This window comes from Myzus persicae, unplaced genomic scaffold (assembly GCF_001856785.1).
Source record: "Myzus persicae strain clone G006 unplaced genomic scaffold, MPER_G0061.0, whole genome shotgun sequence".
Taxonomy (NCBI): Eukaryota; Metazoa; Arthropoda; class Insecta; order Hemiptera; family Aphididae; genus Myzus; species Myzus persicae.
This window is the reverse complement of record NW_019103903.1, coordinates 1-238,174: the sequence shown is the minus strand read 5'-3', so window position 1 is coordinate 238,174 and position 238,174 is coordinate 1. Positions and strand designations below refer to the sequence as shown.

Sequence of the window (238,174 nt, the reverse complement as noted above, 5' to 3'; positions counted from 1 at the left end):
GACTGGTTGAGCCGATAAAAGAAGACCGCGAGATGACACCTGTCGAGGTGGTAGTACAGAAATGTGACGAGGCGGTGGACGTCACGCCGGCGAGGGGACCCGAGACGAGGAACAGTTTCGGGGATTTAATCGGTAGGCTGGACCCGGGGAAAAAACCAATAAAATTCTCCGAGCGCGCGGACGACGGCATTCGTCTACGACGCGCGGAGAGGCATTACAGGAGCCTTACGTGTATTGTGTTGTTGCTCTCCGAAGTGAAGGCATCCGAAAGCTACCGGCCCACTGGCCGAGGGCAGCAGGCAAGGCGAACGGGACGTGGGGTCGAGTAAAGGTACACGAAAGTGCACTTTTAGGGTGATGGGTGGCATGTCACCAATACACGTTTTCGGGTTACCGGCGGTGGCCAGACGGGATAGCTGATCGCTCGAGGGCGCCGAGACCCTCCAGTGGCGCGCCGGACGCCCGGCCGCTTCGATGCGACGACGACGACACGATGACGGCGACTGGCGGTATTGGCGAGGGCAACGACGCCGCGCCTCGGTACCAGTGACGACTGCATTGAAGACGACTAGTGGCGGCGGCGGAGGGACACCGCACAGCTCAGGGTGGGTGGGTGGATGAAGGCTAAAGTCAAAGGGTAGCCAGGAACGAGGACGTCAGCAGCGCCAGACTTGGGGGAACGAAAAGTTTTAGCGTTCGGCGGTGACATCGGGTGCCGCAGACACTGTGTCGACGGGACCGCCAGCGCGAAGCCACGGGAAGAATCAGAACAGCGGTGCGTTGCGGTGCTGTCTACAGAGTGCAGATTCTCTATCAGTTTCGCCCAGTGATCTCATCCCGCCGGCTGGGTGGCAAAGCTTCCCATCGCCGTCGATTCCGCGAGCACCGAGATTATATAGTCTTCGACGCTCGCTCCGAGCTTATTTCACCGTTCTTCACCGGCACAACAGTCAACGTCTTCGGCACCTGTAGGACCGTCACGCGCACACAACATTGCTCACTAGCCGCTCGTCATCAACCTACGTCGATCTCGCGGTCGTCGCGGGTCGTGGCCGGGCTTCGTCCGTTGATATGGTCGTCTTCGCGTCTCGAGCAAACCCTCGTCTGCCCCGCAGGATGGCGTGAGAACGCTGTATCGGTGACCAGTGGCCACTTGCAGACATCATCTGCACCACCCAGTCGCCATCGCGTACCCACTTGCGTTACCTCGTCTTATCTGATGCCTTTTTTTTTGTTAAAATTTTATTGTTTACTGTTTTTTTTTTTAATTAATTGCTTTGTATTGCATTTTTTTCATTCTTTCGGAATACAACTAATTCAAAATTTTTAATACGATTAAAAGCATTTTTGTACCTATGTTATTCACACATATAATTGCGAATTGTTCAATTATGAAACAAAAACTTTGTTTACAAATTAAAATGTTGTTTCTTATTTTAGGTTATACGAATACGATTTTATTTATTTTAACGGAATAATGGCTCATGAAGAAAATTAACCAACATTTTTTTTTTTTTTTTACGTACCAAATCTCAATAAAATATATCAAAAGTTTTGGTCACGTGAAAGTAGGTATAAGTTTACAGGCGAGGTGAGATTTTTTCAGTGCCAAAAAAGACAGAAAAAACACCCACAAACCATTGTAAAATCATTTCATTAATCACTCAGCTCAGAATATAAAATAATAATAATAACTATGGTTTTTATTGTTGTTGTATGAACAACACATTGTATCTACGTAAAAGTGTAACTACGCTGCACCGATTCACATGGGTCTGATAATTGAACCTGCATACACTATCAATTGTGTTGATGATGACGAAATAAATAATAGAAAATTAAAAATACTTGTGAATGGTCAATAAATAAAATAAAAAAGACCATAAACAGCGCAATATGAGTCAAAATATTTCCAAAACTGTAAAAAGTATAGGAAATGGTAAAAAAAAAATTGGTGTAAATTTCAAGTATCTAAGGTTCTTCATTTCTGGAATTACAACAAAATAACAAAAAATAATTCGTTATTTTGGTTTAAATATTTAATTTTGTCAAAATTTGAACTTAAAATAACTATAAAAAAGCTGTGTTTATGCATAATATATTTAAATTTTTTGGTTAATAAAACAACTACTTAACGTTCTTTTAATTTTTTGATCGTTAGCTATAAAATATGTACATTTAATACATTTTTAACTGCAAAATAATTTGTACATTTTCAATACAATGAAATATAATTCATTTTGTCAAAATTTGATTTTAAGTATAGTGTTACGACCTGAGCTGTTTCTGAATTGTCAGAATACGGTGTTCCTTCAGTGGGCCGCTTTATATGAATAATATTACCGTCACTTATCATAAGAGTGGTGACTACTGGCTACATTACTATACCAATTGGATACCAAATTGCTATCCGAGTAGCCAGCCTTCTGTTCAGGTTAGGTTAGGTTAGGTTAGGCCATATTCATAACTAAACTGATAAAATTATCTTAAAATACAATAAAATTTAAATTTGTAATATTTGGCTATTCATAGATCATATAGCCTTTCACCATTAAATTATTTTAAATTATTAAAGTGGTTTATAAATTATAATATTATAAATATAAAATAAGATAATATGTGGAACTTGTAATTTGTAATTAAGTTGTTTTTAAAATTTAAAAAAAGTTATACACACGGGTTAGGTACAATATATTTAAACTTTAAGATTATGATTATTAACTTGCCATGGTTAACTTAACACTAATGTGAAATATTGTTTTTATAATTTAAAGAAAAATTGAACATATTAAAAGATAAATCATAAAAATAAGACATATTTTACATTTTTAAAATTATTTTTTTTTCTACTTTATACGAAATAATGGTTTTATATATCTATCATGAGATGCGACTACTAACAATTAAAATACATTAATTATCAACTTGGTTAAAATTATATGCATTGGCATGTTTTTATTTTTTGCATAATTAGATCACTGCATTTGTCATGCTGAAGTAAATAGCTTGATTTTTGCATATTGTAATTAAAACGCATATTATAATAATAATAATTACTTTATGAATATACTTTTATGGTATATTTTAGAAAATTTGCCTAGAAGATTTTTTGAAAATAAAGACTATATGAAACATCAACGAAAGTAATAATACGTCTATTGTTTATAACAAAAGTATCGTATTAGAATAACATATTTTTGAATTTTAACAAAAGTAGACACCAACTACAGCTGCAGTTTTCCGTGTGAAGTTGAAGGTGTACACACAACAATAACAACAATTTTCAAATTTCAAAATTTTTCAAATGAAACATTTTCCCCACTGGACGTTTTTCGTCGTGGTCGTACTCAAAATTTATCGACAAGACATCTCTGGACAGTGTATTTTTTATTTTACCGAGAGTTAAAAACAAAAAAAAAAGTTGCAGACATGATCAAAATATATATAATATAATATAATATACAGCTAGTATAGCCTGCAGGGTGTCGTGGAGCCGGACCAGCGTCTCCGGTCGCTCACCTCGGTGCAATGACCCTCCGCGGCAGTTGTTTTGAATATAATATATATTTTGAAAGTTGTGCGAAAATTTCGTACCGCTCTTACCGAACCAAACATATTTTCGAAAAATGCACGCATCTGTCTGAGCGTAACACGATTGTTCACTTTTTTTAGTTTTTACCTTATTAGCGGGAAAAAAGACATTGCCAACTATTTATCATTTTATATATTTTAAAAAACTCAACGCGATTACGCATTTTTTACCTTTTTATATTCGAGGAACCAAAACACGATTGCGCACACAGATTTTTTTTTTTAAAAAAAAGGTAAAAAGTGTGTGATTTTATTGCACCGATCTGTCTGCAACATTGTGCAGGTGAAGGCTAGTGCAGGGCACTCCTAGACTCTGGCTTGGAATCCACTAAGTGAAATAAATAGCCTCTACACTGTTGCATGCGGTTCTCCAAGTGATGAGAATTTTAATTGTTCGGTGAAGTGTTCTAAGATCGATTTAAGACAATTTCCAACAGTTAAAAGTAATAAATCAGTTGTTTATTAATTTAAAACACAAAATATAATAATTTGTACCTAATTGTACAGACCAGCACGAAAGCACTCAGGCTCAACGGTTGTCATCATTCATCAGTGGCATAAGGTACTTGAATACAAATGCTTTTTAAGTACCTTCTCAAATACCTATTTTAAATACTTTTTTTAAAAATAACACTTTAACATACTACAAGGTATTTCAAATACTTTCTCAAAGTATCTATATTCAAGGGAAAATATTACCGAATTTTTAAATACTTTAATAATTCTTTTTAGCTTGTACAATATTTTTACTTGTATTTCGATCACGTTAAATAAAAATTAAGAATATATATCACAATTTATTTTTTACTGTGAATTATACTTAAAATCAAATACTTCAGCAAACAAAACAGTTGTGTTTTAAAGTTCCAGTGCAGTACTGCACTGTGCCACTGTGTAATATAAAATACACTCTATGCAACGAGAAAACAGCAAGACAAGAAAATCAGTTCAGTTGAAGATGCAAAAAAATATACCATGAACTATCTCCAAGTATTCGGGTATTTGGAATGTATCTATAAATAAACTCTATGAAGTATTTGTATTTGTACGCAAACACTTTTTTAAAATCCTTCTCAAATAAATATCTGTATTTGTACTTGAATAATACTAAACAGTATCTCGTACAAGACTGTCCATCATTATGGTACATCATAAACTTTTGTACTATCACGGATTCTCTGTACCGGTGTTCCTGTTCTTCTATCCGGATGGAGTGCCCTAGACCAGAGGTTCTGTAATTTGGCCAACGCCCTGCAGCTTGTAGTTGTTTTTGTTGGTGAATGCTGTTTTCGTAAATTCGAGTATACAGGTAGATCGCAACCTAGATTATTCAATTATTGTATACCGGGTGATTCATTTACCATTGAGCGTTCAATATCCAAAAATTGTATTTGTTTTTGATTATATTTTTTTTACATGGTTTCAAGTCGTTACAAAACAACATTTTATTTTTTATCCTTATGATTTTTAAGTTTTCTACTTTTTCGAATTGTAACACACAGCATTTTCGATAAATATAAATCGAATTTAAGGTGAGTAGTTTATGATTCACGAGTATTAAAAGTTTGGATGAGCCGAGTGGACCAATATTTTGAGGTGTAACCGCTTACTACTCCAATCCGCTCATCAAAACTTTAAACAGTTATAACTCACTCACAACTACTCGTCCTACGTTTGATTTTCATTCGTCGAAATACTTAGAAAAATATTCTGCTTTGGAATATGAAATTAGAACTGTTATCATGTTATCGTTCAAAACAGTGAATAGTTAAAAAAATGTTGAGGATTAAAAATATCAATAAATAATATATATTTTTAAAATATTGTTGTTTACGATTAGAAACCATGACATAAATGGTTTTTTTCAAAAACATTTATACTTTTTTAAATAATGAGTGTTTGATGATAAAATTAATCACCCGATATAATATTATTTTACTATGCGAGAGGCACACTATTTGGTACATTAGATAGGTCGAAGCCCGCGATTGATACTTTTCATAAATCCTTCTATCTTATAATATGTTAACGTATTATTTTATAAAGTCGTGATGCTAATTATAATTGTGTTACAGCAACATGTTATTATTTTATTTTGCCAATACCCCAGGGTGTCGTTCTAATCATGTTAGTCTAGTTTCGTATGGGAGTCCGGGAGACCGTAACAATATTTGTGAACATTGCATATTTCCCACAGTCTATCAGAAGTTTTTTTTACCTCGTTTTTAACTTTTACAAATCGTTTTTTGCGAATCACTATTGTAAATTTCGAATTTTTTCAAAATCGCATAGTTCGATTTTCGAGTTTTGCGTAGTTTGAGCATCACTCGTTTACCTCAGGTCAAATGATCGAACGTCATCAGCACATATGTTTTATCCATTGAACTGGAAGAAATTATTGGAGTACAAGCTACATATACCTGTAAAAGCGAAAGTTAATTATTAACTTTCAGCTTAAAAAATGACGCTCGTAATATTCAATTTTCGAATATTTATTAGGTTTTTTTATTAAAAATATAAACGTATATGATTTAATGACAAGTTTAAATAACTTAATTGTACCGCGACTAACCAGAAGATTTGCACCGAGTGATATTATGTATAATATTATGTATATTATAATCATTACTATTATTTAAAATGTAAAATCGAGTTGATCAATTTATTTTTCATTTGATACGTACATTTATCATAATATTACCGCAAATTGAGTCAACATTGGTCATAACACCTCGTGACTTTGATATAATTGATTTATTTCATTAAATTGCATATTCTGGCTGTTCTGCGCGGAAATAATTAACTTTCATTGCATACTATGAGAAACATAACAATTATTATTGAATTTTCAAGATCAATCAGAAGCTGGTATTAGAAGTCGGTCCGGCACAGCGTGATATACCTCATGTAGGAGCCTTTAAAAATTCCTTAGACCCTTGTGCCAAAAATTGTTAGAAATGTTAATGCTCAAATAATAATGACCTTAGTTTTTAGTATATGTACATTTGGTGTATGGGTGTTGGGTTACAAATTACTGTAACGAAGTATTACTTTATATTAGTAATTTCTATGGAGTAACGTGTTATTTTCTACCTTATTAGAATAAGTTATAAATGTAGAATGTATGATAACACCTAAGGACTGGGATATTCGAAAAAATTAAAAATCAAATAAATTTATTTTATGATTTAACCTACATTTTAGCGAAAACATATAACGTAACGTGATAAAAATATTGTCGGGTAACGCGAATGTATCAAAAATGAAAATATTTAATGTAACGAGTAAAGTAATTGTATTACTTTTCAAATATAATTTACCAAACACTGCTCATATTACCGGTACCCAGCTGCAGATATAATAATATATTATTGATAATTATAATCCTATCGCTCATCAAAAACTGCAGTGTTCTGCAGTTTATGGTATACATGGTGTTTTTGAATTGGCTCCTCGGATATTAGGTATTAATTATATTATTTTTTAAACTCTTTTATGAACTAATTTTCACGTGAACCTATTGTATTGACTATTATAGGTACATGCAATAGATGGAGATTTTATTGTGACATTAATATTAAACTGTGCCCTGTGATGAAGGTGAACCGTCCCACTCTTTACCCTATTAAGATTAAGTCCAACGGCTTTTCGGTTAAAAACTGAACGTTCTGTTCACTTTGGCAGTATACGTACATAGCATGCTGTATGTAACAGTAGGCCAACAAATTTTGTATGTAGCTTGTGCAACAGAAGAGTATTTTTTCGAAGATTTCTCAAAACATCTAAGTAATTAGTTTGATATAAAAAACTATAATAGTATTTTCAATAATATCAAAGTCTAATCAATGATATTATGTACTTAAGTCTTTATAGTTATCTTTATAATGTATTATTAAAGAACTTGTACTGACTGATTGATTCATCATCATCTAGCCGGAACCGCTGAAACTATGAGTATGGAATTTAGTAACACACAGCCCGACAACTTCTCTAAGAAAGGACTTTCCAAAATATGAATTTACAAAAGGTCCACGAACATTAAATTTTAGATTAACAGTGATAATTAAAATTTTTTTATATACATTTTTATCACTTGGATAGAAGAACAAGTAAAATTCGATGTCACACTCAAAACTTTTTAGAAAAGTTCCCAGAAACAACTATTTTGGATAAATCAAGGCGATCGCGAATAAATAATAAAAATATTTTATTATTAGATGGTAATGATCTAAAGGCGATCCCAACATTTTATATAAAAATTGATAAAAATAAGTAATGAAACAAACAACCTGCACACGAGAGATTATTCAGCTAGGCAAGTATCATAATATATTATATACAAATAGCCGCAGAGACATAAAAGTTCAACTTTGAACAATTTTTGAATGGTCATAATGAGATTTGTGGCTAAATTGTTTTGAAGGAAAACCGAAAGATTTTACTGGAAAAACGGGGAAATTATCAATCGAATCTCAACCGTTCAAGTGACTTCTCACAATTAATTAATTTGTTTAAATTTACGCTCAACTAATTTTTACAACATATTTAACTATTATTTTTAATTTTTTAATTTGTTCTATTAACGAGAGAATAATTGAGATATTTTTTTTTAATATTATGATTAAACACACATACATATTACTAGAGATACATGCATCTTGTTTATGTGGAGAGAGTTGTTATAATTTTATTATAGTAATAATAATAATAATAATAATAATAATAATAATGATAATATGAGTACAAGTTTCATATGAGTGTACTCGTGAAGCCAGTCCGGTTGAATTTTAAAAATATGAACATTTCATTTACATAAGATTTATTTGTAATTAGTTTGCTCGTCGAGTTTAATATTATTATTATTATATACATGCACAAACCATGCAAAAATATTAAATGACACGAGAAAGTTTTATTTTTCTCCAATATTACGTTACAATATAATATTATTAATGTGCATTTGGTGTTTTTGTGTCGTGTCGCGTGCATTTCAACATCTGTTAATAATATTGTTATAATAAATTATTATTATCATTGACAAACCCAATAATATTATATTGTGCACACTTATTACAACAAAAAATCAGTTTCGACCCAATCGTAGCACGTTACACTGGGCACTGTATTAATATTAGAGTGATCGCGTTTTATAGGTACTACGCTTTTACGACGGCGTAGAACCCATATAATGCACCAGCTGTACAATAATTAAATAATAATATCAGGTGTACCCGTATACTTGGTTTACAATATGATTAAGGTTACAAGTCATAAGCTCTTTAATGTGAGCATCGCCCGTGTGGATATAACATATTAATATCAACTGCACCGCGCAATATTGCACTGTGGGCGGGGGCAGAAAGACATATCAGGAAATCGAGAAACATTCGTAGTGATGTCAATTATTTTTATGGACATCTTTTGTTGAGTTGATTTTCAAAAAATTTAAAATTATGAACATTTCATGATTTTTTAATATTATAATATCTTATCAAATAAATACTATGATATTGCATAGTTATACAGTATATTTTGGTGACACTTACCGCCCCAAAAATATCCCACATAAATATTAATTCAAAAATGTAATCTTTTTTTTTTTAAAGTCGCATCACAATTATACAATACATTTATAGAAGATAGAACACAAAAAAAAGCAATTGAAAATGTTTAAATAAATATTAAAAATATATTTTTTCAAAAATTAGAAAAACCAAGTTATACCAAGTTAAAATAAAAATAATATATTAAATAAAATAGTTTAAGACTTAACTAATAACTCATGACACCCATTTTAGGTAATGATACAAAACGTCAAACGACCCACAATTTAAAACAGATAACAGAAAGACAGCCAATAACTTTAGATAGGTAGAGTACGATTATTGTTTGTTGCGATTATTAGGTACTTCTAATCTAATCGCAACATTTATAATGAAGGTTAGATTGTGAATTTATATTTTAAGTGGATTATTTTTGCGGAGATATTTTAGTTTCGGGATATTTATTGTCGGGGATATTTTGTTGTGGAACCGTATAACCCACATAATTATGTTTAAGACTGTGCACCTATTTGTATTACATTTTACCCATTTTAATATTATATGACTAAACATAATATAGGAAATCTAAAATCCAAATAAATTTGTCTCTGTAATAAATGTGCATTTTTATCTATCGTTTAAAAGTTTGTATATTTACTTCAATATATATTATGTTTGGTGTTTAAAAGTTAAAAAGTTTATTTAAAAAAAATGTCTGTACCTTTTGGGTCTCAAAATTCTTGTGCTCCGCTCTCAGGAACTAAGAGTCTGCTCACACCTATGCCCGATGTGGTACTTTAGAATGATATATTTATATCACAACACAATGATATGATTTTCGGTAAAACCACATTTAATAAAATATTCAACCACAATATTTAGAGTTACTCATTAAACAAATCAATCAAATTCACCAAACACATTTATGCGACTGATCCATTAAAAAATTCGTATATATTGTAAGTGTGTACAATACTACAATATGCTAACACTTTTCATCTGAAAGGAAAATTGATTATGTTTTTTGGTATAGTGCAGTGAAAAATACCTGGTTGATGAGGAATTTAATCTAGTTTTTAATTATTTAATTATTGTTGATTTCTGTTTCCACGACATTTTCTAAAGCGTTACCCATCCCAATAAAATTATACGTAATTATTTAAAAAAAATAATAATGTTATGACTTATTAGTATAGGACTCAGGGGTTGTAAGAGTTTCATATCATTACAAAATATGCTCTCGATTTATAGCACACCAAGCTAAAAATGCATGCAATACAATGGTGAAATTAAAAATCAAAAATTAAAAATGCATACTTTGTCAATTTTAGGGAAAATGTTATAGTTCTTGATTTTCATGCATTTTAATATTTTCTAGAAAAAAATTGATTTTTTCTTTCTTTCCCTGTGAGTTTTATCTATGATGTAATATTAATGATATAGGATATAAAACTTAATTTGTTTTAACGTACCTATGTATTTATTGCTATCGGTGCGGTGGACTATTAATTTAATGACAACGTGACGGTGCATATCGCATTTTAATCTTTACTCTAATATTCTGAAGTATAGTCTCGTCCAATATATAGGTGTTAGTATAAAGCATTTTTAAGTCCAATGAAATATCAAAATTCCAAACAGTTTTCGGAGATATTTTAAATATTAATAATTTATTTTTCCATATTTTCCATTTATTTTAGTGCAAATATAAATAACAGCATTAGATGTTTTTTCAGAACTTTAAATAATTATCATGCAATATACATATTTTACTTTTCTCTATGCTTATTATATAATAATACACATTTTGACCTTTTGGCTCCTATAATTTCCGATTCCTAAATTATATATGTAACTGCCTGTAACCCGCCTACTGTGATGGCTGTAAGGGACGTTTAGAATACTATTTAGCTATACGTATGTTGATAGCACGGAGGACAGATTATTATATCAAATAATAAAATATATTTATATTTCGTGTTTTTGTCATCTTCTAGTTTTGATAGTATTACAAATGGATTTCTGGAAAATTCATTACATAATAATTACCCAACTTAACTCTGCTTACAATTTTAAAGATAAACAAATATATCATTTTAGTTATAATAGTTTACATTATAAAATGTCAAGTTCAGTTGAGCTCAAATTAAAAAGTCAGTAACAGCGACAGTTATTAAAACTTGATTGACATTAAAAACCTCCAATATGATAATATTTTCGATTTCAATGATACAAACATTTATAAAAATTATTACCAAAAAAACAAATTGTGTAATAACTATGATGTTTGCTGAGATTTTAAGTTTTACTAAACTATAAGATTTATAATGATGAATATCTGCAATATATATCATGGATAATAAAATTGGATAGGTTCTTATATTAAGGTTTCTTAAATTCAGGTAAAATGTACACTTTTATTTCAATTCAGGAGTAGAGTTAATTCAATTTAAGGTCACTGCTGGTACCAATGCTCATTTTCGTTTTGTTAAGCTGTTATACTCTCTTGCAAAATTCGCTAAATAAAGATAAATTGGAAGCTTTTATAGGTAGCCAATAATAAAAATATTTTATAGGTTCGAAATTATCGAACAATATAAAATTAAAGTAAATTAATTCTCGGGTAGCTTAGATAAATCAAGAGACAGATGTTTTTAAATAAACCATTTGAAATAATCCAATACATTTGGTATTTTAGGAATTACGCTTTGCATTACTGTCTGAAATTATAAATTTATAAGTTTAATTTATGAACTATTTACTTGTATAGCTATCTACTATATATTTGGTCACTATATTATGCGCCATTGAATAATTATTTTTGGCACACTGAAATATTGAAGAACTTTTTATTTACAAAAAATCGGAAAACATATTGTGGAATGTGGGTCAATTAGTTTCTGAAAACAATTATCAATTCGTCCCTCCTAACTGTAAAATTCAGGGATGGAAATGTTTTTCATTTTTTGATTATCGATTAAAAAAAAAATACGTTTTTAATGATTTGGTTTGTTACAATACATATGAAAATTAAAAATTAAAATGCCTTCAAATTTAAAAATTTATTAGAAGCACTAGTTCTGGTAAAAAATAAAGATAATCTTGTACTCAAAAGTTTAACATTATATAAAAATACATTTAATAAAAAATCAAAACGTTACCCTTATACGCATTGAAACATTAAAACTTTACTTAACTGGGTCATGAATTAGTTATTAGGATTACCAATTTTTCGATATCAAAATTATTATTTTATTTTGGTATAATTGATTTTTGTATTTATATATTTTCGGCTTTTGTTATCTTTCAACAGTTGCTTTTCGTCTTTGTTTTAATTTTGATTTTTTTTTTGTTCAAAAACATTTTCCATCCCTAGTTAAATCGCATTATTCATTTTATATACAACTGTGTTTGACGGACTGACGTGTATGTGTATGGTTATATGCTTTTTATATTTTGAATTTAATCATCACACCAACGAGGACGATATTCTGGATGTGTATTATAATGATATAATAATACTTTAATAATAATAGTAATTATAATTTCATCGGTAGTTATGTGTTTTGCAGCGCACACCCATATTATATTATGATACACGTGTGTTATTATTATATGTACCAGAGTTAAATTCCGCGGTTTTGACCGCGGGCCTTATGTACATATCGCATACGTTATAATTTATACATCAACTGATTTCGATCGTGGGTGGGTCACCAGGGAGGGTGCGCACAGTGAGTATAACATTATCGTACACACCATAGTAATAATTAATATACACGCCTTTATATATATATATCATTAATATTATATCGAACGTTTGCCGTCGCATTATATTATTACTATAATATAATGTTATTATTGAATGCCGATAAAGACGCGTATTATTACCATCATCATTTCATCATTAATCATCGCGTTTCGATAGGTATCTTATTAATAATAATAATAATAATAATAATAATAATAATATTAATTGTTGTTAATTGGACTTCAGCAGATCCCGGTAACCGGAAGGAAGTGCAGAGGAATGGGTCCGGTTCGAGTGTCGGAGGCGCAAACGAAATTTAGCGGTTTTTTTTTTTTTGTTTGAGTTTGTCGCTTATTCGTTTATACGCTTTACGACTTTCTCGGAACACACAAAAGAAGAATTCCTCTAACACGCCCAAAAGTGAACCTATAGCCGATAAAATAGTAATAATAGTAATATAATATCCGCTCCGCCGCGGCCGTCGTGTCGTACATCCGGTTTCCAATCGATCATCGCAACGCGCGTAGGTACACTCGGGTATACAAGCGCGAAACTTTCCAAGCAAGTTTTGCTGTGTTAACGATATACGTAAACGTACGTAGATACTTATATACCGGGTGTACCACGGATTGGCCACGGTCATCGTGTTCTAATATCCGACAGCGTTTTTCATAAGATATGTTCAACATTTTCAATCGATTTGTTTTGGAAAATAATCGTCATAGTGTCGAGGGACAGCACATCTATGTGTATACAAAGAGTTTCATCGATTTTCAATTGCTACCTACTGTAACTTTTTGTTCAAAACCCGAACAGAAAAAGTGAATATTGTATTTAACGAATCCTTACATTTCCACAAAAGTTAAACTTGGCCACCGCACCCGTACACGCGAACAACACCGAAGATGTATTCGAACTCCTCCACGTCGGCACCGGGGGTTTCACTGAGCTTCCTAAATCGTCACTATCCACAACTCTGGATGGGTCGTGCACTTGATCATGCGGGTCCAGTATCTCAGTTCTTGGCCCACAGACATCACGCCATATGACTATTCTTTCTATACGGCTATGTCAAAGATAAAGTCTTTGTACCACTGATGATACCAGGTAAGTTGGTAAACAGGTTTATAATTTTTGAAACTCCTTGTATGTATAATCAAACGCGTCCTGACTGATGACTGATCAACATTGAGCCTAAACTGTAGTTTATATTATGGTTATAGTATCATAATACTGTGTAGTATATTATTGTAAAATACATTTTTTTTATTACCCAGTTTTGTACATTTTTATTTATTTACCTAAGTATTAACAATACTTTTTCACAGGTCAGATTTAACATTTTATAACATGTTACTTGACAATTCTCTTGGCAGTTATTATTAGGTATTCTGTGGTGGCTGCAACTAGAACATATTTTTATCAAAATAACTGCGATAATCACTGTCGTCGGTGATGGACGATGATTAACTGTATAGGAAACATTCTTACATTTTCAAAATCGAACCACCATATAAGTACCTACCTCAGCTTTTATCAGCCGCTTAGGTTGTTGCGATAAAAATATATGAGGTTTGCAATTCCTTTAATTATTCGTTACACTGTAATAGCTTTTAGATGATTAACAAAGTAAATAATAATAAAGTAGGTATAGGATTGCTTAGTTTTTAAACAGTTAAGGTATACGATAAAATATGTGCGTATTTTTACTATTTTTAAAGTGCACCTATATGCTAATTCACAAAAAGCGAATGTGTATACACAGAATACCCCCACCCCACCGGTTTACGCTCCAAAACAGCACTGATAGTAATTTATTCATTGTACGTGATAATGACATTATTATATTATATTATCGTCGTGATTATCCAACATCGAAAACTGCGACTCGAATCTCGATTTCTCAAATATCATAATTTATAATACTCACACACGCACACGAGTGTGTGTGTACATATATATTATATTATACACAATACATATATTATGTATAAGTACGCCGATCGTTTGATAACAAAACTATGATAGTCGACGCATACTAATCAGCTACTAATACTACAGCGGGCCATCGATGAAACAAAAACATAATAATATTATAGTATAATAATATATTAAATATGCGTACGTACGTCCGTTTGTTTTTTCTCGATTTTTATTTTGTGCAGTTGCACGTGACCATTCCACTTTCCCGCGGCTGTGTGTGGACGACAGTTTGGCCCGAGGACCGTCAAATAGGTAGTCATATTATATTATCGGTTTTCGAACGATCAAAATAACGTAATATTATCACAATGTTATTCTATATGTGCGCAGTATACATGTTTCGACTGTAGTTACGGTCTGATGCAATACAAGTCATCCTAGCCGTCACGAGTACGAATAATATAGTACAAGTAATATTAATAAAAATAAAAGTAATAATATTAATAATAAAAAATAATAATGATAATATTAACAAGCGGGATGTTTTGCTCACACTTTTATAGATTTTACGAAGATCGAAAATCGCGATGATTTCAGTGAACTTAAGCAGAGATGGCAATCTGTGATTCAAGTTAAGTAGATACCTTACTCATTGACATAATATTTTGGAAGTGTCCAACGACCAACACGCGATATAGGCAGCCGTCTACAACAATGCGCAATGTATGATAATAATGTTTATATTTGTTTTATGTATTCAACATTATACTAATTTTTGGACTAATTTTCTAAATTTACTTAATTTTTATACAATTTATATTGTATGTTAAAATTTACTTACTCCTTAAATTGAAAAAAATGCGCTGCTATTTATTATTATTAAATAAAATGTTAAAGTATTAACTAAATTCCTAAAACGTTTTAGATTCTACAGAGCGGAGCAAAGAATGTATTGATTTTACAATTATGTGTTTTTTTTTGTGTCTAAAGAAACTTTATATAGCATAAAAAAATGCTTCGATTTTCCACTCCAGCATCTTTTTTTGAGAGGAAAGTGAATTTAGTTGGTACTTCGAGATGTAAAAAGCAAAAAAAATCCCAGTATTTTCTGAATAATTGGAGAGTTTATTAAGTTCGTTTTCAAGAATATTTGATAAAAATGTTGAAGTAAAGTTCAAAGTTTGTAGTTAAAAGTGTATACATTTTTCAAATTGTTATAGTTAGAGCTTGAAAATTAAATATAGGTTTTTTCATAAGCAATTTATAATGAAAAAAAATGTTTTTCGTTCTTCATCATTTTTTTTTTTTTTTTGAGAAAAATTGCTCTTTTTTATGTATAATGTAAAGAGTTCCGATCCTCAATGAAGTTAGAGTGGTTAGACTAAAATGTTGAATGGCTTATTTAATTTGATATATTCCATGTTTCTATTGAACTAAATTGTGGTTACTATGAGTAGCGAGATCTCAGGTAGTTACAGTGCGCTGTATTTTATAAAACATTAAACATGGACGATATAATATAGAGTTTTTGATTGGAGGCCTGCACTTATGGCAAGTCTAACCACATAACCTTTCAATTGTTTATACCTACTTTGTATACTCTAATGGCTGATTAATATTTTAAATTTTTGAGTAATACCGATATGGTGATACATATACATTTCGATTATGAGCTCCATGTCTGGTTTTATTTTTTCTACACTAAAAGTCTCGATAATATTCAATACGTAAGTACTTTGTTATAATTCAAACTTTACACTTATTATTAAAGTGTAGGTTATTTTCATTCAAACTAAAAAAGTTATCATTACAATTATTAATAAAACATATAACTTAGTCTACAATTGTTTTTAAATGTATTCTTAATAATTCTTAATTATTATTTGCACCATACGAGAATACTTGTACGCTTAAAAGTTGAGACAGTTAAAACTGCAACAGCAGTGCAACGATATAATTACTCATAAATATAGTTTACGTCATTTACGTCTTGCGTGTGTAGTACAACGATATTTCGCAACGAATCTTAAAACTTCGTTTTCACGTGCCGTAGCCTGTATGTGAATTTTTAATTTTAAAATTGCAACCATTAAACTAAATTTTGAATTTAAAAATTGCTTCATTCGAACTGAATGTTGATTAAAGTAGAAACGGAGCCATTTGAAGTCGGTCGCTGCGATATTTTTCGCATGTTAGCGGCTAACAGGGTTGACGATAATAAACCTAACTTCGGTCGATAACGCAAACACTACACAACATAACAATATAATGTATATTAATATGATAAAATATATATATATAAGAAGGACAAAACAATTAAAACGTTTACCATTTCATGAGATTCAGATTAAAACTCTTCAAATCCAAGTGACAATAAAATAGGTAAGTGTTTCAAAAATTGAAATCTATACAGGTTAGGTTACTACTCTCCTATATTTATGAACGAGTTATTTTTCTAACTTTTTGGTACAGTGTAACTACTATTTATAATCAATGACTTATGGCACAATATGAAATATATAGTTATTAAATAATAAAAGTGAATTTTAAATCATAATTTTAGACGTATAATAAACAAACAAATGAAAATCAAATAGATTTAAAAAAAAAGTAAATGTGCCTTTATCAAAATAATTTACCTATTGTTTAATATGCATCGTTAATATTATCTACGGTTTTTTTTTTTTATAACATCCACAATATTTTCAAAGGTCAAAAACGCCTTCATTTGTCATGGTCCTTTTGACCTCCACTTCGCGACATTCATGGACGAGTCACGGGTATAAAACTTGGTAGCTGATATTATACAAAAACGTGTATATAAGCGTGTGCGGACAATCTGAACATGATTTATATAATAATGTGATATTAATTTCCACAGTGTCAACTCTGTCGCGTGACGACTCTTCAATATTTACTTGTGCAAACAAAGTTCAAAGTGTACACCATCATTATTATCGCATCCGTTGTGTTTAACAATATAGAACCAAATACCCAGACCTTACCTTTACTTTATTTATTCGTTATCACAGTAGCCACGTGATATTGATATTGGAGTTATCAATATGCGCCAGAAAAAAATTTTTTCTGGCAGCCCATTTGTGAAAAATTTACCTGCTTCCGCAGTTTACAATTACGACTTGGTGTGATAAATATTTAAATAAATGACACATGTTATTGCTTAAAATAAAGCTGTTTTTATAAGTCTGTAGATTTCAAAGTTTTGTAAATTATTTCATAAAAAGATTGAAAAAAATGTTAATTATTAATAATCATATTTTTAAAATCCAAATTATCGACTACGATTTTAAAAAGTTGTGTGATTAATTATTATATTACAATAATATATTAGTTTATTATAATTCAATATAAAAAATGTGTTTTCTATTAACTATATAAAATTATAAAATCACTATTTCGGCTTCAATAGTAACCATTTTAATGTTAAGAATAAAAATATACTATTAATAGCATGTACAATTTAAAGTATGCCGTATCTAAAACATCAAAATTAAACCTAGACGCTGGGCTTACGCAGGTAAATTTAGCACAAATAGGTATTTGGAATAAAACATACCTTTTTTTATTTTGGCGCAAAGGGGTTAATGCTCATTAATAGTTATTGTAATATGTAATGACTAATTATGTATATGTTGTCCATAAGTTACTGTAACAATGAAAATCTATCGATCGGCATTTTCACCAATAGTACGCCGAAATGTTATGTACACCTGTAAACTTGTGTTTTTCTTTCTCTTGCGAACAACAGCTGCTGACCTTTATCGAAAACAAATACAATGTGTCAACACTATACACATTACACATAATATAATACACTGACAACAGTAGATACCTATAAAACAAATACGATTTTTAAAAGATTTCTGACCTTTGCGAGAAACAAAATTGATAACAATAATTATTGTTGAGCGTTATATTGTTTACACAAGATCCAAATACAACGCGACGTTCAAAACACACGAGAATTATTGTTTATTTTTTTTTTTTATTGGTTATAAACGATGATCAACATTTTCGTTTGAATAATGATAGTAATAATAATAATAATAATAATAATAGTAAAATTATAATATTGGTACAATGATATTATTTTTAAGTCACATTAAAACAACACACAGGCGGAGTTTTTAAACTTTACGATTAAATAAAAAAAATTATGCAATTTAACGCGTAGGTACGACTTTGCGGGGTGGGTCCTGCTATATGGCTATCCGCATCGCTATACACCGACCATCTCGATGCGCTTTCATGATAATAATATATTAATTCCATCATTGGCAATCGCGTGGCATCGTCGTCGTAGGTATATAATTCGCATTCGACGATCGCGAATCGTTTTGTTTCACATACATGTATAATAATTATTATTATAACATCATAATAGGTAGGTATAGGAATCTCGTCCGAACGTGGTAATACTATCATTGACACACCAGCTAATACCGCGGGCGGTATAATATGCGCGAGCTCTGGTATAGGTATCGTATGTGAACGTGTCGGGAAAAACGAATTTAAAAAACAAAAAAAGAAAATACTGGTACCGACCGTCAATAAAAAAATATCGAAACGTATACAAAAGTAAAACGAGTAAAATATAATAGTAATAATATTAAAAAATAATAAAAAAATAATTGAAACCGCTTCGAGATCGATCGGTCTGCGTAACGGGGGTGGGAGAGGGGGGGAATCGTACGATTCGATATGATATTATTATAACAAACTCAATAATAATATTATTATCAAACTGGTGACAATTTCGACGGGTGTGTCTAAGACTGGACATTATAATCGTAGAGTTCGAGGAGCGCGTATATCATATATCAAACATATAATATATTATATGAGATCACGAAAACGACTTAATAAAATCGTGTACGACATCGATACGTATTATTATATAATTATATGTATGACACGGCGAGTCGATCGTTTTCTATTTGGCACATAATGTTACACGACTCGCGGACTGCAGTGCAGTTTTTTTTTATGATCCGAAGAACAATATAATATACAACGGGCACCCGTTACATGCACGATAATAATAATTATTATAAATAGGGGTCTCATAGAGGTAATATTCTAGAAATCGCTATACTGAATAATTATTATAATAAACTAATGTTTTGCTTCTTTTTAAGTATTTTTTTTTTAATTTCTTAACCGTCCGTCGTCGCCGGGTTACTAGGTTTATATATATTATAATGTCATATATTATCTCCATTACGGACTCTTGACGGCAAGCATGTCTTCGTCCTCGTCGTCTTCGTCATCGTCGTCTTCATCACCACCGCCTCCACCGTCGTTGTCGTCGTCATCATCGTTGTCTGCATTGCCATTCGTCTGGTTTGACGACGGTGGTGACGATTTGTTCTTTTTCTTCTTGTTCTTTTTGGTCTTGTGATAAGCCAAGTCGACGTCGTCTTCGTCAGTTAGTGACGAATACTCGACGCTGGGGTTCATCGACTCTACGGCTATGTACGACGCGGAGAATCCTTTGCTCACGATAGTGCTGTCTGTCTTGAACCGGAGCAACAGAGCGTCGTTAGTGGATATCACATCCGTCGGGTTCTGAAAATGAAAAAACGCTGGTTAGGCCTGGTTTGGTTGGGTCAGGTGGTTTGGAGTGGGATAGGTCAAAATTAAGTAACTCCATATAGGACGTGTATCAATTAACTACGTTATTGGCATAATATACAAAAAAAACTAACTATTGGTACAGTTTTTTCTATTTCTAAATATGTGCTTAAGTTCTAACCATTAAAAAAGATTTTTGCTAAAATTTTATTGACAACAACAACTACCGTGCGGTTTATGTTTTATTTATATAATTCTACTTATCGTGATCGTAAATAATATAAGTAATATAATTATTTCATGACCGAACGTTATTTTAATATTATCATATACTGACGGTTGGTCCGCAGAATTTTCCGAAGAACGGTCCACTCGTATCCAAACTGCTCCACACTTCCACGTAATCGTACATGCAATCCTTTTCGTCTTCCAGTTCAAAAGTCAAGAACGTCAAGTGCACGTTCATGTTGGCTTTGGCTTCGATGGTCCATTCGCACGTAGCGTCACTGTCGTAGTTTAGATCGCCGTAGTTGGAATGCGAGTAAAAATGTTTCACGTTGTTCGTGGCTATAAGCCTACCACCGCAAACTGCGAAAACGATTATCAATCATTTATTATGATGTATTACCTATAACCAGCTAATGGTGTTTATTCACGTCATCGATGGTCATACCCGTGCTATGTGTAGCCAAAAATCCTTTACGCTGCACTGAAGCGTCGCTTTTGAATGCCAAGTACAGTTGATTGGACGAGGATACTATGGGGTGCGGAATCTTCGAGCCGCAAAACCGTCCAAGCGTTTGGGAATCCGGCGTGGGCCCGTCGTAGAAGGTGATGTGATCGTACGCGCACTCTTGGTGCGGTTCCATTTCGAAAGTATCGAAGAGCTATATTATAATCAAACATCATCATCATCATCATCATCAACATCAACATCATCATCAACATCAACACCATCATCACCATAAACACAGACATATATGGTCCGAAAGATCACAGAAATTGGGACGACCCTGCGCCCTGTATAAGTAGGTATAGTACCATAATATGTTATTCGGTTTGACGCAAACGTATGATATTATTATTATTGTTATAAATACCCCAGGACGTTGTGAGATTGTATAAAATAGTATAATATAACGACTATTTTATGTATATTACGATGATAATGATCAGTCTACAGTGGGGCCCGGAAACGTACGCGCTATAAAAGCCGCACGCGTTTACTGATGACCTTAAGTACAACTATATAATAATAAGTGTACCATTAAAAATGAAAAATATTGTGAAACGTCGAGTATATAACTTCGTACACTTCAGCTGCAGTCTACCTGTGCTATTCGGACATAATATTGTCTGCCGTCTGTTATAATAACTATGTATAACTAGAAGATTTATTTAAACTGTTTAAGTTAAGAATTTGCGAATAGTGTGTTTATACTTATGTTGAGTTGTATAATATTATATTATGCACGTTACAAATTAAATATCTACCAAATGTTCATAAAAGTAAATATATGAATTAATGAATAATACCATCACGGCCTTATTATATTATCAATATAACATAATATTATATTGCAATATATGATTCTGAGTGTCTACCCAAACCATCGATTAGCAGTTTAAAACTACAAAAAACTCCGTCCGTGTTGTGATTAGTAGTAAAATTACAAAAACGATGTTGTGTGTCTTTTTAATCTTCGATTTCAGTAGATAGTTAAATTCAACGAATTTTGTCAATCAAACGATTAGCAAAGTACGAGTAGAATCATGAATCCAAACAATTTCATAATAATTTGTAAGTATACAATAATGATATAAAAACAATTGTCGGTATTATTTCTATTATTTCTGTTAATTCGTTATTACCACTTTGATCCTGTGACCCGGGGTGGTAGTGAAATGCCAGACGCAATCCTTCCGGCCCGGATAAGAATCCGGGTAGTTGGGGCTGCTGATGACGTCACGTGGAGCCGAAATCTCATGCTTGCAACCACCCTCCTTGCAGTCGTGCTTATTCTCGTGCAAGGTAAACCCGTTGTTACACGTGCACTCGTATGATCCTGGTGTGTTTTTGCACTCATGTTGGCATCCACCGTTGTTGACGGCGCACTCGTCCATGTCTGTGAATAAAACAACACAGCACACGTGGTTAAACAAGGTATATTTATTTTTGTACTAGGGTGGTTATTAAACAATAATGATACAGAAGTTTGAAAAAGAGAACAATTTGAGTATATGTCAAGGGCACCGTGGGTCATAAAAAATATTTTTTTTATTTTTCGTTTATTTTAAAATTGAATCTTATAAAAACGCGAGTCAGGATTTTCGGCTTACGCTGCAACTAAAACCAAATACCGCAACCACCTATATACGGAACCTGACTTTTAACTAGAGTTGTCAAAAATAAAACATAACACTGCCAAACTTTGCAAAAATAAGCAGTCAAATACACTGCATTAGTTATAATATTAACGTTTATAATAATTTTTCTCTTTTTTAAGATATTTTTCGTAATTTCTTATAAGTTATAAGTATAAAAAGAATAAGTCGTAAGTCAGCTGTATGCTTAACGTACTTATACTTATTAATTATTATATTATGTTCAAAACAATAGTAAAAATAGATTATCAATGAGAATTAAACATCATCATCATCATCATCTTATCAATGAGAATTGGTGTTCATATTTTATTTATGTTTCTCGTGGTATTCGCAACAAGGCACCGTGGCCTGCAGGATTTAGTCCACAAAAGGACACTTCTGAAAAAAAACGTTGGGAACAGCTGATATAGCACATAGTCATAGTGTTTTACCGGTAAAGAAAACGGCAGCAAATCCGGTCTTGTGCACAGAGCTGTCGGACTCAAATTCCACGCGCAGTGCATTCGCCTCCGAAGTGATCATGGACGGCGCTTCTTGACCGCAGTACACGCCGTGCTTCCGGAGTTTGTCCGAACCGATTTTACTGTATACCTCCACTCGATCGTATTCGCATTCGGCCTACGGATAAATGAAAAACAAGGTTAACATCGAGTCACATACTAAATAATAAAACAGCGATCGGTCCGAGAGAACTACGAAAGTATGCACTGAATACATCAACACGAGGTAAGATGCTGATGACAGCGCACCGAGTACGATCAAAGAATATTCGAAAAGAGATATTTTTCTTGCGTCTGTCCGTCAGACATATTATTTCTTATGCTCTACAGCTCACCTGGTGTAACTGAAAAATAAATAAATATGTTAGTCCACGTGGAACACGAAACTGAGATCGACTCTGATGTAGTTTGACTTACGTTGTTTCCTTCCAGATCGAAATGAGTAAAGTTCAGTGTGATTTTGAACTGAATTGGCGCTATGATCTCCCATATGCAACTTTTATTTCCGGGATACAGGTCTGGAAATGAAGGACTTGTAATCGTGCCATTGGTAGCTTCGATTATACCGCCGCAAGCGTCTAGACATAGCACATGTATTATACAAAACGTATTATATTTTTATTGCTATAAAAATTTTCTAATAATATTTTATTACTCTTGTTATAATTATTTTGTTCATATGTAATACATTATAAAATTAAAACGACATGGTTTAATATCTAGATTTAAGAATTCAAGACCGACTTGTCATAACCACGAACATTATGTATATAGTTATTCGTGTACCTATATTGTGTTATTATTTACGGTGTGTACTAGTTGCGGTCATAATCAAAAATTACGTACTAGTTGCGGTCACCCCTCAAAAAGGTTACATACTAGTTGCGGTCACCCATCAAAAAGGTTACATACTGATTGCGGTCACTCAAATAATAATAACTAAGTATACTAAATAATAGAATATAATATAGTTAATATACTAAATAATTAAATATGAAATTAATATTTCGTTTATTTATTTAATTTATAAAAATGTATTAATCAACATTATATCGATCAACAGTATATCGTGTAATTCCGCCTGGAATTGGAGTATAATAAAGCTATGACCGCAAGCTTACTAATATAATATAATATAGTTTATATAAAATGTATCAATCAACATTTTCCAAATTTGTGTCAAAGTATAATATGCATAAGTATAATATTATAATATGTATAATACTGTCAAATAATAATTATTATATAACTTGTGTCAAAATATAGTATATAATATGTATAATGATAATAATAATTTAAAATTTTAAAATTTTGTAGGTATAAATTTAAAGGAAATCGACTTTAGATATTCAAGTCGATTTATTTCGCCTTCTTCATAATACTGTATTTGTTGCGCTAAAAAATGCTCTTTTTCTATTGAAATTTTATTAACACGACTGGTTTTTGTACAATTCATTTTTAAATAGCCATTTGTTTGAATTTCATTTAAAGCGTCAATAAATATAAAAATATTAGGGTGAGAGTGGTAAAACATGCTATTGAGCTTTGAATGAAAACTTTCGCATGCATTGGTTGTTCGTGTTATGGAAGACGAACATTCAGCCCATAATGACGGTGGATATCTCGAATCTTCCCTTACATACACTTCTAAAATATAGTCTGTAAATGCAGTCAATTTTGAATTATCAGTTGGAAGAAGAGCCATAATATCTGTGACAAAACAATCGTCAACTTCATCTGGTCGTAGAAACGGAAGTCCGAAAAAAAGTTTCAAATATTCGGACATTTCACCAGGTTTCATATATGGTTTTGCTAGACCTAATGACTGCATTTTGCGAAACCATGCTTGCCCTAGGTGAAAACGGCATGCTTTCAAATTTGTAGTGGGCCACACATCTTGAATTGCTGTGTGGATAGCCTGTTCGAAGTCACTGAAAACTCTATTTGGGATATAGTCACATAAATGATTTTTGAGATGATCTAATACAGTCTTGTACGCATTATGGCATTTGCTAGGTAACAACGAAAAAAACAATGGTATGTATGAGCTATTTTTAAATCCATGAATGACAAAAAGTTGCTTAAAAGGAAAAGGACAACTTGAAAAAGTATCATCCATAAAAATTGAATCACATTGCTTAAGAAAATCAAGGTTTATCTGAGTTGTAAAACACACTATATTGTTCTGGACATCATTTATAAAAATCCATTTTTCATTATTTTTCGTCTGTATTTTATTAATTACGTCAGGAAGCGTCGCATGCAATTGTGGAAAGTCACGTGGCAACTTCGGATAAATATTCATTCGTGCAGTATGTATATTTTTCCTAATCAAAGAAATATCATTTGAGTCGAGTATACTTAGTGCTGTACTTGACATCTCAGAATGAATAATTTTAGAAGGGCGCTCACTAAACTGCTCGACTGCCTTACGTTTAACACTGTTACTAACCTTTTGCCGTAATATTGATTGAAGATCATCTGGTTCATGATTATGTGTTGTATTTTGTTCACAAATGGCACCATTAACATCGTACTTTATAGCCGCATTACATGTTTTTTTACAACATACCCACCGTTGTACGTCATTCGCTAATGTACGATAAAATCGAAATTTATAATTATTAACGACCCGTAATGGTTTTAATTTTTCACTCAACATATTTTTTGAATTCATTTTTATGTTTTACCGTATCAAAAGACGTAGGCACAATGAAAGCAATATTCGAAACTATGATCGGAGTATACAATTTAATCTATTTTATTTATAAACTTTACAGATAAGTAGTGGTGTTCCCACATATATACGCTGTGTGCATTATATCAAAATATATGTTTATCGTATACTATAGATTTCGCCTGGAATTGGAGTATAATAAAGCTATGACCGCAACTAAGATATTACCTAAATTAATGTGACCGCAACTGTTATATCCGTTTATCTCAAAAAACGTCATGACCGCAACTAGTATGCAGCCATTATTTATTATATTAAAACAGTATAACTGTACACAAAATAGGTACATTCTGCAGATAAATTAATAATGTAACAATATAGTGCGTTATAAATTTATAATAGATACATTTTATTGTTTGTTTGTTGAAATAAAAAATTTAAATAAAAATATTGTGAAATTAACAATAATCAATAACAATTTTTTTTTCAATAATAATTATTGTTATAACACTGCATAATTGCATGCATATTATTTTAATGGCACGAGAGGCATAGGTTAATAGCGACAATAAAAATAAAACAATATGGTTATTTATCTTGAGAGAACAATAATAAAAATATTATATAACGCGTTCAATAAATTGATTTTAATAACACGCGCTACGAAAAATTACCGACAAACATGTTATCATCACTTATCAGCATTGTTTAATGGCACTCAATGGTTATAATAACGATTTGAAAATATGTCACCGGCACATCACACGAAATATAAATGTACAACTGTTATATAACATTATATTATTATGCTAATTATGAATTTAATTATTCCACCAATTAATAAAGTTCAATTTATAACGACAACAGTATTATAATAATTGATGTGTGTATATAATACTATGCGGTGCAACGCTTGAAATAAAAATTCACCAAATGAATCGGTGAAAAAATAATGGCCACTTATGTAATAATTGAATATGTAATAAAATATAATATCCAATAGTTTTTAATAGAGATTAACTGAACTGCATTAACAGTATGCTCATATTCATATGGTATTATATGTATTTGAATGATAGCATTTCTCTAATAAATTTGAAAAATAATCAAATAACTATTGGTGAAAAATATGTTTATACAAACAAAATAGCATACAAAATGTTGAAAAACACATGATGTATAATATATTATACCATTACAATAAAGTATAAACATATTATCATCCTTAGTATACATAATTTATAAAAACTACAGGTTCGAATTTTGTTTTAGAATTTACCAAAAAAAATATCTGCTAAATAATGAAAAATAGAGTAATGAATAATGAAAAAATTCTTACATATTATGCAGGATGTAAAAATTAAAATAAACGATTTAGTATTAACTTTGAAAACGAGATGTGGCCTGGATACGAAAAAATAATATGGGTTTAAATAATATAAATATTAGTAATTCGTAATTGGGTAATTGCCCATGCAATTGGGTTTTCACTCAAGTTTAAAACGGTGTGGACTAAATATTCTTTAGGACTCACGAGTCAAGACTTCTATGAACCGTAAGTTTGCTCAACTCTGTGTGACATCAATAACGTTTCACCAGTTATTCAAACTCCATGAGCAAACTGCATTGCTGCTTATGACTCGCCAGAATCGCATAATACGTGTTTGTCCCACTTCCGTTATAACATCATCCGAAGTACCGAAATTTGTATCGACTGTATTTATCCGTTAAAATACTTTACGCAATATTGTCTTTTCGTGTTTTGGCTATAACTTTTTTGTTCATCTCTGTCATTTTATCATGTGGTCTTACATAATAGTATTTTTATTTATTTACTTATGACTTTTTTTATGTCAACATTTTTTATCGGAGAATATTGCTCAAAAAGTTTTTTATTGATTCTACATTGATTGAAAATTCTACGTATGTTGAACCTGTGACATTTCTGGACAATCGGAAATTGGCACAAATAGACACTCGAGGAAATATTTTATCCTCATTTTATACGGATTGTAGTACAAATTTATAAATATTTTCATGATTATAGATATATCCTCAATAAACTTTTTAATGATAATACACTTAACTTGATTTTCCTGAAATTTTGTCAGATGACGTATTTGGTATTTTATAATTTTATAATATAGCTGGGAATTTATGTAAAGCATAAAGCTTAAATAACCATAGCAAAAAGAAATAGGTTACATGGTAAACTTTTTGTAAGCAAAAATTAAATTTATATTTTTGAAAAATATTTTCAAATGAATAAGTACTTATAGTTACTACGGAGCATAAGATAGAAAGCTTAAATTTTTAAATTTTTTTTTAAGTAGCTTAAAAAGTAAAATTATACGGATTGAAACTTGAAATGCTGCAAAAGCATGGTAAACAAAAATATACAAATAATGGTTTTCATATTTCATGTCAAAGTTAGTATTATAGTTTCTATCTAAAAGAATTGTAGGTACTTTTTGAAAATGTTGATTTGCAAAATAAATAAACTCGTCAATGTTAATTATTAAACAAAATAAATATATTATACAAACACCTATAAGAGCCAATGGTTTTTGCCAAAATATAAAAACAATCGAACAATATTATTATATTTAAAAATTCTGAATGTAAATATATGTTTAACAAACGATGAAACGAATATTATTATTGAAAAAAATTATGTCAGGGAAAATATTTATTGATTTATTGATTTTTCAACGCGAGCTGTTGATCTAAATCATTTTCAAAAAGGCTTAATGCAATTGCATGTTAAAGCTGCAGTATATTTTATGAAACAATATCATCAAGTTGAAGTGACTGCTGTTAATCTTACTCAATTTCAAGTAAATTAATTTTATACTAACAATTAATAAAATAAATAAATAAACCATTTTATGTTCATTTATTTCACTCGGTCTAACTTCACGTGTCTCAGACAAACTAAAGGCGTTTTAATAAAAACGAAATTAAAATTTATAATGGTATATTGTTTTGTTTTTTTCATTAAATTTTTAAACTTGAATTAACGATTAATATACTATGTTTAATGTGAAAACACAAACATAATTTTAAATCACATAGCGATAGGAAAAACAATAAACCTTACACTACATGCAATTATATAGATAACGCCGTATGCCAATTTATTATACCTTACTTATACTTTTACCTCTTTTATACGTATTTTCGACATTTACATTAGCGTAGGGCATATAACTATGTAAGTCACGTAATTTGCAGGATTCTTCAAAACGTGTTTGATATATTATACAGCACAAGTGTTTTATTTATTGAAGCATAATACATCACTTCAATATTATAACATACTAAGCATATTATTATAAATGGTTTTTTTTTTGCTGGAAGTTATGATTTTGATTTTTTCAATAAAAGCGTTTACACCTATTTTGTAATAATATATCATACTTTGATAGTTTGATGCATGATGTATGCCCATGTAAACTTTATATATGGATAATATATACGTAGACAATCATTAACATTTTGTGTTCAGGACTTTTATCACACAAATAATATTTTAAAATTTGCAACAATTCAAAATTATTTATGAGGAACATTGTGCATAACTTAATATTGTGTCATATTTATGCCACCCTAAAGCGTTACAGTTCAATAAATTATTTTTGGATAAAATTGTTCATAAAAACCAAGTGTGCAACATGAGTATTATATATTTATGGCCCCCAAATAAAGTTATAAAGTTAAAATATATCAAGGTTTATTATAAAAAAGTGTTTAGCGTCTTTTTTTGTTTCTTCGAGATTTGAACATCGAATGTACCTATACCTTAAATGCTCCAGTTCTTACTTCTCTACTTATTTTATTCATATTTTGATGTTTTTGATGTTTTTGAATTTTGATCAACCGTCTCAAGCGTTGGTGATCGAGTTATTATTCATTCGAGATTCAAATGTACAGCCACAGGGACCCCGACAATCCGTGTCGATAAATTAATATTGCCGCCTCGAGAGTAGTTAAACCAATATTTATATTTATTCTTAATACTGTGGACCACAGTGCCGTGGTGAGCGCCGGATAAAAATCGAACCACCAAAATCATCCTACACATACATGCTGTCATATTGCATAATCAGAATGCCGCGCTATCGACGACGATTTCACGATGAATTATGATTTATAATATTATTATCATCATAATAATAACTTACAATTCGATATGAATTTTTCATTTAAATTTTAGGTCGATACTACATCCCTCCCCCCTCCCCCAACTTGTCGTGTTCAATGATATTTTTAATTTATTTTTCATAATATTTTGAAAAATTGAAAGGATATTAAACATTACTATTGAAAGGCATAAAATAAAATAAGAATATAATATTATCATTGATTTTAATAATATAGTTGATATAATTACATAGAAAAAATAAATAAATAATATATTATGAATAAATATTTTAATCAACGGTATTATGCTGGTACGAAAATGGTAAATTAACTTGTTATTTTAGAAAAAAGAAGTGTTCATTAACTTTTTCTGTATATTTTTAACTCGATTAGCTGAAATTGGGACGCAAGTGAAACGTGACGCCGAGTGAATTTTATTCACACAATTCTCACAAATTTAGTCAACCTCGTGAAAATTAATTATAACCGTCATAATGTTTGCACTGATTTCGATCATCTAGGTTTGTTTAGACTGTTTTTTTCATTTTCCGTTTCATAATCCGACAGAAAAAATAACTCATTTTTTGCATGTCGTAATAAACTGAGAATTTTTATGAGACTATAATGCTATATATAGTATATATATACTATAATATTATAGGAACCGTAAATTTAGGCTCTGGGAGAATATGGCCCTTGGTTAAAAATAAATATTTAGCAAGGACAATAATTAATAAAGAACGACAAAAAAAAGATCATTTGGAAAAGTCGAGATGACCGTAAACCCAAAATCTGCATAACTGTCAAAGCTACTAGTTCATTAGGTACTAAAAAGGGACTGGTAAAATAATTGTTTATCTGAGAGGAGAGAGTGAATTTATGGTTTCAGTAGCGTTCGCGACGTAATAATCACGAATAATGTCTGCAGCAAATCGACAAGGTAATCTCGGATCCATTCCAAACCCTTACCAGTGAACGACTCACCCCCCCCCCTCTTATAGACACGCACATTGCACAAGGTGGATAAAGTGTTTTCGTAGATGAGCTGAATGCAGAAAGATAATCAAAAATAAAACGGTATTGAAAAAAAGAAATCTGTCGGTTTACCACCGTTACAACTGCTACAAATACAATATTATTGTCGAACAGTTCGTTTTCGAATTCCGTCTTTCATGGTTTTCAAACGAATGACTCAGGGGTCCGATATTGAATGTAAAATATTATATAGAAATACAAAATATGAAATAATATATAACATCAAACATCTATGTCTGCGTTTATAATAATAATATCTGAAATACGTACCTTCGCAGTGTTTGTTGTCCGAATGTAGCTCAAAGCCCACCTTACAGGCGCAATCATATCCACCCAGCGTATTGATGCAGAACTGCTCGCATCCGTGGTCCACCGATGTACATTCGTCATACTCTGCAGCAAATGGGATATGGTAAACAAATAAAATTAGTTTTTTATTATTCATTTAAGGGGCTGTCATACTACAGCAAAACATTATTTTTTTTTTTTATCACAGAAATTAATAATATATGTAGATGGATATATCAACATCTATGGCACGATGTTACGAAAAATAAATTGAGGGAATAATGAAAAGAACACTCCATTTAATTTTGATAGAACCAAATCACGAAGATCTGACGGAATAGACTCAATTTTCATCGTGCCCAACATAACATGCAATACTAATAAAATTGTTAAGCATATTATAATATTGTAGAACAGTAAGCAAATAGTTTACAGAGGCCAGGAACGAACATCCCATTCTAGACAATCATTTTTTAAGTTTTATATTTAAGTTTTTTAGATCTTTTTCAGAAATCAAATCAATAATCTCTCACTTGAAAAAAAAATAAAATGTATGATTTAGTATAATATTAATATGAAGTTAAGCCTATTTGTAAGCTAAATATCTAGGTATGTCCTTGAAGTTGATGATCAAAAAAAATAAAATATTTTTTTTTAAACCATATATATTTCCTAAACGTCACTGCAGTACGCAGAATTTGTGTATAATATGAATATATTGTGTTTGCGATAACGACGGAGAAAAATAACAATAACACACGGATGTCGGCAAACCAGGCAAACGAATATTTTTCTCCCTTGAAGTATATGTATATTATATATTTTTTAATAAAACGTTTCATGATCGTGTTTTTATTGTTTTGGTGTTTTACTATTATAATGGTATATTTTTAAATTTACAAATGAAATCAAAACTCTGTTTTTTAATTATTGTTTTCAAATATTTGTTGAACATAATACTATAGTTTTTTCTTTTCTCAAAATCCATATTTTAATATACAATAAAACTCATGTCAAATGCATAAAAATATTACATCTTTTATAAAAATAATATTTTAAAACAATTTTAAAAGACACTTCTAAGCTTAACAATACAGGGTAATTATTTTAAAATTGATTACTCATTTCTCACTGTCACCAAAAGTTTTAACGTTTTTCGAAATATTGTATTAAGTTAATTAGAACACACGTGAAATATTTTCATTTCACTTTTAATTATAAGTACAAATTAGATCACAATCTTTTGTTTACCGATACATGACAACAATTTCCACATTTCGCGGGCTTTGCTATCACTCTTGAAACAACTACTGAAGCAAAGCAGTAAAATTAAAAATATACTATCTTTTTTTATAAATATATAATATTAAAAATTACCCCATGAGGTATTATTAGGACATTGCCATTAGTGCTTAAAATGATTAAATTATCATCAAAAGCTAAATAACTCAATTTTACTATTGATTAAAGCCGAATTAATTTGAAGAGCACTATGGAAATGGAAACTATACTTTGACAATAATTATTTCTCTCTTTGTCTGAAATAATAATTATAACGAAGCATTATTAAGTATTCACTAAACGTTAAATAATATAATATAGTACCCACTTTATAAAATTGTAGTTAAGTATATTTTAAAAGTAAATTTTAAGATTTTTTTTATCTCTTTATTATTGTTTATAAAAAATGAAAAATTTTCAAAACGAGTTATAATGTTTTAAACTTAAATAAAATGAAGTAAAAACCGGAATCAAAATTGAAAATTATTGTTTTTGTAAAAGAATTAATGCTTGTAAAATAAAATTGTTTAGAAAAACATTTAGATAGAAATTATTAAAACTAACTATAAAAATTGATTAATTAAAAACTATAATATCGAAGGAATATATTATAAATATTCTAAATAAGCAACCTAACATTTTTATCGATAAAAATTTAAATATTATAAATAAAACATTTTTTTTAATTAAAAAAAAAAAATAATAATATTAAATAATATTCTGTAATTTATATAATAGTAGATACTAGATACTATAAAATAATTAGCTACTAATTATGTCCTATTTTAACACTTGTAGTTCAGAATAAGAGGTGAAAATGTAAGAGAATACTGGGAAGCTGTGATATTTGGTTACCCATAAAGGCTTTACCGAAATAGAAAACTATACTCACCTATTCGGCTAACAAATATAAAACATAATCTCCCGGAAACCCAATTTCTGTTTTTCGTTATTGATTTTTCAACGATAGTAAACGAATTTTTGAGCAGAAAAAGATCTAAAAAGGTTTAAGGCAGTAGGCACTTCTTATGTATATAGAAAAACTAAATAGATAGACAGACAGATTACAGATGGAAGATACATATTGGTATAATATGTATCAGAAATGGAACACAAATTTTAAAAGAGTGATGATTTATCTACCACTTTTTTCTGGAACATGTAAAAAAAGACTAACGAATGTAATCGAGTGCCAGTTTTTAACAGAGAAATCTAATCCAACTAATGATCAAAATCGTTATCTGAAATGCAATTATAATGATTCGCAATAGCATTTTTTTTTTTTAGAACACAAACACTCAAAAGAACGAATGCCCTATGGGACCATCCCACCTAAATAATCCCTTGGTTATTTTTTTAAATTTAGCATTAATCCATTCAAAAATTCAAAATAAATTGTAAACGGTATGTCTATATGTCAACGGGATCGTAATTTTTAAGCATATATAATGTAAAGGTGCATGTATCATAATGTATACAATACGCATACGCACACAGAGTAACGGCAGACACATTTATACTTTTTTAACCTGATTATATTTACAATCCGTTTAGACAAAAAAAAAAAAACGAAACGAAAAAGGTCTCGACACACGAGTATACATTTAGTATTTACAGTAGATATACCTTTCATAAATGTAGCAGAAAATCCGGCCTTCTGCACGGAGCTGTCTGACAGAAATTTGACGTACAGTTTGTTCGTACTGGAGTGGACGTCCAAAGGTAACTTGTAGCCACAATACTTGTTTATCAAAGGGCTGTCGGCTGAATGTCCGTTTCTAATCTCCACGTAATCGTAGAAGCAATTGTCGTGGTTTTCGATCTGTGGCAGATTAAAACATAATTATACACACACACACATACACACACACACACACACATAATATAATTTTTATCTCTAGAACAATACACTGTAGCAGCTTAAAAATGTATAGTTTTAAGAAAAAGCTATTTGAAATTTTAAACCAAGATATTTTAAAGAGTTTATTACCCCGATGTATTCGAAATTAAAGCTCTAAATACTTATAAACACACAATATTACAAAATATCCATACAAACAAAAATTTAGATTTATAGTTTTTTTTAATGTTCTATGTTAATGCAAGACTGCCATAGTTTCAGACGCGGCCGTAAAAAATATTTAATTGAAAATACAAGGATGATGTTTCTCATATTATGACTGAAATATCACAAATTACGAAATTCAGTACCACTACAACATTAAATATTGCTCTTTTCCAATCAAAATATCACACGACAATGAATTTTTATTTGGCACAAGAACGCCACAAATCAAAATAATAAGCAGTCTGAATTTTAACATCGGTGATTAATTGAATAAATTAAATAATATATAGGTATTTACAATGAAACTTCTACATTCTCGGTGACTAAAACTGTTTCCACTATTCGGGAATGTCCTCTATTCAGAGGGTTCAGATTATAGAAAGTTTGTAGTTTGTTCCCAAAAAAATGTCCATTATTTAGAGGTTTCTACTAGGGAATGTTTCACTTTACAAACGTACAAAGTGAACATAGCCCTGTTGCTTTAAAAATAATCTAAAAACTGAATAATGGAATACTGACACATCTTTTTGGAGGCGAAACGCAAAATTATACTGAATGTGCCGTTTTTGCGCCTTCCATAAAGCTAAATTTGTTTATATTCGAATGTAGTCTTAACGACTTAACTCAAAATGAATGAAGTTTGAGGGATGGCAGCCTCGTTCGAGAGGTGTGAATTATATATATATTATATAATAATAATAATAATAATACTATAATAGTAAATATTATGATCGATATCGTAAAAGTATTATGACGCGAACAAAATACGCCTATTAATAATGCGTCTGCAGATGGGCATAAACAGATTGGATATCCAATTACTGAACAAGTTTTCACGCGCGCACACACAACAATTTACTAATATATATGCATACCTATCTATATATGTAATAATAAATACGAAACTATGGTGTTAGTACCTATTGATTGCGAACGAGAATTCAATGCTTTATGAAAACCCGTTAATTAGATTCGTTAGTTAATCGGAAGAAAAAAAGTTTGATGTTCAACGTTATTAATTTACGAGCCAAACAATAGACTTTTGGAACGATGGAATAAGACATGATAATAGGTTAGGTTAGGTTATAACATGCTCAAATATACTTACAGATTTAATGCACCGTCAAAAGTCATTAAGCAGTAACTACAAATAAGTAGTTCTTCAGAAAACAATACATTTTCAGCACTAAAGTAGTCCGTAGTATAAAGATTATAATATTTAAACATTAAAAAAGCGGGGAAGTGATATCTCAATTATGTACAGTAAGTTACAAGTGGGTCACTGTAATGGATGGTGTAAATTTGAATTCAATGATATAAAATCATTTTATACAAAATATGGTTCTAAGCGGAGACTGTTTGTCAGGCTACAATATTACTTAGTTATTTAGTATATTTTATGATGTTATTGTGAATAAAGAAATTCATTTTACTATTAAGTATTTGTGTTACAGTTATATGCGCAATTTGATTGGTGCTTGGCGGTGCTTATCATCCCCAAATTTGTTCATATTAATTAATATTTTTTAACAATCATAAGTTAATATAAAAAAAAAAATTAAGGGCTTCAGCACCAACAATTTTTTTCATTGAAATTGCGTCCGTCACCACGGTAGGTTAGATTCATTTTCACCAAAAAGTTACATTTGAAAAGTCATTGTGTGTATAAAGTATAATAATAAACTTTACAACTTTCAAGTAGGTAGGCACGAATAATATATTTAAATTACAACAAAATATCTTAAATCATTATTCTTGGTTATTTAATAATCTGTAATTTCGTCTAAATTTGAACATACAATAATTATAAAAAACTGTGCTTATATATTTTTTAGATTTTTCATTACAAAATTAACTACCACTTGTGTATAACTTTGTTTTACATTTTTGATCATTAGCTATAAAAGTGGAGCATTGTATACATATTCAACTACAAAATAATTTGTACATTTTCAATTTGATATATTTTGTCGAAATTTGAACTTTAAATGCTCATAGAACAAAACAGTACTTATTTATTTTTAATATTTTTCAATTGGTATTGTACAATATATCAGATGCCTTGTATTTTATTTTCAAGGTTTTGTCTCAACAAATACAATTTTTATTGACATTTATAGAAAATAAAAACTACAACAATTGAAAGTTAAAAATGTCCGTAAACTGTAGTAAACGAGTAAAAATATTTTGAAAGTTTTATCACGTATATAAATTAATAAAATAAACATGTGGTGTAAATCTATACAGTTATTCGTTTTTGAATTACAACAAAACATGCAAATCGCTACATGAGAAATCAGTGAATCTCCAATGATTAAACATTTCAACGCTCATTAAAATTTAACTTAGACAAGATATAGGTACGCTTATAAAGAGTCTTGTTTCCAATTTTAAAATCTTCGATATAAAATAAAAACATTTTTGTTTAAGAATTTTATCAACATTTTATTTTTAAATTTCAACTAACAACAACTTACGAGGAACCTTGCATTACAATTTCAAGTTTTTAGATCATTCGAAAGATTTTTATAAACATTAGTTTAAAAAAAAAACTAATAATAATCGAAAATGTCATATGCCTATAAATAGTTCAATAAGAGTCAAAATATTTTGAAAATTGTATGGTATGTGCTGAAAAAAACATTCAGTGAGAATTTCATATATCTACGGTATGTTTTTGTTAGAGTAACATTAAAAACCAAAAACAATTTTGTCGGAAACCGGTTTTCTGTAAAAATTCCAGTTTTTCCTTCAATTTTGTTTGTTTTCATCTCGCTTTTGAAAACTATTGGACATTTTTTACTTTTGCCTCCCCCCCCCCTAAAGTAAAAGCTAAAGTCACTTTCCTAAAAGAAAAGATGCTGTTGAAGAAAATCGAAACACTTTTACTGCCCCAAAAGGTGATGTCAGGCACAAAAAAAAACACATCATCGTAAAATCAATACTCATCGCTCCACTCAGAATCTGATGTATGGTATGTTATTTTATTATGTTATACGAGAAAACTATTGAACACAAAAAAAGTTTTTTCATAACTTTGTATATCATGTGACTAAAAGCAGTAAGTACACATTGATTCATATGTGCTTTAAAATGTTACCTAGGTATTTAAATAAGATGTAGTCACATGTATATTTTAATATTAGATAAACTCAAATTTACTTAATATAAAAATTAACATGTAATATCGTATAATTTAAAATATTTATTATTCTAGAACATAACTTTATGAGCACACAAAAGTCAGAACACATTTAATGTAATTTTTTTTTTTGTTTAAAATTTAAAATTATTCCTTATCAAGTTCCTGTAAAGCTGAACATGGTATAAATAGAAATATAATTTACATAATTTAAACTAACCATTTGAATTTCGTTGGAGATACTGCTCAGTAATTGCAATAATTACTAGGAAGAAAATCAGTAACTCCAGATTTCTAATAAAGCACGTCATAATATTATGTATTGACAATTGTGGTACACGAGAAGAGTAGGGTCAATATGAAACAAAACATTCATCTAGGTATTCGAAAAAAAAACCAAGGGAAAATTTTTTTTCGCTCTAAAATAAATAAAATGTACTACAATAAATACAAAATATTCGTTAATTATTATTTTTTAATTTCATTATGGTAAACACATGGTTTTTTAGACTACTGCTTATTAAATTATGAGTCATAAAAACTACTATCACCATTAAAATGCTAATAAGTGTTATAACTTTTAATCCTTCATATAATTATATTATATACAATTACAAGATTGATAATTGAATAATATCAAGATTTATTTCTATTAGGATTTAGGAATGTTATTGGAGAGTAATATGTCATTGTCTTTAAACATTAATAATTCAAGACGTCCTAATAATATAGACTTCAAAATGTTAGGGCATATAAAATGAAATACAAATATGTTTCGAAAATATTAAAGCTTTTAATATATTATATTTTTATCTTTCTGCCAACTAGATTTAACCTTGAATTTGGGTCAGTAGAATAGTCACAAAACTAAACTATATACTATATAGTATATAATATATAGGTATATTAAAATGTATATTTACAAAATAATTTGTTATAAACTAAATTTGCCAATTTCTAAGGATTCAAGTTTCCCACTAGAAATTTCATTACATGAGATAAGGAGAAAAGTTTTCGATGTCATGTTTGTATACGATCTATTAAATGGCAATTTTGACTCACCCGAATTACTATTATAGATTGGTTCAAATGTAGGTATCACAGCCAAACGAAAAATAATTTGTTTTATGTTCTGTTTTGAAGCAATAATTATAGGTACCTCATCTTATTTCTCTAATGTTCTTTTATTAGCGAACCAAATTTCTGTTTAGTGTTTATACTAATATTTTCTTTAAGTCACGTGATGTTATTAAGTTGTATAGTATTAGTAAATGTATTTTTGGCTTTATGTTCTACAAATTGAATTTCTTACTTTATTTACATATAATATTTCTACTTTTCGTATCATTTGTTAATATTATGTTATTTTAATTTGAAGTTGAGTTTAATTATCTGTTTGTACGTTAGATTTTTTACCATACATAATAATAATAAATACCTATATGTATAACTTAATGGTCCGAGAAGAATTTAAAAAAATTAATGCATTTCGAAAACTGTTTGACGAAGACTAATCATTAGAATGATCCATTTTACATACCTACCTAAGACATGCATAATTTCATAAAACACTAACGTATTTGAAGTCGTAACATAACATAATTTTTGGAAAAAACTATATTTTTAACTATTTTTATTGCGATAATTTTTAAGTTTTTTATCCTTTTGAATAACATGTACTTTAATTCTTTATTCTAAAACAGAATATTATTTGGAGTATTTTGATCTATAAAAAACAGATTTTGGACATGTAGCTTACCCATTAGTTATAAATTATAATATAAGTCATATGTGTTTAAAAATTAGATAAGTGAAGTAGCGGAACAACTCTTGTATCTCTTCGCCCGGCTCTAAATACTTAAAACTCATATACTAATCTTCCAAAATTTGATGTTTATTTATTGAAGCACTCCAAAAAATATTTTGCTTTGAAAGGAATCAAAAATACATTTTATCAATACGAAATAGTAAAAATAAAAAATGTTGTTAATAAATACTTTAAATTATGTAAAACAAATATTTTCAAAAACATTAACAATGAGTGTCTTAAAAAAAATTAATCATCGAGTATATTATTATAACCAAATGGTTTTCGAAATGTATTTATTCTTTTATTTTTTAATTCTTTTCGGACAGTTAAGATGAGTCGGTAATAAATTAGTTTTACCAGAATTATAACATAAAAATATACCTCGAATACGTTAAATTTCAATCCAACTTGGTATCCCTCTGGTGCTGTAAGTTTCCAAACGCACTCTTTGTTCGGTAAATAATCGTCTGGAAAATTGGGAGATTCCAAGTGCCCTTGTTCGTCAGTCACCATGACTTCTCCTCCACAAACGGCTATAAGTAAATAAGAAAAGAATAAAGTGGTCGTTTTAATATCAACATGTATGTCCCGAAACAGACACAGTAAAGATGAAGTCAACATAATATTTGTCTTCTCTCACAAACCACGCGCAACAGATAAAACGCTTCCACCTAAAATCGTTTTTTATGACTTTTGAGTGATCTTAGAGTAAAATTTCAAATTAAAAAAATTATAGAGGATAATTGAAGTTCAATTGTTTAGGGTTATAATTATAATTCTACTATTATTAGACTTTGTAGGTAAGAGCAACTTTCAATTATTTAGACATTTTCTGACTTAACATATTTAAATTATCTAAGCTGTGGCTAAGTATAAATTGTTTTTTTTAACAATACAATTACGAACTTTTTGCATATTGCACTCGGGAAAATTATAATATTATGATTGTTTTTGAAAGAATTAGAAAAACTGAGACTTCAGTTTTGTACCTATTGAGATTTAAAAATTGCTGAACAAGTTTTATCAATAATCTTTTTGAAAATGAAAATAGTGTATAAATTAAAAAAAATATCTGAAATTGTTAATAAAAATAAAGTCTTGATAATTTTAAAAGTAAATTCTGAAATAGACTAAGGTTAGAACATCGACTCCGAAAGTTCTTCTATCCAAAATTTTTATGTAGAAATGTTATCGAGTTTAAATATGCACCCATAACAAGCGTTTATGTGGAACGAAGTTTTTCTGAGGATAAACATTGTTACAAACCGCAGCTATAATTTAACAGAGACAAATATAGAAAGTATTATCGTTACTTATTGTTTTTCCAATAAAGTTTAAAATACATTGCATATATTCCAATTTAAAATGTATACATATAAATCGGAAATCCAGTATTTAATTATAATAGATGACTTCCCGGACAAATAAAATCAATAACACGAATGACCACGGAATATTAAGGAAACATAACTCATTAGTATATAGTACATATCAGTTATAATGATTTAGCAATATCATAGGCTGATTTGACCAGTTTCGCTCATTATAGCCAGAGGATGACTTTTCGAAGATTGAGGAAAAATATGTGTTTTATTATTGCAGGGTGTTGATAAAACCTTCACTTTGACTTCAAAATAAGATAGGGCGAACTGATTAACTGATGCCTTTTTATAAGGTCTCTTCGTGAGAGTTGCCATGCTTGCTATTGGTAAAAACGGGTATACGTAGAATAGAGTATATAAACATATTGACGATGACAGATTGATTGAAAATGTTCCTAACGACTGTTTAGTGTTTAATCATAATAATTTTAAGTCCCTCAAGATTATGAAAAGACAAATGATAATGGATAAAATAATGTATATTCACTAACCTTCGTAATTCGCAGTGAATCCTTTGTATTTTGTACCTTTGTCAGATATCATAAAACTGATGAGCATTCTGCTGTTGCCAGTCACAATAAGGTCTTGGATGCGAACACTCCCGCAAAACCTGCCTATATTAACAAACAATCAATATTTATTAATCGATAATTTATTATAAATAGCTGCGACGCTAGGAGAGCAGACTATGCATAGGTCCCGCTAAGTGAGGAATGCAGCTTTAAAGGTAGTGTAGGCCTTAAGTTAGGGCCCCCGAAAACTTTATTTACCTAGGGCCCCGTAAAACCTTTCACCGTCACTGATTATCTGTAATTATCGTAATTACTACTGAATAGTATTTGGTTTTATTATCCATTGTTCATTCAAATAGAAATTTAAATCTATATTATTACCTAAGACATTCAACTTGTTGTACAGGTTATTACTTACTATACACACCCCTTAGATAGTTAACATTTTTTTGGATAAATTGCTTAAAATTTAGAATTATTTGTATTTCTTGAAAGTTTAATTTGTGATCCAAACAAATAATGAGCACGAAATATAATACAGTTGTAATTTATATTTTATGTAAGAGGTCTTGGAATATTATACGATCACGTTTTGATTTAATACTGCCAATCTTAACTTTTTAATTATTTTAAAAAAAAAACAATACCAAGATTAGAATACAATTAAACAATGATCAGACAACGATACAGTGCTGTTGTAATAATTGCGCACTGTGATTATTTGTTAATAAAATAAATTAACTGTATAAAAAAAAAAATAAAGTTTATTAATAAACTTATATACTAAAGACATATAGTAACATAAAAATATAAATTTAAGTAGTAAGTAGATACCTTTAACCTGGAAATAAAGTTTGAATAAATACCTAAATCTGCAAATTATACCAAAACACTTAGTCATAAAATAATTGACATAATGAATTCAAGAAAAAACAAATGTTAAGAAACGAAGTCTCAAATAAGTTTATTATTATGATTTGAATTTTAACCTATTTCACTATTAAGTTAGTAAATAGTAACTACAATAACATAAAGTATAATGTTATTATTATTTTATTTTATTAGATTTTCCATTCTATAAGTACTAAAAATAGAGCATTTTATATTACATCGCAGTGAATAAAAAAGAAAACTTCCTTTTTTTTTGAATTTCTATGTCTATACTAAAAATGATAAGTAGCTAGTTATATTTTGAAAATTATTTTACGGCTAGAAATACAATTTTCGTATTTTGGTTTGAAAATCAAAACTTATAATAAAATAAATATTTCCCGGACAAAGAACCTTAAGCTACAGCCGTAATGTAAAATGTTTTTTGGGTATAAAGTTTTTTTTTCCAAAAACGTTTCATCAAAGTAGAACTGTTTACTGAATGGTTTATTTACACAGCGTCAAATGCTTTCTACTTCATAAAATATATTATACATTAAAAGAACTCTTTGATTAATAATTAGCTTATAATATACAACTTCAGTGTTTCGAAAACGTACCTACTGTTAGTACGCAGTAGCGAGTATATTAATAAGTAGTGCACTTATATATTATTTTTTTTTTATATATATTCGTACACCTGCTTCTACAAATTTTAAATAATTGTCAATTCCATTTTTTTTTTTTAGTGTTTTGAACACCGCTCTTTGCGACAACTTCCGTAATTGGAGTGGAAAAATTCTACTGTTTCCATCACACGAAACAATGATACTTTTAAAACAATATGTCGCAATAACTATACACTCATTACTGCACAGGGAGAATAAGCCAAAATAAAGATCAAGTCAATACTTGGTGAAAGATCTCCATAATGTTTTTACTATACAATATACAATATTATTTAACACACTTAATTAGTATAATATAAATTGAAAGTTTATCAAAATACGATGATGGTGACGATGATTAACACTTACCGAGCAGAGGAGATTTGTGCCAGTACCCGTCTCGGATTTCCAAATAATCAGTGCTGCATTGGTCCGATTTCAATATGTCGAGTTCAGTGATATTAAGCACAATGCGTTCGCCGTGGGTGGCTGTAATACGCCATTCGCACCTGTCTCCGTACTCCTGCCCAGGTTCAGGCGAATAACCGAAAATGCCACTGTTTTCCTGCAAGGTCTTTCCACATCCTTGAAAACAATAAAAAGCAGTAAAGATACAGATTTACATATCTCATTCAGCCACTTTAAATATAATTATTGTTCCTCTCGGAAAACGCCTCATCGTTTGAATAGAAAATCAAAATCCAACATGTTGTTACACAAAAATACTGTGGCTTTCGATTTAAGCTCCGAAAACAATCATATGAAATATTTCTGATTACTTTTAAACCATTAATTGATTAATATAATAATTCAGCTTATTATAGAGAACTTGGCATCTTCAAACATATTTCACAACGGTTTATATTATAATCAGGGCTTGGGACTTTATGTGCTTAAAATCTTAAAAATATGAGTATACATATGGGTATATCAAAATATGCGCTTAAATGTGCATTTATTTTTAATTAAAAAAGAAGTTAAAAAAACATATCTTGTACATATTACTAAAAATTTATATTTTATACATACTGTATTATAAAAAAAAATTGGATTTTTTAACACTCAGCATCTTCTTTACATAGCAATTAAAATTTTTATGTAATAAAAAATAATAATTTTATAATTAAAATTAAGTTGTATTAGTTTGGGCAATTATTTGCTGGGTTCTTGTCTTGAAAATTTCCCTCTGTTTAATCATTTTCATATGTTTTACTATTTGTGTATGTTGTATTATTCGTTCATATTTAACTTTAATTTCACATATTTTGCAAAATAAAATACTTCCGTCTGCGGAAAATACATTATCCCCAAATTCCAAAATTAAACTTCTCAACCGACTAATTTGTGTTTTTTTTTCTTTTGGCTTATTATACCACAAATACGAGCGCTAATAAATACAAAAAATAACGAATACAAATACGACACGACACCGATTGACGATAAATGCACACGATAGCGATCGTTGTCCGTCGATCACTATGGACTGGCAAAAAAAATAATACTATAAAAGACAGATAAAAAAAATTATTTTGTCCTCAGAGCTAAAAATAAAATGGATTCTCCGTAACGCTATTGATTATCACCTTATCGGTATTATTGTCGAAAAAATCATGTAGATAAAATTAATTTACTAAAAAATTGATTTAAGAGTAAATAATCAAACATTATTTTAAAATATGCAATAAAAATCAATAAATCTTAAAAATATGCATTTGTAGAAAAAATTCCAAAATATGCAAACATATGCACAGTAAACTTTTAAACTTAAACTCCAAACACCACATCACAAATTTGTACCGGATCAGATTTATTCTATTTACTTCCCGAACAAATATGCAAATGCATAAAATCCTGAGCCATGATAATAATATAATGTTTCTTCATAAGTCATAACATAATAAATTATCATTGATGATATATTTCAGATTGAATGACTTTATAATTATAATAATATAACTAGACTTTGTAGCCAAATTATTCCTTTATAAACGCTATAGTATAATCGTACGTATTGCTTCTCAGAACTCGTTTATACATTATTTAAGTACATTGACAAGTGGTTGTTACAGATAAGAAAGTTCTGCTAAGCCTTAACATTGTATTCATAAAATCTCAGCGTTCTAATCCATCCCATCATAATAGATATATTGTAATAAATAATGATTGCTTGGACCTCTAACGATGTCTGCAACCTGTGCCTACTGAAAATTACACAGCCAGCTTCATACAGGCTCGGACCTGCCATCGAATCATATACAAGTTTCTTACCACGTAATAAATAATAACCCTCCAAATATAATACTATCATCGAAATCCTATTATTAAAAATGTAAATACAGATAACATTGCTGAGATTTTTCCCAGATGACATAAGCCACCGATGCAAGGATACTAAATTCTAAACAGTTATTATTGATGAAAAATTGAAAGCTAAAAAGTTCCTTCACTAACTCTAGGTAGTGATTTATATATCCAGTGAATAATTTCTTATGCATATCTCAAATGAAAGTTCAAAAAAAATGTGATCATTTTTTTTTAATCAGTGAACCCTAAATATTATATTTTAGTTTAAAATTAAGTGTACTATTTTAATATAAGAATAATATTTATATAATATTGTAACTATATTTATACATTGTATACTATTATCTCGTTTTGACGATATTCGTATTTTTAAAATATATTAATATCAATTCAACCTGCAAAATTAATTGACGTGTAAAAAGTATTTTCGTAATAATATTTTACCAGTATAGCCAATCATAGAATAACACTTTTTAAGTTGTGTATGTACCTATAATATATACATCTACGCCTTCAACAAAACATCGATGTAAGATCAGTTGCCTATACAGCATAATATGTCTCAATTCGGAGGTCAGCCAAGGTATATTAATTAAATAAAATAATGTATTGTTTTACTTACTATAACATTTGTACAAAAGCTTCGTCTGGGCTATATCTCCTTCACTGAGACGAACTCGTTGACCGATTTCAGGGCGTTTCTTCAAATTTCTTACCGCATCGATCGGATGTATGGTCTCTAAATACGATCCCTGCAAATAAGACAACGTAATGTTGAAATGAAGATATTATTTAAACAACCAATATAATAATATGCTCACAGCAAATTAATTATATTCTATGTACAGGAAGACTGTTGGCCGGCTGGAGGGCTCATTATTATAGTCAAATATAAGTATATTATAAACGGTATAAAATAAAATATATGCTCTCCAGAAATAAGCCTCTTGATCGAACGTTTCATAGCGTGCACAAAACTCGTTAAAAATATAATAATATATTAGAGCTAAAATACGTAAAGCATTTTTAAGTACAAAGAGATTACAACAGTAGAATAAAAATACCCTCCCTGTGACTATGACTACAATATCGTAACTTTTAAGTCGCAAATATTTAACGAATACAGAGAAAGGCACACTCCCAAACGACGAGGAGCTGCGCTCAACTATACTTCCTCGTTGGCTGTTTCTATATAATATTGTACCATAAGTATGGCGTGGCGGGTGTATAAAATTAAATAAAAGATTTGATTTTGTATCGATTAGTGTATAATATATGTATGTAATCGAATTTGATTATATAACGTCCGAAGCGACACTAAACTGAATCTTTAAAAGCATGTCATTTGACGTGCAATAAAAAATTCATAATAATACGTAACCATCAGTGCCTTTGCTAAAAAACGAAATAGGTATAATGTACAAGTCACGTTACGCGTGGACGATTTTATTAAATTAACGCCAACAAAATGGTAGTAAGTACAATATTAAAGTTATAGTGCGTAGATACCTCTCAGTCATAAAGGCGTGTAGACTAAAACGTTCATTAAAGACAGTACACGTTTTATTGAGAATAAAAAAAAAATGTACACTATATAATTATAATATATTTTTATATTCAGTACCTATATTGGTATGATGATTAACTGCTATTTTCAACGATTTTTAAAAATGAAGATTTATGTAGTGTCATTTTCGACAAGTACAATAGTCCTTCTAGGAATATAAAGTTAGGTTAAATTTAATTTTTGTAGACACTTACATTTATTTTTAATATTCTATCGCACTTCAAAATCTAAGACAAAAGCGTTTGTCAATGATGACTAAGAACTAAGAAGATGAAAAAACTCCACAAATCCGTTTCAATATAATAATTCAAAACTTAAATAGGAACCTATGGTATATTTTTAAAAGGTAAGTCAAATGTAAATAATTAAAACCGACGGAAATGGCACAATAATTATTGGAAAGTATAGCACAACTACTCTATCTATACGAAAGCCGTGATGGACATATAAGACCTAAAACCCAAGTTAACGATAGTAAGTGCAACATTCATTTTTATCGCTCTTTTGAATATTTACTAACGTCACGAACGACCCTGTCTCTCGCCCCAGTTTAGCAGTCGAACATCATAGTCACCACCGATGACTTATTTCGTTTTAATTAAAAATTGGAATCTATTCGTTGTGTACTGCTCGGAATCACTCGGAATCTACGACTGAGACAAATTATTGGCCATGTACTGGAGTAGGTACACATAATGAGTATTATGTGTTATTAATATTATTATACACATGATGATTTTTTAAGCATACTTGCCCTATTTTATGCTTAAATTACGCATATATTAAAATGTTGATATTTTAAATTTTTAAATTCACTTGAAGACCATATTTCTGAATCTTTGAGATTTTTTTGTACCACTTAAGAATGATCTTGTGACAATACAAACTTCTGTTCTTTAAATAAAAACCTTCTTTTTCATTTTTAATAAGATATTATTTTTGATGATTTTGATGTATCTAAATCAAAATTCGAGCGAATAATTTTTGAGTATATAACTTAGTGTACTAGCTAAGGATAATACTCTATCTATGGTAATGGATTAAGTAAATATGGGGGATTTGACAATTTGAAAAAGTTGGTAATTACTATTGATCTATATCAATATAAATAATTTGTAAAATATATCTATATAAACAATATTATCTTATATTATATAGGTACTTATAACAGTTTGTATTTTTATTTATTATGAAACAATTTTTAAGGATTATTTTCTTAGTATGAACATTTTAATACCTAATTCACAAATAGAATTAGAATTTTGATTTAGTTTCGACAGAATTTTCAGAAAAAAATAAGCTAAAAAATTTGCACTAAAAAGGGTGTTCTCATTTGAAAAATAAGTTTGTATCACAATAAGAAACACTCCTTACGTATTATAAATGTATAAAAAAATATGGTCTTAAGTATATACTTAAAAATTTTAAAGATCAGAATTTTAATAAATGTTCTAATAAAGGGGAAAATGGTGGTGAACATGCCTAAAAAGTCACTCTGTATAGTAGGCGATTACAAACACGAGACGACTCATCCCGTACAGATATTTACTAGCATATATATTATATGTAGGTACAAACTTGTGTTTGTGTCGGTTGCAATTTTCGCACACTTGTAAATTTTATTTTTTATGTTTCGCGATCGACCGTCATTAAATAAATAGGTAGTGATGTATAATATATACGTGTACACAACGTGTAAATGCAACGACGACAAAGTGTTCCGAACTCGTGCACAGACATTAAACCCGAAAACGCTGATTTTTGCACTTTGCAACTCCCGCGGATAATGTTATTTTATATGAAAATATTATTAATATTTGTTTTTTGTTTCGTAAACCGGACCCACTCCCACTTCGCACGATTTATACCTTCCGTATCGTCCCTTTTCAAAACGCACATGCGGACGCCCATAAAAAGTGACAGATGTACGGATACTAAAACAATATAAAAATACATTATATTATGCGTTGGCTATTTTAGCGCCAGCGATGAGCCTCCGGTTACGTCGCACACACGTGTGTTAAAAATTTAAAATGAAATAAAATCACAGGCAATGAATAACGATGGCGATATGACACGTGGTCGTTCGGCTTTAAACAAATCAAATGGCTATAATATTATTATAAACGTTCACGTCCAAGCTGCATTATCGTATTGATTACACAAAAAAAACTGAAATAGGTACATCCGTCGCCCCCAACATGCCGCATAAAAAAATATACGGTGGTATGAATATTTAAATAATATTTGAGTTGAATAACTGATTTATAAACAATTTTCCGCTTTTGTACCAACAACTATATCATACAAAATAATTGAGTCTAGATTACAAAAAAAAAAAAAAATGAAAAAATCATCGCTGATAAATTTGCCTTAAGTCATCCAATTATTGTGGCTGATAAAAATGTTTATGAAATACGAGTAGTAGGTACTAATTGGTATTCACAAATCAATTTTTAGTCGATTATTTATTTGAAATAACAAAACAGAACATACAGCATGCAATTTACATGGTACTATTGACAATAGTACAAACTTTAAATTGTTCGACTCCAATTTTTCTTAATATTCTGTTGAAATTGCCTATTTAAAACCCCTTAAGCAATGTATGTACCTACCGAAAGAGCAAAATTCAATTATTTACCGCGGTGACATGAGTGAACAATAACTGCATTAGATATTTTTCATTTAATATTATAATCATAATAATTATATTGTCTATCAAGATTTACGACTGTAAAAATAACGAGATAACGGGGTTTTGACCGAGGTTCTGATTTATTATATTTTATATTGTATTTCAGTATAATATAGTATAAATAATAATAAACGAATATGTAGTATTAAGCTATTAGGTATATTATTATATGTAAGATACTTAGAATGTACCAATAAATGACCCTACACTTCATTCGAAAGTTAATTTTTTAATTTTATAGTCGGCGTTGCTATTAATCGTGTTACTGAAAGGTTTGAACAATTAAAAGAACATACCAATATATCTTTATTTTTGTATGAAATTGAAAAAACCAAAAGAATGGACGTGATGAATTTATAAAACCCTGTGCAGATTTAAAACTCGTATTACCGGATAGTTATTCCGCCGAAATTTATGAGATTGAAACGGCTGATTCGTCAACAGTTTTGACGACAATGGTTGAATTAAATTTATATCTAATAGAACTATTAAAATGTGTGATAAATACCGAATACTGCGCTAGAATGCGTGTACGCACATCGCTGCGTATACTTTTAAAATTAAGAGTAACGGTATAGGAAGTGGAGAACGTAGTTTTTCCAAGCTAAAACTTTTCAAGCTATATTAATTAAAGCCAACCATGTCTGAAGATAGATTAAGTGGATTAGCTATGATAGAAATTAAAAATTAATTGGCAGAACAATTGAATGAAGTTGATATTGTAAAATACTTTGCTAATTCTGAAGCAAGGAAAATGGATTTTCAATAGGTAACTTCTCTGAATGTACTTATCATGTACCATATATATAACTTTATTTACTATTATATATTAATTTTATATAATGAGTATGAAAATAATTTTTTTTAAACAGTTCTATTTATGTATTTTAATTTAGATTAGTTTATTTTTCAATAACAATTATATTTATTAGTTATTTATTAGTTGTTATGCAAATGTATTATAACTTAAATTGTAGATAATTTTTAAATGGCACTTGACGGCAAAATCCTTCAGGCCAGCCCTGCTATTAAGTATATCTGATATTATGTGGGACGCGTTGTAGAAACGTTAAATGCCAAAGAAATTTCTCAAGTGTTTTGCAGCTTCGCCAAGTATATTAAAAGCTCATCGCATCGTTCTTATTAAAGTATTATTTCACATCGCGGTAAACAGATGACAGTTGTCTCCGTGTAACAATTATATCGGATAGAATATATGCGTATCTGTAAGGGATTTCGAGCATGTAACACGTCACGCCACAGTTTACGTTTAGACGACTTGAGCGGATTTCGGCTGACTGCTAGTTATCTGTTTTATTTTCGAACCTTAGACAGTGTCATATATTTGATTGTCACGATGGTACACAAGGTGGTGGGCCTGCACCACTCGGCAACTGTAGTGATAGTCGTACACGGTACACGTTAACCACACATAAAATATTATGAGAAAACAGTAAAACGCGATGGCCCACCCTAAACATACGTGGAGTGATGTTTTAAAAAAACTTATGCTTATGTATGAAGTTAATGTAATGATACAATTATGCAATGATTCTATGAGGGCGAAACTATAATCAGATTCGACTTCTTAAAAAGTCACTCATCGTTACGCTCGAGAAAAACTGTCTTGCAAGGGCTACGAAATACATTTACAATTCTCAAACTATACAAAAACACATTTTTTTGCAACATAGTTTTGTACCTGCGTTTTTATTTTTCACAAGTCAAATTTATTTTATAACACTAAACTTGATAATTCTACCTATTCTTATTAATTTGAGACGGCAACTCAAATGTCTTATTTAAAAAAACTACAATAATCACAGTCATGAATGATGATTATGACTTGATGATTATAACCAAACAACAATACGTTATACACTTATACATAGTAATAACCAATCCTAATTATTTATTACATGACTCTAACTTATAGATAATTGATAAATGTCTTATATCAATGAATAGTACAGTATATGGATTGCTTAATTTTTTCAAATTTAAGGTATATGAGCATATCGCGTATGTATCATTTGTACGTGTGTATGCATGTATACACGTAGTGATTATCTAGGTACAGGTATTAAGGTTATAGTTAATTTTCTGGAGTGGTTCGTAGTTTTCACGGATTTCCAAAAGTTATAAGTTTCTATACATTATAATATAATGTGTGTAGTGTTTATTGTATATGGTACCGCATGCTGAGTAAAATAACGCGTTCGATTATTGAGATTACAAACATTATTGGAATTTACGTGATTAATAATTTCGATTATTATTATGTGGTTTACGCATTATTGTGTATTAAAGTAACTACATTGTAATAATCATTATAATTAACACTAAAGTAACTTAATATATTATTATACTTAGAATGTTCTGCTATCTTTCTTATAAATGTAACATTATTTTAGATGTTTGATATTTCCGAAATAACTGCAATGGCCTTTTGTCCTTTCCGCAGTCAAATATTTTGGACTTTTTGTTTTCGGATCGGTTTTTGCGAAAAGCAGAATTCCGATATCGTGGTCATTGCGCCAGGGTGTATAATTATTAATTCGAGTGATAAACCGTTTCTAATTAATGTGAAGTGGATAATATAGAATTAGAAACAGTTGTGTATATAGGTGCTATGCAGCGATTCTAATTTTAAATTATCGAAACTATAATTAATACTATTTACATAGAGTCGCAATACGATCGTAACACTATAGACATTTTTATTTTTTTTTCGTATTAAGGCTTCAACTACCAAGGTCATTAGCCTGGTACTGTGTGGGGGAGCGGTTGGTTAGAACACATTTGTATGTGTGGCAAGGATATGTTGCTAAAAACTCGGATGATCACCCATCCGAGTGCTAGCAACGACGGCCGGTACGTACGATCAGAGCTTTGCCGCAGATTGAGCGTACGACTGAGCCTTACTAAGCCATACATTTTTATTCCATTTGGTTATACAGCTTATTTAGTTTTATCGATGTAATGGTCAAAGAGTTTTTTGTGATAATAAAATTTTGAATATGTACAATAATTATGAATAAGTAAAGTGCAATAAAAATACTGTGGACAACTGAAACTTCTATAAGTACTGGGCACTCTCGGTCGCTGTAATTGTGTCTAATTAAGAGTTTTTAGTATGTAGTTTTACCCAAAAAACTGTCTGCTATTCGAAGGCGTCCACTATACTTTACAGGTGTCAGTTGGGAAAAGTTTTACTGTATAAATTCCTAGTTTCAATCAACAAAACAATTTACGATTTGTAAATTCCTAAATTAATCCCTAAATTATTTTCCATCATTATTATTTTTTTTTACCATAAATTAAATTAGTGTTGATACTATGCAAACATCGAAAAATACACGGGAAGTTAAAACTATAAATATGGATGTTAAAATGATAAATTAAATTATATCAAGGAATAAACGTCACGTCTGTAACGCTTGAAATGTTTTATAATATCATGCATGTCATTTTGTAAATTTGGTGCAAGTACCTACCAAAGTCAAGATTTAGAATCATGGCTAAAAATCCAAACTATAAGAAGAAAAAAGATAGTATAGACGATAAATAAACATAAATAGGTAGCAATGTAATTTAATACACAAAATGCATTTTGATTATTGAACACGGTGATCGCGATAAAACGACAATACTCTGTATAGTTTTATGTTTAGCAATTATAATAACAATAACAAACGGAAAACAATCGCGAATAACTGTGAACGGTTTGACCGAATATAATACGTTATACAAATGTTGGTACCTATATACGAGTCTGTGACCCATAATAATACGAATATTATGCAGTTGTGCGATATTATTATTGGGTAATGAGTATTCACCGGGTGCTGTACAATATTATACTTTTGCCGTCTAATTTGAACGGCGAATTCGGAGGTATTTTATAATTTAATTGTTACACGCGTTTAATACGTAACGTAAAATAACCCATGCGAATGTGCAGAGCGATTACGGACAGGATAATTATAATACATTAATTCGGTCAATTAAAATTGCTTTTGTATAATATGATGACGATAGTCTGCGGCCGCAGATTTATTCCAAAAGGTGGTTCCGTGACAAGCGAGTAAATCCGTCGACGAACGCAAATCGGCGACGGTTTAATCATAATCGCTGGTGCCGAAAATACTACAAAGCGCACGTCCGACCAGGGTATAAAATCAAACATACTATCTCCGTATTAATGTATATTTACGTATATTACTACCTATATTAGTACAATTACAACGACGAGTGTGTATACAGGTTGATTCACTATAAACAACACTATATACATACTCACTAATATTTTTTTGTCTTAAATAATAAATTTATTTAAATTGTAATTTTTGGAATTTTTAAATTTATAAGTCTTAAGAACCATATTTTTAATATTTAGATTTCTTATAGGTACTATTTATGAAGTGTCCTGTGGCAATACCATTTTTTTTTCGTAAATAAGAAACAATCTTTATTAGGTACTATAATTCATTTATCAGATATCTAATGTTGATGTAAAAAATAAATTTATATTAAAAAGTATAAAATCTGTGTTATTTAAACAGATACTCTAAGGATAATAGAGTCTTTAAACATGATTTAAAAAAGTATACAATGTGTATGGCATATTGGATCTAGTACCTATTTAATATGTATTTATTTTTATATTATTCAAAATTCGAATTTCATACATTGAGGATTTTTGAGAATTATAAAATGCAGATGGATTAATACTAATACAAACATTTTAAAATCTTCATAGCCTCATATCTTCCAAACCCATAATCATGAGAAGTTAAATTAACTAAACATACAAAGTTAAATAACTAAAAAAAAATTAGTCATTTGAATTCCGATCACAACGTTTTATAAAAAGTCTTGTGATTTACAATTTACAGAAAAAGGAATGATTCGCATTTTAAAAATATGAGTGGTACCACATAACATTCCTAAAATGGAAGTTTTTGAAAATACAGCGTTTCATTAAGTATATTTAAAAGTTCTAGAAATCAGAATTTTATTAAATCGCCATTAAAACATGGGGGTTGGCATGCTTGGTGAATCACTCTGTAGGTCTATAAAGCTATACCACCGTAATTTGTTAGTTATATTCCGGCGTCCAATAAAGATCAGCTATCAAACGTGAAATATCAACCCATATTTCGGAAAATATTCTGAATACGTTTTGTTTTAGGTGAATTTATAACTTTTTGTGTTGCCACAGTTCTACGATATAATTATTTTAAGTACTGATATTCGAAACACCGTTAGACTTCTTTCAGTCTATGATTATAATATTATTTGAGCCATGTTTTTACATTCCTTTTTTTGTGAAAACAGCATACAATATTGTCAAACGAAATCAAATAGTTAAGAATAATATTCAATTTCTGTGACGATAATAATAAAAACGTTGAATACGTACATCGTGCATAAATAACTACTACGAGGAAGCGGAAGAAGTGAATGAATAAATATGTTTATCCCACTTTGAAATCAAGCAGCATTTGCTTTTCTTTTCATTATTATTTCAATTTCCATTTTTAACAATAGTATAGTTCAATAAATCAGATGATAAATTAAATATTAAGGTAGGTACAACTAAATAATCGAAAAATATTCTTTCTGATAATTGAAAATCATAATTATTACAACTTTACATTTTAAAACCGTAAGTCGACATATTATGTACTTATACATGGTTACACTGTTTTTATATGGCCCAGGAAGAGATTGTTCCAATTACTATGAAAAATTGAACAACATCACGAGTTTCAGAGTTTCCAAAGAATATTCCAAATTATTTATATAGATAAATCAATAGTAATTACTAATTGCTAAAATGTTCAAATTACCTAAGCCCCCATATATACTTAACCCATTGCCGCATAGACATATTATCTTTGGTACACATACTCAACAAAATTCTCAAGTACTGGAAAAAAAAGGTCATCAGATGTATTTAAAAATTCCAAATATCATAACTTTGATATATACATAATTTAAGCATGAAATAGGGTGAGTGTGCTTAAAAAATCAGCCTCTATTAATATGACAAAGTTGTCGAAAACCGTCGAGTATAATGCATTGCACACATAGCACTATAGCAGGCAGCAGCCATAATAATTTAATAATATATATATATTATATAATATCTATGTAATAGTGGGATGCCGTAGGTACGTATTACAAATTACAAGGAAGACAGACACCTATATCTACCTATATTTATGCAAAATATATGTACATAACATGTATTTTATAGTATACATATTTGACGTCCATAATTGACACGGTTTTAAGTATGACCAATTAAAACATCATCGCCCAAGCCGAGTAACTTGTACATTATTATACATTATTACATTAATATTATGTATACAAGTATACACGGTGCACAACGTGCAAGTTCGACGTGTATTATGGGTAGATATAATACATATTATACATATTATTATTATAATGTACTCCTCCGACGATGATCTATTATAAACGCGTAACGGCTGGTCATAATAATATGATCATAATAATAATAATAATAATAATAATAATAATAATAATAATATGATTGCGTTATAATATATTCCGCGGTATACGCGAAATATACACGCGAAACCAGAACATATAATATATATATAAGCTATATATAGGTATTTACGATATTATTACTATTGTTATACCGCATATATTATATAATAATTATACATACCTACGTCATAATATAGTATATTATATACCTATGTATATATAATAATAATAATAGCGACAGGCCGAATATTGCAGAATATATCATTGAGAATTCAGCTGCAGCGATAATACAGCACAATCGTCTTATAGGTGTATAAAACGTCATTTAAACCTACATATAACATGGATCTCTCGAGTGACATTCAAAATCTTTAAGTCAATTACATGCATCATATTAAATTCAAAATAATTTTCTTAGGTTTCTTTCATTTAAATGCCATGTAGAAAGAATTCTGCGCTCACGGTATAATATACAAATATACAATAGTGTCAAAAGATTTTAAATCCACAGAAAATTAAATTTGTATTCAGTGAAAACGAATGCTAATAATCCTGTTTAAATTATTAAATGACATAATCGACTGCCCTAAATTATTATAACGTATTAGTTTTAAAATAAGTAGAGCGGGATCACGTGAGAAATCTTTAGCCTATCTGAAAAGAATTACAAAAAATGGCCTATTAAATTCACTATGCAATGCCCTTTATGTTCTTATAGGTAACAATAGAAAAGGTTTAGATTTTTTCAATTTATCTCTTAACGAATTCTCATTACAAGAACTGTTTAAATTAAAAACCATTATTATTATATTGTTCATTATAGTTTTATTAATTCATATACCTAGTATAATATTATGTATTATACATTTATACATTTATACTCTTATACTTAACTCATTGTTTTTCATTTTCCACTTTCATGTGTTAATATTATTCTTGTATTATATTTTACTATGTTTTATTATGAAATTATTTAAGCTATGTAATGTACTAGTGTGTAAATAAATATATTACATTGCAGATATTACTCTGTCTTGCAATTGGAATTGGAATTTTACTTCGTAAAATAAAATACGGTATGATATTATATGCACTATACACGTCATATATAAATACTCTTGCCAGGTGGATTTCGATGCATGGTAAGGAATAAGGATATCGTCTTAAATGTTGTGTATACTATTATAGACTCGTATACATAGGTACTATACTACTATCCCACCATTTTAATCGGCCTTTTAATTGCACTCAACATCCTTAGTGATTTTCTAAGTCAGCAGTCACGATGGTTTATACACGGCCTCTTTTTAAAAAAATATAATTGAAAATGTTATTATTTATTAAAATATGAAATAATATATGATAAATATATTTTTTGAAAGGCTCCTTAATTTATTATTTTCAATAGCATATTGTAGGTAAATGTGGTTTTTTCTTTTAAAATGACAAAATTCAATCAGACCATAGTCTGCAATATATATTAATCATATACCTACTTCTTTATTTCAAAGTTATAACTGTTATAAAAAAAGTAAAATGTAATGATTTCAAGATTCGTTTTAATCCATACTATATAATTTATGTAGGTATAGGTATATAATCAAAAGTATGTTTTCACATCGCATTTTAATTTATTATATACAATTTGGACAGTGAAAAACTGTAACTGCATTGAAATATATCTAATGGCTGAATGATTTATATTTATGATTATAATAGGACTAAAAATCTATCCGCATGTAATGAACGTGTTTTAAAATGTACGAACTTCCGTCATGGAATTAATATTTTATTAAAAACTTTGTTTTAATCAAACAGATAAATTCACAATTGTTTTGTATGTTTTACATACTCCAGTGAATAAAAAAAACTTATTTAATATTATTTTTTTGAAATAATATTCTAAATTTACTTTGAGTTTTAACTTTTTATAGCATTTGTAATTTAAAACTGTACCACAAAGTCCACAACTACGGTTTTATTTTTCCCTGATGACTAGTAACTATAAAATAAAAGGTATTTTTAAATCATAAACATTTTTATTTTATTGAATGAAATTCGAATGAAAAGTATTTTTTAATTCATTTTACTCTCAATGAATAATTATTATATGCACAAGACTACGCTAAGAAAAAATGCAACGGTCAGCTCAAGAATTAATTCAATGTGACTGCTAAAGCAATCCACTGAATTTAAAACTATGACATTAACTTGTAAATTAATATTATTATTGACACTTTTTTTACTTATTATTATTGTTATATCGAACAAATGTTTAGTTCATTATTATTTGTTATTTAAAAAGAACTCATTATCCACTTGTTCCAACCAGTATAAAAACCATAATTATTAGGCTTACCTTTGAAAACGTATTCTTAGCGTAGTGCATGATGGAATCATAATCATATGGAAGGCCCAATGAATTTACTTCTTCTTCGGTTAATTTATTGAAATTGTATTCTTGTCCTAATAAACAGATAAATGAGGAGTTAAAAATGCGAATATAATCAACTTTATGTTGTTTTCTTAAAATAAAACAATTTCAAATTAATTTCGTTTAATTGAATCACGTACTTATAAATCCCTTTTATACAACAAAAAAACTATATACCTATTAATTACAAATTACGATAAGTAATAACAACAAAAAGTGACTGGTAAAATACTATTAACTCTATAATCATCACAAAGAAACCGATTTAAGATTTAGAGCATAGCTTCATGTTTAAAAATAACAAACATAAATAATATTATTTACAGGCGTCAATGATGATATAATAATATAAAATATTGTTATACCATTAATGTATTACTTAATATTTTATGTTTTTTTATTTTTATTTATTTAATATATTTAATTCCTTAAAGTACGCAATATGCATATTATATCTATGTTCTTTTATACTTAACACAATAATATAACCTAAAATATCTGAAAGATCATAAAAAATTATTTTAGGTGAAATCATTTTATCTATGTTGCTCATTGGTCTGAGAGTAAACAAATATTGCGCTGACATTTAAAAAAAATAGTATAGATCTTACAAAAAACTATTCATGTTTTTGAACCCTTGAAAACAAATATCCAATAAACTAATTTCTGTATAAGTATTACTTAACTAAGTATGCATATAATAGGTATGTATACAGACGAAAATAGTATGGTTTTGTATACCGCACTATGGATTACGATGAGGGTCGTCTACGAAAACACGGAAACACTCATATAAATTACGTTTGACCGTTGCTAGCAATATTTTAGTTAACGATATTGATGATTAATGGATGAATAAGCATGTATAGCTCAGTGAAGATCGAATTCATGAACCGACCACCAGCGTGGCGGCGGATGATTTATCAGCTCTCGGGCGCAAATTTTGCATTCGTAATTTTACTATCACTGCACGTGAGTGTAGGTATATAAGTGAGTAATGAGTTTAAATAGTACATTTATACCCGTGGACCATTGACAGATTGACTCCTGCAGCTATTTAAACACGTGTAAGCTTTGGTTCGTCTCCGATTAAAAATAATTAAATCGTTAAACGATTCACACTGCCCATGATATTTTGTAATTAGATTATAATATTATTCTACAAAATAATAGTAATATAATCATACCGCAAACCGTTTCCGATTGTTGCAAAACGATTTTGCGATAAACGTTGTAGAATATAGGTATTGCGACATTAAGAACTTTACAATCAAAACAAGCAGTATAATAAAATAATGATATAATATGTTCATTATGATAATATGTATGATGGATATTAAAAATATAATTCAATAATATTCAATATTCATGAATTATTGAAAATAGCAAAAATGTGGTTATCTTATATTGTTCTTACTCTGTGAAACTTAACCATTTGTGTTGGTATTGTTTGTTTATGAAATTGAATTATTAATTTTTCAACGAAAGAAGTACAGTTATTGGAATTTTTAAAAATAATAACCCGACATTTTCAATTTGAGCATGGAACTTATAAGGCTTTATATATTGTATGTGTAACAGTAACAAATGATTGACTTTCGAGAAAGGGAAAAAAATTCATTTCAAAGAAATAATATATTATTAAATTGATATTTTATCAAAATATTAATAAAATATGTCTTCCACGAGAAATAATAATAATATTTTTCCAATTAGGTATATTAGAACAATAATTTTCAACAATGAAAATTTGCAAGTTTCTTCTCACTATTTAAGTATCAAACAATAGATATCTGATTATATTTTCATCACATGCATCGTATCTGTTGTAAACAGAAAAATAAAATATAACACAAGACTTAAAATATTTATTTAGAATATTTTTGACTGAACTGCGGGGATGCCCACGGAATACCAAGAGATATTTTAAAAACACAAGTGCCAATCACGAAATGGAAAGGTTGGGTAAGGACTCTCTCATTTACAGAGACACACGGAGAACGCCTTAAGGAATTTATTATTATTTCCAACTCAATAAATGTGTGAGTTATATGTTTATATAATGTAATATAATAGCGATAGTGTGGTACGAATCAAATTTTATCTATTTGTCATTCGCCGAATAATATTATGTTTGAAAAAATGCAATATAATGTACAATATTTTATTATGATATAATATGATGTTTTGAAATATTTTCACATCGCCTTACCGACTATGATGTGATCTCTCACGATCTGCACGTGATTGTCACGATCCGGCCTGGTGTGTTCGTGCCAGAAGCCGACCACATGTCCAAGCTCGTGCACGACAATGCCAAACTTGTCGCAGTTTTTGCCTATAGATATCGCCTGCGGACCGTTGCCACGTTTGCCCACGAAAGAACAGCATCTAAGAGAAGAGGGAAAAAATGAATATACACATAAATCTTCAATCTATAATGTGAACTACCAACAAGAATTATTTAAATACTTAGTTATTTGGAATGTTCATATAACACGCCGGCGAAGCGTCCGCCGGGATTCCTACACGACATGATTATACATGTATATGGTAATATATTGTTATGTTATAATGGCCATCCCCGCACATAATACTATATTATTTATCATTTCCATAGACCTAATCGTGACTGAATTTTATTCCCGCCTAAAGTTATTATAAACTATATTAAACCAAATATATTGATTAGAAACATAAATTCTAAAATGTCTATCAGTTAGTACTTATGATAATGTAACATAAGACAACCTATATCATTGGCCACTGTCGCATACTCGCATTGTCTTAATTAAGTCTTCTTTTTAGTTTATACACAGTGGCTAGAAAGTTATGATATTTAAATGGTGGATGAGTAAAAAATATTAAGTAGGTAATTTAACTTGTTAGTCTAAATATTAAAACAGTTAGCATTATTTAGTTAGAAATTTGAATTGATGTTTTTAAAAGCATATTTTATATAGTTCATAAAAATTAATAATATAATAATTGAGTAAGTTGTGTTTGTTAATTATTTGTAAAACAGTCAGTAAGACATTGTATTCAAAATGCAAAGTGTACGTTTAGCAAAATTTAGACAGTATATTTAAATAGATGAGCGTATAGGTATAGCTATTACATATTATGCAAAATCGAACATGGACGCGAAAACTTAGATTTTATGAAATCAAAAGGTGGTTGTATTGTGATGAGTGTATAAAAAACAGAAACAAAACAAAAGAAAAAGTAAGTACTTTAATCAAAACTATATCACAATCAAACGATACTAGTGACATGCAAAAATTAACAAATTTAGTGAAAAACTAAGTACGTCTGGTAAATCAAAATCAATATCTAATTACTTTAATGATTACCTTACAAACGTAGAACTAATAACCAAACATATATATTGTACAACCGTATAAAATTATAAGCCATGCAAACAAATGATACATAATATAGATATTTTTCTGATATACTAAACAACCACATTAAAATTTTGCGGATATGTCCTTTGATACATTTAATTAAATTAACAACAAATTAATCATAAAAGTAATCAAATCCATAAAATATGATTCTTCTTCTGGATTAGATGAAATTAATAATGTTCCCGGGCTGTTACTTTCTACGAATGATATGTTATCCAAATTATTGGTAACAAATTATTTTAAAAGCATTTTCAATTTTAATTCCCATTTTATACAGAATTAGGACTGTCTATGTTATGCAGGTATGGTTAAAAATGGAGTTTTGTGTTTCGACATAGATAAGTAGGACATAATGTTTTTATTTTTTTTTTATTTATTATTATATGTATCTTTATTTTTTTCGATATTTTATTTTATTGAGGTAAAAATTTAAAACAAATATTAACTATGAATTCCAAAATATTTATTTAATTTTTTTCAAATTTGACCATTTCTGTTTTTACCCAAACATATTTCTTTACCTTTAATCGTATGGTTCTGTTGTTTTTCCGTACTTCATAGTTTAATATATTATGTTTCAATTTGAAAGTAAATTTTCAGGTATGGGATCTATTTGGATGCAGCCGCGTATTATATATACTAATATAATATAGTAAATTAAGAGAGCTATATTAAATGTTTTATCTTTTATGTTAATAATAATACCTAGATATAGCTATACATAATGATAAATAGTTTCAATTTCCTACGAATAATAGTTTGACTAATACCTAACCTATACGGAAAAAAATGATTCGTCAATTCCACCCGATGTATGAAAAACATAATTTTGTGAGAAAAAAATCGAGGAAGTCTTTCTGCTGTATAATAGTTATAGAGACTATTAATATGTAGGCCACTATAATGGATGTATTAAATTTGAATCCATTGATTAGTTATTTCATACGATAAACGATTCTGAGCGGAGACCGTCTGCCAGCATATATTTCTAAGAATTTAAATTGCTTTATAAGAAATTTATTTTGCTATTAATAATAGGTAATTTGAGCTAATTTTTTTTCAAATACAAATCAACACAAAATACAAACCAACTATTATTATAATATTATTTAATTCATTATAAAAACTAAACAATAACTGTTATAGTTCTTAAACTTCATATTTACATATTACTATATAAGTCATTAACAAGTAAAAATATAAAACATAATAAAATATCTAAAAACGTTATTTTTTGCTTAAATATCCGATTCCGTATAAACTTGAATATGAAATGTCTATAAAAAATTGTACAGATGTAGATAATAATATATGATTGTACTAAAAATGTAACTATACATTTGTTCAAACATATTCTTTTGTTATGGCAATTTTACTATAGCTATTATGATCATTATTTTGTGTGTGTGTATTACAAAATTATAGAAGGAAATAGGAAATCCAAATTAAAATAAATATTACTCTGTTAAATTATTGTATGAATTATCTATAGTGATCCATACCTATGTGCAGATATTTAGGATTCAAACTTTAAGCTTTAAAAAAGACACGTTGAAATGCAGATTATTACTTCGTTTCTGAACCTTATCCATTTGGATCTAAGTACTAGTTATAATTTCAGACGAAAAGAGTATAAATGCCGAATAGGTAAAAAATATTGTAACTTTTAAAATAGAACACGGGGTTATTAATCTAAAATGTACCAATCGGCAATCATATTATATATATCGTAGTAATCCATCGCTTGTATTAATAAGATAATAAGGTTTTAATAATTATTTATATTTTAGTTTAACTATAATAGCTTAATATTAAATTATTTAGTCGATTTAAAAATATATATTCAAAACAATTTTTAAAATTAATTTCTTTTGTACTTCAAAAAACTTTCCTTATACAATTCATATTGATTGTATCATATTTGAAGTATAGTATTGCAAACTGTGAACTCACGAAATCGTTATTTTAATGAAGAATAAATAAATTATTGAACTAACATCATATGCGACGAGTGTATTGAACATTTCGTTATAATATAGAGTTAGTGGTGCGCAATAATTAATTTTACATTGTTTAATAATTTAATAATATACATATATAATTTATTGTTGATACCTATTAAACATTTTTTTGTTTTAGTATGAAGTATTCATCATGTTAATTATAATATAGAGCTCATAGGACGAGATAGAGTCATGGATTTGGGAAGTTAATATATTTATCACGATCGTGCATGCCAAAAATGATAAAATCCCCTATAAATTATTACATAGATATTTTCTGAGGACTAAGCTCCCAACCCTATTAACTTTCTATCTGTAAGGTTTTGAAACTAAGTATATATATATAGTACCTACAGAAATTTGGATATCTTAAAAACCGGAATAATACGATAACGTTTATTTTTTACTTTATAAAAGTCACTATACCACAATAATATTATTATTCAAGAATAGGATGCATTACACGAGATTTAGATATGAACCGTATTCTAAGGATGTATACGAAACGTCTTACCCACAAGGTCTTTCGGTGAACACAATGTAATTAGGATGCTCGTCTGGATTACGTTCGACGAATTTAATACAAGTAAAATTTTCCCAATGCCGCATGGCTTGTTTGAACAGTGCTTTGTGCGGACCGCCGAAGCTGCTGTCGATCTCGTAAGGTATTACGCCAAAATCCCATACCCTTTCTTTTCTTGCCGTGGCCGCTCTACGTCTCCTCAAATGGACAATGTCCCTGAAACCAAACACATTATTTCGACATTATCAGATTGAATTATTGAGATGGTATAGTAAATTATATTATCGTTTTCCAGTGAGTGCGTATTCTAATTTGCCCACTTCCGACTTACACTAGGAAGTAAAATTTGTAATTTATTAAGAAATACATCTATTTAATACGAGAACAATAATATTAATTTTTAGTACACCAAACGCGTAGGTATATGAATTATGAGTACATATTATGGATACCAATACGAGTAGATAAACTAAATCTCAGAAATTCGATAAATACTTATAAAATATCAGATAGAGAAAAAGTCTCAAATGCTAGAATTTCAAAATGCATAGTCCTCATAAAAAAAATAATATATAAAATAATATAATATGTGTGTATAATGTAATTTTATAGTAATAATCAATGGAGATTACTATAAATAAATAAAAAACATAAGCTATTAAAGATGAATTTTTAAAACTGTAAAACGTATTAACACCATAAATATCATATACAAGTATCTATGTTCACATACATACTTTATATATTTTACAAGTTATTAAATTATCATTATTAATATAAGCTACAGAAAGTATATACATAATTATTTTGTAATTTGATAAAGGGTTTAAAGCTCGTTTAATATTATATAAATAAATAAATAATATACAGCTAACATAGTGGTTTTCTAATTTAATTTAAGTGTTAGGAGAAAATTTTTAAATTTTTAAATTTGTTTAATTAATAACATTTCACTTTTGCGTCCTGGGATGGAGTAAATTTGTATTATATGCAAGAATACTTACACTAAATAGAGAAATGTTAAGTTTTAAATCGATCGAAAAGCAATTTTATTCATTCGATGTCATTAATATTCATATAGGTACATTACATTACACTGTGGACAGAATAATTATTCAGTCAATTTATTATGAACTAACTAATATTTTATAAAAATATAAAATACATCGAAATTTTTTTTTAAATATCCTAATATTTACCAGGTTTACGGATAAAAAAACACATTATTTATAACATATTCTTTTAAAAACGCATGTTGATTATTATTAAAACATTTTATTTATTAGTGTGTGAGGTGTGACGTTTGTAAAAATCTTTCTTAAAAACATTGTTGTAACCTCGCAAACGTAATGATAAACTGCTACAATAATATTATAATACTCGAAATATAATTAAAGTATTCTCTATCCTCAATATGGGATATAAGAATATTGTGTGGGCAATTCATTCACACAAACAAGCGAACACATGGCATCTCTAAACATTCCTGCAGCCATAATTAATCAAATATCATTGGAACCGCGAAGGAACATAAATAATAATGGTAAAAATCAAGCTCACAATTTTCCCCAGCAAGTAAATCAGTTGTATCGATTGGGATGAAAACACTCAAAATAATACTATTGCAATTATTATATCAACGTCACGAAATAAGCATAAGATTTTAGTTGTCTTCCTTTGAAAATTTCATACTTTAACTTCATATTTAAGGATTTATATTTCTATAATAATCCTATAAGCTAGTACCTGATTGAAGTGCGGTTAATAAGGCATTGTCAAAGAACGAGGTGGTTGATCTAGGTTTTATTTTTGATGAGAAATTGTGTTTCAGCCGACACATTTAAAATACTATAATTATTATGTCCTATAAAGCTTTTAAGTTGTTGAGTTTTGTTAAGCTTGTATTTGCGTTGATTTTAAATTATCGTCCTCTAATCCTTCACTGTTTTATCGTAATTTCTGTTTTTAAGGACGGTACAATTTAATTTTCTACGATCCTATCACTATAATTGATAAGCGTCAAGTTAAAACTGCAGGTAGAGCGAAAGTTCTTCAACTGGTATGCATTTATTTTAAAAATTTAATGTTCCCTTGTTTTGTGCTATCGATTTAAAATGTTTAGCTGATAAAAGTGTTAATAAGTAGTAATATTATTTAATTGTCTAAAACTATTTATTCGAATATAGATTCTCCAATATAATTGGGCGATGTTAATTTTCTAGTATCCTAGAACTTTCACCGTTCCTATATGTTACATACGTTGTTTAAAAAATAATCAACTATACAGAATGATTGATAAAGCTGGTCAATGAAGATCCATCATTTCTTATTTGATTTACTATTACAACATTGTCATGTTTACTATTCTGATTGTAATTCACTTCAATTTTAGTTTTCTATATAATTGATTTTAATGTATTTTGAATTGGGTTCTCTCCCTCTCATTCAACAAAAAACACTCATTTCCGCAAACAGGGAGGGAATGCTTACACCATTTTTTAAACAATTGCGACCGTATACACGATTTGATATATAAATATATATAATATACTGTTTTATTCGTTATTGTTGTTATTTCAGTACCAAGCACATAATATTATGACGTATGCAAAACAACCATTTCCTATGCTCAAGATAACTTTTTATTTTCTGTTATCTACTTATCCCATAAAAACGAAAAGGATTTTTTATTTTTTATTTTTTTTTACAATGTTTTTAAGAACAACGAGATTCGACATAGTGACTTAATAGCTATGACTTGTTCATATTGTACATAACTAAACAAATCAGAGTAATTTACACGAATACATTTTAAGTATAGGGTAATTCAAGTATAACATTAAACTTAATAACAACAGTAAAAATTTAACCTTGTTAAGGTATATTTAACGATTTCCAATTAATTTTTATAAATTATTTTGTAGTGTTTTTTTAGAATATTATCTATGATACAACCAGTTTCTATAAGAAGATGGAAATCTTTTTTTATGAATTAATAATTCATATCCAAATGTTATCAGTTATTTTTAACTTAAGGCTAAGTTAACTATAATAATTATGACAATATTTTCTTAATTTTATGTTTTTGTTACTCTCGTGAAATACTTAAAAATTAAATTAAAAATGTATTTGTCTTAAAAAATTGTTGTGCTAATTTCTATATTTTTAGTGCAGTTAATTAAATTCATAAGTACATACATAAGAGCATTTGTTTTTTGTGCTACTTGTCCTAAACTTTGGTTATTATATACATAGGTATGAATGATTATGAGCCATCATAAATCGAAAAAATAACAATTATTCGTACCTATGTGATAATATAGGTAAGTAATACGCAACTCCGTAGGTATTGTCTAACATATAATTTAACCAATTATAACTTATAATAAAACATTAATATAGAAAAATAAAACGTTATGACATTGTGTTCAAGTGACAACGATTGGCGACATTTATGCAGACCACTTATGTGTACTATATGTAAGCACAGCTGGACGCTGGTACCTAGTATTATACAATGTATAATGTATATATAGCGACAGACGTGCCGACGTGATGACCTGACAACCGAAAATCAAACTCGACAATACGTTCGTCTTGCAGTCTTTTGCACAACTACAACGTGTCTCGTATGTAATACCTTAACTGTAATAGAGTTGTCCTATCAGCTATCATGTGCGTACCATGGTCCCGACGGTTGGGTAACAATAATGATTTCGTTTTTCGAAATCGACCGCACACATTTTTGATGAAGAGAAATGTTTTTTTTTCGCTGCCCTGATAAAAATATGTCGATGAAAATTATTCACGATGAATCCATATGGATCACGGTTCACTAGAGTTCTAAAAATGATTTTCTATTTCATAAAATATATTATTATAGTGATAGGAACGTCATGTCTCTTATAGAAAACAGTAAGTGAAAATGTTAAATTTGAGTTCATACGAAGAGAATATAAATTCTGAAGAATTTCAATTTTCCTTATTTAATATAATAATTAAGGATCGATTTGTACACGGCAGAACGAACGTATGTAGTGTGCCATGTGTTTTTTCTTAACAATTCTTAACATTCTTAACAACACGTATATGAGTAACCAATTATTTTTAACAGTGTTTTTTATTTTTAGATTGACTTATGATTATGTAATCAATCCTCGGAGTTATAAACTAAATACAATTATCTCCGAATTTAATATACCTACAAAGAGTAACTATACCAAACTAAAAATATTCTAAAAGAGCACTTAAAAATCATCAAAATTTAACTCAATTTGTATTCTTTGTTTCTATATACATAGTTTAACCTGATAAACGCATTCATTGTATTGATAAAATAGAACGAGTTCATTATTTTTCACACTGTGTTACATATTATGTAGTGTATACAAAATAAAAGTGAGAACTATAACTATTATGAATGAAAAAAAAATCCTTATTATTATACATTTATATAATTATATCAATAATTTTCGTACTTGTCAGTTATGAACACATCATCTAAAATACATATATATATGAAAATAACTCAATAGGTAGGTACAGTTTTACTATTTCGATGAAATTGTATAACTACAATATTATGTAGGCTCGTCATAAATTCATTAAGAAACGTAGTAAAACATTGACAAATATTAAAAACTATACCTACATTCAAAAAAAATCAGACATTTTAAATATCCACACTTTAATATATTTGTAAACGAACCCTTTATGTACACTCACACATTTAAAAGAATCATAAAATGCAACTACAATATAATATGATCATTCAAATTATTATTTTGTTGAGTTGATATAGCGCTCCGAAATGTGCAGATGGCATCGATCTACATGGTAAACTAGAGACAGATGATTGGTACCATTTAATTACAAATGGCATTTTTCAGCAGTGTCTGTGAGAAGAAAACGACATGAAAATGTACCTATGCAGCGAATACAATTGTTTTAAACATTTAGCCAATAGATCTGCGCTTTCATTCAATTTGTGTATACGTTAGTATTGACAAATACAGATTTAAAATAGGAAAATGTGGCAAATGTGTTGTTTATTATTGTTTTATGTTATAATTATAATACACGACTAATTTGGTGTACTAACTGATATCCTGATATATTTTTTTAAATTTATAAATTATAATGTATACATACTATTATGTAAGCCCCTTGAGATAGATACCTGCTTAGAGAATTATCAATAACTGCAGTTTTATCCCGATGATCATCGTTTTTTCTCTTGTTCAAGTGGTTTTTCCTTGTCCTGTTGTTATGCCTGTGTCTTATCTTGATCTGCGGTACATCAATTGACTTACTCGTCCCTGCTGGTACGATACCCTCTTCTTCGATTTGCAGCCCTTCGTTGATTTCTTTTTTGTATTTTTCAACTTTTTCTGCATATGCCCTTCTGTCTTTTTCTTTTTTGTTAGTGTACTCTACATCGGGTACGGCTATATCACCCATAAAATTACCTGAAAAAAATTCTTTATTAAATACCTGGTTATATTCGAAATAATATAGTTTTAATATTTTATTTTATCTACACTCTTTAAATTACACTTTGGATATCTATAAAATAATGATTTTATTTTATTTTGTATTTTTAATACCAAATAGTTAACCAGAAATTGGAATGAATTAGCAATTATTAATGAAATAATGTAATGTAAACAAAAAAGTAGACACTGATGAATAATAACAGTTGGAGCAGCATTTTTGATTCTTAAATAAGACTACGAATTTTGTTTTTCTTCAGGGATTATAGATAATTGCTATTAATTTTAAAACGATTTAAGCACATCAGATATTCAGAATGTGTTGGGCTAACTGTACATAAATTCATAGAATGCAGTGGGCTTGAATAATACTTTATTAGTTGTTTTAATTAAACAATTTTAAATTTTACAATCAAATAAGCAGTAGCAATTTATTGGAAAACAAACCAAGTTTCGCGAATTAACAATGGCCAAAAATATATTATCATAGTTATCTACACTATAACACCTATTATATTTATTTATAGTCTTAATATTCAATGCATTGGATTATCCGATTATAAAACCAATTATTTGTGATGGTCAATTTATATCTTTTGTTTTATAATTATTTAAAACGCGATTATAATTTACTTTTTTCTAAATATAATATAATATAATACTATAATTTATATTTTTTTGAAATATTATAATATATAATGAGATTTTATAATAATGGCCACTTCAAAATTATTAATTTAAAGTCTTCAGACTTTTAGCATAATTCAATGTATACCAAGTGTTTAAAGCAAATTCCAGATTATGATCTGGAATTTGTTTAATACTTCAATAATACGGACTAGAAATTCCGGTAAAATATTTTTAACATACACATAAACCCAACCCAATAAATATTAAATATATGTTAATAAAATAGTTTTTTAATCTAGTCTTAATAGTTTGATACGCGCTTATTTTAAATGTTATTAAAATTAATACAACGCCTCCAGGAACTTAATCGTTATGTCTCTATATTAAAGTACAAAATATCAGTTATATATTTTATTATATTATATATGTATACACTGCTGATGTATCCAATACCTATTTATAAACGCACAACAATTCCCTGTATGAAAATCATATGATTACAGTTTTATTTTTTATTTTGCTTTATTTGGTATACTGTCTATATATATATATATATATATTACTTTAGTAATTTATACCTTCAGCCAGTAAGAGTGATATGTAACTTATTTATCACAAGTATCTGAATGATGTATCTACTACGCACGTTGTAGTCTATAGAGCAAACGAAACTGTTTTACTGACTTAAGTGGGTAGGTACCTCGCGAGCAGAACGTGTCCCTTTTCCTAATGCTAGGATTAAGAATAGGTAATAATGTCATTAATTTACGTGATAAACTCGTCCCTTAACCACTACACGAGTATTATAATAGTATAGTATTCTTGAACAGAAATCGTTTGAATACTATTGAACTTACATGCGTTCTATTATATGTGGTAGGTAGGTAGGTACATCAGTCAAGAGCGAAATACAGATTTGCGTAACAGCTAACAATGTGTCCAGTGTTGACTCGATTGGCCATACACATTATATACTTTATAGTTTGTAGATTACACAATCTAGGCGTACGGTGAGCATTAAGTATAATACGGATTAGCCGTTTTTAGTGTGCGCGTTTTAAACAAGTTTAGAAACACGTTTCGGCCTCCGTTATTTATATATTCTAAATTTCGAGAAAACCAAACCAAACCAACAAAAAATGAGTTCAGATACTATTTTTTGGTAAGATTTTACTACCAATGTTTAACGAGTTTCTAATATTTTATTAAATGTATAATACTCGATTATTTTTGACATAATATAATACATTATATACAAAATACAGTATCAAGATACTATAACTATACAATTTACTATGAACTATAGTTTACTTATATACGACGTAAAACATATAATTATTATTAATTCATTGTTTCGAGTGGATGTATGATGATTATGTTACTTTTTTTTTCTAAAACGCATCAAAGACGATGTAAAAACATTCAAAAGCAATGACTATATTATTACTCAATCCTTGAATTCTTGAAAAAAAAAAAATGTTCCCGACGAAATTAAATCTGACAAATGAGCTCTGTTTCAGAATTTATTATTTTTAATGCCCATTATACGCGTATCTAACTCTAAATATGAGTATACATAAGTGTATAACGATAAAAATAAGACTTTCGCTTGTAAGACATTAGAATCCGTATTTAAATGACGTGTTTGATAATAATGTGTAGTGTTAACCAAAGTGTATAAAAAAAAGGAATAATATTAATGAGATATATCTTCAATACTACAGAGCGTGCACATCGTAATTGCCTGCTAAAAGTACCTATATAGCTATATTATACCCATATAATATAATAACCTCAATATAAACAATATGTATAAATTATATATACATATTAGGTATTATGGCTATACCACGCATGGTACAACTCTTAAAAACGCGTATGGTTAACAAAAAAAAATTCGAAAATGAGTGCGGTTATAGTGTGTTATAATTATACGGTACAGCGGATTCTCCAGTAGCGTACGTATGCATCGTATAAACGTATAGGTAGGTAGTTACCTACTAGTTAAGTAGTTGGTAGCATAAACGTATGATGTATAAGTGGTTATTCTCATTCGGAAGCGATAGAAATGAAAACGAAATTAATAACGCTCGATGATATTTGGGTCGAGAAAATAATATAATAACTTTTTGTTGATTCGAGAAAATTTGCACGAGACAAGCCTAATTGTCTCACTCATCCAGTCGGTGTACGCAATATTTCGATTGAAATATCTTAACTTTCGTCAATAGTTTAACGAAACCTATTAATGCTACCGAAATCATATTATATAAGTACTCATGTTCATTCACCGAGTTACACGTTAACAGTCATCATCAAAGATGCCTCGAAGCGGTGGGCGGAATTATAATAAGTTCATTTCATTTGCATTAAATCCGAAGAAGTTCCTCCCCCGAAAGAATTAAGATCACGACCGTGGGCCTCGACGAAATGGGGTACGCGTGAAACTCTATGTACCATAAACTGGTAGATATAATTATTAACTCATTAGGATGTTCGAATTATTTATTTATTGCAATAATGGTAATAACTCATATGTACTAACCATAATCGTGATATGGTATTGGTATGGTATAATACCTACCTCTATGCTCTTTAGCTACATGATGCCTGATTGTAAACAGCGAGTAAAAATGTCAGAATCATGTATGTACACAACTCGTAAAAAATTAAATCCAAGTCGATTTCTATTTGAGGTATAGACAGAAGTCTTGGCTAAGGGTATAACATATTGGAGTGTACGACCGGTTCCATAACGTGAGTATTTGAATTATTTAGTACATTTTGAACTTTAAGTGGAAATAAAGTAAGATTACTTATAGCCTATTGCAGTTAAAATTCATTATTGTCTCAAAATATATGTTTTAACAAAATCTGATTGATTTAATATTAATATAATATATTGATAAATGTGAACTATATTATGTTTAACTATAAAAGTTAGTATAAAGAATAGTTGCCGAGTTGTATGTTCTAAAAATGTAATTTACTGTGTTTTTGATGTAAAAAAATATTATTATAAATATGTATTAGATACAAACAATTTTTAGTATTTATTACTCGTTACTATAATTATTATTATTATATCCAACAATAATGCAATATGTAAATTTGATAATGTAAAAGGATATTATAATTTATAGTATTTATATTGTATTATAATTTACAGAAGATATATAATAAAATATTTGAAATTAGCTAGAAATTTCAATACGTATGTACATGCGTTGAGATTATTAAATATTAAGAGGATGCCACACCCGAATATGTTGTCTCAGTCTCACAAACGTACAATACATCAAATTTGTGTTCGGCAATTTCTATTTTGTGTAGTTACCTCTAATAACAGAGTGAATTAATTTAACTTAAAGGTACCTAAGAACATTATTTGTGTTTTCTCGTAAGGTTTTTACGATATAATAATTTTATGTGAGTAATCAGTGTCTAAAATATTACAATTTAAAACTTCCAAATATGACGTAACACTTTAATAGTAAAGTATGGATGAATACAATATTCAGCAGTTCAATTTTAATCCAAATTCAGTGTTCAAAAAATTGTTAACGTTGTTCAATATAAATTATAATATACATTAGAACATAGCCTACCTATTTAAATGTTTTATTTCAGTATGTACAGAATGTCCATATAAGTTTATACAGACTACAGTAACTTATTGCAGAAAGATAAATTTGGAGACATATTTCATAACTATCACTTAATGATAAATATTAAACAGAATTAGGTACAATTTTGTACCAACAAACTGTTTCTATTACAAGTCTAAAGCAAAGGCCAGACTAAAAATTATCTTCACAACATTTTACGAAGAAGAGGTCATGACTTCATAATATAGTAATTAATACATACTATATTTACTATGAATATAAGCTGACCTCGATATTGTGTTGGTACACACGTAAAACTCTTTTTAATTACTGTTTATTCTACTAAATACTAATTATAAACTATATAAAATATAAAGTATAATAATTAATAAATGCCTATTTTATTTATTTTCAATTTAGCTAATTTTTTTTTTCATTTAATTATTTATGATTTATGATGTTTCATTATGTTTCTAGTGTATCATTATTGTCGCTTAAGAATCAAAAACAATCCCCCGGTTATTTCTTAATTCTTATAATGTTTGAACAGAGTAAAAAGTTAGAACTATAATTTTTCCATTTTGTAAGATCAAAAAAAATTGATTAGGTTATTAATTTTTTTAACAATGAATATTATATTCTTACGTGATAGTTTTATTTTTTTTATAAATTAATTGAATTATACTACCTATTGAATGTGTAAAAAGTATTTAATACTTTAATATAATAAATTAAGTACCTATAGATATAGGTATAGGTATAGGCATATTAATATACCATGATACTTATTTTAGTTCAGGATTTCGTATGATAATATCTTTCAACAGTGCTATATTTTTAAGTTTATAGGGATGTTAATTAAAGTTTATTAAATTTGCGAAATCAAATAACAAATATTAATAATAAACGATGATCATGTACCTCTTTATTCGCGAATATTATATTTTTGAATTTAATTAATGGGTATTATTACTATACAAATTACATACGTACTTTACAAGGTGCAAGTTAGATTTGTTTGGAATTAAAACAATTTAACCTAATCTTTATTTTGTGTGAATGTCATACCTACAACAAAATCTTAATTAAAAACCAAATTTAAAAATATATATTTTCTATTTATACATATTATAACTTTTCAAAGAGTTGAGATTCATTTTTGTTCAATATACATACATTAACCAAATTGAAAATGTAATTCATCGACGATAATAGGTGACAAAGAAAAAATATAATATAATATTGAAGGATTTTAAGAGAAGGTCGTCTTGCCAAAATGATACCTTATTGTATGTATTTTAGATAAAGACAAAGTAATAGCTAATGCTGTATTATAAGCTTGCAGTGTAGTGTTAATGTCAAAATATTATAATATAAGTAATTTAAAGCATATAGGTAAACTTCGAACATATCATTTTTTTATGAAAGCTTAATATAGCTAAGGCAAACTGAAAAGTATCTATCTAAATGATAAATTGACATCTCGTTCCAATTCAAATAATATGTACCTATATAGCGTAAATATTTATTGGCTATTGCCTGTTACCTATAATGCACAATTTTTTTAATGAATACTGTATTGCTATGTAAGTACCACGTGTAGTATTCAACAGTCAAATACTAAGAATATTATAATTTAAATGGAAGTACCTTTACAAGTTTAAAATGTCTAAAGAGTTAATAAAAACAAAATAGTACATAAAAATATATATATGATACAAAACCGAACTCTAACGACTTTATACTTTGAAGAATTTTTTAATGCTGTTAGATTATTTTTTAAACTGTTAAAGACGTATACTAGAAATTCTGTTCTTGATGTTTGAAAGAATATACGAGTTCCAAAGATTTATTATATTGTTTTTGATAATAAATGTGAGTTATTTTTTTATATGTTGATTTTAGAAACAAACAGCGCTCAATTATAATAAAAATGTATAACAATAATATTATACACTAAGAAAAAATATTTGATGTATAATATGCATTTCATATATGTACCATAGAAGCAGGTATTATATGATAATTACATAAAAAAACATTGTAAGTTATGATTTATAAACATGGTCTAACATATATTTTAAGATCAATATTTAGCTTTTTTGAAAAACTCTTTTAATATTGCACAAACTGAAATTTATATTTATAAATCATGATATTATTATAACAATCGAAATATTATTGAATACAATATCGAATACACAAGTCCTACTATATTATAATATAGAGTTCATCGACATTGTGTATTTTAACGACCCAAAGTCTAGAAGCAAATACGAGTTCTATACCAATCATCCAGATGAAAAAGAATGTCTTTCACCAAACTGTCGTTTTACTTTATAGGTTCACCTTAACAGTTATTCTGATATTTTTAGTGCACTGCGAAAAACCCTCCCTGTATATCAAATATAGCTACTATAAAACTGTAAACGACGAAAATTACCTCCCCGCGGGCGAGTTTATAAGAAAAGCGTGTCAAGCACCCCAAACAGTGAACACCAGATCTACAAGGACCCCTCGTAACGTATATATACGTATACACACAAGCTAATATAAGTTATTTCTTTCCTCTTTTTTTTTTTAACATCGTTACTTACCGGCTTTGCAGGGGTCTAAATCGACATCATTAGACATTTTTTTCGGATAAATCGAGCAAAGCAGTTCATCGGCGGTAAACTTGGAACAATCGGCTGTAGGCCATAATCCCGCCAAAACGTGGATCAACAAGACGAACCCTCCGACCGCCTTCATAGCGACTTCGAATGTCGTCCCTACACTGGCTAGTGCTCAACACCGTTTGACGACGATCGTTGTCTGCATATTATCCTGTAAGAGGAAATATTATAATATAATATCGGAAATTATGGTGGTATTTACTTTTTTTATAACAAATAAATGTACAGTATTAAAAATAAATAATATAAAATAATTAATATAACACGCGCCCGTTAAACGTACAATCATCATAATATATTGGCTCTTATCACAAATGCAGTGTGTTATATGTTTTATTTTGTGATTCAGAAAATATTGCGTGGCCTCGTTTCTCTTCCTCGTGCGTACCTATATCACAAAGTCCACGGACGTTTTGGACACGAGAAAAACGGTGTTTAGAGTTTATTAACAGCGATATCGGTACGATTCGTATTCAATAATGTCAATAAAACTAGAAAATATAATTAATAAGTAAAACCGATCACGATTTAATACAATAACACAACAGAGTTAAGTTTTCATTATTTTAGAGTTGTCTGTTTAATTTTTTGAAATTGTACTCACCAATGTGTAAGAACGTAATGTGTTTTAACTAAGATGATAGGCAATAGGTACTGATTAAAGAAAAAAATCGAAACATAAATAATTTATAAAGGTTGATTTGATCCAATATACAAATAACAGTGACAATATAAGCAATCTTTTTTTTTAATGTTCTACATCGAGTTCGTAAAAATCGGTTAATTTAAAAACAAGAATATTTTAATATCATTCGTCTGAAATAGCTAGACAATAGGTACTACCATGCTATTTAGTAGGTATGCTCTGGTTTATAATGAAAAAACGTCTGACGACGTGAAAATAAATATATAAAATATTAACTATAATTTAGAAGCCGTTAGATACTTACGGCTGTTTTAGTTGTACGTGTCGGCAGTTTTCGGACGAATAAAAAATTATTTAATGTATATTTGAATATTCGCAATAAACGTACGCACAATTAGGACGGCAAAAAAATATGATGAGACAATACTGTATATTATAAGATTAATTATTTTTAACACACACGACGATACAATATTGCAATATCATTAATATATTTATTATTAAAGTATAATATGAACACGAAACGACCGGCTCGCGCGCCTACGGAACGACGCAGCACGTACTACGCCCGGCACGAGTACTTCTACGGTTACTACTAAAGAGCTCCCGCGAGACGCGATGCGCCCGTACCTATATGACCAATAATTTTATCCACCCTCTTTCGCCGTATCAATCTCCCGCGTTCGCCGCCGCCGACGCCGTGTACCATAAATATTGACATGCCTATCACACGTCCTGTCGAACCTATATCGCCGCACACAGTATCGCTTTTTGTATAATAATAATGTTATAATATCGTTATTGAATGTGCTAGCTTATTATTATTTACCCAACGAGTATATTAACCTATTTAAATGGCAGCAAATATTGTTGTTATTATTATTATTATACGGCTAAATGTCTGTTTAACTCTGATAAATCCTAAAATCGATCGGACTGTAATAATAATAATAATAACAATAATAATAATAACAATAATAATAATAATAATAACAATACCAGCAGCTATAAAATCAGCCGTCGATGCATAATTATGTTTTCGTTTAAGGCGAATTTCATCGGTGAAAAAAACCCAACAGTGCAAAAATAAAAAATAAAAATTCCTATTTTGAATCATAATGTTATTGTCTACTACAGTCTACACTTCAGTAAAAAGTAAAAAGGTATAATCGATTATATAAAAAAATAAAAATGTATTTATCAAATAATTTACAAAAATATTATTTTTATTAATATTTATTCCTAAGTCGTTATAAGAATACCAATTTTATAATATTAATATATTTTTAATTAAAACCAAAAAAAGGTCATAACTCATATTAATTGATATTTTTAAACTACGCGTATTACTACGTATGTACCTATAGACATTCAAATATTCAAAACGTTGCGCATACGACAGGAAACATAAATGATAATTACAAAAACCGTAATAGGTTCGAATATAACATCGTGATATCCATCGTACGCGTTTCTCATATTCGATGCAACCCACCAAGTGCACACTGCAAATTTAATGGTTGTTTTGATATAATATATTTTTCGCACATCTTTCGGATCCGGCAACAAAATATCATGACGTCATTTAATACATAATAGCGTTTTTAGTTAACAACGATTTGCAATGCACCCTTTTCGCACTTAGTCATCGCACTTCCCTCGCCGCGATTTCGTTTACCGACACCGCGTATGTCGTTAGACGACCCCGTGGCAGGGAATAGGGATAACGCCAAATCGTAATTTTCACGTCACGATTTTCGTTTTTCAATCTCGCTCGTTCATAATAATATTATTTATCTATCTGTTTCTCGGGGGACTCCTTATTTTCTGTTTTATTTTTTTCACAAAACCGATGTCAGCCATAAACACAATATCGTGTACGTAGGTACGGCAGCATCCCACGATAAAAGAACATGTGCGGTGATAAATCGTTTTTCGAATGAGTCTACCTTGGGATAGGCATTAGAAAAACAATTTAATGAAATAGATCATTTATGGCGGCGGCCGCGACGGTGGGGTATAGTGTTGTTCGACGTCGTCGTAATTATCCCGAACAGTATTAAGGCGTGTGCGCGGGGGTGGTAAGAACAAAAAGGAAAGAAATGTCCTGCGCGCACAATACCGTGGTTGTAGAACACGTGTCCTTGGCCTTTCGCCATTTGCAGAAACCTGACGCGTGTAGTCGAATAATTCTTAGAAAATGCGGCATTTCATCTGTACGAGCGGTAGCACCTTGGCACACTGGCGGCAGTGTGGAGTCTGTCCGACTGAAGATAGTGTACTAGTGTGGGTTAAAGAATTGTATTATTATTACACACAGTATAGTATAAGTATATACACACACACATACACACGGCCATCAACACGATATTATAACCTCAGCAGCGTTGGTCGCGCAGGTACTCGCCTACCGCGTACCGGGTATCCGAGCGGACCGGTTTCCGGTATACACATGTTGCATACGGCCGAGTGAACGAAAGCAATAAATATTAATGCGTGAGAGAGAGAAGAGCGCCTCGCGCGCGATCTGTACGCATAAAACGTTAGCGACCGAGTCGACATAATGTCGTCCGCTGTGCCGTATGTACCTCCTCTTTCCTGGTTTCCACTTTCCACTTTTCCACTATTATACACGTGTGCAGTGTACACGAAAAATGTTTAGCCGTTTCCAACAACACGGGAACGTGGTCAACCGCGTGATAACCTGGCCAAACCAACCAATCACAGCAAATGTTTAAAGCGAAAGCGTATTATAGTGGAAACCCACCTTTAGAATCTTAGATCATATTATTAAACAATATTGAATTTATTACGTTACCTATACATAGACGTACAGTGAAGCCCCTAAATGACGGACACTAGAGGTTGCTGAAATTTTGTCCGGAATTCGGACGTGTCCGTTAGGAGAGGTTTCACTGTACAGTGTATATATAAGTACTTTGATAAAATGATCCAAGATCTGTTATTATACCGCAGGCTACGATTAGTGCCTAATAATGGTATCCGTTTGTGTTATGTCGAATCGTCAGAAGACGACAACGATGAGCGACGTCGCGCATTACGACAACACACGTGGGAACGCACTACGCGGCACACGCGCCGAGCTCACACACAATTCAAAAACACCTCACACAATACAAGCACACACACGAGTGCGTGCGCACATACGGAAAATACTGGGAACACTGATCGCGGTAGTGGGGACTCGGCGGCGGTAACTGCGGTTACGGCCAAGGTGAATACCGCGGTGAACGAGGTGGGGGCGGTCGCAGTGGCTGGTGGTGGTGGTGGTGGTGGTTGGGCCGGTCAGTTGTGGTTCCCGTGGCGGACTAGTGGTGACTGGAGGTAAGTGCGCCGCGACGGCAGTAACAAGTTGACGAACATTTTACAGTCGGTTCGTCGGTCTGGTTTTGTAGTTATCGTTGTTCGGTTTAACGTTCCTTTAACGCGTACTGCCATCGTATAACGTAAGCAGTCGGCCCGATTACAACGGTGCGGAAATGCGCGGCTATCGCTAAATTTGTTCATTACTTACCGTTTTATTTGTTTTCCGTTCGGTAATCGTTTGTCGCCGATGATCGTGTAACTGTGTGAAAAGAAGGTTTTTTCGCGGACGCGACACACAAGACATCGTTACCGGCATTCGGCCACTGAGATTTCTTCTTCTCCATGGGAGCAGCTCAGTCACAGCGGTCGACTAACGACCGCATTTGAATCGGAAGACAGGAGTGAGACCGGAAAAATTCTCACGGTAAAGGTAAGAAATAAACAGCCTGCCTGCGAACTTACTAGAAATATCATGAGAATGTCACGAGCGACTTCGCGACGAGTACCTAGGGAAACAAATCGTTGGGGACGCGGCGTCGAAACCTCTTCTGTTGAGACGCTTTGTCCTGCACGAAAAACTCCAAAGATCTCATTGTGCGCGCATTATACCTAGGTACTAGAATGTGTGTTTAGGTAACATTTTAATACTTACCAGTTACCGACGTAGCAGGTTTCATGTGTATATTATTTATTTATCACCAAGTATCAATGTTTACATTTCCCACGATTTTATCGCACTCGACGAATTTACTAGAAATATAACAAGGATCTAACGAGCGACTATATGAAATGAAATGTACTGTTGACAAAATTGTCGGACCCTCTTCTGGTCGAGACGTTTTCTGCGGGACGAAAAACTCCAAAGATCCCGCTGTGCGCGTATTATACCTACTTACTAGAACGTGTGTTTAGATTACATTTCGGTACTTGCCGACACGTAGCAGGTAGAATATTAATTATTATTTATTTACCATTAAATGTGTTAACGTTTCCCGTCTCCACGTTCGTCCACATTTGGCCGTAATTTTTCCAACCGAAATAGTGAATAGTGTTGAACGAATAAAGATAAGAAATGACCCGAACCTCGCTTCGCTCCGGGTACGGATGGCAACATCCGTCAGTGATGGGGTGAGGTTTAGTTTTCCCGAAAACGATTGAATTCCAAGAGTCTTTACGACACGTAAAATGCATGGTATTTATATAATTGTTAGTACTATTATGAATCATTACACTTACTATAATAATATCTATACATATAATATTATGAATTATGACCTTGAAATATTGCAATTGAAAACCCGGAGACGTACATATTGTAATTATAATATGTCTATGAATATAATGTACTACGTAAAAGTTCAATGCCGCAATTTGTAGTGTATTCTGTCTTCTGAGTGTTGAACATGAGTTCGTACATATAGGAAAAGCTACTCACAATAGTGTAACACAGATAACAATGATGAGATTTGAAATCAAAGATTGTACGATATTAAAATATTATCACAAGTGTTGATATATATATATAAACATAGACACATAGTATATCCAAACTCATAGGTAAGAGTATTATCTTAATTCTCTTTTTTTCAGGTGTGACCAAAATACCGTAGAGTAGAAAGACGAATAGATAACAAACTTTGAAAAATGATTAAAAATATAATTAAACCCTCGATCACGTTACAGACTTTGGACCATGGATATTTATCAAGTTAGGGATGTTCCTAATATGTTTTTGACGATAAATATCGCATATTTTAAGTATTAACGAATTACTTACACATTTTGAAAACAAAGATGATATTTAATCAACAACGTAAAATTATAAAATGTACACAATATAATGTGTATATGAGCGTACTTTGCTAATTTACACTCAATAGTTTATGTCTATATAATATTACCTATATTTTATATTTTATGACGTACGAGTATGACAAAACACTTATAATACAAAACCCGAGACGTGGAGGTAGAATATTTCAATTTTAGAAATTTAGCTTATTATGTCCTCTCTTATTTTAAAATTTAATAAAAGTACTTTTAAGCATTAGATAATATATGTGTATATGATATTCATTTATTAAAAATAAATAAATATGAGCATTAAAATCTGTAAATTTAAAAACAAATTCGATTGCATGTTGTACACATTATCATAATATCTATTGACTGTAAGCAACCCAAGCAACTCTTTGAAAACATTTATAACAGTACCTATACTGTTAATTATTATGTTTGATATTTGGAGTTTTATAATACCTGCAATAAAATTTGTATATTACCGTCTGACGCCGAACGTTCTCTCCGTAAGCAAATCGTAACCGTTTGTCCGTTTGGACGGCACAAGTCACGAGTGTAGGTAATTTATCCAATCGACGTGACCCGAGGCCTTGTTCTGGATACCGTACGGCCGAATCTTGTTCAAATTCAAACGGCAAACATTGTTAGTATAAAATAGTATAGATGTTTTCACTGAATGATAAAACTCCATTTTGTTCGTTTTTTTCTGCACCCACCCTTTCTTAAGACTTAAGTCTACTAAGACCTACCCGGATCATTGCAATTATGTTTCAGAAAAATTGAGAAATATACTTCGCGAGTAAACAACTAAAATAATATTTAATATAAAATTATCTATTATGCTGCTTATATAGTTTTATAAGTATATATTCTGAATTATAACAGTAGATTAATTTAAAACATTTTGATTCAATGTCATATTGAAGTATTGAACGATAATATATACATGAGTACTTAACGATTGTTGAAAGTAGAATTCATTTATTTTAAAAAGTTTGACAGCGGCGTGTATAGGTATACATAACAAATGACGTTACTATATCGCAATATTGCGTACGACAAAAATTAGGTAATATTATTCGTGATAGTATGTATGTATAATATACAATATACATTGTACATACTGAATTATCGGTGTATACTGTATACTGCTTAGTTATTTAAATTTTTGATATATGCTACATAAATATAAGACAAATTCCGCCTACGCCGATGCAGTCGTCGGTTAGGTTATCTAGAGTCGTGTAAAGCGCAGGTTCGGTGGGTGTCGACTGTTTTTTTTTTTGTGACGGATACAAACGGGAATGGAGCTCAAGTATAAGAAACAAAGGCCGCAAGAAAAATATATTAAACAAGTTTTCGAACACGTTGATTCAATATAATTTTCATAAACGCATTCTGCATAACTGCAGCATTTCGACATATGTATTGGTTATAGACTTCTGGTAAATTTAGGTTTTTTTATTCCATTTATAATTTCGTGCTCCGGATTCTGGAATGACTATGGTTAAATCTTGTTATGTGTGAAAGTTACACAAACCGGGTTTTGTTATTTTATGTGATTTATATAGTAATTTTAAAGATGAACTTTGTACAAAACTTATGTACTTACATTCATTCATTGAATGTAGGTGATTTTCATTTTTAACACAATATTTACCTATTTTCAAATACACTGCAGTCACCGCTTATATAGAAATGATAGAATATAGCTTAAAAATAAACCTAAACCAGAATTTCTCGGATGTGGCTTTTATTTTTCGGTATTTTTTTTTTTTTTTTGGTGCGTGGTCTTTAATCTACTGTAGCTATAACTATTTATGAATCATATGAATTTAGTATTAAATATAATATCACAAATATCCAATGAATCAAATTATTTGAAAGGTATATTTCTTCGATTTCAAAGTAGGGGTGTAAGTCTTAGTTAACTATTGAATTTTGAAACGATTTATTCGATGATACTGGATGCCTTTGTGGTTTTGTATATAGTTTTCCATTGTCAATGATCGAATCACAAGTGCATCACAATGACCGTGGATAATAGTCCGTCGACCCGAACTCTTTGAACACATTTAGCCCCTAAAGCCAAGACGCATGGGTGTTAGGTGCGAGTACTTACTTTAATGTTTCTTTTTGCGGTGAGTCGAGTGAAATTTAAAATTAAGTGATTCGAGAGAGTCCACAAACACAAATATTGAAACCAAACATTCGACCGCCAAATCCAATCAACTGTATGGACCACGCCACCACAGGTTAATGTGCACACGTGCAGTAAGTTGTAGGTACATTAACTATATAATATATATGCAGCAATAATTTGATAAAAAAACATAGTACTCAGTCATAAAATTGAACGAAAACTGATAGAGTTGCTGTGTATTACTAAAGATTTAGTTGTGAGTATAGATCGTAATATCGTATACCAACTACGGTCCTCTATCCAAATATCATGTCTTCACATATTCGAAATGTTGCGTGGAAAAAAATTCCTAAAATCAATCTAATAGGTTTTTGATTTCATTCGTGATACATCATTACTCATAATAGACAAGTTTATTTCGTTTTAAATCACTCGTGTATTGATTATTGATATTTGATTTCAAATAGTGTCCCGTAGGGCATTTGGGCCACCGTCTGCAATGATTAATCTATGCTTTTTTATATGTATGAATATATGACAATGAATTGATTTATTAATACATTTTACTTTTGAAGTTTTTAACATTAAAAAACAATTAATTCTTTGCATTAAGTTTTAAACACTATTTATTATTTTTATTGTTTGTGGTACATATTGCTTAATAAGAAGAGAACCACTGTAAACAGAATTTTTGTATTTTTGTATTAAACATTAATACAATTATAGAAGTTTGTATTCTAAATTATTACCTAACAAATCTAGTACTCACAAATGTAACGAAAAACATTAAGTGAACTCGATGGATATTGTTTAATAACAGCTATTATGAAATTGTTTTCTCCACGATTTTTTCTAAAATATCTAATTCAAAATGTTTTATTAGTTTATAGGCGTTTTTTTTCATTTGGGTAATTGAGCCACGTGAAAGTAGTGTCTATGTTCGTTTTCAAGTAACACAAATCGAATACGAAATCACGAAAACTATAATCGAGGTTTAGAAGACCTTAAAAATAATTATTTAAGAGTGTAATTTCGGCCGAGCTCATAAGATTTGACTTAATAAATAATATGTTAGAAATTGGGTTTATTTATAGGAATAATATCTATTATTTGTGAACATAAATAATAATTTATTTGCACATAATTTATGTGTCATAAATCCATGGATCAAAAATTAGGGTGGTTCATGGTATTTTATTTACTTACCTATAAGTTGTATTAATATTTGTATGTGGCGGCAGCCTAGCCCACTAAAATTAAAAAATCTAAACCCTCCAAAACGAATTCCTTAGAATTTGCCTTAAAGCATCTTATTGGTATATGAGGAATCGCCAAATACACAATGATACTGGAATATCCCTAATAAATATCTGGATTAAAACCCAACTTAAAAACTTTCACGCCAAGCTGAAAGACTCGGACGGAGCCCGCTATTACTAACTAGGAAAGAAAACCCGAAATAGGCGACTACGACCTCGACTGCCCCAAGACATTCTCCTATCAGACACTGAAGAGCTCTCATTGGAAGATGAAGAATAAACCAACAAATAATTTCAAACCTAATTATGAATTATTATAGCATTGCAATCACTAACATAAATGTAAATATTAAATTGTAATTGTAATGTAATGTATCGTACTTGTAATAGCACCTAATGTGCTGAAACATTTAAAAAATAATAAAAGAAAAAATATTTATATTTGTATGTACGTAATTATATTATATTTGATTTTAAACATAATACTCGTATATACTGTGATCGGGAATGATGAAGAGAGAAAATAACGAATTTTCCTCCAAACGTTTTAAAATGTGCATTATACAATGACCTATATACGATTTAAACCGTATAACGTATAAGACATAGTAGATTTATTAAGTTCAAATGGATTGACATTGGTTATCTTGTTACGGTTTTATCGGCTTAAAAATAGGATTACTGATGCAATTTAGTAAAACCAACATTACCAATGATAATAACTGCAATGCCGTAGAACATTTTTTCTACATATACCTATTTCACATTTTTACTAAATGATTTTTCGAAACAAAGTCAATCATTTTTATACCCACATTTTTCCGTAATCCTAAAAACAACCTTATATGACCTATTATACAGCTATATTCATACTTAATGTTTATTTTATGAAAACACATTTTTAAATGACAACAATGATAGAATTATATAATATACAGAGATCTAGTGCATTTAAAATTGAGTATTTCGTTAACCATAAACTATTTGAGTCTTCCAGAGTATTTTTTTATTTGTTTATTCATTAACCACTATTAATGTTACTCATTGATTGGACTAAATATCCTCAAATAAAAGGCTGATTAATAGCAATAAATAATAATAACATATATAATACATTGTTGCATTCATATACAATAGAAAATATGATCATCTCTATACTAAAAGTAAATTACGTATTCCCGGGAAATGATTATTTCCCAAACGATAGGTATACCAAAATTGTATGTAAGTAATAATAATTATTAATTACACTTCCCATCTAAACATAAATTAACTTCACTAAACGTCGCTATCGATTTTTTATAACGTATATCGTGAATGTTTTTATTTTACTCAAATGACTAAACAAATGCACTACAAAAGCAATTAGTTAACTGGAAACACATGCTATACGATCCATCCAAGATATTTAAAACACGTTATAGTATATGCTTAATGTGATGTATGATAATATTCTTGTTAAAATTGTATATATAATGATGCAGTATTTCTAAAACTTGACATTGTTTCAGAACATCGTATTTTTCATACAAAATTTAATATTTATTCTCATCAGTACCTATATACTGTATTGATTTTAAACTGTAAGTATTTAAGAGGAAGTCACTGCACTTTTATTGTTTTCTCATATTGACACAAGTACACAACAAATTAACGTTAGGAAGACCAACCTTATGTTGTCAACTTTAATATTAGAATGAATTGGTCTATTATTTAACTTAAAGTTAATAACAATATCCATGTTATTGTACTTTGGATTTTTTATGATATCAATTTGTATACAAGTTATTTGTAAAATATTAAAATCCAGAAATACTCATATAGTCATATATTTATATGTATCAAACAATCAAAATATCGCAGAGAAAAGTCTAAGTAAAAAAACTGCAGATGATTTATATAATATGTTCTTGGTTTCAACTTTTATAATTGGTAAATTCTCTTTAAATGTTAACAACATAAGGTTGAACAAATAGTGCACTGCCGCATCCTCTCAACTTTTCCAATTTTGTTACATAACAGTCAATAAGATTTAAATACGGCAACCATACCTATTGCTATATCATACGGTATATGTACAAAAATAATAGCATTGCTGTCATAAATTAAACGGAAACCATATAAATTATAATATTATATTATAGGTACCCACCATAAAGCCATTGAAATAATATAAATTCGTGGGAAAATACACTAGTAGTAAACCTATTGATCGTCATAAAATTAGGTATAATATCTTGGACGGTTCTCAAGTATAATACAAAATTATTGTCTATGAATACCCAAATATATAACTTTACTTAGGTACTATTGTACACAATTATACCTATATTTAACCGAGTTATCATAACTACATCATATTTACACGCAAATCTAGAATTGTATTCGAAATTGCTATTATGAGTACTGACTACTGTTACTAATATCTTAGTGAAGTTTAAGTTATTAACTTGATAATTAAGCTCAATAATCATAGATAAATGCTATATAACATAATATACTAAGTACATATGTTTTTTGTTTTTGTTTTAATAATTAAACCACTTTTGAATTCAAATTGCTTAATTAATTCTAATCAATTTCTTAAAGTGATTGAAAGTTCTAAGATTTTTAAGCTCTAATTCTTCCGTAAACTTATTTACATTTTTTTGTATTTAAAATAATAAATTATGTAAAATCTCACAAAAGTTAATGTATATATTCATCACGGTTCAACCAAAACCTTCAGAATTCAAACGTTATGTTTCTATAAGTATAACTTGACGTTTTTATGTATAATATTAAAAATAATTTATATTGCTGTGACTGTTTTTTCATCTAATCTACAACCTAATCTATATCTATTCTACCTTCAACCCAAAAACATACTGTATTCATGTATTTTTCAAACTTAAAAAACCTATATTTGTGAACTAAAGGTTTCACATTTGGAAAGTCTAAAAAAATGTTTAAATTGCATAGCTATATATAATTACAGTTAAGTATGGAATAAGTTGAGTTTAAAAGGTAGTGACATATTAGTATTAATAATTGGTGTATTTGGATTTTAAAAATGCAGATTATCCGAATTTAGCAGTAGTGCACAAAGCGATGGGCATTATTTTTAGTCACCGAAATTTAACAACAGAAAGTTGTCTCGCAATATACGGTCTTGTATGTCGATGGTGCCAGTGACTATTGTAACAAATAATGTAATTTGATAGTTCTACAATTATTAATAATATTTAATTACCTGGCTGACAACTTGCTTTTATTTTTTATTTAAATAATAATGTTTGTTCGTTAATTGTATTTTGTGTTATATTTAAAATTGCATACTATTGACAATTTTATATTGAATGTACCATTGTGTACCTATGTCACATTTTGGTAGAGAGTCACCTCTTCGAAATAAATATATTTGAGGGATCATGGATCAAAAAATAATGCGCACTGCCTTTCAATAGTGTTGTAAATATTTCGATTAACAAGTCATCCTTTAAACAGCATGTCTAACTATATAGCTAGCTTAACATATAATTCCTTAACTATTTTAGAACTACAATAATATGAAACCCAGAATAAAACATATCTAGGCATTAAACTTCCAGTATTAAAAACAATTTTTTTAACGATTCATTAATTAATTAGCCTGACTGGTATTTTAATAATACACAATATTATGCTCTTCTTAATAGTATACATTTTTATTTTCTGATAAATTATTTTAATTTCAAATTAAAAAAAAATTCTATTCAATACAATACAATTGAGTTTACAATTACTTGCAAATGTTATTTTCAAGACATTCGATATTAACAGATTTGAGCTTCTTATTACCTCTGAAATAATGCATACAAATGTAAATATCTATATTATAAGAAAATATGTTCTTCGAGGAACAATGTAGAGTTATTGCTTCAGACTATTCGCTATGAATATATTTTAGAAATTCGTTTTCTTATGTAATATATACCTAACTATTTAAATGAATAACATTGCTTATTGTACAATGTTAACCTCACATGGTACGTATAACTGAAAAAAAAATTATTTTGAATTTAAAATTACTTCAGTGACATTGTTTACTGCAAGCCAAATATATCATAAACTAAATGTCATTATAAATGTGTTACTATTACACCTACACAAAGTATTCAAAATATATATTAAAAGCATAAATCATTATAGGAAATCATAATCATAATATTAAATTATTTTAAAATGCAATTTCGCTCAATTATGGTATTAAATAACATTTACCTACCACGTAACTGAAATATTAAAATATTCTGAGAAAAAATCAGTACTTATATTATAGTTTTAATATTAATGTTTTCCTCTGATTTCTTGAGCTAATATTGTAGAATAAACGAAATATAATATATTATTAATACAACGAAAGAATAAGAGACGTTCGTATTCCTGTACTTTGTCAAAACAAGCATTCAGAATGAAAATCGTAGTCATCATCTAATACTGCTTCGTAGAATTTAATATTATCAACAGTTTTTTGTTTATTGTTTTTTTCGTCGTCTTCTAAAACAATAACAGGCACAAATAATTTAAAACTGACAATTATAATTAGTCACTCAACAAGCGAGCACTCTCATTTTTTTTTATGTTTCACTAGAAAATGTTTTATATTTGTATGATGCAGAATTAAACAAAGCCCTTTGGATAATATTTTTTGTGAGTACTTTAAATTAAAATTTACCTAAGTGGACGTTGAAAGTGACGTCGGACTAGAAAACCAAACATATTTGTAAGACCAATAAGCTCCTCTGAGAATCTAAGATTTGTTGATATGAAACAGCCAGCTCGAAATCTTTATTGTTGATTAACTGATGTAGAATACAACAAATAATATAGACATGAACATAATAACATAGAACCGCGTACCAGTGGAGTACACAGAAATTTCCAAAGGTTAAATTAAACATAAAATATGTATATAATATACACAACATTTCCACGCCTTTGTATAATGAATAAAAGCCTAGGAAGAAAGGTTGTTGTACATCTTCTCTCGTGTGTGTACTCCTCTTCCGTGTACCTCCGACTAACGAAACGACGATGTCACTGAGGCTCTAACGACAGTGAAGTTCGTTTGTTTCGTTGTTACTTATTTTATAATCCGCTTGACATTATTATTACAATCATTACTGTTATTTATAATATAAAATAGTAATACAAAATTTATATGTAACTTATGGTACACAACATCTAGTATATCTGCAAATGTTGTATCGTGTTGGTATTATAATGTTCCTCCGGTTATAAATCGCGTATTCAGTATTATGAAGTATAGTAGTATATATTGGTTTCAGACTATAATCTATAAATTATAAGTTTAGAGTATAGACTATAGAATATTATTGTGCAAGTAGCACCGACCCGATTCCTCCTCACGAATCCGTGACCGGACTACAACTTACTGCCGCGTACAGCCACCGATCGCATCCCGCATTCCCGCATCCATCACAATCATGGATAATGTTTTGTTGTTGTTTTTAGTTACCTATCTTATTTTTTTTTCATTTATAATATCCTTACGTACCCTATTGTAATATAATGTTGTTAATTATCTTCGTAGATATTGCAGGAGGGCACATAGCACATTACACTACGCCTCGCATTAACGCTTATAATATAGTATGGCTGTAGGATATTTCACTAAGGGCCAGTGCCCAGTTGTAACATCTCCGATTAAAGTTAACCGAATTTGGCCGGTTATAAAATCTGTTCTAATCAGCTGATTAAGCGTAATCGAAGTGTAACCGTAGACGGTACAACTAACCCTAAGACTCATACTGTACCATGTAGTTTGAACGATTATACTACTGTATCTTAGTTAATGCTAAGTAGTACGTACACTGTACACAATATTATGTGTAGATAACACATAGAGTAATAATTACTCTGTGAGATAACTTCAGCCACAATTGAAGATAACAATTAATAATGATATCATATAATAATTTATAGTTGCCACTTGTCCGACAGTGTGATAAGGCCAAATTAGAATCCCGTATTCCCGTAGAATGAACATAAATAAATAACTATACATTGTATAAAAATGGACAAAATAATATGTCACATGACCATATTAATCGCGATGAGAAACGATGTCTTCGGAATGGCGGTGTGCAGTCTACTGAGGCGAAATCGCAAAATAGTTATCACTCACCGCTATAATATTATAAGCTGATTAGGTCTCCGACGTGCACAGTTACACTTTGTAGTTTTTTCAATTAATATAATTAATATTTTTAAGAGGACGTTTTACAAACATACAACATAGCCAAAACTTACGTTCACAATACATAATCCATTTTACTTAGTTATTTTGGAAATTGCAGTGAATTCACCTATTATAAAATGTATATAAAAATAAGATTATTATCCAAGTGGTATCTTTCGCTTTTATGATTATTTTAATTACAAAGCAAGTTATGAGCATTTTAAAACTATACATTTTAAAACGATCATAACTTGCTTCAAAATCAAAATAGAATAGAAGACTAAAATATGCCTAATAATCTTATCTTTAAATTACAATATTTCTTATTTGGTGAATTCGTTAAAAATAACTGAGTGATATAGATCATCGTTAACGTAAAATTTAGTATGTTGTACACTTGTACCTACATTTGTAAAAAGAAAACTTGGATATAAGGATACATGGCGGCGTTAAATAGGTAATTACGAGGGTAATTAATTAATTTCCATGGTTTTGACGTTTGTTACACACAACAAGTGCTAAACATAATAATGGAACAAAAAATATTTGTTCTATCTATTTATGTATTATCTATGGAAATGAACCGTAGTTACCAACTACTATACAGGGTCTATGGATTTACTCAAAAATTCATATAATTATTATCAGCATTAGATACCTACAATGCATAATACATGACATACTCACAACTTATTTCACATACGTAAAGAGTACCTATGTACTCTGTATACTTTTACGATATCTTATTATAATAATATTATATATTTAATATGTATGTGCATAGCTTACTTGATTTCCATTTTCGTTGTGTGTAATTAATCCGATAGCGCTCTAAAAAATAGTTGTTGCATTCGTGTCAGTAGCGATATTACAAGGTTTATGGATCATTTGACGAAGGAAATGGGGCCACCGTGTAAGTATTAGTATACGAATTTGCGTGTGAGACCGAGACCCATGCCAATACGCGGTCGGGTCCTTTGTTTGGATAAATTCTATGTAATACAAATTGTATCTAAACTTCGCCGCCTTCGCTGTATGATTGGGTTGCGTCATGATCGGCCAAGGTGAGTCGAGAGTGTGCACTGTGTGCAGGTATATAATTCGCGTACTACGACGCCTATCCGTTTATCGGTAATTACGCTCTATACCTACAAACAATAGAGTGGTGTGTGTGCTAAGTTTATTCCGCCACAACGTTAAGATCGTATCGATTTCAGAACTGGTCTGGCAATAAATTCCTTTGGATAGAAAATCCAAATGGAATTATAATAAAAAAAAATTACACAAAACACACTCTACTATATTATTTGCCGCTGTTATGTTTACGGTGGTAATCGAATTTCGTTTTTTCTTAAATGTACACATGAGATCGTGTAGTGTCTTTTGTCTTTTTTTCACGAAGGTCTTGGTTTTAAGTTCGTGCGAGTATTTTTACTATTATAGGTATTGTGTGTTCTACGATTAATATTTGTGGTTTGGTTGTAATAATGTCGTTATGTTTCGTAAACGATCATTCATTTATTATCTGTTTTCGCCAAATTTAAAGAAGGTTTAATTTTCATTTAAGCAAAAATAAATATTTTACCTGGTCTTTATGAGCTGTTTATGATTGATATAATAATAAACACAAATCTTCTTGGCCTTATACAATCTCACCTAATGACCTTTAATCCTACTAATACAGACAAGTAATGAGAGTCTGGAAAGCGGCAAAAGATAGAGGGTGCTTTTCGGTTACCGAGTTACTCGTATGTACGGTAGTACAGGGTAGTACCGGAAGATATAGGTATTGGGTATATAGATTATTTTTATATTTTATTTAAAGTGATGCTTCGACATCATAGGTTATTAGCCTACAGATTATAGTATTTTGTCGTAAAGACATTCTACATCACTGCGAGATATTTTTCCGCCGCCCGTAATACTGTTGGCTTACACATTATTTGTCTACATAAAAATATAAAGTCTAGATCTCACGTCCAATGTGTTGTAAATTATAATGATGATAATTACAAAAAATATCATCTATACTCTATAGACAGACAGAAGTCTGTAATCGTAGGCGTAGCTTGATGGATTCAAGTAAGAGGGCTATAGCCTAATATAATGTTTCGGATACACAATATCTATTCTAAAAATGTAACTAAAAAATATTTACTAGGGAGGCTAAACAAAATTCCGAGTGGGCTAACGCCCCTTTCTGGCGAAATGTATGTTTATACCGAATGCCTTACTAATTTACATAAAATAGGTTAAGCACTCAGGTAAAATGTTAATTTTTTGGGAAACGAAAATGGTTATTTTTTTGCGGAAAATGAATAGAGGCCACATGCATTACACTTTATCTTTATCATACTGAAGTCTGAAATTGCTATTATACTATAATGCTATATACTATATTATCGCCACGTGGAACGGTGTTGATTAAAATTGTATTTACCGCAGAGTATGATATAATATAATGTATAGCGGCGTGCTTCCCGCACAGCCATTGCGGTTCAAGATTGTTGTACTTGGTCATAATGAAGTTGAAACCAGTCTTTCTCATATTATATTCCATTGCTGTTCTTGACAAATGACATTGGACAATAATCCTGCAGCGTTTAGTAGAATTCAATTTTCTTCCATCAGGATGGTATATAATCTAAAACGGTACATTTAGATCATCATCCCCTGCAGTCCGTTGATCGTGACTGAAATGATGACCTTATGGGCTATGTCGAACAAGATAAAGTAACTAAAATGTACCTATTGTCATCACTATTTATATTTCGTAAATTAGTAGTATAACTTATAACTCATTTAACTAATATGAATGATTAGTGCAAAGTGAATTAATAAATAAATTATAACTGTTATATGAAAACCAAAAATATTTGATAGGTATTAATAATTTAAGATATAGCTTCTAATAATGCAATTTAAATGTTTGCACAGTTTATGGAATTGTTAAATGACTGAGCATTTCGGATAAAATTGATTGTATACGTTTTTTTACATTTAAGTTGTTGAGAATACTGAACCATCTGAGAAACTATTACCAACTAGGTACTTACTTATTTTACACCAAGTACCAACTGCACAATTATACTGCATAGCTAATTTACGTTATTAGTTGTTACAATTTATTGTGTATCAACTGCCAACCATTATTTTTAACTTGAGAGTTTATGGGAATTTATTACAATAATATAGGTACAAAATCGCGGTTTCCTTTAATTTTAAACATACGCTTGTCGTAAAGCAATAGCGTTAGACAACTTATTGTTTTCTAAGCTTTCAAAATGTGTGGTTAAAGTATATTTACAATTTTTAAGAATTTTAATCATAATATATATCATCTGTGTGAATGTTGATCACAATATAATTGCCCTGTATTTAGGAACATCAATTTTAGTTAATGAAAATAGTTCATATCTACATGTACTATTACGTACTTTTATACATTTATACTTACATTTTATATTAATGTTATTTCGTTTAAATCTTCAAATTTTTACATTATTTTTAATTCAATGATGTATCGCTATATGATGAAAATATTTGCTATTAATTATTATTATTTTATTCCTAAAAACTTAAATTAAGTACCTACCTTCTCGAAACTTGCAATCAAGTAATGTATTTACCAAGTACCGATCATAGTTTGCTAGTTATTTTTTTATTTATAGTTTTACTAAAAGAAATGAGTTTTATGGTACCTATAGTTATCCAATATCTTTTCAAGTCGATCAATTTTTTTCAGTTAAAAATTCTAAAAGTACATATAATATTTATGCATTTACTCAATCGATACACTACATTTTACATTTAGCTACATGCTTACATAATATACCAAATACAGATCAATTCCATATTAGATTTTAACAAACTTTACTCCTTTCTTATGTACTAACTTTTATATTATGTTTGTACTTTTGCTAAAAAAATTCAATGATCATAATATAATGCGGTGCACTAAGAATAAAAAAGTTGAATAGCACTATCTTTGTTCATTTTATTTCAAATGTTACTCCCTTTTTGTTACTCGTATTCATATGGTCGTATTTCATAATAAATAATATTATTATAACATATTGAAAACAATTGCAATAAATTATCAACGACGTATTATACATGTTCATATAGTTACTTGGTAGTTGTTTGTATTGTTCCGTTTTTAATTTCATAATCTGCATTGATTAAGGTAAAGCTATATCTATTACCTATTATGAATCCATTATCCTGTATATTATCATTATACAACGTGTATCATATTCAACCGCAATTTGTATAGGTATTCTATTGATCTTGAATTATAACTTAGCAAAAAAGTGTATTGTTTTTTTTATTTATATATAAATATACCGTGCGTCCGCAAAAACAAGGTACACTGTATAATTAAACTATCCAAATTACTCAGTATCCTACAGATATTTTGGAATTCAATTTGCGGGACATGAAACTAGACTTTTTGATCATCAATCTCTCGCTGACTGAATTCTAAAATATGTACAGGGTACTGAGTAATATCGGTAGGTTAACTACGTGTTGAGTGTACCCAGTTTTCCGTATAGTTACAGTTTTTATATATGTACTGTGGGTAACTGTTTTTAAGTGAAAATTATAACAATGTAAATACATAACTATAAATTAAAATTAAAAATTATTGTTTATAAAACAAAATATTAATATTAATTACAATTTTAGTGTATAATATATAATTTCAAGTACATAATAAACTATTAATATTTGCATCAGAAATAAGTAAAAGTTGAAACAAATATTATCTTAATTATTGCCGAAAAAAATATGTCTACCTATTGATCGTAATATGAGTGTCGACCAATTGTCCCGGGTTTAACAAAAATTAATAAACTCTATTTATCTTAAATACCCAATATAATTACTCATGAGTATTGTACACATTATAATAAAAATATTTAAATTTCGGCTAAGTTCGTATTATATCCTTCGACACTTCTATAAGAGCAACTAAACTAACTATTAAGTATCTAGGTATTTTATTTTATTATAAATAAATAAATACAGCATTATAGAAACAAAATTAATTTATTGTTAAATATATAATTTAAAACATCAAGACGCAACAAACTAGATTTTAAATAAATAAAAAATTTTAATCGTTTAAGTATTTCAAAGGAAACTTCTAACATGTATATCTTACAATTTTTGTAGTGTGAATTCTAAATTTGTTTCTGAATTTACACTTGACCGAATTAAAATGACCCCTTGTTATTGCGTAAATTGCGCTTGGACTTGAACATTGAAAAACAGGTTTTTTTGCTATTTACAAACGCACAAGCGTGTTTTAGAAATAATAATATTGTGCTATCTTCTAAATACCGTTTTCTTGTAGGTAGTTCATAACACTCCTGATATTTTGTTCTGATATGAATTATGATTAGGTATCTGACTTTTAATAAAAGTTTTTCCGAGTAACCATGTTTGTTTTATAAAATACAAATAGTTAAGTTTTTAATTTTGTTTTTTAAACCCGTTAAAATGCAAATTCGTGAATATACCACAGTAACGGTTAAACCCTATACTAATAATAAGTATTAATAGTTTTTATTTATTTTTATTGTATGGTAAATGGTTTAAAATATCAAATATCATTAAAAGTTTTTTAACAAATATCTGAGAAAAAGTAAAATAATTTATTACTTTTCAGGCAACATGGGTTTAAAATTATGGTTGAATAATATATTATTGTTAGTAAATGTACCTATAGCTTGTTTTCAAAAAGTATAATATATGATGTGTTAAAACTTTCCTATATTTTTACTAGTTACCTCGTGAATAGCAGTATAGCACACATCGTTTTACCATTGTGGTATATAGAGACTAGTTGGATATGTGTTGTGTATTAAATTTATAAGCTTGGTAACTAGATATACATAATATTTTCATAGTTATTTATTATTACAATATTATAAACTCGTACTTAATTAAAAAATTTATTTTAAGGTTCAGCCTCATTAAATTATTATTTTATTCACTAAAATAAGAGTTTGTGAATCCCTCCTCCCCTCCAAAAAAAAAATAATAATCTTACTATGTATAATATAATAATGTATTTATTATGTAATTTCATTTAAAAAACTAAACAACTCGGGTCGTATGGTTATTTGAATTATTTTAGAAAGTTTTTTTGGCTTTAATTGATTTTAATTGATTTTGAAACTATATTTATGGACTATTGACGCCGACTTCGCGTGTAATGTAAAATCAATTCAGGTTTATATATTACTGTTAGTCGTAGCGACAGTACCTATATTATAAGTCATTCAGGGTTTACTAATTGTAATGTAGAAGGCAGTATACCTTACATATATATATTATTTATTTATCTGATAATTAATATTACTATAATCAGATAATCTGGGCTATTCTTCGGAGTATGAATGCTCGCTATGACGCACTTGTGTAAATTGGAAGAAACAATACCAGACAGACGCCTATACCTCTACTGGTTGGTTCTTATCTCACCATTATTTAACGGTAACGCCTATGTTGTGCCATCACACATTTGATATTATTATGATATTCTAAATATATGATTTAAGTATTTAAGTATGATATCTTGAATTATCAATACAGCAGACGGTTGTAGTAGCTATAGTGTGGATATGTGTGTGTGTGTGTGTGTGTGTGTGTGTGTGTGTGTGCATAGTGCATAGTGCATAGTGCATACGTGAGTTAAAATACTCGCCGTGTCTTATATATTAATATATATATGGTGTGTGCGTGCGAGCGCGCGTGCGCGTATGTGTGTGTGTTATTGGTCGTTGCCCTGTTGACTTCTCAGTTCTCTTCGTCTTCCTCAGTTCCTCGTCGTTGTCGACATAGTCTTCGTCTTCGACTGTATTATAATACAAAAAAATACGCAAGTATAGAATACGTGAGCGCACGCGCGCGCGTGTGTGTGTGTGTGTGTTTTGCCGGTACGGCTCGTACCGGTTCCTCTATTGCCGCCACTGCCATCCATTGTTTATTTCATTCGTGTACGCAGTACGCACACACACACATACACACACATACACACACATATTCACGAAGAGACCGGTCGAGTACTCGAGTACACCAACCACCTGTTATGATAATAATAATTAATAACAGAAGTACACTAGTACGTAGTATTACCTAGCTATTATGATATGATTATTATTGTTATTAATTATTTCCACTATTAAGTATTTAATGTAATGTTGATATTTTTGTTTTGTTTGCTAATATTGATGACTACATGCCACATGGGTATAAGGTATAACCTCGAGTATAAAACATTAGAACCATATACGTTTGGTCGTCTCGTCCAAAATATGTTCTTGCAGCTAGAGACTTAAATTATTTTTATTGAATATAATTTTACGTTTGCTACAATAATAAACTAAGTTAGTTACTTGGTTATGTTGGTATAATTATTTTTATTTTTATTTTCGCTTTACCTATATAATTGATGATCTTGCAATATTGTTTTGCTGTATTGTTGTAAACATATATTTTTGTTAAATCTAAAGTATAATTTTTAGTTACTCATTAAGTCTTAAACACGTTCTGTTAATTTTGGTATCTAATAAGTTATACATAATTGTACACATCTCTACTGTGTCTATGTTTTTTCTTCCGAAATTTCAATACTTCAGTCGACATTCGTTATTTTTGTCGTAATCATTAATTTCCATTCACTTTTATTCACACCTACATTTCGAATGACCTCATTGGATAAAAGCGACGAGGAAAGAACTTATACTTTTACGTGCTCTCTATGCCAAAAAGTGTTTTGACAGACTATAATATAATATCTTTAGCATTCGGGTAGTATTCTATTGACTATAAATATGAAATATGTTTCTACTAATTGCGGTATTGTCAACTTCGTGTTATGTGTATTTGTATAATTGTATTGTGTTAGATTCTGGAGTAAATAAAATGTATTGTAAATGTATTGTTTTCCTATTATATATCGAAGAAGCAAGAGCATGCATTTTAATGAAATCGAAAAGAAAATGTTTGTCCAAATCAAGTATAATACTCACAAAATATCACGATGCTTATTATTATATTTTTGATTGAAATATATATCAATAATGATCAAAGTATTCAAATACCACTTCTTGAATTAAATTAAATAACTTTTCGATTACTGATGTTAATTGTTAAGGTATATTTTGCTCTATTTAAATCAAATTATATTTCAGTTCTAAAATATGTTTATAGCCTGTATAGAAATTAAATATTATTCAAACTGAACTCACTTGCAATGAATTATATTCATTTTGTGTATGTTATTAAATGCGGTGCTTTAATATGTTTTGTATGAGTTTAAAATTATAAGTGCTATTTATCAACGATAAACAAATACTTTATAATTATTTTAAATATCTACATACAATATAGATTATACATGTTGCATGTGAAACATGATATTAAGGCAATTATGTAAATAAAAGTTAAGTACTCATTTTCACAACACATTTCAGTAACAAATATCACTTAAATACTCGTATAACATAGCCGTGTTTAGATTATGTCTATAGGTATATTTTGTATATATAGGTATGAGAATAATAATAGCAAATATTATGTTATTTTTTTATCTACTTCCATGATAAAATCATAATTTATGTGTTTACAATATCTAGTTTAATTAATTACAATAACTTATATTATATTAGCATCACTAAGCAAAAATTCTATAGACAATCATGCCGAAAATTTTAATGCTTTTTGGTGGGAGAAATCGGTACCTCGGTCCTCGATGTGAGTTTACCTTGTGTGTTCATTGTGCAATTGTACATTTAGACTAGATTTTTTTCTAAAAATATATTATTTTTTTATAATACCGAAAAAACGAGTTCAGAACTATAATTTGTTGTCGTAATTATGATTGATGGTATAGAAAATAATATAGAATAGTCAAGTTGAATCATGACAGATGGAAATTATTAAATATAAAAAATATCCAAACATTGTAGACCAATATTTTTCAAGTATAAAGAAAGCCAATTTTATAACATACATAAAAAAAACAAACTTGCTTAATTTTAATTCAGTATTTCGATCAAAACATCATTTATTATTGAACATTGAAATTTATATCAAATTAAGTTTCTAACAAAATATGGTTTAGATATTTTGGTAATTTCTTTATAATACATAATACATAATACATATTATATTTATATTTTTACCATGAGGCCAAGGCCTGTATGTCATAGTTTATACTTTAGTTTATACAGTTGCTATGCCCAAATATGTATAGTATGATTAATTTCAAAACACTGTGAAGTGAAGTCCCTGAATTCTAAGATAAAATTATACATTATAGTATATGTTGTTGTCTCTATCAGCAAACAATATAATACAGTCTTGGTTATACTTCGAAAAAAATTAATAAAAAAATTTAAATAAAATTTGAATACTGTTGGTAAGTATGTCATGTAATACATTAAGTCCATTCGCAGATTTTACAATAAACCGTTCTTGGAAACAGTTCCGAGATGCGTTTTGTTTAGATTATAAACAGTTTAATATAGTGTATAATAAAAAGTAATAGTAAAAGTATTTAATGAAAAATATTATGGGTTCTGTTGTGTCACTGGTTCACGCCCATTTAAGATGACACACATACGTCATGAAATTGGATTACAGAACTAGTAGGCAATGTACAGTGTACACAGCACATTTTTATTACATTAGTGGTATATCTAATGAAACGTGGGCAGAAGTAATTTTATATTTTGTTTCACGTGTATACCAAATCAAATATATATCATCTATATATTATTTAATATGTATTGCATTTTAATCGGGTGTGCCGTTCAACACGTTTTCCATGTAATAACTCTTTACTTTAACTTTCTTAAGTGGTTTTTCATAAATTTGAAGATTATGTTGTACGAATTGCGTAAGCATTGGCGGAAAACTAGGATCGGACTGCGCGGACGTGACAATAACGAGAAAAACAGATGTTGTTTTTACGACGAACTCGGGAGGAAAATAAATAATGAATTTCAATTACGAATGGTAGTTAAGGTCATCGTTCATGAGAAATAAATTTTCCTCTTACAGAAAAACAACTGGTTGAATTTAAAATAATGGAACTGTGTTTTCGTCTTGCGTTAAGTTTATTTTTACTGAAGCAACGAGAAATAATAGCGCGTTATGAATTAACATTATTGATTGCCCTATTCATTCTTACGTTTAATTTAATTATCTTTAAGCTATATACCTAATGTAGTCCGGTTAAATTGCATATAATAGTAAATTTAAAAAATAGTTTATTATATAGACAATGTGTGAGCATGGTGTAAGGTATATATAATTAATCTTTATAAAGATGGGCTATATAAAGGCCCATTATTATTTTTTAAATAACAATTATAAATCAAAATCTGACGTTGAAAGTTTTTTCACTATAAATTTTGTTTTTTCTAGAAAAAACGATAGTATGGCTAGCGGTGAATTAGAAGTATTACGATGCGAGTCCAGTCTATGGTCTGGACACTGTTGTGCTCGATGCCGGGCCGAACTGGGACGGATAATCAATAGAGGGGCCAATTGTCGTGCTTGTCGAGAACGGATATGTATGTCTTGCAGGGAATATTCAACTGCCACACATGCTCCCGAATGGCTTTGCATTCGGTGTCATAAAGAAAAAATTGAGTAAGTATAGTAAAATATACTGTTTATTTTCCAATACCTATAAAATAACTTTGACCTAACGTATATTTGAACAATAAACTATTCATTTGGGATATTTTATGTTAAAATAATGTGTTACATAATAATTAATTTAAAGTAATGATACCTATACATTTTGTATACTATATTATAAATGGGTACTCAAAAAACAAATAAATTACAAAATTATATAAAGTATCTGTATAGCTTAACCAATAAGCTGCGAATGCCGAATAAACCTATTTAAACGTTTTAAAAAATCATACAATCTCAAGGATTTTTGAATTCTCAATTCTCTTTCTAACTATCATAATAACTTAAATGCTATAATTTGAATTCTCGCACGGCTGATTTATTATATGTTACTCGTATTCGACCATTTCAAAGAAAGTGCGTAATTGGTTTTTCCTCTTTAAATCACACATTTTTAAGACCATTGTACATTATTTAACATTAATTAATATATATGTCTGATAAGAGTAAGTACTCGGTGGTGTACTCGATGTACTTAAATATTCATATTTTCAAAAAATGCTTGTAAACCGTTGTAAACAGATCTTACAACGTAAGACCACAGATTATATAAAACCAGATGGTGCACTTCTACATTTACGGATAAGTCGAACTTACCTGAAAGCGGTAGGGTCACATAATATGAGGAATACATTATTGAACAACATATTTACTATAATTATTGTATCAAATAAGATAACAATGGATAAGAATTTGGCGCGAGTGCTAAATACCAGTGATGCGTAAGTTAGTAGATAGCGTAGGTAGTTAATAATCAATAATTTCTTCTAAAATCTATTTTTCTCTATTAGTGGTGATACTAATTTGAGGTAGGTTTTGATTGTTGAAATTGTTGAGGATTGCATGACTTGAATTGGAAGTGCACCATCTGGTTTTATATAATCTGCAATAAGACAAAGAATAACATAATATAAGTTTAACGATGAAAAAAAATACTAAAATTTAACCCACATAAATAATTGTATAAAAATAATGCCCACACAGTTCATACCCCGAATTAAGCCTATAGTTATGTTCAATGTATAAATAATACAAAGAACATTATCCATCTTTATAAATCACCGACAAGCCAAATATCCATGAATAAAATAATGTCCAAGTGGTTAGTTCATATCTTAAAAAGTATAAAATAGATAATGCATCTATACTGTTTATATTATATTTAACAGAAATAGTTTCTATGTAGTAACCAAAGAAATCAAACACAATATTTTAGTAACACAATACTAAGTTAACTATACTGTAGAAATCTTTTAATTGACATGACAAACTTAAGCATTTTTTTTTTAAATTACTTTTTTGTTTACTTTATTATTTTATTTTTATAATTTTTAAAACTATATAACATTCGTATAAAATGAAATAATTAAGATATCAAATATAAACATATAAACATATATAAACAATTAGTATCTAAACATTTTTGGGCTATTTATTGGTAGGTACATACATTTGTTAGGGTACAGATAGTAAACAGAAACTGAGTGATTCTTCTAGTGACCAGAATTCAATCAATATTAAAAGGACGTCATACCCTCATGTGCTGACTCCGTCTTACTAAGCATAACGGATAATTTTACATCCAGTAGGAATGTAGTATTTGTTTTACTCTGTTATTTTTTATATTGAAGCGTGAGCGTCTACGCCTGAGTAGCGCTGTATGATGAATTACTTTTTCCAAAAACATCGCATATATTATATTATAAATTAGATATTATAAAACTATACCTAGGTATATCATAATATGTTATTTGATTAATATTTATATCAGACCGGTGTGATTGGTTCATGGTTTAATTCAAAGCTTGGAACCGGAATTTAAAAAAATAACGATATTTTAACCGGAACCTTCTGAAAATATTGGAACTGGAACTTAACTGAAACCCTTTTTTTATTTTCTTAAGAACCTAAACCGGAACCGGAATCGGTATTTGTTGGGAGAGAATTTTTCGATTTTTTCGAATCTAATTTTAATCAATTATTTTATATATTTAAGTAAAAAATAATAATAGTTGCCTCATTAAATTTGGTCGATGTTGGAAATGTATACTTGTATTTAAAATTGTATGTTTCTATATTCTAACAGTTTCAGAAACGATAAAATATGAGCAGTTACCAAAATAAAAATGTATAAATAATAAATATTATTATTTTTCCGTCGGTTTGTAAACCCCGTCGTTATGATTATTTCCCAAAAATTATTGTATACTTATAATTTATAAATTGTTTTGGATGACGACATCTGGTGATGTTATTGAGTGATGTCTAATATTTTGATTATTAAAACGATCAAAATACGTACCCTGGTACATGTATAAATTGTTATCAGATTGTGACTAGAACAAAATACAAATATTTGTTTAAATGTACATATTAAATATAATTTTTGAACAGTTTCTCGTAATAATAAAATGCTGCAGTTTATTTTATTGTTAGTGTTAAGTCTTAACAGTTTTAGGTGAATGTTATTTTTGATTCAAATATTTAATAATACATAACTTGATAGATTTATTTTATTATTATAATATGATCAGTTGAACTGTTTTTTAAATACAGAATATAATATTGTTCATAAGATTATATAAATGTTTTATTGTATTGAATTTTACATGAAAAATAAATTATTAGAACCAAAAATACTATTCTTTAATGTTTAGTCTAGATTAAAATTTAAAAGTAAAATACATTTTAGACTCTATTATATATTATTGTCTCATATAACTTGGACAGACAATTATCAAACATGAATTCCGATTTAAGCTTAAAAGTTAAAATGAGAAAAAGTCAATTAATCAAAATACCTTTCAGTAAGAAAGTAATATTGTCATTTCAATTTATACCAAAAAAACATCAGTTAAGTTCTTCTTATATTGTACAATTCTAATACAAATGTCAGTAGTACAAAGGGTTCAAACTACTACCTTACCACAGATTCACAACTACAGAGTGAGTTGATCAAGGGTCTAAGGCTGTATGAAATGAATTCTATTGAGTATTGGCCATTTTATTTCAATATCTTTTTTAAAAGACAAGTATGTACCTACTACCTATCTATCGAAAATTAACTTACAAGAACCTAGAATTTAGGATAATGTATCAAGACATTGTTCATTAATTCTCAAGTGTTGAGTAAAGAAACAATAGTGATATAAATAACTATAACGTTGATACTTGGCTACATCATACAAAATTCTACCATATTATTTAAATAAAATCACTTTTGATAGTTATCATTGAATGTTTGATTGCATCATATTATACCATACACTCGTACTGCTGACTTCTACTTCTTATAACACAAGTCAGCACTATTTTTTTTTAATTTGTTATGAATGTTTTTAAGCAAAACAGTAAATTTTCTAAGTATTTTGACCGCAGTGTCAAAATAGTTTGATTTAATCATTTTAGATTATATGTATGATGGTTTAAACTTAATTTTTTTTTACCTTTAGAAAAAGAAGTATCTTTAAATACCGGTATTTATCGGTTCCAGAACCGAAACTTTAATTCTGTAATTTTAAGAACCGGTACCGAATTTTTTTTTTGAGAACCAAAAAGGAACCGAAACCGAAAAAATCATAAAGGTTCCATGCCCTGGTTTAATTACCTAGTCTAAATATTTTGAAAGTTAAATTGTGTCTAAAATATATGTTATATGGCGAAAAAATTTTAATTATAACTCAATAGGTATTACTTGTAACTATAAGGTTGTAATTTTTGTTTAGATATTAAATCATTTAAATGTCTTTAAAAAAAAATTTTTTAAAAAAACTGAGCTATTATATTTTTTTATATTTTTAGAATATTGAAAGACCAATTAATTAAGAACTTTGCATATTTTACATTTTAGATTCTGATTTTATTTTTCCGTGGGGCAGTGAAAATACATTGTTTTTCTATTTTAGGATAGTTTCTTTTAGCAAATTCGATCTGGTTGGTATTTTAATTGGTCAAAAGTAAAAGTTTCTTAGTATCTACTTTTTAAGGTATTTAACTCGGAAAAACAAAAAATATATTACGGAAAACGAGAATTTTAAAACCAGTTTCATTCAAAATCGATTTAGTGGCTTAACTTAAAAATGAATGACAGACGGCACTTGAAGTTTTCACAAAATGTTTATACTAGCCTTTCCTATACGCCATGATAAATTTTTTTAAATATTTTGACTACTTTTACTGTTACAGCTGCTATATGCCAACCAAACATTAGCATAATTGAATATATTTATATTATAATTTAGTTATAATTAGTTGCGTCGAATAATCTTTATTCAATAGTAACAATTATTTTCTTAACGTAGTATACCTATCTCGAATTACAGTGGCAACTGCATTAATAAACAACTGAATAGTATTTCAATGACCGATTTCGCTTTATTTTGCGATAAATTAACCATACGAACAGAAAAACATTGAATCATAAAAATGGGTCGCATATATTTGCGACCAACCACCGAAAAAATAATAATTCAATGTTTTTCCATACAAATAGAAAATATCAAGTTTTTTTTAACTTTATAATTATGTTAGAAAAAAAATAAGCTTAATAGCATATTGTGTAGGGCGGGAAGTGAGTTATTTCATTCACGAGTGACGTGTGCGGTACAAGCCTCGCAGGCGAGCGCCTGCTTTCGCCCAAGACTAAAATTATTACCTTCCCGCACGAGCCACACATGCTTCAATATGTTGTTACTCCTCTACCGCCTCCACCATCACCTATATCAATGTTACGGTACGAACCAAAAATCATAATATTCTGTTCTTGCTGTTCTTTGTGTCTAGCTTCGCCAAACTGTTTCATAGAAAAGAACGGGAGTAACTCTCCCATTATTAGTCGTAATATTTGATATATTAGACAAAAATATATGTCATCGATAACTTGATGACTTGATGTATATTAATCTAAATTAGACGTTAACTTCTGTTGGTCAGAAAAAAGCATTTACTGTACGCTCGATAGAATATTGCTTTAATATGCTTTAACCGGCATTGAAAACTAAATTTTCTGTGCTGGCGTGACAAAAAGTTTTTAAAATTTTGATTTGAAATTGAATCCCTAATTAATGTTTAAATATTAACTTCTTCATACTGTTTGTGTTAATTTTTGTTAAAAATTGGTTGTTGAAACAGACTACACACTTAAAGTATCTTTAACTGGGTGTTGTAAACGCATTTTCTTTCGTTCACCTTGGCATTTGCCAGTTTATTGTATACCTATTATTATAAATCTGAAAGCATTGATAAATCATTTCATTCAGTCCTGAACATGGCTAGATTTACAATATGATTTTTAAAGTGTATGAATTTTATATGAGGAACCTTGTAGCTTGTACACAATATTAAATTATCAACTCGGAATGACTAATAGCATCGAAAAAATGATAAAAATAAAATACAATATTTATAAGTTATTTGATTATTATCCTGACAACAATAAATGTCTCTTTTTGAAAGTTTCTACCAGCCATATATTATGTGTCTAACTTCCGATGTATTGAAACCTTTACTAATATAAGCCTGCTGAAGCACTCGTTCCACCCAAAAATACACTAAGCTATGAATTTCAAAAAAATGGTGGTAAATTAGGAAATTGTGAGGTTCCTACAGCACTAGTCTGGCACGTTAAAAATTAGTAAATTACATACATTATTTTCTTTCACGTCGAAAAAATTAAGAAGTTATGTTAGTACATTGAATACTGTATATAAATTCATATAAATATCAGACTTTTTACTTTCTCCGCTACCGCCTCTTGCTCTCTAGATATTTTGGTAATCCAAACATTTTAATGAACACAGTTCTTGCTGTGCTAGGTGTCTGAGTGCTTTGCCAAACGTTTTCATAGAACAGTACTTACCCATTTACTAGCTAGTATGTTTTGATATATTAGACAAAATGTATATTGATGTACAGTATGTTTTCCCGTGTGTTATAAAGACGGACGTCGTACCCTCATGTGTTGTCTCTGTCTTACACACGTACAAGATTGCACATTTTATTTCACCAGATTCATTAATGTGCTGTTAGTTTTCATATTAGAGTTAATTGACTAGTTATAAAATATAAAAGAAAGATTATTATCAAAGACCCCACGTAGGTTTTTATTGATATTATTATTTTTAAGCAACCTTCCTAACCTTTTAGAAACTGTATATTTTAAAATTATCATAACTAACTTAAAAATATTAATATTAATAAAAGGCAACTTGGGGCCCTAGATAATAACCTAACCTTTAAATTTTATATTAGGTCAATTCACTCTAATATCAAAACTCACTGCACTTTTGAATCTGGTGAACTAAAATTTGCTATACCTACTGTACCCGTGTAAGACGGTGACGACACATGCGGGTACGACGTCCGTCTTTATAACAAACTTGGGTTCAACAATGGAACAGCATCAAGTCTTGACGTTGCCTATACCCGGACCGGTAGATAGACGCTGCTGGGAAAATTTATCTATGCGTTCACGTAGTGAACAATTTGGACAATAACTTTTCCTCATACCTGGCAAAAACAAGTTCTCTGAACGAATAGAGGTATTTTCATACGTGTCAATAGACATCGAAAATCAAACAAATTGTTTTCTTTCGCTTACCGAAGATTATCCTAAATGTCTTTTAAGCTCAAGGAACAAAATCGTATGCTCGATGAAATGACATTGAGAACCTAAGCTTTTAACGTTTAATATCTTGAATTGATAATATTATATCTTAGTTTTTTTTTCCATAATATAAGTCATGATGTTATGTGTACTATAACTCATAAGAAGTATAGATCGATGTATGATAAAAATATATAACGTTTTTTCAGATCATTGGAGCCGGCAAAAGAATGGATCGTCGATTTTTTATCACCAGAAACCATGAAATTTCCAAAAAACGAAACTAAACTGGGCAGGTCCCTGACGTTCAAAGGTACGTTGACAACGACGATAAACCGTAATATCAGCTTCATTATTGTTCCCAACGTACGATGGCGTGTATATTTTGTCGTACGGCGATATGTATTAATATTTCATTCGTTACGAAACTCGAGCGCATAATATATACAACTTGGAAACAATTGTATGAATTCGTCGCCGCCCTCGTCCTCCTCCTCCAACGTCCTCGTCATCGTGTTCTTTTTCTAAACTCTTTTCGCGTCTATCTCATAAATATATAGTATATTATATATTATAATATTACATGGTTTATACATAATATTATATATATATATATATATATACTCGCACACCAGTGAACGAGTCTGCCCACCAAAGTCCGTTGATCCTAATGGATCGACGCCGTCTCCTCCTCCTACAGGCAACCGTCCCGCCAGCGCGCGTGCCTACGTGCGTGTTGTCATACTTTTTCGTTACGTTTTTTATTTTGTTCGTTTAGTCTCCTCGTTCTCTCCTCGTGTGCGTAACGCGTTATGTTTGTTTCTGCCGACAGACTCGTCTCCGTGGTCGGCCGTCAGAGGGTCGCCCGAACTGCGAGCATACAGCAGCATGCCGCGGGGTAGCGTACCGTGGCCGCGGCGGAACGGTGGTAGCGGCGGTGGGGTCGGAGTGGCCTCACGCGTCGGACCACCCGCACCAGCCGTCGTCGGCCCGATGAAGCCCGACGACCGTCCGGCGCAGCGACAGCCGACCGTGGATGTCAACACCGTCCACCTGGTGGACACTTGTGGCCACGTCATCGACATGCAGACGGTGCCCCAAACGACGACGGTGACGGCCATCGCCGATGTCTCATCGCTGCAGACGTCGGGCGACGTCAACCATCCCGGTAACGAATCCGAGGACGATCGCCGGAAGCAAGTGGCTACCGCTCTGACCGGATGTCTGTCCAGAGTACAAGAAGATCTCAAACATATTCCACCCGGTAAGCTGCTCTTACCCTTCATTTATTTTCCGGTGTTTACGTTTTGCTGGGATCCATTCTATTTGCTATAGTTGCTAAAATGTTTGATAGCAACGCAAATCAAACTGTGAAATTAGTAATTTTTTTTGATATAAAATTGAGAACTTAAGTACTCGAAATAAGAAAGGACCCGAGATTTTATTTTTACCAGTATAATTCCTAACCTTCAATTTTTTATTTTATTATTTTTTTACCATGTTTGCCTACATAGAGCCCCTTAAAAGCATAATTGTTCCTTACCCATTCGATACAAAATGCATAATAAAAATACTATAGACACTGGGGCGTGGTTGGCCGCAGTTACTAAAGTGTTTTGATGTCCAACAACGGCCAGCGTGGCCAGCCAGCTTTTAGTGATGAATCTACGCCTTATGTACACGTATTCCAAACCAATACCCTGCAGTAAAAACCTACTGATGACCTCAGATGTTGAAGCCTTAACTCAATAAAAAATAAAAATACCAGACTTTTTTCACGATCAACGGTATTATACAAAAAATATATTTGTGAAAAAAAGACTTAAGACGTTAAATCTTTACGTATTGTTCTTATTTGAAAAACGTTCTTCATAAATATTTTTCAATACAAAAAATAGGGACTCTAGTAAGGCGTTAGTAATAGGCAACTTAATATAATTTTTAATTTGAAACATCTAAAAATTTCTGGTCTCTTTTATTTTGTTTCAATTATAATATTACATTCAGAGAAATGAATGCATTGAGGCACACGATTAACAATTTGAAAATGTTTCTAATAAAACATCAAAATATGCAAAAAAAATAAAAGTAAAACATTAACAATTTTAAATATCTCACTACTTTATTATTGCGAGTATAATTTAGTTATATTTTACAGTGTTGTTTGGTATAAACTGTATTAAGTAATAACAATCAAAAGCAGAACGAATATTATTAAATAATATTTTCATCAATTATTTGCCAAGTGCTATGTAGATCTTTTGACAAAATAATTAAAAACAACTTATCTTCGTAAATAAAAGCAAACTACCGGAATCAACGTTCACCACTTCACCATAGTAAAACAATAAATTATTAAAATAACTTAAAATTAATAAGCAAAATAAAACCTAATTTTAACCGAACTCAATTCCTTCTAGGAAGTAATAAAAAACAACTAAAGGCTTTTCACCCAAACTCCTTTCTAACGAACACTTAATATTGATGATACCTTCATAAAAATTTTAAAATCAAATGATTGGAAAAAAATGACCACCCTGATAAAAATCGTTAGGTTAAATTTCATGGATATGTGTTGATTTAACCGTTAGATAGCGTTTACATAGTATCTGCATATTACTGATGACAGTTTTTCAGGGGTTTATTATAGGCAATATTCTAAACTTTTCAAATTAATAATTTATTAGGAACATTTTACAATATATTAAAACTTTTTTTTTAAAACCATGAATAATGGTTTTAATTATTTTATTGTAACTTAAAAATATTATGTGTGTGTTTATTCAATTTTTAAAGTACATTATCATATTTTATACACACAATGACATTTTATAATTACATTTTTCGGCGAAAATGGATTTTACCCACTGTATAGTACTAATACCTAATAGTGAAATAAATAACTTTAATCACAATAATATCATCAAATAAGTATACTTAGTAATATTATAAGCGGACAAACTGTCGGCGCTCTGCAGAATCGTTTTTCGTTGGTTAGTCCAAAATGTTTATGTATCATAGAATTCAAACTGAACACATCCATTACAGTGACTCTATAGATACCTCATGTACTGCAGAAGCATTGCCCACTCACTTACTCGCTTTTTTTGGCTTAATGATAATAATGGATATGCGTTTTATATTAATAAATATTGTATAACAGTTGTTCACTGTATTTAATATATTTGTAGTGAATACAAAATATATATAGGATAATATATCAAGAAGACATAGTTTACTTCTAATATCTTAACTCCAGCTTGTAAAGTACTATGTTCTTTGAGGAGCAGTACGCCTGAAGTGTATCCGATACGTATTCAAACGCACACGGGTGTCCGTGAGGTGGCATAATTACGTACTTAGACAAAAACCGATTACGTTTCTGTTCGGTATAGGTTTTCTATTCCTCTCCCACACGATGCTCTCGACCATCGGTGATGTGAGGTGGTTAACCTTGCAGCCACTTCTTTCGGCAATCCGTCTATTGTGCTTACCGGCCTATTGCCATTGTTATGCATTCATTTGTCACACCCAGGGTTGCCAAGTCTTCCGTGCAATGTGTTTTGTGTCCGTTGTGTGTTGTACCTATGTGTAAGTACGCGGACTCCTTATTGTTAACCAAAACATTTATTGTTATCTAACGTCAGCGGTGGACAGTGATGTCACAAGAAAATAATATATAATGTTGTATTGTGTTATATTTATATTTTATTACAACGAGAGGAGTGTATAACGTATAGTGTATTCCTTATAATATTATATTTAGTACCTTTTTTCCTCTTGACCCTATAAATTCTTGTAATATATTATAATAATATATAAAACGTATTGATCCATATTCTTCAGTCAGTCGTCGTGTATTGAGTTGTATAGAATGTTTTATTAGAATCATTAGAATGTTCTCATGGAGATGTATAGGAATATTTAATGTTTTACTTTTCAAAATAAAATTCTTTCTGCCGGTTTTACTTTTTAATTTTGTAACTTATTAAGTATATAATTTGTATTTTAAAATGATTCTCATTTATATTTAACGCGTGTGATTAATAACTAAATTAACATTCTCCGACAACTTCATCATTACTATTCTAAAATTCAAATCAGAAAGTTAGTATACAAGAGTAATTAGGTATAGAAAGATTTCACCAGCTGGGATTTAAATAACAGAACATACGTGAATTTACAAATTAAATCATCATTGACACTTCATATCAAACTTCAATGACTACTTGATCTTTGTGGATATGATAAATAAATAACTTACAATTCGCTCACCGACTAAACAAGGTTCTATAATCACCGAATTCCCCTGTACAGTGTACCTATATGTGTATATTTATGAAATCACATAAATAATATATTTTTCTGTTTAATATATATATATGTATTATAGTTTATAATATATGTGATATGTGAACCCAAAATGATGTAAATTAAATATAATTACTTTGGTACATATTTAATTATATTTTTACAAAAACTTTCTTTTAAAATGAGTATTATTATAAACATTAAGTAATAATGAATTACGATTCGGGCATATTCAGAATTAATTTTCTTGAAGTATACTAATTTCCAAATTGTATTTACACAAGTCGTGGAAACATTACAATGTTCGATAGATGATGAGCGTTTTATTTCGCTGTTAATTTCAAAAAACTCGGTACTTTCATTTCAAGTTTAACAATACAATCTTTATGAAAGGCATAAACATAAAAATAAATAGCTATAAGTTTTGTATATTAACCTATATTTATACTTGAATGTAATTAGGTAATCTAACCGAAAAAATATCAATCGGCTTGATTAATAATAAGTAATAACCAACAATAGTCTCCTGTGAATTTGTGGTCATCTATATTTTTCTGTTGATATGCTTAAAATGTACTATTTTTTTACACATGTTTATTATTTGTGTACACATTTGTATTCTATTTTTTTATTCCTAGGTACCTATTGTTCAGACAAATACAATTTATTATTTATTTGCATGCGTGCAATCGACAATATATTTCTATTGGTCTGGTCTATTCATACACATTGTTCTGCTTGGCTTATGTTTTATTTCAAACCCATTTTATACAGATAATATTAGGATAATATCTATCACATCTCCGAGGCTCGTAAACCGTTTTAAAACGATTTATTATTTTAATATCATGCCACGACGCTGTCAGTAATCGTGTCCAATACAATTTAGGATCGCTTGAACACGAATTTCTCATATTTTATTAAAATAAAATAAAAAAGAGAAATTAATGTATAAAATAATTTATTTCGTTATCAATCGAAAATAAAACAGTGGATATTCCCATAATTTCCATAGTATTTTGATTCTTGTGCGTTTCTTTGTTTCATCACACAAAAACACGATCAATTTGTTAGTTGTTCCCACTAATCATTAAATTTTGACTTTTTATTTAAAGTGCAGGTTCTACAAAGGCAATTTACAACAAATACATAAATGCAACTAAAGCTAGCTTAAGTATACAAACCATATGGACTGTAATGTACAAATAAAATATGTATAGTTTTCTAGCGCTCCGACCATCGTTAGTTGTATTTTATTAATCATAATAGCATATTATTAATATATTATGCATTTATATAAATTTAAGCCTCTTATAACTGTATAGGTATATAATATTTAAAGACTTACTTGAAATTCGATATCTGAAATCTGTTTAACTAAAACACGGCGTTCTCGTGAACACTGCAGATGCTGTTAAAAACAAATATTATTTAAATAAGTAAAAAAATATTGTTTCCAAAACTTTTTATTAGTTTATTAACATCTGTTCTTCAAAATGGATGTACATTATTGGTTCCTACCCCTTATTAGGAATGCAATATGGTGCCGAAGGGTGTCTATTGTTCTCGGATTTCCTGTCGGTAATCGGTGTCATCGGATTTCGTAACTCTTCTGCACACCACAACTGAAAAGTACGTATGTGTGGGTGGCCTTTGATGCAGTATAATATGCATAGTATAGTGTGCTATGAGAGTTCTAACTGTTCTAGGATATGCACGTAATTATAATCTGGGTCTTGACGACATAATATATCGTATGCTCACCAAATGGTTACTTTTGTATAATATTATACACAAACACTTGACTATAGATTGAGAAGAATGCAAATTTATATATTTTTTCAACGTTTTATAATTTTTAAACTTAATCAAAAAGTATGATTGGACGAAATGGATTAATTAAACCGTATACACAATATAAACGTCATCAAAAAATTAATTATTATTAACCCGTTGAATGCAAACAGCTAAAACTAGTAATTCGAATTTATATGTCTTTAATTAGTTGCGCGCGTTGTTTATAATATATTGTCTGTAGGTATTATAAAAAAAAAAATGTATACATTAAGATTTATCTTTACTTTATGACATATATTTTATCATGAATATTACTAATTTATTTACAAATAATTGTAATATTTCTCATTACCTACCTACTAAAAGCTCTATAAAAAAAAATTATTCATTATTCTTGTTACTAGCATAGATTCATGATAGGTCCTTAAGTATATTTCTTAGCAATGTTCCACTTCTAGATTATTAATATATTATGCGTTGATTCAAGTGATTTTAAAACCTTATTAATTATTATGTATAGTTTCTTAATTATATTAGAACTCATATACACATATCACATGAAATTTTATCATTTTTAGTAACCTCTTTAATATTTAGGTAATATAACTACATCTATAATTATTCATCTTAAAGTGGTATTTTATTTATTTGAAAAAAAATAATTCATGTAATTTCATTTCCACTATTTAACAGAAATATGCCTATATTGTAGATTTGTAGCAAACTTTCTTTAGCAATATTAGTCACATATTATGAGACTACAGTTTGTTTTGAGTTTCATTATTTTGTATATAGAATAGTTTTTCTTGGTGAATCTAAATGTTGATCGGAATTGTTTCGTGTAGTTGATAAAGGCCAACATGCGCATTTCAAATTTCTCAACGGTTAGCTATTTTAAGTAACTTTTTTGGCTGAACATCAGCTGGGAGGCATTTAAAACGTAACAATTTCACCCAGAAGCAAAATTCTTTCACCATTTCACGTTATACGAGTTTTTACATTTAAAAACCGAAAGTCGTTAGATCACGTTTGTTTTTACAGAATCATCTTAAATATAATTAAAATGTAAATATAATCTTTCTCATAAACTCATCGATCATTTTTAAAAAGCAGTTATCCTTTTTGAAAGAATTATAAAACAAATATGATATTCTGACAAATTAAATTAATTACAAACATTTTGTTTTTAAAGCAAAATTATATTTTTTATAATACGAATTATGGTTATATGAATAATGATGATGTAATTAGTTAAACAATGTAACAACCAACTACCCAATAATAATAACATGTTATTTATCATAAAATTACGCTTCAATAATTAGCTTATGCTATATTTGTTTGTAGGTTAATTTAAAATATTATGTTATACTACATTTTGATTTTTGTAGAGTAATTGAATTTATTTATCTATAATTAGGTAAAAAGAAAAATATTAATTAGATTTTATCATAGACAAATTAATTAACTTTTAGTTATTTATGTCATGATTTTCTTTTTCGATCTTTATTCATTATTGATTTTAAATTAAAATAAATGTATGTACAATCGTGTGATTACTCTTTTGTATCTCCGAGTGGTTTTGAATTTATATTATTATTATTTGGGCACGTATGTGTGACACAAATATAATGTAAAAAATAATGGAAATGACAAAATAAAAAAAATTATTAATTCTTATATTGTTTGGAACCGCTGTTCTATAAGATTTTCGATTGAAGCAATCGATGAATAATGAAATGTGGTTTTTTATTTTCAGGAGTGACGCCACCACGAAGTCGGCGTTTTCTTCGCCGGGACCCTTTCCTACATGAAGAAATTCTCGGTGGTAGTCGGACCAAAGAGGACTATCGGCTTGTCTTCTTAAACGGGGCCGACTGGTCATCGGATGACGGTGGCTGCGGCCGACAAACGTCGTCCAGCCTGTCGGCCGATGACGATTGTGACTGGGACTATTTCATGGCCGGTCTGGATGACGACAACGACCAGACGCGACCGCTAGAACAAACGCGGGAACAACAGCAAGAGCAAGACCAACGACAGTCGGCAGGTGGCGCAGGTACCGGTAACTGCGACCAGTTAACCAGCTGTAGTGGTGGCAGCGGTGGTGGCAGTAAACCTAGCGAGACCGACGCGCGCGCAACAACGACGACGACGTTCGTTCCGGTCGTGTTGCCGTTCCCCGTGTTCGTGCCAGTGCCGATCGTAATACCGCCGGAGCGCGCGCAATACACGCTAACCACCGCGTTTGCTAACGTTTTAACTGAATATTTCCGCGAACGGGATGCCGTCAATAGTGCAGAGGTGAAAAATGTGAAGGAAAAAAGGGGCACCGGTGGTGTCGTCGAGGAAATGCCGGAACCCCCCGCGGCCGCCGTCGACGAAGGCGGTGGTGCCGTGCTCACCATGTACGCTGCCCGTGCGTCGGCCCTCGACGCAAAATCGTCATCGTCACCGGTCGCATCGTGCGGAGATGACGACCGCGATGGTGAGGTTGGATATTATTCGTCGTCTTCGTCGCCATCCCCGTCGCCGTCCGACGACTCGGACGATTCGGACGCGCAGAATGTCGCCATGTCGTACGACGTCAATGACAGCCCAGACGATGATGACGATGAAGACGAAGACGACGGATGTAACGTGAAGCTGTCCAGCATTTTAGATTCGGCGGCCGCCGCGGCTGTTAAGTGTGCCGCTGGAAACAGCAGCGCCTCAGACGAGTTTTCCGGCACCGAGTCCATGGAGCAGATATCCGTCGACGAATCTTCCGCCGCCGCCGGCCTAAGCGGCAAGTTTACCAGCCTAATAATGATAACACGGGACGACAAACCAACCGTGAACGTGGTAGCCAGTGATACCACAAAAATAATGCCCACAATCGTCCAAGACGAAGGGTTCAAACTCACACTGGACACATCCGAACCGGCTGACGACAGTGAAGTAAAGGTCGTGACAGGCGGTGACACGTTGTCAGCTGTCATTGCGTTAGAAGAAGGTTTGGCTGACGATGATTCTTGGGTGGAAGATCTGGATAGGGACGATTTCAAAATTGAATCTTCTGAAGGTGAAGAAATGTCGTTTGAGGAAGAACCTGAGTTCAGGAGATCGGCATTGGACTTTACGTTACACACCATCGTCGAAGAAAGCTGCGAAGAAAGTGAGGTAGAGTCAGACCGGAACAACCAAACGGAACTGGAAAAATATTTTTTCTTCGGTCTTTGCGATAAAGATCAAGACGCTGGTAGAAATACGGATGCGTTTTCTGAAACAAGTTCTATCATAAGCGAAGGTCTCGAGTCTTTGGACAGCATCGAACCACAGCCAGCAGTATCGGAAATGGCTGGATCTAGACTGGAACGATATTTCTTAAGCGAGTTTATGGGCTTCGATCGACCAGACTCGGACGGTAGTGTTGGTAGTGACAGTCCAGAACACAGCCCCGAACAACGGAGAAAGAGATTGGTCAGAGCTAGAGGAACTGGACGTCAACATTCGTCACTAGATAATCTTACAGAATCTGAACAACAGGTGGAGATACAATTGGATTACGAAGACTCGTCTACAAGCTCGGATTCGAACGACGAGTCTATATCATTTGAAAAAAGTGACGGTCAATTTGATACTGTTAAACGAGGCAAGAAGAAAAAGAGATCAGTTGTAACCGCTCCTCCTTTGGAGGCATTGGAAATCGAAGAAAGCGTAGAAAATATCAATACTGGAGACGACTTGTTAGATAAAAACTCGGAGAGTGCTGAAATGCCAGAAGAAAAAGTCACAATTCCGCTGGCGGAAAGTGATCAAAAACCAAATGGCACAGAGGGCCTGACCAGAACCGACAGCTTTAATAATTGGAGTTCGGACGAAGAAACAAATCTAATGATGTCTAAAATGAGAGCGTTTTTCAAGACCATGTTGGCAAACCAACCTAAACCTGAAGTGCCTGGAGAAAAGAGCAAACCTCCCCAATTGGTGAAATTTGAGTCCGAATTAACCAGATTAATGAAAACCGTGCCGGGAATAAGGGACGAACAGGTGAAAGAAATCGTCGAATATTTAAGTAGCGAGGACACGTGGAGCGATTCTTACGATTCGTCGGACTACACAAGTTCTGATTTGGAGACGGGGTCCAGGCTACAAGACGAAAACCGGGACACTGCGTTCGTCTACCAAAAACTCATGGCTTCGCTGCGGAAGATCGAAGTTCCCAGTTCCGATTCATCGACGTCCAGGAACTCACCGCCACTAGTCACCAAAGTCATGCAACACATCGGAAGCCGCCTCGTTGCGCTGATGCACGCGGTTTCCGAAAATCCCGGTACCCCGCGGGCGTCTAGGTATCACAGACGATCTCATCACCACCATAAAACGTCGATCATTTCTACTACCACAGAGGAAGAGGATGAGGGCGATGACGAACAATTTGATAGTCCACTGCCCAGGTCCAAGTCACACGACCCGTTGTTGGAAGAGGCCCGGCAAGAGGCCAGCGACAACGAAAGGTTCAGCTGGCGAGGCAGTTTTGAGTCAACGCTTATGATGTCTGACTCTCGAACACGTTTAACGTCAAGCGGCGAGAGTTGCGTGACGCTCGCGGCCAAAAGACGGTCTGCTGGTGACCTGTTGATAAAGAGTGCTAACAGTAGCCGGGAACAGTTGGACCGTGTGAGATCGTGCGGCAGCATCGGTGGCAGCGTTGAGGACCGAATCTGGAGGAACGGAAGAAGACGGGGCAGCGTACCCGATAGTGGTGATTCAGGTGGTGACAGCGACGACGGTGTGACGGCTACTGGTTCCAAGTCAACCACGTTGCCCAGGAGTCTGCAACAGCAGGCCATCGCATCATCATCGAATACAAACTCTCTACCCCGGCTGCCTACAACCACAACTGCCGCACCCGCACAGTCCCCGAGTCCGTTGACTGGTATATACAAGGCGCACAGCGTACACCAATTCAACGTAAAGTCGGCCAGGTACAGGCCACCAGGATACAAGAATGTGGCTTCACCGCCACGCAGGGAATATAATCGCAGGAGAATTGCACAGCATCCAGGACAACAGCAATCTGCGTCGACGTCTCCATCCCCGTCATCGTCGTCAACGGCTAACTACAATTTCCAATCGCCGCCGATCGGTAAGTCAGTCATAACTATATTATATACTATAGCTGCAGCGTTTAAATGCTAATTGTTCCGACCTGTTGGCCTTGGCATTATTTACCTTCGTCCTCAAATATCTTACAGTTTGAACACATAGTAAACATTGTACTATTATGCAGTTCCTTACCACATAACTCTCATTATTTTTTGTTGGGACTTTGTTAGGCCCCTAAAATGTGGCGCCAAGCCTATTTATGCCTATGTATATTGGGTTGGAATTCGTTCAATCGTCGTGAGAATTAGCGTTTTCGATTCGCGTGGACAGTAGCATGTATCGGTGGTTACAATACTATACTGCGTTAATTTGATGTTGCGACCGAAGAACTCACAACTCGTTTCGTCACAGTTTAGAGAGCACATCTGCACACTTCAAGACGTGCGTACGTGACCTCCTCGCCGTCGTTTGACCGAAACATGGTAATAGTCTGTTGCACTACCGGTAGAAGATAAATATACATTATGAGAAGAAAAAATAGATATAGGTAGGTACATTATGGACTGAGCTCGGGGTTCTTGAAGCGGCGATCAATTACGGTACTAGAGCTGCAGATGGAATGTGTATGCACGTCTTCTCAGTCTTAGAGCGTTCGCGTTTAACCACAATGAAATAACGACAACAGCAACCGGGGCGTGTGCAAAGGGTACGCTGCTGTGTAGTAAATTGTATGAAAAATAAACGTAATAGGTATTCACGATGCCATTGCTTTTTTCCGTGGTAAATGGTAATACTATCATTGGCCCTTAAATGTCAAAGATAATACGAGCCACGACTAATATTACATAGGAAAAATAACATCAACAATTATAATTTATACACCATGCATATAGTTTACCATAAAATTAGTACAACTATGAACTATTTATTTAAATATAATGCTGTAGTTATGTTTGACTTCAACTTTTCAAGTATTATTTTAATTAATAAGTAACCAGCATATTTGTATTGATTGATATAACGCGTATATTTTAAAATTAAAAAATAAATTAGGTAAGTATCTATTAAGTATGTTTTATAAAATACAAGTCAACTGAGTGAAAAGTGTCTATAATTTTGCTGTAGAGTGGTGGATTGGGTGGTTACATTGTGGTGAACGTCAAACATAAAATATCTTTTTCGATTACCTATTTCGATGATACAATAATTTTTCAATGCATTTTCAGACGTGTGACTTATGACGTGACAAACCATTGTCTCAACTCTCCCTCCTTACGCATTTATTCTCGTCGGTTTTTCTTCCCCCCAAACAAATTCTAAATACCTACTGAATTTGTATTTACTCTGTATGTGAGTTTCTGGTATGGTAAAACCTAACCTAACCGTATTATCGTCCGGCCTGGAGGGATAATCTGGGATTGGGCGTACATTTTTGAGTGACATAAGCCAGATGTTTACTTGTTATATCTACACATCATTACTATTACTACGGAAATATGGAAATTATTAGAAATATATATTCATTTTTTTTTCGTTTGAAAATATATCCACCTACTTCTGTCTGTGCGTTTTAAATTAAATTGTAACCAGCAAATGTATATACTTCTATACAGGACGCTATTTAAGAATTAAATCGATTTCATGTTGGGAAATTGACATTATTATAACGGGTAAAATACAACTTACACATATACCTACCACTAATATCGTAAAAACCCGCGTAAACCGTGGATTTTCAATCTTGTTTATTCTTTTTTTCAAACTAAGTAGACGTTTACGACCTACGCATTCGTTTCTTGTATGCGGATCACACCGCCGGTGGACCATAATCATAGTGAACGGAATGTTACGACTAACGATTATATTATTAATATATCATATTACACACGTGTGAATTTTAGAACTCTGTCGGCTAATTATTGTTGTTCACCTTTCATAAAAATTAATATATTACAATCAATTCTTTTCTTCTGTCGAACAACAACGCGAGTGCTCTATATTCTATTATTTTACGAACCTGTTGAAAAAAGACACAGAACACTGAAGTTTTCGAGTACCGACTAGTTTTTATTATTTGAACCTCGCAAAGAGTAAAATTACTACGTTCATTGTTTTCAAACTTATGTTGAAAATATAACTTCAGACATTTTTACACAAAAATACATCATTATACATTATAATAATATATTATCCTATGTATGAAAAACTCCGGTGTCCACGAGTATCGTATCTAGGAAACTGCAAATTAGCTTCATATATTTATAATATTATTTCCTATTTAAAATAGTACTACTACCATACTAAATACTCGGGTAATATTTGTATACTTTATTTTTAGAATATGATTAAGAATACTTTTCAAAATTATTTATCCAGTAACTACGAATTTATTTACGAATAATACATTAAATGTTAATTTGTGGATATTTTTTTAATGGATGGTTGCTACTGCTACCTATTACCTATATCGTTTTCTGAGGCATCACTGTTATTTTTTAGTAGTTATAGTGTCATTAAATATTATTACACAATAAGAAATACATTTGTAAACAATAGGTAACAATTATTATCTGTTTTTATACATAGTAACTTGTCTGTTAAATCGTGACTTTCGATTGATTATTGTGGTGGTCACCTTGTGTGCGTCTGCAGTATCGATTCTCGCAGTGAGAAGACATAGGTAATTTATTGTCAATGCGCATTTCAACTTGTCCATCGGATTAGTGCAGTGACTTATTATTAGTACATATATCATGTGGATAGGAACCGCGAGTTTGCACTTATATAGATTCGTTCTCAATTATATTATACTATATTATCTGCTGCAGTACTCGTTGTAGGTATTTATTTATACATTATACACGTATATTGAATATTGACTATTTTCGTTTTTTATCCGTCAAACGTTTCGAACATCAACGGCATCGTAAACATATTACGTTGCTGACTCGCTGATGATATTGCCAGGTGCTTGTGAGCGTTTCGTGTACAAGCAATAAGTCAACAGTTGCGTGTGGGTGTGTATATGTGCGTACGCCAGGTGTAAATACACTCACGCGTGAGTACTGCCCTTTTTTTGTTTGTTTCGTTATGACATCATTTTTGTTATTATTTTTCAGTGAGGCTTCCCTTGTAGTTATAGCTATGGTGACCCCATTTGACTTATATTTATATACACACAAATATATATATATATAACCTATTACTTAATGAAAATCCATTAACATATATATACGTTTTATATAAGTAGTCTAACAGAACAAAATACAAAGGGTCTTTTATAAAAGTATATTACTACTATATATATACAAGCGTGAGTGATATTAAAAACTATCAATGAGTGTTCTATACAAAAAAATAACTACGTTTCTTTAAGTATATTACGCTTGATGAATTTCCACTGTAATAATATTGCATTAGTGTAAAATTAAAACCTATACATCTCCTATTGTTTACTTTAATTTTTATAATTATACGTATATGTAATTACTATATTTTTTTCGGTTCATATTTTGTGCGCATTTATAGTGATAATCTAATTCGAAAAATATGTATAGGTTTCGCTACTTTATAATAACATAAATGCACAAATGTATTATGTGAGTATGTGTGTGAAGTTGTTCTATTTAGTTGAGGTTCATAATTAATAATGTTTAGTAATGTTTCAAACATCAAATAGGTAACTCTAAAGAGTTGTAAAATATTTGGTATAATAATAAAAAAATCAATTAAAAACTTTTGTAAATGCGTGTACATAATATAGTAGGTATCTAATCATCATTACTAAATACAATACAACATTGAATCGAACTAAACTACCATTAGAATTTTTAACTGCATAGTACATGTAGATGCAAAATGTATTTAAAATCTAATTGTATACCTATTACTTATAAATTATAATATATCAATTCAAGGCGTCATTGTACGTTTTACTGAATTAGGTCATAGGCATAGGATACGCAATTTCTCAACATAATCAAACTATTAATTTGATATTTAAGAAATCTACGTTTTTATTTTCTCTAGTCAAAATCTATTTAATAATAATATCATGAGTGGGCATCTATTACGGATAAAAGTATATTGCTCAGTGCATACGTTATCGGACAAACGAGTTTCATAATTCATTTCAACACTTTCGTTTAATGGCGTTAAACCAATTAACGATTAATTTACATGTTTATTTATTTTTGCCTTTTTAATTCAACGACATTATATTATACACAATCAAAATATAATAATATTTACACCTATTGATACTTATTCGATCGTAACACATTAACACGCAACACTATATTTCGCAGTTATAGTTTGGTTAATTAAAAAAACGACGCTCGTAATTAAAAGGTTACGAACCAATAATGTTTTCCGAAGTGTCGCGTGTTGCTTACTGTAGTACTTGACAGTTCACACATTGGTATTCGTCATCGATCGCAAAAAGTTAAACTTTTTTAAAAAAACACAAAAGTTTCTTTGACTTGTCTTTATATAATATACATTGTATCTAATTTTTGAATATTATGTATTATTAGGGATTTATCTTTACTCCGTTTTTATAACATTAAAATACGAATCACTATAAATAGTATATATATTTTATATGTAATTTTATATATATATATGATGTCATTGTATTCATCGCATTCATTCGACGACTTAAAAACAAATCGTTTAACCGCCATAATATTAAATACATTTTAGCACAGTTAGCGCCCTCGATCACAGAATTTCTTGGAATTTCACGCAACTTAGAACATACGGTAACTGCACGACGCTCAAATGTATTTGCTAGAACTAAAGGCATGACAATTGAGCTTGACTATTCCAATTTAATGACTATACATGATTTTAAATTATACGCGTTAATAATTCGATCAAACCAAAATCGAATAGGTCTCGAAAAAAAATCATCAGTCAGCAATAAACAAACAACAAAAAAATGTATTATATCACATCACATCATAGATCAATTGGAAAATAATAAGGCTAATGGGTGCCATAACAAATAGTGTTAAATCCAATAGGCCAATATACGATCAGCCAGTTGCAGATCTCTGTAGGTTTTCAACGGAACAATACTGCAACAACAGGAGACCGGATGATTTAAGACACCGTGACACTTCCATAATTTACCACTTGATTATGTCTCGACGACTTGTAACGTTATAAGTTATAACACTGCTGTGAACGCATGGTCAGTGACTTGAAAAATAATAAACAGACGCCATACGTTGTAAGATAATAATATAAGAAGTCTTGTTTACGAATTGTCTTCTGTTAATAAAAGAACAAAAAAATCATAAAAGAATCGGCTTAGAGTGAAAGATGATGACACTAAACTATACGGATATATTGTATTATATACTATTTCTATGAAAATTTGTTTTACATATCAGTGTAAGCATATTTTTCCCCTCTCTGTTTCGCGTTACATCACATAAACGAGACAAATCCTAGTCATGTTGTAATATATGTAGGTACATGTTCGTTGAGACGCGTCATCTCCAGTCCCCAGCTCAAATGTAACTACTACAGCAGATAAAAATGGACGTCATTTGTTTTTAACACTTGATGATAGTACATGTAGTAATGACAGAAACACCGGTTTAATATTTTCGTACTGCGTGGTACGTTAAACTCAATATTACGCTCGTTTGTTTTATTATTATCTATAATATCGCTGTTTCATGTGAACAACTTGAACGACTGTATAGTTATTATAATATACGTGCCACGCACGTATTTCAGCTTAAAATAGTATATCGTCGACAGCACACATTTGAGCGTGTTTCAATCGGAAACATCGCAATTTTGACGAAACTATCTAACAATGTGTGGTGTTCTTCAAGGCCTTGTTAGTCTTATTATTTCGCAAAGCACGCGTGTGTTATAGCGGAAATGACCGATCCGCGGTCGTTCGGATAGGAAATCATTGATTAAATTTATATTATTAAGTATATTATAGCCGTTCGAGCATAGTCTTATCGCGAGTAAATATCTACGATTTCCATAATATCTGTACCTATGTTGATTCTCTTTTATTATTGCGTGAATAATTCGGGCGAATTGAGTATAAAGATGATAATTGATAGGTGTCTCAGCTGTTATGTATTATTGACTGATATTGTATACTGTGTTTGTACTAAGCACCCAGGTATACAGTTCAAACTAGACTACTGAAGTATCTATATCGGAGAAAATATGATATCTTCGGTTACACCTTACACTGAGAAGTTCGCGAATATACAATTCTACGTCTATCATATCATCAAATGTGTATTGTTATTATTTTTATTTATTACATTATATGAGAAAACTATACAATATTCGTGTGGCAAGGAATGATACAATGCAGACATAATTACTACAACGGTGCAACAATCAATATGATAATAATAAATAATATCATCTCGCCTTTACTACAACAAATCGGATAATCTTTTTCGGTGAAATAACACAAGATATATACTTCGTGTATGCAGGTTATTTGACGATAATAACTCATTTCTTCCCACTTGTCCCTTGTCCCTTGTATTAATTGACGTCCAACGAATCCTCAATTCATAATGTATTATATTACAATATGGCCGATTCGAATGTATACCACAAATTAATTTACTTAGCGCTGCATATGTCAGTCTCGTGCAACGTTTGCCAAGTGTTATTCGTTATTCTTTTTAAAAGAAGAAGAATTAACTCAAAAATATTTTTATAGCCGTTCTTGAAAATGACGACTTATTCTAAATAACCCTGAACTGGTCGTCCCACATGCATGGATTTAAATTCGTATTATACTTTACCTAACGCAAGTGTGTAATAATTATATATACTTACATATTATTATAACACAACAGCAGAATCGTTCAGCATTTTTTGTTCCTTATAATTCATCGATAAAATGAGTACCTATTTGTGGTTTGATGGCCCATACAAATCATGACAACATAACACTACAACATCGTCTGTCCAGCTCATTGTTGCACAAAATGACCCGTCCCATTAGATGCAACTAAAATACATTCTTGCGTATACCTACACCGTCATTAGTATTATATCGACTATGGTAATCGAAAATAGTCGCCTCTTGCAGCCAATAGTCAATATGGTACATTAACAATATTGTCGTTCTAAAACAACAAATTGTATAATACGTTTAACAGATTATAGAACCGTGTCTAGAATGAACGGGATCGTCTCATACATATTTCCTATATACAATGGTAATATACAAGAACAATGATTATCAAACGGGCAACCGATGACCTAAATCTGCCTAGTGTATATAATATTAAAATACGCGTTTCCCTTTCACTGATTTCGCACATTGTGTTAATCTTAATCCGAGATTAAAAGATTGTAATTATATTATAACACAACAACAACATATATATTATATATACGACGAAAATATACGCGATTAGAAAGGATACGACCAGGATGTGTGTAGCGATCCACGGTCTGTCCGTGTACATTTTACATACAGTGAAATTTGTTCATCCGAGCTGGATATTATTTTAATATTATATTTTCGTCTTTCTCGTTAAATGTACTATCGCCGACGTGTTCACAATAAAATAATATAATAATATACTGCACACAGCACAAGACCGCAAGAAAAGACATATATGAGCTCGTAAACGTTCGGCAGCTGGTATTCGAACGATTTATTTTTTCCCAATGTCCAGATAATGATGTATATAACTATAGCACCGATGTGCAAGGTTGACTGCATGATAATAATTATGTAAAGTATATTATCGTATAAAAACCCACGATCACGAGACGTGTAGGTGGGCGCACTGGACGGAAAAACAAAATTATGCGCGTATTACATATACCTACATAATAATATAATATATACGCTACAGCGCATATAATGTGACAATGTGTAAACAAAAAGCGAATTTAACCGTCGAGTAAAGTCATTGGTCCAACGAGGGACATGAAACTCAATCGATTAGAAGTCTGACTCGTTATTTGGCTCGTCGCGTCGAGTTTCGGACGCATCTTATGTATTCCCGAGTCGCTAATGACAAGAATATAAATTTATATAAGTATTATTGGCGGTGCTTGGCAAATAAAAAATGGGCTTTATCCAAACGTTTTGAAAAATTAATGAATTATACACAGTGCATCCCATAAGTTTTGAGACTAAGGTTACTGATGTTACAAAAAAAATGAAAAAAATGTTTCAAGCAATTTTTCATTCAAAATTGTCACCATTACAATCTATATACCTTGCACAAACGCCCAATTTTTCCATGGCCCGGGAAAAGTCAGCATTAGGAATGTTTTTAAACTTTTGGGTCCTCGCTTCTTGAATCGTTTCAATGGTGCCAAATTGGTGCCCCTTGAGCTCCATCTTCCACTTTGGGAACAGGAAATAGTCCGGAGGACTCAAATCTGGTGAATACGGGGGTGGTCGAGTACTGGAATCATTTTTTGGCCAAAAATTGAGTGACAACCGCCGCGGTGTGTGCTGGAGCGTTATCGCGCAGCAAGAAAAAAAACCGATCTTTCCACAAAGCGGGCCTAACGCGTGCACTTCTTTTACAGAGGCGATCCAAAACGATTATAAGTGTTATCGTAATAACTTCCCAGAATTTCATAATTATCTAGATGCTAGAATTAATTTCAGAACGGTTATCTCAAAACATAATGGGACGCACTGTGTATTGGCATCACGGTGATAGTCTATATAGTGTAAACAATATCGGTCTCGCATAGTCCGATGGTGTCATAATTATTTCTTACGCCGGTAAATATATTCCTACGGTAACTTGAGCATGATATTTTAGAAGGAATACCTTTTTCTTAATCAAGACTTAGGCTTTACCCGATAAACGAGTGAAACGGATCTGAAGAATGTGGTTTATTTTTCGGCTTTGTATGAGACGCGTCGATATTTATTCTGTCAAATAATCGTTCAGGGCGCATATGTATTACCGCATTTCCCTCGGTACTTCACTCTTACGCATTGTTCATACAGCCTATATGGTTATACACATACATGTCTTCGACCACGATTTCGATGCACCTCGCGATTGCTATATATTAGGTAGACGTCACACAGACCGTGAGTATAATGTGTGCTATATGTGCACTCCGGAACTAAAGTAATTCTAATTACACGGTTACGCCACCGTGTATACAATGCACGTATACAAATAGTACCTACCTATAAACATGCATACACGCTGCCGCAGATAGACGGACGTCACAAGCACGCCGTATATTGTCAAATTTAGAATTACCGATGCATATTATACTCAGAATAGAGCTGCAGTCGGTCCGAAAACCATTGCCAGAAAACGATCTACGTGCATGATGCGTTGTTGTAAATTATACACAATTGACCGCCGACGTGTTCTGCAGATAGTACTCGAGAGAACAATAAAAGCGCGAGTATGTGTGCTTTTACCGTTCCCAAAACTATTAGGCTTGCGGATATTAATTCCCCGAGGCCACCTCCCTCTGACTCCTTAATATCGTTGGATATTAACCGGATTAAAACTTATAGAAAGGTATATAATAATATGTATGTAATATATTATATTAACGGGTACAATCAAAAAATCAACTTTTTGCTAGCAAATTAACTAAATGCTAATGGACGACCATGGGGGGGGGGGGAGGCTGAATATTTATTCTCATTTTCGTATTTTTTTTTGACTAGTGAAATCGGGATTTTTTTTGACAGAATAAATTGTGTACTTACCTATAATATGATGCTTCGTATGAAGTGTGCTGTTTTAAAAAACCAATCAATAGTGTTGACGAATGCGTGTATTTAGAATCATCTTCGTTTGATATTATATTAAATGAGTCTTAACTTTAATTATATATAATTTTTACTTTTGCTGTCTATATATTATGTTTTAGGTATAAATAATAAATGAATTTACATATTTTAGTATTATAAACCGTCATTTGCGTTTGATAGTAAAATATTTTTTTATCGTTCATAAATTTAATGATAACTATTTTACTTCATTATGGGATATTGTTAGTTCTACTCTTATACGTGTATATTTTTTCCTTTATACAGCAAACATTTACAGTTACGCATCATTTTCGGCTTCAACATTTTTTTGTTATAATACATGAGTTTCATTTTTGAAACGCCGTAGTGCGCTATTTCAATGATCATGGTTATCATACTCAACCTAAATTCGTATTGTATCGTTATAAGTAGTTTAACAGTTTAATATGAATACGGTTAACATTATTATAAGGTCATGGATAACATAATGCATATTATGTATTATCAAAAACACTAAATCTAATATTTTGTATTTGTATACTTAAACATATAGAAAATCGCAACAGATTTTTTTACCGTGTCGGTTATCGTAACTGATTATGACGGTTTACCTGTATTTTCAGAACAAAAGTACCTAAATACGTAAATATTCTTTAATAATGTTTATATTATATTATTTTTATTTGTATTACTGACTTTATGTTGGCACAGTATTAATAACTTTTATATTATGTTGTTTTAATAAAAAAAAATATAAATGAAAATATAGGTACTACCTATATTCATTTGCCAATTCCCCATGTACAGTTGATAAGTTCTCCAAACCTGAGAATAAAATATTATGTCAAAAATCGTTCATTATTATTGTATGCAGAACCGTAGCTTACGATTTAAATGTTATTAATTTCATCTTTGTAAATTATACTTTTGAACTTAATAAAAACTAATCCAAGAAATTATTTTTAGGAAATAAAGATTTGAGATTTACCTTGTCACTAACAGTTTCTTATTTGAATCGCATTATAACAAAATAATATTTGAAATTTGAATAACCGCTGACATATAATTAGTAAATAATAAAAATCAGGTAGTCCTTTCTTAAATTTAATTTTAAAAGGTTAATATATATGTTTAAATGTTAAATTGAAAAAATAGTAAATAGAACACAATGCTTTTGAATTATTCATAAATATACCGCTATATTACAATGGTATATCGTATATAACAGGTACATGATACATAGACGACTATATTTTATAAAAAAAAAGACATTATATTATATTATTTTCATACGAGTTGGTACTTTTGGTTTTTATGGGTTTATAATTATTATTCTTGCCATGGTTGAAGTCGTAAACATTTTATACCTTAAGAATGGAGATTTCGTTATTTGCCGAGAAAGAAAAAGTATTAACGACAAATAAATGCAAATAACATTTTTAATTTGTTCATTATAATAATTGTATGCTACGCATCTTTAATGTATTGTTTGGATATTATATATTATCTTCATCGAAAATAATTATCAATTTTAATAAATAGCTCAAATTTTAAGTATATAATCACTTATGTCAATGGTTTTTTCTTCAAGCATTTATAATGATATAATTTTGCTGTAAAACCATGGTACAATGTAACTAGATAGAACCCACAAACAGTACCTTTATAATTAGTACGAAGTACCTATACTTATGTTTCATGTATGTTTATTATAATGCACTATCACCACGTTTGAACAAAATTTTAACTTTAAAACATTGCACGTGTGGCTGAAATTTTAATAGCTTTCGTAATCCCCATGAATACAAAACGGTATACTTTTATAACTAGAAACGGACAAAAGGTATTATAATTTATAATCTTATAATATAATAATACTTTTCTTATTACAACTCTAAATGACTTTTAACTTAATGGTTGATTTTGATTTCTTTTTGAATCCCAGCTGGTTTAATAACTAGATCATCTGGAGCATATTTTATATGCTTGTGTAAGATTCATTTTCAAGTGTTAAAAATATAAGCCATAAAATCACTATATATGGAAATCGGCAGTCATTATCTAAGCACTTTTTTCAACCAAACATAAAACGTATATTCGTTCGTCTGTCTTTGTAAAACGCAAAATTATGCCACGAGTGCACAGACAATTTAAAACAAGAACAACCTACCTATTGGTTTTACGCTAGTTAATGTTAAATGTCCGCATAATGTTCATCACTATAATTTCACCGTTACTTCGGGTCGTCGGAAACACAACCATCCCGACAAATTGGTGTATAGTTTTTGAAATGTTCATATAATATCGTGTTACATATTTACTTTCGTCATCCACGACACGTTCAGCTATAGTTTCACCAAATCCGTTCTGTCTTTTTCTTCCCCCCCTCCTCCTCCTCTGACTTCAAAACAGACGTCTCGAATTGTATGGCAAAATATATTATGTATAGGTATCGATCAGTAGTCGTCTCTTGATTGGTAAATATTGTAGGTACTTGGAGACTTGGAGATCGTGTGAGTACAGCGAGTGTAATAAGTGCAAAAATCTAACGGCCATATTGTTATGCATATACGGGTGAGATAACATATTAGCGAAACGGACGAACACGATCCGTCTTTTCGAAACGTTCGTTTAAATCCGCCGCCGCGTTCTTGGGCTGCAAATCTCGGCGACGCAAATATTTTATTATATTTTATGCACAGTGCAGTGAAAGCCGCGCCGCGTACCCGCATGTACACGAATATACAGTAAAACGTTTTCGGTTTCACCGTGTCCCGCGCTTGGATGCCGACGACCTTGTAACCCACATCATCGACAAGTCGTATGTGTGTGTGTCGTCAACAGTATAAGTATACAATATAGTGGTGGTGGATTGGTGGATGTATAGATAACGTCCCGATGACCACCGTGAGACATTGAAAATTCCCCACCGACCGGGTGGGGTTGCCATAGCCGAGGTCTATCTTGAATACCACTATATTATAATTGTGAGACGTTTGCTGGATCTAAGTGTCCTCGGAAACGAACAAATCATCCGCTGACGATATATATTAGATATTATATACGTATGGTCTGTAGATAATATTATAATATACGTATTCGAGTATTATTATAATGTCGTACCTACTGTATTAAAGTTTATGTTGCTAAGGCCGTCTTCCTCCTACTGGACTGTAAACTCTTCTTCTTTTCGGCTGCAGGTGCGTAATTGCGGTACTATTTTGCGTCTTAAAATTGGCTACGGTAAATTGAAAAACTACTACGTGTGGTCAAAATCCCATCTTTTTACGCGTAATATTCACGCTCGGGGACTGGAACAGTACCGGAAAAAACTAGTTTTTCAAATGAAAAATAACGGTTTTTTCCAAAATTAATTTGGTTCTATTCAAAAAATATTTTTAATAATAATTTTTAAGAGTTATTACGCTTAATTTCAAAGAAAAGACGAATGACGTGTGGGTTTGAAACCGTAAATTTTACATGATACGTGCACGGAATACAAATTCATAATATTATCTACAACGTTAAAATATATATCTACTACGGCAATCTCTCGTGTCGTATCGTCCCGTCCGGGATTTCTTCCGTCGAAGACAACGATGTTATTTTATAAAAATCTGTACACTCGCGCATGATTTCACTTTCTTTTGATCTCGCAGTCGGTATTTGTATTGTCTTATACCTAATAAACGCTACATCGTTTCGGCGACAGAATTTCGAAACGTCCGTCTATTATATTGTGTTCGTAGTTGGTTGGTTGATCGTAGGTTTTATAATAATATATCGTTACACACTGGATCACGGTATTTGTGTTTAAAACGAAAAATATGTTGAATTCACGATGCGTACGATCGCACAATAATAATATGTGTAACACAGTACAATATATTATGCTACATATCTGTGTTGTGTTACGAGTGCATCGTACCGCATTTATTCTTTAAATCATGTTTATTTGTAAAATACACACTTCAGCATATAATAATAACGATTCCACGCGTTGAATGAGGAATACTACCTATTTAGATAGAATATAAAAAAATCTTCAGTCGGAATAACACGGCCTGCAATTTGCATTACTATTATGCACTCTTCAGCAATAGTTACCAGCATAATTATTTCGGCAAGTTCGCACATCATCTCTATTGTTTCGTAATCTCGTTCTTTATTCCGCACGTTGCGCTGACTGCAAAAACTGACCTACATTATAAATAATAATAAACATCGAAGTAATCACATATTTAATTTCTACACAAAGCGTGTTTGCGTCGTAGTAATCTAGTGAGATTATAAACATTTCGATGTTGGTGGTAGAAAAATAATACTAACTCATAGAATATTTGAATACAACAATCATAAGATTAAATTGTACGTACGAGATTATATGTTTTATACGATGAGTTGAACGAGGAACCAAGCAACGCTGAGACTTTCAACCTCAACATAATATTATATTACTAAACAATTTAAAAAAAAAAATCTATTTTGATTCTTCGTTATTGGTTCTTACGTCAGTTTATATTTAATTCAGTGTAGTAGTAATGCATAATTTCTAGCTAAAATTATATAATATTATTTAGATATAGGTATCTAGTGTATTAGACAACTACTGCGGTCAAACCTTCCAAACCTGAGAATATATATATATCAAATTATGAACTATGCAATAGTGGGTTTGTACGTACTCTGCTGTGGCGGAGGAGATAGTGCGCCGAAGCATTTTTGACCAATTGGATGATGAGGTTTTTTTTGTTGATTATATTTTATATATAGGGTGCCTTACGAGGATTTACCCATTGCTATGTCGCCTGAGATAATAAAATATATCATAAATCTGTTTTTTATTAGATTCACAGAGACAAAGACATATATTTTATTTATTAATTAAATTTAATGTTTACTAAAAAAGTTAAAAAATTAATTTTTAAATTTTTAATTTTTGAAACAATTGAAGATATTCATTTTGTACAGCTTATTTTTCTGAAAATTTTGACCTTTCTACATTTTATTTACATTACTTTCGTCATTTTTTTTAGTGTATACATAAAACGGCAAAAAACCTAACCGCGAGTCCCCCTTGTTTGTTTTATCGATTTCGCTTTTATCCTAGGAAGTCTCGATTGCGGTTGTACGGAGGCGCGTCGTAACCGTTATATCAAAAACGGCTATGGTCGACTGTATTATTTGATCTAAAAAGTAAAAACACGGTAAACCGTACGATACGAGTATATCATTGTGATATTTTATGACGGACATAAGAGCGTACCACCTACAACTCTTATAAGAGGAATACACGCAAACTATACAATTCACAGACTCTGCAGTAAAAAGTATACCTAGAGATATAGTGTCTCTGTACTTAAGTGTGTCAGGTGTCTGTAGTCCTCACTCCTCATACACTCGTTTTCCCTCTATAATAAATATTAATTACATTTACTCTACTGTCCTCGACGATAGGACGATATAACAACAAATATTTTTATCTTTTACGTGTTGATCAAAAACTACCTGTATTACATGCGCTATCATAAATATTATAAAAATTATTGCAATTGCAACATAATGGTTGTTCTCTATAGTACAGTGATGATAATCTGATTTCCATAATACTAATATTGATAAAAAATTATCGAAAAGGAACAATCTCGACGAGACACCCTATACAAAATGAGTGTTACTGTGATAATCGTCGTTTAGAAAATATCCCGAGACTCAACGTCACTGAACACTCACAAATAACAACTTTTACTTTGCACACATATTTCCGCCACGACTGCAGAGTATACCTCTACAATAGTATCTTTACGGTGGCTATTTACAGCCTATACGTCACGGATATTTGTGGTATTGTTTCACTTTATAATTCACATCATAATAATAGTATTAACCTGTACATGTTACATATACTTAAGTATGTTGGAATACAACATACGTATACCCCAAGTGGAAAACGGACATTTCTCCTTCAAAATGAAAAAGTCTCCAAATGTAGCAAATGTATTGTATTATTTCAATTCAAATCACGTAAATGAAAAATACCTATATAAGGCTTATACTAATTATTCTATACACCTCGTGCGAATTCCGCCCCCCACCCCCCATTTTATCCACGTTATTGAGATACTGCGTTCCGAAACTCAACTAGGAATTGGACAAATAATGTGAAAGGTGATTTTAAAATATACTATAGTTATAAATTACCTGTCATTAGTCATTATTAATTTGATATTAATTTGAATTGGCATTAAAAATGTAAACACATCATGAATAATTTAAACGAAACCAAACAATTTGATATTCAAAGAAGATCTTCAAAAGAGCAATGCAATTTTATTTCAACTAAAGTTGATTATATAGTCATAATATATGACATTGATGCAATTATACACTTACTGATTTAACACCGAGCGACCGAGCTAGGCCAAAACAAATTAATATTTTTTACCTAATAATAGTCTTAAATCTCTGTGTGACGACTTTGAATCAAAAAAAATTTAAAAAAAATTGTTTGAAACATTTAATAGGTAATAATGTTTTTTAATTTGTTTATGTATGATAGGAAATTCTAACTATAGTTGATAAATTATTTTACTTATAATACAATATAATATCTTATCCAACAAACTTTGTTAGTTGAATATTGCATACCATCGTAAATTTCTCGTAAATTTCCAACGCCGTAAAATGCCTCGATTGGTGTCTATTATTATATTTAAATAATAATATTTTTATACAGGTATAATATCTTTGATTTGATCCGTTTTAATATTCACTTCGGTTCAGCGTTACTTATGTATTATATATTATTATATTATTAGCTCACCGCTGCTATCTTGACATTAATTATTTGTTCATAATAATATTATATGGTCTGATTTTTTCGTTTATCCCGTAAATATTTACACCATTTTGTATACTATTAAGTATTATTGTGCACCTACAAGAAAGCATCACGGATACTATTATTTTGTTTTACCTGCTTTGATAATAAACTAGAATATTAAAAACAACAAAGCTGTTTTGGAAACGCGGAACCGGCCAAAACGTATGGTATAGTATAATGAGGCACTAAGTGTGGTTATTATTGTTGCGTATCGCGTGGCGTAACTTAACGTGGTGGTGCTTTTGGGTTTCTTCTTTAGAAAAATTGGCACAAATATATATTATGTATTATGACGCACTTATTGTTATAAATTGTAATATAAAATCGATCGTGCCAACAGATATAAAACGAATTAACCGACGTCGTGGTTTTGTCGTTTTATAGTGTTCGCACAGGTACGTACTATAAATACCGGAATAATACTTTCTCGCGCTTATACGACAGTGTGCACTGTAAGGGCGGCGGTGGCTGAGCGGATATAGTCAACGGGGGCAAATGTGATAAATCCGTGTCGCTTGATCTGCCGTGCTGGTCATTATGCGCATAGCGAATACGACGTGTGTGCGTGTGTGTGTGTGTGTGTGTGTGTGTGTGTGTGTGCGTGCGTGCGTGTGTGTGTGTGTATATGGATGGGTACCGAGAAGTTTGCCCAGACGCGAGTGTCTCGAGTGTTTCCTATGAATCATATTTACGATTGAATTATATCGTTAAACCCTCCCCGCGGTGTTTCAAAAGAAAATGTTGCTGCGACCTGCAGCAGTTAAAATAAATTAATATTAATATTTTCTGCGCAGACGAAAGTGGTAATTCATTTCCCACGACACACTAGTTAAAATTTACAACAAATTCTAAAAACATTACGTTGATTGTACCATAAAACTGTACGGATCGTAGGAATATATAAATGAGATAAAAAAAAAAATTGATAATTAATTAACTATGTTGTGGTACAGCGGTCGTGTATATATTATATAATGGTATACAAAACAATAATATCCGATTTCCTAGCGGTACCAAGAGTTAGAAGCAATAGTCTACACACGTTGTTTCGGTATTTTTAAACATATACGTTTTTCTCATAGAATTTGCACGAATATGATATTCCAAGTTCGAATGCTTCGACGCGCGTGCAGTGTGAGTAAATCGTGCGGCGCAACAAAAATTTCACTTGACGTCGAACAATACCCATTTCGCCCTCGGAGTAAAATCTGTAATCACAATATATATGTATGGCGTTATCGGCTTCTCGTTGTTACAACTACTATCGTTCGATGAAATATAATGAAAATCCAATTCGCCACGGATTTTTTTTTCCCAAAGAAGCGGGATTATACCAACAATAAAACCAAGTTCAAATCTGCATTGTCCGAAATGTGCGGACCGTGGTAGTGTTCAATATCGAATCGAAGGTCGAGGCTACAGTGAAATATTGTACGTTATGATTTAATATCGTCCGATTTACACGTTGTACCCTTCCCACCACAAACATTGTTGAATCAAAGATACGATTTCGAAATTTCAGACGATTATTTAAATAACGAGGACTATAGCAGATATTATTATCTTACGTAATATACCTACGTGCACGCGCCTTCTCTTTAGGCCGCAGACGTGAAATGCAGTACGTCGCAGGGAATGAATATAATAATATTATTATCAAATATTAATATGTGGGTATACCTATAAAACATAATATTATTATTGATCATAATTCTCATAAAATATCGGTATTTATTTAACCTGCATTCTTGTTATTACATCGAAGAGCGTAGTGTCCTACTTAAGAAAATTTTCTTCGGTTCACAAAATAGGAACATAACTCTATATAATATATATGTATATATAGTATAATGACAAACATAATTTGCCACGAAAGTCATTATTTATTTTTTATTTCAACAATGTCTGGTAATCGTACACTTGATCGGGGTCCAAATAATAACGTAGCTACCGACTAAAATTTTACTCGAATGACAATTCTCTTGGCTCTTACCATTTTCATGTATTGCCATTTGCCACCTTTAGCCAAGGCTTATAATTTTACGTTTGAAAACTTTCATTAACTTTTTGATTGCTCTTTCTTTGTATATTTCCTTGTAATTCTTGAGTTTAAGGAAACGTGATATCTTGCCCAGCACTCATGTTGTATTTTTCGTTCTAGTTTTATACACATTATTATACACACATACGCATAACTTATTACTAATTTATAAGATCGGTATAATCGTTACTCGTCATATGATATCTTTAATTTTAGATGGATGTATATATGTATATTGTGTGTATATATTATATTATATTATATAGTCTAATAATAGGCTAATTTATCCTATAACGCTGAGGCGGACGATAAAACCGTATCGATTTCCTAATACCTACTTAATACCTACAGCGAATGTATAATGCATATTTTATCCGTAATTTGTTATGCCGACGGGTCACAACAAATTCGGGTTATCTAGCTTTTTGTGCGAGTTAAAAAATGTTTAAGTTTATTTTGCTAATTTAGAACTCATTTACATGTAAAACCAATAACGGTGGAATTTAAAATACATAAAATATAAATTTTAACTAGATATTTTTTAGGGATTCTTGAAACGAATCAAACATGCAAACAATAGTATAGAACTCGCAGGGAATAAATAACTGAAACTACCTGCGATGTACGTGTGTAAATTACCGAATTGGAGTTCGATACTACAATTCGGTCGTTGTTCGTTACATAAGTTTCCCTGCTGTACAAAATGTATAAAAACAATGAATGAATATTACGTATACAATAAATACACAATACTAACACGTCACACGCACACACACACACACACACACACACACGTGTATTTGTGTTATGTTGTTCAGTGTTTATTGATGCATTAGTTAATTAGTAGACATCGCATAATGCTAATTAAAAGAGGTGAAACGCGCCGAGTTCCAACCCGTTGATTATTGTAACCACACGATATATTAATGATTATTATATTGGCATATACATATTATTCGTAACGGTACACCTATGTGTGTTTCGCAACAAAACAAAATCGTACATATATATATTTTTTAATTTCGTCGTGAAACTTTAAATTTTTATTTAAGAACTCTTACAAGATTTTAAAAATTTAGAATTATTGAAAAATGTAGAACAGTACCTGCTTAGGTATGTCGTAAAAAATTGTAACGTTTTTGTAAAATTATATAATTCTAGAATAAGTTCTAGAAAAAAAAGCATCCTGCAATGTAGTAATAGAGATACCACAACTATTGCGAATCATGTACTCTCCGCCAGAATGACAGCGATATAGATTTTGATTATGTACGCGATAGTAATTATGTTCATCTCATAATGTACTTTCTTTAACTCTTCGAGTATATAACGTGTTGTTCGAACAGTTTTATAATCAAATCATATACCCGAGAGTCGTTAGTAATTATCATATAAAATTAGTTTTTTCTACATTTATCTCATTAGTAACATTACCATCTTAACGATTTTAATTATACTTAAAAAAAAATAGCAACGTTTTAATAACACGGGATATCTATGTAAACAATATATAATTATTGCGAAAGAAAATGCATTACGTTTCTAATTATTGTATAGGTACTTCATGCATCGACTCGACCATAATATGATGGGAGAGGACTGATGATGTATTATTAAAAGATATAACATTGAACGTAGACAATAATTTATTGTGGTGAGAAATTATGAATCAATACGACTATTATTATATCGGTTTGGTAGGTACCTATTGAAATAAATCAATTACATTATTCGTTCTAAGATCTGTACATAAATTATATAGGGTTCTTTATTGTCGAAACGGTAATGTCCTCTTATAACTATTGGTGATGTCAACTGTATGAAATAACGAGTATAGCTGAACAAACCACTAATATTGTGTTAGGTAGCAACGTAATGGATTTGCGGGCGACATAAGATATGACAAAAAATGTTTAAAACAATGACCGAAATCTGTAATAATATCGGTACCTACACTGAATAATCGTTAAATAATTGGGTGACGTAGAGTAGTGTGACGATAGCTCGTACAACGATGGATTAGTAGTCATTTGGTGACGTACAGGGCGTACGAAAAACTCCTATAATATACCCTAGGTGATAGAAAGCTTTACAAATAATATTAAAATTGTTTTCATTTCTGTTTCGTGCGCAGGTGCTACGGGTAACGACAACGACTGCAGGACAACGATAGCCTGCGGCATCAGTGGTTCCGAACCTTTGGCTAGCTCAGCTTTTTGCTCAAAACCCGAAGACGAGATGGAAAAATTGTCGCACAGAAGCAGCTCTTCGCTGGGCGTGGTGAGTGTTTTTATTTTTAGTAAAATAACAGTTGGGGGGGGGGGGCACTGAAAATTGGTAATGGACTGGTGGACCGTGTATATACTTATAATTTAAATCGTACACGTTACTATTTGCTTTATACGTTTTTGACGAATTCGGCGCTCCTGATCACCGCCGTGGTATATAGGGTTAAATTTTGAGTTAAAAGGAAGGCTGGTATTTGAGTACCTCAGGTATTTAAATACTTTTTACAGTATTCATTTGAGTATATATAATATACAAACTATGTATATATATATTCATTCGTTACAAGTTAATACACAAATTAGCCATCGATGAAAACATCATTATAGGTAGATACTCTCTACAGTCTACATATTGCCTATTAACCTAACTTAGCCATAAAATGAGTAAATTATCCTTTAAAACTAAAAATGTACAATAGTACTTATTGTATTTTTTTTTTTATACTATGAAGTATTAATATTGAAGTACAAGTATTTAAATACCATGTAAGTTCTTCAACGTTGCATATTGTACGACGATCGGTCAATATACCTAATTACTAACGGCTAGGATTTTACCACGGCAGTGATAGAAGTTTTTGATTAACAATTTAAAAACAAGTATTTGTTATTTTTTGGTATGATTATTGATAAAACATTAATAGTGTGAATTAGATAAGAGCGAGAAGACAAATCATCAACACGTTTGTTTAATGTGTGGCTCTTGTTGCGTCATCGACACTTACCGAAGTTTGTGCATATTATGTAGAACAGGGTGAGATTTATCGCGTTCGAAAATACTTTAGATAGTATTTATCATTATGAGTGTGTTTTTGCGTTTAATCCGCACGATTCGGACGCTTCCGCTCGGTGTTAAAATTGTTCCTCATCAATTTGGGAAGAAAATTCCGGAAACGTTTTGTGGTCGCCGGTCGGGGTGAGTAGTGAGTTATATCGCGAATTATTTTTAATGCGGACGGGCCACTATAATCTCTTTACGTTTAACGAATAGGATGTCGTAATAGCAACGATTTAGATTCTAAATCGTGGATCTGGGGAATTCTGATCCATTGGTTTATTTCACGGGATGTGTCTTATTTTTTAAATACCTAGCCATAATGGAGATTTTAATGAAATTGGAAAATGTACACAGATTGAACAAATGGCCATTTTTTAGTATTTTTTAAGAAAACTAGGAAAACAGCACACGACTATTGAATTTAACTAGCACATATGTTTGACAAAATATTGTCCACATTTTTGGTATAGGCACTTACTTTTTCACTTGGTAGCAATTGTTGTCGTTCCCAAGCTTAAACTTATAGAAAATGTGAGTATCGCATATATTCGCATTACAGTATATTATAGTAATTAGTAATTACAGTATCAAAGTTTACTTATCCATAAATTATTTATTAATTATAAATATACAAACATTATAACAACAGATGTGCCGCATGGCTTTTTTTTAATATTAATACAAGTCATTAGTTTAATTCTAAATATTTTCAAACGCTTAATGAAAACTAGCGTTAAAATAAAATCATTTTTTTTTTAAACCTCTACACCGGGTCACAGTTATAATGATCTCATTTGTAAATTTAATCTTAACCAACTGCGTACTTGCCTACGCCCGAGTGAAATTATACGTTTTGTGAGACAAAGGAGACGAAACGCGGCTGTTATATACTTTTTCGGTAGGTAATACGCGCACTTCACACGCGCTTGCCGTTTTTTATTTCTTTCAGTACTTTTACCAAACAGCACGTGAATTTTAAACAATGCAAATTATCAGTTGATACGACCGAACACCGTAGTGCGCTATCTTCACTTTTGGTTTCCCCTCGCAATATATACGATTTTACGTGTTTACGATGTCGTCGCAGTTTGTATTATTTTGCCCAGGATTTATCGTGTTTAATTCTGCTGGATTTCGCTCAAGTCGAATGCGGCAAGGCCCGATTAATTTTTTTTATGTTAATGTGCTCGTTCGGCGCAACTTAAGTGTTTTCGAAGGATTTTATTATTTTTTCTCCTCGGCAAACGAAATCAACACAACTTTCAAGGTTTCCCATCTCGCATTTCGCCGTTTTTCCCTCGGATTCACTTTGCGTTTATATATATATATATTATATGTATATACAGGTGTACACACGCACACTCTAAACTTTTGTACGTTTCATTATTATACGATTGTAAGATTATTGCTGCAACGAAGAAACTCGCGCTTTATACCACCACTCCCAACTACGAAATGTTTCGAATTATTAAATTATTATTTTTCTCTCGCCTCTGCGATGTTGTTATATACTTATGATGTATAAAAAAAATAATACAACGTCTCCCGTGCCGTGGCTGAACCCGAAATCTGCGGTCGTATATTTCATTTAATCGTAGCTGCACCGCCGTTTATTTCACTATAACTACCGCCACCGCCACGTCCCTTATTTCTTTATCGCGGTTCTTTAATTCTCTCCGTAAACTCCGCGATACCATCTTATGAATAATAATAATAATAATAATAATAATAATAAACGTCTAGGCTATATATGTATATATGTATATATGTATGCATTATGTTATTAACTCGCGCTCGTTTAAACTCCGTTAACGAGAGCGGCGATTCCAGAGCGTTCATATAATAGTCGTTACGCGATTACGCTTAAAACTAGTACCTACCTATAGTATTATCGAGCGTCTCCACGTAATACAGAGCGAATTTCATAACTTATTTTTATCGCAATACACTCTTATCCAGGCACTAGATGAACAGTTTTATTTTTAACAATAATAGGATGAAAATATTTTTTGAATCGTGAAAAATAGTACCTAGTAGCAGTAGTGGGTATAGCATCCGTCAGTGTACGGCACTAGACACGTCATAAAATGTAACGGAAATAATGACAAATCGTATACAACGGTCGATGGATGAAAGTAAGCTGCAGTGCATGCGGCTCCGCTGAAGTGACGTATAACATATTGTAATAATTGTAACATCCCTCGTGCATCAAACGTTTCGCAAATTAATAATCGATTCGTGCCGGTGGTTTTAAATTTTAATTAATAATAATCAACTCGTGACGCTTTTCACGTCACGAAACCGCGACGACGTGTCTCAAGTTTACGACAGAGGTTATAGCGAAATAAGAGGGCAGATTTGGAGCTCAAACTGAGTATGAGTGTGTGTATAAATTACAGCCGTCGTTACTTGGACGAATTGTTGTCGTCCGCCGTAGCGCAGCCACGACAATTATAGGTATAACTTGTCAGACCATATAGACTATTATATTGTCGGTTTTTGCTCGTCGTCGTTGAACCGCCGCGGATGATTTTAACACTTAACGTTATAATTTTCGTTTCGGAGGAAATGTTCAATTTCGGCACTCTTGAATTCAGATTTTTTTCAAATCTCCCGAGCGTAAATCCATTTCGTTTCGATGCATTTGAAGAATCTTTCGTTGTGTTGCATTTCCAAAAACTAATCTGCACATACGCAATACTGTATATATTATTATATATTATTATTGTACATCAAATAAAAAATGCGTTGTATGTAATAATATAGTGGCTTAACGTTTGTTTTTCTCCATTTACAGGCCAGAAGCGATTCCATGGCGTCCGTGTACTCTGGCGCCGGAGAGGGCAGGTATGGCACAGTGCCTATCAGGGGTGAGGTGGAGTTTGGTCTTCAGTACAACTATAAAGCGGCACAGTTCGAGATCAACATCAAACATTGTCGCGACCTGGCAGCTGCCGATCCCAAACGAAACAGATCCGATCCGTAAGTACAATGACCATATTAAGTGTATTCCGAATCCACGAGGTGTACGATAGACGCCTTACGGTATCGATCTAGAGTTATTTTTAAGGACGTTTTTAGTACAACAACTTTCCTCGCAAGAAAAACTCCCAACGCCTCGTGCACCAATCGCACTTATACCAGTAACTTGAAATTGCATGCCTTAATTTTTGAACCTTAATAAATAGTCAGCTCCGACAGTCTTAATACTAATATTTATAAAAGCCTTACACTCTTACAACGTGTATCTACCGTCAAAATGAATCGTTATTAAACATTATAGGTAATATATATGCTCGTACCGCGCGTCATCGATTTACATTTTTTTTTTCTGTCGATTGCATTCCTAATAAATTTATTAGGGATTCGAGCTCATGATTACAACAAGCCTGTAAAATATTTTTGTTAAAAGTCAGGTTTGATAAAAAAATAAAAGAAAAAAGCCATACCTTGAGATACAAATATACAATCAGTGACCGTTGTATACATCGTTTTTTTTTTTTGTTTATAGCTACGTAAAAGTGTACCTATTGCCTGACAAATCCAAGGCTGGCAAGAGAAAGACTAGAGTGAAAAAGCACACGATGAACCCAATATTTGATGAGGTACTTAAGTATAGTCTACCTTTGGAAGAGCTCAACAGCAGAACACTATGGTTAAGTGTGTGGCACTCGGACATGTTCGGGCGCAACAACTTCTTAGGTGAGGTCCAACTTCCTCTGGAAAACATGATATTTGACGATCCATCACCAAAGCTCTACCCACTTCAGGAACGAGTTAGTATTATTTTATTTAAATAAATAACAATAATGACTGTGATTTTGTATATTACAGACAGAACCTTTAGATGATACTATGTGTGTCAGTAACAAAGGCGAAATTATCGTCGGACTGAAGTGTGTACCACCCGACCCGAACTCAAAAAAACGTACCAAAGGCACATTCCTTCTGCTAGTGAAAGACGCAAAGAACCTTCAAGCGATCAAGTCAAACGGCTCATCCGATCCGTTTTGCAAAAGGTGAGTAACAGGCCAAAATGGTACATTTTTAAGAGCCGCAAACGAAACGAAACAATTTATACAAAAGATAGACAATACATTTTTTATGTTAATTCTTTTAAACAATGTAATTTATGCTAATCTATGTTTACCCAATTTTCCAGTTATTTGTTACCCGACAAGGGTCGTAGTTCCAAGCAGAAGACCAACGTGGCCCGAAAGACGTGCAACCCGAACTGGAACCAAACGCTTACGTACCGAGACGTATCTCCAGAAGAATTGGCGGAGCGGAGTCTGGAATTGACCGTTTGGGACCACGATCGGCTGGGCAGCAATGAGTTTTTGGGAGGCGTCCGCCTATCATTGGGCTCAGGTAATTTATTTTTTAATCGACAAATAACCAATTTTTGAAAATAAAAAGTCCGATGATTTACTTAAAACCGCGGTTCCCCACGATAATATATAGACAAATATAATAGTAGGTAAAATTCACGCCGAAATATGCTGTCAGTTTGCGACAAACCATCATTGGTGGGGAGGGGGGAGAGACATACCGTAGCAATCATCAACCCAATCCGACGACGAACTTTTTTTCTGTGATGATAATGACATCTTGAGTTGACTGTTGCAATCACGTAGAACGGGTTTTGAAAAGTACGCACGACCTCTCTCTCTCTCTCTCACTCACTCCGTTATAATGGCAATAATAATAATTATTATCATCGGTGTTTTCCGGCCACGATATCACAATTCACAGTATAATAGAACGTATACGCCGTAATAATGACAATGGTAATTTTCACCTGCCGGTCGGTATGGGCGGCGACGACAACGGCACGTCGAAAAAGTAATGTATTATAATTATCGATTGGAGAGGACGTCGCATCGTACAAAGTTTCAAAAACCCTATGTGCGTGATCTAAACTCACCACTCTGCGTACGCGTCCATTAAGGAACAACCGAACAATCACTTATTTTTATCGTAGATAGTTTGAAGGACTGTATTGTGGCGTAGAATGTTAATAGCATAAAACGATTTAATCAGTGGCGTATTTATTTTGGGGAGGGGAAGGTTCCCAAGAAATGTATAATAATCCTATAGGTATATTTTCTTGAACTTACGAAAAAGAATAAAACAAGATGATAGAAAATGTTTTTATTTATTGAAGAATATTTAGTACCTTGATGTAGGCAAATATGTTAGGAGAATTAATAATAGTGTATTTATGTATATATTATAAAATAATTTCACCACCTGTTGTTTTCTACTAAATTTTCAATCCATTTGTGTACACATGACGAGTGTTAATTTACTTGGATGTTGTGTGATCAGCCGTGCAGTATTTTGATGAATGTAAATTCTTACACGAGTACCTATAACATTTGATATGTTAGTTCCGATTCGAAAATTAAATAAAAAAAATAAAAAAAATATGAAAATTTCTGCACAGAAATATGTTAAAAATTATTGTTTGTAATTTAACTTACGAATCCGGAATATTACGAAATTTATTTATATTTATGAGAAACCCTGTCAATACATATCTACATTATTATCTAAATATCTCACGTAGAAACTTATACATATCCTTTTTAGGTTTGTGTAAGACCTTACCATCCCCCCCCCCCCATGCGTGCGGTTATTTATGATCACAATAGGTGAACGATTTAATTTTTAGCCCTTCACACGGGGTTATACAATTATTTCTTATGCCTAAGTATAACTTACACTCCCCCACAAAAAAAAATTATAATAATAATATATTATACTCCACTGGATTTGGTTGTTAGGCAATTATATATTATTTAGTATATACTATATTATAGCTCCTATATGAGCAATATGAAATTGATAATGTCTAGAACGAATGTATAGGTTAAGTTAATATATGTCCATAAAAGAGTAGCTCTGTTATTTATACTTAAAAATAAGGAAATACTTACCAATGTTTTGATGTTGATTTTTTTTTTAAAAAATATGTTTTTTTCAGGTATGTGTGACGGTAAACCAGTCGACTGGATGGATTCCAACGAAAAAGAAACTGCCTTGTGGCAGAGGATGTTGGACAGGCCAAACTTTTGGGTCGAAGGTTGCCTGACGTTGCGACCGTCGTTGGAGTTAGCGAGCAAAAATTAAAACTAATATCCGTTTATTTTTTATACATACAAAAATCATTTATTTTATTCTTCAGACGTATATATATGTCTTCGTATATTTTTTTTAATTATTATTATTATTCCGCGTCGTGATGTACGTTGTGCGTACATTGTATTAGTATCATCATTAATGATTTTATCATTATTATGATACAGTATTATGTAGGTAGATACTCACCGACGTGTAAATTGGTCTTTGATTTTTTTTATTATTATTATTTCTAATTTTTTTTTATGTTTTGTTGTTTTTATATAAACGCTAAGAATATCTGTGATCTGAGAATATTTCGATCGTGTAACAAACGAAGAATTTATAATAGATAATTATAATGTTTCAGTCTTCCATTCGAATTTTGTACGCATCATATTAATATTACTATTATTATTATTATTATTATTATATAATACATATTATGTAGTTTTAATATTTACGTGTTTTTAGCTCGTACACGGATAATATTTGTGCGTTTTATGTGCATCTCGTGTTATTTATTTTTTGATAAATGTGCAGTATTTTTTATTTTATTTTACGTATTACTATTATTATTATTATTATTATAACTTACTAGGTATATAAGTATTAAGTATATTAGTATATTATATATATTATATACAATTCGTCCGATCGTAGAGCAAAATAGAAAATGGGTTGGGGAGAGTACTCTTTGGAGATTATCCTAAAAATAGTATGCATCTAGTTCGTTTGGAATGATGAACATTATAACTTTTCTGATAAGTAGTCAAAATATGTTTCTATCGGAAAACATTTAATGAATATTAAAGTGTTGTAAACATATTGCTGATAAATATAATATAATGTGTACCTATTATATGATGTGTACTGCAAAGTTCATTATTTTTTGTATATACTGTTTTTTTTTTTAACCTGCGCTTCTGTATCACTGTGTCAATAACTCTAAAATGCAACAACAGTTATAATAATATTGTTATACATAAGCTCACATAATATATTAATATTGTGTATGTGGTGTATATTTGTTTTTAAATTCAACATCGTGTATAAAATGTGCGACACAAGTGCGCCTGTTTGTCATTGTAGACGTTGATTACTCAACATGATTTGAGTTAATAGAAAAATTCAAATGGGGAAATAAATTAAATACAAATAAGAAAAAAATAAAATGAGATATGATTACTTTTTGTATGGGTTACTTTTCCTGTTCAGGAATGTAAATGCATATAAATACAACCCTGTGGAAAGCACTACACAGTATTTAATTATTTCTACAATTTACAAATACTTTTGCAGTACTTAGATATTTTTAGAAAAATTGCTGAGTTCTCTCTGTCTTTTTTCCATGTTATTATTTTTCTTATTTTTATCACTTAAGCTTGTTTTTAATGAAACAGATGGCAAATATAGAATTTTTAAAGGGAGAACAAATATGTAGAGGGATTTTTTAAACATACATGCACACTCTATTTCTCTGCATATATTCAAATTCTGAGTTTTGGAATTTTTAAATACATTTGAAGATCATAATATTTTGGAATCCTTGAGATTTTTTTTGCCACTTGAGGGTTGAGGATGATCTTGTGACAATACATAGTTCTGTTTTTCAAATAGGAACCCCCCTCCCCCTTTCATTATAATTATTAAGCGAATATTGATGTATCTTAATCAAAATTCAATCAAGTAGTTATCGAGTTATATAGCTGTGTCTACTACGGATTATATTTCTATGATATTGATATTTATTGTTTTTACATTTCAGCTCCTATATTTTAGTAAGCCCAGACACAAAGCGTGTAGTCCAAAATTGAAAATGTGCACTCTAGATTTGAGAAGTGTGTAGTGTGTACTAATAAATAAGACTACAGTCTACTGACCTAGTATGCAAACACTATTCATAAAAATTGAAAATTGAAAATTTTTTATTATTAAAAAGTAAAATTATCTGTAACAAAAATAAATGGTTTTCAGTTAAATTTTACTAAATAGCTCTTTAATTCTCTGCTTTTAATTGTGAATAGTGAGCACGCCGGATATAGATTCCAGAGTTTTATTATCAGCATTGTGAAGAAAATTCCCCATCATATTTTTTTTTTAATGTTATGTAGGTGGATAACTAGATAAGGTACAAAATAATATAATATCATTAACTGATAACCACAATTAAAAAAGGTAAAAACTCAAAATAATAAATTATTTATGTATTGAAAGTACTTGCTAGTACTATCCCAGTTGTTATATGACAAGAAACAGTTAAGGACACAGTTGAAGTATTAGCATACAATAAAAGATAATAATTAACAAGAAACAAAACACCAACAATTATACTATGTTATGCAAATAAATAATATTATGAAATATTATTTATATATTTATAAAACTATGTATTCATTTAATTTAATAGTGTCATTTGTTTTTAGATTTCTATTTCATAAGTATATTTTTTAGTTTGTAAAATAAAAATAGTTTGGTAGTTACCAACCAATAATGTATCATATGATTGTAGGGACTTAAAAAAATTTATACCAGGTATCAATCTTTAAGAAAAATAGGGGCCATGTGTAATGGGTTAAATAAAAAATTATTATGTTTATTATTGATACATCAATATAAATAGTTTGTAAAAATGATCCAAGTACCTGTCTATAATAAAATATACTACATCTAATATTACAAATTTAAATTTATAAATGCTTTTCTAATATTCAAATAATACAATTTTGATAGTTTTAGGCATTTTTATTAATATATTTCAAATTTGAATTCTACTTTTCAATATATTATATATTTATTGAATAATTACAGTATTTTAATACTATCCAGAAATAGAAATTTTACCCACAGTATTTGACACTAAACAACTAATAGTTAGTAGTTACCAATATACTACTAGGTACTTAGTAATTCTCATACCTATATTGTTAAATGATTTTTTGTATAGTCTTGTGCTTAAAACAAATAAATTGAATATAACTATCCGTGGCCTGTCTTTAGGTACATATATGTAGCCATGTAGGTATATACGAATATATACGCATGACCAAAGTTCTGATCAATTTTCTTCAAAATGCACGTAAGTATATGAATAATAGATTATACCACAGAATTACTATTGAACAAAAATAGCCAACCCCTTTAAATCTATAAAATTAAAATCAAAATTCAGTCGGATATGCAATTTGCATTCAAAATCAGTCAAAATAATTGGAAACGTCGAGATTTAACTTAAGTGTGAAATCTGCGAATATGTCGACATCACTGCCGGTTTGGTGAAATCATTGGCGATTTGCTTTTCAATTATTTTACAGTCCGAATTGAACGAAAATTAAATAGGTTTGTTACCCTAGTAACCCGAGGTCGAAATTTCGAATTTAAAACCGTTTGGTATTATGTTATTAATTTTGTAATTACAAATGAGTCACGGAAAACGGCGTTCCAAAAACCGGGTGCTAGGGTGAGATAGGATTACATTATAGCTACAAAAAAGAAGGAAAATCTTGTAATGTTATTGTATATAAAATAAATTGTAAAAATATAAAGTTAACATTTCAATGTTATTCGTCACTGACTATCAGTGTGTTCTTATATAATAAGATATTTTATTATTTATTTATATTGAAACTATAATTTAACTATTTATTACCAAGTGGCTAATAAATCAACTGATCAAACTGGTATTTTCCTATAATATCATGTGTATTATACAACAAATTATTATAATTTTATATTTAATATTCAGCATTTATGTTTTAATTCTAATCATATAACTTATTTTTTCATGTTCACAAATGTATGTCGTTATCTAAATAGTAAAACACGTGTCTTTATGAAAATTGTATTAAAAAGTAATTACAAATAATTAATGTATAACTCGTTATCTCTAACACAAACTATAAGCTTTTAAGAGATCGATATAATAATGTAAATAAATTTAGTATTTTCAATCAAAAAACGTAGTATAACTAAGATTATTATTCACTTTTAGATTAGTGCAAACTTTAATTATTTAATGTTTGGGGTGCTGAGGTACCTAACATAACCTTGGAACCCGGATATCGGAACATCGTTTGACTCTGGTGTGGTCACATTTTTTTTGTAGTAACAAATTGTTACACAATAAATAACATAATACTAAACGGTTTTCAAGTGAAAAGTTCGTCCTTGAGATGCCAGGGTAGCACAACTAAGTTAAATTCGAAAATTGTGCAAGAACGTTTACCAACATTCACTTTACATATTCGTGAGCACGGGGATGACTTGTAGGGCTACGAGTCGTGTAATAACCGCACTTGAAGTTTTTTTTCTTTTGGTAGGCACTAATAAATACTATCCCCTAAAGTCTTTTCCACCTTACTGCTGGNTTATTATTATTATTATTATAACTTACTAGGTATATAAGTATTAAGTATATTAGTATATTATATATATTATATACAATTCGTCCGATCGTAGAGCAAAATAGAAAATGGGTTGGGGAGAGTACTCTTTGGAGATTATCCTAAAAATAGTATGCATCTAGTTCGTTTGGAATGATGAACATTATAACTTTTCTGATAAGTAGTCAAAATATGTTTCTATCGGAAAACATTTAATGAATATTAAAGTGTTGTAAACATATTGCTGATAAATATAATATAATGTGTACCTATTATATGATGTGTACTGCAAAGTTCATTATTTTTTGTATATACTGTTTTTTTTTTTAACCTGCGCTTCTGTATCACTGTGTCAATAACTCTAAAATGCAACAACAGTTATAATAATATTGTTATACATAAGCTCACATAATTATATTAATATTGTGTATGTGGTGTATATTTGTTTTTAAATTCAACATCGTGTATAAAATGTGCGACACAAGTGCGCCTGTTTGTCATTGTAGACGTTGATTACTCAACATGATTTGAGTTAATAGAAAAATTCAAATGGGGAAATAAATTAAATACAAATAAGAAAAAAATAAAATGAGATATGATTACTTTTTGTATGGGTTACTTTTCCTGTTCAGGAATGTAAATGCATATAAATACAACCCTGTGGAAAGCACTACACAGTATTTAATTATTTCTACAATTTACAAATACTTTTGCAGTACTTAGATATTTTTAGAAAAATTGCTGAGTTCTCTCTGTCTTTTTTCCATGTTATTATTTTTCTTATTTTTATCACTTAAGCTTGTTTTTAATGAAACAGATGGCAAATATAGAATTTTTAAAGGGAGAACAAATATGTAGAGGGATTTTTTAAACATACATGCACACTCTATTTCTCTGCATATATTCAAATTCTGAGTTTTGGAATTTTTAAATACATTTGAAGATCATAATATTTTGGAATCCTTGAGATTTTTTTTGCCACTTGAGGGTTGAGGATGATCTTGTGACAATACATAGTTCTGTTTTTCAAATAGGAACCCCCCTCCCCCTTTCATTATAATTATTAAGCGAATATTGATGTATCTTAATCAAAATTCAATCAAGTAGTTATCGAGTTATATAGCTGTGTCTACTACGGATTATATTTCTATGATATTGATATTTATTGTTTTTACATTTCAGCTCCTATATTTTAGTAAGCCCAGACACAAAGCGTGTAGTCCAAAATTGAAAATGTGCACTCTAGATTTGAGAAGTGTGTAGTGTGTACTAATAAATAAGACTACAGTCTACTGACCTAGTATGCAAACACTATTCATAAAAATTGAAAATTGAAAATTTTTTATTATTAAAAAGTAAAATTATCTGTAACAAAAATAAATGGTTTTCAGTTAAATTTTACTAAATAGCTCTTTAATTCTCTGCTTTTAATTGTGAATAGTGAGCACGCCGGATATAGATTCCAGAGTTTTATTATCAGCATTGTGAAGAAAATTCCCCATCATATTTTTTTTTTAATGTTATGTAGGTGGATAACTAGATAAGGTACAAAATAATATAATATCATTAACTGATAACCACAATTAAAAAAGGTAAAAACTCAAAATAATAAATTATTTATGTATTGAAAGTACTTGCTAGTACTATCCCAGTTGTTATATGACAAGAAACAGTTAAGGACACAGTTGAAGTATTAGCATACAATAAAAGATAATAATTAACAAGAAACAAAACACCAACAATTATACTATGTTATGCAAATAAATAATATTATGAAATATTATTTATATATTTATAAAACTATGTATTCATTTAATTTAATAGTGTCATTTGTTTTTAGATTTCTATTTCATAAGTATATTTTTTAGTTTGTAAAGTAAAAATAGTTTGGTAGTTACCAACCAATAATGTATCATATGATTGTAGGTACTTAAAAAAATGTATACCAGGTATCAATCTTTAAGAAAAATAGGGGCCATGTGTAATGGGTTAAATTAAATAAAAAATTATTATGATTATTATTGATACATCAATATAAATAGTTTGTAAAAATGATCCAAGTACCTGTCTATAATAAAATATACTACATCTAATATTACAAATTTAAATTTATAAATGCTTTTCTAATATTCAAATAATACAATTTTGATAGTTTTAGGCATTTTTATTAATATATTTCAAATTTGAATTCTACTTTTCAATATATTATATATTTATTGAATAATTACAGTATTTTAATACTATCCAGAAATAGAAATTTTACCCACAGTATTTGACACTAAACAACTAATAGTTAGTAGTTACCAATATACTACTAGGTACTTAGTAATTCTCATACCTATATTGTTAAATGATTTTTTGTATAGTCTTGTGCTTAAAACAAATAAATTGAATATAACTATCCGTGGCCTGTCTTTAGGTACATATATGTAGCCATGTAGGTATATACGAATATATACGCATGACCAAAGTTCTGATCAATTTTCTTCAAAATGCACGTAAGTATATGAATAATAGATTATACCACAGTATTACTATTGAACAAAAATAGCCAACCCCTTTAAATCTATAAAATTAAAATCAAAATTCAGTCGGATATGCAATTTGCATTCAAAATCAGTCAAAATAATTGGAAACGTCGAGATTTAACTTAAGTGTGAAATCTGCGAATATGTCGACATCACTGCCGGTTTGGTGAAATCATTGGCGATTTGCTTTTCAATTATTTTACAGTCCGAATTGAACGAAAATTAAATAGGTTTATTACCCTAGTACCCCTAGGTCGAAATTTCGAATTTAAAACCGTTTGGTATTATGTTATTAATTTTGTAATTACAAATGAGTCACGGAAAACGGCGTTCCAAAAACCGGGTGCTAGGGTGAGATAGGATTACATTATAGCTTCAAAAAAGAAGGAAAATCTTGTAATGTTATTGTATATAAAATAAATTGTAAAAATATAAAGTTAACATTTCAATGTTATTCGTCACTGACTATCAGTGTGTTCTTATATAATAAGAATAATAAGATATTTTATTATTTATTTATATTGAAACTATAATTTAACTATTTATTACCAAGTGGCTAATAAATCAACTGATCAAACTGGTATTTTCCTATAATATCATGTGTATTATACAACAAATTATTATAATTTTATATTTAATATTCAGCATTTATGTTTTAATTCTAATCATATAACTTATTTTTTCATGTTCACAAATGTATGTCGTTATCTAAATAGTAAAACATGTGTCTTTATGAAAATTGTATTAAAAAGTAATTACAAATAATTAATGTATAACTCGTTATCTCTAACACAAACTATAAGCTTTTAAGAGATCGATATAATAATGTAAATAAATTTAGTATTTTCAATCAAAAAACGTAGTATAACTAAGATTATTATTCACTTTTAGATTAGTGCAAACTTTAATTATTTAATGTTTGGGGTGCTGAGGTACCTAACATAACCTTGGAACCCGGATATCGGAACATCGTTTGACTCTGGTGTGGTCACATTTTTTTTGTAGTAACAAATTGTTACATAATAAATAACATAATACTAAACGGTTTTCAAGTGAAAATTTCGTCCTTGAGATGCCAGGGTAGCACACCTAAGTTAAATTCAAAAATTGTGCAAGAACGTTTACCAACATTCACTTTACATATTCGTGAGCACGGGGATGACTTGTAGGGCTACGAGTCGTGTAATAACCGCACTTGAAGTTTTTTTTCTTTTGGTAGGCACTAATAAATACTATCCCCTAAAGTCTTTTCCACCTTACTGCTGGAATTTTTTTATATTATCACATTAAAATAAATTTTGATTTTCTGTGTTAGTGTATAATCTTATTTATGCATTTTTTACATGCAAACTTTTTTTGGTGAATGGGAGACGGAGCAGTGCGAACATAGTTAATAATATATTGTTCATTATACAAGAGCTCTCCAATCTTTTTTTACTGCGTACTAGATCTGTGATACGCTTCGGCGTCACGAGCCCAACTATTTTTATATATTGATAGAGATAGGTAATGAAATTAAAGATTTACAAGAATTATTTTTAGTAATTTGTATATTAAATATATTTTCAAAACATCAATTAACTTGGCAGCCCCGTAGGTTGGAGACCCCTGAATTATACCCATTATTACCTAAGAGTGGGAAGGGGTGGATGGTCAAAAAAAAGGTAACCACATCTAAAAACAGTCTGCCGGATGCCTATACATTTCAGTTATATGGTATCCACGCTCCCTCCAGAAACGAATATTCAGATATCGAATAGAACTAAACAATTTACCTTTTGAATTGGTCGGACTGATCAGTGATAGTGTTCGTCAGTCGGCAACTAGTGAGACACGTCGCAGTGACTCCGACGATAATAATATTATAAAAAACTCAATTCAACTGAAAACATACAAATCATTCAGGAACAAATTAAAAGAATTAATAATTACACGTGAAGTGATTGCTGTGTTTAAATTACTCGTGTTAAAATATATAAACTGCATTATTTTTCTTTTTTTAGAAAACTGCTATTTGTTGGCGTTTACGACGGATCAACAATCCGCTGTTTCAACAGAAATGGTAATGACTAATGAGTAAAGTACTGAGATTATTTTTAATATTTTATATAATTCCCTCGAACCGTACTATATGTCTAGTTAAATCATTGATCTTGCACTCTTTTGAAGTAGGTTTTCCACTGTTCCACTGTATCACGATTTGAATTATAACTACCAAATATTCGAAAAACGATCCTGAACGTATACCTATGTGGTTAATACCACGATTACTTAAGTTATAAAAACGTTTCTCTGTTGGTTCTTCGTATCCATAAAAAAAATATATGTACAGCTAATATGATTTGTAGTAAGACCATAATATTACATTGTATATCAATGCTATTGTCATATTTTAACAATATTTATTGGTCTTGTCTTATATAACTGCCTCCAGTGATATGATGTGCCTACATAATATCAACACAAACTCATTAAGAAATTGCTGAAAATACAAACAAACAATTATTGATTCACAGTGATATATTTATAATAACAATACTCATACTGCTATTGCATACATTATTAATACTTAAAGCGTATACAACAATTAAATCTAATATTCGGTTATCTAAATGTATAATATTTCTTTCGTCAATTAACATTCATATATTTACGACAAAACAAAAAGTAGGAAAATATAATTAATAGGAATAAATAAATTGTTTTTTTCAAAGAAAATCCTAATCTGTTTATGATTTTAAAGTTTAGTGAATTGATATGAATAAAATATTTTTTAGAAATTAAAGATATGAATATACTAAATCCCATTTCTACCAATGTGGTTATACTCAACTCTAAGTAATAAATTATTGAGAACAAGTCGGTCTCCCAGTGTTGGCGTAGAATGTGTATTCATAGGTGTATGTGTTCATATATAGATCTCGTATAATATTACACTGGTCAGAGTAGAATAATTCGCGTCCCCTCGTCGTTGTTTTAGTAAAATAAAAACATAGCATAAAATTCGTAGCAAATAAATAATTAAATTAAAAATATGTTTATTATACAACAAAAAATTACCTGATTTACAGAATTCTGCAAAAATTAAAGTCAACAACGTCGATATTAATTATTTTAAAGTCGGAAATGGACCACAGAAACTGTTGATATTTCCAGGAGCACTAGGTACGTCTACCTATTTAACAATATAACAATTTATCTGTAGCTTTCTCAGGTTTCGGCTTTGAGAGTTCGACTGTCGACCAATTCGGCTACAGTGATATTATTATAATGCAAATACATGTTTCACCATATAGGTCAAGTCAGTGATTTTACACCGCTTACGGAAAATCTCGACCAAGCAAAATACACTATATATGTATGGGATCCCCCGGGTTACGGTTCGAGTCGACCGCCGAACAGAGATTTTTCACCGGGATTTCTGTACCGGGACGCCGACTGCGCAATCGCACTCATGGAGGTAATGAAACTAAACATACTTTGTACCCGGGTAGATACGCCAACGTACGATGCGGTAACGGTCATCAATTTTTTTCTCCCCCGTTTCGGACGTCGTCACAGGCGTTGGGCGTCGACAGGTACTCGATGTTGGGCTGGTGCAACGGCGGGTGCACCGCGCTGATCGCAGCTTCCAGAGCCGCCGACCGAGTGGACAAGCTGGTGGTGTGGAGCTGCAACGCGTACGTCACCGGCAAAGATCTCGAGTCTTACGAGACGACTCGCGACGTGCACAGCTGGCCAGATCAGTGGAGACTGCCGCAGTTCGAATTGTACGGCGAGAGGTACGTGTCGGACACGTGGTCCGGGTGGATAGACGCGTCCCGGACGATTCTCGACGAGGGTGGTGGCGACGTGTGTAAGGGCGCTCTGGCACAGATCGACGCGCCCACGCTCATCCTTCACGGGGCACAGGACGTCTTAGTGGCGGTCGAACACGCCTTGTATCTGCATGAGAACATCAAGAGCTCGACGTGAGTGCAATAAATATTCTCAAGAGTAGGCGACATTGTATCCGAGGGGGAGGGTAATAGGGTATGCCGCAGCAGTAAAAAATATAAACGCACGACCCATACTATAAAGTTTCGATTTTTGTTTAAAATATACTGTTTAACCAACCTTTGAAGTATCAGTGTTTATAAAGAATTAAATTTTGAATTTCGATGTTCATTTGGAAAAAGCTTTAAAAAAGGCGTCTCGTCCTAACTTGTTGTCATCATCTCACAAATGCATATACCATAGGAAAATGTACGATCTGCAGTTCTGCAAGTATAGTTAGTTTCGTTAGTTTTAATATTAATATATTAATAAGTTAATAACAGTGTCTGTAGTTCGTGGGATGCAATTTTTCTGCATTTTTATTTTTAACGAATTATAAATGTGTATACGATATTAATATATTACCTATTATTTTAAAGTGTGATATGATCATCATGAATTCATGAATTACCGTAAATAACCTTTCTACGATACCCAAAAGTGAATTGCACATGTAAGGCAGAGAAAGCAATTCTAGGTGAGACGCCCTTAATGCTCGTAAATTTCGACTAGTTTCCACCTATAGTTTGTGATTAGTGTTGGTTTTGAGCTTAAGTGGACTCGAAATTTGTTTTTGTAAATATTTTAAAATATATTCATACGAATTCATACCTTTAATCTATATACATAACTAAATCCTCAGGTATAAGTTATAACTTATCACGACAATAGTGTATAACGTATATTAACAAAGAATCACAACAATTATTAATCATGAAATTTTTTTTGTATTGTAGACTTGAAATATTTCCAAATGGCAAGCATATCATACATTTTATGTTCCCAGAAAAATTCATTTCGATGGTGGATAACTTTCTTACTTCTATACAGTAATAAATTAGTTGCTCCTTATTATTTTATACTTGTATCATTAATTTATATTAAATATTTATTAATACATATTATTTTACACTACAACCTAAGTAACCTAACACTTATTGAAAAATAACATTTAATTTCAATTTGGAATAATATAAAGGTTATATTTTTAACTTGGAGTTCACGAAATAAATAAAACATGAAGGATAACTACGATAACTATATAAAAAAATATATACTATGCAGTATACAATATACAGCAGGTCAATATATTATATATATGTATATTAAACAACAAATTCAGCCACAAATCTGGATATGGCACTGTGTTGTAGTACTTTCGTCTACTTCGGTACATTTAACTATTTAATAAAAATCACAAATGTATCGTTATACTTGGATATATGTATGAAATGAAAGTAACATAATTTTTGTAAAGTAAAGTAAACTTGATAATAGTATTCATTTTGATATATTTAAAATACTAACACTTTGAAAATTTGAAGACATATTAGCTTACAACTCTGCCTAAGAACTATATTATGTAGTAGCATTGATTATAAATAGTATAAATAGAATTTATAATCATTGGTACTAGGGTACAATTAGGTAAGACTAATTTATTCTGACTTAAGCTCTTTAGTTTATACAGTTCCTGTGTTTATATCCATTATTGCTGTGGCGTGATCATGGTGTTATTGGCTAAACAAAATGATGCAAGTTATCATGCATAGAGATCAAGGATAAAAGTTATTGTATTTATGCTAATCTAATATTGTTTCCACAAATATGAATATGCAATAACAAGATAAGTTACCTTCTGTTAAGCGGTTAAGCCTAAGTGGAAGCTTTTTCTGAAATACAATATTCTACAAGAAATATGGGTCATTACAACTAGTAATATTTTATTATAGATATTTTTAATATTATTACCTACGATATATTCGAATTTAATTAGTATCACTTACGTGTTATTTCATATCCTAAACCTCGAGCATTGTAATATAATTATAAAAATGGCAATTACTAGTTTCGAACATATAGCTTTCTCTAAAAATAATTACTAAACAAAAAATAAACTATTAAATCATGACTACAATATAAAGATGAACAGTAAAATATACAAATCAAAATACGAAAAAATTAATGTTTTACATTTTAAGGTACAATGTACAAAAATGCATTTTTATTTTATATAAAATAAATATATTTGTACTTAAATTTGACAATATTTTATACTTAATAAATGTTTGCTCTTAATGGGTTAGGTTATTATTAATTTGTATGTGTTTTGATTCGATGACCGTAAATCTCGATGCGTCAAATGTGAACAAATAATAATGTATCAGAAGAAATAGTACCATAACTCTGTCAATTGTGCAAAGGACCATGTACGGCCGATTTTAAATCTTACCAATATTCAAATTAATTATCTTTGTTGGCGCACTGAAAATTATCATTTCAACTTCTACAAAAATACACCCCTAATTCCGAAAAAAGATTTTCTAAGCTTCTCTCACCAATACTCCTCATCAGACCAATCAATCCTATGTTTATCTTAGTTCTAAACTTTAATGAAATAGTTCACCTCAAAATCCGAACATTCAATGAAAATTACCAAAATTCTATTCCGCCCTAACATCTATGTAATAAATCTAAATAATACCATTTAAAAAATAAGTTTTTTAATTATTATGAAAGTTTTTGAAAAATCAATTTTTGTTTTGTTATTACTAAAATATTGCTATTGCTATAAATTGTTATGTTAGTTAAACGGAAGGTTGAAACATGATAGAAATAACCAGGTATGATCATTTATCATGCTAATTCGATGCTCATCATGTACTAACGTCACGTGCGCAACAAGTACAATTAATTTCATAGTAAAAATGCTGCAAAGTAGACGTTACTCTACAGTTTAGTATTTACACATAGTATTAATAATAGTAATTAATTATGTGTAGGTAGTGAATAGTGAGCAATACTTGCCATATTAAATCGGTATTCGATGTGATCATTATCTGGTTATTTATCTTACCATTGGTTAAAGTAGTTTTTGCCGAGGACAAATTGCATAGGGATATTTTATTGTTATTATTATTATAAGGTTTTACTTAAAACGCTATTAGCTGTTATTAACTATTTTAAATCAGTTGTATACCTAACATCGTACCGTAAAATATCGAGCTTAAATTTAATCTACATAGTATTATCTCGAAAATTGCATTGTGTATAGTTAATAATAACATATTATACCAACAACGTAATTGCAAAAAAAAAATGATCAACGATTGTACGAATGATATTTATTGGATTTCAACACACTAACTAAAATCGTAATTTTTCTTCAAAATATCCAATTTGGTCAAAATGGCAACCCAATGTAAAAAAAAAAAAATATATATATATAAATACAAATTATGCATATAATATGGGTTTTATTTTTATTGATATTTTTAAATTGCTGTAAAAACTTAGCAAAAATTATACCTTAAAGAAATCAAAAATCTGAAACGTCTAATAGGAGTAAAAATATTAAGACACAATTTTTTAGTGAAAATGCAACTCTAATCAGTAGGCTTAATCGGGTGTGCACTCTAAGGTCGAAATTTCTACTTGAAAACCGTTTGGTATTATGTAATATGTTATTAATTATGTTACACTTTGTAACCACAAAACAATTTTTCGTAACAATTCAGGACTCAAGTAAAACGGCTTTCCAAATTACAGGTGCCAGGATAAGATGGAATTACATTATAGCTACAAAAAAAGAAGGAAAATCTTGTAATGTTGTTGTATATAAAATAAATTGTAAAAATGTATAGTTAACATTTCAAATTTATTCACCACTATATTATTCGTCACTGTATCAGTGTATGGCAGTGGATCGCCAAAATGAAGGTGTTACAACATTAATTCATTATGATAAGTACAGAAATTCCTCTCGCCCCCACCAAAAGAAAATCGCTGTAGCCTCCCAAAAATGCAGAGCTGTAATATAGTATTTACAGGTTAAAAATTGCAATCTCCTAACTTTGAAACTCTAATTGCGCTTAACTGTTGATTTTTAATTAATTTTAAATTTCAGTTATGTTATATTTTACTTACATAATTAAGAGTTACATGTTATATTACCAATATTAAATTAACTTAAACTATGACAAAATAAAAAGATAGTTACGACTGCGAAGTGCGAATGCACCTACACGTCACCACAACCGTCTTTCATAGCCATTTATTTATGTAGAATTATGGCTTAGACGCTTATTCTATAATTATTAGAATACTGACATTCTGTATACAAGATATCTTAATTTGTGGCAATACTACTATTAATTGCTTTATTGGCTCTAGTGCTATACAATTTTACTATATACAATGTTAATATGCTATTAATAGTATTACTTTTTTTTGTATTGTATCTACCTAACTGTAGTATGGTACCACCTAACCACCCACTTCCCACCACTTAAAAAAAGTGTGACCGCTGTCAAACCTTTAGACCGTGTTCGACGCCACCGAGTCTGTATACTTAGAATAGGATATTTCACTATTTATTTATTTATATTGATAATGGTAATTTTAATATTTATTACCAAGTGGCGAATAGCACAACTGACTAGTATTTGCCCAAAATATCAAGTATATTATCCAACAAATTATTATAATTTTATATTTAATATTCTCCATTAATTATTTAAATTTTGGTTTCATAACTTATATTTTTCAAGTTCACAAATTTATGTCGTTACTCGTTATTTAAACAGTAAAACGTGTTAGGTATGATTTTTTAAATTGTATTAAGAAGTAATTCTAAATTATTAAATATTAATGTATAATTCGTTATCTAACACAGGCTATAAGTTTTTAAAGATAACTATAATAATGTAAATAAATGTATAAATGTAGTATATTCAACAAAAAACAGTAGTATAATTACAATTTTTATTCGCTTTTAGATTCATAAGTAAGTCAGTTGTTGGTTTAAAACACTCATATTGTATTTTATATATACTTGAAGTTTAATGTGGGACGTATTAAATTTAAAAAAATAATAATTTATATCAACGACAAAACCATAATTGATTTGTATACTTAGATATTTTAATTAATTAAATCAAGGTATTCGAGGGACCAGTGGGGTCACGACATTTTTTTTGTCGATACAAATTGTTAACTCTTAAGTAATAAATATCATAATATCAAACTGTTTTCAAGTATAAATTGTAATTATTTAAGGTTTGGGGTGCTGGGGTAACATTACTTTTGATCCCGGATTTTGGAACGCCGTTTTCCGTGACTCCGGTGTGGTAACAACATTTTTTTGTACTTACATATTGTTACATGATAAATAACACAACTCCAAACGGTCTTCAAATAGACATTTTGATCTTGGGGTGCCAGGGTAACACACCTGGTATACCTTCAAAGTAGAACATTGAAGCATTTTTAGTTATTACTGCTCCAAAAAAATGGAGGAAAAATTAATAAAACGCACACACAAACATCATTGTATAATCAGTATAATCATAGCACAGCTCAGTGACCAAAATAGTGACACATTTTTCAAACAATTACAAATTCAGTAGTTACCTTAAATTACATATTTTGAAGAAAAAAAATATTTAGATGAGAATGCGGGTGTTTAATGCCTTTGTTTTGAAAAATTGTAAACTAGCCAATAATCATATTTCTTAATCATTAGAATCAAGTCTATTATGGAAGATATTAGATAGCTTATTTCCCAATAATCTATGTTATCTTGGTCATTTTTATTACTTTGAAAAATTGATATATCATTATTCATTATATTATAAGATCAATTCTTATACAAGTTGCATAATATCATGTTATGTGACGATCCAAAAGTACTGATCAAAAAAACTATGTGAGTATACATAATGTATCATAGTCATATCACTCATATCATTATTGGAGTAGTAAACTATGCACCTAATATATGCAACTAACATTTTCTTGACTCACTGCCAAAAGAATGAACTTATACTACCTTGATTGTCTTTATCGTGACCACTATTTAATTCGGAAACTAGAATTTAAATTTTTAGTATAAGATACCGAAAACTGGTCTTATATGATCATGGTGGAACTGGTCGTGACTTGTGGCGTCGACGGGAGAGCTAGGAACCCAAGGTGTCTCAGCACTCGGCACTCAGCATTTAGCCTCGCAACCTAGTGTGAAAATTTAAGTGAACTCAATGACATTATTATAGATACCTATCTTATAGTTTTCCTAAAAACACAAAAAAAAAATTTCGGAACAATATTATAGTTAAAAATATTTACTTTTAAATAAAACAGTTGCGTCGCTGTTCGTGATGGACCAACGATCCATAGTTTCGACAAAGCTGGTAAGTATTATACATCTAATTATATATAATTAAATGATTAAATATATTTCGTCAATTTGTCATAAATCATTTAACAGTTGAACGTATAAATTAGGTATGATATTTGAACATGCATACTATTACGCCACGTGAATTCTATGCAGCATGACGTATATTGGACATAGGGCCACAGTTTCAACTACAGTTGGAAATTATACACCTATTTCCATATTAAATATACTTCGCTTAATCCTTGAATAGTTGAACTTCTAAACTAATAATATTGAATCTAAACATAAGGTATCAAGGTGTATTACCCATTACCCCCCCCCCTCCCCTCCATAGACCTGGCCTAACCTAACCTAACCTAACCTTAGGTATATGATTACCCCGCAAGTACTATTTGCATTATTGTAGTGAAAAATATTTCACAGAAAAAAAACCAACAAAAAATCCATGAAAAAAGAACCAGTAACTGAAAAAAATATAAAAATGAATTATATTATTAAGTGATGTCAACTTTATTGATTTTATAATAATAGCAATAGTATTCTGTAGTAACGAATGAATATGTATTGATTTTACAATGTGTGGTAAATTTTTTAAACTTCATTTAACTTATTTTCAGATGCTATAACTTTTCTGGTGGAAAAATAAATATTTGATCAATGATTTTCAAAAGAAATTCGAGGGTGCTTAACACACACCGTTTATTTTGTAATTGTGATTACAATTTTTGTAATTGCTTATACCTATAATATAATATAAATTTTATAATTATTGTGCCATTAATTATTTTTGTATTTACGAATTATACCAGTTTGTACTCCTCAGAAATAATGCCTGTATTATAGTAATATAAGCAACAACGAATTGCAGTCTTGGCAACAGTTTAATAAATCTATGAATATTAATCAATATTTTTTATTTACGAAATAAAATAATCCAGCCACTTTATCGACAAGTTTTAATTAAAAATTGGTACAAACATTGAAATCATTATTATGCATAATATACCTACGATACCAACTACATATAATTACCAGTAGGTACCAATTAAAAATTAAAATGTATATTATCAAATAGGTATTTAAATTATTCGGTGCAAACCATTTGCGCCCATCACACCTTTTTTATAACCCACTTGCGCCCGAAATATTTTTCATGAAAATGTGTTAAACCCGTTCAACGTTGCCAAACTGTATTCTGGAATACCAAGCAATACTACTTATTACCATATATGAGACATACCTTATATGACATGTGAAAAAATCAACATTATTAATTTTTATTTAATTTTTTTTTAACATTTTTGAAATATAAATATGAACTTATTATTATATTACCTTAAGGTTTAACTTATGATAAAATATTTTTTATTATTATATATGACGTGTGAGAAAAATCAACAGTATTAATTTTTATAATAATTGCATGTACTCAACCTTATATTATATTTTCCGAAATTTTTTTTTTTTTTTAATTTGAAATATTTATTTTATTTATATAATTTTATGTGAGATGAATTATTACTACGGTAAATAATAATAAAATAAATAATAACTGCACAATTAGTAGATTATAATATAATCTACTAGGTAATCTAAATAATTTAAGTTATTTTTCAAGATAAATATAGTCTATAATAATATGAACCACAACGGCAACGTTGCATACGAAATGGGCGCATATGGGCTATAAATCGGCAGGTAGTACCTTATCTTTCGGGCGCATCTGTCCATATCCCTCGGGGCGCAAATGTACTACTCTGGGGCGCAAATAGGCTGTAGCCAAATTATTATTGTGATTTAAGTAGTATTACGTAACATTGGCCAAGCAATTAAATGTCATCTTTTACCAAAATATCTTTTGAGATATTTATTTTACAAACTACGACAAATGTTAAGCTTTTCAACAAATTCTTGTTCTCTACAGAATTCAATGAAAATAAAAGTCAATGGATTCGAGATAAACTACCATATGATTGGAAACGGACCACATAAATTGTTGATATTCCCTGGAACGCTCGGTACGTCTATAATAATATAATTTACCATCTTCGTCCAGTTAATGGTTTTATTATTAGATTTATAGTGTAGTATATACGCTTTTCTAGGTCAAATCGGTGATTTTGCACCGCTAACAGAGAATCTCGACCAAGCAAAATACACGATATATGTATGGGATCCCCCGGGTTACGGTTCGAGTCGACCGCCGAACAGAGATTTTTCACCGGGATTTCTGTACCGGGACGCCGACTGCGCAATCGCACTCATGGAGGTAATAAAACTAAACATACATTATACCCAGGTAGATACACCAACGTACGATGCGGTAACGATTATCAATTTTTTTCTTCTCCGTTTCGGACGTCGTTACAGGCGTTGGGCGTCGACAGGTACTCGATGTTGGGCTGGTGCTACGGAGGGTGCACCGCGCTGATCGCAGCTTCCAAAGCCGCTGACCGAGTGGAAAAGCTGGTTGTGTGGAGCTGCAACGCGTACGTCACCCACAAAGATCTCGAATATTACGAGACGACGCGAGACATCAACAACTGGTCACCTCAGATGAGACTGTCTCAGGTCGCAATGTACGGCGAGAGGTACGCGGCAGACACCTGGGCCGGGTGGATAGACGCGATCTGGAAAATTCTCGACGAGCACGACGGTGACCTGTGTCGCGGAGCATTGGCCAAGATAAACGCACCCACGCTCATTATGCACGGGGCACTGGACGTTTTAGTGTCTGTCGAACACGCCGTGTATCTGCATGAAAACATCAAGAACTCCACGTGAGTACAATATATTCCTAAGAGTTGGAGACATCGTATCTGAGTGATTGGGGGGGGGTTAAAAGGATGTCAGCAGCAGAAAATATAAACCTATTATAATTTATATAACATATAACTAGCTTATCCCGTGCACTTCGTTAACCGTTAAAAATGCCAACTCTATATGAGACTCGCTTATGATAATGCGAACCGTATATTATCAGGTAGGCAATTCTCCTGTTGTGGGTGGCAGACCCCGCTAAGTGAGTACTCTGTATGAATATGTTGGATGTTGATTGCGGACACGTCGATGAGTGGCTATATGCGCAACGCAAAGCCACTAAGTGCAGTGAAAATTCGATTTGATGCTTCCTTGTACCTGATCTGCCTGATAAACCAATGACAATCAAAAAACAAAAAAAATACTAATTTCAAGTTAATATATTTATGTTTCTCCTATAACCAATACCAACCTTTTATAAACAAAAATGTCCTTCTTAAATCTCAAAATTCTTGTTTGAGAAACACTACCGAGCTATTATGTACACACCTCACAGACCACAGGGTGCTGGAAATATACTGCTCGCATAATCACAATCGTGTTTCACCGGAAATGCGGCATGGATGTAATATAATATAATTTAACGTGTCCTGATTGACTCAATAGATCCTAAATAATGTTAGGTTAAGTTTTGAAATTTTAAAGATGATCCATGAAATTTTAAAGTTTTTAACACCATTATACCGCATATTAAATAACGAATTAAACAAAGTTTAAATCATATTATAGAGCTGGCATTTTTAACTGACAACAAATCCTTGGCAAGACCGCAATGCTAGAAAGGACCGCTAGTATAGATATAATTTTTAACTAACTTTTGATGAATCAGTTTTTGTCGAGATTTAAATTTTAAATTTCATTATTTTAAATGTTGAAAATGTTTCATCGGAACTTGTTGTCATCATCTCACAAATGCCTATAGCCCTATACCAAATTACATTTAAGATCAGCAGTCCTGCAGGTAATTTAGCTTAATTAATTTTAATATTGAAGTGAAGTGAATCATCAGGTTTAAAGTTAACAACAGTGTCTGTAGTTTTTTGGATGTACATTTTCTGTATTTTAATCTACAAACGAATTATTAGTGTGGAAACGTGTACATATGCAATATATATATATCACCTATTATTTTAAAGTTCTATAGTGACTCAATTCAAAATTCAAACATGAAATGATCATGAACTGTAGTCTAAAATCATTTTAAGGTACCTAAAAGTCCATCACACATGTAAGACGAAGACAGCAAATTTGGGTGAAACGTCTTCTTAACACTCATCAATTTCGACTCGTTTCCACCTATAGTCTATGATCAGTGATAGTCATGAGTTGGTTTTAAGCTTAAAGGGACTCGAAATTTGTTTTTTTAAATGTTTTAAAATGTATTCATACGAGTTCATACTTTTAATCTATACATAACTAAATCTTCAGGTATAAGTTATAACTTATATAATGACAATAGTGTATAATGTACATTAACAAAAAATCACAACAATTATTAATCATGAAATTTTTTTTTGTATTGTAGACTTGAAATATTTCCAAATGGCAAGCATATCATACATTTTATGTTCCCAGAAAAATTCATTTCGATGGTGGATAACTTTCTTACTTCTGTTCAGTAATAGGTAAAAAGATTACTACTTATTTTGTATTAATTAAATCATTTATTTATGTAAGATATATTATATTTATACGTTATCTTTCCTTCATAACATTTTATTTTTATTTGGAATGATATGCCATATTTTTAACTATAATAGATATGTATCTTATAAATATTAAAAAAATATTTGCAACATCTCAAGTCAGTATATTATAATTAAAGTATATTTAATATTTATGTTAAACAACACTTTAATTTGTATATCTTCCTATTAAAAACTACTGTGATTTCACTATGGTAAGACAAAGACATGTACTATTGCGCTGACATTCACGGAGCAGGTCTAAATCCATCAGTGAAGTGATTTTTTTTACAATCCAAATCCCGTGTTGTATAAAAATGATGTTCAGAGATTATACTATCATCTACATGGTATTCGTCAAGACTCAGGAGCTAAGACCGTGCTCAGAAGTCACTAACTCAGTCACTCCTTGCGAAACCAGAATTTAAGAAAAGTGCAATAGTTTTACACGTATGACCATTGACCATCCTGCACTATTCCAGTCGAAATAATGCGCAACAATTCCAACAATAGCATGATAATTTTAAATGTTTTGTTGTTTTTTTTAAAAACAAATTAAATCAGTCGTTACTTACATTAATTTAAAATTATAAATTAGATATAAGTGTGTTACGAGATCACTCAATTTAAACTTATTTGAATTGAAATATGCTACATCATTTTTCTTTTCATCAAAACTGATTATATTTGTCGGCTTTATTATTGTTATTATTTACTACATAAAATAACATTTTCATAATATTCAGACTAATTTAAGCTATTGTATTATAATACTACTATAGCCATATTCACTCAGTTAGTCCATGTCGGTAGATATTGAATATATTAAGTTAGTTACAATACAAATAATACCGTTTGACAGAAGCAACGTTTTTTCCAAAAAAATTGATATCAAAAATAAATTACTTGATGGTAGTTACCCAGGTAGTTAGTATGTTTTCTCACTGAAATGCTGAATATAAGACAAAGAAGTTATGACCACTGTCTTTATTTTATATCACGATGAAAGATATACTGTGTTGTGGGTGGTTAGTTGGAACACGTTTGTATGTGTGGCAAGGACGTGTTGTTACAAACCAGGGTGGCGACCCATCCGAGTGCAAGCAACGACGGCCTGTTGGTGCGCTCAGAGCGTTGCCGCAGATTGAGAGTACGACCGCGCCTCACTAAGCCACGTCTATTTTTATAATTTTTGAAAAAGGTGACCATGGCATCCGTGGGTCGACATTTTATCTACAACCAGTTACTAGTTACCACTAAACGAGAACTGTGTGTAACAACACTACAACTACAGGATCACGAGCGGCATAACAACATCTCGCAGTGATGTAACCCATGTCTTTACGACAAAATACGATCATCTAAATATTATATTGGTACATTACCTTACTGCCCCGCACTGTCTGCCATGCGTACGAGTAATCGAGTAATCAAAAAGCGCCCTCTATGTTGTTACGCTTTCCATACACTCGTTGCTGCTTGTCTAGTAGCACGGACCAAGATATGTATATATTTTGTACATCATCTATTTTGAAATTAATTAGCGTACTACAATATGGTTTTGCTTCTTTCCGTTGGTGCGTCGAAGGAACGTTCATAATAAAATAATCATGTATGTGTATCACCATTGATTATAAACACCATTTATCACTTAATACCATAATAATATTTTGACACTGTCGAGTATGCGACAGCGCATTTTTGTTCTCGTGTACGGAGACCACATACAACGTATCCACGAAAACCTGTATTCTACACCGTATGTAATAAGGAAATTAAGAAACATAATATTATAATATATTACTATTGCAAATACGTACATATTAAAATAATTTTAATAATCGAATTAGTTTTTACATTAAAATAAGCTACACATTTTAGAATTGGAATAGTAATGCTCAAATTGCAGATAAAAATCTCTTTATAAAAATACGTTTTTATTCGTAGTATTAAGTTTTATCTTAATTAATAATTAATTAACTTTCAGTGCAAATGCATCGTTATCGAAATACTTATATCTATCTTATTATCCACCACGACCACTATTTTAAAAATGTTTTCTTTTCTTCTAGAAATAAATTATGAGTGAAACAAGAAAATTGAGTTCTTCGATACTAGATACCTTAGTTTCGTATGTTTAAAATGTATGAAAGTAAATTAGATACATAGTTAAAATTAAAATGTTCTATGGTTTAGTAGGTATTGATAACATTTCAAAATTAAAAGTAGGCATAATCTCAAACAATAAGACCCATCACCATTCACCAGTACGCCTGATTTCTGTTTACAACTAATTTTCATATCAACTAATATTAAGACAATTCCTATGCCTAGCTATTCCTATTTATTTCATTCATATATATATATATCCCCCCTCCCAGTTTAGAACCTCAGTATGCGTCTTTGAACTAGCCAATATATATTTTATATTTCTCTATCATTAGAATTAAGTCTAGTGTCTACTATGTTCTATGTAAGATAACTTGTTTCCAAATGACCTTTGTCGCCGCATAGATAATATCACCCATCAATTTTAAAATTAAAATAATATTATTATATAAGAATTTACATTTTACAAAAAAATAACTTTACCACGAAATCGTGTTAACGTTACGTGGGAGGCGATGTTTGCCGAGTATACTGATCGAATAAACTATGTGCCTACTTGATGCAAGTAACATTTTCTTGGCTCACTGCCAAAATCAATAAATTTAAAAAAATTATACCACCCCAAAAGTAGAGCTCTCGAACCCCACTTAATTTAGGGGTCAGAATTTAAATAAGATACCGACAATGATCACATCTGATTATGGTAGAACTGGTCGGGACTCTTGGCGTAGACGGAAATGCTCGGAAAGTCGGAACCCCGGGATTCGGCATTAGATCCCTCCACCGAATGTGAGAATTTTGCTTGAAATCAGTGACATTTTTTACGGCTAACAATCACATAATTTTTCTAAAAACGTAAAAAAAAAATTTGGAACAATATAACAATTAATAATATTTATTTTTAAAAATAAAACAGATTCGTTGGCATATATACTTCGTCAATTTGTCATAAATCCTTGGTGCTTGATACACTCCCGTTATACTGTCAAACTACGTAATGAGTGTCAGGGGTGTGAACACGCGTAATTTGAGTAGTTTAATTCAACTAATTCAAAAATTGGGTGGTCGCTAGATTCCGGGTGGGTAAAAATAATTGAGCGTATACTTACCTACTAGTCTTGCTGCTAAAATTTTATTAAACGCAGTAATGTCATTAAGCTGTGTACATATATAGTTAGTGAAGGCTTTTTCTCAGTCGTTTGAAGGGATGGGTGTGTCAATCGAATTATTTAAACTGTTAGTTTTAATTTCATTCGGCATTTCAGCGCCAATGCAGATGCATGTTATACAAAATGTGTATTTGAGTGTAGGTTTTCCGGTATTAGTGGATGTGCTTATAAATTATGAAAAAAAAATGGTAACACGGTTTCTGGTAATTATAAGTTGCTGTATAATAAAACTAATTTAAATAAAACACAATATAGAAAACATCACACCAACATTTAACAGAATAGTAACACACAATGTCATAGTCTTAATAGCGCTCTTGGCTATACATTATATTGACTTACAGTATTAAATAAAACAGTAGACCGACAAGGAATAATTATGATAATTCTGTTGGGACAGAATAAAAATAAATTCAAAGGTGGTCATTAACTTGTCAAAAAGTTAAAGTTCTTATCTAAAATCTAACTTCTTTACTTAACTAATTAATCGTTTTTAACTTGTACTCTTTAACAGTTAAAATGTATTTTGATGTAACTTCACCTTTTATAGTTAATTATTATTATCACGCAAGTTAATTTTCTTTTCGTATCATGGAGTGCATATAAAACTTGATTTTGTATTTTATGACATTTTTTTTTAAAAATACTTTCGGTGATTCCAATGCATTAATTAATGAAACTTTTGTCACAGTTACTATATTTTAGTGTATCTTAATTATGTATTAATTATCATAGCTTTTGACACACTCTGTAGAAATGTTAATTGGTTCATCGAGTTTCTAACTGAGATGACGTTACACGCTCAATCCACAACCTACCTAATCAAACGATGTACAGACAAGAACTATAAAAGAAATTAACAAACCCTAAAAAATTAAGTTTCAAATATTATAGGTACTGTACGTTGCAAATGTTATCAATTTTTTATCAAGATTACCCCAGGGACTGTCAAAAATTAAGGTTCACATACATATTATAACAAACAGCATATTTATTATTTACCTCTACGGTCTACCTTAGTATTTCTTAAATATACAAACCTGAATAGGAAAGTGTTTAAAAATATAGTCATGTAGCCATATTTTGGGAAAAATTACTATAGTTGATAATAATTACGGTTTTAGAAAAAGAAAAATTTAAATAAAAATGTAATACATATTATGCAACGTACATAATATTATAATACATTTAATATAAATTGTTATAAATACTTATTGAAAATAAATGTCTTAAGAGGATTTATCCTCTTCACCACAGTTTGGCCGCCACTGGTAACAAGAAGTCTGCTGGATTTCACTAGTAAAATATAACCTAACTTATGGGTATCGGTGCAAGTCTTATATTATAATTATTGCTTTTTAATATTATTATATAATAATGAATAACCCATCTTATTCGAATGGTATTTATAGTGATATTCAAACGTTATTCTCACTAGTGAGGAGGTCGATCCCGCGAACACCACTCAGTCCAAAAACCAGTATTTAAATGAGATACCGAACACATCTGAATCTGGTTCGAGTCCGCCAGTGCTTACTGCTTGGCACCCTGGCACTCGGCAGTCGGCCCAGCCACCGAGTTTGAGATAAGCTGTTCGGTATCATAAATATTTACTAACTAACGATACAGTTATCGTATAATTTCGAAACAGTATAATAGTCATTTTTTGTTTTTAAATAAAACTGCTTCGCCGCCGTTTGCGATGGACCAACGATCCACAGCTGTATCGACCGAGCTGGTAATTATAATACGACTATTACAATATTAAATATATAAATATATTTCACTTAAATCCTTGAACAGTTGAACCTATGCATTTAGATTCAAGATGTAGGTATTACCTCCATAGACCTAAGGTATATGATTACCCTGCGCGCATAGTTATATGCACGCCATTAGTGCTGTGTAAATAGGAAAAAAAAATCATGGAAATAAAGTCAATATATTTATTTATAAAAATGTATTATACTATTAAGTGTTATCAATAATATTTTATTATTGATTACATAATAATAGCAATAGTATTTTGTAGCAACGAATGTATATTGTAGGTATATTGTATTTATTTTGTAATGTGTAGTATTTTTTTTTTTTAATTAAAAACTTTATCTTACTTATTTTCAACTTCAGTAACTTTTCCGGTAGGAAAATTAATGGTTGGTCAGTAATTACCAAATTTCAAAAGCGTCAGCGAAAGGTAAATTACAATATGTGCTTGTTGGCGTACATTCGAGGGTGCTTAACACACCTTTTATATTGAGCTAAAAAATTGTTAATAAATGTAAATATTTATTTTATAATTATTGTTTGACAATAAAATATTTTTGTGCTTATGAAATTATACCGGTTTATATTTATCAGAAATAATATCCGTGTTATAGTAATGTATAAGCAATGACTAATGGCAGCTAGTGATGCCACTTAACAAAACAGTACAAAAATATGAGAAAACAATGGTAATATAATAAGAAATAGCAGCTACTGGTTTTAAATTGTGAATTCATTAAATCTTTACATTTTAATAATGTACAAATAGTCAAATGGGTATGTTTTTGGTCTTTATACGAAATTTTACTGACCATTACTGTTGCCATGGAGAGGACAACCAAACAATAACTACAGTTAGGTATTATATCGATTAATCGTGTTTTGATTAGGTATATGCCATATGGTGTATCGAGTATTTTCTTTTCAATTTCGAGTAGCCTATTTTAAGTTACACACTACCACCAACGCAGTTGCAATGGTCACCAAACATAGATAACTAAAATATAGTATCTATTTCGTTAATCGATTTTGCAAGAACGACTACCAAATAAACATTTACATGATTCAATGTCTTCCGTGCAGTGGAGATAAATAAATTTAATCTTTTTTGACATTAATATGAGTTATGTCTGAGGGTAAAAAAAATGTATTTTCTAAAAATTCAACTAAAAAAGTGCTACGTTTTTTGGTGCACTTCCTGTGATGCTAAATACACCTAAATTGTTTGTAAATATTCTTGATTGTCTAATAAAACGTATTACTTACATTAGATACTTGCGATAAAGATATTGAATCCAAATTTGATACACAACGCGTGAGAACTATAACTACAATTTACAATAATATAAACCTTTACTAATGGTCCTTGTTGCCGAGTTGTATTAACTACTATAACAGATGAATAAAAAAAAACCTTTATGCACCTAATAATCGAACACAAGTGCACAACTTATACTTGTTAACTCATTGATACATTTTACATCATATCCGATTTGATAAATGTATAAATATTAGTCAATATTTCCAGTTATCGACATGTATCAGAGAGAAAAATTGGTTAAGACATTTGAAATAATTATTGAGCCCAATATACCTGCCTACTATGATTACCAGCATTAAAATCTGTATTATCAAATATGTCATAGGTGTGGTATAAGTAATTATATTGCTGAGCATGCATTTGTAGGTACCTAGCAATAAAATGTCCAAAATATTATTATCAAAATATCTTTTGAGAATTGAGATACCTACTTATTTTAAGAACTACAACAAAAGCTAAACTTTTCGAAAAATTCTTTTTATGCATAGATTTCAACGAAAATCAAAGTCAAAGATTTCGAGATAAACTACTATAAGGTTGGAAACGGACCACAGAAATTGTTGTTATTTCCTGGAGTACTAGGTAGATACTTACGTTGATAATAATATAATTTAGTAATTTAGTAATGTAAAATAATGGCTTTACTATTATCGTGCAGGACATTTTGAATTTTTCCACTGTAATATTATAATGCATTAACTTCTCTATAGGTCAAATTAGCGATTTTACACCGCTCACGGAAAACCTAGACGGAAAAAAATACACGATTTACATATGTGATCCTATCGGCTACGGTTCTAATCGACCGCCAAACAGAGATTTTTCACCAGGATTCTTGGACCGTGACGCTGACTATGCCATTGCGCTTATGGAGGTAAAATATTATATATAGGTAGATGCCACCAACATATACAATGGTAATTGGTAACGATTAGAGCAAGGACTTTTATGCACAAAAAAATCATTAAATGTGAATTTAAAAATGCGTCGAAAAATTAAAAATGTGGTTAAATAGGTATTATGGATTCAAAAAAATATTACACGCCCATATCCACCAAAAAATTAAATTTTTTCTTCAAATATTTTATTAAAATAGTAAATTACTTAAATATGCGCTAAAAATAAAATAACACTTTTCATTAAATATTTTATTTATTTTACTTAATTCAATTTTCTATGTGCTATTTTCTAGCTGCAGGTAATAAAACAGTCGACACACTCGACAGAGATATCATTCTTCATTCAAAATTAATATAGTCGTTGAACTTTATTTGGGAAAAATATTTACCAAAGTGGTTGAAAAATAGATAACTATCTAAATACGCACTAAATAAAGCTTGAAACATGCTCTTAAAATCATAAATTTGTCAAAATATTCAAAATTATGCACTAAAACCTTTGAGTATTTGATCACACGCGTTGTGATAGGTATGTAATACAAATCACTATCCATCAATAATTATCGACGTGGCCTGCTTGTTATGAGCACACGATAAAGTTAACCAGGAAAAATGTGGAAATGCATGAAAGTCGTTGCTGTTGACTCACAACTATATAACACGGTGCTCGTTTCGGCCGCAGACGTTGGGCATCGACAGGTACTCGATGTTGGGCTGGTGCAACGGCGGGTGCACCGCCATGATCGCAGCGACCAGAGCCGCCGACCGGGTGGACAAGCTGGTGGTGTGGAGCTGCAACGCGTACGTCACCGGCAAAGACCTCGACTTCTACGAGACGACGCGCAACGTCAGCGACTGGCCGGCCGGAAGGAGACTTCCGCAGTTCGGATTTTACGGCGAGAAGTACGTGTCGGACACTTGGTCCGGGTGGATAGACGCGTTCCGGAAAATTCTCGACGAGCACGACGGCGACGTGTGCCGCAGCGCTCTGGCCAAGATTGACGCGCCAACGCTCATCATGCACGGGGCAAAGGACGAGTTCGTACCGCTCGAGCACGGCGTATATCTGCACGAAAACATCAAGCGCTCGACGTGAGTTTGGCGTTAGGTACAATAGTCGTATAACATGGTCCTGGGTAACCGTCGGAGCTGCGCAGTCTGTCGGGGCGTGTGGGTCTTTGTTGGTGTGCATGCAAAACGACAGGTAGCTGTTTGTAGAATTTCAATCGAATCGTGATTGGATGAAATCAGCTAGATAATATGTAGAAATAGTTTTAAAAAAACATTGATGTTCAACTAAGAATTAAATCAATAGTTTTGAACTTTGGTTAACACGTGGTCTTTCTCGTCAAGTTAGACTTTTTCACATAGTTTTGCACCTACTCTGTGCGAGAAATTAAAACCGTAATGTTTCATTTGTTATTTTAGAGATTTCTGTTTGTATGAATGACGAATGTCTTAAAAGAAATTCAAACAAGTACTTACCCTAGTGGTGATATGGACCACTAACTGTCACTAACTTAATGAGCTATGAATGTAGAATAAGTAGAGTTGTAACTTGCAGTGGTAGACAAAAAAATACAGTACCTACCTACTATTAATCAATTAATTTTTATTTCTCACTAACTTGTACGTTGATTTCCATTTTCTAATACTTAATAATATGTATGATGACTGTTATGAGTACTTTTAGTACTTATAATTAATAAATATAGTAGTGTTAAACATCATTTCTTGTGAAAAATAAAAAAAAAATTCAAAAATTAGGGTATCGATAAACTAAAAGGTAAAATAAGTGTATTAACACAAGGAAATAGGAATGTAATGATTATGCCCCTAACATAATTTACCCGAAACCCATAAATATCTCCAATGGCAAATACAATCTTGAGTGCAAGACACTAGGTACCTATTATTAATACAGCTTGTATGCCAGGGTTGTTCTGACCTCACCTGGGAGGCCCAGAACAGAGTAAAATTGAGAGGCCTAAATTGTCATCACTGTTATTTGCATATATGATGCATAAATAAAAGGGGGCAAGGGTTCAAATAGGCTTAAAATTATAGTACTTTGTACCTTTAACAATATGAATAACTAATAAGTAAGTAAATTAATAACACAACATGTCACATATTATACTTAAACTTAGTAATATAATAATAATGATAAATTAATAAGTCAATAAAATTGAACATAGTACGTACCTACCTAGCTAATACAATATAAAAATGTATTATTAATTAACCTTTGTCCTTTCTACTTTTTAAATCAGAAAATGTGTCGATAATATCATTTTATTTTGGTTGGTTAGCAATTTCTTTTTCTATAAATATTATAGCAACTTGGTGACTTTTTCTTCAGACAGAATGCTTGAAAGTTAGTTATTTTTATAATTTTTAGCTTTGAAAATTAAATTTTAATCATTAACTCGTTTAAAATTTGATGTCAACTATTATAATAGGTTGGTAGATAGTGAAATTTATAACAATTGAATATATAAAATATAAATTATGCACTTCTTTTTTGCTTATCAACTTGACTTTTTTATTGTATCTATAAAAGCGGAGCCTGTTCCACTGTGGTGAAAGTTAACCTAATCTAAGGACGGCCCTGATGTCTATACCTATATTAACACAACAATAATTTTCTGACCATAGATTTTGTTTTTTGTATTACAGACTTGAAATATTTCCTGATGGCCGGCATATCTTACAATTTACATATACTGAAAAGTTTATTTCAACAGTGGATAACTTTCTTACTACTAGAGCATAGGTGACGACAATCACTTTTCATACATTTAAAAGCTATAAATATGAATAACTTAATATTTATAAAATGTATTAAGTGGTAGGCCTTGACACTTAATACATTTTATAACTTATAATTATACAAGTTAATTGTGAAATTACTTAACTATTATGCAAATCTAAACAGATTTGTTTGACCCAACAAAACAATAATAAAAAGCCATGATTAAATGATAATAACATTTTATTTTCAATTGGAATGTCATAGTTGTATTTTTAATTTAGAGATCACAAAATAAATATAGCATACTATAAATTAAAAGTATGCAATAAATAAATTATATATTTTATGAATGTGTTTGGTTTCAAAGCATTAGTATATTATTGTTAACTCATTCAAAATTGAATAAATATTGCTTGAATTACATTTAATGAGGACTAAGTAAAACAATTAAAAGATAGTTTAAACCTGATCGCACTTATAGAAAAACATTAAATGTATACAATATATTATATAATTCTTAAAAACTCAATAATTTGAATAAATTGTAAAAATGTTAAAATGTTTTGTTTTGTTAAATATATTCCATAGTATTTATATTTTATTAATAATAGTGAACCTCGTTTTATTTTTTATCACAGAAATAAAATAAAATTGTGATTTATTTTTATCAATTATAATGGGAGATTCATAACAATTAACAATTCTAGTAGGTAACTTAAATAATGTATAAAACTATGTCTTATACTCATAGAACACTGTGATATTTGAATTCAAATAGATTTTAAAAGAATAGCAAACTTGTTGGAGTGTTAAGTGCAACTCCACATCCAAAAATGTGACAAGTGTGACCACACAATGTGATGTAAAAACATGTTAGAACTTGTAGATAAAAAAAAAACTGTGAAATGTTAACTATGTTCAATGATTGGCTGTCTAAGATGATGTTTGCCTTTAAATATATTTTCCTATATTATTATTATTATTATTTATATTGTTATTTATCATAATTTAACTGTTCATTATTTTATATATTTGAATTTAATGTTTAATGGTTTTGTTCTTCACCAAATAAAACCTATATGAAATAAAAATATTAACATAAAAGGTTGTCTCAGCTGTACTAAACTCCACCATTGTATGCATATTCAGCTTTGTTGTGCATTATGAGTCGATCTTCAACAAAATAGAAACTATCAGATTTGGTTTCAAATGGATTTTGGATCATTTCTTTAACTGCAAATACAAAAGGTAAAATTATAAAAAAATTTCAAAATTGAATATTTATTAATAACTAATACACATACTCGATTCAGAATCCAAATTAGGAAATTTGTATATGTGTTCACATGTATTTTTGCTGTGTGGTATGCAAAAACCAAATTCAAAGTCAAATGTCTTTAATAATTTGTTGCGGAAATAATGACGTTCAATCATGCGAAACTTATTAACTGGCTTATTCCCCACAGTAAACTCCACACTATTAATTAGATAAAAATAAAAATAATTTTTAAAAAATGATATTATTTATGACAACATTTTAGAAAAATTCATTGTGTACTCTAACTGAAAGATGAACGATAGAATAAAATGAAGCAAAAAAATATTTATTACAATTCTTACGTTGCTCCAACCAATTTCAGTTTAAGAAACTTGGGTGTAAATTGATAGCGTACAAATCGGCCACTATTTAGATCTGTCTCCTCTACTTTTCCTTCAGTTTGATTGTCGTCTAAAAAACAATATTACACATTACACATATTAATAATATAAAATCAATACACATAATATTGTAATGTATTGAATCGTTACAATAGTTTATCATACCAAGTATAACAGAAGGCTTGGCAATTTCAAACAATACCATGCCTGTATCAAGATCACGTATCTTAAAACGTATAAAATCTATATTATATATATTTGCATCTGGAGCACATAAATACCCTGTAAAAAAAATATATACATAAATGAACTCATAAGACACTAATTACTAATATACATTACCTTCTGTAATTTTCGACAAGGTTAATACATCTTCGGGTGATATAATTGTTTTTTTACGTACTATTTGTTCAGCCGTCTGTTCTGCTATAGAGGAAAAAAATTTAGTTAGTAAATACTTTTTAGGTAGAAGCATAGATGATTAAATATATTTGTATTTCTTTAATTACTTTTACATTTTGAAATAATAACCAAAACAAAAAAGAAAGCGATGTAAATTTTTCTTTGTAGTTAAAATGAATGTACAAATATTTATCAATGACATTGCTTATACAATAAACAACAATTTTATTAAAACTTTAATAATCAAACCGATTGAACTACCAGAAAATTAAACTAATTGAATTTAAGTAATATGTCATGACACATTCAAATCACTAAGTGTAAATATTAGTATTGGATTAAGTATGAGTATTAATTTAATTGGTTTACAATATAAAAAGTATTGCATTTTCTTAAGTAAATGTTTAAAATCTATTAAGTAATCAAAGATTTATTAAATATGAAGTATGACTATTAAACAATAACAAATTTCAAAATTTACCAAGAAGCCTAAAAAATTATATAGATTATAAACAAGCTCAAATATTTGAGACAGAATGGTAGTCACTGTCACATTATTGTTTTGTAAGAAGTTCAACTGATTTTAGTAATTAAGTATACCTAATGTATAAATAATGATGTTGAGTACTCACAATCTGTGCCAGAGGCGGCGGAGGTAGCAGCATTAGTCCTGTTACTGGCCATCTTTGAATTCGTCCCAACAGATATCATGCTTTATTGATGAACCAACCACTAACACACTATCGTGCATGCCGATCACGATTCAATTTCATCTCGCAGCCCAATTGGTCAATGACGACGATGTCCCAGCAACAGTAGGTAGTCTAGTGAACGACAGAAAATGGAAAACAAGAAAAATAAAAAGGTATTTAAACCTGACTAAGGTCGTCTATCGACAATGATAATTCAATGCTGGGGTGTAGTTCGGAATCCGGAATAATGGCACAACCCACTAACCCAGACGGCTTATTTCGCACTTGTCATTGTCTCGGAGTGACACGGGTATTATGTGGGCAAATGGAATAAAAAATAAATAAAAAACGTAGAGGGAAAAAAACGAGAACGAGGTAATAATATAATAATAGGGGTCAATGATCTAGAAAAAAACACATTAACCCCACGGCATAACAACTAGACAACCCACGCAAAACACCACCAGCCGTTCAGCCCGCCGCGGCCGTAAGTCGCTCGAATCGCTCGATCACTCACGCGCGCGCGCCCTTAATCGTTATCTGTTATCACGTCTTATCATTCCGTCGATGATTGATCGTCGATCGGAGAGTACGGCTGACGCGCTCTAGTCGACGGACCCCACATTGGGACTACGATCGACAGGTCGCCGAAATCGGCGAAACGGGGACAAAGTATTAAGTAATAGATCAATACTCGATAATTATTATAATTTATAGGTCACCAATATTAGCTGCACACCGTCCGACGATTATAAAATAATATGTAATATTATGTGCATCTTATTTTATTACCTATATCAAACCACACGTTTCCGATTTCCTTCGAAAGTCGAGACCACCGTGTTTGAGACGTAATTTTAAATATTTGTTTGCCCCTAGTTAGATAAAAGAAAGTTTTTAAGTTATGGCGAGAGGTCGGTGGAGGAGTATATTGTAATAAATTGTAAAATGTATGGATCATGACGAAAATGTACATAATATAAACATTGAAGACAAACACGCAGTGTCTGGTACTGAGGCTCGTTTGTCGTTATACATATACCTACAGGGCTACAACAGCCACTAGGTATTTTAGTACCGTATACGTCCGTACCTATATACCTAGTATTATAGAACCTCGCTATGACCTACCTATATACTATACACGTATACTAAGTACAAACTTTTGAATTGGAGGAACTTGGCCGAAATTTGGAGCTGCTTAGTTCCCCCCCCTATTTACGCCAATGGATCCGTCTATATATAGGTGGTATATAGCATAATAGCAAATTTGCAAGTTATTAGTTATTACTTTATTAGTAATAATGAGTAAGCTAAAACTGTAAGTCGTGAATAATCTTACTACAAAATATGTACAGCATTCAAATATACCTAACTGATAAGGACGAAAAATAAAATAATTAATACGCAAACAAATTTTTGAGGCCAGTAAACTCATTGATTCAATGTTCTTATATAATATTATGCTTGAATATATAGACGGTAAAAATGTACACATATAATTAAAATATATGCACTTATAATATGTTTGAATAATCACTTGGTACCCGAGAATTGAAAATTACTATAAATAATTTTAGAATATTTTGTTTTCTTCACTGAAAACTATAATTGGCATAGGTAGCCACGTACCGTCACAAATTTAGTCATTTACAGATTTTAGAGTATGTATTTAAAAGGAAAACTAGAGAAGTCAGTATATACGACGTATAATACATTAATACCTCCGTATAACTATACCAATACACCACAGGAGTATGGACGCGTCAATGTTATTTTGATGGCTTTGTATCCGTTTTATCTGATAAATATGAATATGGATAAGAAAAGATACCGAAGTTGATATTTTTTATTAATATTTTATATTTTAAAGTTTGTGTGTATTTAATAGTTAAAAAATCGAATACGGAAAGTCCACACGCTTGTATATATAATACAATATTAGATATAATATGTGTATATTAGTCGAACGACTATATACGAGCATAAGTTTTCTGAAATATTCTTTACAACGCTTTTGGCAAATAAAACTATAGGTTATATAGGTACGGTACCTGTCATTAGTTTTGATCGACGATTACTATTTTATAGACTGTTCGTTTGGAGTTCTTTTTAAAGAAAAATATAATAAGTAATAACTGATGAAATAATTGTACACGGCTATATATATAATGAATAATGACGACGCGTCGAGTCGAGGTGTGTTCTAAAATACGTACCTACCAATGAGTTCGATAAAATCGTGCCTTTGAATTAATGATACCGTCTATACTTGCGTAATCCAAGAGCGCATAAAATATTTAAAATTTTAATTTTTACATTTCATTCGAGTACCATTCAAAATAATTTTAACAATGCACAACATTTGAGCAGGATAATATAATAAAATATAATTTATAAACTTATAACCTATATTATAATTATTGTACTATGTACGCACTACGCTTACAGTCAGTATAGTCACAGACACTGACTTATTTAACCGGAACGAATAATGATTTACTTGATTGTATACTGAAGTATGACAGAGTGTAACAGGAAAACTTGACAAATGGAGTAATTATTATTCTAATCAATTTTTTTTTTATGTATAATTTATTGACTCTTTGGTGCTAATAATAACATTTTTTTTTATTTAGTTTTTAATACTGAAAATAAAAAATTTTAAACCTGATTCAATTTTTTCTTTAAAAACTTCAAAATAACCAATTTATAAATCTGGTTTTTAGTGAACTTTTGATTGTCAAAATATTAATCGAAGTCAAGTTGCTTATTTTTTTATGATTTTTTAAAAACCTGAGGAAACATAAGAAGTCCCGATAAAATAAGTCCCCGTAGACCTGTAAAAAAATATAAAACTTAGAATGCACAATAATTTAAAAACTACCTACCTATAGTAACATAAAAAAAATAAATAATCATTGTACCTACATTTTATAATACGTAAAATTGGTTCCTATAACCACCCAGTGCCGGATTTAACCATTGTACCGCTTTAAGCACTAAATAATTTGCCACCTTTTAATATAAATATTTTTCTAGTCTAAAAAATGTTATTAAAGCATACAGTTATAGTTTTTTATTTTTTACTTAAAATTTTAATGATGAAAAATAAAAACATGCAACTCTACGATTATGAAATTGGAAAACCATAAAATATAAATATTACCACAATCCAGTTGGTCTAAAAACATTTTATAATTAGTTTCATTTTATTTTAGTTGTAGTTACATATAGTAAAAATGTAATATTAAAAATTATTTGCCTCCCTTGAGAAATTGCCTCTCTAAGCACTAGCTTATAGTGTTTACTGGGAAATACGGCACTGTAACCACCTATTTAAATATCACTAAAATGAGGTATGAAATATCTGCTGCAGACTATCTACGCAAATTAGCTTCAATATGATTGGGTAAACTAGTAAATAGAAAATAAATGAATACAATACAAAAATAATACTATACTCCTTTATGTACTCGTTTTGCTTAAAAGAGAATTTAACGAAATTTTTTTTGAAAGTTTTAGCTAAAATATAAAGTTACAATAAAAATGGATATTTTTACTAATATATTTTATGTCCACACATACACGCACTTATTATGCTAATTATTCATGTATTTAAATGTTTAATTAATATTTTGAATGCAATGTAATTATAGCTGCAGATAACAAAAGCAATTAGCTGTAATGTATAATAACTACAGAAACTGCAATACTTACTTAGTAAACTTTTTTAATTACTCATCCAATATTTAAATAGTAAATTCTAGCAAAAATGGAATTTTTTTTTTAATTTATTATTTTAATTAATTAATTATTTCTAATTCTTCCGGCCAACCAAAAATTTTTTTGAGAAAACATGACTACTTTTTAAATTTACCAATGACAAGCAATTGACATAATTTTAAAATACTCATCATTGTAGACATATTGTATGTTAAATAAAACATTATAATTTATATTTATAGTGCTAAGTTGATCAAAAACCATATTACCATAAACTCATAAACATGCGATTTTCTCAAAAAGGTATGAAAAAAATCTAGGCCATAATAACTTTTATTTTTTAAATCACGTACCTACCTACCTATATATTGATACATAGGTGGGTACCTACTAAAGGAGGAACTGCGTTCAGCCGCATCGTTTGTTAAAAAATATCGATCAATACAGTTCATAAACACATATAAGACATAAGTTATACAAAAGGCCACAATAATATTCTCTTAAAAATGTCAAAATAAGATGCTAATATTCTCTTAAAAAGTTGAAAATATTCTTCTAATATTCTTTAAAATTCATAGTATATAATATGCTTTTACGTAAATATAATATTTTCTTAAATTCAAAATATGCTTTTATATGCATTAAATACATGTTGAGATAGCTCTGACTTTTTAATGCACGGTATGTGTTTTTTGGGCAAAAAGAAGTTGTGCCATCAGTTGTAAAATAGGTATATATAAATTGTATTAATTTAGTTATTAATTCTAGTATCCACAGTGCAATTAACTTTTTTAATTTACTTGATGGTGTTTTTAACTTTTAAATAAAACCGTCTATCGCTATTCTGTTCATCGTTTTGTGAATGATAACGAACAATAATTAATGTTCTCATAAAAATGTATACTATATTTGAGCCACTGCAGCAAAAAAACCCAAAATATCGAAAATCAATAAAATTAATCGATGAGTTCTCAATAATAAAAAAAAAATTTTGAAATTCATTTAGACGTTTCACGAATCGTAAAGATTTTAAGCCCTCGGCTGATTACATAGTCTCAAAAACAAATATGCGAAATAATATAATTCCGACCTCTACATAGTACATATACAACAAAAACGTGCACACGTCAGTATCGCCATCGGCTTGAATACAACAAAATTAAGCCAAATTTTGCAAATAACTCGATCTAACAGTTACCCCCCATATTACCCATACCATAATAATAATATTTAATTTGAACAAATCGCCGTCGAATATGCGACCCTTGCATAGTATCCGTCGTCCACGTGCCGTGTCATCGTATTTGTCGTTTTAAACTCGTAGAAGTGCAGTTTATTATTGTTGTTCATTGTAATATATAATTGGTGGGGACCTTTATGAGACCTTGACTCGTATACTGTTATATATTGTAAGGACAATTTTTAACGATTTATTGGCTTATTCGCCATAGAATATTCGCGTCAGGTATATTGCATAAAATATAAATGCGACTTTTACTCGTATCATGTCTATTTTCTGTATACAATCAGTGAACAGTTTATAATATCAAGTACCTATTTGCCAGTATAAAATTCTTTACACCTAAACTTGCGCATTTATAAGCATTATACAACATACGAATTATTTAGTGAATAGTGGATAAGGATAACTTAAAATGTCAACTATTTGTACATATTATACTTTATGCAGAACTTAGGTACTATAAAGATACCAGCTAAACTTTATTATACCTATATAAATTACCCAATTAACATTTAAATTTAAATGTGAACATAACATTTATACATTAACATTATTACCTATGGCCAATCACGAGCATTATCATATACCAATTATTTTAGCATTTACAGCTCTATATAAACTCATTTAAAATTGATTGAAAATTGGCCAATAGCGGCAAATAAAAAAAAATATACACAAACTCAAAAATCTTCGGAAGGTCAATGTCTCGAAATTATATGCTCGATGACAGACCGATTTGGGGCGCATCGGCTCTCACTTTACACTACAAAAAAAAGCTCTCAACGTTGATTACATTGACTTCCCACAATTTATTTCCCTATTTCTCCCTAGTAAAATATCCCAATCGATGTCAAATTCATATAATACACAAATCTCTTTTAAGATCTATGTATTTGGTTATGGGATCCAATTTTGAGTTTCAAGTTAGGTTTGGTTAGAAAAAACGAAATAACTTGTCGATATCCAGCCCAAGAACATATTTATGTTAAAAGTTTTTAGTTTTCAAATATTAACCAACTTTAATTAAATAAAAATAAGAACAAACATAAATATGGGAGTTTAATTTTGAAAGGAGGGCTTTAATTTCATGTAAGTAATTAAATTATTGTTTTATTTTCAGTAAATCTATTATTATCTCATAAATAACTAGCAAAAAACCTAAATTTATATGGGCGTGAAAATATGCGAGGAAGATAATAATATGTGTAAGTAATTCTGGTATTACAGGCTGCCGTCTAACAGTATTTTTTTCTCCACACTACCATTTTAGGACTTTTAATTTCAAAGCTGTAAATATAGTGAATAAATACCAATAGTATAGGTCCTACACGATATTGATCATAATGTCATTAAAATATTGATGCACACGCACGAAAAGGCGCTTTAAATTTGCCCGCGCTATCGATACAACTTCCTTGGAAACAACTACACACGCGCACGTGCGGGAATGATTTGAAAATCGATTCAGTGATAACGTCAGAGACTCAGAGATAACCGGTGGTCTGCGTCGGCTGTCCAGACTCGCGGCAAATGGCAGTACAATTATTGTGAATAATATTGTCATAGAAAAGATATTAAATATTGTCTTTTAACTTAATTCGTTTTGCGACGATAGCCGAAAACCGGCGTACACGATGATTACTGAAGCTGAAACGCCGGACGATGCCCCGAAAAAAGCGCTCATTTACATTTGTGGAGGTAAATATCAAAACGTGCCTATTTTTATTCGGTGTGTTTCTAGTTTCGACAACAACTTGCATAATTTTCTGTTGTAATTGTACCCACAATTATAGACATTGGCACTTTCGTTTTTGATTCGATTTTAATAATTTGTCTTTTGTTTCTTGTGCGCGGACAATGACAGCTTGCCAAGCTGAGAACGAAATGAAACCCAAAGACCCGATCCGATGCAGAGAGTGTGGTTACCGAATCATGTATAAGAAACGAACAAAAAGATGTATCCTTTTGAAATTTTAAATAGTTCAACATGTCTGATTATGCATACTCATGTACCATAGCGTAATATGGCAATTGAGTTGGTTAAGAGAGACGAGTCGATAGGTTCAATAAGATTACTGTACTCAACCTATAAATAAATTGTGTCTGTGCAAACATTTTATCCTTTATATTAAATCAGTAAGCTGTTGAATATGCATAGATGTTCAAGGGTTTGACCTAACCTTTCAGTCTACATCATGCAACTGCTACCTTAACTAAACAATTTTCTGATAAATTATGTAAGCGGTTCCCAAAGTCTGTTAATGTGTTAAGCAAAACAGTAAATACAATAAGACTGCTTTTTAAAAATATTTATAAAAAAAATTATATGGGTATAAAGTGTTTATTATCAACCATAATATACTTTGAAACAATTTTTTGACTGAACAATAATAATGTTTTTAATTTTCTACCAAACTGTAATTGTCATTACAATTATTTTTTGATATTAAACAATGATATACTCCAGAGGTAGATATTCAAACTTTTTCATTCCTCAGCACCTTCATCTTTTGACAACATTTTGGTGGCTTTCAAACTATTAATGACACAGGAAAACAAATTTTGCAGTTTTAATAATAATTATACCTAGAAAACTGTGATTAAGTGTTTACGTCTAGAAAAAAACAAATCGTAATCATTACTTTTTTTCTACTCCTGTGCTACAGCAAGAGACTGCTATTCCCCTTGGAGTTGCGACACACAGTTTGAGACCTCTGGTATACACTATACTGATATAACTCGCTATTTTTTCCAACTATTTTATATTCAGAGTTAATTGTTCACACAATTTAGATGCTGCTGTCTATCAAAGTATTATTTTTTTTAATTGGGCTTTAACTATTTTTTTTTTAAATTCTCAAATTAACCAAAACTCGAATAAAACATTTTGGTTAACCATTTCATTATTTTAATTATTAAAAGGAATATTTTATTCAATATGTATACTCAAAATTTTTATTTTTTTACGGGGGGGGGGGAGTATTTGAAATGTCTTTCATATGGTTTATTTATGTTATGTTCCTATCTGATAACTTTTCATTTTTCTTTTTTTTAACCTAACTATAAAACACCTTTATTAAGTTATTAGCTTGTATCAATTTGAATAATAATGGTTATCAACACCAAAACGTTAGTTAATTTTTTTAATGTTTGAACATCCGAATACATCCAGCACCTGAAACCTGAACAAATTATTCAGATATAAGTAATAAAATGTGTGCTATGCCACTGCTATTCTAGTATTCTAAGATTTTAATTTTGTACCACATTTTAATTTATTGATAGATATAGTTCAGGACTGGGTACTCTTAAATCATAAGTGTTGTTCAGTACGCTATTATATTAATCATTATATTGGGATTGTCTTATTAGTTCTTTCAGACATGTTTTTATGCTTTGGAAATAAAGACACTCAACCCTTCCCCCACTCTTTGGTGTTGTCTAACAAAAGGTATCGTTCCTAATCCGGTAAAGTGTATACTTAGCAAAAGTAAATGAACAACAAATGATTTTATTTACAATTTAATATTGCCTTCCAAGTAACTTACAGTAGTTTTTTTTCTTTAACTTTGTTTTTGATTATCCAGTTATATTTAGTGTTAATCAATATTATAGTCAAATTTACTCAAGGAGTTTGGTGAAATTTAATAATGTTTTCTCTTTTTAATTTAAATTGTAGAACCATATGTGCTTAACATACAATTGAAGAGCAACACTATTTTTTTTTTATATTATGATTTCAGATGTATAAACATTTATTTCCAAATAATACGTTAAAAATAAGTTTCATGCCCCAGATTACTTGCCCACAATTCTACATTTCAATAGGCATGTATATTTTTGTGTAGTATACAAATAGTTTAAATTATTGTATTCATACATACTAAAAGCTGTATTATTCATTCAAAGTAGAAAATGATTGATTTTCCATTATACTTCCTTGTATTTTTTTATACTGCTTTTTCTTTTTGCATACTTAATAGTATAAATAAATTATTGGTTATTGATTTCTATGTATTAGTGCCACTATAATATATTTTCTAATTTTATTATTTACGGTTCTTCATTAAAATAATTAATTGTTTAATATTTTAAACTTTATATTCAAAATGTTAAAATAAATATATTTATAAAGTATTAAAATCTGAAAGTTCTTTGTAAAATTAGACACATTGATTGTTTATTTTATTCTGATGTCAAGGTTTAGAGTGTATTTACATAGTAAAATGTGTTAAACAAATTGCCTAGTACTTCTATCTATTGATCTAAATACCTTTGTATTATATTCTACTACAGTTAATATGCTACTTAACTACTTAAGTAAATTAAATTTAACATATTTACTAAAACAAATCCAATTATTAATTCAGACCAATCCGTTAAGTTCTATTATGTGTGTAATATAAATATTCTCAATTAGATAAAAGTAAATTTATGTTACCTAAACATTGATCAATCAGAATAAAATTGTTTAACTAATAATTAAAACTTAAGATTGAATGTTTAGGTTTTTGATTTCACTTGTATATACATTATATATTTTATTTGTTATTGTTTTTTATATATTAATTAAGGACTTTATATAAAAACACTTAGTGGGTTATTTCCTTGCTCTTCCGTTTTGGCTTCTTTGATATTCAAATTAGTCTTATAAACTATTTGTTCAATGTGTTCAATATTCATGTAGCAACATTTCCAAACATTTTCTGGTACTGTATTGTGAAAAAAAAAACCATTGTTATATATAAACTGTATTGTGCTTATAATTTAATCTAAACACTTTGTAAAAGTTTCCTTAATCAAATTTTTTCAGTGGTTGTGTTTAACGCTCGATGAATATTTTCCAGCAAGTTGAAGTGTACAGAAACAACAATGACAAGATATAACAGGCAGTTTTATTTATTCAATTGTTTGTTTTAATTTTGTTGTATGAAAATTATAAGTTTTAAGTTCTATAATATAATATCATGTATCGATTTTCAAATAATCTCCTTTTTAAATTAAATGTACTTTAAGGAATAAGTGAGTCTTGAATGAAGGAGGACCTTATCAGAATAAATATGTTTTTTAATACAACAACTTTAAATTTTGTACTCAGATATAAAAATAATGAAAACTTTTTACCATCTTTTTTGGTAGCACTATTTTTTTAAATACATAACGCTTTTTTATTTTATTGTATTAGAAATAAAATACATTCATATTGTTATGGGTTTTTGTATCAGTCTACACTATTTGCATAAAAATTTCTATACAATTACATTTCTAAATAGTACTAACATTTTTTATTGTTAGGATTATTTCCTTACAAAAAAAACAATATCAAATAAACTTAACAGCTCAGACTTGTATGCTTTTCAATATTTTTCCTGGTCGTATTGTTGTGTAATAATAAATACTACCAGTTCAGTTGATCTAAAATAGAAATTCAGTCTAGGTACCTAGTACCTACCCAACTGTCAACTTAATTATTTTATAGTTAATACCATATTGATTTTGTTCTGCATTATACTTTAAATTCTATTTTATTTTTTTCAAAATTAAAATAATGAATAAATATTAATTTAAAATCAGAACTACAATTTCCTTAAAAAAAATAACATATTTGGTCATTTTTGATGTAATAACAGAATAATGAACATTTGTATTTTTTTTTAGACTTTTAGTGCATATAAATTTAAGTCCTATTGATAACCTAAATAGGCCATACATATATTAGTTATTTAGTTAGGCAATAAATTAATTTTACAAGTTAAGTTGCCATGACTATTATCGTTAAAATATACCATAGTCCATTATAATGTGTAATATTAAAAAATAATATATCTTTTTGAAATGGTGACATGGTGTATATTAAGGGCACACTGATGATGACTTTATACTATAAAGTAAATCATACAATTTCAAATATAAAAATTTAAATTAAACAGCTTCAAGAAGAATATAAATAGGTAACAGTTTTATAATTTATGATAGTTAATAATGATTTATACTCTAGTCTAGACGCTGGCTAGAGAAAAGGAGGTCTAACCAAAACAATTTTTTTAATCATATTGCAATTTTAAAAAATTTTCATTTATTTATTTTTTTGTTTCCTGATTATTTTAAAAAGTATGACTTCAGAATTTTCAGTTTCGTCCTCCCGAAGGTACCAACTATAGATAGATAGTTAACTATATGAATGATAGATTCTACTAGAGAAGTTGAGAAGTTTAAGTAGTACAAAAATGTTGAAACACCTCACCTAAACTGGTCTGACATTATTAGACTGGACTATTGGAGAAAATACAATTGTAATTCATTTTCAAGCCCCCTCCCCCCACTGAAAAATCCTGAATTCAGTTCATGTTATACATTACCAGATTAGATACCTACTCGTATATATATTGTAGCGTATACCTACTCACTCATGGGCCACAACCCACTCAAATGTTGAGACGAACAGCGGCGCCCAAATAAAATTATCCCTTTGACACAGCACTCTGTATATTGTATAAGAGATGACTCTCCCCGCTATAATATAGCAATCCTCGGCTGTAGCATACCGCGAACTCTGTTTAAGATAATATAAACTGGGTAGGTATCTAAATACCCGGTATAAATAATATATTATGTCCTCCGTCCTCGCTCGTCCATTTCGAAATGACAAATAAAAATATCATATACTTCCCAGACCTTGCGGCTGAAAAATATTACGCGCTAGTATGCCTGTTCACATATAATAGTAATATTTTAATTATTACAATAATTATGCTCGCATTCTACATAATATTATTATTTATTATAAGGTTGCAGTGAACGAATGACCCCCAACTGCAGACGAGCACGAGTGAACATCCGGCGTTTAAATTTTACACGATATTGGACAAACTGCTGTAACTGTTAAATGTACAATAGTACAAGGCTTACGTCGAATTTTAATCGTCGTCGGGTGAACCGTGCATGAGTGGACGGAAACGCACATTTAAACAATATATTATTATACAATACAATCATCATCATATTCTATTATCTATGATCATCATACATTCAAAATTCCAAACTACAGGATTATAGATGAAATGGGTGGATAGGTAGGTAGGAACACCTACATCTAGTGGTCGGGAGAAGCAGAGAGGTAGTACTTTATTTTGTATAGCTTCACAAAAATGAAAGATCAACATTGTTCTTAACTTCAATCCACCTAAATTGTATTTATTTTAATTTTATTACCTTTCCGAGTCTCTCTGTATAGATCTCTTCTATACCGTCGTCCACAATTAACACCCATATTAAATGTATTATAACCCAACCGGGTTCGGGGTCACATATTATCAAAATTATGTCAAATGTTATTCAATACTGAATTCAGTTAAAATTCTGGAAATGAATAAAAACATAATAATATAAATAATAGTTATCAATTATATAGAATAAACTGAGTAAATTGTTACATTTGTTTTGTCCTAATAACGCGGTTAGCTTAGGCGTGAGCAGACTTTTGGTTCCAGTGGTGTACATTATAAATTAAGGCTTATAATAATTTTGAATTACCTACACAAATAATTGTTAAAATTTTATTTTTTGAGAAATTATTCGAATTTTACAGTGAACGATTCCAACACAGCCGCTATCTTTTTGATAAAAAAAAAACAATTTTTTTTTGTTTCTGATCATTGGCAATTTTCATTAACATTAATTTATCATGAGCTTTGCGCTTTTGATATTTTCGTGGAACTCGTTTTAAGTAAAGCTTCAAAAACTGAATACTTTACAGGTACGTAATGAAATTATTCACATACCATCAGTCACCAGAATACCACAAACGAAAACAATTTTGAAAACCAGCCAATGTATTGTCGTATTTTTTTGATAATTAGAGCCTTGGCTCTTACCTCCGGCACTTCTTGTGAGGGCCGTGACCCTTCCCTTTTCGGCCTAACCAATACATTTAATATTTTCTTTATTTATTACATTTAGAAATGTGTTAAAAACTACGAGTTTATAATTGTTGTAATTAATTATTTGATTAATAACAATTAGATACATTTCATATAGGTAACTTAAATTTTTAATAATAAATTATCTATAATATTAAGTAGGTATAAAATAAAGATCTTATACATTTTAGTAAAATATGAACATATAGGTACCTACTTATAATATCTGTAATTGGTATTGATCAAATTAATTTTTACAGCTTCATTTACGATCAAAAAAAAAAAAAAATAGTGTGCAGCAGACTAGTGGTGCATATATTTTGTAGGTACTACAATATCACATCACCTTGTGTGGAGGCCTGGTAGGAAGTACCATAGGAAGGAATCTTCCCACTCTCCGCCCGTGTTGAATTCAAATTTAAATACATTCAGAAAATAGAATGATGTTTTGTTTTATCTATATTTATCGATGCCAAGTAAAATTCTACTCCCCCCGCATGACTTTCTATTACTCGTGTAAAATGCATTGATGCAACTATCTACTGCAGTTGCATGTACTTGCATCGGCATCACATTATGCCGGGTCCACACGACCACACATTTGTTTTGTTTCTATTTTTAAAAATAATTTAGATAGTCCCCTCCACCGTGTTGGGAAAAGTCAAGTTTATGTATTGTTTTCTTGTTCTGCGTGGACTAACCCGGCGTTTTACGGAATACAGTACACTTTTATAGTGAATCTCCTAATAAATAGACCCAGAAATTAAGACATCCGAAAAAATTACTCAATCATAGAAATTATGAGTCCCTAACAAAACATACATTCAAGGCATTTCAACGTCAGCCTATGTATGATTTAAAAACTAACAAATAGTCAAGTTTTTTGGTCGTTATAAATTTGTATTACAATGTCAAAACAATATATAAATAAAAAATAAACTGTCAATTTTTTTAAATCCATTATACATCTCAATATCTGATCGATATCAGTATATGGCCGACAGGCTGTCTGACATTTTCTGAATTATTTTTATCGTAGGTAAATAAAATGATTTAACATTGAATCCCAACTCAACATAAAATTGAAAATTCCCAATATATTTCTAAAGGTTTTTTCAATACCTAGTTAATGTGTTGTAATTTAAAAACAAATATTTTTGACCTAGAAGGGACTTAAGCACTGTACGTACCTATATAACAAATTGTACTATAAGTCTAATGACATCATAACAGTCAATAACAATATATTATAAACGCTATTATAATAAAATATTTTTCATTGTCCATCTTTAAATTTAAATATAACACATCCATTACATCTGAGCATTTTTTCTTTTAATTTTTCAAAGTGTCATTCGAGGTCATATTTTCAAGGTATTGCACAGGTACGCCGAATACTGCGAAATTGTACTTGCAATGAAATTATTACATAGGTAGGTATTATTAGTTGTTGGACACGTGAGCTGCGGTATGCGATACGAATCATGTACATATGTACAAATGCGATGTTCGGTATATTTAGCCATTACATATATAGATAATAATATACCTACCTATTACAGGTGGGCTATGTAGCATCTGATATCCACGTACTAATTTTAAAACGTAGCTCTGCATTTGAAAAATGTGTTCTGGACACCACAATACCAACAAGCTAAATAATAATTTTAATAAATCGTTGACCAGCCGCGTCCTCTGTTTCAACAGGTGGTGGTCGGTCATCAAACATATTATGCTGCTATTCATGTCAGTATTAAATTTTTTTTACTCTTATACATTTTATAATATGGCGTTAAGGTCACAGTCGTAGTATATCACATGCGCGGCAGACCTCCTTGGCACATACTAACACTCAACAGTCAACCGTGGTGCGGGCGAAGAGGCCTACCACGTCACGATTGCTTCCAAAGTCTAATAGACAAAAACATCGGATGTGACGACACGTAAAAATTGCACGTCGATTTCCAATCATCACTTACACTCGAAAATTCGGCTAGATTTTTATTGCCACGCCAGTAGGTATATTATAATATACTGTAAGAGTGTATGCAGCCGTCCGGTAAAACATTACGCAGCAAGATTGAAACAGAAGTAATTTAGAACGGATTCCAATTATTTAAAAACGAAAACAAATAAATAAACAAACGCAATGATTAACAACAATTTTTGTTTTATTACTATATAATTGAAATTCCTAGGAAATTTTAGGTATAGAAAATTAGATAGGTTTAATTTACTCCCTTAGAATTTCCTTCAAGTCTAAGTAATAATATATTACAGACTTAAATTTGTTTTGTTTAAAAACGACTAAAAACAATTGAAAAAAATCGATTTTACTGCATTAAGTGTCTACTAAATAACCAAAAAAAAAAAAATATATATATATTAAAATAAAATAAAAATAAAACAAATGTTAACCACATAATTTATACACAACTATAATAAAATAAATAGTGGATTTTTTTAAATTTTTTTTTTTTTTGAACAGTTATAATAATAATAGTTACGAATAATTTGATAATGATGAGAAACAATAAACACGCGATTGATATGAATGGAAAATAAACAAATGGGTTATTTAACAGGAGGTAATAATAACTATTTGAACTAACGAACAATAATTTAATGGCAGATTTTTTTATAAGTGTTTATATATATATACATATATAAAGGTATGTATGTATGAATATATAATATCTAATTGTAAGTAATATTAATATACTTCCATTGGATTATACGATAAAATTACAAATACATTGGAATGTTTTAACACGTCTTAGATGCACGCTCACTTAAAATAATTATTAAAAACACTAATAGTTGTTTTAAACTTTGTTTTGTAAATTTATATACTTTCAATTAATTTCTATTATAAAAATTTAAAATAACCAGTAACCATGTAAGCCTGCTTTTATTTTACAATAAATGTAAAAAAAAAGAATGATAAAAAAAACAAACAATAATACTTTAACTACGAGTTTTCATCAAATTGTACAGCTACAATATTTGTGCTGAACTGCAGTAATATTAATTTAAATAATTTAATATATTATTATTATTATTATTATTATTATTAGTGTACGTTACTCGATAAGATGTTGAACAATCGCACACTTGTCTAAGGTTAGATTGCATCACATCGCATAGAGTATTTAATGTTTGAGGGTGGTCCCCTCTTAGTTAAGTAACATTTAAAAGTGAGAGAGGGAACAATATTTAATAATACAACTCATTGAAACATAAAAAAAAGTTAATAATAATAATAATAAAACACAAAATATAACGTTTGATACATGAGATGGCCATCATTTTATTTTATTTAAATATACGTATTTAAAATAGTTTTAAGATTATTACTTATTTTGCTACGTGAATGGAAAAATGGTTTAGAAAGCTGGGGGAAGGAAGAATACACGTAACTACTTGGGTGAGTGGCGTAAGGGCACAAAAAATTTGATTTCCTTTCAACTAAAATGTTTATAATATTATGGTAGTATATTGTTTGTATTGACGACAACAACAGGGCATTGTTTGGGTGTTCACGGTTTGTTTGTTTTTTTTTTGTTACAAAAAAAAAAATTTGTTTTGTTTTTATGTTTATTCAGAGGGAAAATTGTTTATTTAGTGTATAGGTAAATTGCAACAATCAGTCCGTACAATCCCAATACTTCTGCGAAAATTAGGATCAAGATCATTCCTACGAATAATCTGGGCTGTTGGGCCGTGCCTCTGACACCAGCATCGCCAACAATACCAATTGCGAAACCAGCAGCCAAACCACTGAAGCCTACGGAAAGGCCAGCACCAAGATGAATGAATCCCCTATAAAAAAAACAATGAAAAGTTAGTAATCCTTGCAAAGTGTTAATTCATTCTACACCATTTGTCTGATTTTATTTAAACATTTTTCTTATCAACTTACTTGAACAAGGAGTATTTAGAGGGCTCTTCCAGAGCTCCTGCTATTAGGACAGCTACTACGAGACCATATATAGCAATAATACCAGCCATGACAACAGGAATGATGGATTTCATAATAAGTTCTGGCCTCATTACTGACATGGCAGCAATACCGGTTCCAGATTTTGCTGTACCATATGCAGCACCAAGAGCTAAAAAAAAAGTTTAAGGTATGCAATTAAATAGACGATAAGTATAATAGAAAAGTATGATGTGTGCTTAAACTGTATCATTTATAAATACAAATTACCAATGAGATGCTCTCTGTGAGACATTCATTAAATAAAAAATAAGTGAGATTAAATTAGGTTTATACTTAGATGATTTATCTTTCAATGTTAGAATTGATAACTTACATAAAATGAAAGGGAATATCAGTGATATTTATAAATAGGTAAATAAAGTGAAAAAAGTTGGTATATCAGCTTCCAAAAGACTACTCTAAAACCTTGTCTAAAACAATGATTACATATTAATTTATGAAATTATAAAACGTGGTTTTATACTCGCATGTTCACAGTATTAAGACTAACATATCCCTGTTTGTATAAAAATCTTTTTATTAGGTATTATTCATCAACACTTTTGCTTGGCAAACAAAATTTAACTTTGTTTATAAGTAGTAAGTACCCTTGTAAGTACCTATATAGTTTATTATAAGCTACACTCCTACATTTTGTATGAATCTTTGTTTAAATGTACACCGTATGGAATGTTCATTAAATAAAACACTTGAAAGTCGTTAGGAAAAATTATTAACAATTTGATTAATTAGGTTAAATTGAAGACGTTGTTTCTGTAGTTGTCATGTTCAATTCCTTAATGTTTAATCAAGTAAAATATATCATTGTAATCACCTACACCAATAGAAATACTCAAACAGATTTGTAATTATTGAAAAATATATCATTAAATGCATACTGTGATAATTAGAGTTGTTGTTGTTGTTAGTTGATGTTTCTACAAAATTGAGAGTTAACCAAAAACAAGAAGAATCGATACATCAATGTGCATTGGATTCTGAACAGAAATTTAAGTTATTTCACGACTATAGTGGTTATATATATAGTCAAGTCATGTGTTAAGTTGAAAGACGTTAAGTTATAATAATGTACATTTTTCATTCAAATACTCATAGTGTTGACAATTTAAACATTGCCTTACTTATTGGTTAATACAAAATGTCAAAATTGTGTAAAAAAAAATAATAATAAAAAGGGTGTGGTTTTTCAAATTTGCAGGTATCAAAAATACAGAAAATTTCATTACACCATAAAATGCAGGCATTATAAGGAATACTTATGTAATAGGTGTATCGGCCACACATGTTGAATAATAATGGAAGACTTTGGACCAATATACCCAGTAGGTACTAGGTGTTGCGAACGACAAACAGATAACGCCTAATCTATGGCCAAAGCAACGTGTGTCATCGTCAAAGTGTACGGGAAATGTTACAAATATGTTGGACCTAGATACACATAAGTCTCATGTCATCGAGCTATTATTTGTTAGAAAATTGAAATTCCAAAACAACTGAAAATTCACCTAACCACAGATGGGTGAGTGAGAGAGATAGATAAGGTTCGATTAGATCGAAATCTAATTAAATGACCTTCACGCGCCGCGCCCATGATTTGACGATTATCCTAAAAGGAATATTCGGGAACGTGAATTGGGAATTCGGGACAGATCCTAGGATCTTTTGCCAGGCAGACATTTTACTGGAATAGGAAAGAAAACCGAAGAGCACTCGGGACGCGAGTATTCGAAAAACTCGACTGGGTCACGCCCATGTGTATGTGGGACACGCGACGCGAACAGGTTGCGGCGGCGGCGGCCTCGAGACGAAAGGCGAAATGACGGATTTTATCTCGACCTTTATCCGCCGCCGGAACCCAACGAACTCTAAATTTCAACCGCGGGGAGGTTCTGAGGTTCAGAAAACTATAAAAAAAATCGTCTGGAAAGAATAAGGCTCCCTGGTCGAGTGGTTAAGACCGAATTTTTCGGTTTCGAAAGAATTACAGACAGTCCGTCAACTCGAAATTGGTGTCCCCGCTGGGAGGGTGCTAGGGGCACAGGGTTTTGCTCGAAATCGATCGGTCGTCAAATGCAAAGTGGGTAAGTAACACGCCAAGCACTCAAGCGCTACGAGAATAGGAAAGCCGTGACTATCAGGCCACGCCTAAAAACAACCACTCATGTGGGTCTCGAAACGCGTGCGTGCGTAACTCGGCCGGAAAATTTGTGGGTCGACCCGCCCGACAATCGCATGGGTCGTGTTTGGGGCTTTGGGCCCAACAGCCGCCGCGGCCACCGACGCCGTAGGTCCCTCGTGATCCGAATATCATCACGGGCAGATCCCGCGTATCGACCGACGGCGGCGGTGGCGGGTGGGTGTGGCGGCCGTGAGAGTTTTTCGCTCTGGGGCCGCGTTTTTTCGGCGAAAACGCGCTAGGCGCCGGCCGCGCGACATTGATCGAACGCCGCCCGGTCCGCCATAAGCGTCGGCGGCGAGTGGCCCGGGGTGGTTCCGTCTCAACGACAGTGTGGTGTCATTGATAATAATAACATCAACAACATAACAATTACTGTTGCCGTCGTCGTAATGCTTACCGCTGAATATGATGGCCGATGCCGCGCCCATGACGCCGAAGAACGGCCCGTAAATTGGATTTGTCTCCGCCAAGGTGCTCATGATTGTGCCGGGAACGTAGTGCGACAAACGACGAAAGTCCAAACGAGTAACACTGACGTGAAACAGCGACTTTGACGACGGTCGGACGCTAAAAGTATCGGTCGGTTGACGCGGAGACGTGTACGGCGCGGCCGACTTGGTTCGGACTCGCGGGCGCGTGGAAAATAGATAAATTCAACCGGGCGAGAGCGGCGCGCGCGAGTTTATATGTGTGTGTGTGAGTGTGTGTGTGTGAGTGAGTACGAGTGCGAACTGCGAGTGCGGAGTGAGCGAGCGACGGCGACTGCGACGAGAGACGCGTTCCGCGGATGATGATAAAAAAATTGACAGACTGAACGCACGGCGGCCGGTTACGAAACCAGTAACTAACGGGCTACACCGAACGGGTGGACGGGAGTAGGAAATGGAATAGAAAAAAAACAACGAAAACCAACCGTGACGAACGTAAAACGCGATCGGCGGTGCGGTGCAGTTGGTGTCTGGTTAGTGGTGGTGGTGGTGGTGGCGGCGGCGGCGGCGGCGGCGGTACCAGGTGGCGCGGCGGTGCGGCGACGGTGGCGATGGCCGTCTGCGGCCTGCAAAACGCTGCTCGGCATTGTTCAAAATGGCCGCCGGCGGCTCTCTAATCGACGGCCTCCAAAGAAAGCGCGCCAAATTCAAAACCGTCCACGCCCAAAAGAAGACGACGCCAAGCTGATATTTAAAGGTCGTCTTCCGGGCATCACTTGATTTACTAATACATTTTGACATTTACGCACGTCGATCTCTTTCAGGCCACATATGTGACTTCAAGTCAGCATTTCAGGTACAATAATATGTTTTTGTATTATAGAGGTACAAGTTTTTCAGAGGTCCGCAATACTGCTGTCCATAATCATCAGTTATCACTGTCCGATTTCTTATCAGCACTCGATAATATTATATCTATGCAAATGGTACGTCCTACAACTCACTCATATTATACAGTCGATAGTATAAATGAGTAATTTAGAATGACATTTTTTAGGATACTTCCCTAAATGATTGCAGAGATTAGGATATTTTTGATTGTATGCCGTAAGACGTACAAGATAACAAACTCTAACAAGATCGGGATAAATTATAAAATATTTCTTTCTTTTTCGGCACAAGTAAAACGTGTATAAAAATAATGCATTCGTTTCTATAAATAATGATATAATAATGTCTACAATAAAATGAATAAAGGTAGAATCAACGCACTGCAGCTGTTACTCGGAATTGTTTAGTTTTATCTCTTTATAATTTACGCATGTTTTTGCTACAGTGGTCGTTATTATATTTTTTTTTCAATTTTTTTTTCAATTTTAACGACTGATCTGTATTATATGTGTCCTGATGTCATATGGTATGCCATAATTATACATGTAGGTACCTATATACCTATACGAAAACACAGTGTTATTACTTTTTATTAACCGTGTCTTAACTTTTGGTGGCTTCTAAATGTATAGTAGTACACGGCAGCATGTGGTATAATTAGTGAAATATTAAAAAATCAATTAATACTTAACAACCGCGACCCGATGAACGACGACCGAGATATTGCGATAATTGTTCTGTGCACACTTGTTACGTTATTGTGTTTTATAATAATGTCAACCGTGGATTAGTGATTACCTGCCAACACACACACAGAAAAAATACACACTCACACAAAGTAGGTTCGTCTTTAAATTTCGAGTAGGTCGGTGGAGGGCGAAGGCTATAACATGATGTTGTCTTCTCTATAATGTAAGTAGTAGGTATATACAAAAACCAATATATAAATAATAATTTCATGTATATTTTTTATCTTTACGATAATGTATAACGTAATATATGAATATGCTCTATGAACGAATAGGAGCAAAGCAAATACATGTTTTCCGATTCTTAGAATCCTTAATCTATTTAGGATTTATTTCGATTTGTTTCTTTGAATATATACATACACTATACAGTATACCGTCATATAAATAGGTATATATCGTGGTATAATATATATATATGTGTAGCCGTGTAGGTAACTATATGTATGATTTATAAATCACTCATGTCATACATGATTGCAGCAAATAATCAACGAAAATATATTTGCCTGGCGACAGTTGAAGTAGATAGGTAACTACCACTAATAATATACATTTTAGGTAGATACGCGTGTGAATGTGTGATGAAGAATCGTGTAGGGGTACGCTTTTTATACAATGTTGCAACTTAAAACCATTTTAGTTTTATCTGGCTAAATGCCTAAGTATAACATTCACATTTCGAATGAAAATTCATTTAAATAATATATACGTTTAAACGCAGTATGATAAACTACGTGTCGTTTCCTCATCTAAACAACTGGCAACTTAAGGTTTAAGTCATAAACATCATACACAATTATCATGATTCATGCCACATATATAATAAATATGTGATAGTAATTTGTAATAAATACTTATAATCAATAGGTACCAAGTAAAAATGAATAATATTATAATATTCGTCGATCAGTGCGACGACTGACGAACACTTAAGTGTTATATATTATAATAAATCTTTTGGTGTTGTTTGGTACCTACCTATGACGTATATGACGTATTATTGTATTACCTATTATGGCTACATATTTACCCATTGTTATCGCAGTATCGATAAGATTTTTGTTTTGAGCACTTTCATATAGTTTCATTGTACATAAAAATCACAATATTTAATGCACGGCGTTTAAAAAAATGCCAAAGGTATTTATTATAACAGTATACTACCCAAAGCTGGATTAGAAGGGGGTTAGTCCGTTAAGGGGCTGGTTATATTTATTTAAACACTTTTTAAGGTTAGCATTCAGCACATTCGCATATTTACGACTACAAATTATTAATTGATAAAAAAAATAATATTGTGTTCGTAAATGAAATATGAACGAGTGAACGACTACGAAATAAGACTCCAGGACCTCGACACCGAGTGGACATTGTAATATACCTACACTGTTCACATTCATAAAAATAATTTATAGACTTATATAGACTATAGTAGTTTCCAACTATTGGGTTAAGCTACCAATAATTATTTTTCATGTATCTACATTCTAAATATTTCATATAGACTGCTTTTATATCTACCTTTTCAGCAGGATGAATTTAACATAAATATGAACATGGGTTTGTAGAAAGCATATTACCAGAATCGGTGTAATATATTATTATTATTTCATTAATCTTTTGTTTCGGTATTTTACTGCATGGGCGCATGGCATATATAATGGTATATACCTACGACCTACCTACCCGATTATAATAGTGGCTATACAAATTTCTATAATATATACTATTATTACTATTACTAAATAGGTTAGGCCTATATATTGGTATATACCTAGGTATATTATATTATCCATATTTTTTAAATTAGTATTTAACTCAAAGTGTATTCCCCGAAATTATACATTTACTCTTAAATATAAAATAAACATAATAATATGTGACTATACTCAGTATAATATCTACTCAATTGTTTAATGCTAATTTTTTTTTTTTTTAATTGAACAGAACTCATGCGTGCAAATTAATTGGGCGCTTGACATAACCATTATTATTTATATAAATATATAATATATATATACATATTGTATAAACTGTATAATATACATTAAATATATTAAATCGATACATAGGTACGTCATATAAATTACCCTTATGAGGTACTTATAGAGTTGGCAAAAACAAAATTAAAATATTACATATTATAATATATATATATATATGACTAATGACTAATGAGTGCACTATTAAACTTTATATTTTTATAACTATTGTTATAAAATGGATTTGTATAATATCAGTTAGCATGTTTACCTGTGTAGCAAAAAAAACGCAAATGCATAAACCTGTAAGCTCTGCTAATGACTATAATATTATACATATTCACATAGACGACATAATATTACATAATATGCTCTATATATTTTTACAATTTAGTCTCTAATAATAATTATTAGGTCCTTCACAAACGTGGGCGAGTTCCAAGGGGTCGTGTAAAACACGTGTACCAGAAAAATATTAAATAGACCACTGTACAGTGTACATACATATTAGTATATTGCCTATATGGTTATACAATATATTATAGGTGTTGTGAATTCATTTTTATTCAACTTATAAATAATATTTAGGTATCATACTCATTTGGTCTTGATTTTTTCCCCAAAATTGTGGACCGATTCAGTGATTTGTATGTAGTTCAATTTTGGCAAGCACAATGTATAGCTAAGTAGAAAGCTATATTATGATGTTATAGTATACACTATGTAATATGTTACTATGTTAGTTGAAAGAGTTCTATAAATAGAATGCATTTTATCATATGACGATTTATATCAAATTATATCTATAAAAAATGGCAAAGAAGAGAGGTGACTTATGATCCCAAAAATATAGACGGACAAGGCGCAAAAACCTCATACCATTTCGTTTTGTTCGGTGTTTCTTTGTGATTATCAAAAATTACATACCCTTAGTTCTGTTCATGCGTCATGTGACGTTGCTCACCTAAAGATTCAACACTTAACGTCGTAATAAAGATGTAACTTAAGTATATTCATTACCAACGATATACGGGACCTTCTGTCTCAAAATTAAAATTAGCTTAACTTAAAACTTAAGAACACAAAATAGATAGTGTCAACTATAGGGCTTCTTCCCTCAAAATATGCATAATATGTAAATACCCTATGCACATTTGCTTATTTTACTCTTGTTAAGAACAGATTGTAAATTTCTTGTAAAAATAAAAAAAAAAGCTACATTGCTACCATAATATTATAGATTTGTATTTTGTATAATATGTATTATTAAATCTTTGTATAATTGATTGAACAAAAATGAATCCACTAAATACAAAATATTATGTAATAAAAGAAATAAATTATTCTATAAAGATATTTAAAAAAAATGAAGAAATCAATAGATAATTACTACTACTATTTGAACATATAAATGCTTGATGAATTAAATTAAAGTGTGCGAGTATCCTTATGTTAAAATTTCAAGTCATACCCAAATGACTTATAATTATTATATTAAATAGTTAGGTTCTCCTGTCATGTAGGTATTTTAATATTCGAATTGCATATCAAATTTCATATGAATCCAACCAATAGAAATCGAAGAGAAAAAATAATTTAAATTTAATACTATCACTGCCAAGGACAAATTTTGAAGAAACTTGAAATAGAATAAATTCATCAAAAAGTTAACAAATTAAAATTCCGTAATAGTAACTCTATCTGGAGGCAAAATGTTTAACCAACTTCACCTAAAAAGTTTAATTTTAATTTTTAATACTTTTATCGTTAATTTAATTTTTGCTTTTTAAAATTTATCTGAGGCTACCCTTATTGGACCATTTCCCATTTTTTTATATAGAAATAAAGTTCTTTTGTATGCATTATTTTTACAATTTTTATGTTTCTTCAATTATTTTTGCATTTTTTACTATGTCAATTATTTTTTTTTGCTTCATTAAATACTTTTGGCTGTGGGTGCCCCTGTTTCTCTTACAGTTTTTTTTGTTATTATATATATATTACTAAATTGATTCATTTTTTATATTTTTGCTGAGGATTGGCCATTGAATTTATTGTCATTGACAAAATTAATAGTTATTAATTTATTTGGTTTCAATATCAGAATATTATATAGTTGTCGCTGTGGTTTCTACTACAAGATAGTTTTATAGTTAATTTAATTTTTCTCTTTTAAAAAAAAAAAATTTATCTTTTGTCCTATACTTAGAATTGATACAGTTATAACGCCATAATAACGAATTGTTTACTTTAGTTATTAATATACACCGCATGCTATTGTATATTATTATACTGGACACTCGCGTATGAATAAATAGTTTTTCAAGTTATAAAAATTATAACGATTCGTGTTAAAAATATTGCACATATTTTTCAAAAAAAAGTTTAAAAAAACATTATTAATTCCTATAGTAACATATTAAATTAATTCGACATTAAAGTACGAATTGATGCAACTGAGATGCAATTGCTTAATCGAGTGACTTTACTGGATATTTTAAAAAGTTGAATTACAATTTACAGTACTCATAGCGACATAACTCATAGGTCCTCCCGGGTCTAACTCGATGGCGTATTTAGGAATTTTTCATTTAGGGGATCTAATTTTCCAAATTCATTTAAATGGAAGGCTCCTAACCTAACCTACAATAACCTGCCCCTAACCCCTGCAGCATTATACTGAAATATAATTTAAATTATTACTATGCATTAACATTTAACATATAACTATTTTGAAGTTTTGATAGAAATTTCAAAAAGTTATGATGAATATTGATAAACTGATAAACGTAAATTATAAATGTGTCATGTAGTTATGTCTATATGCTTCTATGTTAATAACGGGCATCGGGTAGGTTTTTCTAACAGAATAGGTGCAATTTCAACGATTCTGTAGACTGTAGTTGTTCGCCCAAGTTAACAGCCCAAGATAATAGACTCAAAAACATACGCCCTACACCTTATACCAGTAAGTATAAGGTCTATGTTCTAAAGGAACCTTATCGATTTCCAACTGGTTAGAGGTGGCAAGTGGCAACCATGCATAACAAATTATGATAACATTTTTTTTTTTACGATTACGTAAAAAAATAACATATTATGTAGTTAGTGGTTAGTGGTTACAACTTATGTTAATACAATAACGCAGAATATACTAATATATTAAAAGTTTAGATATGCATCATTTATGGGTTAAATGGTGGGGAGGGTCTGGACCCCATAGACTCTCCTCATATATACTGTCGGAATTACTTTTATATCAATACTTACTGTTATAAAAATATAATTATATAATAACCTACATCGAAATTATTATTTCTATTAATAAAATTACTTCATCTGGGTTTGTAAATTATTGTCTAAATTCTAATAAAATGTTATAGTATAATATTATAATATTAGATTTAGTAATAATAATATAGGTATAAATACAAAATAACCAATACTTTTTCACTTTTTAGGTACCTATGTAATGCGTACTATATATTCACTATTTGTCCTGCGCCCACCAAGGAACCACCACATTTTAGTTGTGTTATAATTGTTTTACGATACCTTCTGGTCTCTAGGGGTCACGTGCTTCCATTGATGGTGACAGATGAGTAGTGAAACAACTGAAACGAATTATTTTCAGTACTCTTTTACACTCTGACATACTACTCTAACATACTACAATTTAAATTTAAATACTATTTTTAATCTATTTGTGTTTATGTTATCTTAACAAAAATGTTTATAGTGTGGTACGTGGACTGTGAAGGTTATAGTAAAACTTGCCAACATATTGTGTTCTGTCATCGTCATTAATTTTTAAATAAAAGTCTTATAACATAATATATTAATGTACTATATTAACTTAGTATAATATAATTATTATAATAATTAATGTGTGTATTAGTGTTTCTTTGCCATAATTATTATTTGGCTATCGGTTATCTCAGTTTTGTTTTAATTAACATGACAATTTAACCTGATAGCAATTCTATTATATTAATTCTCTCGATAAATGTTGCATATATGTCATATGTAATATACCTCCCACTTCTTATGACGTTATGTAACAATGTATTATGATACTTCACTAAAAGTCAAGAATTAAAATTGTCAAGTCTATAACTTTGGCGTTGTTTAACGTTTTGGAACATTTAATGTTGTAGCTCGTGTGACTGATTTAATCTAAACTATGAATTCTGATTCCTGACCATAGACTCTATATTATAAACATAATAGTGTAACACATATATTATATTCCTAAATATTTAGAAGGTTAGGTTTGGTTAAATCAACAAAAAATAATGAATGATTTCAAGAAGAGAATGATTTCATCAACGAGAAACCATACAACTAACTACTAAGTATATTTTATTAGATTTTACTGCAGAAATATAACTTTAATATATGATTTTACTTTATTAACACGGAGCTGAAGACATGACTATTTTACATTTACTTCGGAACTGTAGATACCTACTAACTATAAAATACCAGTATTTCATATTATTTTAAACAGTAATCTCAAATCTGTAAGTAAGAACTGTAACGTCTCACTCGATCCATGCAGTCTTATACTGCCCTACTATAACTATTAACTACTATACATACAATTTAGTATTGAAATACAAGGTATGTATTCCATATTACTACCATTACATACTACTATACCTACTGCAGAGACGCAGAGTATCGTAGTCATTACATATAATGAGTTTAGACTTCATTTTAGGCAAAACTTTTTTTTATTATCTTTTCAGAATTTCGTACTATAATAAATTTACAAGTATAATTCAAGTAGGTATAAACCTACTGAGAACTTGTTACTGGCTTACATATATCTATAATAATGGCTATATATATACCTAATACCTGTATATAAATATAATATTTCGTTATATTATGCAGGTATCTATAAAATGTTAAACGCTGTATGTTCGCAGAACTAATGCTCAAAAATTCGTAAATTTAAGGTACTTAAATAATTTTAATGAACTATTGTTTAATATTTATGGACGCAGATAATTATTTGGAAAATGTTTATTCATATTTGTTTTACAAAAATATTGACGACGTTCGCATTGATAACTGCCTTCCACTAAGCATATTATATAATATATTATAACCCATGAAGTATAAGTTTTGAGTATTCTATAATAAATACTATTTTAATGTATTAATATAAATTTTGTATCGTAAATAGCTAAAAATAAAATAGCAATATTAATACATACACTTTAAATGCGTGGGTATTATGCTACAAAAAATATTTGTTTGCAATTTAAATATCACTAAATATAAGAGGAAAAGTTTTTAAATGAAAATTAATTAAAAAACATTTTTGGAAAGAGGTACAAGTATAGGTATTAGGTATTATACATTATTTATAGCCATTGCATATTAGTTTTCATAATGTTTATACACAATTTGACACTTGCTATTAGTTCATACAGGTTTTAATAGAAATCAATATATTCGCCAAGATCTATTTTATCAATTCTCAGTAGACATAGCTTTGATTTGCAATATAATATTTATAGTTAACTCTGGATTATATTATTTTTAAACATCATATTTTTATATTTTACCAGACCTAAAAGTTTAAAACATACAATTAATATATTCATAAAAAAATAAGAATTCGTTTTTAATGTTTTTATTATCTTATTAACTTTTTTAACTAGCAATTTATGATGAGAGTATTATCATTAAAAATAATTTCTTGTAGTTTATGTTAATATTTGTGTCTTAAAAAAAATTAATGTACAGGAGTTACGAATGTATAGTATATAATAATATGTGTATGAATACACATATTATACCATTCTAACTATGAGCTATATATTCAAAGCTAATACCCGAATGGTGTGTTAAGTGTTTTAACATACAGCAAAGGGTATTCGTTTCGCTTAGTTTCGAAATTAAGGTAAATGAAATATTTTCCCGATATTTTACATATTATTAGTATTTAGGCGTATATATTTCCATAATAATGCAATTCAAACAAGACGCGTGTAAAAGAACAAAATACTCATACATAATATCTACTATATACATAATATTATATAGTATACTACATAGTAGGTACTATAGGTAGGTACTAAATAATACCTTATACATTATGACATAATATTATTAATTGTTATTTAATGTTTAAATTGGACATAATAAATTTGAATCAATAGTATTTATTACTTGACGACTCATGAATGGGTATATACTGTATACAGTATATAATATACTATATAGGCATGTACTATGTAAGTAAGTAGGTATGTTATTGACGTTATTGTATATTTACTTATTTTAAACATAATAACCTACTAGAACAAATAGGTAATATTTATTAATTAGATACCTACTCACGCATTTACTAATTATGAGAATGATTGAGAATGATTTCGTTTATATATATATTTTGTATATACCTAGTACCTACACAAAATCTAAATTTATTTAGATACTTTTATTTTAAACTAGCTGTTCTGCCCGACGTTTTCCTTGCCAAAGATTTATTTATTTTTTTTAGATTAATTTGTAAAAAAAATATTTAAGCTATATTTTTACTAATTATAATATCATAGTTGGTAATGTAATATGTAACCTATGTAAACCATTTACGTTTAAATAAACATAATAATATTTTTTTTGTGAGTTAAAAAAAATGCACACGCGATCTACCTAGTGTTAGGAAGAACGTTGTTCATTAAAGCACGTACACACGTTCACGTTCATATTTAGTAAACGATACACGAACATCACAATTTTTTTCAAATTGAACTTGTACATGAACGACGTTTATATTTTAATGAATTTTATCGATTTTTAGAGGCTCAATTTATTTACCAATTAATAAATATATGTTTCAAATATATTGATTAATTATATTATATTGTAATAATATTTTCTTATTATAATTCATATTATAAAAAAAATGAATGAACGATTCAGTGAACACATTCATTTTTTCAGTGAACGTGAAGGAATTAATTTTTTTAGTGAACATTCCGAACACTGGATCTACCTTTTCGCTACCTATAGGGATTGAAATGATTAAAACCTTCTCAGTGGTATACTTTAAAATTAAAAAAAAGTCAAGATAATCGGATGAGTAGTTTCTGAGATTAGCTTTTGCAAAGAAAGTATATTTCATGTTTATATATAGTTAAATATTATAAAAACTATTAATATCATGGATGGGTAACCACATACACATACCACATGGTACTTACCATACATATCCTACTATAAATATTCGGTTTCAAGTCGATAATAAATAAGGCATCCATTCAAAATGCTTATATTTTATTCGATGAAACATTTCAGTAAAACTGTAAGAACAAAGGCACCAATAGCCCACATTTTTGAAAGACTTGAGTCCCCCATGAATCGTAAGGTAGATTTTAAAAAAACGTCTGCATAATATGCCATATACTATGATTACCTATTTACTTATATTATGTGCAATGTTATATAATGCTATTTTATTTAGGTATTAATTTTTTATATTAACATTAATTTCCGTTCAGTTTTAGCAGTCGTTCCGAAAGAAATACTAAAATGTACAATAATGTGATTTAAAATGTACATGTATTGACACACATACAATGTCTATATAACGTATTATTAGACGTTATATCACGTCTCCTAGCTGTAGGTAAGTAAAATATATACATTTATACGTGTCTTTATAATCGTAGTGAATATGGATTCAGACATACAAGTATATAGAGTACATTAAGCCACAAAATGTATTAGCATAGATTAAGTAATTAATATTGTTTTAATCTAACGTATGGCACTGTGAGTGCCAGTATATTTTGTATGTGTATTGTTCATATAGTTATTGTGTGTATTCGCAAATAAAAAATTAAAAAATTTAAAATGTTTGTGTACCTACCTACTTAATCCAATTTGCACAATTATTAATTTTTGTACAAAACAATAAAACATAAGTAAAATCAAATCGTACATCAGGTAATTTAGTGCAAATTTGTGTTTATATACCTATACAGTTACTAGGGTTGTATCGTATATTTTATACCTTATATTTGTAGCCTATGTTAAATCCGTTTTATCGTAAAATAAAACACTTTAAAATAGGTAATTCGGTTTTTAACGACTGCAGATCGGCACGCACTGTATTAACAATAGATACCTTACATATATATATATAAAATATATGCGTTAGCACGCATATCTAGGTATATTGTATATGCATAATATATATTAAATATATTTTATATTTTATATGCATAGTTTGTAATTGGAAACTTTGATTCAGCGGATGGAACACATTCGGATAGTTTACACAACTTTTTTATATGTCGTTTACAATATTGTAATAATATAATACAATTACAATAATATGAAGTATGAACGATTTATTGTTCATGGCCAGTATTCTGCCTGATGGAGCTCTATGGATGTCTGTAGTCTGTAACCGCTTTTCAGCTATTGTTGTGCAGCCACTGCAGATATTTTTTAATTATATGATTCAATATAGTTCAATACTTAATTTAGTACGCGAGTTGTCCGCCATACAAGTGTTTATGAAATAAACTATTTATTGAACTCCATAAACTACATTTCGGGTCGCTGTGAATTCCGTCACATTTAAAATTGTGTGTATAAATTGCGTTTCAGGGATATTATATTATGTAGATTTCACCCTGAGTATATATTTTGTGTACATATAAACAGTGGACTGAAAATTTTTTATTCATATGTAAATAATGCCTAGGTTTTTTTTTGCAAAATGCATATCTTCTTTCTCATTTTGCAGACTTATGCCCTCGTGAACGTGACGACGCTACAAAAAACTAAAGAGCTTATATTTCGTCGCTCAATCTCGTGACAAACAGCATCGTCAGAATAAAATTGTCTGGTATTCATCGCGCTGACGTAAGATGCGGCGTTAGAACTAAATATATAATTTAAAAAATAAAAATAATGTAAAAATCACAAGCATACTTTGCAAACAAATTTGTAGTTAAAAATGTAGGTATAAAATATCCAATTTTCATAGCTAAGGATTGAAAATTTAATACAGGTTTCCTCAGTAGTAGCTTATATTTTAACCAAAAAATATATAATACTACAGGATATTTTGTAGCAAGGGCGGGAAGTAAGCTATTTCAGTAGGGGGCAACGTGATGTGTGGCACTTTTTGAGATTTCCATTACACAGCAAGGCACTTTGGGGATTCCCACTTTACCTCCCGGTGGATGGAAAAAGGTCGCTTTCCAACGTTTTAACGGTAATCGAAAACCAAACTTTCGGTGCAGGTGTAACAAAAAATAAATTACCTACCTGAATAACAATATAAATATATCATAAAATATACTTATTAGTAATTAATATAAGCTGACCCACCGAATTAGCTCAGAATCATTTTTCGTATGCAATGATTTGTCAGTGAATTCAAATTTAACACATATATTACAGTGACTTACTCCTCAATAACGAGAGTGCTGATTACCTATTTTCCCCTTATTTTTGTTTTGCAATTTATACATTTTCGTTTTTTTCTCATTTTGGTGCATATCAGAGATCTAGACTCTAGAGATACCTATCTCATACTATAATCGTTCAGTACTATGTAAGGTATAAGTGCTATGGGCTATATGGATCATATATTGTAAATAAACAATAGGCATTATTATAGTATATATTATTTGCAGAAGGTACATAACACAGAGTTAGGATAGGTCAAAGTATAAGGTCATACATTATTGTGATTTACATTAATACTCATTTATTATAATGATATATATTATGATTTGAGTATTGAAGTATGACGGTGGTTAGGCGTATAACCATGTGAGTAATGAATGTAAAATAATGATTATACATAAGTTCGACAAAATTTATCGTTAAGTTTTGTTATGGTGTTTTATATATTACCGATATATTATAATATGCAATATTATCATATTTTCATTTAATATATGTATAATTATGGATAAATAGTTAAAATACTAACTTGTTATAGCTGCAATAACTTCTAAGTAGGTAGGTAACTACAAGATAAATTTAATTAAATGTCTCATTGCAAGCTCAGGTGAGTCAGTTCCTATGTATATATAACACTTATACATGACAATGCCATATACATATATATTATATAAGTATAATGTATATATGTAGCCATTATATCGGACACAAAGTATGTGTGGAACAACTCTGAGGCGTAATTGCGGGAGAAGTTAATAACCATTTGAATTCGATTTCATATACGTGGACGAACAAAAATTGCTCACGTATAATCCTACCTATTTCGCTCGGAAAATCGCATAATTGAGGTTGAAATGTCTGCTCGTCATAAATTATATGCAACTGGTATAATCTACTTGTTTAGATATTAAAAAAATGTATGATATGTCATACGTTATATACCTTTATAGGCATAACATAATATAAAGTATTTAGGTACACGAACAATCATTATTACAGGTACGAGTGCAACAAATATAATATTATATATTTATGTTAAATTATATATATATTCATTGATTATTTTAGCTCTCTCGATTTCTATGCAAAGCGCGTATATGTTCTATATGCGTATAGAAAGTGATGGAATATTTATTACCGCGTATACTATATGTACTACCTACTTACCTATCTAGTCGCTATTCATAACTACATCTTAATAATATTGTGGGGGAAACAAATAGTTATTCAGCGCAAAACTCTTATTACCGTTATTTAAATTATTTTAAAAACTGATAATGAATTGTCTTTTGATAAAAAATATTATAATTTTAACGTGCGATAGTGTATAAGACCAAAAGTCAAGGATTTGCAGTGATATTAATATTATATTGTTGTGTTAATATTATATAAATGTCAGAATGCGGGCGTATCTATATACTCTATGATGCGTAAATCGTCATCGAATATTAAACGACGGGAACGATGATGTCACTCGTGGTGAATAATTTTTATTACACAATAAATATGCTGTAGAACAATCGTAAAACGGATCATTAATCGATTAATAATTGTTTAAATTTGCTTTGGGACGACGGCGCCGGTGGCAATGACTTGTGTGGACCGTCATCGTATGTAGATCACGAGGGATCGTCGGCAGTCTTACAAAGTATACCTACTCGAGTATTCAAAAACTTTTTAAGTACTCAAATACGTATATTAATTACTTAAAAAAATTATCTGTATTTAAAATCAAAAACTAATTTTCAAATACAATTTGCGTCAGTTTCCATAGTATTTTCTATTTTAACTTTAATTTTAATAACGTAAAAAAAAATGTTTAATTAATTTTTTTACTGTGAATATTATACTCAACCAAAAATGTTAATACTCCCACAAAAAAATCAGATCAGTTTATTTTTATAGTTACGCCAAATGATACGGTGTGAAATGCTCTACAGTTATGGAAATCGCTATTGTTGAATTATAAGATAAACTAAATGTATTTTTTTTAAAATTTGAAAGTATCTATAAATTCTTTTTTTAAGTATTTGTTTTTGTAATCAAATATTTTTTTTAGAATACATATTTTAAATACTTTTCAAATAATGAGTAGTTATCTGTATACGCACTTGTATACTTTAAAAAGGATCTTTTCAAGATGACTGATCGTCGGTAGGTAGCTTTTATTTTATACGACAAAATATGTTATCACATTATTATTTATTATGACGTATCATGTCGTACCGTCGAAATAATGATTGATCATCGTTTTCGTTGAATCTGTGAGCGGCGATCGACATTAATACATTAAGATTTTGATGATTGACAGGTGCCCGAAACCTCAGGCCGATCGCCGGACTCGGACGCGTATTTCAATAGTGGACGTCCACGGCAATTCCAAGACGTAATCATTATAATTGTTATGATGTATACCTAATATAAATTATCAACCGCAAATTTCGATCGGGCGGAGGACTGTCGTAATGATAATTGATATTGTAGTCCACAGAGTGCTGATCGAGCGGGCTCGTCTGCCTACGTCATCCGGCCGCTGTCGAGAGGTTCGGTGGGAAAACGAAATTGGAAATTCAAGCATGGAAAGACAAAAAACGCAATAGCACAAATCGAAAAACGAATTGCGCGACGGCCGGATAGAGCTCGCTGACGTGCCGACGGCCGAACAGCGTTCCGTCGCGATGGTCTAGTCGACGTCGGACTTGGTCGTCGGCCGTCGCCACTCGTCGGCGTTTGCCGATATTTCGCTAATCTTAATCGGCAATGCGATACGACATTTCGGTATTATTCCGCTCATGCCGTGTTCGCCCGAGTCGCCCGACGATCGCGAAGACGGTCGATCGAGGCGGATATTGCTTGTGATGTTGAATACTCGATTGTTGATGTAACCGAACGAATTGCTCCGATCACTCGAGAATCGAAAAGACACTTGACCATAAAATCATCCATATCCCCATTATGATTTCCAGTTTCGCCGAACCGATTTAAAAATACGGCAGGCTCTTATAAACTACAGTAGTCGTTCTTTCAGGAAAAAATAACGAAAAGACCGACACCCACCCGTGACATTTTTTAATCGTCGACTGACAATATTGCTCATTGCTCTATGTATCAAATTAATTATAAAAATTATGTCTCGCTGTTAGTATCAAAATATTAAATATATATGTACGTCCATGGTTCATCCCCCTTCCAACAGTCGATCGCCACGATCAGAACCTGATGACGAGCCACGAGGAAAGTGGGAAACGCCCAGGTCACCCGATAGACCAGCAGCGGGAATGACTGTCCTCTGATCTCTGAAGAATTAGGACTGAGAAGAGAGAAGTGACGTGGTGTACAATTGAGCAGTAAAACACTGACATTCGTACAGCGGGACGATCGATTTCCGTCTCATTATCGGGATTATTCACCATTGCGCGCGCGCATACACGTCTGGCTCACTCTGTCGGTGCGTTTAGGTGAAATTCTGCAGTGTGACCAACAGCTGATGTGCACGGGTCGGCTCTACGCGCGGGAAAAGAAATCGCCACGGCGTAAAAATATCGAGCATAAGTCATAAAATGACCGTAAACCATCTCAGAATCCGTATGTCTGGTCTCCGGGTGTAACGGTAAGGTACTATTGCGTTGCTGTCGCATCCCTCGGAGGAATTGGAGTTTCTTTCTTGGCCGAAAGACGAACTCGAAGCATCAGCAGCTGCAGCTGTTCGACTTAGCTGGTGAATCGACGCCCGCCCAGTAGATAGCGCGCATGCGGAAGGTGTGATAGCGGGACGAGTGTTGGAAGCGGACGCGGTCGTGGAGTAGGCGGGAAGGGAGTAGTAGAACGTTGACGACGTCTACGAGTTGCGACTGCGATTACGACTACGCCGACTACCGTAGTACACTATTACGGTCTACGAGTCTACGAGTACGGTTATCAAAATAGTTTAAAAAAAACGGGAGGTGCGACGACGACGACGACGAACGCTTTCTGTGGTAAAATCCGCCGTCATGTCCACCGCAGCCGCCGTTGAGCACTGACACAGAGTGACACCCCATCAGCCCCGACCCGGCAGAGCGTCTAGTCCGAACTGAGCAGAGAGCCGGTGACTGACCCGTTGTCGGTGTGACTTGCGACTTATTTCTCGAATGACTCCGTCACGCCACTATCGCCAGGTACCTGTTCGCTAAAGTCCTCGGTCCGGGGGTCCACCGTATTCATGGTATGTGCTCTAAATGCCGCTTCGGGGCGAATTCTCTGTACTGTAAATATTTGTACGCAACTCGCTTCGATTCGATTGGCGGTTTTGAATGTTTTGTCCAGGGGGTGTGGTGGAGGTGACCTGGTGATGGTCGGACGACGTGGGCCAGTTCATTGATAACCGCCACTTTCCCCCCGCCCTGCCCGCCTGGTGACTGTTTTCAGCGCTTTGCTCGTCCCCCGGGGGGGTTGCTGCTGCTCTTCCGGCGCGCTGACCGCACAGGAAACTGTCCATTAAGCGCAATAATTTTTTCTGTACTCCACTACCATTGTCGTACAGTCTTAGGTACCTCTACTGGTAAACTTTCTCTGGCCCTCCTGAGGTGGAAACATGATATCCAGTCGGTTTGACGACCGGCCAACCCACTAGACTTAGGGCTCGCCGTAGTTTGCGTGCGCCACAAATTTTTACCCATATTATGTGTTATAGGTTTTGACTAACTAGATGTAAAGTACACTGTCAAACACTTTTTTCCACTACCGTAATCATGCCGGCTGTCAGAGGAGATGGTATGCGGGGATTGGCCGTATTCATTTCAGACATCAGGAATTGTAAATGTTTTTTTTTTTTATATATTTTACTTTGATGAATTCACAATGTGTTAGTATTAGAAACAATCAGATATTTGATATTATGTATGTAATTATATTATTTGAAAACTAAAAAAATTAAAGATAATATACTATTGCTATTTTAATTTCAAATCAGTATCTATTTAATTTCGTTAGTTCATTTTTAAATGCTCATTTTACCATTAGTAACTTATAGCATTTAAAAATAATTTCATTTTCAATATTTAAAAAAAATATTTTGTAGGTAGTCCTCAAAGAACTGCGTGTCATTTAAGTATAATAAATATTAAATTATAGAGATTTTTAATATCCACAATAGTTAGAATATTACAAGTTGTTATCATTATATACTTATAATATTAATATGAATATATGATATGCATTATGTTATAACTATCATTTCTATGCTAAAAAACATTTATTATAATGGAATGTTATTTTTCAACATAAACAGACCATTGGGACTAGAGATAATTATTTTATCTTCTGATAAGAACTTCTATATACAACAGTAATATAGTTTTATTGAAATAAATGCATATTATTAAAGTTAAATATAATATGTAAAAAAGTAACATAGTAAATTGATAAAAATATGAACCAATACAAAGCATATTATTATTATTTTTACATTTTTGTCTTTTTGCAAATATGTATTCATAAATATTTTTTTAGGTAAAAGTAAAGAGGCTGAAATAAAGAGAATAAATAAAGAATTAGCCAATATTCGGAGCAAGTTTAAAGGCGACAAGACATTAGACGGATATCAAAAAAAGAAATATGTTTGCAAGCTCTTATTCATATTTCTACTTGGCCATGATATTGATTTCGGCCATATGGAGGCTGTCAACTTATTATCTTCCAATAAATATTCTGAAAAACAAATTGTGAGTTATTTTCACCACATGTCTTTTAATTCAATTTAATATATATGCTCTATTTAAAATATATGATTTATCACGTATTTTATTTGTTGGCTGAATTATTAAAAGCATATTAGTTAATTGTCAAATAATTTCATTGTCTGTCTAAATTGTTGTATTATTATTTTCAATAATAATTCCTATTTTTCCATGTAATATGACTATCATTCGTACTATTCGTATGACATAATTTTGTGATGAAATAGCATAAATAAATAATTATTTTATTTTAAAGTAATATTCTAGGTTACCAGTCTTAAATTCCAAATTTCTTCTATTCTGTTATCTTACCAAGTAATAGAGCATTTATACTATTTGTTTAATAAATACATTTATAAATATATTTTTTTTTTAATGTTTTCATTTTTTTTTTAGGGTTATTTGTTTATATCAGTATTAGTAAATACTAATAGTGATTTAATTAAACTTATTAATCAAAGTATTAAAAATGATCTGCAATCTCGGTACGTTTACATTTTATGAATAGAATTTAGAACGTTAGTACAAATTTAGTTAATTGTAGGTCTAACATTTGTATTTTATACTTTTCATTAGGAATTCTATTCATGTGAATTTAGCAATGCAGTGTATTGCTAATATCGGTAGCAGAGATATGGCCGAAGCATTTGGTTATGATATACCAAAGCTGTTGGTTTCGGGGTACGTATACTTTATTGCACAAGATAAATATTTTAAAAAAAATCTCAAACTTGAAACTTATGTGTATTTGTGTTAAATAGGGACACAATGGACGTGGTCAAACAGTCAGCAGCATTATGTTTTCTACGACTTTTACGTACTAACCCTGATGTTATACCTATAGATTCAAATGGTGCCAGTGAGTGGACATCAAGAATTGTTCACTTGTTAAATGATCAGCATTTGGGTGTAGTCACAGCTGCTGTTTCTCTTATTGATGCACTTGTAAAACGAAATCCAAAAGAATACAAAGCTTGTGTCAGTTTTGCAGTTTCAAGGCTTTCCAGGGTAAAGTAAAGTGCATTTACTTATCATATACAGTGATAATTATTTTGATTTTTTGTATAGATTGTCACTGCTAGTTATACAGATCTTCAAGATTATACTTATTACTTCGTTCCAGCTCCATGGTTGTCTGTTAAATTGCTGAGACTTTTACAAAACTATTCAACTCCGGGTAATTATTGAATTCAATTAATTTTTGCAGCAGCTGAATATGTCTTAATTATTGTATTATTTGTATTTAATAGAAGATGCAGGCGTGAGGGTTAGGTTGAACGAATGTTTGGAGGCCATTTTAAACAAAGCACAAGACGCTCCAAAATCAAAAAAAGTGCAACATTCCAATGCTAAAAACGCTGTACTGTTTGAAGCTATAAGTTTGATTATTCACAACGATAGGTAAGTTAATAGTTAAATATTAAAATTTAAAATAAAATATTTATCATCATTCATCTTAACTGTTTTTATCTTTTTAGTGAACCAAATTTACTTGTAAGAGCTTGTAATCAGCTGGGTCAATTTTTATCTAACCGAGAAACAAATCTGAGATATTTAGCTTTGGAGTCCATGTGTCTTTTAGCTAATTCTGAGTTTTCACATGAAGCTGTTAAAAAACATCAAGAAGTTGTTATATTGTCAATGAAAGTAAGTTATTTAGTATCTACATTATATAAGTTTGTTATTATTTTTATGTTAGTATTTATATTTATAATATATTAATAAATAAATTTGTGCTTCATAGATGGAAAAAGATGTTTCAGTTAGACAACAAGCTGTTGATTTACTTTATGCTATGTGTGACAAGTCAAATTCTGAAGAAATAGTTCAGGAAATGTTGAATTACTTAGAAACTGCTGATTATTCAATAAGAGAAGAAATGGTATATATTTTTAATTTTATTTAATGATAACTATTATAGTATTATTTTATTTAATGAATTATTGTTGTTTAGGTGTTGAAAGTAGCTATATTGGCTGAGAAATATGCAACTGATTACACTTGGTATGTGGATGTTATACTAAATTTAATTAGGATAGCAGGAGATTATGTTTCTGAAGAAGTTTGGTATCGTGTTATTCAAATTGTAATTAATAGAGATGACGTCCAAGGTTATGCTGCCAAAACTGTATTTGAGGTATTTTTTTGTTTATAGTTATTGTAAGAATAATGTGACTTAATATTAATTATGCTCATAATATTTTTAGGCATTACAAGCACCGGCCTGTCACGAGAATATGGTAAAAGTTGGTGGTTACATCCTTGGAGAGTTTGGCAATTTGATTGCTGGTGATACTCGATCTGCACCAAATGTCCAGTTTCAATTATTACATTCCAAGGTAATAATGTGTAAAAGTATTCATTTTAAGTATGCTTATTATATTTAATTATTATTCTTGTGTGATTAGTATCATTTATGTTCACCAATGACTCGAGCATTATTACTGTCAACATATGTAAAATTCATTAACTTGTTCCCTGAAGTAAAAAGTACAATCCAGGAAATCCTTAAACAAGACAGTAATTTACGAAGTGCTGATGCTGAATTACAACAACGAGCATCTGAGTATTTACAACTGTCAAAAATTGTATCGACTGATGTATTGGTATGTTTCGAAAACAAATTATATGACACATTTTCCAATTTAATTATTTTGTACTTTTATTGTGAACTGTTAGGCTACAGTTTTGGAAGAGATGCCATCTTTCCCAGAACGTGAATCATCAATATTGGCTGTTCTAAAAAAGAAGAAACCAGGTCGAGTGCCAGAAACTGAAACATTAGAAAACCACAGTCCCCAACCTTCTCCAATAAGTCATCAAAATAATCATGTTAATAATCACACCAATGTAATGAAATAATGATATACCTATTAATAATATTTTTTAATTCTAATTGGTCAACTAATATTTCAGTCCAACAGCAATTCTGCAGATCTGCTAGGTTTATCAACACCAGTAGCATCTACAACACATACAAGTAACGCTAATGTTTTAGTTGATGTCTTAGGAGATTTATATGGTGGCGGTGGATCGACGGGTTCAAACTCATTAAATGCCACTCAAAATAATTATAATCCAAAAAAGTAAATCTTATATACTTATATCTTGTGTTACTTAGCACTATATTTAATACATGCATTTTATAGATTCATTTGTAAAAACAATGGAGTTCTGTTTGAAAGTGAATTGATTCAAGTTGGTGTAAAATGTGAGTTTAAAAGAAATTTGGGACGTTTAGGTCTGTTTTATGGCAACAAAACTACTATTCCACTGCAGGTAAGTTTTCATTACTAAAACATACCTAAAATGTTCAAGCATAATTTTGGGTTTTAGAATTTTGCTACAGTATTATCTAGTCCACATCTTTGGGTCACTAAATTGGCAATACAAATTAAGCCTGTTGAGCCAGTTCTGGAAGCTGGGGCTCAAATACAACAATTGGCAATTATTGAGTGTGTAGAAGAATATGCAGGTTAATATTTCTTATTTTCTAATAAGTATTGATTTCCGTATCAAATGAAATTTTTTTATTTTAGACACACCTGTTATAAATGTTTCATTTGTGTACAATGGTGTACCTCAAAATGTTTCCGTCAAGCTACCAGTGACTTTAAATAAATTTTTTGAACCAACTGAAATGAACAGTGAGTCTTTCTTTGCTCGGTGGAAGAATCTTGGCAGGTAATTGGGAATATTTTATCTATGCATATTTATAAATTATAATTGTATACACTCAATGTTTATTTTATTATTATTCAAGTGTTGTTTCTGAATTAATTTTAATTTTATTTTTTTTAGTAATCATGATCCTCAAAAGTCTCAAAAAATCTTTAAGGCATCACAGCCAATGGATCAAGTATCAACAAGGACAAAACTATCTGGATTTGGTATGCAATTATTAGATGGCATTGATCCAAATCCTGACAATTTTGTATGTGCTGGTATTGTTCACACAAAAACACAACAGATTGGATGTTTGCTACGTTTGGAACCTAATAAACAAGCTCAGGTATGTATTTATAGCTACTGTTGAGAAATGTTAAGTACCTGCTTACTACATGTGCCAGCCAATGAATGAAGAAGTTTATTTGTAACAAGATCTTATAGATATCTTAACTTATTTATAAATTACTTTTGTTTTATTGGGTTTACTATGAATTAATATTTATTAACTTAAAATAATGATTTTTTTTTATACTTGCGTCATTGCTAGACCATTTAATTTTCATACGGTTAATATATACTTGGTAATTTTTTGGTAATAAATACTTAATTTTGTTTGATCTAATTCATTATAAATTTTACAAGTATGCTACCACACTTATTTGTTTATTTGAATTTTATTTTTCTCCGTAAGGCTAAAGTTCAGTGATAATGAATAAAATAATATGACATAAGTTTGTACGAATTACATTTGTTGAATAAATGTAGAAATAATGCTAAATAATAAAAGACAACATAAAATATTAATTAATGAAGTTCAAACTAGGCTCATTTTCCAACTTACAGTTCAACATTTTCTACTACCGAAATTAAAACAGTGCTTTTTAAATTGTATCAGTATACCATTATACTCATATAAATAAAGTGTAATTTATGACCATAGCTTGTGTCAGATCTAATGAGGATCAATTGTCGTGTAACTATTGTAACAGATTAGGGGATAGGGAATGGAATCACCAAGGAGATGTGTTAGGCTATTATTACCACAGTAGTATTTCTTTATTATAATACATTTATGACAATTTATATTCTCACAGTGGAATAACTCTTGTAACTAGAATAGTATTTGAATATTGTTAGTATTTACCAATTTAATATATTCAATAATCAAAAATTGTCTCATGAATTTTATTCTTGCAATACAAAAATATTGATGTATAAAAACTAAAGACATTCAAAACATTTTTCATAGACAACATTAAAATCATTTGTAAATGTATTCTTGTTGTTCCCTACAATTAGTTATGAATGGAATTTTAATATTAATGTATGCAAATGTATTATTTTGTTTTTGTTTATTGATTGATTTTATTTTTTACAGATGTATCGTTTGACGGTAAGGTCTAGCAAAGAACCTGTGTCCATTGAAATTTGTGATCTTTTGGCTGACCAGTTTTGAAATTATGGTAATAGTTAATAGTCTTGTAAAAAACACCATGGAATATTTTTTTTGTGATTTTGAATTATTGTTTTATATGCATTATGCACGCACACACTAGCCTCATGTACGCATACAAATCTAAAATCATCTGTGAATAAACCTAAATTAAAACGTTCTAAGTCTGAGATCGTATAGTTTATTTTATTATAATTTTTATGTAATTTATTTAATTGTTTTTCTTGTAATGTATTTTATATTGTATGTGTACATGTATGTGGATAACAAGTGTTGCCAAGACCCCAAAGATGTTAAGTGGTAAAATTAAAAAATATTTTTATTTATATATTATGGAGAATAATTAAAATGTAGGTTACTTTTATATTAATTTATAAACATCATCATTATTTTTGTTTTCAATTTTCCAAAACTGTAATGATTACACTAATACTGCTATAGTACTGTTATAGTATTATGTGTGATGATTCTCTTTCTTTTACTGTAATGTACTCAAAATTTAATATCTGGAAATTTAATAAAAAAAAAAGTTTCTTGACATTAACTGAATAATAGGTACTGTTTCATTTATTGTTTATTTAAAACTAGGTTGTACAATGTTTTAGAAGTTACCACAAAAACTTAAAGCAAAATACATTTAATTATGCTCGATTTGTGAAATTAGAAGAAGTTTGATTTTAAAAAAAAAATGATCTTAAAGAGCATTGTAAATATATATATTAGAATAGTAAATACATTTGCTAATATATATATCCTACACAGTTAATGTGCAAACTATATCTTGTAATGTATAGAAACCTAGGTTTACATAAATATAATTTATACACATCTATATATTATGTTACAAATATTGTTTTAGTCACTAGGCTAGTATTTTATTTATTATGCCATTTTAAACTATTTATACGAATCTATAAAATATAATTGATATTATGAGCTGCGTTTTCACCCTAATTAGTTAAAAAAGTTGCATTTAGTGGTGATACTGGTTGGTAATACAATTTTTAAAAAACCGCATTCGTTAATTGTATGTTAATTACCATCACAATAGAAGTAATAATCAATTTTATTTTTGAATTTTTTTTAGTTTTTAATAATCGTTTCTGATACACAATCTAGTGGGTCTGATTTATTATTCAAAAAAAGTAAATTAAAAATCATTAATATAATTTTTCGTTGATATGATTTCTTCTTCTTAAATATGAATAAATATAAATTAATTTTTATTAAAATAAAAGAAAACAATATTTTTGTATAGTTTAACCAATTGATTTTCCTGGTCGTGTTAGTTCTCACTACTCCTTAGAATGCTCCATCTTTTATTATATTTATTTTTTGGGTCTATATATAACACCATATCTCGTTATGTTCAAAGGAAAATATTTTCATCAAATGTTTTACCCCTAGCATTATAATAAAACTTGACTTCCTTATAAATCTATTTTTGATCATAGTTCAACTAGTGTAAATTAAACTATACTTACTAAATTATACTCACCTGATAGTTAAAGGACATATTATTAACTTTAAATAACCTACTAGCTTTGCTAATGATATATTATATATTATTATTATTATTATTATTATTATTATACCGTTATTTTCTAAGTATGACAATATATTTAATTACTACTATATTATCATATTTTATAAACAATTTAACTTAACATGTGATCCATCCTTTTATCCTAATTATTTATTTTTATTTTGTATTCTATTTTATTAGACAACACTTGAAAATTGTCTAAAAAAAATTCTCACTGAGTATAATATATATGAAAAAAATAAAATTTTAATTGTGACTATTAGTAATTATTTATTGTTAATTTACATTATTTTATACCTTTTTTTTTTTATCTATCTTTATTTAATTTATTTCCATGTAATAATAATGTAATAATCGACAGTTGAAATTTATTTTTATTGCATTTTTTGAGCTTTTAACAGTGGTTTGATTACATACAACTAGTATTACTCTATAACTAATATATTTCAATGTTATCATCAAAAATACAATATATGATATATATGTGAATATATTAGTTGATACCTATTGTATGTTCTAGCACTAGTACTTTTCTTAACTTGTTTTATCATTCATCGACATCTTCTAAAATCAAATAAAACAGTGTTCATGGAGAATATTTACTCTTTCTTATATATCTACCATTTTGTCTTAACTTTTCAAGTTATACAATTTTAGAATTTTTTTATTCACTTATGATAAATATCGCTCCTTCTTAATTTTTCAACACCATTACAACTATATTTTCAACAACAGTTAACTGCCGCTCAATGTCTTAAGTTGTTGAACAAATTTTATAAACATTTTCTTGCTTTCTTCCAATTTTCTGAATAGTTTTAAGAAAATTCTACCATTAAAATTTCAACATCAGAGCAACAGTGTTGTTAATGAATTACAGGGTTTTTTTTTATGCATTTAGGACCAACTTTTTTTTGCCAATTACATAAATGATTTTTTTTTATGAAAAAGACTTGTCTCTATTTTGGCACCTGGTATTCAAGTCAGAGAAATTGTAAAAAGTTACTGGTGCGCATGTTTCTGGTATTTTCTCAACTCAGATATCAGAAAATCACTAAAGAATGACAATAAGTTTTACTTAAACACATTTGTTGTAAAGTTGGTAAGTTTTGTTGAGGATAAGAACTTATAAAATACAAATTTTTATAATTAAAAAAAATTGCATGATTACATACAGTATAAGAAATTTTATCATGGTTTAAAACAAAAACAGCAGTGTGTTGTAAACTAAACAATGATTCAATTTTGGTTGCATGGGTGTAAAAATTTATTGTAACATGTGTCATTACATCATTTATTATTTTGTAATACATTTTGTTCATTGGATTTTGTATGATAATTACCTATATATTCAATTTATTATTTACTTATATATTGCAGCAGGGACTGACATCAGTTTAATACTTTTTTTAATAAAATTGAGAAAATTAGTTGAGAAAAGTAGATTGCGCTTGAACATTCAAATATACTATGGATATTATCTATGTGTTATTATTTATTTGTGTCATGTTAATCTTTATGTTTGTCAGGTGTAAAATCAGTAAATATATTTTTTTGCTAATTATTGTCATTTTTACTGTTTTTTTTTATATCATTATTATAATGTATAATTTGTATTGTTGTTCAAATTGCAATTATTTTAATTTGTTAGGCGATGAGCTTAGTTTTTGTACTCTCGTCGTCTTTTGTAAATCCAATATCCATATTATTATTTGTCCATTATTATCTCTAATAAACATGTACTCATATAAATTAGGTAATTTTTAATTTTTTGGTCACAATTAATTAATACTTATTTAGTATTTGTTTTATTACAATTACGCAGTTAACTTTTGCGATAAGTGAACTATAACTAATTTACTTATCTAATATCATCTTAAGACGTACTCTGTACAGTTATAGCTATCGGCTATGGCTATTGGAAGTTTCGTTAGAAAATATGGATTGCGAAGTTGTATTTATATTATATAATGAATAAGATGGACATTTTTTTAATCTACAATGCGTGGTTGGTCTGTCTATTTTGATGACATTATTTCAGATTTCAATGTGAAGCAGCATTGGCTCGATTAAGGACAATTTTACTGTCAAACTCAACAGTCATTCCTAAATAAATGTGATAAAATTAAAAAGTATTGGTCCGAAGTGTTGTTCAAAGTAAAACTTTACGTACATTCTCGTGTCAAAGTAGCTATAGTAAAATATAATAAAATTATACCTATTATATACAAAATTCGTGTCATAATACCTATCAAAAGTGTTTATTACCGAACTCCTTCGAAATGGTTGGACCGATTTTCATGACATTTTGTGTGTATATTAAGTAGGTCTCAGAGAGTGATGTTAACTATTTGTAATACCCTTAGATGTAAAGGGTGGCTCACACAATATATTTTTTTAATATTTAACGTGTAAATTGTATAATAATAATAATAATAATAATAATAATAATAATAATAATATGCATCGAGTGTACAACACTATCTACCGAATATTAGTATCAATATAGCTTTTAAACGATTAAATACAAGCAATTGACATAATAAAAACAAATCATTGCAATAATATTAGGACTCCTGGTAAGTTTTGATGAATATTTTTGTATTTAAAAATGCCAGCAATTAGACATAAAAACTTAAGTCGAGGAAATCGCAATGCTACAAGTCAAAGATATACAATATCAAGTAAAACACATAATTTGACGGACGAAAGGTCAGGTTGCAGGTTACTGGAAACCCGTGGGCTGCCGTGACATAAACTATGTGTATACACGTGTACAATGTGTATATAATATATTAATATATATACGTTATGTACAACGTTTATCTTAATTAATAATTAATTTTCTTAATTTTTGGTTGCCAATGGTTTATTGGACAGAACGGTTTAAGCATGCATGAAATCGAATCTTCGCACATTGCCTACCAAGGAGGCTGAGATGCACCTATAGCCGCTCATCGAAGTGTCCTCAATCCAAATAAAAAATAAAACTTATTATTCATATAATCATATAGATAGGTAGTAGTATAGTATGCACCTACCGGGGTCTGTAATCCAACATAGGTTGATTGTCTATCTGATAATATACTGCTCGTATTATCACCATCAAGTCTCTTATATAGAGATGGCATTTTTAAAGGGCGATGAAGTGCACGGGATCAGCTAGTATAAATATATATAATTTTGACCTCACAAAAGTACCAACTATAAAGTCGCAATTTTCTATCAAAAACCACCCTTAAAGTTGAAAATATTACTGTCGCCTGCACACACACAAAAAAAAAAAACATTGTAAAATCAATACCTAAATATTCATCGCTCCGCTTAGAATTAAAAATAGGATATATTGGTTGATTAATACCACTGTTACTTATAGAGATATTTTTTTACAAACTCTTCTATTTAATAAAAAAATTGTACACATATAACACTATTACCACTATATATACCAGTATGCATTTCTATTTAGGAGATCCTGAACCACCTTTTTCTGTAGGAGTTATCTATTCGCTCTACTATATTTTGACTACAGAATACAGATTGCTGAAATGTAAACCGAATTTTGTGGTTTGTCTAAGAGGCGTGCTCACGTGGGCTGGTCACTTGGCTTATTTTTGTCAAGTAAAATAGGTATATGATAAAGTAATGAAATATGAATATAATTATTCTATTATATTATAACGTGGCCCGAGAATAGTTGAAAATTCATAAACCCCTCCATCACTTTCAAAAACCCTGAGCACACCACAGACAAACTTAAATGCCCATTACTTTACAACCGTAATAAGTGGTGTTAGGAATAGGAGCTTTAAGGAGGCAACGAGAACTAAATACTTAGTTATTATAAATGTATTAAAAATAATACCAAACGATGAATCCCTATAACTGAAACATTATTTCGTGACTATCTGCATTTATTTAATTTGTTCGTTAAATACAAATAATACATATACATCCACGAGTAAAATATATTTTGAAATTTTATATAGTAGTAATTATAAAAGAAGTAAATAGTAATACTTAATCGCACTTTTAAAGCCCACTTCCCGCTCTTCCCTCGCATCAAAACTAGGGCCACGACATACCATGCACTATCCGACCGAATATCTTTGGCAGGCCAACAAAACGTTTGCATCGCGATTCCGGTGTTTGTCAACGGTTGACAACGGTTTCGGGTCCAAATCGGACACCTTGACGCGTATCGCTGTCAACGAACTGCCGGGACGGAACGTAACGAACACTGAACAGTCCCGGGCAGTGGCGGCCACCAGATAGCCGTCCACCGGGCTCCAGGCAGTGTCGTCTCCGGCGTTCGGCCGCAGACGGTCGACGTGACCGAATTGCGGATCTTGCGGAGTTCGTCCATCGTACTCGGAACACACGGTCACGAAACCGGTCGTTTGCATCTGCTGCATCGTCAGGATCTCGTGCAGCACGCAATGCTTCGGCATGGGGACCGCGTCGAAGTCGCATGACGGCGGCACTGCCCCCGAAGCGGTACTACGGTCCTCCTCCTCGGAGTCGTCATCCGAAGCGTCCCATCCGTCCACCGGAACATCCCGGTCGCCCTCGTAGTCGCCGAGCAGAGCGCCTTCGACCAACTCGCAAAACCGTTGAACCGAGCCCAGCGCCTCCTTCGCCGCGCCTCCGAAGCCGTCGTCCCGCGCCACGAGCGAGTCGCCGTCCAGGAATATTTTCAGATTGTTCTGCGGATCCCGGAGCAGTGCTCGGATGGCCCGTCGAACCCGTTCGCGGCGGCCCGAAAACAAGTCCAGCGGACAGTAACCGCTCGGCCGCTGGACGTCGCCCCGGCACAACTTCAAGTACTGGTGCGCGCAGAACGGGCACTTCATCCGGATCCCACCGGGACCGGTGGCCATGTCTTCTTCGTGCACCCATCCTTGTTTGGGTTTAATCTCGACACACCAGACGCCCGGCACGTCAGTCGGCGGCAGCGTCGTGTAGTCGGGGCATACAGCTACCAGACATCCGGCCCAACCGAGGCCTTTGTGCTTCCGGCCCGCCGGCCTATCCGGCCGGATGAGCCGATCGATTTCACGCAACTCTTCGGCAGACATGCGCATCGGTACTGGCACGTCTACGTGGCGGCCACCGCCGCCGAAGAATGTACGTCTGACGGTGTCGCAAAAGCGCAACCGTAAGGATAGTGTTTCGGCTGCCGCCGCCGCACTTTCACTGCCGCCATCACCCTCTTTCATCACCCGCACCACTGTTCCGTCGACGGGCACAGACAAAACCACGTTAGCGTTTCCCTCGCCCTTGTAACGCCACACCTTGTCAAGCAACGTCAATTTTTCAAGAGATTTCGGTCGCGTGGTCCACGATGTTGGTTCGGTCATATTTTTGCCTCCTTAAGATTTAAAACTGCGTTTGCATCTATACAGACTAGCACCCCTCTGCTATGATTTTAATTGGTACTATTATTTTTTTTTTAACTAAGTTTATTATTATTTCGACAAGTTTTGATCTCTTACAAGTCTTCGGCCAGGAAATCGTCTACCGCTGAATTGAACAGTTCGGCATACCTTAGATGAATATTGTGTTTACCTTCCGGATAAATTTCAAGCCTGCAACACACGAATGAAAACAATATCATTTCGGGGGGAGGCCATACATCTATAAGTGTGTATAAAATATAAATTGTACATAAATAAAATACTATTTTTATCTCAAAATATTAATGAAATTAGATAGATTAGGAACAATCAATCATCGTTTTATGATATGTCTAATTAAAATACTTTATAGTAATTTACTTTAATTGACCGTGCATATTAAATTTTAAAATTGCTTGCATTTTTTATTCTGTTAAATTAAATTGCCACTACTTCTTAGGTACTCTTTTAATAGTATTAACATAATTATTTAAAATCATACAAAAATTCAATAAAATGTACAAATGAATCATTCACTATGTTTTTTTGTTGTACTCCTTTACTGAATTGAAACCATTATGCTTTTATAATTTCCTAAGATATAATTGTGAAGTAGTTTTCTCAAAGTTAATATTCAGTGTATAATAACTTACGATCCATATTTAATTTTTTTGTGTAAATTAACTGGATGCTCCATAGGCACTATTGGGTCTTGAGCCCCATGTAAAATGAGAGTAGGTGCATTGATTTTAGACAGTGCTTCTTGACAAATGTCCCCTCCGTTTTCTTTCAGTATCATTTGAAATGAATCTACCCAAGCATTCCAAGTATCTGAAAAATACTTTTCGCCATAAAGGTCAATAAACGGTTGCCTCATGCGTGGAGACCATTTTTGGACATCTCGTATTTTCTCATATAATTCAATATCTTTTTCAGTAACATACGCATTGCTACCCCAAACTATGAGTTTTTCCACTTTGTCAACAACTTTTGATGCCATTATAAGTGCAGTGATCCCACCATCGCTCCAACCCAGTAGTGAATATTTATCAATTTGCAGTGACTAAGAAGACCAACATTGAGATTAGAAATACATTGAGAACGCAAGTTGAAAAAAGTAAATACTTTCATAAGTGAAATGGCATAGTCAGCGTCACGATAAAAAAATCCTGGTGAAAAATCTCTGTCAGGTGGTCGACTTAAACCATAACCTGGTGGATCCCATGCAACTATTGTATATTTTTCACGATTAAAAGTTTCAATTTGTGGCTTAAAATCAGTAAATATTGAACCTAAATAATATTCATAGTTTATTATGTAGCTATATGCGTGATGTTAAATATCATTATTCTTATAAAAATTAATACTAAAATACTTAGTATGACGAAGGTACCTAATGCTCCTGGCAATAACAACAAGGTCTGTGGACCATTTCCAACTTTTAAATAATTAATTTCAATATTATTAACTTTGATTTTGGTTTGCTTCTGTAAAAAAAAAATGTGATTTAACTTTATACAATATGTAATATAATTTTATTAATAAGCTATTCAATTGATTTGAGATTATCCAAGTTAAAAGTATAGTTGGTATTCAAATAATTACTATTAAATATCATTTTGATTTTCAGGCTATAGGTAGGTACATATTCTGCTTAGCTTACAACTAATTTAAAAAAGAATCAAATATTTTGATGCAATGTTAGCAAAGCTTAGATGTTTAAACAATTAAAAAAAATTGGAATTTGAATGAGTAGCTAGTTTCTTAATCATTTAAATGTTTGTTCTAAGAATAATAGTCCTCAAAAATGGTTTTACAAAAATTTAAAATAGATACAAAATTGGAGCTACCTAGTATTTATTATAATACTTGGTCCAGTATTACAAATTATTTATGTTGATGGATTAATGAATACAATTTTCAAATCACTATAGCCACCATGTTTTTCCTTGTGCATCACTACAAGGAAACGGAAATGTTTGCACATTGTTTGGCACCAATACATCAATAACCATTTTATACTTAAAAAACAAGGGGAAATAACTGAAAACTACATGTAAAATTTTGATTCTTATAAGTCACAATTTTCAGAACAATTATCCACTAAATAATTAACAGTTGAAATGGAGGGGGGGGGGTACTCATTGACCTCATTTGAAAAACAGAAGTTTATATCTCCACAAAACACTCTTTAAGAAGTACAAAAAATCCCAAGTATTTGAAAATATGTTTTGAAGTAAATTTTTTAGTTCAAAAAATAAAATTTTAAAGAACTGAAGAATTGAAGGAAAAATGGGGGTACACACACTTGAATATTATACATTTATTTATCATAGTATACCTCTGTCGAAGAATGATGGATTTGGTTTTTCTTTTACAGCGAACTACAATTTCTGAGTAATTTATTAAATCTTACAGATATCATTATGAAATAAAATTTGTAGTTTGTCCGGCTTTAACAGTTGATAATGATTCGATTTGTAGTTTGTACGACCAGAGGTCATTAAGTTAGATAATAGTAAGACACTCAGGTAGTTTAGTAGTATCTTGAAGTCGTAACGACTAACGACGTAATTTTAGGGGCTTTATGCATAAAATGTATAATATATTTTTTAATCAGGAAGTTCTTATCATGATAGATATAATGGTATAGATAATAAGAATGGATAGGCCATTTGTGCTTATCACCACGGTTTAAGCACAGAATTATTCTGTGGTTTAAGATATATATCTTAAATCGTGCCGTGAACTAAGACATAATTTCATCATGGGTTAATTTTGCTCCAAATAGTCTAAATTATGTTTATTTTTCAATAAAAAAAAAATTAACTCATCAGCTAAGTTTGACTATATTTAATCATTTTTAACAAAACCAACTAAAATTGAATCTTTCAAGTGGAATTAAAATTTTTAATTTGTGCATATTTTATCAATATATCAGATAGGTACCTCAGCAAGTGCAATATATTTAGAATCTTATTATTTTAGCTGAAAAAATAGTTACCAAATTTATACTAATAATATATTGAGATTATGAATTATAATCTAACAATCACAAATACTTTTTCAGAATGTTTTATGAAATTATGAATTCTTAATTAATATTTAATATTATTAAATATCAGTCTTAATTTAAGTCTTTATTTTTTCATTGTAAATATAAAATGTACATCAAGACATTGAACAAATGAAAAATATGATAAATAGAAATTTCAAAATCAAATAACAATACAGAATATAAAAAAAAATTGTTTAGTACTCACTAAAATACTATAATTTGAGTTTTAACAAAAAAAAACTTTAAAATGTATCTATATTAATTAACACTGGTTACAACTGTTTTTTTTCAAATAGAACATATAAAATAAAATGACCAATATTTGTACAATTTAAATAATATTACAGTTTGCAATTTTTAGTTATATAACATGTATTTTATTTTATAAAAATAATACCTATAAATGACAGTTAATGGTTAAATTAATTTATGTGTTTTTCTTTGTTATTTTTTTTCAATATTTGTCTGCTAAGTAAATGGTAAAAAGTTTACAAAAAGAGCTGTTCCGACAATAAAATATGTTAAAAAGTACAATGCCACGAATTTTGATTTAAAATCATAAGTTATACGGTTGTAAGTAATTTTATTGAAATCTAGTGGAAACTTGTAATACTTCGCACAAGCCCAATATAACACTGGACTTGAAGACGCTAACATTCTAGTAGTCACTTGAACATGTATACAAAACAAACAAAAAATGGTTAAAAATGTAGAATGGACAACATACACAAAATCTGGTTCATCTTGATTTCTAAGGCCCAAATAAATTATACTATTATAACAAAAATATTCAAAACCAAACTTTAACAGTAAAAAAACACATGGTAAAGCCAATAGAAAATTTGGAATCTGTTTGAATTTGAAATAACTTAAGAAACCCATATTTTTCCAATATTTTTCTTGAACATAAGAGTATGGTAAGCGCTCACCGCACCATATTGGCACACTTATGTTGCTTGGTGTTATTAAGTTATTTGTAATAGCATAGTCGATAACTTTGGGATCCAATGTGTGTTCTTGCAGAGTGCAGAATTTATAATATCCATACACTTGGAACACACTGAAACATGCAAAAACAAAAAATACACCAATAAGGCATTTGAATGATATTTTTCTTTTCTTGACTACCGATTCAACTATAGCATATAATAAGAAGCCAACATTGAGTAGTCCGTTGGACCTGTTCAACACAGAGAAACCGAAAAATAACGATGACTTCCAAATACTTTCACGTGCATTATGATACATACCATAAAACGTTGTAAATGCAAACAGTGATTCTGAATAGGGGGCTGAGAAGAAAACACTAGCAGGATTGAAACAAAACAGGACAGTTGAATTATATGCCATTTCTGCGTTTTTATGTATGTGTAAAGTCAAATTGAATAAGGCCAATGCAGTAAAAACAAAAATGATGTTGTTGAAGAAGACTCCTGCAACGAGAAACATGGTGTTTAAATGGAAAGGAAAGATAGCAGTTAACAGCCTTAAGACATTGGGATATAGCGGGAAAAAAGCCAATG

General features: G+C 30.6%; 11 protein-coding genes, 1 long non-coding RNA gene and 1 pseudogene across 12 annotated transcripts; 7 read left to right on the top strand and 6 right to left on the bottom strand.

The window, feature by feature from the left end:
- The first annotated feature begins 14,823 nt into the window (after window positions 1–14,823).
- Window positions 14,824–15,619, top strand: LOC111036130. Its single transcript, XR_002604728.1, has 3 exons — window positions 14,824–15,120; window positions 15,199–15,299; window positions 15,372–15,619. It is a non-coding gene; the product is annotated as an uncharacterized LOC111036130 (long non-coding RNA).
- Window positions 15,620–20,043: 4,424 nt separating this feature from the next.
- LOC111036119 (tolloid-like protein 1) lies at window positions 20,044–78,290 on the bottom strand. The gene is made up of 19 exons (XM_022318023.1): window positions 77,990–78,290; window positions 76,962–77,190; window positions 69,814–70,102; window positions 64,626–64,850; window positions 60,911–61,089; window positions 58,624–58,730; window positions 46,094–46,223; window positions 43,537–43,752; window positions 41,609–41,731; window positions 40,117–40,268; window positions 34,342–34,537; window positions 31,417–31,539; window positions 23,709–23,869; window positions 23,627–23,635; window positions 23,223–23,409; window positions 22,276–22,529; window positions 21,077–21,290; window positions 20,741–20,991; window positions 20,044–20,397 (listed from the first exon to the last, which is right to left on the bottom strand). The coding sequence occupies exons 2-19, from the start codon at window positions 77,113–77,115 to the stop codon at window positions 20,050–20,052; spliced, it is 3,318 nt and encodes a 1,105-aa protein (XP_022173715.1). The 5' UTR covers window positions 77,116–77,190; window positions 77,990–78,290; the 3' UTR covers window positions 20,044–20,049.
- Window positions 78,291–81,006: 2,716 nt separating this feature from the next.
- Window positions 81,007–149,857, top strand: LOC111036127. Its single transcript, XM_022318031.1, has 11 exons — window positions 81,007–81,442; window positions 102,881–103,108; window positions 109,973–110,076; window positions 110,596–111,027; window positions 117,631–121,002; window positions 141,787–141,932; window positions 145,516–145,700; window positions 146,230–146,494; window positions 146,553–146,737; window positions 146,881–147,089; window positions 148,708–149,857. Exons 2-11 carry the CDS (start codon window positions 102,894–102,896, stop codon window positions 148,851–148,853), a joined length of 5,259 nt encoding a protein of 1,752 aa, XP_022173723.1. The 5' UTR covers window positions 81,007–81,442; window positions 102,881–102,893; the 3' UTR covers window positions 148,854–149,857.
- Window positions 149,858–157,573: 7,716 nt separating this feature from the next.
- Window positions 157,574–160,737, top strand: LOC111036122 (valacyclovir hydrolase-like). The gene is made up of 6 exons (XM_022318026.1): window positions 157,574–157,690; window positions 157,755–157,813; window positions 158,823–158,916; window positions 159,048–159,211; window positions 159,313–159,722; window positions 160,524–160,737. Exons 2-6 carry the CDS (start codon window positions 157,811–157,813, stop codon window positions 160,618–160,620), a joined length of 768 nt encoding a protein of 255 aa, XP_022173718.1. The 5' UTR covers window positions 157,574–157,690; window positions 157,755–157,810; the 3' UTR covers window positions 160,621–160,737.
- Window positions 160,738–165,710: 4,973 nt separating this feature from the next.
- LOC111036121 lies at window positions 165,711–170,499 on the top strand (annotated as a pseudogene).
- A 4,590-nt stretch (window positions 170,500–175,089) lies between these two features.
- On the top strand, window positions 175,090–180,779 carry LOC111036120 (valacyclovir hydrolase-like). Its single transcript, XM_022318024.1, has 5 exons — window positions 175,090–175,488; window positions 177,327–177,420; window positions 177,549–177,712; window positions 178,420–178,829; window positions 180,417–180,779. The coding sequence occupies exons 1-5, from the start codon at window positions 175,453–175,455 to the stop codon at window positions 180,511–180,513; spliced, it is 801 nt and encodes a 266-aa protein (XP_022173716.1). The 5' UTR covers window positions 175,090–175,452; the 3' UTR covers window positions 180,514–180,779.
- A 558-nt stretch (window positions 180,780–181,337) lies between these two features.
- Window positions 181,338–183,748, bottom strand: LOC111036128 (protein unc-119 homolog B). Its single transcript, XM_022318033.1, has 6 exons — window positions 183,186–183,748; window positions 182,494–182,577; window positions 182,317–182,433; window positions 182,113–182,221; window positions 181,797–181,969; window positions 181,338–181,725 (listed from the first exon to the last, which is right to left on the bottom strand). The coding sequence occupies exons 1-6, from the start codon at window positions 183,262–183,264 to the stop codon at window positions 181,613–181,615; spliced, it is 675 nt and encodes a 224-aa protein (XP_022173725.1). The 5' UTR covers window positions 183,265–183,748; the 3' UTR covers window positions 181,338–181,612.
- Window positions 183,749–189,708: 5,960 nt separating this feature from the next.
- Window positions 189,709–193,342, top strand: LOC111036129 (DNA-directed RNA polymerases I, II, and III subunit RPABC4). The gene is made up of 3 exons (XM_022318034.1): window positions 189,709–189,912; window positions 190,079–190,171; window positions 193,028–193,342. The coding sequence occupies exons 1-3, from the start codon at window positions 189,849–189,851 to the stop codon at window positions 193,048–193,050; spliced, it is 180 nt and encodes a 59-aa protein (XP_022173726.1). The 5' UTR covers window positions 189,709–189,848; the 3' UTR covers window positions 193,051–193,342.
- A 6,292-nt stretch (window positions 193,343–199,634) lies between these two features.
- On the bottom strand, window positions 199,635–203,236 carry LOC111036126 (V-type proton ATPase 16 kDa proteolipid subunit). The gene is made up of 3 exons (XM_022318030.1): window positions 202,713–203,236; window positions 200,056–200,245; window positions 199,635–199,955 (listed from the first exon to the last, which is right to left on the bottom strand). The coding sequence occupies exons 1-3, from the start codon at window positions 202,792–202,794 to the stop codon at window positions 199,751–199,753; spliced, it is 477 nt and encodes a 158-aa protein (XP_022173722.1). The 5' UTR covers window positions 202,795–203,236; the 3' UTR covers window positions 199,635–199,750.
- Window positions 203,237–218,609: 15,373 nt separating this feature from the next.
- LOC111036125 (AP-2 complex subunit alpha) lies at window positions 218,610–227,739 on the top strand. Its single transcript, XM_022318029.1, has 20 exons — window positions 218,610–219,972; window positions 220,488–220,609; window positions 221,306–221,517; window positions 221,929–222,017; window positions 222,109–222,213; window positions 222,294–222,540; window positions 222,601–222,709; window positions 222,783–222,933; window positions 223,011–223,179; window positions 223,277–223,414; window positions 223,487–223,669; window positions 223,740–223,871; window positions 223,941–224,138; window positions 224,212–224,382; window positions 224,449–224,618; window positions 224,682–224,811; window positions 224,869–225,007; window positions 225,072–225,216; window positions 225,334–225,544; window positions 226,580–227,739. Exons 2-20 carry the CDS (start codon window positions 220,546–220,548, stop codon window positions 226,655–226,657), a joined length of 2,841 nt encoding a protein of 946 aa, XP_022173721.1. The 5' UTR covers window positions 218,610–219,972; window positions 220,488–220,545; the 3' UTR covers window positions 226,658–227,739.
- Window positions 227,740–232,147: 4,408 nt separating this feature from the next.
- Window positions 232,148–233,580, bottom strand: LOC111036123 (inositol-pentakisphosphate 2-kinase). Its single transcript, XM_022318027.1, has one exon. It carries the CDS (start codon window positions 233,555–233,557, stop codon window positions 232,289–232,291), a length of 1,269 nt encoding a protein of 422 aa, XP_022173719.1. The 5' UTR covers window positions 233,558–233,580; the 3' UTR covers window positions 232,148–232,288.
- Window positions 233,581–233,641: 61 nt separating this feature from the next.
- Window positions 233,642–236,569, bottom strand: LOC111036124 (valacyclovir hydrolase-like). Its single transcript, XM_022318028.1, is given in 5 exon segments — window positions 233,642–233,785; window positions 234,247–234,656; window positions 234,719–234,885; window positions 234,987–235,080; window positions 235,935–236,569. Coding segments are annotated over 5 exon segments (852 nt in total). The 5' UTR covers window positions 236,019–236,569; the 3' UTR covers window positions 233,642–233,688.
- Window positions 236,570–237,600: 1,031 nt separating this feature from the next.
- On the bottom strand, window positions 237,601–238,168 carry LOC111036131 (GPI mannosyltransferase 2). The gene is made up of 2 exons (XM_022318035.1): window positions 237,902–238,168; window positions 237,601–237,711 (listed from the first exon to the last, which is right to left on the bottom strand). Exons 1-2 carry the CDS (start codon window positions 238,098–238,100, stop codon window positions 237,617–237,619), a joined length of 294 nt encoding a protein of 97 aa, XP_022173727.1. The 5' UTR covers window positions 238,101–238,168; the 3' UTR covers window positions 237,601–237,616.
- Between the last annotated feature and the right edge of the window lie 6 nt (window positions 238,169–238,174).

Bases quoted from the DNA above. Each gene is read 5' to 3' on its own strand.
- LOC111036123 (XM_022318027.1), bottom strand. From the start codon at position 233,557: ATGACCGAACCAACATCGTGGACCACGCGACCGAAATCTCTTGAAAAA.
- LOC111036129 (XM_022318034.1), top strand. From the start codon at position 189,849: ATGATTACTGAAGCTGAAACGCCGGACGATGCCCCGAAAAAAGCGCTC. The intron at 189,913-190,078 runs GTAAATATCAAA...GGACAATGACAG, and splicing joins GCTCATTTACATTTGTGGAG to CTTGCCAAGCTGAGAACGAA. The intron at 190,172-193,027 runs GTATCCTTTTGA...AAATTTTTTCAG, and splicing joins TAAGAAACGAACAAAAAGAT to TGGTTGTGTTTAACGCTCGA.
- LOC111036125 (XM_022318029.1), top strand. From the start codon at position 220,546: ATGCCGGCTGTCAGAGGAGATGGTATGCGGGGATTGGCCGTATTCATT. The intron at 221,518-221,928 runs GTGAGTTATTTT...TTTTTTTTTTAG, and splicing joins AATATTCTGAAAAACAAATT to GGTTATTTGTTTATATCAGT. The intron at 225,217-225,333 runs GTAATTGGGAAT...TATTTTTTTTAG, and splicing joins CGGTGGAAGAATCTTGGCAG to TAATCATGATCCTCAAAAGT.
- LOC111036131 (XM_022318035.1), bottom strand. From the start codon at position 238,100: ATGTTTCTCGTTGCAGGAGTCTTCTTCAACAACATCATTTTTGTTTTT. The intron at 237,712-237,901 runs GTATGTATCATA...TGCATGTTTCAG, and splicing joins TGCATTTACAACGTTTTATG to TGTGTTCCAAGTGTATGGAT.
- LOC111036119 (XM_022318023.1), bottom strand. From the start codon at position 77,115: ATGAAGGCGGTCGGAGGGTTCGTCTTGTTGATCCACGTTTTGGCGGGA. The intron at 40,269-41,608 runs GTTAGTGAATAT...ATTTACTTATAG, and splicing joins ATTCACTGCGAATTACGAAG to CCGTTTGTGGAGGAGAAGTC. The intron at 22,530-23,222 runs GTAAAACACTAT...TTTTATTCACAG, and splicing joins TGCTGCCGTTTTCTTTACCG to ACATGGACGAGTGCGCCGTC.
- LOC111036126 (XM_022318030.1), bottom strand. From the start codon at position 202,794: ATGAGCACCTTGGCGGAGACAAATCCAATTTACGGGCCGTTCTTCGGC. The intron at 200,246-202,712 runs GTAAGCATTACG...CTTTTTTTTTAG, and splicing joins ATCGGCCATCATATTCAGCG to CTCTTGGTGCTGCATATGGT. The intron at 199,956-200,055 runs GTAAGTTGATAA...TTTTTTTTATAG, and splicing joins TCTAAATACTCCTTGTTCAA to GGGATTCATTCATCTTGGTG.
- LOC111036122 (XM_022318026.1), top strand. The intron at 158,917-159,047 runs GTACGTCTACCT...TTCACCATATAG, and splicing joins GATATTTCCAGGAGCACTAG to GTCAAGTCAGTGATTTTACA. The intron at 159,212-159,312 runs GTAATGAAACTA...ACGTCGTCACAG, and splicing joins GCGCAATCGCACTCATGGAG to GCGTTGGGCGTCGACAGGTA.
- LOC111036120 (XM_022318024.1), top strand. From the start codon at position 175,453: ATGGACCAACGATCCACAGCTGTATCGACCGAGCTG. The intron at 175,489-177,326 runs GTAATTATAATA...TTTTATGCATAG, and splicing joins CAGCTGTATCGACCGAGCTG to ATTTCAACGAAAATCAAAGT. The intron at 177,421-177,548 runs GTAGATACTTAC...ACTTCTCTATAG, and splicing joins GTTATTTCCTGGAGTACTAG to GTCAAATTAGCGATTTTACA.
- LOC111036128 (XM_022318033.1), bottom strand. From the start codon at position 183,264: ATGATATCTGTTGGGACGAATTCAAAGATGGCCAGTAACAGGACTAAT. The intron at 182,434-182,493 runs GTAATGTATATT...TTTTTTTTACAG, and splicing joins CTTGTCGAAAATTACAGAAG to GGTATTTATGTGCTCCAGAT. The intron at 181,970-182,112 runs GTAAGAATTGTA...TCTAATTAATAG, and splicing joins CTGAAATTGGTTGGAGCAAC to TGTGGAGTTTACTGTGGGGA.
- LOC111036127 (XM_022318031.1), top strand. From the start codon at position 102,894: ATGGCTAGCGGTGAATTAGAAGTATTACGATGCGAGTCCAGTCTATGG. The intron at 146,495-146,552 runs GTTAGTATTATT...TGTATATTACAG, and splicing joins TCTACCCACTTCAGGAACGA to ACAGAACCTTTAGATGATAC. The intron at 146,738-146,880 runs GTGAGTAACAGG...CCAATTTTCCAG, and splicing joins TCCGATCCGTTTTGCAAAAG to TTATTTGTTACCCGACAAGG.